The sequence below is a fragment of the Pseudophryne corroboree genome, chromosome 6 (genome assembly GCF_028390025.1).
Source record: "Pseudophryne corroboree isolate aPseCor3 chromosome 6, aPseCor3.hap2, whole genome shotgun sequence".
In the NCBI taxonomy this organism is placed as follows: domain Eukaryota; kingdom Metazoa; phylum Chordata; class Amphibia; order Anura; family Myobatrachidae; genus Pseudophryne; species Pseudophryne corroboree.
The window spans coordinates 598593031-598881388 of record NC_086449.1 but is presented as its reverse complement, the minus strand read 5'-3'; the positions used below and the strand labels follow the sequence as shown (position 1 = coordinate 598881388).

At 46.3% G+C, this 288358-nt stretch overlaps 1 protein-coding gene and 2 non-coding genes across 4 annotated transcripts; all 3 read right to left on the bottom strand.

Moving 5' to 3' along the window:
- Positions 1-95527: 95527 nt before the first annotated feature.
- Positions 95528-273975, bottom strand: FBXO38 (F-box protein 38). 2 transcript variants are annotated; one of them, XM_063928016.1, is made up of 22 exons: positions 273804-273975; positions 272892-273058; positions 257324-257457; positions 236546-236709; positions 236050-236215; positions 235819-235956; positions 219520-219657; positions 210817-210910; positions 196011-196141; positions 189856-190026; positions 167955-168097; positions 159484-159727; positions 157212-157328; positions 154729-154899; positions 141160-141819; positions 140936-141033; positions 140277-140379; positions 139295-139461; positions 112423-112568; positions 103694-103797; positions 97005-97118; positions 95528-96833 (listed from the first exon to the last, which is right to left on the bottom strand). In XM_063928016.1, exons 2-22 carry the CDS (start codon positions 273017-273019, stop codon positions 96655-96657), a joined length of 3510 nt encoding a protein of 1169 aa, XP_063784086.1. In that variant the 5' UTR covers positions 273020-273058; positions 273804-273975; the 3' UTR covers positions 95528-96654. The 2 variants fall into 2 exon arrangements, with proteins under 2 accessions (XP_063784086.1, XP_063784087.1); XM_063928017.1 differs by lacking the exon at positions 273804-273975 and adding an exon at positions 273723-273786.
- On the bottom strand, positions 116741-116855 carry LOC134938731 (U5 spliceosomal RNA). The gene has a single exon (XR_010181227.1). It is a non-coding gene; the product is annotated as a U5 spliceosomal RNA (small nuclear RNA).
- LOC134938151 (U2 spliceosomal RNA) lies at positions 269345-269535 on the bottom strand. The gene has a single exon (XR_010180778.1). It is a non-coding gene; the product is annotated as a U2 spliceosomal RNA (small nuclear RNA).
- Positions 273976-288358: the final 14383 nt, after the last annotated feature.

Below are 288358 nucleotides of genomic sequence, written 5' to 3'. Positions count from 1 at the left end.
TAAGGAGAACAAAAGTTCAGGCAATCCTCATTGCTCCGGACTGGCCAAGAAGGGCTTGGTACGCGGATCTTCTGGATCTACTGCTAGAAGAGCCGAGGCCTCTTCCTCTTCGGGAGGACCTGCTACAGCAGGGGCCGTTTGCTTATCAAGACTTACCGCGGCTACGTTTGACAGCATGGAGGTTGAACGCCAGATATTAGCTCGGGAGGGCATTCCGAACAAGGTTATTTCTACCCCGATACAGGCTAGGAAAGGAGTAACGTCTATACATTACTATCGTATTTGGAAAAAATATGTATCTTGGTGTGAGTCCAAGAAATTTCCTATGGTGGAGTTTCAACTGGGATGTTTTCTCCTCTTCCTGCAAGCAGGTGTGGATATGGGCCTTAGGTTGGGATCCGTAAAGGTCCAGATTTCGGCCCTATCCATTTTCTTCCAGAAACAATTGGCTTCCCTCACTGAGGTTCAGACTTTTCTGAAAGGGGTTCTACACATCCATACTCCCTTTGTGCTGCCTACAGCGCCCTGGGATCTTAACGTGGTGTTACAGTTCCTCCAATCGGATTGGTTCGAGCCTCTACCTGAGGTTGAGGTCAAGTTTCTCACGTAAAAGGCTGTCACTTTGTTGGCCTTAGCTTCTGCTAGATTTGTGTTGGAACTGGGGGCTTTGTCTTGTAAGAGCCCCTACTTGATCTTCCATGAAGATAGAGCTGAGCTCCGGACACGTCCGCAGTTCCTTCCAAAGGTTGTGTCGGCATTTCATATCAACCAACGTATTGTGGTGCCAGTTGGTACTGACTCCTCAGTTTCATCAAAGTCCTTGGATGTTGTAAGGGCACTGAAAATCTATGTGAAGAGGACTGCTCGTCACAGAAAATCAGACTCTCTGTTTGGTCTGTATGATCCCAAGAAACTTGGGTGTCCTGCTTCTAAGCAGACAATCTCTCGCTGGATCAGGTTCACTATTCAGCATGCGTATTCTACGGCGGGATTGCAGTATCCTACGTCTGTTAAGGCCCACTCTACTCATAAAGTGGGTTCTTCCTGGGTGGATGCCCGGGGTGTCTTGGCTTTACAGCTTTGCCAAGCGGCTACTTGGTCTGGGTCGAACAAGTTTGCAAAGTTCTACAAGTTCGATACTTTGGCCTCTGAGGACCTGAAGTTCGGTCAGTCAGTTCTGCAGGAGCCTCCGCGCTCTCCCTCCCATTCTGGGAGCTTTGGTACATCCCCATGGTACTAATGTGGACCCCAGCATCCTCTAGGACATAAGAGAAAAATAAGATTTTACTTACCGATAAATCTATTTCTCGTAGTCCGTAGTGGATGCTGGGGACTCCGTCAGGACCATGGGGATTAGCGGCTCCGCAGGAGACAGGGCACAAAAATAAAGCTTCAGGATCAGGTGGTGTGCACTGGCTCCTCCCCCTATGACCCTCCTCCAAGCCTCAGTTAGGATACTGTGCCCGGACGAGCGTACACAATAAGGAAGGATTTTGAATCCCGGGTAAGACTCATACCAGCCACACCAATCACACCGTACAACTTGTGATCTGAACCCAGTTAACAGTATGACAGACGTAGGAGCCTCTGAACAGACGGCTCACAACAATAACAACCCGATTTTTTTGTAACAATAACTATGTACAAGTATTGCAGACAATCCGCACTTGGGATGGGCGCCCAGCATCCACTACGGACTACGAGAAATAGATTTATCGGTAAGTAAAATCTTATTTTCTCTGACGTCCTAGTGGATGCTGGGGACTCCGTCAGGACCATGGGGATTATACCAAAGCTCCCAAACGGGCGGGAGAGTGCGGATGACTCTGCAGCACCGAGTGAGAGAACTCCAGGTCCTCCTCAGCCAGGGTGTGCCCCTGACCAAGTAGCAGCTCGGCAAAGTTGTAAAGCCGAGACCCCTCGGGCAGCCGCCCAAGATGAGCCCACCTTCCTTGTGGAATGGGCATTTACATATTTTGGCTGTGGCAGGCCTGCCACAGAATGTGCAAGCTGAATTGTACTACACATCCAACTAGCAATCGTCTGCTTAGAAGCAAGAGCACCCAGTTTGTTGGGTGCATACAGGATAACAGCAAGTCAGTTTTCCTGACTCCAGCCGTCCTGGAAACCTATATTTTCAGGGCCCTGACAACATCTAGCAACTTGGAGTCCTCCAAGTCCCTAGTAGCCGCAGGTACCACAATAAGCTGGTTCAGGTGAAACGCTGACACCACCTTAGGGAGAAACTGGGGACGAGTCCGCAGCTCTGCCCTGTCCGAATGGACAATCAGATATGGGCCTTTGTGAGACAAAGCCGCCAATTCTGACACTCGCCTGGCCGAGGCCAGGGCCAACATCATGGTCACTTTCCATGTGAAATATTTCAAATCCACAGATTTGAGCGGTTTAAACCAATGTGATTTGAGGAATCCCAGAACTACGTTGAGATCCCACAGTGCCACTGGAGGCACAAAAGGGGGTTGTATATGCAGTACTCCCTTGACAAACTTCTGGACTTCAGGAACTGAAGCCAATTCTTTCTGGAAGAAAATCGACAGGGCCGAAATTTGAACCTTAATGGACCCCAATTTGAGGCCCATAGACACTCCTGTTTGCAGGAAATGCAGGAATCGACCGAGTTGAAATTTCTTCGTGGGGCCTTCCTGGCCTCACACCACGCAACATATTTTTGCCACATGTGGTGATAATGTTGTGCGGTCACCTCCTTCCTGGCTTTGACCAGGGTAGGAATGACCTCTTCCGGAATGCCTTTTTTCCTTAGGATCCGGCGTTCAACCGCCATGCCGTCAAACGCAGCCGCGGTAAGTCTTGGAACAGACATGGTACTTGCTGAAGCAAGTCCCTTCTTAGCGGCAGAGGCCATGAGTCCTCTGTGAGCATCTCTTGAAGTTCCGGGTACCAAGTCCTTCTTGGCCAATCCGGAGCCACGAGTATAGTTCTTACTCCTCTACGTCTTATAATTCTCAGTACCTTAGGTATGAGAAGCAGAGGAGGGAACACATACACCGACTGGTACACCCACGGTGTTACCAGAACGTCCACAGCTATTGCCTGAGGGTCTCTTGACCTGGCGCAATACCTGTCCAGTTTTTTGTTCAGGCGGGACGCCATCATGTCCACCTTTGGTCTTTCCCAACGGTTCACAATCATGTGGAAGACTTCCCGATGAAGTCCCCACTCTCCCGGGTGGAGGTCGTGCTGAGGAAGTCTGCTTCCCAGTTGTCCACTCCCGGAATGAACACTGCTGACAGTGCTAACACATGATTTTCCGCCCAGCGAAGAATCCTTGCAGTTTCTGCCATTGCCCTCCTGCTTCTTGTGCCGCCCAGTCTGTTTACGTGGGCGACTGCCGTGATGTTGTCCCACTGGATCAATACCGGCTGACCTTGAAGCAGAGGTCTTGCTAAGCTTAGAGCATTGTAAATTGCTCTTAGCTCCAGTATATTTATGTGGAGAGAAGTCTCCAGACTTGATCACACTCCCTGGAAATTTTTTCCTTGTGTGACTGCTCCCCAGCCGTTCAGGCTGGCATCCGTGGTCACCAGGACCCAGTCCTGAATGCCGAATCTGTGGCCCTTTAGTAGATGAGCACTCTGCAGCCACCACAGAAGAGACACCCTTGTCCTTGGAGACAGGGTTATCCGCTGATGCATCTGAAGATGCGATCCGGACCATTTTTCCAGCAGATCCCACTGAAAAGTTCTTGCGTGAAATCTGCCGAATGGAATCGCTTCGTAAGAAGCCACCATTTTTCCCAGGACCCTTGTGCAATGATGCACTGACACTTTTCCTGTTTTTAGGAGGTTCCTGACTAGCTCGGATAACTCCCTGGCTTTCTCCTCCGGGAGAAACACCTTTTTCTGGACTGTGTCCAGAATCATCCCTAGGAACAGCAGACGTGTCGTCGGAGACAGCTGCGATTTTGGAATATTTAGAATCCACCCGTGCTGTCGTAGAACTACTTGAGATAGTGCTACTCTGACCTCCAACTGTTCTCTGGACCTTGCCCTTATCAGGAGATCGTCCAAGTAAGGGATAATTAAGACGCCTTTTCTTTGAAGAAGAATCATCATTTCGGCCATTACCTTGGTAAAGACCCGGGGTGCCGTGGACAATCCAAACGGCAGCGTCTGAAACTGATAGTGACAGTTTTGTACCACGAACCTGAGGTACCCTTGGTGAGAAGGGCAAATTTGGACATGGAGGTAAGCATCCTTGATGTCCAGGGACACCATATAGTCCCCTTCTTCCTGGTTCGCTATCACTGCTCTGAGTGACTCCATCTTGATTTGAACCTTTGTATGTAAGTGTTCAAATATTTCAGATTTAGAATAGGTCTCACCTAGCCGTCTGGCTTCAGTACCACAATATAGTGTGGAATAATACCCCTTTCCTTGTTGTAGGAGGGGTACTTTGATTATCACCTGCTGGGAATACAGCTTGTGAATTGTTTCCAATACTGCCTCCCTGTCGGAGGGAGACGTTGGTAAAGCAGACTTCAGGAACCTGCGAGGGGGAGACGTCTCGAACTTCCAATCTGTACCCCTGGGATACTACTTGTAGGATCCAGGGGTCCACTTGCGAGTGAGCCCACTGCGCGCTGAAACTCTTGAGACGACCCCCCACCGCACCTGAGTCCGCTTGTAAGGCCCCAGCGTCATGCTGAGGACTTGGCAAAAGCGGTGGAGGGCTTCTGTTCCTGGGAATGGGCTGCCTGCTGCAGTCTTCTTCCCTTTCCTCTATCCCTGGGCAGATATGACTGGCCTTTTGCCTGCTTGCCCTTATGGGGACGAAAGGACTGAGGCTGAAAAGACGGTGTCTTTTTCTGCTGAGATGTGACTTGGGGTAAAAAAGGTGGATTTTCCAGCTGTTGCCGTGGCCACCAGGTCCGATGGACCGACCCCAAATAACTCCTCCCCTTTATACGGCAATACTTCCATGTGCCGTTTGAAATCTGCATCACCTGACCACTGTCGTGTCCATAAACATCTTCTGGCAGATATGGACATCGCACTTACTCTTGATGCCAGAGGGCAAATATCCCTCTGTGCATCTCGCATATATAGAAATGCATCCTTTAAATGCTCTATAGTCAATAAAATACTGTCCCTGTCAAGGGTATCAATATTTTCAGTCAGGGAATCCGACCAAGCCACCCCAGCGCTGCACATCCAGGCTGAGGCGATCGCTGGTCGCAGTATAACACCAGTATGTGTGTATATACTTTTTAGGATATTTTCCAGCCTCCTATCAGCTGGCTCCTTGAGGGCGGCCGTATCCCTTTGGTCTTTCCCTGGAGACGGTAACGTCACTTGTTTTGATAAGCGTGTGAGCGCCTTATTCACCCTAAGGGGTGTTTCCCAACGCGCCCTAACTTCTGGCGGGAAAGGGTATAACGCCAATAATTTTCTATCGGGGAAAACCCACGCATCATCACACACTTCATTTAATTTATCTGATTCAGGAAAAACTACAGGTAGTTTTTTCACACCCCACATAATACCCTCTTTTGTGGTACTTGTAGTATCAGAAATATGTAACACCTCCTTCATTGCCCTTAACATGTAACGTGTGGCCCAAATGGAAAATACGTTTGTTTCTTCACCGTCGACACTGGAGTCAGTGTCCGTGTCTGTGTCGACCGACTGAGGTAAATGGGCGTTTTAAAGCCCCTGACGGTGTTTGAGACGCCTGGACAGGTACTAATTGGTTTGCCGGCCGTCTCATGTCGTCAACCGACCTCAGCGTGTTGACATTATCACATAATTCCCTAAATAAGCCATCCATTCCGGTGTCGACTCCCTAGAGAGTGACATCACCATTACAGGCAATTGCTCCGCCTCCTCACCAACATCGTCCTCATACATGTCGACACACACGTACCGACACACAGCACACACACAGGGAATGCTCTGATAGAGGACAGGACCCCACTAGCCCTTTGGGGAGACAGAGGGAGAGTTTGCCAGCACACACCAAAACGCTATAATTATACAGGGACAACCTTTATATAAGTGTTTTTCCCTTATAGCATCTTAATATATATAATCATATCGCCAAATAAGTGCCCCCCCTCTCTGTTTTAACCCTGTTTCTGTAGTGCAGTGCAGGGGAGAGCCTGGGAGCCTTCCCACCAGCATTTCTGTGAGGGAAAATGGCGCTGTGTGCTGAGGAGAATAGGCTCCGCCCCCTTTTCGGCGGGCTTCTTCTCCCGTTTTTCAGAGACCTGGCTGGGGTTAAATACATCCATATAGCCCCAGGGGCTATATGTGATGTATTTTTTAGCCAGAACAAGGTAATCTCATTGCTGCCCAGGGCGCCCCCCGCAGCGCCCTGCACCCTCCGTGACCGCTGGTGTGAAGTGTGTGACAACAATGGCGCACAGCTGCAGTGCTGTGCGCTACCTCATGAAGACTGAAAAGTCTTCTGCCGCCGGTTTCTGGACCTCTTCACTTTTCGGCATCTGCAAGGGGGACGGCGGCGCGGCTCCGGGACCGGACTCCATGGCTGGGCCTGTGTTCGATCCCTCTGGAGCTAATGGTGTCCAGTAGCCTAAGAAGCCAATCCATCCTGCACGCAGGTGAGTTCACTTCTTCTCCCCTAAGTCCCTCGTTGCAGTGAGCCTGTTGCCAGCAGGACTCACTGTAAAATAAAAAACCTAAAAACTTTTTCTAAGCAGCTCTTTAGGAGAGCCACCTAGATTGCACCCTGCTCGGACGGGCACAAAAACCTAACTGAGGCTTGGAGGAGGGTCATAGGGGGAGGAGCCAGTGCACACCACCTGATCCTGAAGCTTTATTTTTGTGCCCTGTCTCCTGCGGAGCCGCTAATCCCCATGGTCCTGACGGAGTCCCCAGCATCCACTAGGACGTCAGAGAAATAGGATTTTGGTTACATACCAGTAAATCCTTTTCTCGTAGTCCGTAGAGGATGCTGGGCGCCCGCCCAGCGCTTCGTGATCCTGCAGTGGTTACTTAGTTCAGTACTGCTTAGTTCTTGGTTAAGTACTGCTGTGTTACTTGGTAAGTAATATTCAGCCGTTGCTGATGTCTCAGGCTAGTTCGCTTGGTTTGCCTTGTGTGTGAGCTGGTGTGAATCTCGCCACTATCTGTGTAAAATCCTTCTCTCGAAGTTGTCCGTCTCCTCGGGCACAGCTTCTAGACCGAGTCTGGTAGGAGGGGCATAGAGGGAGTAGCCAGCCCACACTCTCAAACTCTTAAAGTGCCAGTGGCTCCTAGTGGACCCGTATATACCCCATGGTACTAATGTGGACCCCACCATCCACTACAGACTACGAGAAAAGGATTTACCGGTAGGTAATTAAAATCCTATTTTTAACTATAAGTGTGCCCCCACAAAAGAGTCTACTTTCTCTTGCCATAACATATAGTATAATACACAGTATTAGCTTTAAGGCCTGTCATTTATTTGTTAAACCCGAGATTCAAAATTGGCCAGATGACCCGTGCTGGGATTTGGTTTGACTTGGAAATCTAAGGTTTGGGCGTGCTCATCTCTACTTTACATATGGGCCTCTGAGAAGACAAGATTACATTTTCCTCCACCACTCCCTCCATGCAACACATGGCTAAACACAATGCATTCTAATACAAGGAAAGCGGAGTATAAACTAATGCTGTAGAAGGAAACTAAGGACGGTAATGGATTATGTAGAGATAAAACTTATACTGATACTGATTGATGAGGGTGGTGTTTGTTCAGTATGCACAGTGGTGTTGGTTATACATCCTGGGAAGAATAAGTGAACATAGGCCCTCCTTCAGGTTGGATCATAAAAGTTAAATTGAGCGGTTTTTGTACTTTGCACAGTGCATCCCTTTGCGATGACACCTTGAGTGACAGTGGTGTGGGGGGCGGGGAGGGTGAGGGGGGGGGGGTGGCGATTTTCCATTGCGGGGGAGTGGTCTGGTCAACAGAGACATGGCCAGATCTATTCGGGGCAGCTGCATGACGTCACACTCAGCCGCTCCGATGGAGAAAATGGAGGTGGACCACCTGCTAGGCTGCGTATGCCGGGGGTCATAATTAATTTTGGATTCAGCATTGCGATCGCCAATTAGCATTCTGGGTGGTCTTGTTCTACGCTAGGCGGCTCCCAGCATGCTACAGAAACAGTTGCAGATTCTGCTTTTTAGCGGAATCTACAGCTGTTACTGAATAGCCCCCATAGCCTGTGAATTCTGAGTAGTATGGGATACATTTGTTGGAATATAGCTTTTTATTTTTTTAGGTAGATGTACTATACAGGTGAAAGCAATTACTTTCATGTGATAAAATATAGATAGTACACATTAGGAGGCTTATGCTCTGAAAAACTGTGTTTACAATCTTAAAACATTAATATGATCATTTTGATGTAAGATAACATATGGATACTTGTTTTTGTGCATTTGTAGAGTAATGTGTAAGGTAATGTGTATTTGGAGTATGAGTTTATGTTGTAATGAGGAGGATGGGGATGCGGTCAAGATGCCGCCGGCTGGAATCCCGGCGGTCGAAATACCGATGCCAGAATCCCGACATATTCTCCCTCCGTGGGTGTCCACGACACCCATAGAGGGAGAATATAATAGTGCCCGCAAGGGGCTGCGTTCCGATCGCCACCCCTGTCGGGATTGTGTGGTCGGGATTCCGGCGTCGGTATTTCGACCGCCGGGATTCCGGACGGCGGCATTTAGTACTGATCCCGGAGGATTACATGTGTTTGTATAGCAACAACACAGGCTGTTCTGTGTATTTGTACTGGAAACAATTATGTGAGTATTGTGAGTTGTATTTACAGTAGTAGTGATATGTAAGGCCAATATAGCACAGGTTTCATACAAGATGAATTGTAGTTAGTTCTGTAACAAACAAGGTGTTATTAATGGTAGAGTGGTGTTTGAAAGTAAAGGTCTGTGTTTGTAGCATATGGAAACGTGTGGTTATGAAACATGTAACAATATAGAAGATATTTTTAAATGATTAGAAACAAAATGGAGGACATCTGTAGTATAAGGCTAAGCAATGAGCATGTATTGGGGTCTAGTACATAACCCTAGACTGCTTTGACATGGAATTACAGATTCACTTCAGACACTACTTCAACTTTCCACATTCAGTCCATCCCTCAGTCCTGCTGCTTCCATTTTTCTTAAAGTGACAGTATTTTATTTATTTTTTCTATGGTTAAGAATGAAAGTATTCTGTATAAAACTATATTGGCCATATTAGATCAAGTATAAGCCACCCAGCGTTTTCATATTTTTATTGCTATATTGTTGTTTTTTTATTGATGTTTTTAAATAAAGTATGTGTTTTATAATCTGTAGGAGATGATGAAATAGTCTCCTGTTTTTAAGCGAATCCTAGTCTCCAGCACTTCCGGATGCTGTAATGGTTAGCATTACTGTCTCACAGCACTGAGGTCATGGGTTTGATTCCTACCATGGCCCTAACTGTGTGGAGATTGTATATTTCCCCGTACTTGCGTGGGTTTCCTCCCACAATCCAAAAAATATACTGGTAGGTTAATTGGCTCTCAACAAAATTAACCCTAGTGTGAATGTGTGTGTGTGTACACATGTGGTAAGGAACATACTGTATACTGTAAGCTCCACTGGGGCAGGGACTGATGTGAATGGCCAAATATTCTCTGTAAACTGCTGAGGAATGTGTGTGCTCTATATAAATAACTGGCAAATAAAAATAACACTATTCAACCCTATTTCTGGTACCAAAGCCCAACGGGTCACACCGCCCGAATCTCAACCTCAAATCTTTAAACAGGTTTGTGAAAGTTTCCAAGTTTTGCATGGAAACCCTACGACCCATAGTTTTAGCAATGGAACCTGGGGACTTTCTGGTTTCACTGAATATACAGAATGCATATCTGCATATTCCTTTTGCACTCTCAATCAGCGATTCCTGCGCTTTGCTATTTGAAACCAACATTAACAGTTCCAGGCACTGCCATTTGGCCTACCTACGGTACCCAAGATATTTACTAAAGTCATGGCTGTCATGGCAGCACACCTTCGTCATCAGGGAATCAGAATTCTCCCATACCTGAATGACCTGCTAATCCTGGAGAACTCACATGAGGTTCTCCTCCCTCACCTCCATTTTGCAGTAGCCTTTCTACATCATCATGCATGGCTGATAAATTGGAAGAAGTTCTCCCTTCACCGTTGCAGCAGATGTTACACCTGGGTGCACCTCTAGACTCTCAAATTCAACAAGTTTTCCTATCACCAGACAAGATTTTTAAATTGAGGAACAAATTACGCCAGTACCTTCACCGTCCTCGAGTGTCCATTTATTCCGCAATGCAAGTTCTCAGTCTGATGGTGTCCACATTTGCAGTTTCACTCATGCTCTCTACAGCTCCTGATTCTTTCCAAGTGGAGCAGTCGGCCTCATCGCATAAAGTCACAAATGATAATTCTGACTGTGGAGGCTCGACTGTCAGTAACTTGGTGGCTCCATGACCAGCAGCTGAACAGGGGACAACCCTTCTGGATCCCCTAGATACAAGCCTTCGCAGCTGGGGAGCTGTAACTGAACAACACTTGCTTCAGGGGCGATGAAGCCTGGCAGAGTCTCAATTACCAATGTGTTGGAATTGAGAGCAGTGTACAATGTGTTGACTCTAGGCCGTACTGTTCTTAAGGGGCAGACCTGTTCAAGTTCAGTAAGATAACGCCACAACAGTGGCAAATATCAATAATCAGGGCGGCACTCCCAGCAAAATGGTGATGAATGAAGTGACCAAGATCCACGCTAATCGTGGATCCATCTGTGACTGAGTGCGCCTGGTGGAGCGGACTCCTGCACAAATGGGACGCGCGTGCATCGTAGATGTGCACGCGCCCAATTCAAAATGAGCGTGGCCCTGTCTGTATATTCAATTTTATGTGTCTATATACACAACTGAAGGCTAGAGGCTTCCTTCAATATGGATTGGCACCCCTTCTCACTGCCTCTGAGGCTTTTAAACAGGGACCTAGCATTTCTGACTGCACAATCTGTATATCAAAGCCACAGGTAAGATCTTTATAATTATTTAGCAAGCAAGTTTTTGGGGTGAACTTTTGGGAAGTGGGGCTCTTTGGATCACTCTGGATGAACTGCTTTGGGGCATCAACATCTTATATTTATTTTTAACACATATCACTGTTTGTTTTTTATTTTTGTAATATTTCACACATCTTTCACTTTTTGAACACTTAACATTGATCAACTGACCTCTCCTTTTTAACACTAGGATATTTCACTGCTGTCCCCTCTCTAACACTCAGCAGCTACTTTCACTTACCTAATCCTGTGATTTTTCACTGCTATCCTTTATTTGTGTGGTGCCCTGGGGTGGTTTGGGGTTGCGCTGCGCCCCAGAGGTTAACCCCTATACTGTTCAGGACCTGCCCTATCAGGTTTACCTTGAAAAATGGTGGGCAGGCTAATAATATTGGGCAATTTTATGCCAAAAAACTAAGATATGTGGTGGGATGTAATGCCACCCGAGTCCGGCAGCCGTGCAGGATGGTGGCCGAACTGGGACATTTTTTTAAAGGGGCAATTACTTACAAGGCATGGTTTTGCCTTGTAAGTGATTGCCCCTTTAAAAAAACATCTGAGTTCGGCTCTCATCCTGCACGGCCGCTGGACTCGGGCGGCATTACATCCCACCGATAATTTATAATTCTAAAATGTATTATAGTTCCAATGGTTGTATGGTGCATCTGCTGTTTTTCCATGTTGTAGTATTAAGTCTCAGCTAGGTAGCTTATCCCATTATAAATAGCTAGGGTGTGCAGTCCAGGCCCTCTTTCCCCAAGGTCCTCAATGCACCTTCCCTATGTGAGAATGACCCTCATTCCGAGTTGTTCGCTCGCTAGCTGCTTTTAGCAGCATTGCACACACTAAGGCCGCCGCCCTCTGGGAGTGTATCTTCGCTTAGCAGAATTGCGAACGAAAGAGTAGCAAAATTGCGAATAAATAATTCTTAGCAGTTTCTGAGTAGCTCGAGACTTACTCCTACACTGCGATCACCTCAGCCCGTTTCGTTCCTGGTTTGACGTCACAAACACGCCCTGCGTTCGGCCAGCCACTCCTCCGTTTCTCCAGACACTCCTGCGTTATATCCTGGCACACCTGCGTTTTTCCGCACACTCCCAGAAAATGGTCAGTTTCCGCCCAGAAACACCCACTTCCTGTCAATCACACTCCGATCACTTCAACGATGAAAATTCTTCGTTCGGACGTGAGTAAATCTACTAAGTTTTGTGCTAAATTACTTAACGCATGCGCATTTTTGCCTTAATCACTCTATTGTGAAAATCGGCAACGAGCGAACAACTCGGAATGACCTACAATGTCCTGTAAAGTTGCCCCCCATAACTCTCAAGTGGAGCTGCACTTGAAAAGCCACTAAGCTGACCATCAGGAGTTCCCAATGTTTGGGGTCACTTAGCTGGCATACACAACAAATGCATACTATAATACTGCAAAACACTGATGTCAATTTGATGCTTTTCACCAAAAGTGTCACAAAACATTATCAGATATTCACCTTATTAGATTCTCACTGTATAACATGCCACATTTTTTCTTAAAAATAAATCAGAATTGTGACGAGCATACGTTCAGAAAATGATTTATAATAGTTTAGCAATCCAAAAATTCAATGTTCTCATGGCAGTAGAGTCTATAGAAACTCTGAAATTACAAGATATCTATTAACAAGGATGTCTCACTTTAAGGTCTCAGAACAAACACATAAAATACCATTGCAATACCATCTTTTTAATGATCAGTTTTTATGTGAATTTAAGAAATCCATTAGTTTTAGCCCGACAATCCTCACATTATTGAATGAAAATGTACCTAGCTTCAACCTTTATACTAGAATGTTATTTATGAATGTATGCTCTAAGCTGCTTTTGGCATCACCCCCAAAGTCACACCATCTATCATTGCTTTCTTTTAGGAAAAAATAGGAATTTAATACCTACCGGTAATTCCTTTTCTCGTAGTCCATAGTGGATACTGGGGAATGTACTTTAGTACCGTGGGGTATAGATCGGGTCCATAGAAGCCTGGCACTTGAAGAAATCAATAGTGTGTACTGGCTCCTCCCCTCTATGCCCCTCCTGTAGACAGTCTAGGAAAACTGTACCCAAGGAGAAGGAGATGCCTTGAGAGAAGGATATACACATAAACAACGGTGAGGTAACGAACCAACACACCAAAGTAAAAGGATAGCAATGCTAACCAACAACAAGATTAGAAATGCTAATCAAACATGGAACAGGGACAGCAACAGCAGACCTTACCATGTACACGTACAACGTAGTAAGCAGGAAACACAAAGCACTGAGGCGGGCACCCAGTATCCACTACAGACTACGAGAAAAGGAATTACTGGTAGGTATTAAATTCATATTTTCTCTAACGTCCTAGTGGATACTGGGGAATGTACTTTAATACAGTGAGGAAGTTCCAAAGCTCCAAAAACAGGTGGGAGAATGCTGAGACCCCTGCAAAACCGCCTGACCAAACTACAGGTCATCACTGGCCAAGATGTCGAACCTGTGGAACTTTACAAACGTGTTCGACCAAGACCACGTGGCTGCACGGCACAACTGTAAGGCCGAGATACCCCGAGCAGCCGCTCAGGAAGAACCCACCGACCTTGCGGAGTGAGCCTGGAGAGAAGTTGGCAGCGGCAATGCTGCCGAAGAGTAAGCTTGTTGAATGGTCAACCTGAGCCAACGAGCAAAGGACTGCTTTGAAGCAGGATGACCAATCTTGGTAGTGTCATAAAGGACAAACAGTGAGTCAGATCTTCTGTGACGAGCAGTCCTCTTGACGTAAATTCTCAAAGCCCTCATCACATCCAAGGACTTTGGAGCAACTGATGTGTCAGCCATCATTGGAACCACTATAAGTTGATGTACGTGAAAAGCCGACACTACTTTCGGCAAAAACCGCGGGCGAGTCCAGAGCTCTGTCCTATCCTCATGAAATATCAAAGACGGGCTCTTACAGGATAAGGCCCCCAATTCTGAGACATGTCTTGCCAAGGCTAATGCCAGCAACATGACAGTCTGCCAAGTAAGATATTTCAATTCCACCCTTAGTAAGGGTTCAAACCAATCCAATTGGAGAAAGTTCAAGACCACATTTAGATCCCACGGAGCAGTGGGAAGGGTGGTTGAATGTGAAGAACCCCCTTCAGGAAAGTCTGAACATCTGGTAAAACAGCAAGTTGTTGTTGGAAGAAGATGGAAAGCGCTGAAATCTGGACTTTGATGAAGCCTAATCTTAGGCCCATAGCCACTGCTGTTCGTAGGAAGCATAGAAAATGACCAAGTCAAAACTCCGTAGGAGCACACTTTCTACCTTCACACCAGGAGACAAATTTCTTCCAGATACGGTGGTAATGTTTAGATGTGACCACCTTCTGGGCCTGGACCATAGTGGAAATCACCATGGAGGAGAGACCTTTTCTGGCTAGAATGTCCCCTCAACCTCCAAGCTGTCAAACGTAGCCACTGTAAGTCTGGATAGATGAAATGTCCTTGCTGAAGAAGGTCCTTGAGAAGCGGCAGAGGCCAAAGTTCCTCCAGAGACATGGTCAGGAGGTCCGTATACCAGGCCCATTGAGGGAAATCCAGAGCAATCAGAATTGCCTGCACGCTTTCCCTTTTGAGTCTTTTTAGAACTCTTGGAATGAGAGGAATTGGAGGAAACAGGTACACAAACTGGTAAGTCTATGGAGCTGTCAGAGCGTCCACAGCAGCCGCCTGTGGGTCCCTCATTCTGGTACAGTAGCGATGGCGCTTATTGTTGAGACGAAAAGCCATCAGGTTTATCTGTGGTCATCCCCACCGGTGAACCAGCTGTTGGAATACCTGAGGATGAAGGCTCCATTCTCCCGGATGGAGGCCATGCCTGTTGAGGAAATCTGCTTCCCAGTTGCCCACTCCTGGAATGAATATGGCTGAGATGGCCCTTAAGTTGGCCTCCACCCATAGTAGTATCCTTGACACCTCTCGTATTGCGGCCCTGCTTCTTGTTCCTCCCTGTCGGTTTATGTACGCCACTGCCGTGGCATTGTCCGACTGTACTTGGATGGCTTGATGCCTGAGAAAAGGAGGCCTGCAGAAGGGCATTGTAAATTGCCCGGAGTTTCAGCACATTCATTGGGAGTGCAGAGTCCTGAGTTAACCATTTTCCCTGGAATTGGGCCGCCTGGGTCACTGCTCCCCAACCTCGGAAGCTGGCATCCATTTTTATCAGTATCCATGACTGGGAACTGAAACTCCAACCCTCCACTACGTGAGGGACTTGCAGCCACAACAGGGAAATCCTTGCTCTCAGCAACAGAGACACAAGCTGGTGCATGTGTATGTGAGACTCTGACCACTTGGTTCAGTAAATCCAGTTGGAATGTATGGGCATTGAATGGATGGGCATTGAACCTGTATGAGGCCACCATTTTTCCAAGTAGATGAATGCAAACGTGGATGGAGATCCTGCAAGGTTTGAGGACTGAGCGAACTATAGCTTGGATTGCCAAGGCCTTGTCCATGGGAAGGTATACCTTCTGAGATACTGTGTCCAGTATCATCCCTAGAAACTGAATTCTCTGTAACGGTTCCAGGTGAGAGTACTGGGATTCACCTGTCGTTCGTAAGTAGACGAGTAGTCCAATCGATGGCCTGCAGCAGATGGTCTCTGGACGCAGCTTTTATCAGGAGATCATCCAAATAGGGAACAATGTTCCCTCCCATCTTGCGCAATTGCAGCATCATCTCCACCATGACCTTTATGAACACCCTTTGAGCTGTGGAAAGACCAGAGTGTAACGCCTGGAATTGAAAGTGGTGGTCCAGTATAGCGAACCTGAGGTAAGCCTGATGAGGCCATATGGGGATGTGTAGATATGCATCCCTGATATCCAAGGATACCAGGAACTCCCCTTCCTCCAAGCTGTAGGTTTAGTATTCGATGTACCAAACCATCCAGTTTCGGCACCACAAACAGAGTTGAATAAAAACCCCTGTTGTGTGACAGGGGAGGCACTGGAACAATAACCTCTGTTAGCAGTAGCTTTTGCATGGCATCCTGCAAGGTAGCCCTTGCTACAGGTGAAGCTGGTAATCTTCACTTGAAAAATCTGAAAGGAGGTATCTCTTGAAATTCTAACCGGTATCCTTGGGATATAAGGTCGCTCACCCAAGGGTCCTGGAGTGTTGAAGGTGAGCACTTACCTGAAAGTCGCCTTGCTGCTGGGGCAAACCGTCACATGGAGGGCTTAGTGGAGGAAGATCCAGAGGTCTGGTCCAGGGATGCAGCAGCCGCTGGCTTACGGGACCTCTGTTTCCTCTTGCAGCATTAGAGGCACCTCTGGCTCTGCCTTTGAATCTGGCCACATGAAAGGACTGCAGAGAGGGCCCAGGATAGGGAAGTCTAGCAGGAGGCGCAGCAGATGGCAGATAGTTAGACTTACCCGCCATTCCCTGAGAAATCCATTTGTTCAGGTCACCCCCAAATAAGGCCTCACCTGTAAAAGGAAGATTCTCTATGGCTTTTTTGGAATCAGCATCCGCTGGCCACTGTCGCAGCCACAGGGCCCTGTGGGCCGAGATCGCCATAGCCATGGCACGGCCATTGATGAGACACAATTTTTTAACAGCCTCACTCATAAAGTTAGTAGCATCTTGGATATGATGCAGCAGTATCATTACGTCCTCCTGAGGGAGAGAGTCAAACCTTTGTACAATATTATCAGACCATTTTACCATAGCCCTTGAAATCCAGCCACATGCAATAGTGGGTCTCTGAGCAACTCCCACCGCAGCATATATGGATTTGAGAGTAGTCTCAATCTTGCATCAGTAGGATCTTGAGGGAGATAGCCCAAGGTACAGGTAATACCAATTTACGTGATGTATCCACCACCGGGAGTTTCCAAAAGGAATTCAATAACTGCAGAGTGGTCTTGAATTATTTTTTTTTTTTTTCAGGACTGACCTATGCCTCCCTGGAAAGTCAGTTTAACTCATTAAAGACAGGGAAGGTAGCAGAGGATTTTGTTTATATGAAAAACAATTTCTCTTCTGGTTCCGATTCCTTATCCGGTATGTTGAGTACATTCCCTAATGGAATATATCAGGGCCTCAACACCCGGGGACAGAGCATTGTCATCTTCCATGTCAATTTCCCCCTCATCCAGCTCTGGTAATTCAGTATCAGATTGGAGAATCTGTGGAAGTGAGCGTTTATGTGAGACCAACAAAGGGGGCTGAGGAGCCTGTCTGAGGTCTGCAGTCTTAATAAACATTATCTACCGACTGTTTTAGGGACTGTCATTCTAGTCTAGCTGTGGACAACTCTGTATTAATGTTATGAATCATGTTTTTGACAGATCCTAACCATTCTGGTTCCTGCAAACTACTACCTTGAGAGGGTATGGAATATTGATTACACATAAGAGACCCGTCTGGTGAGGGAGTAAACTTAGTAGTACATGCATGACAAACAGCTTTTTCCCAGACATGTAATCGCAGAATACACAGAGTTATGAGAATAAAGGGGGTGATTCCGAGTTGTTCGCTCGCTAGCTGCTTTTAGCAGCATTGCACACGCTAAGCCGCCGCCCTCTGGGAGTGTATCTTAGCTTAGCAGAATTGCGAACGAAAGATTAGCAGAATTGCGAATAGAAATTTCTTAGCAGTTTCTGAGTAGCTCCAGACTTACTCAGCCATTGCGACCAGCTCAGTCCTTTTCGTTCCTGGTTTGACGTCACAAACACACCCATCGTTTGCCCAACCACTCCCCCGTTTCTCCAGCCACTCCTGCGTTTTGCAACTCGAACGCCTGCGTTTTTCCGCACACTCCCATAAAACGGCCAGTTTCCGCCCAGAAAGACCCACTTCCTGTCAATCACCCTACGATCAGCACAGCGATGAAAAAGCTTTGTTATGCCGTGAGCAAAATACCTAACTTGTGTAAAATAACTAAGCGTATGCGCTCTGCGAACCTTGCGCATGCGCAGTAAGCGACTAATCGCAGTATAGCAAAAATAAGAATTTACTTACCGATAATTCTATTTCTCGTAGTCCGTAGTGGATGCTGGGGACTCCGTCAGGACCATGGGGTTTAGCGGCTCCGCAGGAGACAGGGCACAATAATAAAAGCTTTAGGATCAGGTGGTGTGCACTGGCTCATCCCCCTATGACCCTCCTCCAAGCCTCAGTTAGGATACTGTGCCCGGACGAGCGTGCATAATAAGGAAGGATATTGAATCCCGGGTAAGACTCATACCAGCCACACCAATCACACCGTACAACCTGTGATCTGAACCCAGTTAACAGTATGATAACAACGAAGGAGCCTCTGAAAAGATGGCTCACAACAAGAATAACCCGATTTTTGTAACAATAACTATGTACAAGTATTGCAGACAATCCGCACTTGGGATGGGCGCCCAGCATCCACTACGGACTACGAGAAATAGAATTATCGGTAAGTAAATTCTTATTTTCTCTAACGTCCTAAGTGGATGCTGGGGACTCCGTCAGGACCATGGGGATTATACCAAAGCTCCCAAACGGGCGGGAGAGTGCGGATGATTCTGCAGCACCGAATGAGAGAACTCCAGGTCCTCCTCAGTCAGGGTGTGCCCCTGACCAAGTAGCAGCTCGGCAAAGTTGTAAAGCCGAGACCCCTCGGGCAGCCGCCCAAGATGAGCCCACTTCCTTGTGGAATGGGCTTTTACTGATTTTGGCTGTGGCAAGCCTGCCACAGAATGTGCAAGCTGAATTGTACTACAAATCCAGCGAGCAATCGTCTGCTTAGAAGCAGGAACACCCATCTTGTTGGGTGCATACAGGCTAAACAGCGAGTCAGATTTTCTGACTCCAGTCGTCCTGGAAACATATATTTTCAGGGCCCTGACAACGTCAAGTAACTTGGAGTCCTCCAAGTCCCTAGTAACCGCAGGTACCACAATAGGTTGGTTCATGTGAAAAACAGAAAACACCTTAAGGAGAAATTGAGGACGAGTCCTCAATTCTGCCCTGTCAGAATAAAAAATTAAGTAAGGGCTTTTATATGATAAAGCCGCCCATTCTGACACACGCCTGGCTGAAGCCAGGGCTAATAGAATCTTCACCTTCCATGTGAAATATTTTAATTCCACAGTGGTGAGTGGATCCAACCAATGTGACTTTAGGAAACTCAAAACAACATTGAGATCCCAAGGTGCCACTGGGGGCACAAAAGGAGGCTGTATATGCAGTACCCCTTTTACAAACGTCTGAACTTCAGGCACTGAAGCCAGTTCTTTCTGGAAGAAATTCGACAGGGTCGAAATTTGAACCTTAATGGACCCTAATTTTAGGCCCATAGACAGTCCTGTTTTCAGGAAATGTAGGAAACGACCCAGTTGGAATTCCTCTGTAGGGACCTTCTTGGCCTCACACCACGCAACATATTTTCGCCCAATGCGGTGAAAATGTTTTGCGATTACATCCTTCCTGGCTTCGACCAGGGTAGGGATGACTTCATCTGGAATGCCCTTTCAGGATCCGGCGTTCAACTGCCATGCCGTCAAACGCAGCCGCGGTAAGTCTTGGAACAGACAAGGCCCCTGCTGGAGCAGGTCCTCTCTTAAAGGTAGAGGCCACGGTTCTTCCGTGAGCATCTCTTGAAGTTCCGGGTACCAAGTCCTTCTTGACCCATCCGGAACCACGAGTATCGTTCTTACTCATCTCCTTCTTATGATTCTCAGTACTTTTGGTATGAGATGCATAGGAGGGAACACATACCCTGACTGGTACACCCACAGTGTTACCAGAGCGTCCACCGCTATTGCCTGAGGGTCCCTTGACCTGGCGCAATATCTGTCTAGTTTTTTGTTCAGGCGGGACGCCATCATGTCCACCTTTGGTTTTTCCCAACGGTTTACAATCATGTGGAAGACTTCCCGCTGAAGTCCCCACTCTCCCGGGTGGAGGTTATGCCTGCTGAGGAAGTCTGCTTCCCAGTTTTCCACTCCCGGAATTAACACTGCTGAGAGTGTTATCACATGATTTTTCGCCCAGCGAAGAATCCTTGCAGTTTCTGCCATTTCCCTCCTGCTTCATGTGCCGCCCTGTCTGTTTACGTGGGCGACTGCCGTGATGTTGTCCCACTGGATCAATACCGGCTGACCTTGAAGCAGAGGTCTTGCTAAGCTTAGAGCCTTGTAAATTGCCCTTAGCTCCAGTATATTTATGTGGAGAGAAGTCTCCAGACTTGATCACACTCCCTGGAAATTTTTTCCTTGTGTGACTGCTCCCCAGCCACTCAGGCTGGCATCCGTGGTCACCAGGACCCAGTCCTGAATGTCGAATCTGCGGCCCTTTCATAGATGAGCACTCTGCAGCCACCGCAGAAGAAAACACCCTTGTCCTTGGAGACAGGGTTATCCGCTGATGCATCTGAAGATGCGATCCGGACCATTTTCCCAGCAGATTCCACTGAAAGGTTCTTGCGTGAAATCTACCGAATGGGATCGCTTTGTAAGAAACCACCATTTTTCACAGGACCCTTGTGCAATGATGCACTGATACTTTTCCTGGTTTTAGGAGGTTCCTGACTAGCTCGGATAACTCCCTGGCCTTCTTCTCCGGGAGAAAACATCCTTTTCTGGACTGTGTCCAGAATCATTCCTAGGAACATTAGACGTGTCGTCGGAAAAGCTGCGATTTTGGAATATTTAGAAACCACTCGTGCTGTCGTAGAACTACTTGAGATAGTGCTACTCCGACCGCCAACTGTTCTCTGGACCTTGCCCTTATCAGGAAAGCGTCCATATTTCTTTTAGGAAGAATCATCATTTCGGCCATTACCATGGTAAAGACCCGGGGTGCCGTGGACAATCCAAACGGCAGCGTCTGAACTGATAGTGACAGTTCTGTCCCACGAACCTGAGATACCCTTGGTGAGAAGGGCAAAATTTGGACATGTAGGTAAGCGTCCCTGATATCCAGTGACACCATATCGTCCTGGTTCGCTATCACTGCTCTGAGTGACTCCATCTTGATTTGAACCCTTGTATGTAATTGTTCAAATCTTTTAGATCTCACCGAGCCGTTTGGCTTCAGTACCACAATATAGTGTGGAATAATACCCCTTCCCTTGTTGTAGGAGGGGTACTTTGATTATCACCTGCTGGGAATACAGCCTGTGAATTTTTTCCCAATACTGCCTCCCTGTCGGAGGGAGACGTTGGTAAAGCAGACTTCAGAAACTTGTGAGGGGAAGACGTCTCGAATTTCCAATGTACACCTGGGATACTACGTGTAGGATCCAGGAGTCCACTTGCGAGTGAGCCCACTGCGTGCTGAAACTCTTGAGATGACCCCCCACCGCACCTGAGTCCGCTTGTATGGCCCCAGCGTCATGCTGCGGACTTGGCAGAAGCTGTGGAGGACTTCTGTTCCTGGGAATGGGCTGCCTGCTGCAGTCTTCTTCCCTTTCCTCTAACCCTGGGCAGATATGACTGGCCTTTTGCCCGCCTGCCTTTATGGGTACGAAAGGACTGAGACTGAAAAGACTGTGTCCTTTTCTGCTGAGATGTGACTTGGGGTAACAAAAGTGGATTTTCCAGCTGTTGCCATGGCCACCAGGTCCGATGGACCGCCCCTTTATACGGCAATACTTCCATGTGCCGTCTGGAATCTGCATCACCTGACCACTGTCGTGTCTATAAACATCGTCTGGCAGATATGGACATCACATCTACTCTTGATGCCAGAATGTAAATATCCCTCTGCGCATCTCGCATATATAGAAATGCATCCTTAAAATGCTCTATAGTCAATAAAATATTGTTCCTGTCAAGGGTATCAATATTTTCAGTCAGGAAATCCGACCAAGCCCCCCCAGCGCTGCACATCCAGGCTGAGGCGATTGCTGGTCGTAGTATAACACCAGTATGTGTGTATATACTTTTTAGGATATTTTTCAGCTTCCTATCAGCTGGCTCCTTGAGGGCGGCCGTATCTGGAGACGGTAACGCCACTTGTTTTTATAAGCGTGTGAGCGCCTTATCCACCCTAAGGTGTGTTTCCCAACTCGCCCTCACTTCTGGCGGGAAAGGGTATACCTCAAATAATTTTCTATCGGAGGAAACCCACGTATCATCACACACTTTAATTTATCTGATTCAGGAAAAACTACAAGTAGATTATTCCCACCCTACATAATACCCTTATTTGTGGTACTTGTAGTATCAGAAATATGTAACACCTCCTTCATTGCCCTTAACATGTAACGTGTGGCCCTAAAGGAAAATACGTTTGTTTCTTCACCGTCGACACTGAAGTCAGTGTCCGTTGAGGTAAATGGGCGTTTTTACAAGCCCCTGACGGTGTCTGAGACGCCTGGACAGGTACTAATTTGTTTGCCGGCCGTCTCATGTCGTCAACCGACCTTGCATCGTGTTGACATTATCACGTAATTCCTAAATAAGCCATCCATTCCGGTGTCGACTCCCTAGAGAGTGACATCACCAATACAGGCAATTTGCTCCGCCTCCTCACCAACATCGTCCTCCTACATGTCGACACACACGTACCGACACACAGCACACACACAGGGAATGCTCTGATAGACAGGACCCCACTAGCCCTTTGGGGAGACAGAGGGAGAGTTTGCCAGCACACACCAAAAACGCTATAATTATACAGGGACAACCCCTTATACAAGTGTTTTCCCTTATAGCATTTTCACATATGTAATCATATCGCCAAATAAGTGCCCCCCCTCTCTGTTTTAACCCTGTTTCTGTAGTGCAGTGCTGGGGAGAGCCTGGGAGCCTTCCTCACAGCAGAGCTGAGCAGGAAAATGGCGCCGTGTGCTGAGGAGAATAGGCCCCGCCCCCTAAAACGGCGGGCTCTTCTCCCGGAGTTTGTGAGATCTGGCAGGGGTTAAATACATCCATATAGCCTCAAAGGCTATATGTGATGTATTTTAGCCATAAAAAAGGTATAATACATTGCTGCCCAGGGCGCCCCCCCCAGCGCCCTGCACCCTCAGTGACCGCTGGTATGAAGTGTGCTGACAACAATGGCGCACAGCTGCAGTGCTGTGCGCTACCTTATGAAGACTGAAAGTCTTCTGCCGCCTGTTTCTGGACCTCTGGACCTCTTCAACTTCGGCATCTGCAAGGGGGGTCGGCGGCACGGCTCCGGGACGAACCCCAGGGTGAGACCTGTGTTCCGACTCCCTCTGGAGCTAATGGTGTCCAGTAGCCTAAGAAGCAAATCCATCCTGCACGCAGGTGAGTTTACTTCTCTCCCCTAAGTCCCTCGTAGCAGTGAGCCTGTTGCCAGCAGGACTCACTGAAAATAAAAAACCTAACTTAAACTTTTATTCTAAGCAGCTCAGGAGAGCCACCTAGATTGCACCCTTCTCGGCCGGGCACAAGAATCTAACAGAGGCTTGGAGGAGGGTCATAGGGGGAGGAGCCAGTGCACACCACCTGATCCTAAAGCTTTTATTATTGTGCCCTGTCTCCTGCGGAGCCGCTAAACCCCATGGTCCTGACGGAGTCCCCAGCATCCACTTAGGACGTTAGAGAAAATCGGCAACGAGCGAACAACTCGGAATGACCCCCATAGTGCAGTGACAACACAAACAGCACCCGCACCCCAGACAGTCCTTATGGAGTGACACAGAGAGGAATTTGACCAGCACACAAAATCCAGGCAAGCACTGAGTACTCCCCTGGAAATAATATATGTATAGAATCTGCAGCAGTGAATCACCGCTGATATGCTCCCCCTTCTCTATAGCCCCTGGTACCAGTACTATTTGTGTGCAGCAGGGTCTGTCGAGGAGCGCTGTTATGCAGCCTTTCAGTCAGCAGCAGCTGGAAATGGCGCCTTTCAGCCGCTGGTCTCGCTCTCCGGGAAGTCCCGCCCTTTCAATGGCGCGTGGTACCATTATGTTTATACTGGCTTAATCATTTTTTGGTAAAACACATACAGTGTAAAATAAGGAAGCTTTCACCCCCTTTCTATCGCCAGTCTTGGGGTCAGCGACGGGCACTGCAGCTCGCAGCCTGTGACCGCCACATTCTTTAGCCGCCACATGACACCGGGGACCCGCTAACCCGGGACCCCAGTGTAAACACTCACCGCACTGGTCATCTTATTCAGCATCTGTTAGGGGGTGGCGGCGCGCTGCTGGCCTGGGCACATACAGTGTGGTATGTGAAACAGAGCCTCAGGAGCTTAATGTCCTGTCAGCGGGGATTACGGAACCATTGACCCTCAGGAGGTTGGTCCGGTTCCCCCCTAAGTCCCATGATGCAGGAAACTGGTTGCCAATCAGTACTACCTGAAAAAAACAAACTAAATCAAATTTCTGAAGAAATGGAGCTCCAGAGGAATGCACCCGGCTCCTTGGGCACATTTTTCAAAACTGAGTCTGCAGGAGGGGCATAGAGGGGAGGAGTCAGCACACACTATTTATTTCTTAAAGTGCCAGGCTCCTGTGGACCTGATCTATACCCCACGTTACTAAAGCACATTCCCCAGTATCCACTAGGACGTTAGAAAAAAATAAATACTAGACATGGAGCAGTTGACTAGGTGCCAGTGTGTCATGACCTGTTTGGTTTCAGATCATTAGTACATTCCAAACTTTATATTCAAGTATAAAAAAAAAAATGATAAGTGTTTATATCACAATGAAGCCATCTGTTTGGGAAAAATCCTCCCCTGAGTAGAGTACTGAATAAGAGGCATCAGCCTCTGTTGACCAACTGTAAAAACCCACAACTTACTGCAGGTTCAACTTCTATGGCAAATGTTCAGTTATCTAGGCTTGTATGAATTGATTTTCTCCACTTAACATTTTGGTTAGAGCTAAACGCCAAGAAAAGCATGAGACAGATGGATTTTGTTTATATACACTGTATATATAGTTGTCAGGGTGGTTTGTCTGATCCATCGATGTAGGCTAATACCTAGTACCTATTCTTGGCCCTTATTGCAATGAACTGGCAACTCAGAGATTTAAACGCTTTTCTAATATTGCTAGAGGTGAAGATTTATCAGCTCTGTGCCTCGGCATCTCTGGGACCAGACTGTGCATGAACAAGTATGGTAGCAGCTTTTTGTAAAATGTAGTCCCACCCCATGGGTATAAAAAAAGGTTTCAACCTAGCACTCATGGCTAGGTGATTATATAGTGTGCGTCCTAGTCTAGCTGCTGATTATTGCTCTACAGAAAATATTTTGGTGTACCAATTATGACAATGGATTATCGCTACTCTAGCTGTTCCTTATAGGGGCTGCTCGCATTGTGTTCCAGAGCATTGCTATGTGGTAGACCAGGCATTCCCAACTTCGATCCTCAAGGCACACTAACAATGCAGATTTTAGTGATATCCAGGCTTTAACACAGATGGCTAAATCAAAATAACAGAGTTACTAATTAAGTCACCTGTGCTCAAGCATGGATATCACTAAAACACTGTTAGTGTGCCTTGAGGACCGAGGTTGGAATGCCTGCAGTACACCATGCTTCTGATATTTGGCTGCACTATGTAACCAATAGCTGGTACAGGCCATGCTTCTGCGCAAATTTTTTAAATTACTTTTCTGCATTAACCATTACACATTCTGAACTTGTCCTTGACAAAGCTTTTGCCTGAACTTCTGCTACTGATATTATTGCCTATACATGCACCTGGAATTATAATGGTTCAACACCACATTCATTGTCTATTTCATAACACACAGCTTTCCATATACCTTTCTCTGCTTATTACCTGTACTATCAATATTAAAACATCTTTGCATGATTGCATCTCTGTTGGAAATGTTACTTACTAGCCCTTTCCATATAACCTATAATCTGCTGACCCCCCCCCCCCCCTCCCCATCCATCTGTATAGAATTTCTACCCTATAAAAATTACAAAACTGTGATTAGTTTGATTATGATTTGCTAAAAACAACCTGCCCCCCTCGCCACATCTTTATTATGTATTTTCAGGTGCAAGTCATAATGACATAGGAGACGAAACAACTGACCCATACATAAATGCAATTTAAACAGCTAAACCTATGGAAAATAATCCTGTCCAGCCACACATCAATGAGTGTGAAGATGCATCCACTGGATTATTGGGAAGTATGATGTTCTGCAGCTGATCGGTTTGCTGTTAACATGCCGGCTTTTCGGGATCCCGGCGTTAAGGATACAGACGCTGAAATCCAGACAGCAGACAATACCGACGCAACAGGGCTATTCCCACTTTTGGGAGTCTACGACACCCATAGAGTGGGAATAGACCCTGTGGCGAGCGCAGCGAATCACCGAGCCTGCAGCGTGGCGAGCTCAGCGAGTCCGCAAGGGGACTCTTCGCGTTCGCCACGCTGCCGGCATTCTGCTGGACGTGATACTTACTACCGTCGAGATATTGACAACTGGCATCCCGTCCATCGGGAAATTGTATGTTTTCCAGCTGATCAGATGGTTTAGAACACTTTAGCTACAGACTAAAACCAGACTATTTAAGACTATTGTGTTGTTCATATTGAACATATTAGTTTCAGTTACACAAATTATTTTATAGTTGTATAAAGGTCACATCTTGATTTCTGGGAGATTTATAATATTTGAACAAAAGAAAGACTACTGGACAGCAGCTACATCTAGTGTTAAGATATTATAATGCTACCAATCTTAGGGGTAAATGCAATTGCGGTCGAATTCCCGAAAATGTCGGGGAAAAACGGGACATTTTCGCCCAAAAAAAAATTTCGACAATGCAATACAGTACTTTTTGTCAAAAAAACGGACTTTGAAAATTCGACTTTTTGAAATTCGACATTTGTCAAATTCGACATTTCTGCAATGGTACAAATGCGGCAATTCGACAAAAGTATATTCAATTGAAGATTGTAAATTCGACAACAGTGCTTTTAGACAGTAAATTCGTCATTTTCAATCCGCCACACTTTGCTGGGGGAATCTAATAAAAAAATTTAAAAACATGTTTTTTTTGTGTTTTTTTTATTGGTAATAGCATATCTATTTATATTAGAAGGTATTAGGTACTTGGTTTGTCTATTTTGGAGGCACAAGTATTATTTATATATTTTTTTTTATTTTTTTTAAATGGAATGGTAAAAATCAGAAAAAAAAAATGCGTGGGGTCCCCCCTCCTAAGCATAACCAGCCTCAAGCTCTTCGAGCCGGTCCTGGTTCTAAAAATTCGGGGGAAAAACTGACAGGAGATCCCCCGTATTTTAACAACCAGCACCGGGCTCTGCGCCTGGTCCTGGTGCAAAAAATACGGGGGACAAAAAGAGTGGGGGTCCCCCATATTTTTTACACCAGCACCGGGCTCCACTAGCTGGACAGATAATGCCACAGCCGGGGGTCACTTTTATACAGCGCCCTGCGGCCGTGGCATTAAATATCCAACTAGTCACCCCTGGCCGGGGTACCCTGGAGGAGTGGGGACCCCTTCAATCAAGGGGTCCCCCCCCGAGCCACCCAAGGGCCAGGGGTGAAGCCCGAGGCTGTCCCCCCCATCCAAGGGCTGCGGATGGGGGGCTGATAGCCTTGAGTAAAATGTAAGAATATTGTTTTTTGCAGAAGAACTACAAGTCCCAGCAAGCCTCCCCCGCAAGCTGGTACTTGGAGAACCACAAGTACCAGCATGCGGGGGGGAAACGGGCCCGCTGGTACCTGTAGTTCTACTGCCCAAAAAATACCCAAATAAAAACAGGACACAGACACCGTGAAAGTATAACTTTATTACATACATGATGACACACATACTTACCTATGTTGACACGCCGACTCTGGCCTCGTCTCCAATGTCGACGTCCGGGGTACCTGAAAATAAAATTATACTCACCTGAGCCAGTGTCTGGTCTTTTATTATAATCCACGTACTTGGCAAAAAAACAAACCGCATTAACCCGAACCAGACGGACTGAAAGGGGTCCCATGTTTACACATGGGACCCCTTTCCCCGAATGCAGAGACCCCCCCGTGACTCATGTCACAGAAAGGTCCCTTCAGCCAATCAGGAAGCGCCACTTCGTGGCACTCTCCTGATTGGCTTTGCGCGTCTGAGCTGGCAGACAGCGCATCGCACAGCTCCCTCCATTAGTTTCAATGGTGGGAACTTTGTGGTCAGCGGTGGGGTTACCCGCGGTCAAATAGAAGGGTGACACTACCAATAGCTGGAACCTCCTACTATTCTCTTCCACAGGTCTTGCGGAGTATCCTTCCCAAGTGGCGTGGATGTGAAGAGACACAACATTTCCCCTGATGTTCCATGGGCGACCTACTTGTGATGTGGACCTGAACCTCCGCCATGTTGCAGACAACCCCGCTCAGGTGAGATGTATTGCACAAAACTCCCTCTTGTCCAAAGTCACCCCGGCGTGTCCCAAGTGTAGCCCTCCGGCATTTGCAAAACTGCACATCCAATCATGCCCTGACAGCAATGCTTACGCTGCGTCAGGGAATGTTTGGATGTGTAGTTACGCAAGTGCCGGAGGGTTGCATTTGGAGCCGCTGTAACCTGCTTGTGTTGTGTTGCTTGTACCTTTACCTTTTCCATAGAAGGGTGACACTACCAATAGCTGGAACCTCATACTATTCTCTACCACAGGTATTGCGGAGTATCCTTCCCAAGTGGCTTGAATCCTCATGGATGAAAAGGGACACGACAGTTCAGTGGCGTGCGGTGAGGTCATTGGCTGGTGAGGCACTGCAGCCATAATGATCCGCAAAGTCTGGCATCGCCACTTGTGATGTCATGGAAGTAGGCTGACAGTGCCTGTCAACTTCTATTTTTCTATTTAAACATTTATATATTTTTTGAAAATATGTGTTTTAGGTAGCCCTTGAGTTGAAATAGTTGGGGGATTTGGGATCAGAGTTAGGTACCCCTTTTTACACATTATGGCAGACAGCGTGCCCTATTTTACACAATACGGCAGACAGCGTCCCCATTTTTACACATTATGGCAGACAGTCCCCCTATTTTACACATAACGGCAGACAGTCCCCCTTTTTTACACATAACGGCAGACAGTCCCCCTTTTTTACACATAACGGCAGACAGTCCTCCTTTTTTAGACATGACGGCAGACAGTCCCACTTTTTTACACATAACGGCAGACAGTCCCCCTTATTTACACATAACGGCAGACAGTCCCCCTTTTTTTTACACATAACGGCAGACAGTCCCACTTTTTTACACAACGGCAGACAGTCCCCCCCTTTTTTTTTTACACATAACGGCAGACAGTCCCACTTTTTTTTAACACATAACGGCAGACAGTCCCAGCCGCCCGCTCCACCTCACTCTTAGCTACAGGGGCGTACTATGGGTTGAAAGCACGCCCCTGACACTCCTCTGTCAAAACGGCACTTCCACAAAGTGCCGCTTCACATGTATTTTTTCATGTGCTTTTACTGCCCAATTCTTAGTACCGCCTACCCGCTTCCTGCTCGTTGCGATGACAGCGGGAGGCACCGACAGCGGTGCCTCCTAAACTGACTTAAAATGATTATTTTAAACTAAAAGAATCATTGAAATAATATAAAGCCTAATTCATATACTTATGACACAGTATATGTGTCATAAGTATTTTCTTTATATTATTTTAATGATTATGACAGGGGAGGCACTGCCTCCACTGCCTCCCCTGACTGCACGTCCCTGCGACAGTTCCCCTGCTGTACCATGGGTGACCTAACACAATACCACTGCATCTCATATTTAACATTGTATTTACTAATACCGGTAATTTAAATAAAAACCACAGAAAACTTCTCATTTTAAAAATTTATTGAAGAAATATATAAAATTGTATTTTATTTTTTAAATAAAAAATGAAATGTAATAAAACAAAAAAGTAGTTTGTTCTTCTTTACATTCTTTTCTTGTGTAGATAGATATCTGTGGGGGAAAAAAACATATTAAGTAAAGACAGTAATGATGTTATGTTCATTCCTTTCCCAAGAACATTTGTGGAACCACACAACCCAGCATGACCCATTCCTGGGCTGTGTGGTTCCACAAAAGCAGGCGGTCCAAAGTGGAATAGTGGTGTCAGTGGTCAGTACTTTGACACGCCTGCACTTGTGGAACCACACAGCCCAGCATGACCCATTCCTGGGCTGTGTGGTTCCACAAAAGCAGGCGGTCCAAAGTGGAATAGTGGTGTCAGTGGTCAGCACTTTGACACGCCTGCACTTGTGGAACCACACAGCCCAGCATGACCCATTGCTGGGCTGTGTGGTTCCACAAAGGCAGGCGGTCCAAAGTTTCTTGAATATATACATTGAAACATTGCTTTACTCACCTTGGTACGCACAACACGAACTATGCCGTCCACTTCAATTTTCCACCCAATCCTATGAATAAGCCAAAAACAAACACTAGTGAATAGTAAATTTACACAACAGTGAAAGCCTATTGTACACCATTACAAAAAGGATTTTTTGATAAAAAAAAAGTGGTATCAGAATAGCTCTTTGGCCCATCATACATGTAGCCACAAGGAGCTTTCATCCGTTACCAAACGCGCCCGCATACATGCCCGCGCATGTATGCCTAGACATAAAGCTCCTTGGTAGTACCCGGTCACGGGTGGGGGAGCCCAACACAAATATAAAACAATAGTAAGAAAAAAAAACTAATGGGAGGGGGAGAAAGGGATACATGAAAAACATAACAGTAAATAAAACAATACGACCGGGCTTATGGTGGTTGTCTGTCCGGATCCTCTTCTTCCTCCTGATGGGGCATCGATGCCCTGGGCGGCTGGGGAGTGTGTTGACTGTGTTGACTTGGCCTCGGTGCCCGTGCGGGTGTAGATGTTGCGGCCGGTGTTGGTGGTGGAGACATCTGGTGGGTGGGGTACATCCCTGTATATCCTTGGTACAGCTGTGACCGTCTATACCAGGATAGTGGTGGAGGAAGGGAAGGAGGTGTCCATGTGGCTTGTGATGGCGGAAGTGGTGGATCACCAGCGTGTTGATGAGCTGGCTCTGGGAGCTTATCGTACATCATCTGCAGTGTGGTTGCGATGATCTGTTGGCTGGCTGCCGAATGTCGTTGGCTCTCCGACATGTTGTCAGTGCTGTGTGCCAGGCATGATGTGTTCTCCACCAGCCGGTTGATGGATGTGGCCAGAACGTGAAGGATGTCCATAGTCTCCCTGTGATCTTCTCGTATGGTCTTTTGCATTTCGGCCGTGCTGTGGGCATGAGCCTTTTGCATTTCAACCAGACTGTTTGCAATCTTCTCTATTGTCTTCTCAATGGCGTCCAGTCTGGTTTCAACGACATTCGTGTAAGTATCCTGGCGGGAAGTAATGTGGGATGCCAGGGTGTGTACCCTCTGAACATTTGAGGGATCCTGCCCTTCTGTACATCTGCCACCAATTGCATTCGTGCAGCTGAAAAGAAAATTCGAAATTATTATACACATTCATACATTTGTATGAAGGCTCACAATTCGATATTTACTTACACAGGGATGTAGAAACAGCAGGCTGCTGCACTTCCACCTCGTCATCCTCTGACGAATCCTGTAGGAGATCCGGCCTGTAGTAGGGACCAATCCCCGACGCAAGTCCTCTGCTGGTCCGTGGCACCTCTGTTTGCAATAGAAAAAAAAAAATGAAAGTTAATAAACTATACAAAACTGTTGCACCCCCCCCCCCCCCCAAAAAAAAAAGAAGAAGTAAATACAAACCTTCTCCATCCGGTGGTGCCGCTGCTCCAGGAGTTTCGCTTGTCCTCAATTCTGGAGACTTTTCAAGGGTCCGGCTGGATACTTCTGCACAGCTGTCTTCAAACCCAAGAAAAGTCTCATCCGTTAACCCTGTAGACTCAAACAAGTCGGGTGATGGGTTCACAAGGGTAATGTCTTGTTGAGGCTCTTCGGTCACAGTCCCAGAGCTCCTGGAGAGATGAGCTGGTGATGGCCTGCGCGCAGGAGCTGTAATTTGGCGCCCATCTGGTGGTGTGGTCGCCGACGGTGTCTGGCGCACAGGTGACGTTCTGCGCGCTGATGTCTGGCGCGCAGGTGATGGTCTGCGCGCTGACGACGTCTGGCGCGCAGGTGACTTTCTGCGCGATGACGATGTGTGGCACGCAGGTGATGTCTGCACGCTCCCGGTGCTTGCTGCGCAGGTGATCGTCCGCGTGCTGCTGTCGATGCCTGCTGCGCAGGTAATGGTCCGCGCGCTGGCGATGTCCTGCGTGCAGGTGATGTCCTATGGGCAGGCGTGTCTGTGAAAAAAAAAAAACACATTAGCAAATAAAAAAAATAAAAAAAGATTTAGAACAGCTCATCTGAATGTATTCTTACCATCAGGCCTCCTTTTGGACTGCTTGTCTCCCGCCGTCTTCCGTCTTCTCGGCGGTTCTTCCTCCTCGGGAAAGCCAACAGGACGGCTAGAGTCCACACCTCCGCGAACTCCTTCGACCATGGCAGGGTTCATGCGCCTTCTAATAACGTTCTCCCAGGGTAGCCACTTCAGATTGAGAGCCGGACCACCTCCCGTAGCTGTCTCATGTCGGCGCTGAATCCCCATCTTCGTCTTGGTCTGTCTGCGGCAATCACTGTACCGCTTCATGCAGTTTCTGGTGCTCCGGCGGTTTCCAGATACTGCAGTGACTTGTCTCGCGATGGCATCCCAGATGTTTCGCTTGGTCTTAGCTGCTCTGGTCTGTGCCCTTGGTCCATACAGAACGTCGTAGGACCTGTCGACGCCATCCACTAGGGCACAGTTTTCCGCCTCAGTATATCTGGGTCCACGCGGCTTCTTCGGTCCTGCATCCTCACCAGAGGTTTCCTCCTCCGACTGCTCCTCTGGCTGGCTTCTTGCCTTTAGGGATTAAAAAAAAAACATGCATTTACTAAGATCGGTATGTACCTGTGAGTGTCAGTATCCCTGGCAGTGCGCAAAGATACCTGTAGGTGTTCATGGCAATGCGCAAACTAGGGTGTGTCAAGTTGGATGCTATTGTGTCTGCAGGTGTTGTCAGTATTTACCTGTCTAGGCTTTTTCTTTTTCTTTGACTTCTCCATTTGGTCCCTTGACGACCGCGGCTGGTCACTGCATGCCTGGTCGGTCGTATCCTCCTCCTGGGTCAGCTCCCACTCCTCGTTGCTATGCAGGGAAAGTTCTTCTGAGGGGTGGGGGGAATGGGGGGATCGGGGCCGCTTGTCTCTGTACATCTCTGTTGTAAAAAGAAAAAATATATATTTTTACAAATTTAACACACATTACAAAATTACATGCAACCACACGTCATGCTGCTGGGACCCTAGTTCTCAAGCAGGACCAAACACACATAAAAAAAAAAAAAAAAAAAATAGAAAAAACAAAACAGCCAAATAAGACAAAACCCCCGTACAAGCATCCCTGCACATACTGGAGGTCAACAATGGCTGACACACACACAAGATGGCTGACACACACAAAATGGCTGACACACAGTGTCACCCCAAACAAGCCAAAAAGCATCCCTGCACATGCTGGAGGTACACCAGTGCTAAAATAGGAGCAAAAAAACATGTTTGGCAAACAAACGACATGACATGTCGACCGCATGGCTGACAAACTTGCTCCAAGTCACCCCAAACAAGCCAAAAAGCATCCCTGCACATGCTGGAGGTACACCAGTGCTAAAATAGGAGCAAAAGAACATGTTTGGCAAACAAACGACATGACATGTCGACCGCATGGCCGACACAAACTTGCTCCAAGTCACCCCAAACAAGCCAAAAAGCATCCCTGCACATGCTGGAGGTACACCAGTGCTAAAATAGGAGCAATAAAACATGTTTGGCAAACAAACGACATGACATGTTGACCGCATGGCTGACAAACTTGCTCCAAGTCACCCCAAACAAGCCAAAAAGCATCCCTGCACATGCTGGAGGTACACCAGTGCTAAAATAGGAGCAATAAAACATGTTTGGCAAACAAACGACATGACATGTTGACCACATTGATACCGACACGCACTAAAATCACCCCAAACAAGACAAAAAACATCCTTGCACATGCTGGAGGTACACCAATGCTAAAGCATGACCCAAAAAGTCATTTTATGAAAAAAAAAACAACGTGAAAAACTACCCCAAAATACAAAACTCCCCCAAAAAATGCAGCAATACAAGCAGGAGCTATACACATACCTGCACACACACATATATATATATACATAACCCAAACACCCCAAAGACATACCCCAAACACCCCATGTACACCTCATGGCAACCCCCACTACACAAACGCATACATGCAACACCAGACCCACATGTGGTACTTACCTAAAAATGTAGAAATAGCTCCAAAAACGACTCTCCTCCGGGGTAACAGGTATCCTCCTGTCTGTCCTGGATTAAAGCCTGCTGGGTGTCCAAATGATACCACAGCAAACAACCAATTTGCTAGCTCTGCAACTCCACACACCTCTCTGCAGGTTCACAAAATGGCTGCGGAGCACGCAGCAAACAAGCCCTAATAAAGGGCTGCAAACGGCGGGAAGTCGAATTCAGGACGCCCACTACTCGCCGGTTTGTCCGTTATTTGCCAAGGGGAGTGTCGAATGCGTTTTGTATTGCATATGGTGAATACATGGTCCCGGCGGGAGGGCTGCGGCTGTCGAGTACAGGCGAATTTTAAAACGGACGAAAAAAAGGCGCAATTCGTCCGGAATTGCATATACCCCTTAGTATTCATTTATATAAAGCACCACAGGGTCTGTAAGTGCCTTACAAAGTACATAAGCAGTGCAAACAAAAGACTAACAGTACAAAACATTTACCATTTATACATGCAGTCATACTACACACAAAAACAGCGCTGGCTAAACAAAAAGGTTTGGTTCCACTGTTGACAATGAGGTGGACATAACTGTATAAATGCAGTATGGAAATACACAGTAGGGAAGAGGGCCCTACTCATGAGAGCGTACAATCTAAAGAGGAGGGGCAGACAGTGGTGACATACAGTAGAATAGACAATGTGCGAGGGACATAGAGAGGTGAGTTAGGATGAGAGCTGGAAGAATTTCATACAGCAGTAGGGTTTAAGAGCCTATTTGAAGCTTTGGAGAGTCTTTGGTAGAGTGAGTAGGTATGTGAATGTGTAGAGGGATAGCAGGTTGAAGATGTAGGGATGGGACGATTGGATCATGGCTTTATGGGTGAGTGTGAGGAGTTTGAGTCGGATGCTGAATGGGAAGGGAAACTAGCAGAGGGCCTGGTGGAGAGATGAGGCAGCAGCAGTTTGGAGAAGAACTTGAGGGTTAGCCCAGCTGAAAAAAAGATTATGTACAGCAGTGAAACAGTGTATTTCACCTATACATATAAACGTTAGCATTCTTTTGCATTCACAGTGGTAGTGTTTGTACTGCAGTGAATACGTGTAGCTAGGTGCAGTTTGAAATACAATTTTAGCACCTGTACTAAGAAGAAACGCAATACAGTTGTGTTCAATGTCCATTAATGACCCCAGACAAAAGCTTATTAAATGTTAAACACACAGCTCAGATGTACTGACTTCGGGGGTGATTCAGATCTGATCGCTGGCCTGCTAACTTTGCTGTGCTGTGTTCAGATAGTCGCCGCCTCCAGGGGCAGTGTAAATTTGTCTCTGCACAGCCCAGGACTTGCTCCTTCAGTTCGATGAGAACAGGCTGATTTGAGCCGGAACTGATGTCAGACACCCTCCCTGAAAATGCTTGGGTACGCCTGCGTTTTTCCACATACTCCCAATAAATGCTCAGTTACCACCCACAAACAGCCTCTTCCTGTCAGACACCTTGCGAACGCCTGTGAGATCGGATTTTTCGTACCATCCTGTCTCTGACCGGTGATGCCCATTGTTGTCCAACGCACGTGCACATTGCGGTGCATATGCATGCGCAGTTATGACCTGATCACCCTCTTTGTGTTCTAACCTACATGAGAAGCCTGATACTGAGAAAAGCTAGTAATTGGGCAAAGTTGAAATCTAATCCAGCATCCGGCTATAAAAAAAATCCTAAATAAGACCTGACATTCAATGAGACCTAGAAATGTGCAAGTATTTGTACTTAGATACAGTAAGTCTGAAAACCATGAACTGTAAGGATACTTAGCAGATATGCTCAATAGGAGGGTACTAAGGGACTTAAAAGGCACAATATTGTGGCTTAGAAACTGGCAGCACAGAAAGTCAATTCTCTATTGAGGGATAAGACAAAACCATCTACACATTGTGTAATTCACAGGTGATCACACCCTCAAATCCTTGAAAATAATGTTTGTTTTTCTTTTTACCCTTAATAATTTACCAATCTGATTCAGAAAGTGAATTTCTCACCTCACATTAGAAAATAAGGAAAACATTTTGCTGTCCTGGGACCTTAGTCCAGTATCTCGCAAGCTTTGGACTGTTCACCATGTATATATTCCATTATTCCCATAATCTTCTGTTGGGATACAGGCAGGAGATGGTCCAAAGCTTAGAGTGCTCCACGGTGCATATAATAAAAAATATATCCTATTAGCTGTGGTACCTTAGTGCTGCTAATAGGACCGCCAGGTACTATCCTATTAGCCCTGATGCCGGCACTTATCGGGGATTATGCTTCGGGTGCCTGAGGCACCCGATGCATAATCTTTGATAAACGGGCTACCAGAGCCGCAATAATACATGGGATCGGCCATGTGTTTTTGCGTGATCGCAAGTCCAATTTCTGCCGATCAAGTCCAATTTCGGCCTCTAATAGGATACCGTGATAATGACCATTGGCCATTAATCGCGATATTTGTCCATTTTGGTTAGTGACCATAGGGCTCATCATGAACAATCCTGGTAGGCCGATGAGTCTGTGGGGCCTGTTTTGTGTTTTGTCATGTGGTCCCAGCCTACACGACAGGCAGCCCACCGCACTCAGGTGGTCATTCCGAGTTGTTCGCTAGCTGTTTTCGTTCGCAGTGCAGCGATTAGGCAAAAAACTGGCACTTCTGCGCATGTGTATGCGGCGCAATGCGCATGCGCTACGTACTTTCACAACAGCCGATGTTTTTTTACACAAGGTCTAGCAAAGCTTTTCAGTCGCACTGCTCAGCCGCAGAGTGATTGACAGGAAGAGGGCATTTCTGGGTGTCAACTGACCGTTTTCAGGGAGTGTTCGAAAAAACGCAGGCGTGGCTGGGTGATCGCAGGGTGTGTTTGTGATGTCAAAACAGGAACTGAATGGTCTGAAGTGATTGCAAGCGCTGAGTAGGTCTGAAGCTACTCTGAAACTGCTCAAAAATATATTGTAGCCGCCCTGCGATCCTTTCGTTCGCACTTCTGCTAAGCTAAGATACACTCCCAGAGGGCAGCGGCTTAGCGTTTGCACGGCTGCTAAAAGCAGCTAGCTAGCGAACAACTCGGAATGAGGGCCCCAGTCCACTGCATTGTCCTCATTCATTTTTATTCCATCTCTGCACTACAGCAACTCTGCCAGCCAGTGATGCTGCCATGGCTACATGGTATGTTATACCTCTTGTGCTGCCCATATCGGGTCACTTCCACAAAATAGTACAGAGCAACTTTTAGTTCCCAATCCACCCCTGGTCTCAGATACAACTTCAGCAAAGACTCAAGGAAAGACACATTTGCATACAATCAGCCCCTGTAAGGAGGGATCCCGCCCCTCCCAAACAGACCCCACCCCCTCATCAGACCAAACCCGCATTAGAACTGCTGCCATAAATTTCTTGGCCTGGTTTTCCATCACAATCCGCCCCTGGTTGGTAGGATACCGCTCTAAGTGTTAAAAGAAAGAGTTTATTGTTGAGGACATTTATTGTAAATTCAATTTACTGTAAATGTTTGAAATTGAACCAATCAGCACTGTGTGGCAGACATAGGGGAGGGAGAGAGCTCAGTGGATCACATGCAAAACTACAAGTTGACATTTAAGTGTATACTTATATAACAATATAGTCTTTTGTAGAAGATTATTTATTACTAGAGATGTGCAGCGGGCATTTTTTGTGTTTTGGTTTTGGATTTGGTTCCGCAGTCGTGTTTTGGATTCGGACGCATTTTGGCAAAGCCACCCTTTCGGATTTTTGTCGGATTCGGATGCGTTTTGGATCCGGGTGTTTAAAAAAAAACAAAAAGAAAACAACCTCAAAAACAGCTTAAATCATAAATTTGGGGGTCATTTTGATCCTATAGTTTTATTAACTTCAATAACCATAATTCCACTCATTTCCAGTCTTTTCTGAACACCTCATATATTATTTTTAGTCCTAAAATTTGCACCGAGGTCGCTGGATGACTAAGCTAAGCGACCCAAGTGGGCGGCACAAACACCTGGCCCCTCTAGGAGTGGCACTGCAGTGTCAGACAGGATGGCACTTAAAAAAATAGTCCCCAAACAGCACATGATGCAAAGATAAATAAAAAAAGAGGTGCAAGATGGAATTGTCCTTGGGCCCTCCCACCCACCCTTATGTTGTATAAACAGGACATGCACACTTTAACAAACTCATCATTTCAGCGGCAGGGTCAGCCACACGACTGTGACTGAAATGACTGGTTGGTTTGGCTGCCACCAAAAGAGAAGCAATCAATCTCTCCTTGCACAAACTGGCTCTACAGAGGCAAGATGTCCACCTCATCCTCATCATCCGATTCCTCACCCCTTTCACTGTGTACATCCTCCTCCTCACAGAGTATTAATTCGTCCCCACTGGAATCCACCATCACAGGTCCCTGTGTACTTTCTGGAGGCAATTGCTGGTAAATGTCTCCATGGAGGAATTTATAATTCATTTTGATGAACATCATCTTCTTCACATTTTCTGGAAGTAACCTCCTATGCCGATCGCTGACAAGGTGACCGGCTGTACTAAACACTATTTTGGAGTACACACTAGAGGGGGGGGGGGGGGGGGGCAACTTAGGTAAAATAAAGCCAGTTTGTGCAAGGACCTCCAAATTGATACTTTTTCCTGCCAGTATATGTACGCTTTCGAGACATTATGGGTAGAAATTGCATGCGGGGAAAAAGGAATAAAAAAGTTAGTATTGGGTGTATGCTATAGGCCGCCTGGTATCAACGCATCTGATGAGGAATTGTTACTAAAGCAAATTGAAAGAGCAGCAGGAGTAGAAGACATAGTAGTGATGGGAGATTTTAACTATCCAGAGATAATCTGGAAAAACGATTCATGTGATACTGCTAGGGGAAATATGTTTTTAAACACACTTAATGATAACTACTTAGTCCAACTAATTGAGGAACCAACTAGGTACAATGCAATCTTAGACCTGGTATTAACAAACAATGGGGATTTGGTATCAGGTATTATAGTAGGGGAACCCATTGGAAACAGCGACCACAATATGGTCACATTCAATATCAGTTTCCATAAACAGCCCTATACTGGCTCAACTAGGACTCTTAACTTTAGCAAAGCAAATTTTGAAAAGATGAGGGTATTTTTCAGGGATATTGAATGGGAAGGTTTGTTTTTAGGAAAAAATACTACGGAGAAATGGGAGGTACTAAAATTCCTGCTAGCTAAAAATACACTCAAATTTATTCCTATGAGCAGCAAAAAAAGGAATAAAAATCATAAACCGATGTGGCTTAACAAAAAGATTAAGGAAATTATGGGCAAGAAAAGGCGAGCATTTAAAAAATACAAATCTGACGGGGAAGCAGAGTCATTTCAGCACTATAAGGAATGTAACAAAATTTGCAAAAAGGAAATAAGAGCGGCTAAAGTAGAAACTGAAAAACTAGTAGCAAAGGAAAGCAAAGCGAATCCCAAAAAATTCTTTAAATACATTAATAGCAAGAGATTAAAGAAGGAGAGTATAGGCCCTTTAAAAGACAAGTTGGGAGTTTTAAGCAAAAATGATAATGACATAGTGGACACACTAAATGAGTTTTTTTCAACAGTATTCACTAGAGAGGACCCAATTCAGGGACTGACACAATCTCAATAATGAGAATATCTGACTGATAGGTACTTATTTAAGCGAGGAAGTAGGAAAAAGGGAAAAGGGCCCTAATTTGCACACCTTAATTAGGTAGTGAGGTGCTACTCTGCTTGAGACTTAGTAAAGTGTACAGAGGGAAAAGGTAGCAGATGCACTATCTCACACTAGCTCAATCTGTAGTAACCAGAGGCACTTAGCATATTCCTGGCCAGGGCTATGAGCTTACCCACCGCATCAAGGTAGCCTCTCATTGGGTAAGTCCCTAACACTAACTATAGGGGGCCACCCAGCCAGAAAACCCCAGGGCAAGCGAGGAAGTAGTCTGTGACCGATTAAAACATTTAAAGATTAATAAATCACCAGGGCCCGATGGCATTCACCCAAGGGTTCTAATGGAGCTTCACTCTGAACTGGCAAAACCGCTATCTTTGATCTTTAAGGATTCAGTTATATCAGGTATGGTTCCCAAAGACTGGCGTATAGCGGAAGTAGTGCCTATATTCAAAAAGGGAAGTAAAGCTGAACCAGGTAATTATAGACCAGTTAGTCTTACATCTATAGTGGGGAAAGTATTGGAAGGTATTCTAAGAGATAGTATTCAGAAGTTCCTTGAAATCAATAAGGTCATTAAAAGGAATCAACATGGGTTTATGAAGGACAGATCCTGTCAAACCAACTTACTTGGCTTTTATGAAACAGTAAGCGCAAACCTAGATCAGGGTAAAGACGTGGATGTAATCTTTTTAGACTTTGCCAAAGCGTTCGATACTGTACCACACATGAGACTTATCTACAAGCTACAAGAATCAGGGCTAGGAAGCACAATATGCACTTGGGTCAAAAACTGGTTAGATAATAGGGAGCAGCGCGTTATGGTTAATGGATCTTTTTCAACTTGGACTGAAGTGCTAAGTGGTGTGCCGCAAGGCTCAGTATTAGGACCGCTATTGTTCAATATTTTCATTATCGACCTAACAGAAGGTCTAGAGAGCATGGTGTCAATTTTTGCAGATGAAACCAAATTGTGTAAGGCTATAAATACAGAGGAGAATGCCGAGTCTCTTCAGAATGACTAAGTTAAATTAGAAGCATGGGCAGCCAAATGGAGAATGCGCTTCAACACAGACAAGTGTAAGGTAACAAGAACAAAAATTACACCTACCTACTAAATGGGGTAAATTTAGGGGATTCTGTACTGGAAAAGGACTTAGGTGTCCTCATAGATAGCAAACTAGGCAGTAGTACCCAAAGTAGGACTGCAGCAAAGAAGGCTAATAAGATATTAGCAAGCATAAAACGGGGTATTGATGCTAGGGACGAGAGTATTATACTCCCGTTATATAAATCACTAGTGAGGCCACACATTGAATACTGTGTACAATTCTGGGCACCGTACTACAAAAAGGATATCCTGGAGCTAGAAAAGGTTCAGAGGAGGGCGACCAAACTAATTAAGGGCATGGAGACGATGGAATACAAGGAAAGGCTTGAAAGATTAGGCATGTTTACATTGGAAAAGTGGAGACTAAGAGGGGATATGATCAACATCTACAAATATATAAGGGGACAATACACAGAGCTTGCGCGGGACCTGTTTTTGGTTAGATCAACACAGAGGACTCGTGGACACTCGCTCAGGTTAGAGGAGAGGAGATTCCGCACAATACGGTGTAAAGGCTGTTTCACGGTAAGGACAATACGTGTTTGGAATTCCCTGCCTGAGGGAGTTGTAATGGCGGAATCGGTCAACACCTTTAAGAATGGGTTAGATAAATTCCTAATGGATAAGGATATCCAGAGGTATGGTGCATAGTCATGCATTATAGTTACTATAAATAGGGATAAAATGCAACGGCTGACAGCAGCATCAGTCAGAAATTTTAGTCAAATCATCATGCATAGTAGACCACAAATAGGTTGAACTCGATGGACAATTGTCTTTTTTCAACCTCAGATACTATGTTACTATGTACGGACTGTCTGACATGCCTACAGTGATGCTGCCACTCATATAATCCTCCACCATTCTTTCAATGGTGACAGAATCATATGCAGTAACAGTAGATGACATGTCAGTAATTGTTGGCATGTCCTTCAGTCCGGAACAGATGTCAGCACTTGCTCCTGACTGCCCTGCATCACCGCCAGCGGGTGGTTTTGTAAATTTTATCCTTTTCCTGGCAGCTCCAGTGGCGGTAGAAAATGGAGGAGCTGTTGGAGGGTCACGTTCCGTTTGACTTGACAATTGTCTCACCAGCAGGTCTTTGAACAGACTTGTGTCTGCCGGAAAGAGAGCTACAACATAGGCTTTAGACCTAGGATCGAGCACGGTGGCCAAAATGTAGTGCTCTGATTTCAACAGATTGACCACCCGTGAATCCTGGTTAAGCAAATGAAGGGCTCAATCCACAAGTCCCACATGCATAGCGGAATCGCTCCGTTTTAGCTTCTCCTTCAATATCTCCAGCTGCTTCTGCAAAAGCCTGATGAGGGGAATGACCTGACTTAGGCTGGCAATGTCTGAACTGACTTCACGTGTGGCAAGTTCAAAGGGTTGGAGAACCTTGCACAACATGGAAATCATTCTCCACTGCGCTTGAGTCAGGTGCATTCCCCCTCCTTTGTCTATATCGTAGGCAGATATATAGGCTTGAATGGCCTTTTGCTGCTCCTACATCCTCTGAAGCATATAGTGTGTTGAATTCCACCTCGTTACCACCTCTTGCTTCAGCTGATGGCAGGGCATGTTCATGAGTGTTTGCTGGCGCTCCAGTCTTCGGCACGCGGTGGCTGAATGCCGAAAGTGGCCTGCAATTTTTTGGGCCACCGACAGCATCTCCTGCACGCCCCTGTCATTTAAAAAAAAATTCTGCACCACCAAATTAATTGTATGTGCAAAACATGGGACGTGCTGGAATTTGCCCACATGTAATGCACGTACAATATTGGTGGCGTTGTCCGATATCACAAATCCCGAGGAGAGTCCAATTGGGGTAAGCCAATCTGCGATGATGTTCCTCAGTTTAAGTAAAAGGTTGTCAGCTGTGCGCCTCTTATGGAAAGCAGTGATACAAATTGTAGCCTGCCTAGGAACGAGTTGGCATTTGCGAGATTCTGTTACTGGTGCCTCCGCTGTTGTTGCTGCGGGAGGCAATACATCTACCCAGTGGGCTGTCACAGTCAAATAGTCCTTAGTCTGCCCTGCTCCACTTGTACACATGCCCGTGGTTAAGTGGACAGTGGGTACAACTGCATTTTTTAGTACACTTTGGACACTTTCTGAAATCTGTGTACATTCTCGGTATCGCCTGCCTAGAGAAGTGGAACCTAGATGGGATTTGGTACCGGTGACACACTACCTCAAGCAATTCTCTAAGTCCCTGTGAACTAATGGTGATTACCGGTCGCACGTCTAACACCAACATAGTTGTCAAGGCCTGAGTTATCCGCTTTGCAAAAGGATGACTGCTGTGATATTTCGTCTTCCTCGCAAAGGACTGTTGGACAGTCAAATGCTTACTGGAAGTAGTACAAGTGGTCTTCGGACTTCCCTTCTGGGATGACTATTGACTCCCAGCAGCAACAGCAGCAGCATCAGCAGCAGTAGGCGTTCCACTGAAGGATCCACTGGAGGAATCCCAGTTAGGAGAGGACTCGTCAGACTTGCCAGTGACATGGCCTGCAGGACTATTGGTGTTCCTGTCCAAGTAGGAAATTGACATTGAGGGAGTTGGTGTGGTTTGCAGGAGCTTGGGTACAAGAGAAAGGGATTTAGTTGTCAATGGACTGCTTCCGTTGTCACCCAAAGTTTCTGAACTTGTCAATGACTTCTGATGAATGCGCTCCAGGTGATGTATAAGGGAGGATGTTCCTAGGTGGTTAACGTCCTTACCCCTACTTATTGCAGTTTGACAAAGGCAACACATGGCTTGACACTTGTTGTCCGCTTTTCTGTTGAAATAATTCCACACGAAGAGGTGATTTTTTTAGTATTTTGACCAGGCATGTCAATGTCCTTATTCATCCCACGGACAACAGGTGTCTCCCCGGGTGCCTGACTTAAACAAACCACTTCACCATCAGAATCCTCCTCGTCAATTTCCTCCTCAGCGCCAGCAACACCCATATATCCTCATCCTGGTGTACTTCAACAGTGACATCTTCAATTTGAATATCAGGAACTGGACTGTGGGTGCTCCTTCCAGGAGGCGTGCAAATGGTGGAAGGAGCCACCTCTTCCCATCCAGTGTTGGGAAGATCAGGCATCGCAACCGACACAATTGGACTCTCCTTGAGGATATGTGATTTAGAACGCACAGTTCTTTGCTTTTGCCAGGTTAACTCTTTTCATTTTTCTAGAAGGAGGATGAGTGCTTCCATCGTCATGTGAAGCTGAACCACTAGTCATGAGGAACATAGGAGAGGGCCTTAGCCATTCCTTGTCACTCTGTGTCGTAAATGGCATATTGGCAAGTTTATGCTACTCCTCAGACAATTTTAATTTAGATATTTGGGTCATTTTACTGAACTTTTGCTTTTTGGATTTTACATGCTCTCTACTATGACATTGGGCATCGGCCTTGGCAGACGACGTTGATGGCATTTCATCGTCTCTGCCATGACTAGTGGCAGCAGCTTCAGCACTAGGTGGAAGTGGATCTTGAGCTTTCCCTATTTTACCCTCCAAATTTTTGTTCTCCATTTTTTAATGTGTGGAATTATATGCCAGTAATATATCTGGAATTAGATGGCAGTAATGTCTGGAATTAGATTCCACTAGATAGATACCAGATACCACTGTGACTGGAATGATGACCTCCTATGCACAGTGACAGGACACTACCACAGCAGCAAGATGCAGCACAAGACACTGTACTAGTATTAGTAATGTAGTATTACTGAGCACCACAAGACAGTGAGCAGTGATACTGAGCACTGATGATACTACGGAGAACTGACACTGAGCAACACGATGCAGCACAAGACACTGTACTAGTATTACTGAGCAGCACAAAAGCACTCTGGAATGGTCACCCCTCAGATACCACTGTGACTGGAATGATGATGAACGATACACAGTCACAGGACACTATTACCACAGCATCCTACAGCAGCAATATGCAGCACAAGAGAGACACTGTACTAGTATTACTGAGCAGCACAAAAGCACTCTGGAATTGTCACCCCCCAGATACCACTGTGACTGGAATGATGATGAACAATACACAATCACAGAATACTACCACAGCACCCTACAGCAGCAAGATGCAGCATAAGAGAGACACTGTACTAGTATTACTGAGCATCAATAAGTACTGATACTGAGCACTGATATTGAGATTTAACACTGACAGAATGTAGTTACGTCCTCTCTGTACCCTCTACAATGCACGAGTGAAAATGGCAGCGACGCACGGCTCTTTATATGGATCCGAATCTCGCGAGAAACCGAAAGCGGATGATGACGTTTTGCCTCGTTCGGGTTTTCCGAGTCAGGCAGGAACAACCGAGCCTGGCTCGGACCCATGTAAAACACGTGGCGTTCGGGGGGGTTGGGTTCTCGGAGAACCGAACCCGCTCATCTCTATTTATTACCCATCTCTCTCTCTCTGTGATAAACTACTGTAAGATCATCTCATCTTCAGGCTTTGATTTATGCTTGTAGAGAAAATGGTAATCTCAGATGATGACGTTTATCACCCCAGGTAATAATAAGAATTTACTTACCGATAATTCTATTTCTCGTAGTCCGTAGTGGATGCTGGGAACTCCGTAAGGACCATGGGGAATAGCGGCTCCGCAGGAGACTGGGCAGAAAAGTAAAGCTTTAGGACTACCTGGTGTGCACTGGCTCCTCCCCCCATAACCCTCCTCCAAGCCTCAGTTAGGATACTGTGCCCGGACGAGCGTACACAATAAGGAAGGATTTTTGAATCCCGGGTAAGACTCATACCAGCCACACCAATCACACCGTACAACCTGTGATCTGAACCCAGTTAACAGCATGATAACAGAGGAGCCTCTGAAAAGATGGCTCACAACAATAATAACCCGATTTTTGTAACAATAACTATGTACAAGTATTGCAGACAATCCGCACTTGGGATGGGCGCCCAGCATCCACTACGGACTACGAGAAATAGAATTATCGGTAAGTAAATTCTTATTTTCTCTGACGTCCTAGTGGATGCTGGGAACTCCGTAAGGACCATGGGGATTATACCAAAGCTCCCAAACGGGCGGGAGAGTGCGGATGACTCTGCAGCACCGAATGAGAGAACTCCAGGTCCTCCTCAGCCAGGGTATCAAATTTGTAGAATTTAGCAAACGTGTTTGCCCCTGACCAAATAGCTGCTCGGCAAAGTTGTAAAGCCGAGACCCCTCGGGCAGCCGCCCAAGATGAGCCCACCTTCCTTGTGGAATGGGCTTTTACAGATTTTGGCTGTGGCAGGCCTGCCACAGAATGTGCAAGCTGAATTGTATTACAAATCCAACAAGCAATAGTCTGCTTAGAAGCAGGAGCACCCAGCTTGTTGGGTGCATACAGGATAAACAGCGAGTCAGATTTTCTGACTCCAGCCGTCCTGGAAACATATATTTTCAGGGCCCTGACTATGTCCAACAACTTGGAGTCCTCCAAGTCACTAGTAGCCGCAGGTACCACAATAGGTTGGTCCAGATGAAACGCTGAAACCACCTTAGGGAGAAAATGAGGACGAGTCCTCAATTCCGCCCTGTCTGAATGGAAGATCAGATAAGGGCTTTTACAGGATAAAGCCGCCAATTCTGACACGCGCCTGGCCTAGGCCAGGGCCAACAGCATGACCACTTTCCATGTGAGATATTTTAACTCCACAGATTCAAGTGGTTCAAACCATTGTGACTTTAGGAACCCCAAAACTACATTGAGATCCCAAGGTGCCACTGGAGGCACAAAAGGAGGCTGTATATGCAGTACCCCTTTTACAAACGTCTGAACTTCAGGAACTGAAGCTAGTTCTTTCTGGAAGAAAATTGACAGGGCCGAAATTTGAACCTTAATGGACCCCAATTTTAGGCCCATAGACACTCCTGTTTGCAGGAAATGCAGGAATCGACCTAGTTGAAATTCCTCCATCGGGGCCTTACTGGCCTCGCACCACGCAACATATTTTCGCCTAATGCGGTGATGATGCTTTGCGGTTACATCCTTCCTGGCTTTGATCAGGGTAGGGATGACTTCATCCGGAATGCCTTTTTCCTTCAGGATCCGGCGTTCAACCGCCCTGCCGTCAAACGCAGCCGCGGTAAGTCTTGGAATAGATAGGGTCCTTGATGGAGCAGGTCCCTTCTTAGAGGTAGAGGCCACGGATCCTCCGTGAGCATCTCTTGAAGTTCCGGGTACCAAGTCCTTCTTGGCCAATCCGGAGCCACGAGTATAGTTCTTACTCCCCTCCGTCTTATAATTCTCAATACTTTTGGTAAGAGAGGAAGAGGAGGGAACCCATACACTGACTGGTACACCCACGGTGTTACCAGAGCGTCCACAGCTATTGCCTGAGGGTCCCTTGACCTGGCGCAATACCTGTCCAATTTTTTGTTTAGGCGGGACGCCATCATGTCCACCTTAGGTTTTTCCCAACGGTTTACAATCATGTGGAAGACTTCTGCTGAGGAAGTCTGTTTCCCAGTTGTCCACTCCCGGAATGAACACTGCTGACAATGCTATCACATGATTTTCCGCCCAGCGAAAAATCCTTTGCAGCTTCTCTACGTGGGCGACTGCCGTGATGTTGTCCGACTGGATCAGCACCGGCTGACCTTGAAGCAGAGGTCTTGCTTGGCTTAGGGCATTGTAAATGGCCCTTAGCTCCAAGATATTTATGTGAAGTGATGTCTCCAGGCTTGACCACAAGCCCTGGAAATTTCTTCCCTGTGTGACTGCTCCCCAGCCTTGCAGGCTGGCATCCGTGGTCACCAGGACCCAGTCCTGAATGCCGAATCTGCGCCCTCTAGAAGATGAGCACTCTGCAACCACCATAGGAGAGACACCCTTGTCTTTGGTGACAGGGTTATCCGCTGATGCATCTGAAGATGCGATCCGGACCACTTTTCCAGCAGGTCCCACTGGAAAGTTCTTGCGTGGAATCTGCCGAATGGAATTGCTTCGTAGGAAGCCACCATTTTTCCAAGGACCCTTGTGCACTGCTGCACTGACACTTGGCCTGGTTTTAGGAGGTTTCTGACTAGTTCGGATAACTCCCTGGCTTTTTCCTCCTGGAGAAACACCTTTTTCTGGACTGTGTCCAGGATCATCCTTAGGAATATGAGATAGTGCTACCCCGACTACCAACCGTTCCCTGGATCTTGCCCTTATCCGGAGATCGTCCAAGTAAGGGATAATTAAAACTCCCTTCCTTCGAAGGAGTATCATCATTTCGGCCATTACTTTGGTAAAGACCCGGGGTGCCGTGGACAAACCAAACGGCAGCGTCTGAAACTGATAGTGACAGTTCTGTACCACAAACCTGAGGTACCCTTGGTGAGAAGGGTAAATTGGGACATGGAGATAAGCATCCTTGATGTCCAGAGACACCATATAATCCCCTTCTTCCAGGTTTGCCATCACCGCTCTGAGTGACTCCATCTTGAATTTGAACCTTTGTATGTAAGTGTTCAAGGATTTCAGATTTAAATTAGGTCTCACCGAGCCGTCCGGCTTTGGTACCACAAACAGCGTGGAATAATACCCCTTTCCCTGTTGTAGGAGGGGTACCTTGATTATCACCTGCTGGGAATACAGCTTGTGAATGGCTTCCCATACCGCCTCCCTGTCGGAGGGAGACGTCGGTAAAGCAGACTTTAGGAAAACGGCGAAGGGGAGACGTCTCGAGTTCCAATTTGTACCCCTGAGATACCACCTGAAGGATCCAGGGGTCCCCTGTGAGTGAGCCCACTGCACGCTGAAATTTTTGAGACGGGCCCCCACCGTGCCTGAGTCCGCTTGTAAAGCCCCAGCGTCATGCTGAGGACTTGGCAGAAAACGGGAGAGGGCTTCTGTTCCTGGGAACTGGCTGTTTGCTGCAGCCTTTTTCCTCTCCCTCTGCCACGGGGCAGAAATGAGGAGCCTTTTGCCCGCTTGCCCTTATGGGGCCCAAAGGACTGCGCCTGATAATACGGCGTCTTCTTATGTTGAGAGGCTACCTGGGGTAAAAATGTGGATTTTACAGCTGTTGCCGTGGCCACCAGGTCTGTTAGACCTACCCCAAATAACTCCTCCCTTTTATAAGGCGATACTTCCATATGCCTTTTGGAATCAGCATCACCTGACCACTGTCTTGTCCATAACCCTCTTCTGGCAGAAATGGACAGTGCACTTACTCTTGATGCCAGTCGGCAAATATCCCTCTGTGCATCACGCATATATAGAAAAGCATCTTTTAAATGCTCTATAGTCAGTAATATACTGTCCCTATCTAGGGTATCAATATTGTCAGTCAGGGAATCCGACCAAGCCACCCCAGCACTGCACATCCAGGCTGAGGCGATTGCTGGTCGCAGTATCACACCCGTGTGAGTGTATATACATTTTAGGATATTTTACTGCTTTCTGTCAGCAGGTTCCTTAAGGGCGGCCGTATCCGGGGACGGTAGTGCCACCTGTTTAGACAAGCGTGTGAGCGCTTTATTCACCCTAGGGGGTGTTTCCCAACGTGCCCTATCCTCCGGCGGGAAGGGGTATGATGCTAATAACTTTTTAGGAATTAACAGTTTTTATCGGGGGAAACCCACGCATCATCACACACTTCATTTAATTCCTCAGATGCAGGAAAAACTACAGGCAGTTTTTTCTCACCTAACATAATACCCTTTTTAGTGGTACTGGTATTATCAGAAATGTGTAAAAACATTTTCCATAGCCTCAATCATGTAACGTGTGGCCCTACTGGAAGTCACATTCGTCTCTTAATCGTCGACACTGGAGTCAGTATCCGTGTCGGCGTCTGTATCTGCCATCTGCGGTAACGGGCGTTTTAGAGCCCCTGATGGCTTTTGAGACACCTGGACAGGCACAGGCTGAGTCGCCGGCTGTCTCATGTCATCAATCTTTTGTAAAGAGCTGACTCACATAATTCCTTCCATAAGCTCATCCACTCAGATGTCGACTCCCTAGGGGGTGACATCTCTGTTACAGGTAATTGCTCCGCCTCCACCTCATTTTCCTCCTCATACATGTCGACACAACGTACTGACACACAGCACACACACAGGGAATGCTCTGATAGAGGACAGGACCCCACTAGCCCTTTGGGGAGACAGAGGGAGAGTATGCCAGCACACACCAGAGCGCTATATATATATATACAGGGATAACCTTATATAAGTGTTTTTCCCCTTATAGCTGCTGTATTGTTATACTGCGCCTAATTAGTGCCCCCCTCTCTTTTTTAACCCCTTTCTGTAGTGTAGTAACTGCAGGGGAGAGCCAGGGAGCTTCCCTCCAACGGAGCTGTGAGAGAAAATGGCGCCAGTGTGCTGAGGAGATAGGCTCCGCCCCCTTCTCGGCGGCCTTTTCTCCCGTTTTTCTGTGGAATCTGGCAGGGGTTAAAATTCATCCATATAGCCCTGGGGGCTATATGTGATGTATTTTCGCCAGCCAAGGTGTTTTTATTGCTGCTCAGGGCGCCCCCCCCTAGCGCCCTGCACCCTCAGTGACCGAAGTGTGAAGTGTGCTGAGGAGCAATGGCGCACAGCTGCAGTGCTGTGCGCTACCTTGGTGAAGACAGGATGTCTTCTGCCGCCGATTTTCCGGACCTCTTCTTGCTTCTGGCTCTGTAAGGGGGCCGGAGGCGCGGCTCTGGGACCGGACTCCGAGGCTGGGCCTGTGTTCGGTCCCTCTGGAGCTAATGGTGTCCAGTAGCCTAAGAAGCCCAATCCACTCTGCACGCAGGTGAGTTCGCTTCTTCTCCCCTTAGTCCCTCGATGCAGTGAGCCTGTTGCCAGCAGGTCTCACTGAAAATAAAAAACCTAAAACTAAACTTTCACTAAGAAGCTCAGGAGAGCCCCTAGTGTGCACCCTTCTCGGCCGGGCACAAAAATCTAACTGAGGCTTGGAGGAGGGTCATGGGGGGAGGAGCCAGTGCACACCAGGTAGTCCTAAAGCTTTACTTTTGTGCCCAGTCTCCTGCGGAGCCGCTATTCCCCATGGTCCTTACGGAGTTCCCAGCATCCACTAGGACGTCAGAGAAAATAGATTAGATATTTGAAGAAGAAAAAAATCTTCAACTGTGAAATTTATAAACTCAATAATTTGTAAGACAGCAGAGAAATTGGCAACAGTGAGTGGGAGAGCAAAACTTATAGGGGGAATTTATCAAAGCGTGGAGAGAGATACCAAACAGTTCTGTCTTTTAAAAGGCTGTATTTGAAAAATGACAGTAAGGAGCAGTTTAGTTAACACTTTATCTCTTTCCAAGCTTTGATAAATCTCCCTGATAGAAAGAACAAGTTGCGCATACACAAACAATAAAGTAAAAATGCATGATATGTAAGGTAACAATTCTACCCCACTGGGCATTCATCTTGTGCGGTGCCAGCCAATACACTGGAATATTCAACTGTCACTTGATTTATTTTGCGGAGAGACAACAATACACAATTTTACTGTTATTAAGAACCAGTCTATTCAACAAGATCATCCCAGGAATACTACTGGGAGTAGTACTAAAGGTCATGCATCATCTTCATCCAAGTCAGGAACATCAACGAAACAAAATACCAACACTGTAGAACAGGGGTGGCCAACCAGTCAGTGACAAAGAGCCAAAAAACCTTGTTAGGTACGTCAAAGAGCCGACACCGAGCCGATGGCGCGCATGCATTAATGGAATGTGGCCTTGTGCCTGCTAGACCACACCCCTGGTATAAAATACATTGAAAAAGCCAGAACGACATAAAATAAAATTTTTAAAGCCATATCCATTTAAAAAGCCACTTTAACAAAAAATAATTGAAAAAGCCAGATTCACATAATAAACTTCAGATCCCCATGTGTCACTCCAGCCAACACCCTCCTGACACTCCAGCCAGCTCCCCCATGTGTCACTCCTGCTAGCACCCTCCTATGTCACTCCAGCCAGCTCTCCCATGTGTCACTACTGCCAAGACCCTGCTGTGTCACTCCAGCCAACACCCTCCAGTCACTCCAGCCAGCTCCCCCATGTGTCACGCCTGCTAGCACCCTCCTATGTCACTCAAGCCAGCTCCCCCATGTCACTCCTGCTAGCTCTCCCATGTGTCACTCCAGCCAACACCCTCCTGTCACTCCAGCCAGCTTTTCCATGTGTCACTCCTGCTAGCACTATTGATTTATGGAATCATATTTATGAATATTAATATCCTGCTAGCATCCTCCTTTGTCACTCCAGCCAGCTCCCTCATGTCACTCCAGCCAGCTCTCCCATGTGTCACTACTGCCAAGACCCTGCTGTGTCACTCCAGCCAGGTCTCCCATGTGTGACTCCAGCAAGCTCCCCAATGTGTCACTCCAGCCCACACCCCCTGTCACTCCAGCCAGCTCTTCCATGTGTCACTCCTGCTAGCACCCTCCTATGTCACTCAAGTCAGCTCCCTCATGTCACTCCAGCCAGCTCTCCCATGTGTCACTACTGCCAAGACCCTGCTGTGTCACTCCAGCCAGGTCTCCCATGTGTCACTCCAGCAAGCTCCCCAATGTGTCACTCCAGCCAACACCCCCTGTCACTCCAGCCAGCTCTTCCATGTGTCACTCCTGCTAGCACTATTGATTTATGGAATCATATTTATGAATATTAATATTTATTATATCATATATGGTATTTAATATATGGATATATTTTAATTAATATGCGTTTATCATATATATCTGCAAATATATTATGTCAGGCTTACTAAGTGGCTGATAAATATATGCAGTCCTTATATATATATGACTTATGAAATTATGAAGTTAAGATTCCTTAAAGAGAGTTCAAGCTTGAATATTACCGCTCTTTTTATATGATTCTTTATTTACAGGCAGATCAAATCGTACAGAATAAGATATACACAGTAGTGATATATATACTAATTATTATATTAAGCTTCCTTCTTCTCTAACATAAAACAACATGACATAAGTTTCACAAACAGTTTCAATTGCTAACATAAAATGTATACTTGCAAGTTAAAGATTGCCATCCCAAGAATCATTCCTTCTGCATGTTCTCCATGACTTCTCCTCCTGACTGACTTCCTTCCTTCTCCTTCTCCTCCTTCCTTCTCCCTCTAACTCCTAACTAAAAAGCCTGCTCCTTTTATCCCATATTTTACCAATTCAAACTATCATATTCTCATAGTTTCCAATGGAATATATAATTATAGGTTTGTCAGATTCCAAGGTGTAATAAAACAAACATTGAACTGGGCTGTCGTGTCCTGTTCACAGAGGCATGGTGTCATAAAAGTGTGGTGTCCACACTGCCTTAAGCAAGTATAGTATTGTAAAATCTGGAATGTCTTTTCATCCAAAGTTCTGTTGTATTGACAAGTTTTACTGGGGTGGGTAACACCATGTTTTATCAATGGATGTGATCTCTTTTCATAGTAGTTAATTTATGGTCCCTAGCTTTAACCTCTACTGGACAATAGACAAACCAGTTTTATAATTGCTAAAGGTATTGCAATCTTGATTCTGATCTAAATGTACACCAGTGGATTCCAGTGTCCATTTGATTGTAAATGCATTCTTTATTATACTGTGACCTCTCTAGCCTTATTTATGGCTAGAGCAGAATAAACCTGTTCCCTACACTATTTTTTACCATCTTGCAGTAAAACACAAATATACAGTATATCTATATAAACACATACACAAACCTAATCTCTTAAATCAGCTAAACATTACTTCATACATTCAAACTTATTTCATATCTATTCCTTACTATATATATCCAGTATACTGTCCACTATGGTAACATCGCCTATTTATAATGAATTATATTTTGATTCAGACAACATCTATTGGCCTAATATTATACTAAGTGCAGACAATTACCCATATGGCAACAGTCGCCCCCTTGTGGCCATGAGAAATTCTTTTGATTGGCCACACATTAAACTAGCGTAATTGCTTCCAAATACATTTCAAAATATTTCTTCAAAACATAACTTTTGTTGTAACCATAATATAAACCATAAGTGTAATAATAATAACCATTGTGATTTTAAAAATCTCTAAAAATTCTTAGCTTACCTAACCTTATTTTACTTTTTAACTAAAGCAGACAAGACTGAGATTTTTATTCAGTATTCATGAGGAAAACTAATTTCTACAGACATTTGGAATACCATAGCCCAATTGTAGACCTTTTTCCTGTATCTGGATCAGTACGTGTGGACATTTTGTGCTGTTCTTGGCTGTAGCAATTTACTGGGATAAGACTGTCATCTGCGTGGTTTGCTTGCAATTGGAGACGTATTACGTTTGCATCATGGAGGCAGTTGAAGTAGAATTCTTCATAGCAGCTGCTCATTTGCTTGCCATTTCGCTGTTTGAGGCAGAGGGCTGTGTACGTCGAGTGCTGTGTCTTGAACATTCAGTACTTGTGACGACCTTCAGTAATGGTCTTTAGCCTTGTGCGTCCTTTAAATGTTTTTCCAATGCCGCAGTTGTGACAAGTGTCCATATTGCTTTTGCACAAAACAGGTTGTGATTTTGAATAGAACAGGCATATGTGAACCAGTCCTTTTTTTTTTTCTTTCTTTCCTTGCTTGTTAATAGTAGGTCTTAATTGTCTTTGGGCAATAGTACCACAAATGGGTGCGAGTAGTACACCTACTCTATTTACTGTATTTCCTCACTGAATAAATTACCATGCAGTCTTAAGTCTCCTTATTCTACCTTGAACCTATTTATACATCTCAATCTTAAATAACCCTATACCAGTTTAACCCATATAAAGGCGTTTTCTATCCTACCTATATTTTGACTAATAATTATTTAAAATGCTTTTGATGTGTATATAGTAACATCCTATCAATACAATAAATGAATACAATTTTGCTTAAAACAGATATTAAATATCATTTAGGAATGGCTTTGACTAAATCTAATTCCATCCAGTATCATTTTATATGCAGCCATGTGCATATACAGTGACCCTGTTATGCTACAAGTAATTCTCTTTGACTTGTTACAGTCTTTATTAAGAGAATTATTCATACCACTTAATACTCTTGGCCCAATTTGTTAAAACGCGGTATACCATCCTGTATTAGATATTTAATTACTTTTGAAGCTTTTACGAAGGAAGCATAGGTAGTATCTACTGTGTAATATAAAAAAAAAACATAAAATATTTACAAGGTATATAATACAATGATAAAATATAAATATATATATATATATATATATATATATATATATATATATCAGACAAATGTTTACATATATTTGATTAAGGTATATGAAGGGATGAGACAGTTCTGTATAATCACAGTGATGAGATGTGCTGTACACTGTTGTGGGGGTGTACATGTAGTTTGACAGACAAGTAATGATTACTTGTGATGAAAGGGTTAATGAAAACCTTCCCCTTTCTTGTGAAACTGGAAAACTCCTTGAGGATTTGTCCATATATCAGTCTTTAGGGATGCTATGTAGATTTTGCTGGATAGCAGCGATGAAAGGGTTAATGAAGACTTTTTCGCTTGTAAATTGGAGTCTTTTTGGAGTCTTGCACCATTCTGTATACAGGTTGCCAGGATTACTATGAATCAAACAAAAAGACATACAATGAATATCACAGATATTTATAGTGATTTAACATAGCTTGCTATGCATTCTGTCCTATCTGCTGCATGTTATCAGGTACAGAATTTACAAATGTGTCTTTAAAGATTGAATAACAAACAAACAATTGTTTCTGGCCTGTGCCAATCTTTCCTGTCACATTGTGTGTCAATGACAGCACAATTGTCGCTGCAGATATGATGCAGGTTTAATTTGGAAACTGTGGCTGTTTGAACATCAAAGCAAACAATGGTTACATTGGATCTAACAAGTAAAGGAATGATACTACCGTATTCACTTGTGACCATACTCCCTTGTGACGCAGCCTGGGCCCAGACTGTCTCCAACCATAGCGTTTGCTGCTTGGCGTAGCTCCTTGGTCTTGAAGCATCTTGTATTTCCTGAAAAATATTCTTGTGGGGAGAGAAACTTGTTAGACTTTGCCAAATATGTTTTGTAGGTTCCAGGGCCTTCTGTTTGTCCATACTTTTGATAAAATGGTTATGGCACCAGTGCATAAAAACATTTTCATCCTGGTGATCCTTTTTGTCATTGTTAATTGGTGTGTGGTTTGCAGAATGACATTCTGCATGCGGTCTCTCTGAGAGCCTGCAAACATTTGCACCATCACTAGATTTCTCTGAGTGTTGTGTGGGGGTTACAAAAGTTTGGGAACTTTGTTTGTAAACATGCATTCCTGAATTAATTTCATGGATTTTCCCTTTAAACATGTTTCCAGGTGAATACATTTCAAGGTTTGCAACTCTGGTTACCATTGGATTTTTCACCATGGAGAACTTCTCCACCCCTGTGTGCACTGTACTGCAGCTATCAGTGTTTAAGTCTGCTGACAATTCACCTTTGCCTAAGGGCATAACAAATTCTTCATTTACATTGGGAACTCTGAGAGTGTATTCAGCAGAATACTCATAATCTGAGTTACAATAATCTTCCCCTTTAGTAGAAACAGTATAGGGGACATCTCCTATTGCTGCTACCTCCTTTACATTAATGTGCTGTCTGATGATAGACACATCCTGCACATTGCTACTTTCTTCATTTACCACAGAGGCTGTTCTGCTTGTGGTCTGTGTGACCATAACAGACTCCATGCGCTGCACATTGATGCAGTCCTGCAACATGTAACTTTTATTCATTTTAGGATCTTGACTGATTAAGTCATTTCTGAATCCTGTAGACAGTGTCTCACATACTACACTATTTCTGTTAGGTGTTTCCATAACCTCAGCTTGCTTGCTGGATGTTATCTCTTCATGAGAGATCTTGACAATTTGATTACAAACTGCCAGACTTTTTGCTTTTGACTTAATCTTTTTCTGTTTATTTTCCTGTTTAAGGGACTTAAATAATGAATGCATTTTTGCATTAATGGTCAGGCACGCCTTACGAAGACGTGAACCTGATTCTTCTTTACATTTCTGTTTGGCTTTTAAAGCCGCAGTTCTGCGCATTTTTCCTAATGCTGCTGCAACTTTTTGCATATTTAACATTGCAATGCTAAATTTATAGATTCTTTGTTTTTAGTACTGAAGGTATCCTCTCCTTAAGATTGACCGGTGTCTTAAGGTTAAACTCTAATACCTGGTACATATATTCATTTATTTGGAAATACTCATTTCCACTGTGCACATTTTCTATTCTAGGCCTTTAAATTCTTTATTCTCATTTGTAACCTATTCCACTGTGATCTTGTACTTTGCCAGCAGGCTTACAGCCATTGGTGCTGCTTCCTAATAGATATTATGTTAGTTAAAATAACGTATATTGCACTAACACATTTATCCTAGGTTATACAGAATACAAAATTGACATTACACAATGGTAATAAATTTTCATAGATACATCCCCACCGTGATTCTGCAGATTTGGTAGCCAGCTTATAGCATTTGCTACTCCTCATAAATATTATAAATCAGATAATCAGATTCAGTAATAACAAGTCCAATTCGTGGTCGCCAATATTGATTTATGGAATCATATTTATGAATATTAATATTTATTATATCATATAAGATATTTAATATATGGATATATTTTAATTAATATGCGTTTATCATATATATCTGCAAATATATTATGTCAGGCTTACTAAGTGGCTGATAAATATATGCAGTCCTTATATATATGACTTATGAAATTATGAAGTTAAGATTCCTTAAAGAGAGTTCAAGCTTGAATATTACCGCTCTTTTTATATGATTCTTTATTTACAGGCAGATCAAATCGTACAGAATAAGATATACACAGTAGTGATATATATACTAATTATTATATTAAGCTTCCTTCTTCTCTAACATAAAACAACATGACATAAGTTTCACAAACAGTTTCAATTGCTAACATAAAATGTATACTTGCAAGTTAAAGATTGCCATCCCAAGAATCATTCCTTCTGCATGTTCTCCATGACTTCTCCTCCTGACTGACTTCCTTCCTTCTCCTTCTCCTCCTTCCTTCTCCCTCTAACTCCTAACTAAAAAGCCTGCTCCTTTTATCCCATATTTTACCAATTCAAACTATCATATTCTCATAGTTTCCAATGGAATATATAATTATAGGTTTGTCAGATTCCAAGGTGTAATAAAACAAACATTGAACTGGGCTGTCGTGTCCTGTTCACAGAGGCATGGTGTCATAAAAGTGTGGTGTCCACACTGCCTTAAGCAAGTATAGTATTGTAAAATCTGGAATGTCTTTTCATCCAAAGTTCTGTTGTATTGACAAGTTTTACTGGGGTGGGTAACACCATGTTTTATCAATGGATGTGATCTCTTTTCATAGTAGTTAATTTATGGTCCCTAGCTTTAACCTCTACTGGACAATAGACAAACCAGTTTTATAATTGCTAAAGGTATTGCAATCTTGATTCTGATCTAAATGTACACCAGTGGATTCCAGTGTCCATTTGATTGTAAATGCATTCTTTATTATACTGTGACCTCTCTAGCCTTATTTATGGCTAGAGCAGAATAAACCTGTTCCCTACACTATTTTTTACCATCTTGCAGTAAAACACAAATATACAGTATATCTATATAAACACATACACAAACCTAATCTCTTAAATCAGCTAAACATTACTTCATACATTCAAACTTATTTCATATCTATTCCTTACTATATATATCCAGTATACTGTCCACTATGGTAACATCGCCTATTTATAATGAATTATATTTTGATTCAGACAACATCTATTGGCCTAATATTATACTAAGTGCAGACAATTACCCATATGGCAACAGCACCCTCCTATGTCACTCCAGTCAACTCCCCCGTGTCCCTCCAGCCAGCTCTCCCATGTGTCACTACTTCCAGCACCCTCCCGCATCACTACTGCCAGGACCATCCTATGTCACTCCAGCCAGCTCTCCCATGTGTCACTAGTTCCAGCACCCTTCCGCATCACTCCTGCCAGGACCCTCTCCTGTCACTCCTGCCAGGACCCTCCTGTGTCTCTCCAGCCAGCTCTGCCATGTGTCACTCTAGCCACCCTCATGTATCACTACAGCCCCCCCCCCATCAACTCGTGTCATTGCAGCAGTCCCTAATGTGTCCTCTGTTTGCTTGTGGGTGTCTAACCTCTAGTATCTGACTCCTTCAGTTTTCAGTCCCTGTAGTGCTGCTGCATGTCTGGCTGGAGTGCAGCTGTTTCTGTATCTGTTGTGGTCACATGATTTAGAGTGTTGGGAGCCACATTTGTATAAAGAAAGAGCCACATGCGGCTCAAGAGCCACAGGTTGGCCACCGCTGCTGTAGAAGAACTGCTAATTTTATTCTGCTAGTAATCCTGGAGAAAATCGTATGGCTTCCATAACTTTAACATTGGACATTTCAGAGTCACTGTTGAAGAGCTTGCAACCCTTCCCAAGTTTCTCATCAGTTTGGAAGATTTCTAAAAACAATTTAGAAACTGAAATTGTAAGAGCTTTAGCAGCATGAGGGTGGAGAAAATAATGATGCACGTGCTAAACATGCAGTTGATTAAGCGGATATTGTGTTAAATTCAGGTAGCACCATCACACATACTACATAAGCGCATTCTAACACCCAGCCAAAATACATACTTCTTGCACTTGGAATTATTAATACTGCAATTCAGACAAGAGATGTCAAGGCACTTGTAGCCTATGTCAGACTAAAGTACAGTTAAATACCTAGAACATTTTGGCACTTTACTACTATTACATATTTTTATCTATTACTTTTAAGTCTTGCAACAAAGTTGCAGTTGAAACAGACAGCATAATGTAAGCTCGTGACCAGAGGGGCCTTAACCCACCCCCCTTCCTTGTTCTCTCTCTGCACTGTTTATGTATCAACTGCGCTCCTCCTCACAGACTGCAGTCCTTTCTGTCTGTCTTTTCAATGCCATTGGATCATTCAGTGCATCTGGGACGACAAAGCATGCACAGCACGCCTCACATTGGGAGCCCATACCACTGATTTTGGGCCGACCCTCAGCACTGGGTGCTGTGTAGACATTACACAGGCCAAAGCAGTCAAAAATCAGCTTCTCAGCTCCATTATTGCATAGTGTGTACCTACAGTAGCTTTAACGCTGGGTACACACCTAAAGGTTTATCTGTCCAATCTGTCTGGTGGGAACAAAAATATGGTTATGTATAGGAGCAATTGCCAATCAACTATTTACTCCTAAACGCTGGAGAATGGACAAAAATGATTAATGGAAAAATTTGTCTGAATGACCATTGCCTGTTTTCCAGTGTTTGGTAGCAAGCAGTCAATTATCACTTGCCCCCTTTGTTTTACCAGATTTTTGTTCGTATCAGACAGATTGGACAGAAAAATCTTTAGATGCGTCACTATCATAAAATGACCATACACTGACAGATAATCTTACAGCAGATGAATAAACCATTCTGAACAATTATCTGTCAGGGTATGGACAATCTGCGAGTGCTGAAAAATGCCCAGAAACTGGTTCAAATATGTTGTTATGATTTCCAGCATTTGATCTGTCAGGTTGTTTTGTAGCAGACATCTTCCAAGTGTGACTTAGAGACTGGTGTAGGAAGGAGGGGTTTGTGTTCTTGGACTTCTCAGTCAGGCGCCATCTTTTTTGTTGCGATGGATTGCACCTGAATGAGGAGAGGGCTGTGGTGCTGGGGGGCAGGATGGTTAGAAGGATGGAGGAGCTTTTAAACTAGGAGCCTGGGGGGAGGGTTTAGGTAGAAGCTACGGGTCAAACAGTGAGAACAGTAAGAATGGGGGTAGTGAACAATTTGGGGGTGGAGAAGGGGGGGAGCTAAATCACTGAAACAGGTACTGCCCAAGATATTTCCAATTTATTACCTAATGACGATTATGGCTCAACAATACGGTATATAGAAAATTATGTCCATAGCATAAGGGGAGAATCTTACATTGGGGGGAGGGGGGTGTTAGAAAGTCTTAGTAGGTCAAATAGAGATAGTAATGAGGAAGGCTGTAGTATATATGATGGGGGTGGAAAGGGAGGGAGGAGAAAAGCAGTTGGTAAGGGTGGCACTTGTAAATATAGATAAGATACCATTAAAACAAATGGGCAATGTAAATAATAGGATATTAATTACCTACCAGTAAATCCTTTTTCCGTAGTCCGTAGAGGATACTGGGATCCATTTAGTACAATGGGGTATAGACGGGTCAATTAGGAGCCATGGACACTTTAAGAATTTGATAGTGTGGGCTGGCTCCTCCCTCTATGCCCCTCCTACCATACTCAGTCTAGGAAACTGTGCCCGAGGAGACGGACATACTTTGGGAGAAGGATAGTGGTGAGATTCCGAACCAGCACACACAACAAGAGGTAAGCCAAGCTAACCAAACTTGAAAAAGGAACAGCAACGGCTGAACCAACACTACTTAACCAAGTAACAGTGCAGGAAGAACTAAGCACTGGGCGGGCACCCAGTATCCTCTACGGACGATGAGAAAAGGATTTACTGGTAAGTAATTAAAATCCTATTTTCTCTTACGTCCTAGAGGATACTGGGGTCCATTTAATACCATGGGGATGTACCAAAGCTCCGAAATCAGGTGGGAGAGTGCTGAGGTTCCTGCAGAACTGATTGAACTTGTAGAACATAGCAAACATGTTCGAACCTGACCAAGTAGCTGCTCGGCAGAGCAGTAAAGCCGAGACACACCGGGCAGCCATCCAGGAAGAACCCACCGACCTAGTAGAGTGGGCCCGTACAGATTTTGGACATGGCAAACCTGCCGTGGCATAAGCATGCTGGATAGTAAGCCTGATCCAGCGTGCAATGGACTGCTTTGACGCAGGACACCCAATTTTATTGGGATCATAAAGAACAAACAGTGAGTCCGATTTTCTGTGAGGAAACTAACTAATTCTGAGTTCAGCTCTGTCCTTATGGAAAATTAAATAGGGACTTTTGTGAGACAAAGCCCCCAGCTCCGACACACGTCTTGCTGAAGCCAAGGCCAACAGTGTGACGGTCTTCCACGTAAGATATTTTACGTCCACCTCCTGTAACGGTTCATACCAGTCCGATTGGAGGAACTGCAGCACCAAATTGAGATCCCAAGGTGCAGTGGGAGGCACAAAGGGAGGTTGGATGTGCAGAACACCTTTCAAGAATGTCTGGACCTCAGGTAGAGAAGCCAATTGTTTCTGAAAGAAAATGGACAAGGCCCGAAATCTGGACTTTTATAGAGCCCAGACACAGGTCTACATCCACACCTAACTGCAGAAAAAGCAGGAAACATCCCAGATGAAATTCCGCAGCAGAATTATTTCTGCTCTCACACCAAGAGATGCATTTCTTCCAAATACGATGGTAATGCTTAGACGTTACCACCTTCCTGGCTTGGATCATAGTCGGGATAACCTTGTTAGGGATCCCTCTCCTGGCTAGAATCAGCCGTTCAACATCCATGCCGTCAAACTTAGCCGTGGTAAGTCTTGATAGACGAACGGGCTCTGTTGCAGAAGATCCTCGTGAAGAGGTAGAGGCCATGGATCTTCGTGGAGAATCTACAGAAGGTCCGCGTACCGGGCCCTTCTTGGCTAGTCCGGAGCAATGAGTATTGCTTGAACCTTTTCCGGTTTTATTTGCTTAAGAATTCTTGGGATCAGAGGAAGTGGAGGAAACACGTACATCATCCGATAGACTCATGGAGTCGTCAGAGGGTCTACCGCCACTGTCTGTGGGCCTCACGACCTGGAACAATACCGCCTGAGCTTCTTGTTGAGACGAGAGGCCATCATGTCGATCTGTGGATATCCCCATCGACGTGTCAAGCACCTGATTACTTCTGGGTGAGGGCACCACTCCCCCAGGTGCAGGTAGTGTCTGCTGAGGAAGTCTGCTTCCCAGTTGTCTACTCCCGGAATGAAGACCACTGACAATGCCACAGCGTTTCTGCCCAGGGGAGAATTCTTGACACCTCTGACATTGCTGCTCTGCTTTTTGTTCTGCCTTGCAGAAGGGCGTTGTATATGGCCCTGAGTTCCAGAATGTTGATTGGAAGGACGACTTTCTGACTTGACCAGCTTCCTTGAAACAGCACTCCCTGAGTGACTGCTCCCCAACTCCTGAGGCTTGCGTCTGTGGTTAACAGAATCCAGTTCTGGATTCCGAATGAGGAATCGACGAGGTGAGAAGTCAGTAGCCAGCACAGAAGGGAGATCCTGGCCTTTGGTGACAGACGGATCCTCTGGTGCATGTGAAGATGCGATCCGGACCATTTGTCCAAAAGATCAAGCTGGAAGGGTCTTGCATGAAACCTTCTGTATTGAAGTGCCTCGTAAGAGGCCACCAATTTCCCCAGAAGGCGAATGCAAAGATGCACCGATACCCGGGTTGGCTTCAAGACATCCCTTAACCATCGACTTGATTACCAATGACTTTTCCAACGGAAGGAACACTTTCTGCGACTCCGTGTCCAGTATCATTCCCAGGAATGGTAGCCTCCGTGTTGGCTCTGAGACCAAATCGCAAGGCCTGGAACTGGTAGTGACAATCCTGCAGTGCAAACCGTAGATAAGCCTAAAGAGGCGGTCAGATCGGAATGTGAAGGTACGCATCATTGATATCCAGAGACACTAGGAATTCCCCTTCCTCCAGACCTGAGATCACTGCTCTCAGAGACTCCATATTGAATTTGAATACTCGTAAGTATGGGTTCAACGACTTAAGGTTTAATATTGGTCTTACCGAACCGTCCGGTTTCGTTATTACAAGCAAGTTGGAATACCCCTTGTTTTGTTTTGCAGATGAGGAGGTACTGGAACAATAACTTGAGTCTGTACCAGCTTTTGGATGGCATGCTGTAAAGTTATACTTGCCTCTTGTGAAACTGGTAAGCTTGATTTGAAGAATCTGTGAGGTGGGAGCTATTAGAACTCCAGTCTGTAGCCCTGGGAAATAAGACCTATGACCCAGGGATCCTGGCACGAACTTGACCAGATCTAACGAAATAATTTTAGTCAGGCTCCCACCGGACAGCCTTCCAGGCATTGCGGTCCACTGTCATGCTGAAGGCTTTGAGGAAGCAGAGCCTGAGCTCTGTTCCTGAGCACTGGCAGTTGCTGGTTTGCGTGGTTTAACTCTTGCGCTGCTGGAGGACGTAGAAGCACCTCTGGATTTGCCCTTGAACCTGGCCGTCTGAAAGGACTGCAACTTAGAAGCTGAATTAGTCTTCTTGGTTGGGGGGGCTGTGGAAGGAAGATACGTAGACTTACCCGCAGTAGCTGTAGAGATCCATTTGTGTAGTTCATCTCTGAATGGTAGGCCCTCTACGCCTTTCCTGGAGTCCACGTCAGCAGTCCACTGATGTAGCCACAAGCCCCTGCGAGCCGACACTGCCATAGCGGTGGCGCGTGCATTAAGCAAGCCTATTTCTTTTATGGCTTCCGCCATAAAGTTCGCAGAGTCCTGTACATGCTGCAGGAGTAAAACAACATCCCCCCCTAGACAAGGAATCTAACCCCTCAATTAGGTTACTTGACCATTTTGAAATGGCTTTTGTGATCCACGCACTTGCAATAGTGGGTCTTTGGGCCACCCCAGCAGCTGTGTACAATGATTTGAGTGTAGTCTCAATTTTACGATCAGCCGTGTCTTTCAGGGAGGCTGCACCAGGTACAGGCAATACAATTTTACGTGACAGCCTAGAGACTGATGCGTCCACTTTTGGTGGATTTTCCAATTATTTCCTATCCTCCAGAGGAAAAGGAAAAGATGAGAGCAACATTTTAGAGATCTAAAATTTCTTATCAGGATTAACCTATGGTTCTTCAAACAGGGTATTCAATTCCTTTGACGCAGAAAAAGTGACTGAGGACTTCTTTTTTACATTAAAATAAGATTCCTCACTCTCCTCTGACACCTTATCAGGAATATGCAGAACACCTCTGATAGCCTCTATTCCCTGTGACAGAGCCGCACCTCCCCCCCCCCCCCCCCCAACTCCAAATCCACCTCACCCTCCTCCATGTCTGATCTGTCAGTGGCAGACTGCAGGATATGAGCTAGAGATCGCTTTTGCGGACAAATGGGAGGGGATTGAGACGCTGTTTTGGGGACTGAGTCTCTGTTCATAAACTCATCCACAGTCTGTTTTAAGTATTGCTTCTCTTTCTCATTGCGGGACAATTTTGTAGAAAGAGTGGAGCTCATTCCTTTAAGAGAATTAACCCACTCCGGTTCAGCCCCGCTATTCTGTGAACCCTGAGTACCCAGTAGTGAGCCCCCTGGTGAAGGGGAACACTCCGCAGTACAAGAAACACACTCTTTGCCTGACAATGTAAAAGTGACAGTACACACACACACACACAGGAAAAGGTTAAGCACAAGTAACCCACAAAGAGCCCTTCAGGGAGACACAGAGTTGTTTGGAGCCAGCCCCCACCGCACCCTTACCGATAATGCCAAGCTTAGATGGGGTCGCAGACTAAGTACCATGATAGGGAACTAAGGGGTAGATTTACTAAAATGTCCTTAAGTTTCGTTATTAGCAGTGTCCTGCTTCACCGCATTATCGTGGTGAAGCGGGACCTCCTTTCGGGTGAATTTACTAACCTTAGCGTGTGCGTTATGGGAGCCCGTTATCACACCCCTCCGGTGATACGCGTCCTCCCATAACGGGATACCGCTTCGGCCGCAGTCGCTGCTTCCTCGCATGCGCCGTACAGCAACTCCCAGCGTGCAGTTCGGGAGTTAGGCTGGCACATGTGCGGAATGAATGTGGAGACGCCAGGAATGCGGCGTCTGTGAGATATATATATATAGCCACAAAGCATATAGAAATAATGTGATCAAGAACAGATAAACACAGAACAAACATGACAGCTCGCATTTGAATAAACATATACTCAAAATAACAGAAGTTTTAATACATATAACATTAGAGCATAAAGTGCTTCACCTAAAGTAAGATTACAGCTGTCCCTGACTGACTCACACTGAAAATCACGTCAGCGTGAGCCTACTGTCAACATATCAATAAAGTTCTTTGAAATCACAAACAAAACCCCCCCAAAAAAGAAGAGAAGCTAAGACAGCCGCAGCACCGGGTCCAAACGGCAAACAGGCAGATGAACGGAGACACTAACGTTCGGACACAATGAATGTTCATAACTCAGGTATGACATCGGTGCTCTAGCTAAAAAAACACAGGCGCCGAAAGGGCTCTGGCAGGATACCGCCGCAGCTAAAAATAGCGCATCGCTAGGTACATACATCAGGGGAAGCGCTATCTGCGGCACATAACATGTGCATTACCCCTTAAAGAAGATTAATCTACCCCTTAGTACACTAATAGTCGCTTCCCCCCCTGCTATGACCCCCTGGTACCGCTGACGTAATTTGGAGTCACACCGGAGGAGCTGCGCATCCCTGTCAGTCAGCGTCTGTGTCCACTGCAGAGGGTAAATGGCGCTGGTGAGCTGCTGGATGCACTCATAGTGAAGCCCCGTCCCTTCAATGGCGCGCAGTCTTCCCGCTTTTTTATACTGACTGAGGTAATATTTGTGATTAAAATGGAGCAGAACCGTTTTAAGGCTGTGTTTGCTAGTTTGGGTACTGTGTACAAAGTTTACTGAGACGCAGTTGTGTACTGTGTGAGGAGACGCACTCTGCCCCATTTAGAAGCTGTGCGCCTCCGTACCCTCGTGCCGCCATAATGGCCGGCGCCCCGCTAACTGGGATGCTGGCTCAGTACTCACCACTCTTCATTCTTCTGGCTGTTAGGGGGTGGCTGCGTGCTGCGGGAATGTACACTCGCCATGGTGGGGCTTGCGAATAGTTCCCTCAGGAACTCAGTGTCCTGTCAACGGGGAACGGGACCATTAACCCTTCAAGAGGTTGGGCCATCCCCCCCAACCCCCCAAAGTCCCACGAAGCAGGCAGGCTGGTGCCAACCAGCCCTGCCTGAAAATAACATGATATTATACGTATTACGGAAACATGGTGGGACGACTCTCATGACATGCAAATTTGGAAGGATATTCTCTTTTCAGGAGGGATATGGCTACCAAAAGGTGAGAAAGGGTATGTCTCTTTGTTAAACCATCTCTAAAGCCAAACTTAATAGATGTTATTTACGAGGGGACTGGAGATAACGTGGAGTCGCTATGGGTTGAGATCACAAGTGGGGGCACTGAAGCAAAGAAACTAGTCATTGGCACGTGCTACAAGCAACCGGATATTAGCATACATGAGGAACAACAACTCTTACAGCAAACTGAAAAAGCTGCGGGAATGGGGGACATCCTGGTGTTAGGGGATTTTAACTATCCTGATATAAATTGGAGTAACGATTTATGTATAAAAAGCAGCAGGTTCTTAAATACATTAAAGGATCAATACTTGACGGTAAACCTATTCTGGACCTAGTTATTACCAATAAAGGTAAACCTATTCTGGACCTAGTTATTACCAATAATGTGGACATTATATCAAACACTCAAGTTGGGGAGACCTTGGGAAACAGTGATCACTATATGATCACATTCGACATCAGTTTCAAGAAAGTAGAAGTAGTCCTGGAGAGACTACGCAACATAAAAATTAATAAATCACCAGGCCCAGATGGTTTTCATCCGAGGGCTATTATGGAACTTATGTCACAGCTAGCAAAACCGCTACACTTGATTTTCCATAGTTTAAATAGATCAGGCATGGTACCAAAGGATTGGCGGATAGCTGAGGTAACCTAAAAATAACCCTGGTAACTATAGACCAGTTAGTTTAACCTCTAGTGGGTAAAATATTGGAAGGTATTTTGAGGGATAGCATAGAGGATTATCTGCAGGCTACTAAGCTTATTAGCAAAAGTCAGCATGGGTTTGTAAGGGACAGATCATGTCAAACTAACTTAATTAGTTTCTACGAGGAAGTGAGTGAGAATCTTGACCAGGGAAAAGCAGTGGATGTGGTGTATTTAGATTTTGCAAAAGCCTTCGATATAGTGCCTCACAGAAGAATGATCATCAAATGAAGGGAACTTGGCCTAGGATATACTATTTGTACACGAATAAGTAATTGGCTGGATAACAGAGTACAACGAGTAGCAGTCAATGGGATGTTCTCCATCTGGGCACCAGTAGTCAGCGGAATACCGCAAGAGTCCATACTTGGCCCGCTACTGTACAATATATTTATCAATGATCTACAGTAGGAATAGGCCTGGATCAATCTTTGCAGATGATACTAAATTGTGTATGGTAATTAACTCAGAAAGCAATGTGGAGTCTCTACAGAATTACTTAAACTTGAAACCTGGGCGTCTAAATGGAGAATGATGTTCAATATAGAAATATGCAAAGTTATGCATTTTGGGACAAAAAGCACACTTGCATCCTACACTCTAAATGGGAAAAAATAGGAGTAACTGTGGTGGAAAAAGATTTGGGGGTGCTCATAGATAACTGGCTTAATAACAGTACACAATGTCAAAATGCAGCAAAGAAGGCAAGTAAAGTGCTTGTGTCCATAAAACGGGGCATTGAGACAAAGGACGAGGATGTAATCCTGCCGCTGTACAAATCATTGGTACATCTGCACCTGAAATATTGTGTTCAATTTTGGGTACCATATTATAAAAAAAGATATCGGGGAACTAGAAAAAGAGTTCAAAGGTGAGCTACTAAATTGATTAAAGGGTTAGAGACACTGGAGTACGAGGAAAGGTTTACTAGGTTTAATATGTATACACTAGAAAAGAGGCGTCTAAGAGGAGACATTATTAATATCTTCAAATACATCAAGGGTCATTACAAGGAGTTGGCAGGGAATTTGTTTATTACAAGAACTCTGTATAGGACACGTGGGCACTCACTGAGGCTAGAGGAGAGAAAATTCCGTACACAACGTAGGAAAGGATTCTTCACGGTAAGGGCAATAAAGATTTGGCACTCCCTGCCGGAGAAGGTAATAATGTCAGAATCTGTAAATGCATTTAAAAACGGATTGGACAAATTTCTGACTGGAAAAAGTATCCAGGGCTATAGCATTTAACATATTGACATTAAATATCTGGGAGTGGTAAGAGTCATAGTTGTCAATTGGTATTAAATCATTACTTCAGCAGGTGCATTATAACATGAACAGCTTAACACAGAATACAGGTTGAACCCGATGGGTATGTTGCCTCTTTTCAACCTCACTATGTAACAATGTAACTATGTAAGTGTATGGGTACAGGATGGTTGTTAGAAATTATTCAACAGATTATTTTTTGATGAAATGTTGCAAGAGATGATCAATAAAATTTAATTATGAGAAAAGAGTCATACATGATAGGTGATCTCTAAATGTATGGAGTCCCTTTGCAACTGTCAGACCAGTTGGTGAACTGCTGAAAATAAGTTTGTGTATGGCCAGCTCTTAACCTTTGTAGCCGGTGAAATGTGATGCTCAATAAATTAATCATCTTGCTAGAGATTGAGGACTCAACAAAGGAAAAGAAAGTGACTATGGCAGACACTGATAAGACTGAAACATCTATAGTATAAAAGTTGATAATACCGAGGATATTGCATCTGATTGGTTAAGTAAGTTACACAATCAAGCTGACAAATAACATCTAAACAAGTGTAAGAGAAATATTGGGCAAGGGTATTCTGACCATAGAATGTAGATGGTGACAGGCTCTGGGAAATATACAGTACCTTACTGCAGGAATGGATACAGGAATGTAGGTCAGACTACTCAGTACCCACAAAGTGATACTGAAACTAGTGACAAGGGTAGACCAGTAGTTCTGCATAAGAAGGCCATTGGGGGTCATTCTGACCCATTCGCACGCTGCGGTTCTTCGCTGCGGTGCGAACAGGTCGGAACTGCGGCTGCGCGGAGCCCGCATTACACACACGCGTCGTTGCCCAGCGACGCCAGGACCGATGAAAGCGATCGCAAGAAGTTTGACAGCGGAAGGAGGATCTGGGCATCTACTCACCGTTTCAGGGCGTGGTAAGGCGAACGCAGGCGTGTCCAGGCGTTTGGAAGTTTGACGTCACAGCCAGGACTTTCATCGCTGGATATGTCGCACAGGGTAAGTAGCTGCAGGGCTGGTCTTGTTTCGCAGGAAACTTTTTTAGCATAGCAGGGCTGCACAAGCGATCGCAGCCCTGCTATGCTAAAATACACTCCCCCATAGGCGGCGCCAAGTTGATCGCACGAGCAGCAAAAAGTTGCTACATGCGATCAACTCGGAATGGCCCCCATTGTGCAGTATTAGATAATCATTTATAATCTGCCTAGACAAACTCATAGCAGATAACTTTCATGGGTACTAAAGATGAGTGTATCAGCCCTCAGGTCTACAGTAACAGTCAAATGTAGTAGGGTGTAGGATTCTGAAACTGCACAGATTTTGGGGAGATTAAAATCAAATTTAAAGTGGCAATGTTTAGTAAGACAAAACCAACCTGATTTTGCCTTACATAACATTCCAGCTTTAAAGTTGACTTCTGGATCACTGAAATCTCAGTAGTTTCCGAAGCCAAGATGCTATTATGTTTGTCCCTAAGCTTATCAACTAGAATGTTAGATTAAATGAGTATTTTGGCAAGAATGAAGAACTTTATGCATCTTTTATTTGCAATTCATTGCATATTAAAAGGAACTTTGTTACTCCAAATTCTAATACAGCAACTAAAAAAAAAACTTTTAGCAGAATTATAGATCAGTATTTACAAATATACTCTTATGCAGTATTTAATTTCAATATCATGTAAAAAAAAAAAAAGACTTCTGCATATTAGGATGTTTAAAGGATCTTAACAGGATAAAAATTGTCAAATAGTGTATCAACAATTATACCAAGATACAGTAGATCCTACAGATGATTACTAGTAAACTGTCAGAAGTTTTAGACAGATGTACCTAAATATAGAATTTCAATAAAACTGTGTTGACATTAAAGTATCTGCAAGAAATCATTTATTTACACATTACCAAAGAAACATTCTTAATATGGGTACACACTATGGCCCTCATTCCGAGTTGTTCGCTCGCAAGCTGCTTTTAGCAGCTTTGCACACGCTAAGCCGCCGCCTACTGGGAGTGAATCTTAGCTTAGCAAAATTGCGAACGAAAGATTCGCAATATTGCGAAAAGACTTCTCTGTGCAGTTTCTGAGTAGCTCGAGACTTACTCTTCCAGTGCGATCAGTTCAGTGCTTGTCGTTCCTGGTTTGACATCACAAACACACCCAGCGTTCGCCCAGACACTCCTCCGATTCTCCAGCCACTCCCGCGTTTTTCCCAGAAACGGTAGCGTTTTTTCAAACACTCCCATAAAACGGCCTGTTTCCGCCCAGAAACACCCACTTCCTGTCAATCACATTACGATCACCAGAACGAAGAAAAAAATAAGAATTTACTCACCGGTAATTCGATTTCTCGTAGTCCATAGTGGATGCTGGGAACTCCGTAAGGACCATGGGGAATAGATGGGCTCCGCAGGAGACAGGGCACTCTAAAGAAAAGATTAGGTACTATCTGGTGTGCACTGGCTCCTCCCTCTATGCCCCTCCTCCAGACCTCAGTTAGGGAAACTGTGCCCGAAAGAGCTGACATTACAAGGAAAAGAAATTTTGAATCCAGGGTAAGACTCATACCAGCCACACCGTACAACTTGTGATAACCTTACCCAGTCAACAGTATGAACAACAACTGAGCCTCACTCAACGGATGGCTCACAACAATAACCCTTAGTTAAGCAATAACTATATACACTTATTGCAGAAAGTCCGCACTTGGGACGGGCGCCCAGCATCCACTACGGACTACGAGAAATAGAATTACCGGTGAGTAAATTCTTATTTTCTCTGACATCCTAGTGGATGCTGGGAACTCCGTAAGGACCATGGGGATTATACCAAAGCTCCCAAACTGGCGGGAGAGTGCGGATGACTCTGCAGCACCGAATGAGCAAACACAAGGTCCTCCTCAGCCAGGGTATCAAACTTGTAGAACTTTGCAAATGTGTTTGAACCCGACCAAGTAGCCGCTCGGCAAAGCTGTAAAGCCGAGACCCCTCGGGCAGCCTGCTGAATCGTGCTACAGATCCAGTGAGCAATAGTTTGCTTTGAAGCAGGAGCACCCAGCTTGTTGGGTGCATGCAAGATAAACAATGAGTCAGTCTTCCTGACTCCAGCCGTTCTGGAAACATATATTTTCAAAGATCTGACTACGTCCAGCAACTTGGAGTCCTCCAAGTCCCGAGTCGCCGCAGGCACCACAATAGGTTGGTTCAAATGAAACGATGACACCACCTTTGGGAGAAATTGGGGACGAGTCCTCAATTCTGCCCTGTCCATATGGAAGATCAGATATGGGCTTTTACATGACAAAGCCGCCAATTCCGACACACGCCTAGCCGATGCTAAGGCCAACAGCATGACCACTTTCCACGTGAGATACTTTAGTTCCACGGTCTTAAGTGGCTCAAACCAGTGGGATTTCAGGAAATCCAACACAACGTTAAGATCCCAGGGTGACACTGGTGGCACAAAAAGGGGCTGAATATGCAGCACTCCCTTAACAAATGTCTGAACCTCAGGCAGTGAAGCCAGTTCTTTTTGAAAGAAAATGGATAGGGCCGAAATCTGGACCTTTATGGACCCCAATTTTAGGTCCATAGTCACCCCTGACTGTAGGAAGTGCAGGAAACGACCCAGTTGGAATTCCTCTGTAGGGGCCTTCCTGGCCTCACACCAAGCAACATATTTCCGCCATATACGGTGATAATGCTTTGCTGTCACGTCTTTCCTAGCCTTTATCAGCGTAGGAATAACGTCATCCGGAATGCCTTTTTCCGCTAGGATCCGGCGTTCAACCGCCATGCCGTCAAACGCAGCCGCGGTAAGTCTTGGAACAGACAGGGCCCTTGTTGCAGCAGGTCCTGTCTGAGAGGCAGAGGCCATGGGTCCTCTGTGCGCATTTCTTGCAGTTCCGGGTACCAAGTCCTTCTTGGCCAGTCCGGAACAATGAGTATTGTTCTTATTCCTCTCTTTCTTACTATTCTCAGTACCTTGGGTATGAGAGGAAGAGGAGGAAACACATATACCGACTGGTACACCCACGGTGTCCCTAGGGCGTCCACAGCTATCGCCTAAGGGTCCCTTGACCTGGCGCAATATCTTTTTAGCTTTTTGTTGAGGCGGGACGCCATCATGTCCACCTGTGGCAGTTCCCATCGGTTTGCAATCAGTTGGAAGACTTCTTGATGAAGTCCCCACTCTCCCGGGTGGAGGTCGTGTCTGCTGAGGAAGTCTGCTTCCCAATTGTCCACTCCCGGAATGAACACTGCTGACAGTGCTTGCACGTGATTCTCCGCCTATCAAATAATCTTTGTGGCTTCCGCCATTGCCATCCTGCTTCTTGTGCCGCCCTGGCGGTTTACATGGGCGACCGCCGTGATGTTGTCTGACTGAATCAGCACTGGCCGGTTTTGAAGCAGGGGCTCTGCTTGACTCAGGGCGTTCTAAATGGCCCTTAATTCCAGTATATTTATGTGTAGAGAAGTCTCCAGACTTGACCACAGCCCTTGGAAGTTTCTTCCCTGAGTGACTGCCCCCCATCCTCGGAGGCTTGCATCCGTGGTCACCAGGACCCAGTCCTGTATGCCGAACCTGCGGCCCTCGAGAAGGTGAGCACTCTGCAGCCACCACAGAAGAGACACCCTGGCCCTTGGGGACAGGGTGATCAGCCGATGCATCTGAAGATGCGATCCGGACCACTTGTCCAACAGATCCCACTGAAAGATCCTCGCATGGAACCTGCCGAAGGGAATGGCTGCGTATGAAGCCACCATCTTTCCCAGGACTCGCGTGCAGTGATGCACCGATACCTGTTTTGGTTTCAGGAGGTCCCTGACCAGAGATGCTAATTCCTGGGCCTTCTCCACCGGGAGAAACACCTTCTTCTGTTCTGTGTCCAGAATCATGCCCAGGAAAAGCAGACGCGTCGTATGAATCAGCTGCGACTTTGGAACATTCAGAATCCAGCCGTGCTGTTGCAACACTTCCTGACAGAGTGCTACGCTGATCAACAACTGCTCCCTGGACCTCGGCCTTTATGAGGAGATCGTCCAAGTACGGTATAATTATAACTCCCTTCTGCCGAAGGAGTATCATCATTTCCGCCATTGCCTTGGTAAATATTCTCGGTGCCGTGGACAGGCCAAACGGCAACGTCTGGAATTGGTAATGACAGTCCTGTACCACAAATCTGAGGTACTCCTGGTGAGCTGGGTAAATGGGGACATGCAAGTAAGCATCTTTGATGTCCAGCGACACCATAAAATCCCCCTCTTCCAGGCTTGCAATAACCGCTCTGAGCGATTCCATTTTGATCTTGAATTTCTTTATATAAGTGTTCAAGGATTTTAAATTCAGAATGGGTCTCGCCGAACCGTCCGGTTTCGGTACCACAAACATTGTGGAATAGTAACCCCTTCCCTGTTGAAGGAGGGGGACCCTGACAATCACTTGCTGGAGGTACAGCTTGTGAATTGCCGCCAGCACTACCTCCCTTTCCATGGGGGAAGCTGGCAAGGCTGATTTGAGGTAACGGCGGGGGGGAGTCGCTTCGAATTCCAGCTTGTATCCCTGAGATACAATTTGTATAGCCCAGAGATCCACCTGTGAGCGAACCCACTGGCTGCTGAAGTTTCGGAGACGCGCCCCCACCGCACCTGGCTTTGCCTGTGGAGCCCCAACGTCATGCGGTGGACTTAGTGGAAGCAGGGGAGGACTTTTGTTCCTGGGAACTGGCTGCATGGTGCAGCTTCTTACCTCTACCCCTGCCTCTGGCAAGAAAGGATGCGCCCCTGACCCTCTTGCCTTTTTGGGAACGAAAGGACTGCATTTGATAATACGGTGCTTTCTTAGGCTGTGAGGAAACCTGAGGCAAGGAAGTCGACTTTCCAGCTGTGGCTGTAGACACGAGGTCCAACAGACCGTCCCCAAATAATTCCTCACCCTTATAAGGCAAAACCTCCATGTGTTTTTTAGAATTAGCATCTCCTGTCCATTGCCGAGTCCATAAGACCCTCCTGGCAGAAATGGACATAGCATTAATTCTAGAGCCCAGCAGGCAAATGTCCCTCTGAGCATCCCGCATATATAAGACGACGTCTTTGATATGGCCCAGGGTTAGCAAAACAGTATCTCTGCCGAGGGAATCTATGTCGTCTAACAGAGTATCTGTCCACGCTGCTACAGCACTACACATCCAGGCTGAAGCAATAGCAGGTCTCAGTAGAGTACCAGAGTGTGTATACACTGACTTCAGGATAGCTTCCTGCTTTCTATCCGCAGGATCCTTTAGGGCGGCCGTATCCTGAGACGGCAGGGCCACCTTTTTAGATAAGTGTGTCAGCGCCTTGTCCACCCTAGGGGATGTTTCCCAGCGTAACCTGTCCGTTGGCGGGAAAGGGTACGCCATCAGTAACCTCTTAGAAATCACTAATTTCTTATCAGGGGAACTCCACGCTTCTTCACACAATTCATTTAATTCATCAGATGGGGGAAAAGTCACTGGCTGCTTTTTCTCCCCAAACATATAAACCCTCTTGGTATTAACAGGGTTAATCTCTGAAATGTGTAATACATCTTTCATTGCAATAATCATGTATCGGATGGCCTTGGTCATTTTAGACTGTAAATGTGCATCATCATCGTCGACACTGGAGTCGGACTCCGTGTCGACATCTGTGTCAACCATCTGAGAGAGAGGGCGTTTATGAGCCCCTGACGGTTTCTGAGTCGCCTGGGCAGGCGCGGGCTGATACCCCGGCTGTCCCAAGGCTGCAGCGTCATCAAACCTTTTATGTAAGGAGTTTACATTGTAATTTAAGACCTTCCACATAGCCATCCAATCAGGTGTCGGCCCCGACGGGGGCGACACCACACTTATCTGCCCTTGCTCCGCCTCCACGTAACCTTCCTCATCAAACATGTCGACACAGCCGTACCGACACACCGCACACACACAGGGAATGCTCAGACTGAGGACAGGACCCCACAAAGTCCTTTGGGGAGAGAGAGTATGCCAGCACACACCACAGCGCTATATAACACAGGAATTTTCACTGATAATAAGCGATATACCCAATAGCTGCTTTATATGTCTTATTTGCGCCTAAATTTATGTGCCCCCCCTCTCTTTTTAACCCGTCTTGTACCTGGATACTGCAGGGGAGAGCCTTGGGAGCTGCTTCCAGCGGAACTGTGAAGAGAAAATGGCGCTGGTGTGCTGAGGAAGAAGGCCCCGCCCCCTCAGTGGCGGGCTTCTGTCCCGCTTTCTGTGTAAAAAAATGGCGTTTTTTTTTACATATATACAGTGCCAGACTGTATATATGTATTTTTATGCCAAAGGTACTTCAATTGCAGCCCAGGGCGCCTCCCCCAGCGCCCTGCACCCTACAGTGACCGGAGTGTGTAAGTGTGCTGGGAGCAATGGCGCACAGCTGCGGTGCTGTGCGCTACCTTAATGAAGACAGGAGTCTTCAGCCGCCGATTTCGTCGTCTTCAAGCTTCTGTTCTTATGGCTCTGCAAATTTACTTGGCGCAGTCGCTGTGCAAACATTGCGCATGCGCAGTTAGCGGAAAATCGCTGCGATGCGAAGAAAAATACAGAGCGAACAACTCGGAATGACCACCTATATGATATACCATGCAATTATTGTAGTTTAAACCAATCTGCACGACCATCGTATAATCTGGTCACCCAATCTATAGTTTACGTACATTATTCATTGCATCATACCGTCTTATGCACTAGAGAGGAGCAACGATGAAATGGATACGATCAACGTCACAAAATATATCATGCAGTCACATGGCGGATCGTGCAGTGTGTACACGGGGGCACCATTTATTGCTGCACCGTATCGCCCCTTTGCAAGATCGTTCATGCCTATGCCTAGCTTTACAATTTTGCCAGGACACCCAATTGCTTCTGTAAGACATTCATTTTGCAGACTTTGGCAAAATGCATTGACTTCTTTTATACACCTTTCAGTATCAACTCCTTAGAATCTATCATCAAAAAGTGAGGATTCCCGGTCTACACTAAGGTTACAGATGCCAACAGTTTACAGTCCGTTTTAAGGCCCGTACACACTGGTCGATGTATCGGCCGTTCTCTTGAACGGCCGATACATCGCGGGACCGTCGGCCAGTGTGTACGGGCGATACGTCTGTGAACTCCGTCGTTCACAGACGTATCGCGTCAGCCGCGCAGCACAGCTGACAGCCAATATATCTAACGATATATTGGCCCGTCGCTGTGTGTGTACGGGGCGGTCGTCCGACTGCCCGTACACATGCCGCGGCGGCCGGCGGTGATTGACAGGTGAACTGGGCGGGCGCTCGCGCCCGCCCAGTTCATGACGTCAGTCCCCCGACGGATCGGGCTGTGTGTATGCACAGCACACTGCCCGATCCGTACATAGATATATCTGCAGATCAATTGATCTGCAGATATATCTAATAGTGTGTACCCACCTTTACTCTTTTCCATCCACTCACAAGAAAGTTTCACCCCTTTTACAACGTATGAAAGTATGAATAGTGCATGGATCACATAACAAGATGGTCAGGTTCAGTGAGAGTTTCTGTCCAACAGATGCAAATTATGGGCACAAAAAGACTACATACAGTAGGATTCATACAAAGGGGCAAATATACTAAGACTTGGAGAGTGAAAATGTAGAGAGATAACTTAATTAATCAGCTCCTATCATTTTCAAATGCAGCCTGTAACATGGCAGTTAGGAGTGTAAACGCCGGTTTACATACAGGACTAAAAAGCTTATACTTTAAACACACTTGATACACTTATAATAACCTCTAGTGGGTAAAAATAAGAATTTACTCACTGGTAATTCTATTTCTCGTAGTCCGTAGTGGATGTTGGGGACTCCGTAAGGACCATGGGGAATAGCGGGCTCCGCAGGAGACTGGGCACTCTAAAGAAAGATTTAATACTATCTGGTGTGCACTGGCTCCTCCCTCTATGCCCCTCCTCCAGACCTCAGTTAAGGAAACTGTGCCCGGAAGAGCTGACATTACAAGGAAAGGATTTTGGAATCCAGGGTAAGACTCATACCAGCCACACCAATCACACCGTATAACTTGTGATAAACTTACCCAGTTAACAGTATGAACAAACAACAGAGCATCAACCAATGGATGCCAACATAACATAACCCTTTATCAAGCAATAACTATATACACGTATTGCAGAAAGTCCGCACTAGGGACGGGCGCCCAGCATCCACTACGGACTACGAGAAATAGAATTACCGGTGAGTAAATTCTTATTTTCTCTAACGTCCTAGTGGATGCTGGGGACTCCGTAAGGACCATGGGGATTATACCAAAGCTCCCAAACGGGCGGGAGAGTGCGGATGACTCTGCAGCACCGAATGGGCAAACACCAGGTCCTCCTCAGCCAGGGTATCAAACTTGTAGAACTTTGCAAATGTGTTTGAACCCGACCAAGTAGCAGCACGGCAAAGCTGTAATGCCGAGACCCCTCGGGCAGCCGCACAAGAAGAGCCCACCTTCCTTGCGGAATGGGCCTTTACTGATTTTGGATGCGCCAATCCAGCCGCAGAATGAGCCTGCTGAATCGTGTTACAGATCCAGCGAGCAATGGTTTGCTTTGAAGCAGGAGCACCCAGCTTGTTGGATGCATACAGAATAAACAGCGAGTCAGTCTTCCTGACTCCAGCCGTCCTAGCAACATAGATCTTCAAAGCCCTGACTACATCAAGCAACTTGGAATCCTCCAAGTCACGAGTAGCCGCAGGCACCACAATAGGTTGGTTCAGATGAAACGCTGACACCACCTTCGGCAGAAACTGCGGACGAGTTCGCAATTCTGCCCTGTCCATATGGAAAACCAGATAGGGGCTTTTACATGACAAAGCCGCCAATTCTGACACACGCCTAGCTGAGGCTAGGGCCAACAGCATGACCACTTTCCACGTGAGATACTTTAGTTCCACCGTCTTAAGTGGCTCAAACCAGTGGGATTTAAGGAAACTCAACACCACGTTAAGATCCCAAGGTGCCACTGGTGGCACAAAAGGAGGCTGAATATGCAGCACTCCCTTAACAAACGTCTGAACCTCAGGCAGTGAAGCCAGTTCTTTTTGAAAGAAAATGGATAGGGCCGAAATCTGGACCTTTATGGACCCTAACTTCAGGCCCAAAGTCACCCCCGACTGTAGGAAGTGCAGGAATCGACCCAGTTGGAATTCCTCTGTAGGGGCCTTCCTGGCCTCACACCAAGCAACATATTTTCGCCATATACGGTGATAATGTTTTGCTGTCACGTCCTTCCTAGCCTTTATCAGCGTAGGAATAACTGCTTCCGGAATGCCCTTTTCTGCTAGGATCCGGTGTTCAACCGCCATGCCGTCAAACGCAGCCGCGGTAAGTCTTGGAACAGACAGGGCCCTTGTTGTAACAGGTCCTGTCTGAGAGGCAGAGGCCACGGGTCCTCTGATCATTTCTTGCAATTCCGGGTACCAAGTTCTTCTTGGCCAATCCGGAACAATGAGTATTGTTCTCACTCCTCTTCTTCTTACAATTCTCAGCACCTTTGGTATGAGAGGAAGAGGAGGAAACACATAGACCGACTGGAACACCCACGGTGTTATTAGTGCGTCCACAGCTATCGCCTGAGGGTCCCTTGACCTGGCGCAATATCTTTTTAGCTTTTTGTTGAGACGGGACGCCATCATGTCCACCTGTGGCAGTTCCCATCGATTTGCAATCTGCGTGAAGACTTCCTGATGAAGTCCCCACTCTCCCGGGTGGAGGTCGTGTCTGCTGAGGAAGTCTGCTTCCCAGTTGTCCACTCCCGGAATGAACACTGCTGACAGTGCTAGTACGTGATTCTCCGCCCACCGAAGAATCCTGGTGGCTTCTGCCATTGCCACCCTGCTTCTTGTGCCGCCCTGGTGGTTCACATGGGCCACTGCCGTGATGTTGTCTGACTGAATCAGCACTGGTTGGTTTTGAAGCAGAGGCTCCGCTTGACTCAGGGCGTTGTATATGGCCCTTAGCTCCAGGATATTGATGTGCAGACAAGTCTCTTGACTTGACCACAACCCTTTAAAGTTTCTTCCTTGAGTGACTGCCCCCCACCCTTGGAGGCTTGCATCCGTGGTCACCAGGACCCAGTCCTGTATGCCGAATCTGCGGCCCTCGAGGAGGTGAGCACCTTGTAGCCACCACAGAAGAGACACCCTGGCCCTGGGGGACAGGGTGATCATCAGATGCATCTGAAGATGCGATCCCGACCACTTGTCCAGCATGTCCCACTGAAAGATCCTCGCATGGAACCTGCCGAAGGGAATGGCTTCGTAAGACGCCACCATCTTTCCCAGGACTTGTGTGCAGTGATGCACTGACACCTGTTTTGGCTTTAGGAGGTCTCTGACCAGAGTCACGAGCTCCTGAGCCTTCTCCTCTGGGAGAAACACCTTCTTCTGGTCTGTGTCCAGAATCATGCCCAGGAAGGGCAGACGCGTCGCAGGAATCAGCTGCGACTTTGGAATGTTCAGAATCCAGCCGTGCTGACGCAACACTTCCTGAGAGTGTGCTACACTGATCAGCAACTGCTCCCTGGACCTCGCCTTTATGAGGAGATCGTCCAAGTATGGGATAATTGTAACCCCTTGCTTCCGAAGGAGCACCATCATCTCCGCCATCACTTTGGTAAACACTCTCGGTGCCGTGGACAGGCCGAACGGCAACGTCTGGAATTGGTAATGACAGTCTCGTACCACAAACCTGAGGTACTCCTGATGAGGCGGATAAATGGGGACATGCAAGTAAGCATCCTTGATGTCCAGCGACACCATAAAATTCCCTTCCTCCAGGCTTGCAATGACCGCTCTGAACGATTCCATTTTGAACTTGAATTTCTTCAGATAAAAGTTCAGGGATTTTAAATTTAAAATGGGTCTGACCGAACCATCCGGTTTCGGTACCACAAACATAGTGGAATAGTAGCCCCTTCCCCGTTGAAGGGGGGGGACCTCTACCACCACTTTCTGGAGAAAAAGTTTGTGAATTGCCTCCACCAATATCTCCCTTTCCATGGGGGAAGCTGGTAAGGCCGATTTCAGGAAACGGTGAGGGGGCATCACCTCGAATTCCAGCTTGTATCCCTGAGACACAATTTGTATAGCCCAAGGATCCACCTGTGAGCGAACCCACTGGTGGCTGAAATGTTGGAGACGCGCACCCACCGCTCCTGGCTCCGCCTGTGGAGCCCGAGCGTCATGCGGTGGACTTAGTGGAAGCGGGGGAAGACTTTTGTTCCTGGGAACCAGCTGCGTGGTGCAGCTTTTTTCCTCTACCCCTGCCTCTGGCAAGAAAGGACGCACCTCTGACCTTCTTGCTCCTCTGAGAACGAAAGGACTGCATTTGGTAATACGGTGCTTTCTTAGGTTGTGGAGGGACATAAGGCAAGAAATTTGACTTCCCAGCCGTAGCTGTGGAAACGAGGTCCGAGAGACCATCCCCAAACAATTCCTCACCCTTATAAGGTAAAACCTCCATGTGTTTTTTAGAGTCGGTATCCCCTGTCCATTGTCGAGTCCACAGGACCCTTCTGGCAGAAATGGACACAGCGTTAACTCTAGAGCCCAGCAGGCAATGTCCCTCTGGGCATCCCGCATATATAGGACCGCGTCCTTGATATGTGCCAGGGTCAGTAGAACAGTGTCCCTGTCCAGGGTATCTAACTCCTCAGACAGAGAATCCGTCCATGCAGCTACTGCACTACACATCCAGGCCGAAGCAATTGCTGGCCTCAGCAGTGTGCCAGAATGTGTATAAACTGACTTCAGGATAGCTTCCTGCTTTCTATCAGCAGGATCCTTTAGGGCGGCCGTATCCGGAGACGGCAGGGCCACCTTTTTAGACAAGCGTGTCAATGCCTTGTCTACCCTAGGGGAGGATTCCCAGCGTAACCTGTCCGTTGGCGGGAAAGGATACGCCATGAGTAATCTCTTGGAAACTATCACCTTCCTGTCAGGGGAATCCCACGCTTTTTCACATAATTCATTTAATTAATGGGAAGGGGGAAAAGTTACTTCATGCTTTTTCTCCCCATACATATAAATCCTCTTGTCAGGAACAGGATTTTCCTCAGAAATGTGTAATACATCCTTCACAGCTACAATCATGTAGCGGGTGGCTTTAGTCATTTTAGGCTGCAACTTTGCCTCATCGTCATCGACACTGGAGTCAGACTCCGTGTCGACATCTGTGTCAACTATCTGGGATAGTGTGCGCTTTTGGGACCCTGAGGGCCTCTGCGCTGCAGGAGCAGGCATGGGTTGAGACCCTGCCTGTCCCCCGGTTACAGTTTTATCCAACCTGTTATGCAAGGAGTTTATATTATCATTTAACACCTTCCACATATCCATCCAATCAGGTGTCGGCACCGTCACCACACTCCGCTGCACTTGTTCTGCCTCCACGTATCCTTCCTCATCAAACATGTCGACACAGGCATACCGACACACAGCAAACACACAGGGAATGCTCTGACTGAGGACAGGACCCCACAAAAGGCTTTTGGGGAGACAGAGAGAGAGTATGCCAGCACACACCCCAGCGCTATATAACCCAGGGATTACACAGTACCTTAGTGTTTACCCTGTAGCTGCTGTTAATATATGTATATATACTGCGCCTAAATTTATGTGCCCCCCCTCTCTTTTTTACCCTCTAATGCACCTGATACTGCAGGGGAGAGCCTGGGGAGCGTCCTTCCAGCGGAGCTGTGAAGAGAAAATGGCGCTGGTGTGCTGAGGAGAAAGGCCCCGCCCCCTCTGCGGCGGGCTTCTGTCCCGCTTAAATGTATAAAAAATGGCGGGGGCTCTGGCATATATACAGTCCCAGACTGTATATATGTCTCTTTTTGCCAAAAAAGTTATTTAATTGCTGCCCAGGGCGCCCCCCCTGCGCCCTGCACCCTACAGTGACCGGAGTGTGCGGTGTGCTGTGGGAGCAATGGCGCACAGCTGCAGTGCTGTGCGCTACCTTAAGTGAAGACAGGAGTCTTCAGCCGACGATTTCGATGTCTTCATGCTTCTGCTGCTTCTGTTCTTCTGGCTCTGCGAGGGGGACGGCGGCGCGTCTCCGGGAACGGACGATCAAGGTTAGGTACCTGTGTTCGATCCCTCTGGAGCTAATGGTGTCCAGTAGCCTAAGAAGCGCTACCTAGCTGCCGTGAGTAGGTTTGCTTCTATCCCCTCAGTCCCTCGTAGCAGAGAGTCTGTTGCCAGCAGAAGCTCTCTGAAAACAAAAAACCTAACAAAATACTTTCTTATCTAGCAAGCTCAGGAGAGCCCACTAGGAGCACCCAGCTCGGCCGGGCACAGATTCTAACTGAGGTCTGGAGGAGGGGCATAGAGGGAGGAGCCAGTGCACACCAGATAGTATTAAATCTTTCTTTAGAGTGCCCAGTCTCCTGCGGAGCCCGCTATTCCCCATGGTCCTTACGGAGTCCCCAGCATCCACTAGGACGTTAGAGAAATATTGGAAGGTATTTTGAGCCGCTGCGGCCACTGTAATTAACCTTTCTCCCTTATATTGTTCACAAACCTTGCGTACACAAGATCGTACAGTGTACGCACTCTGCATACGTACACCGAAAGGGCGTAGTGACTACAAAGTTTGCGTACACAGGCCATATACGCTGTTAGCACAATGCAGCAGCCCGAGTGGCTGTAAATACGCTTTAAACCTTAGCAAGGAAATGGGACACACCACCAATTGTAATTCAAAACTAGGTTGGGGTCTAACCCACCAACGGTTCTTTACTTGCAGGGGGTTACAATATAAACAATACAATAGAAGAATGGCTACAATCAATGGTACATACAAGTTTGGTTTCGCCTGCGCTTCCCAGTCTGGTCCTCAGTCATCAAGGTAGATGACCTTCAGAGTCTGTGTGTGGCCGGGCATGCAGCTGGCTCTTTTATACAATATTCCAAAACCTAACACAATGGATACTGTAATCTCTTTGTCCATTGGACACAGGGATGGTCATCTACAGTACAGGAGAGGTCATAGGTTGGTTTGAATAAGTGGGCGATGTCTGTTCCAGGTGCACTTGCAGGTGGTCTCCTCTGGGTGCCCGCCGCATACCAAATGTACAGTAAACACAGTTAATATTTATATTCTGCTCCTGGCGCATAACTATTCGCAGTAGAGTGCGATCTTCTGCAAACCAACACCGGAATATTGCCCTTAAAATACCCTACAGCTGGATATCAAACACCACCTTATAACCTTGTTCTGTCCCCTCCTATCCTGTAAAGGTGAATCCCTTTTGTTCTGATACCATTTAAACTATTGTAACTTGCTGGTGTGATGCAGGGAGACTAAGCGTACATTGTGCACTATTTCGATTAAATATGTAATCTGTTTTTATGGCTTTTTCCATGCGACTACAAACACTATCATAAATACTCATACCACGCGCTAATACGCAGGACCGCGGGAGCGACCATACGCAAATTGCAAATATGTGCACGCACGGCAGCAAAAGTATGCGCATGGAGGCCATCTGTGTGTAGTTTGTACGTGCTGTGTGTATTGCAATATTTTTCGACTTCGACAGTCTACCCTTTGGCAGTCACCAATAACTGCCACTAACTAATCAATAAACAGAAAAATATCTATACAATATATATAGAAGCTTGGGTAATCGGAGGAGAGTTGTAGGTGGGAAAAGTATGACCTAGTGGGGTAGTAAAAAGCATGTATGTATGAATCCATGTCTATGGGGCATGTATCATCGTGCCGTATATGTTCTAAATAAGCTTCGAGGTATTGCGAAGTATACATTAAATCCTTCTCATCTCGTATTAAGGGTCTGTAAATGGGCCAACAAACACTACCGAGCAATTTTCGGTTTCTTGTTCCAACAAATGGGGTGCACATTTAGTTGATGAAACATGGAGAGGGAACATATGTGAGTGCTAGTATATGTGGATATCACCTGTCGACTATGTGTGCCATTAACTGGATGTTGAAGAGATGAAGATAAGACACATATATAAAAATACATTCACATAAACATTTTGGGTAGGGCTGAGGTCTTTTCCGGTTGGATGTATCTGGGCAGAGGGGGGACAAAGGAAAACGGGTGAAAGAAACAGGCCATGAAATTCATTTGCAATCCTTATCATAACGCTGTCTCTATGGATGGATCATAAATTAAATCTGCTGCTGTAACAGCGCCCTCGCTCCTTAGACTCAAATTTGTGCCGTGTTTGCGCCGCGTTAGAATTTGAACACACCTAAATATCAAACCAATAATTATGATGACTCCCATGATACAAAGGAGAAACTTCCCCACACTCATAATGACATTTTGAGCCCAATCTCCTAAACCTGAGAACCACTTGCGTGGGTTCAACCATGAGACCCAGCCGGTCAGTTCATTACTCACAGTCGCTAAGGTAAGGTTGTGCTTCCTCCTGAACTCGCACTTCAACTGCAAGATCTCGTTCATCTTCTGATTGATGATCTCCGTGGGGTCGTCAGTGCTGTTCATAATATACGTACAGCACTTCACACCATATTGAGTTGCCAGAGTAACACAGTACCCACCTGTCACGGCTGTGACGTAATTAAGGACCATCCTGTGCTGGATCAGTTCCTTCTTGTAGGCTTGTAACTCCCTTCCCATATACCTGAAGGTGTCATCATACATCTCAGTGATATTATCTATCAAGTTCGCTAGCGTATGGATATACCTATAATTTATAGTTCCTCTGGCAGTACGGGTGATGTCTAATGCGAGAAGGAACTGAATCCCGGTGGATTTGTGGATCAAATCAGAGGCTGCGTGCTCTGCCCTATCCATGAGGTGTCTCTTGATGTGTTCATAGTGAGTATGAGTATAAGGAGCCTGAGCACTGCGGTGAACGTCTTTCATTTTATCATGGGTTATGGTCATGACCTCTGGTAGTACTCTCCCAATATAACACAATCCCTCAGAGCTCGGGGCAAGCCACTTGTACGCTTTCCTCCCACATATGAAATAGGCATCATCTGGGAGAACATAGGGGACAAAATGTAACATCACCATATTGCAAACTTTCCAAGTAAAGAAACCAATCCCTAGTTCTCCCATCTGCTCAGTACAAGTATCGGGCTGGATGATATGAGCACAATACCCTGACGATACTTTTCTAACCCACATGGTCTTGCATCCATGGGTATACCTATAACGAAAATACCTCCCACTGTTGGCTATTTGGCTTACAAGTTCAGAGTCTATGGGTATCCTATCAGCTCTGTGTGAAAAGGTCATTGTCTGGTTATTCCACGTCACTTCCCAATTTCCTGGTTTTCGGTAATTGGAAATATTAAAACACAATAAGTACCTGTTTACATGATACAGGTGGAGATTCAAACTAGGGGGCCTAGAGATATTGAATTTCTTGTCCACCGGTCTCCCACCCCGTAATTCGAGTACCTCATCTATTGCTAAAGGGTATGGTACTAATCCTGACTTACTCTGACCTTGAGGTACCTGTGAGTACACCCAGCATTCTGTCTGGTTTAAGACCTTACCCACTAGTGAGTGGTAATCACTCAACGGATGGCGGTCCATGTCGATATTAAGGTTGGACTGACATCTCTGGAAGCACCCATCCTCGACTATATTCTCACAATTCCTACAAATACAATATTCATCAGACAATAACCCTTCACAGTGCCTCCGAGCACCATGACTACCAGAGCGCTTACGGATACCAGCCTTTACTCGAGTGATGTGCTGCTTCTGAGATCCTACAAATTCGTACTCACCATCAGAACCCATTCCAGATCCCTGCTCGACCACTCTGGGACCCTCACCAAAGCAAATTGTCCTGATCAAAAACAGAATTACTAGCAGAACCCGAAACGCAGTCTCTTGTGATAGATCCATTTCGTTAGGGGAAAGAAGGAAAATAAGGAGAAAAGAAAGGAAAATGCAGAGGAGGTGAAAAAGAAAATGGTGCGACAACCGTCCTGGATCTTATTGCTCTCTGTGCTCAGATGCCTTTCAACAGTCCTGCCTCTCATCTTTCCTGGAACAAACACTCTAGTGATACGAGGTTCTCTTTGCCTTGCTCTTTGAACACACAGTTCACTTTGAACACCCAGTTACCAAACTACTTTGTCACGAGTTCTCTTCCGGGTCAGCGACCTTCTTGCAGTGGGACGAGTGGACCCAAGTCTCTCTTTCGGCGACCTTCAATGCTGTTGTGCTGGTTAACAAGACTTGATATGGTCCTTCCCACCTGTCTATGAGGCAACCTGAGCGTAAGAAATTTCGAATCATCACATAATCCCCAGGCTCAATGTCATGACAATTACTGTTCGGTAGGTCAGGAATCACCAGCTTTAGATTTCTTTGTTGATTTCTCAGCTGCTGGCTCATCCCAACCAAATATTTCACAGTCACTTCATTATTACATTTCAAATCATCCTGGGGGTCTATCATTACATGAGGTTGTCGACCAAAAATAATTTCAAAGGGTGATAAGTTAAGTGGAGACCTGGAAGTGGTTCTGATGCTGTACAACACTAGTGGCAATGCTTCTGGCCACAACAATCCAGTTTCAGCCATCATTTTGCTCAGCTTGTTCTTAATAGTGCTGTTCACTCTCTCTACCTTTGCACTCGCCTGTGGCCGGTACGGAGTATGCAGCTTACTATTAATTCCCATCAGTTTGCACATAACCTGAAAGACTTCACCTGTAAAATGGGTACCCCTATCACTTTCAATCATTCTAGGGATACCATATCTACACACAAATTCCTGCACTATTTTCTTTGCAGTGAACGTAGCAGTATTTGTGGCAGCAGCGAACGCTTCTACCCAGTTAGAAACTACATCAATACAAACTAACACATATTTCAAATTCCTACAGGGTGGTAACTGTATGAAGTCAATTTGTATTACCTGAAAAGGTCCGTCTGTCGGAGGGATATGGGATGGCTCTGTTGGTATGGTCTTACCAATATTCTTCCTCAAGCAAGTAAAACATGTCTCTCTTACCTGCATGAGAAGAGAATCCTGGTGCACACCAGTAGGCTCTTACCTGCTTGCACATACCCTCTTTGCCCAGATGAGTCAGACCGTGTGCCACCTCAGCTAGACTTGGAAGATATGCTCTGGGGGCCACCGGCTTACCTTGTCCACCTGTCCAAAGTCCTGAGGACTCCTGGCCATATCTCTTTGCCCTCCAGACTGCCCTTTCCTGTAGGGAACACAAATTTTGCATTTTAATTTACTATCGTGTGTTATCAGTTGTGTGAAGTAAACAGTCTCTGGATGAGAGAAGAGAGGGGATTAATAGTAAATAAAAAAAAGAAAATGTCAGGTTTGGCATTCACCAACAGGCTGTCACACCATCATGCATATCTGTGTCTGTACACAGTCTGCCTTCACCAGTATTCTCATTCTCCACCCTTTGTGCATGACCAGGCACACTTCATTAATACTGGTGTCCTTATGCTGGTGAGATTTACTGGGTTTGGGCAGAACACTGAAGGACCGAGTAGGCATGTAGCATTTGAACTGTAATCGGGTCCATGTATTGTACCCTCCTGTCGATGAATGTAAGAGATGAGGGGAAACGTTGAAGAAAAATCACATAGAGGTTAGTAACAGATAAGTTGTAGAGGCAAAGAGGATTTTATAAAATTTGACAGCTGGATTGGGCACTATGGGGAAGTGATTCTCTACTAGGTCTATACCCTTACAAAAAATTTTTTGTGTTATATCTCTACTGGGACTATCCCAGCCATCAATCCAGTATCCTGTCCATCCTAAGTTCATAGGGAACCCGGTATCTGTGAGATAATTTTCTCTACCTGTGATGGACATGTATCTAGAACAGTGAAATGCAACGTTAGTCTTAGTGGGTATCTAACATACTTTGTACTTCCTGGGCGGGAGCACGCTATATGTATACCATATCTAACAGAACTCCTGTTAAGTTAATCAGGGGCCATTTCTGCTAGAGAAAGAAGCAAAAGTTTAGAGGCCTCATCTTAATCCCAGCAAGTTTTGTCAAAAGGGTAAAGTTGCATTTATTCCGTTCTTCCCATTAACCGAATCTGTGTTTTCTATATGGCTTGTGATTCCTTACTGTATGTCCCTTGATCCCGTCTATGTGTTTAATAATGTGGCTTGTGTTTTCTGTCTAGGGGGTCTATATTGACTGTGTGTCCTACTACTCCTACAATCTCTGGCAAAATGCCCTTTATTTCTACAAATGTAACATATTATCGGTCTTTTCTTACCAATAGGGTGTTGGGGTTTAGGCTGATGAGGTTTTGCTGCAAGAGCCTGTATATTTTCCGTCCTCAGCCTCTCCTCCTGTTGTTCTCTGCGCCTAACAATATTCTTGTGGTGTTCAATTGCGCACTCTCTCTAAGACAAGCTACTGTGACCCCTCTCCAATTAGGCAAAGATGTTTGTACCCTGTCCCTTACGGTCTTATTGAGCCCGTCCATTAGCACAGAGACAGCCAACTCCCTGTAATTCGCATCGTTCCCTGTATCTGATACCCCAAATGTATCTATCCATTATTTGCAGAGCCCGATGAAAATATTCAGATGCCATTTCATTTTCTCTCTGTTTTATGGAGAAAATTCTTCTCCACTTAACAGTGGTGGGGAAATACAACTCTAGTTGCCTGTTAATTCGTTCCACATTCTCCTGATTGTTTCCGTCAGTCATAGGACTATCCGACTCTAATCTACAATCAGTGATAAATGTTTGGCAGTGATAAATGTTTGGGTGACAATATTAGGGGGTAGGCACGCTTTCAAAAATAACCGCCAATCTTTGATAGCTGGTTCATGAGCATTACCCAGATCTCTGATAAACTTCTGACATTTGGCTAAATGCTTCCGGGGATCGAGGAATTCTGAAATGATTACATTGCATTATTCCTGGTGAGGATTTCTCCCTGACTATCGGTTCCCCCATTGGGAGTTACTATTTCCAATACAGGATTTAATCCTACCATTCCGTTCCTAATCTATTTGCTGTAAGGTGCTGTTGTCTCTGTGCAATGACCCGTCTCACACTTACCGGTAGCTGTGACCTCACCAGTTATTTCAGTGGGGAATACTGTTACTGCTCTAACTGGATGGACAGGCCCCACCTGAGTTTCCTGCAAGATGACTGCCTGAATGAGAGCTGCGATTTGGCTGGGTCCTTCATCTTCCTGTGACCTATAACCTTGAAGACTTCAAAACAGGATACATCTGGCAAAAATTAGGGTTAATACATTTCTCTTGCATTCTACTATCATTCATAGATATACCATTGACTGTAGCCATCTCTTCCCTCTCGACCTGTGTCGATAATGGTGTGTTTGTGTCCTCATTCCTGCTAGGTTTGGAACTTGCTTTGCGAGTTTGTTCCCTTTGCATCTCCCCCTCTTGTTGCCACAGTTTTAAACAATCATTATGTCTAATCCTTGGTTTTCTGTTTTTAAGCAGACATATTTTACTGCCTACATTCTGCAGTACCTCTGGTTCAAAGCTGCCCACCCTAGGGAATGATACCCTATCGTTGTCAGTCATACGTACCCATTCGTCACAATAAACTTCAGCGTGTGGACCATATTTTCCACACATAATAAACCTCACTGACCCCTTGGGCCACGGCTCTTCAACCTGAACCCTGGCTACCATACGTCCCTTAGTTGAGCAACTGGCTCCCATAATTGTGGGTCTTTTCCCACAAACACCAAAATACTCAATATAAGCCGACGGTGAAAGTTCTCCAAGCGCTTTCACCCACTCTCGCCCACGTTGGCCAGTACAACCATACACTGTCGATAGCGAAGGTGATGTACCCAACTTAGGGCCCCAACTTTGACCTATATTTACTGGAAGTTTTTTCGGAGTGACTACCTTTTCCAGTAAATATCTGTTGTTGGAGAGTTTCCTGAGAGAGACCAGCGAAAACTCCCTTTATGCACTTGTACACAAATCACACTTGCGTATGCTCTATACAGCGCTAATGATACCGCGATTTTACGCAAAAGCTCGTAAAAAGGGTATCAAGTTGCGCTATGTATCGCACCCACAAACATGCAGTCCAATCGCACAGCGTATAGGTACTTGTTACCTATCCGCCCTACGACCACTGGAATTGAATCACAAGCTGCGAAACCTCAGCCGGAGCGTATCAACAAAACTATATGGGTCACAATCACAATTTCCTACCATGCTCCTGTGTAAGTCTCCTCACGACTTACGTATTCCAATCTATACTAACATGAGTCAGCCGCCTCACGCCGCCAAGCCTCCACTCACTTGGTGTACCGAACGTCGGGATCCCGAATTCCGGGGTTCAACCCACTCACTCCCGCTTTCACTCATTCAAATACGCTTTTTTTTTCTGTACAGAAAATTTTCACTCGTTCTGATTGACAGTTTAAACAAAAGTTTTATACTAATCTGCTTTTGAAACCGGATAGTCATGTGCTATTGTAGCATGGCTACTGTCCCACCTTTTAACTGAACAAAACTATCGTGTAATTTGTACTTATCGTCCGCACTCTTACGCACTTTGCGTAAACACGCGACCGTGCGTCTTTTACGCTGCGTGCGCAGTCCTGTACTTTGTCCGAGACACGTGTACAAAACCGTGCGTCCGCAAAAAAACAAATCCCACAACTCTAAAAATGTGAGCAATACTAACTACTATTGCCCACTAGACACAACTTGTTCTGTGTAACCCTTTATGCAGACCTGCGTTTGTGTCTTTACCCTTACTGTTATTTAAAATTTAACTATATAGCAACAAATGTATCCGATTTCACACAGATCTAAACAAATCTAGCAATCTAAATGTTGCGGCAACAATGTGAGAGAGTATGCAAAGTATCGGTGCCCTTTGTGTACGCTTTTGGTGCAAAAAAAAATTCACAGATTTTTAAGTAGCTTTTTTCCTGTTTTACGGGTTCTATCAGCACCTCTGCAGCCCAGACAGAGCAGACGCTATCTAACAGCACACCAATAGGGTTTTCAGCACATCCACCGACCAGGAAAAGGTTACGTAGGATAACTTTCCGCCCTTTGCTGATAGATTAAGTCTGCTATGACCTGTTAGGCTGTGAGCATGTGAAAAAACCAGAGGAGCCCCCAATTGTAAACGCCGGTTTACATACAGGACTAAAAAGCTTATACTTTAAACACACTTGATACACTTTAATATTGAGCTGCTGCGGCCGCTGTAATTAACCTTTATCCCTTATATTGTTCACAAACCTTGCGTACACAAGATCGTACAGTGTACGCACTCTGCATACGTACGCCGAAAGGGCGTAGTGACTACACAGTTTGCGTACACAGGCCTATACGCTGTTAGCACAATGCAGCAGCCCGAGTTGCTGTAAATACGCTTTAAACCTTAGCAAGGAAATGGGACACACCACCAATTGTAATTCAAAACTAGGTTGGGGTCTAACCCACCAACGGTTCTTTACTTGCCGGGGGTTACAATATAAACAATACAATACAATAGAAGAATGGCTACAATCAATGGTACATACGTGTTTGGTTTCGCCTGCGCTTCCCAGTCTGGTCCTCAGTCATCAAGGTAGATGACCTTCAGAGTCTGTGTGTGGCCGGGCATGCAGCTGGCTCTTTTATACAATATTCCAAAACCTAACAGTGGATACTGTAATCTCTTTGTCCATTGGACACAGGGATGGTCATTTACAGTACAATAGAGGTCATAGGTTGGTTTGAATAGGTGGGCGATGTCTGTTCCAGGTGCACTTGCAGGTGGTCTTCTCTGGGTTCCCGCCGCATACCAAATGTACAGTAAACAGAGTTAATATTTATATTCTGCTCCTGCACATAACTATTCGCAGGAGCGTGCGATCTTCTGCAAACCAACACCGGAATATTGCCCTTAAAATACCCTACAGCTGGATACCAAACACCACCTTATAACCTTGTTCTGTCCCCTCCTATCCTGTCAAGGTGAATACCTTATGTTCTGATACCATTTAAACTATTGTAACTTGCTGGTGTGATGCAGGGAGACTGTGTGTACATTGTGCACTATTTGGACTAAATATGTAATGTGTTTTTTATGGCTTTTTCCATGCGACTACAAACACTACCGTAAATACTCATACCACGCGCTAATACGCAGGACCGCGGGAGCGACCATACGCAAATTGCGAATATGTGCACGCACGGCAGAATAAGTACGCGCACGGAGGCCATCTGTGTGTAGTTTGTACGTGCTGTGTGTCTTGCAATATTTTTCGACTTCGACAGGAGCCGATTGGTTGGTATCTCTCTCCATGTTATCACTTTCCTAGGCTTAGTACATCTCCCCCTTTGTATGAATTCTATGTAGACATATTTCTGACGTTTTGTATGTGCCAGGATTATTTTAACCTATATAAAGGCAAATTAATGACTGTCTACAGATGGTGTTCATTTGCTTCTTTGCTGTATATCTATATATAAATGCGAAAGCCCTTACTCACCCACTCATTGACTGACTCCTCATTAATTCTCTTACTTCTCGATACGTTAGGAAGCTGAAATGTAACATAGGTATTCAGGTGGGAAATAGGAAAACTACGTAATTAAAAGTTTAATAAACCTCCCCTTAGGGGATGAAAAGGGGGTTGACATAATGATGTCATTACTGATGCGTGGCTTGCGTTGTGTGAATGAGAACGGCCAAACAGACAATCGGAGCAAAATGTGGATTGCACCTCCAGTGGGTAGAATTTAATAAACTACAAAAATGGTCCTGTCACTTTTTACTGTATCTGCTATGGGTGGGTGCTCCTCGGTTAAAGCCAAGAACCATGGATTAATATTTACGGTACTAACATGAAGATGTCTCAAATTTACATCTCTATAGATTTGCCACATTTTTAACATTCATTTATATTTACAACCGTGACAATCAGAAACTCCTGTGCAAAGAACGGGTAGAACAGCTACATACATCAGGTCATTAATATCCATTTTATTTATCCACAGTAAATTTTTAACCTGTCTCTAGTTTGAAATGCTATCAAGATCTTTGATGTTTATTAGAAATGTTTAGATTATTATGCAATTTTTTATCAACACGCTTTGTGCAAATATGTAACAATCTCCGAAGACCTTGAGCAATGACTGTTTTAGGCGTATTAGCAGGAAACAACAGTTCAGTCATCTGCAGACAATTACTAATCCAGGCAGAATACTGTAACTAAAATATCCAAAGCTGACACGCTTACCCTACAATATATGTCAGGGGTTCCCAAACTCTGGCCCCAAAGTACCCTAACACTCTAGGCTTTAAGGGTATCCATGCCTGAGCACAAATGATTTAATCAAAATTAATGAGGCACTAATTAAGTCACCTGTGCTCAAGCATAGTTATCTGTAATACCTGGACCATTAGGGTTACCCTGAGGACTGAGTTTGGGAACCACTGTCCAATGTACATCAGCGGTAGCCAAACTCAGATCTTAGGCACCCCTAACAGTTCATGTTTTCCTGCACATGTGTATTTATTAACAATGGATACACTGTAAAAGATCCACAGGTGGTCAGGAAAACATGAACTGTTTAGGAGTGCCTGGGTCTGCGTTTGGCCACCACTGCTATGCAGTATAATGTATTTTGTTTGGTTTAATATGAAGCTCATGTGTGATTATTTTTATATTTTTGTGAAGAAATTGGTTTTTGTTTTACCATATTGTTTTTAATTAGTATCATTTTACGACATGGTTTGTTGTGATGCATTTGTTGTATATTTTCAGTGACAAGCTGCTAATACAACATACTGTACTTACTGACGTGTTCACTTCATCTGCAAAATATAGTGGCATTAATATGGTGTTTAATAGCACACGATACCCATTACTATGACAAATTTGACCTGTCTTACATTACATGACCTTTGACAGATGGTGATATATGTTCATGTATTTATACATATGTTTTTGTGTCTGTGTGTATAAACCTTAGTGACTAATCCTTAGAAAATTAATCCCAAAAAAAACTTTAACCTTTTTTTTTCCGTCATAGATGATTCAGGATTAAAACACGACACTACATTTAACAGTTCAATGAGATTTTACTCAATGCTTTCTTATTACAGGGAGCATGTAGAAGGTAACATTAAAAATCCAGAGAAGGCATCTGCCACACATTTTACAATCTGCTCTGCAATTAGAAAAAAATACAAAAAAATACAAACTTTTTTCAGTCCCCCTTTAAATCTGATTTGCCTTGCAGGTGGCTACTTCAGTTCAGTGCAAAGAATTGTTTATAACTAAAAAAAAAAAAAAATTAAATATTCTGTTTTGCATTTAACAAATTACTATTACCCCTTATTACCCATAGGGCTACCAATACTGCATACTTGGCATGTTGCCCTTGTGGCACCCGAAATGGTGACTTATTTGTACACATCCTCCTTCGCTGGGATGACAGCAGGTAACTGTAAAATGAAATGTTCACTAGTATGTGTATTATTTAAGAATAATAATATTTTACAAACTGGACATTATTTTAAGGCCTCAGTTACTCACCACATCTATAAAATGGTTCACTGAATCCACTCAGCTTAGCCACCAAGACACTTACAAAGTCTTCCTGATCTTAATATATTCTCTAACATGGCATTGACTGAAGAGCTCTAAATAGTTTACCGTGATTATTTACTGAAAGCCTTTTTATTATTGGCAGCTAGATTGTAATGAAGAATCTCCGTTGTTTTAGGTCATAGCTAGAATGCTATAGAAAATAGATATACAATAGAAATTTCATTATGAAAATTACTGTTGGTTACCAGATGGATAAGGGAACTGCCTATGTACGAAGACTATGTGTACTATCATTTTTAAACTATGGTAGCAAACCAAATTTCAAATATGTTGTAAACGGCATCACTGTCTTATTGAAAACATCACTAACATTGTAACCAAGCTAATAGGAAGACGCAATGTCAGTGGGAAAATGAAAGACCAGGGGTTGCTGAGCTGCCTTAGAGGACTCTTGACTTTGCTGGTCTTCAAAACGATAACTGCCTGACCTTTGACGGGGTGGGTAGTCTGCGACAAAAAGGCATCCAATGTCAAATGTTGTTAATTATCAATAGATCATGCCCTTTCTTGCCGTGTCTCCAGCCTGAACAGCTAGAGGAGATAAAACGCACACACTGATTGTGAACATTTTCTTCCTATATGTAGTCATCTTCCACAGGTTCTCCATTAACATCACAATAATGGATAAATATGGCTACAACTCGCTGGAACACCCCTTTTTTCATCTGCCGCAGCTCAGAGATCTCCTCACCAATTGTCTCCATGCAGATGTCAGCAGAGAGCTGGCCTTTTCTCCTTGGCGCATATATTGTAGCTGATAAAGGAAAAGACAGTATGTTGAATTTAATAATAATGATATGGCTCTCTGGAGAGTGCATGTCAGTAGTACTCAAAAGCAACACCTTTGTTGGGATACAGAAGCATTTCCACAACTGTTGTGGCTTATTCCCTGCTAACTTATGAACCAATGTATTAACTAACTTACTTTTCTCATCATCTTCAAAGTCGTATCTTGCATAGCTATTTGGTTCAGCAGTTCTGAGTGAGCGCAGCCATGGAAAGTCTGTGATCATGGAGTAGGGAGCACCATCCACAACCCCTGAGGGTACAATAAGTCCACACATAGTTAACATTCTAAGGTCAAATGTACAGCTTTTTAGATTCAGATGTGATTAAAAACTTCACAGCATGTGAATGCCAGCCACACAGAGTGACAGGAGAACCGAACTAGTTAGGAACCAGGACTGAGAAATCAGATCATAGCAAGTGATTCCTGATTAATTGTCCAGGATTATGTAATGAAACAGACACCCACTGTAGGTGCTAGAAGTGTTTTAGCCATTATCATCACCACCCCCCTGGTACATTTCCTACCACTAAGCCCATCTACTTTTCCTCCTATCACAGCTGTTCAACATGTTATCTCAAATTAAAGATGAGGTAAGGGATAAGCGAGAGGAGGGAGTTCCTGGAAGAAAATATGGCAGGCTGTAGAACGTTAACCTCCTAACTTGCACGGTCACATGAAATGAAACCACAGCCAGCTCACCTTTAGCGGATATGGTGGCATCCCATGCGACCGTGCCATACTGCTGTGTTCCCCGGCTTTTAAAAAGGAAAATAAGATTTTAAACCTACCGGTGAATCTATTTCTCCTAGTCCGTAGAAGATGCTGGGGACTCCGTAAGGACCATGGGGTACAGACGGGCTCCGCAGGAGATAGGGCACCTAAAAAGAACTTTGACTATGGGTGTGCACTGGCTCCTCCCTCTATGCCCCTCCTCCAGACCTCAGTTAGAGAACTGTGCCCAGAGGAGATGGACAATACAAGGCAGGATTTAGCAATCCAAGGGCAAGATTCATACCAGCCCACACCAATCATACCATGTAACCTGGAACATACATAACCAGTTAACAGTATGAACAAACGACAGTAACGGTCCAAGACCTATTCCAACTGTAACATAAACCTTATGTAAGCAACAACTATATACAAGTCTTGCAGAGTTTCCGCACTGGGACGGGCGCCCAGCATCCTCTACGGACTAGGAGAAATAGATTTACCGGTAGGTTTAAAATCTTATTTTCTCTTACATCCTAGAGGATGCTGGGGACTCCGTAAGGACCATGGGGTTTATACCAAAGCATCCAATCGAGCGGGAGAGTGCGTATGACTCTGCAGCACCGACTGAGCAAATGCTAGGTCCTCATCAGCCAGGGTATCAAACTTGTAGAATTTAGCAAAAGTGTTTGACCCCGACCAAGTCGCCGCTCTGCAAAGCTGTAATGCCGAGACGCCACGGGCAGCCGCCCAAGAAGAGCCCACCTTCCTAGTGGAATGGGCTTTAACCGAATTTGGTACCGGCAATCCACCCGTAGAATGAGCCTGCTGAATCGTATTACAGATCCAGCGAGCAATAGTCTGCTTCGAAGCAGGTGCGCCAATCTTATTAGCAGCATACAGGACAAACAGAGCCTCTGGTTTCCTAATTTTAGCCGTTCTGGCTACATAAATCTTTAAGGCCCTGACTACATCCAGGGATCTGGAATCCTCCAGGTCACTTGTAGCCACAGGCACCACAATAGGTTGATTCATATGGAACGAAGAAACCACTTTAGGCAAAAATTGTGGACGTGTCCTCAATTCAGCTCGATCCACATGAAAAATCAAGTAGGGGCTCTTGTGTGACAAAGCCGCCAATTCAGACACTCGCCTTGCTGATGCCAAGGCCTACAGCATGACCACCTTCCAGGTAAGAAATTTAAACTTAACCTTGTTAAGCGGTTCAAACCAGTGTGATTTTAGGAACTGCGACACCACGTTCAGGTCCCAAGGTGCCACTGGAGGCACAAAAGGGGGCCGGATATGCAGTACTCCCTTTACAAACGTCTGGACTTCTGGAAGAGAAGCCAATTCCTTCTGAAAGAAAATCGAAAGGGCCGAAATCTGCACCTTAACAGAGCCTAATTTCAGGCCCATATCCACTCCTGTCTGTAGGAAGTGGAGAAAACGACCCAGATGAAAATCTTCCGTAGGTGCATTCTTGGTCTCACACCAAGACACATACTTTCGCCAGATACGGTGATGCTTAACCGTCACCTCCTTCCTAGCCTTTATTAAAGTAGGGATGACCTCTTCCGGAATTCCCTTTTTCGCTAGGATTCGGCGTTCAACCGCCATGCCGTCAAACGTAACCGCGGTAAGTCTTGAAATACACAGGGCCCCTGTTGCAACAGGTCTTCCCTCAGAGGAAGAGGCCAGGGATCTCCTGTGAGCATCTCTTGTAGATCTGAGTACCAGGCCCTTCGAGGCCAGTCTGGGACAACGAGTATTGTCTGTACGTTTCTTTGCCTTATGATCCTCAACACTTTGTTGATGAGAGGAAGAGGAGGAAACGCGTAGACCGATTTGAACAGCCACGGTGTTATCAGAGCATCTACTGCCACTGCCTGAGGGTCCCGAGACCTGGCACAGTACCTCCGAAGCTTTTTGTTGAGGCGTGACGCCATCATGTCTATTTGAGGAGTTCCCCAAAGGTGTGTTATGTCTGCAAAGACTTCTGATGAAGACCCCACTCTCCTGGATGGAGATCGTGTCTGCTGAGGAATTCTGCTTCCCAGTTGTCCACTCCTGGAATGAAGACAGCCGACAGAGCGCTTACATGATTTTCCGCCCAGTGAAGAATCCTTGTGGCCTCCGCCATCGCGACTCTGCTTCTTGTCCCGCCTTGGCGGTTCACATGAGCCACTGCTGTGACATTGTCTGATTGAATCAGAACCGGTAGGTTGTAAATGGCCCTGAGTTCCAACACATTGATGTGTAGACAGGACTCCTGGTCTGACCAAAGACCCTGAAAATTTTTTCCTTGTGTGACCGCTCCCCATCCTCGGAGGCTCGCGTCCGTGGTAACCAGGATCCAATCCTGAATTCCAAACCTGCGACCCTCCAGCAGGTGAGCACTTTGCAACCACCACAGGAGAGACACTCTGGCCCCTGGGGACAGAGTTATTTTCCGATGTAAGTGCAGATGGGACCCGGACCACTTGTCCAGAAGGTCCCATTGAAAAGTCCTTGCATGGAACCTTCCGAAGGGAATGGCCTCGTAGACCGCCACCATTTTTCCCAGAACTCGAGTGCATTGGTGAACTGACACCCTTTTCGGTTTTAGCAGGTCTCTGACCATATTCTGGATGTCCTGAGCTTTCTCTATTGGGAGGAAGACCTTCATTTGTTCCGTATCCAGTATCATACCTAGGAACGGTAGTCGAGTTGCTGGAATCAACTGTGACTTCGGTAGATTTAGAATCCAACCGTGTTGCTGGAGCACTCTCAGAGAGAGCGCCACACTGCTCAGCAATTTCTCCCTTGATCTCGCTTTTATCAGGAGATCGTCCAAGTATGGGATAATTGTGACTCCATGCTTGCGCAGGACCACCATCATTTCCGCCATTATCTTGGTGAAAATCCTTGGGGCCGTGGAAAGTCCAAACGGCAACGTCTGAAATTGGTAATGAGAATCCTGTACAGCGAATCTCAGGTATTCCTGATGGGGGGCATATATGGGGACATGAAGGTACGCATCCTTTATGTCCAGAGACACCATAAACTCCCCCTCCTCCATGTTGGCTATTATCGCTCTGAGTGATTCCATTTTGAATTTGAATCTTTTTATGTACAGGTTTAGGGATTTCAGATTCAAAATAGGTCTGACCGAACCGTCCGGTTTCGGGACCACAAATAGGGTTGAGTAGTAACCTCTTCCCTGCTGGTGCAGGGGAACCTTGATTATCACTTGCTGTATACACAGCGTTTGAATTGCAGCTAACACTACATCCCTTTCCGATGTGGAAGCTGGTAGGGCCGATTTGAAAAATCGGCGCGGGGGCACCTCCTCGAATTCCAATTTTTAACCCTGGGAAACTATTTCCAACACCCAGGGATTCGGGACTGAACTGACCCAGGCCTGACTGAAAAGTCGAAGACGTGCCCCCACCGGTGCGGACTCCCTCAGGGGAGCCCCAGCGTCATGCTGTGGGTTTTGGAGCAGCCGGGGAAGACTTTTGTTCCTGGAAGCAGGTGCTCTTTTGCCTCTGCCCTTACCTCTGGCGAGGAAAGAGGATCCCCGACCTCTTCTGGACTTGTGCGACCGAAAGGACTGCATCTGATAGGGTGTTACTTTCTTTTGCTGTTGGGGAATATATGGTAAAAAATTTGATTTACCTGCTGTAGCTGTGGAAACCAGGTCCGTCAGCCCACCCCCAAACAATACATCACCCTTATAGGGTAGTACTTCCATATGTAATTTGGAATCTGCATCACCCGTCCATTGGCGAGTCCATAAGGATCTTCTTGCTGAGATAGACATGGCATTGGCCCTAGAAGCTAGCAATCCAATGTCCCTTTGAGCATCCCTCATAAATAAGACTGCGTCTTTTATATGGGCTAGAGTTAAGAATATAGTATCCTTATCCATATTATCAAATTGATCTGTCAGCTCATCTGTCCAAGCTGCAATTGCGCTACACACCCATGCCGACGCAATTGTCGGTCTTAGCACAGCACCCGTATGAGAATAAACACACTTTAAGGTAGTTTCTTGCCTGCGAACTGCAGGGTCCTTAAGGGCCGCTGTGTCAGGAGACGGTAGCGCCACTTTCTAGGACAAGCGCGTCAGGGCCTTGTCCATAGTGGGGGGTGATTCCCAAATCTCCCTGTCCTGCTTAGGGAAGGGGTATGCCATATAAATTCTTTTGGGGATCTGCGGTCTCTTATCTGGAGTCTCCCAAGCTTTTCCAAAGAAATCATTCAATTCATGAGATGTGGGAAAGTTAATAATCTGTTTCTTTTCCTTAAACATGTGTACCCTTGTGTCGGGGACCGAGGGTTCATCCTCAATATGCAACACATCTCTTATTGCCACAATCATACACTGAATGCTTTTAGTCACCCTAGGGTGCAATTTTACTTCGTCGTAGTCGACACTGGAATCAGAATCCGTGTCGGTAGTAGTGTCTTGTGTTAAGGGATGCTTTTGAGACCCCGACGGGCCCTGTGAGTCGGTCCAATCCGAGGATTGACCCCCTGATGTCCCCCCTAATTCAGCCTTATCAAGCCTTTTATGTAAAGATGCCACACTTGCATTCAACATATGCCACATGTCCATCCAATCCGGAGTCGGCACAACCGACGGGGACACACCACTCATTTGCTCCACCTCCTCCTTGGAGAAGCCTTCAGACATGTCGACACACACGTACCGACACCCCCCACACACAGGGATAAACCTATAAGGGGACAAAACCCCAACCAGGCCCTAAGGAGAGACAGAGAGAGAGTATGCCAGCACACACCAGCGCTTAAAAACACTGGAAAAAATATGACCAGATAGCGCTTTTCTATATATAATATGCCAATTCCCACTTACTGCGTCGCTAATGTGCCCTCCACCTCTTTTTTCCAGCCTGTGAAGTTCAGCAGGGGAGAGACCAGGGAGCCAGCGTTTTCCTCATGCAGCATCTGTGGAGAAATTGGCGCTGGTTAGTGCTGAGGATAAGCCCCGCCCACCCGACGGCGGGCTTCGGTCCCAGTGAATTTTCAATAAAAATGGCGGGGGATCATAGATTTACTGCCTCCGCAGCCTAATCAATCTGCATTTGCCCATATGTGAGGTTTATTGCTGCCCAGGGCGCCCCCCCCTGCGCCCTGCACCCTTCAGTGCTGCTCTGTGTGTGTGTGACTGGGAGCAATGGCGCGCAGCTTACCGCTGCGCGCCTTACCTCATGAAGATCTGATGTCTTCTGCCGCCTAAGATGTCTTCTGCCTTCTCATCCGGCTTCTATCTTCGGCATCTGTGAGGAGGACGGCGGCGCGGCTTCGGGACGAACCCCAGGTGAGACCTGTGTTCCGACTCCCTCTGAAGCTAATGGTGTCCAGTAGCCTTAGAAGCAGTGCCCAACTTGACAAGCCAGCTCTGCTTCTCTGTCCTCGGTCCCACAATGCAGGGAGCCTGTTGGCAACAGGACTCCCTGAAAATAAAAAACCTAACAAAATTCTTCTTCAACAGAAAACTCTGGAGAGCTCTCTGCAGTGCACCCATTCTCCTCTGGGCACAAGATCTAACTGAGGTCTGGAGGAGGGGCATAGAGGGAGGAGCCAGTGCACACCCATAGTCAAAGTTCTTTTTAGGTGCCCTATCTCCTGCGGAGCCCGTCTATACCCCATGGTCCTTACGGAGTCCCCAGCATCCTCTAGGACGTAAGAGAAATACGGTCTGTACTTGTGCAGAAGTGATTTATCTTGGTTCTTCATTAGAGAACTTTGGCATTGGGTAATGCAGTTTAAATTAGTTAAAAAATGACACTGTTCATTTGAGACACAGGGGAAAGGTGGGTTTCAAAAATGGGAACCTATAAAACTGGGGATGGGAGTTTACACTGGAGAACTATCACCTCTAATGTGCTGTGGGTTAATGTGGGCTAATTCTAATGGAGATCAATTGTCTCTGTGGTGTCTAATGCCAACGGGGGATGAAAGGTCATTTTTTTGGGGGGGGGGGGAAGTGGAAGGGGGCAAGGTAATTTTTTTTAAATTAAATATTTTCATTCATTTAAAAAAAAATGGGTATGCAAAAAACAAAGTAATTTCAGTGGTTAAACATTGCACAAGCAGCCTACCTTCTAAAGTGTAAATGTCCCGACCCCAAGGATATTTTGTATATTTTTTTGCATCGTCTTCTGTTCTAGTGGCTTCAGGAAAGAATTCATATTTAATAAGCTCTCTACAGAGAAAATAACAAGAGAAGAGAATAAATATAATAAAGGAAACATACTGTACTATTGGTGACTAGCTGCAGCAGTATAAGATTTACCTAGAGCAAACTGAAAACAAAACACTGTGCTGTGTGTTACACTGTGGAGATAGCCATGTATTGTGCACAGAGAGATTCATTTCTTGAGTCATCGTTACAGAGATTTACAGTAGATGAATGGACCACATAAACACCATAATGCTTATGCCCAGTGTGACCAGATGAATTCCTCAAACATTTCTTTACCTTTTCTTTTTTTACGAGCTAGTCATAAATGTTAACATTCATGCGATCATGCAGTCATAGGATGTCCACACAAACTGTTCAACTCACAGGCGAAGGAGAATGAGAATTCAGCTGCCAATCCTCTGCAGTCAAAATGCATGAGAGAACATCTCCACTGACTGTTCGTCCAAAGGACAAGGCTCCAAATAAGGACCCTTTGAGTATGTTTCAACATGATGCCTTTTTCATTCTGCACCTGTCAGCCTCTTTCAGGGCATCCTAAATACCCGTACTACCCAGAGCCAACATGAATAACTGTTTTCCATTAAGACTACAGCACAGATGGTGATCTTTTACTTAATTCTCCATTGGACCAAAACCCTGAATGGTCACCCAATGTCAGTCCAACAGAGTAGATTATTTCAATCAGCAATGGGACACAAAGAGGAGGAAAGTAATAGAGTAAAGACTGAGGTGCCTGTTCCCATGACTTCAAACTGTCTCTTCAACTTTCTAAGCCATGAACATTTGGATTCGGGAGAACAAGGTTTCACCAAGAAACATTTAACAAATATGGAGGCTGACCTCATGCCAGCTCACCACAAATTTAAACTTACATGGTTAAGCCTTTCATGCATGAATTATGATAACCTAATGCAACAGATTATAAAATAATTTTTTTTATTAGTCTTAAGGGCTTATAAAAACACAAGTTTTAGTTATGATTTTTTTTAACTATAAAATAAAAAAAATTATACACGTGTCCACCTGAGTGGACAACATACATCTACGACATAAAACACTATTTCCAAAAAGTGTGGTAAAATAAAAAAAGTCTGTTATGATTAAAATTTGTTCTTGTTGCTTACTGTATTTTTTCTTAAGAAACAAAAAATCCTCTAAAATGAAAACAATACATTTTTATGCCTATCTATGAAAATATTCATCCAGCAACAAAAATGTCCTCAGATTTTACACACACACATTTTTAATTTACTCATAAGTTTGCTTCACACCTGCAAAGTTAGCCTTTTTCACAAACTGAATTTGACTGAATTTAACACTTCGTGTGAAAGTTGGCAGAGCACCCTGGACACAAAGGGGTTTATTTATAAAAAATCAGGTTGTAAAACACAACATTTCGGACATTTTGGACAACGTTTTTACTAGCACTGTTATGCTTATCTGGATACCCGAAAACCGGAATATTTTTAGTGACTTCAATATTTAGTGACTTCATGACGCGGCTGGCATCATGGCGTTACTGGAGTCCACGGCCAATCACAGACAGGTGGGAGAGTGGCTTTGCAGCCATTCCCTCACAGTCACTGCTGCCAGGACCCACCGTGGATGGAGCAAGGCATATTTCCAAACTCCACTGACTCCTCACCACGGGATGTATTGTACATGCTGATCTGTCCACACTAGATTATCCACCCAATGCCTTCTTGCAAAGTCCCCAATGCCACATTCATTAGCTACCTTCACCTACTTCTTAGTAGGAACACAAAGATTTAGGCCCTACTGAGGACTGGATTCTGATGTTTGCATGACATACTGTTGCTATTAAGAAGCTCTTGAGAATCCATTCCAACTTAGAATGACACTAAATTAACTTATTGCGTGTTGCTGGCAATGGCTTTGGATGAACGCACTGTGATGCGTAAAGAAATTTGCTGAATATTCTGTAAAACAGAAGGAGTAGTGAGCTCTTATGATATTTAAAAAGGAAAAACCCACGGATAACGCCCTTGTTCTCCCCTTATCTGGAAATTTAGTAAGTGCACATCGAGTCAATGGCATTTTACACCGGAGGCGATCAGCATGTCGACAGTCACAATGTCTACACTCATAATAGCAGCATTAAGTTTAGGGAAAGAAATATACCGCAACAACTGCAGTTTAGCAACATCAGCAGCAGCCTCAAAGTTAATTTAGGGTTAGGGATAGAATTAGTTTTCTTACCTCCACAACAAACGAACGAGCGATGGTCAGCGCGTTATAGGTCAATATTAAAACGATGTATGAAATTCGACATTTTAGCAAATGACTAAAACATACCAAGCCCATTTTACACTAGGAAAAAACACCTGATAACAATGGGTTTGCGGAGCACCAAAGATGCAAATACAGCAGTACAAATAAGAATTTACTTACCGATAATTCTATTTCTCGTAGTCCGTAGTGGATGCTGGGAACTCCGTAAGGACCATGGGGAATAGCGGCTCCGCAGGAGACTGGGCACAAAAAGAAAAGCTTTAGGACTACCTGGTGTGCACTGGCTCCTCCCCCTATGACCCTCCTCCAAGCCTCAGTTAGGATACTGTGCCCGGACGAGCGTACACAATAAGGAAGGATTTTTGAATCCCGGGTAAGACTCATACCAGCCACACCAATCACACCGTACAACTTGTGATACAAAACCCAGTTAACAGCATGATAACAGAGGAGCCTCTGAATAGATGGCTCACAACAAGAACCCGATTAGTTAACAATAACTATGTACAAGTATTGCAGACAATCCGCACTTGGGATGGGCGCCCAGCATCCACTACGGACTACGAGAAATAGAATTATCGGTAAGTAAATTCTTATTTTCTCTGACGTCCTAGTGGACGCTGGGAACTCCGTAAGGACCATGGGGATTATACCAAAGCTCCCAAACGGGCGTGAGAGTGCGGATGACTCTGCAGCACCGAATGAGAAAACTCAAGGTCCTCCTCAGCCAGAGTGTCAAATTTGTAAAATTTTACAAAGGTATTTGACCCTGACCAAGTAGCAGCTCGGCAAAGTTGTAAAGCCGAGACCCCTCGGGCAGCCGCCCAGGATGAGCCCACCTTCCTTGTGGAGTGGGCTTTTACAGATTTTGGCTGTGGCAGGCCTGCCACAGAATGCGCAAGCTGAATTGTATTACAAATCCAGCGAGCAATAGTCTGCTTAGAAGCAGGAGCACCCAGCTAGTTGGGTGCGTACAGGATAAACATCGAGTCAGATTTTCTGACTCCAGCCGTCCTGGAAATATATATTTTCAGGGCCCTGACAACGTATAGCAACTTGGAGTCCTCCAAGTCCCTAGTAGCCGCAGGCACCACAATAGGCTGGTTCAGGTGAAACGCTGACACCACCTTAGGGAGAAACTGAGGACGAGTCCTCAATTCCGCCCTGTCAGAATGGAAAATCAGATAAGGGCTTTTACAGGATAAAGCCGCCAATTCCGACACGCGCCTGGCCGAAGCCAGGGCCAACAGCATGACCACTTTCCACGTGAGATATTTTAAATCCACAGATTTAAGTGGTTCAAACCAATGTGATTTTAGGAACCCCAAAACTACATTGAGATCCCAAGGTGCCACTGGAGGCACAAAAGGAGGCTGTATATGCAGCACCCCCTTGACAAACGTCTGAACTTCAGGAACTGAAGCCAGTTCTTTCTGGAAGAAAATCGACAGGGACGAAATCTGAACCTTAATGGATCCCAATTTGAGGCCCATAGACACTCCTGTTTGCAGGAAATGCAGGAATCGACCCAGTTGAAATTCCTCCGTCGGGGCCTTCCTGGCCTCGCACCACGCAACATATTTTCGCCAAATGCGGTGATAATGCTTTGCGGTTACATCCTTTCTGGCTTTTATCAAAGTAGGGATGACTTCTTCTGGAATGCCTTTTTCCTTCAGGATCCGGCGTTCAACCGCCATGCCGTCAAACGCAGCCGCGGTAAGTCTTGGAACAGACAGGGTCCCTGCAGGAGCAGGTCCCTTCTTAGAGGTAGAGGCCACGGGTCCTCTGTGAGCATCTCTTGAAGTTCCGGGTACCAAGTCCTTCTTGGCCAATCCGGAGCCACGAGTATAGTTCTTACTCCTCTCCGTCTTATAATTCTCAGTACCTTGGGTATGAGCGGCAGAGGAGGGAACACATAAACCGACTGGTACACCCACGGCGTTACCAGGGCGTCCACAGCTATCGCCTGAGGGTCCCTTGACCTGGCGCAATAACTTTTTAGTTTTTTGTTGAGGCGGGACGCCATCATGTCCACCTTTGGTTTTTCCCAACGGCTTACAATCATGTGGAAAACCTCCGGGTGAAGTCCCCCCTCTCCCGGGTGGAGGTCGTGTCTGCTGAGGAAGTCTGCTTCCCAGTTGTCCACTCCCGGAATAAACACTGCTGACAGTGCTATCACATGATTTTCCGCCCATCGGAGAATCCTTGCAGCTTCTGCCATTGCCCTCCTGCTTCTTGTGCCGCCCTGTCTGTTTACGTGGGCGACCGCCGTGATGTTGTCCGACTGGATCAACACCGGCTGGTCCTGAAGCAGAGGTCTCGCTTGGCTTAGGGCATTGTAAATGGCCCTTAGCTCCAGGATATTTATGTGAAGCGAGGTCTCCAGGTTTGACCACACTCCCTGGAAATTTCTTCCCTGTGTGACTGCTCCCCAGCCTCGAAGGCTGGCATCCGTGGTCACCAGAACCCAGTCCTGAATGCCGAATCTGCGGCCCTCTAAAAGATGGGCACTCTGCAACCACCACAGGAGAGACACCCTTGTCCTTGGTGACAGGGTTATCCTCTGATGCATCTGAAGATGCGATCCGGACCATTTGTCCAGCAGGTCCCACTGGAAAGTTCTTGCGTGGAATCTGCCGAATGGAATTGCTTCGTAAGAAGCCACCATTTTTCCCAGGACCCTTGTGCATTGATGCACCGATACTTGACCTGGTTTTAGGAGGTTTCTGACTAGATCGGATAACTCCCTGGCTTTCTCCTCCGGGAGAAATACCTTTTTCTGGACTGTGTCCAGAATCATCCCTAGGAACAGAAGACGTGTCGTCGGGATCAGCTGCGATTTTGGAATATTGAGAATCCAACCGTGCTGTCGTAACACTTCTTGAGATAGTGCTACCCCGACTACCAACTGTTCCCTGGATCTCGCCCTTATCAGGAGATCGTCCAAGTACGGGATAATTAAAACTCCCTTCCTTCGAAGGAGTATCATCATTTCGGCCATTACCTTGGTAAAGACCCGCGGTGCCGTGGACAATCCAAACGGCAGCGTTTGGAACGGATAGTGGCAGTTCTGTACCACAAACCTGAGGTACCCTTGGTGAGAAGGGTAAATTGGGACATGCAGGTAAGCATCCTTGATGTCCAGAGACACCATATAATCCCCTTCCTCCAGGCTCGAGATAACCGCTCTGAGTGATTCCATCTTGAATTTGAACTTCTTTATGTAAGTGTTCAATGACTTTAGATTTAAAATGGGTCTCACCGAGCCGTCCGGCTTCGGTACCACAAACATTGTGGAATAATACCCCTTTCCTTGTTGCAGGAGGGGTACCTTGATTATCACCTGCTGGGAATACAGCTTGTGGATAGCTTCTAATACCGCCTCCCTGTCGGAAGGAGTCGTCGGTAAGACAGACTTTAGGAAACGGCGAGGGGGAGACGTCTCGAATTCCAATTTGTACCCCTGAGATACTACCTGAAGGATCCAGGGATCTACTTGTGAGCGAGCCCACTGTGCGCTGAAATTCTTGAGACGGGCCCCCACCGTACCTGAGTCCGCCTGTAGAGCCCCAGCGTCATGCTGAGGACTTGGCGGAAGCGGGGGAGGACTTCTGTTCCTGGGAACTGGCTGTTTGCTGCAGCCTTTTTCCTCTCCCTCTGCCACGGGGCAGAAAAGAGGAGCCTTTTGCCCGCTTGCCCTTATGGGGCCGAAAGGACTGCGCATGATAATACGATGTCTTCTTTTGTTGAGAGGCGACCTGGGGTAAAAACGTGGATTTCCCAGCAGTTGCCGTGAAAACCAGGTCCGACAGACCTACCCCAAATAACTCCTCCCCTTTATAAGGCAATACTTCCATATGCCTTTTAGAATCGGCATCACCTGACCACTGCCGAGTCCATAACCCCCTTCTGGCGGAAATGGACATAGCACGTACTCGTGATGCCAGTCGGCAAATATCCCTCTGTGCATTACGCATGTATAAAAATGCATCTTTTAAATGCTCTACAGTCAGTAATATACTGTCCCTATCCAGGGTATCAATATTGTCTGTCAGGGAGTCTGACCAAGCCACCCCAGCACTGCACATCCAGGCTGAGGCGATTGCTGGTCGCAGTATAACACCAGTGTGTGTGTATATACACTTCAGGATAGTCTCCTGCTTTCTGTCAGCAGGATCCTTAAGGGCGGCCGTATCCGGAGACGGTAGTGCCACCTGTTTGGACAAGCGTGTGAGCGCTTTATCTACCCTAGGGGGAGTTTCCCAACGCGCCCTATCCTCTGGCGGGAAAGGGTACATTGCCAATAACTTCCTAGGAATTATTTGTTTTTTATCAGGAGAAACCCACGCTTCATCACACACTTCATTTAATTCCTCAGATGTAGGAAAAACTACTGGTAGTTTTTTCTCACCAAACATAATACCCTTTTTAGTGGTACCTGTGGTATTATCAGAAATGTGTAAAACATTTTTCATTGCCTCAATCATGTAACGTGTGGCCCTACTGGAAGTTACATTTGTCTCCTCGTCGTCGACACTGGAGTCAGTATCCGTGTCGACGTCTGTATCTGCCATCTGAGGTAGCGGGCGTTTTAGAGCCCCTGATGGCCTTTGAGACTCCTGGACAGGCACAAGCTGAGAAGCCGGCTGTCCCATGTCATCAAACTTCTTATGTAAAGAGTTGACACTTTCACGTAATTCCTTCCATAAGCCCATCCACTCAGGTGTCGACCCCCTAGGGGGTGACATCTCTACTACAGGCAATTGCTCCGCCTCCACATCATTTTCCTCTTCATACATGTCGACACAGCCGTACCGACACACAGCACACACACCGGGAATGCTCTGATAGAGGACAGGACCCCACTAGCCCTTTGGGGAGACAGAGGGAGAATATGCCAGCACACACCAGAGCGCTATATATACACAGGGATATCACTATATAGAGTGTTTTCCCTTATAGCTGCTGTTATCTGTAATACTGCGCCTAATTAGTGCCCCCCCTCTCTTTGTTACCCTTTTCTGTAGTGCAGGACTGCAGGGGAGAGTCAGGGAGACGTCCTTCCAGCGGAGCTGTGAGGGAAAATGGCGCCAGTGTGCTGAGAGAGATAGCTCCGCCCCCTTTTCGGCTGACTTTTCTCCCGCTTTTTTGTAAAATCTGGCAGGGGTTAATGTACATCCATATAGCCCTGGGGGCTATATGTGATGTATTTTTGCCAGCCAAGGTGTTAATATTGCTGCTCAGGGCGCCCCCCCCCAGCGCCCTGCACCCATCAGTGACCGTGTGAGGTGTGCATGAGGAGCAATGGCGCACAGCTGCAGTGCTGTGCGCTACCTTGATGAAGACTGATGTCTTCTGCCGCCGATTTTCCGGACCTCTTCTTGCTTCTGGCTCTGTAAGGGGGCCGGCGGCGCGGCTCTGGGACCGGACTCCGAGGCTGGGCCTGTGTTCGATCCCTCTGGAGCTAATGGTGTCCAGTAGCCTAAGAAGCCCAAGCTGGCTGCAAGCAGGCAGGTTCGCTTCTTCTCCCCTTAGTCCCTCGATGCAGTGAGCCTGTTGCCAGCAGGTCTCACTGAAAATAAAAAACCTAAAACTAACTTTTTTCTAAGAAGCTCAGGAGAGCCCCCTAGATTGCACCCTGCTCGGTCGGGCACAAAAATCTAACTGAAGCTTGGAGGAGGGTCATAGGGGGAGGAGCCAGTGCACACCAGGTAGTCCTAAAGCTTTTCTTTTTGTGCCCAGTCTCCTGCGGAGCCGCTATTCCCCATGGTCCTTACGGAGTTCCCAGCATCCACTAGGACGTCAGAGAAAGTAAGATCTAGGGTAGAGTTGATAAATAGAACTTTATAATCTGGATAATTTGATTATATTTATGAAAATTTAACAAACAAAAGTACAAGACACTTAGCCTTCAAACATGAAATACACCTATGTGTAAGAAGAAACAAACCAGAGGACCTTGATATATCATAAAAGAATATCTTCCTGTAATGACATGAGTATAGCTTACTAAAACATAACACAACAAAATCGATAATGTGGGTTTCCATTGGGAGCAGTGCATGAAACCTAATCTCCCTGGTTAATGCAGCACTTTCATGAATCTGCATGTAACTAACGGCCCCTGCAGCAGTGTGACTTGTATAGGCCAATAAATTACATGAACACATTTGTCCAACTGTTAAATGAGCAACAGGTTACACAGTATGCATGCATTTCAGCTCTAAGACAGGTGTAACCCACTTCTCACTCGGGGCAGTGGAAGAGGAAATAAAGAGCCGCAGAATTGTCCTTCTCTCAACATGGTAAAGCAACCAGCAGAACTAACCTTACACAGTAACAAGAGAGCAGGACATGAATGGTGATACTCACTGATTGACGTTTGCTATGGTGTCCATCCAGCTTCGGACGCGCACTTTATTTCTGACATTAGGTGGGTTGCTGAATTCATGTATGATGCACATGTGATAAGGGTAGGGTCCACTGAATATCTTTCTTTCTAAAGTTAGTGTGTCAACCTATTTGGAAAGAAAGATAATGCAAAGAAACATTAATAAAACTTAAGAACAAAAATGCTCTCAACTGACAACACACACACACACCTACAGTTACAGTTCATTCTAACTTAAATTTCACCACACTCCTTAATGACTGTACTGCTAAAGTAAAACTTTATAAACCTTGTATTTGCGCCACATCATTTAATTCCTGGAAGGAAACATCACCAGGTATGTTTCTGGCACCTTCATTCAGTAGTACGCAATGGCAAAAATAGGATTTTGGTACTTACCAGGTAAATCCTTTTCTTTGAATCCATAGGGGGCACTGGAGTACACTTGGGATATGGACGGGCGTGGCCGAACAAGGGCACTGAATATTTAAATTTAGGACCCTCCCCCCCCTCCATATCCCCGAGTACCTCAGTGTACTCTCTCAGTGTTTTTTACTGAGCGAACAGGAACGATATAGAGAGGTTGACAATGGAGAATACCTATAACATAACGGACAACAACAATGTTGACCCATAACCTTACTGTCAACTAAACAGTTGACACCATAACCGATAGAACTTTATAATTTGAACCAATTGGTGAAAATGTGTTACCATAAGCTCCTCTGAGCTTAATATCAATCAAGCAAAACTTGTTACCCTAAGCTCCCTTGAGCTTAAAACAACCCAGGTAAAACTGCTCTGGGTGGGCGTCCAGTGCCCCCTATGGATTCAAAGAAAAGGATTTACCTGGTAAGTACCAAAATCCTATTTTCTTTATCATCCACTAGGGGTCACTGGAGTACACTTGGGACGTACCAAAGCTTCCCTCGTGGGCGGGAGAGCTGTTTGATACTTGTAACAGTAGGCAGCCCAAAGCTAGATGCTGATGGCGCCACCATTCATAACGTGTAAACGTGCACAAACGTGCCGCGTCGTAGACGCTCCACGACCCGCTGGGTCTGACATTCCCACAGAACCTGTGGGATGAGCTATTACTGACGTAGGCGATTGTAACTTAGCCTTAAAGTAAGCCTGACTTGTAGACATTATTATCCAACTGGATAATATCTGCTGAGAAACTGGCTAAGCCCAGTTGGCAGCATCATAGAGAACAAACAACGTATCCGTATCACCTACTGTAGACGTTCGGGACATATATAAAACGCGTAATGCGTGTACCACACTCAGAATTCTAGAATGTGCTTTCCACACAGGAAGCACTATTGGTGTGAAGAATACGAAAGCGGAATTAGTCCGAAGATCTGCTTTGTCATGAGAAAACTCAAATACGGTGGCTTAGAATACAAGGCACCCAAATATGAAAACAAAACCCTTGCCGAAGCCAAGGCTAGAAGACAAATGTTTTCCAAAGTGATAAACCTAATTCCCCTTTGTTGTAAGGGTTCAAATATGAAAACTGTAAGAAATCTGAACCCAACCTCAAGCCACCTGGCGCTATAGGTTGGATAAATAGAGTCTGAACTTTGATGACACCTTGTAGAAAGGTGTGTACAGACGCAATAGAGACGCAATAGAGGCAAACATCTTTGAAAATAAGTTTACCATACAGATACCTGCACACTCAGTGCAGATAAACGCAGTTTTCCATCCCACCCCGTTTACCAGAATAATACGGGTAACGTGAAGGATGATGTTGGAAACTTCCGAGCTTTACCACCTATGTATGCATACGAAAGTTTGTAATAATGAGCTGCCCTAAGCGGCTCGTAACATGGTTGGTATAACCGTTACTGTAATGCTCTATTTCTTACGAGGGCGGTATGACCTCTCACCGCGTCAACCGCAGCTACGGTACATAGGTAATAGGTACATATGAATTATGGGTAAAAGAACGTTCCCTGATGTAACAGGTCGGACGTATTATGAGCGCCAAGATCGTGTGCAAGTATTCCTTGGATATTTGAGAAGCAAACTCTCGGAACCCATGAGAGATCACTAGTATGACTGTGACGTGTTACGATCCGTTTTGGCAACGGAGAGAGAGAGAGAGAGAGAGCAGCGGAAAAAACTGGTGGAGTTAGATACACGATGCTGAATCACCACATGAATGCGAGAGACTCCACCGCCACTGCCCCCGTTACACATACTAAGCTTTTGTAATTGTGGCGAGATGCCATTATGTATACCTGAGGGTAACCTTCTTCTGTGGACTCACATAGGAAACACCTGTGGATTTAATGTCCAGATTTCAGGATCTAAATCCTGACGAGTGAGATCATCTGTGTGACAGATGTCCCCTCACGGAATGAACGTAGTTGACATTCTCACATAATGGTGTTCTGAGCAATTGAGGATTTGAGTTACTTGCCGCATTGCCATGCGGCTTCTTGGTTCTCCCTGGTTATTGTGTATGCAACTGCCGTTGCCTTGTCTGACTGCCCCTGGTCAGACTGAAAACGAAGCATGTATTGCATTGTAAAATGCACGGAGTTCCAGGACATTTATCGACAGCAATCTGTCGTGATCCGTTTTAGAACCTTTGTCGCTGATCTTGTTTAACTACAAATCCTGACCCTCTGCGACTCTCGTCCAGAGTATATACACCCTTGTCCCTCTGTGGGAAACGCGAGTGAAGGGGCGAACTAAATTGAAAACACATCTTTATTCTTAATAGGTGAATACACCAATGTACCGCTAGTGTGCGTGTTTTGCACTAATTACTAGATGTACATTTGTTCTTGCTGGTGTAGTAAGTAAAAGTCTTTGATTTACCGTATTTATAATCTTACCTAGGCATTGACATCGTTTAGACGGAATTAGATGCGATTGTTTTCGAACTTGATCTGCTACCGCAGTATACCTTAGTAGCGCAAGTTAGAGGAACTCTGTTGAGACAGAGTTCTTATGAGCAGATCATCTAAGGTAGAGAAACTCTGTTGAGACAGAGTCCTTATGTGAGATGAGCTATCATCCCCAACATAACTTTGGTAAATACCCGAGGCGATAAGCAACGGTAGACCTGAAATGGATAATGGTTGTGGCGATTTGCAAACGCTAGAACCTGTGAAGATCAAACCGGAATGGGTAAATACGCCTTGTGAAGATCAAGTGCCATTATGCAACTTTGTGCTCCAATAAACAAATACTAACCGCAGAAAATTCATTTTCCCACTGCAGTAAGTGACCTGCTGATTGAGATTGCGACAGAGCCGTCTGGTTTTGCTCAAACAGAGGGAATATGTAACCCTGACTGTTGGTATACTACTGCTTGGCTTATAAAGACAGCTGAAACCCAGCAGAGACTAAATGGCAACCTGCCAAACCGGTCGACAGAGCCAGTATTGTCCTTTAATCTGTAAATAGCTGAGACATCCATGAATTGAAGTCTGGAAACCCCTCAAAAGTAACATGTAAAGACGCGCTTCCACAATTGGAAAAGAGGCCATCAAACCCCTGGCTTGCTGACTGTAGCGTCCTGACGTTACAAGGCGTGACTGTTTTGTACAACCGCCTTTGAAAAAACTGAAGTCTAAAGGGATTAAACGCCGGTACCAGTATTCCGTTTTGATACTGGATGCGGTAATGGCTGAATATCAAATTTAGGACCAAACAAGCTCTGTCCTAGTCGTGCTGAACTAGCTACGATGAAAAACAGGCGTTAGTAGAAGCTTTACAGATATACTCTGCAGCTTCTTTTAACAGTGATCTCATAGCTTCCATACCTAGAGACTAATGACCCAAATGTATCTTGGGACTTTATAGTGTTTAACACAGACGCATTTGCCAATGGCGGATCGCGTTATTTTGAAACCGATTAAATAGTGATCAAAGTCCACTAATTTTTTTCTATAAACAAATGGAGACCTTGACTCACTGGTTTTTAGCAATGTATGTTGTCAAAAACCCCGCACTATATAAGTGCTGGTGTAATGCACCCTTCTCACTTGTAGTTATTGTGTGAGATCTGCATTAACCCTGGTACCCAAAGGAACTTGGCCCTTTGAAAAGACTATCTTTAGTTATAGTAGGCGGAGTACTTCCGAGACTCCGATGTTACCGCTGTTTTAATTTGAATTGCCAATGCTTAACATAGGACCGTTAAAATTATTTTTAGTCTGCGCTAGAGCCTTACTAGCTATGCAGACTGACACCACAATAGGCAACAGACAACACTTGCACTACTTATTGAAGTTCTTATGTGTCATATATATATTTTTGTTGCTGAAAAGCATATTAAGGCCAGCTGTAGCCAGGCATCAAAAATTTATATGAAACTCATGGTTATTTCTCTCTACGGACATCTTTAGCAACAGGCGAAAGATTTATTAGATCTGAAGAGAAACCAGAGTATTCTTTATGTGAAAAGCAGTTCACATGTGCAATCCGAACTAAATTCCCACTAACACCCCTTTGCCTCTGGTGGCTTAGAGATGTAGGGCAGGAATGTTCTAGAATTATGTGAAACCTGAACAAAAATTCCCACTAACACCCCTGCGCCCCCTTGTGGAGCAGAGGTGTATGGCCGGAATGTTCTGGAATTATAAACTGGAAGAAACTGTAATGATTAAAAATGGCCCCCATGCCATGCATACACTGAAAAGCACAGGACCTGCTGCAGTGTTAATATATATAGACTTAATAGCCTATTATACAGGTAATATAGGCTTAATAGCCTATTAAAGTGTGATAATCACATTCCAGTTAATAGAACACTTATTACATTATATGGCAGCCTACAGAAAAACAGGAAGCATGCCATTCATACAATTAGAAACATATTTTAGGACATGATCTGTTAAAACTATGTCTTATTAACCCATGCAGCCTTGGTGCTGCTGCTATGGGTATTTACTCCCCCTCACCCCCGGTAGTCTCCCCCATGTTACCTGCAGCGGACGGGAGCGGGTGCAGGGAGAGCAGGGGAGCGCTGTGTATAGCGCCGGGGAGCCGTCCGGACGAGCGGGCGGCGCCTTCATACATCAGTGTGCGGTGTCAGCGCTGGAAGAGCGGCCGGCGTCTGTGAGTGACGTGCGGCCGCTCTGTGCATCTTAGAAAGCGGGAACTTAGTTCCGGCTCGGGCGGCGCCTGTCCTACCTCGGTGCCGGGTAATCAGCGCTGTGAGAGCGGCCGGCGTCTCTGAGTGACGTGCGGCCGCTCTGAGCTTCTAGCGTAGTTAAACGGGGCATATCAGCGGCGGCTTCAGCGGCGGCAAACACCCACACAGCAGGGCGGCAGCGTGAGCTGACCGCCCAGACACCCCACCATACCTTGCCGCACCTCCTGTAAGCTCCGTCCAGCATGTGACGGGGCTTTCATCCTGGCTGTGACGGAGCTTTCTGTCAGCTCCGTCCAGTGTCAGACCTTGTGACTTCCATAGCGGCTGGGCATAGTGCGTATGAGCTCCCCCTGCTGTGCAGCCGGACGGAGCTCCGTATGAGCAGGAGGCATTAACCCCTACATAGCGGGGCGGCAGCCTGCGCTGACCGCCCCGTTTCCCCAGCCTACCTTTCTGATCATGGCTGTGACGACTGCCATTCTGTAACTCCTGGCTGTGACGGGGCTTTTTCTGTGTAAGCTCCGTCCAGCTTCAGTGGTGTGACTCATGGCTGCAACGGGGCTTCTTTGTGTAAGCTCCTGTCAGCTCTGTAGTCTTGGCTGTGACGTCTATCTCCGTCCAGCTCCAGTCAGCTTCCAGTAATCTATGGCTGCGACGGCTTCTTTTGTGCAAGCCCGTCCAGCTTCCTAGTCCTGGCTGCTCTTTGTAGAAGCAGTGGGCTGTCTGTGGCTGTGAGGGTGCTCTTCGTGAGGACCGACACGCCATGCTGTCTGTGGCTGTGAGGGTGCTCTTTGTGAGGACCGACACGCCATGCGCTGCCCGTGCAGCGGCACTATCCCGGACCCATGTTTTTCCAGAAACTGGGAAGGGATGTGCTAAGTTGTAAAAATAAAAATTAAAAATAAAAATTAAAAATCCAAGTGTGGCTATACCACAAGCCTTGTTCGTGCTGTGAGCACCGAAAAAACACTGAGAGAGTACACTGAGGTACTCGGGGATATGGAGGGGGGGGAGGGTCCTAAATTTAAATATTCAGTGCCCTTGTTCGGCCACGCCCGTCCATATCCCAAGTGTACTCCAGTGACCCCTAGTGGATGATAAAGAAATAAATATACCAGTTTGGCAATGATGATCCGAGTTGCACATCTACTGTATGATCTGTCTGACGTTCAGTATTTATTCTTTATTTTATAAAAAAATACAGCATTTTAGGTACTAGAGCGGATGATGACAGCCTCTCTCTCACTTTCAATTAATTTAAAATGGATGCGAAATTCTGGCATGTTTGGGCAGTACAGCTGTAAATGATTTCTTCTTCGTTTCTCTGCAGCAAGGACACTGTCTAGTCTAATGAAAACGATTGCTGGTGTTCTCTGCTGTCATTTTACCAATCTGTTATAACCGGCATGTAACAAGGGATAATTAGGTGACAGTACATGACATACTTCACCAATATTGTGCGACATGAACAGATAATGTCTCATTAAAGAAACTGACAGGTCATTTTTACAGATTTTAAAAGAAGTTGTAAAACAACCCTATCTTAATTAAAAAACATGATCAAATATATTTTCATCTTTCATGTTTAAGTACACACAAACCTCTAGGATTTTTTTTTATACATATTAGATCATTGATCCCTATTAACTTTCGCTTCCACAATTCGTCATTGTTTCACTGCTTATACTAGCTAAATAGATTGTTTAATCACCTCCAAATGAACCTTTCAATAAAATAATTTTATTTATAGAGCACTCTTTTTCCAATAGGACTCAAGGTGCTTAACAGATAGAATGAGCATAATACAGTACAGAAACAATGAAATACAGAAATCATGGAGATAATACAAAGAGTGTGGCATCCATGTTAGGTCATCAGTTGCAGGATTACTCATGCAAGGTTCAGGTTAGGCAGCCATTTTAGGCACGTTACACAGGATTACACTGAGCAGAATATGGTAACTGAAGGCACAATGGAAGAAATCAAATACTCTGTGAGATCCTTGTAAGTTTATCAGAAGAACTATGCATTTTTCATACAAAGTACCAGTCGGGGCAGCCATGTTGGGAGCACTAAATTGGTTACAATGTGCAAAAAAATAGGATTTTAATACCTACCGGTAAATCCTTTTCTCCTAGTCCGTAGAGGATGCTGGGGACTCCAAAAGGACCATGGGGTATAGACGGGTTCCGCAGGAGACATGGGCACACTATAAGACTTTGAATGGGTGTGAACTGGCTCCTCCCTCTATGCCCCTCCTCCAGACCTCAGTTATAGGAACTGTGCCCAGGGAGACGGACATTTCGAGGAAAAGGATTTTTGTTACACTAAGGGTGAGATACATACCAGCTCACACCACAACACACCGTACAACTGGATTACCAGGAAAACCAGAGAACAGTATGAACGAAAAACAGCAACAAGTTGAAATATAACCGATACACAACCTTTGTGTAACCGAAAACAACAACTAACAATACAACTGCAAGTAACAGTCCGCACTGGGATGGGCGCCCAGCATCCTCTACGGACTAGGAGAAAAGGATTTACCGGTAGATATTAAAATCCTATTTTCTCTTACATCCTAGAGGATGCTGGGGACTCCAAAAGGACCATGGGGTCTACACCAAAGCTCCAGACCGGGCGGGAGAGTGCGGACGACTCTGCAGCACCGACTGAGCAAACATGAGTCCTCATCAGCCAGGATATCAAACTTGTAGAACTTAGCAAAAGTGTTTGAACCCGACCACGTAGCTGCTCGGCAAAGTTGAAGTGCCGAGACCCCTCGGGCAGCCGCCCAAGATGAGCCCACCTTCATGGTATAATGGGCCTTCACTGACTTCGGCAACGGCAATCCAGCCGTAGAATGAGCCTGCTGGATCGTATTACAAATCCAGCGTGCAATAGTCTGCTTGGAAGCAGGATTTCCAATCTTGTTGCAAGCATACAGGACAAACAGAGCCTCCGTTTTCCTAACATGAGCCGTTCTGGCGATATAAATTTTCAAAGCCCTCACGACATCGAGAGATTTTGGCACCGCCACGGCATCCGTAGCCACAGGCACCACAATAGGTTGATTTATGTGAAACGAAGAAACCACCTTCGGCAGAAAGTGTTGACGAGTCCTCAATTCCGCTCTATCCACATGGAAAATCAAATATGGGCTCTTGTGAGACAAAGCCGCCAATTCAGACACCCGTCTGGCGGACGCCAAGGCTAAAAGCATGACCACTTTCCAAGTGAGAAATTTCAACTCAACCTTTCGCAAAGGTTCAAACCAGTGAGACATAAGAAATTGTAACACCACGTCAAGATCCCACGGTGCCACGGGTGGCACAAACGGAGGATGGATATGCAGCACTCCCTTCACGAAAGTCTGAACTTCAGGAAGGACGGCCAATTCTTTTTGAAAGAAAATAGATAAAGCCAAAATCTGCACTTTTATGGAACCCAATTTCAGGCCTGCATCCACGCCTGCCTGCAAAAAAGGAGGAAACGACCCAGCTGAAACTCCTCCGCAGGAGCTTTCTTGGCTTCACACCACGACACATATTTTCTCCAAATACGGTGATAATGCTTTGCCGTGACCTCCTTTCTAGCCTTAAGGAGAGTAGGGATGACTTCCCCAGGAATACCCTTCCGAGCTAGGATTTGGCGCTTAACCTCCATGCCGTCAAACGCAGCAGCGGTAAGTCTTGAAATACACATGGCCAAGGATCTTCTATGAGCAATTCCTGAAGATCCGGATACCAGGCCCTTCGTGGTCAATCTGGAACGACGAGTACTGCCGGAACCCTTGTTCGTCTTATGATCCTCAACACTTTTGGAATGAGAGGAAGCGGAGGGAATACATATACCGACTGAAAGACCCACGGAGTTACCAGGGCGTCCACTGCACTGGCTTGGGGGTCCCTTGACCAGGAACAATACCTCGGAAGCTTCTTGTTGAGGCGAGACGCCATCATGTCTATTTGAGGAATTCCCCAACGCCTTGTCACTTCTACAAATACCTCTTGATGAAGGGCCCACTCTCCTGGATGGAGATCGTGTCTGCTGAGGAAGTCTGCCTACCAGTTGTCCACGCCCGGAAGGAAGACTGCTGACAGAGCGCTCACGTGCTTTTCCGCCCAGCGGAGAACTCTTGTAGCCTCAGCCATCGCCGCTCTGCTCTTTGTTCCGGCCTGGCGGTTTACGTAAGCTACCAATGTTACGTTGTCCGGCTGAATCAGGACAGGTAGACCTCGAAGCAGGTGTTCCGCTTTCAGAAGGCTGTTGTAGATGGCTCTTAACTCCAGAATGTTTATGTGGAGACAAGTTTCCTGGCTTGACCACTTTCCCTGGAAACTTCTTCCCCGTGTGACTGCTCCCCAGCCTCGGAGACTTGCATCCGTAGTCAGCAGGACCCAATCCTGGACTCCGAACCCAAGTCCCTCTAGAAGGTGAGAACTTTGCAGCCACCACAGGAGAGAAATTCTGGTCCTGGAAGATAGACTTATTTTCCGGTGCATGTACAGGTGAGACACCCGGGCATGAAAACTGCCAAACGGAATGGCTTCGTAAGCCGCAACCATCTTCCCGAGCAATCGAGTGCATTGATGAATAGACACTCTTGCCGGTTTCAGAATCTCCTTGACCATGCATTGGATTTCCAGAGCTTTTTCCGCTGGAAGAAACACTCTTTGCAGTTCCGTGTCCAGAATCATGCCCAAGAAAGGCAGCCGAGTTGTCGGAATCAACTGAGACTTTGGCAAATTTAGAATCCAACCATGATGTTGCAGAACCATCAGGGAGAGTTCCACATTTGTTAGCAACTGCTCCTTCGATCTCGCCTTTATCAGGAGATTGTCCAAGTACGGGATAATTGTGACACCTCGCTTGCGTAGGAGTACCATCATTTCCGCCATCACTTTGGTGAAGACCCTCGGGGCCGTGGAAAGCCCAAACGGCAACGTCTGAAATTGGTAATGATAATCCTGCACCGCAAATCTCAGGAAAGCTTGATGTGGAGGATATATCGGGATGTGTAAGTAGGCATCTTTTATGTCGACTGACGCCATAAAATCCACCCCTTCCAGACTGGAGATCACTGCTCGGAGAGATTACATCTTGAATTTGAAAGTTTTCAAATACAGATCGAGGGATTTTAGGTTCAGGATTGGTCTGACCGAGCCGTCCGGCTTTGGTACGACAAAGAGGCTCGAATAAAACCCTTCTCCCCGTTGGGACGGGGGTTCCGGGACAATGACACTCTGTTGACACAGCTTTTGTATCGCAGCACTCACTACTTCCCTTTCTGGGATAGAAACTGGCAAGGCTGATTTGAAAAATCGGTGTGGGGGAAGGGGGGGCACCTCCTGAAACTCCAGTTTGTACCCTTGGGACACTATGTCTAATACCCAAGGATCTAGGCCCGAGTGAAACCAGACCTGAGTGAAGAGTCTGAGACGCGCCCCCACCGGTACGTACTACCGTAGAGGAGCCCCAGCGTCATGCGGTGAACTTGGCAGAGGCCGGGGAGGACTTTTGGTCCTGGGAGCCTGACACAGCAGGCGACCTTTTTCCCCTTCCTCTACCTTTTGAAGCAAGGAAGGACGAGCCTCTTCCTTTTTTGTATTTATTAGACCGAAAGGACTGCATCTAATAATGGAGTGCCTTTTTCTGACGCGCTGGAACATAAGGAAGAAAAGATGACTTACCCGCTGTAGCGGTAGACACCAGGTCAGCGAGGCCGTCACCAAACAAGACACTACCTTTATATGGGAGAGCATTCATAGCTTTCTTGGAGTCGGCATCAGCATTCCATTGATGAATCCACAGCGCTCTCCTAGCCAAGACTGCCATGGCATTGGCCCTTGATCCCAAGAGGCCAATATCTCTCGCTGCATCCTTTAGGTAAGCTGCAGCGTCCTTATATAACAGAGTCAACAGAATGTTATCCCTATCCATGGTATCCATGTCAGATGCCAAATTATCAGCCCACTTAGCAATAGCACTACTCACCCATGCCGACGCCACAACCGGTCGGAGGAGTGCACCCGTAGTGACATAAATGGATTTTAATATCGTTTCCTACTTACGATCTGCAGGATCCTTGAGGGCAGCAGTGTCGGGAGACGGAAGCACCACTTTCTTGGACAGCCGTGACAGAGCTTTGTCCACACTGGGAGATGACTCCCACTTTTCCCTGTCGTCAGAGGGGAAAGGATATGCCATAAAAATTCTCTTGGGAATTGCCACCTTTTATCAGGCGATTCCCAAGCTTTTCACAAAGAGCGTTCAGTTCATGAGAGGGGGGAAACGTCACCTCAGGCTTCTTTCCCTTAACAAACAAACAAACCCTTGTATCGGGAACAGCAGGCACTTCAGAAATATGTAAAACATCTTTAATAGCCACAATCATGTACTGAATACTCTTAACCAATTTTGGATGTAAACTGGCCTCACTATAGTTGACACTGGAGTCAGAGTCCGTGTCGGTATCCGTATCAGCTATTTGGGTAAATGAACGCTTTTGTGACCCTGAGGGGACCTGTACCTGGGACAAGGCGTCCTCCATGGATTTTCTCCAATTTTGTGTCTGAGAATCAGATTTATCCAGCCTTTTAGACAATAACGCCACATTTGCATTCAATGTACTCAACATAATCACCCAATCAGCAGTCAGCGGTGCCGACAGAGTCACTCCCAAATCCTTCTCTACGCCCCCAGGAACTTCCTACGGGGAGGAGCACCCAGCCTCAGACATGTCGACACACCGTACCGACACACACCTACTCCCTGCAACCTGTAAGTGCCGTTGGAAGTATGTGTGGGAGCATGGCATGCAGCGCGACCGCTGCGCTGTACCTCGTTACTGAAGTCTTCTGCCGTCACTGAAGTCTTCTTGCTTCTATATACTCACCCGGCTTCTTTCTTCTGGCTTCTGTGAGGGGGTTGACGGTGCGGCTCCGGGAACAAGCAGCTAGGCGCACCAAGTGATCGCACCCTCTGGAGCTAATGGTGTCCAATAGCCTAAGAAGCAGAGCCTTTAACTCAGAAGAAGTAGGTCTGACTTCTCTCCCCTCACTCCCACGAAGCAGGGAGCCTGTAGCCAGCAGGTCTCCCTGAAAATAAAAAACCTAACTTATAGTCTTTTCAGAGAAACTCAGGAGAGCTCCCCTAGTGTGTGTCCAGTCTCTCTGGGCACAGAATCTAACTGACGTCTGGAGGAGAGGCATAGAGGGAGGAGCCAGTTCACACCCATTCAAAGTATTATAGTGTGCCAATGTCTCCTGCGGATCCCGTCTATACCCCATGGTCCTTTTAGAGTCCCCAGCATCCTCTAGGACGTAAGAGAAAACAGTACATGGAAAATGGGACATACAAAGATAAAAAGAACAGTGAACTAACAGGATATCACCAGCCGGAATAATTCCATAGTTCGCTCATCCTGTCCTTGAAGTAACAAGCGAGGCAACCACCTCGGGCACACTACATAGATTAGAGGGCAGGATGCGCAATCCATACAGTAGCAGTAAAATGTGGTGAGAAGTTGCAGAATCAATCATGCAGCAGTCAGGAGAGAACAGTAGGTGGCATCGAATAGCAAGAAATGATAGTGCTTGATTAAAGAAACAAACGTGGTAGAAAACGCTGCAAATGGCCGTACAATCTCAAAGTACCATGCTAGACCATGTGTACAAAATACACTGGGGAGCACCAAGGCAAGTCCAGCAATATGAAAATTCCAAGATATTTGGAAAAACGAGATTTATGGTAAGAACTTACCGTTGTTAAATATCTTTCTGCGAGGTACACTGGGCTCCACAAGGATTAACATCGGGGTGTAGAGTAGGATCTTGATCAGAGGCACCAACAGGCTCAAAGCTTTTGACTGTTCCCAAGATGCACAGCGCCGCCTCCTCTATAACCCCGCCTCCGTGCACAGGAGCTCAGTTTCGTTGACCAGCCCAATGCAGTAGCAGGTACCAGAGACAACAATCGCTCGTAGCCAAATACACCACACACTCACCATAGGAGAGGGTGTCAGCGGCTATGCCAATACCAACCCAAAGAGGCTAAGTGCGTCATGGTGGGCACCTTGTGGAGCCCAGTGTACCTCGCAGAAAGATTTAACTATGGTAAGTTCTTACCATAAATCTAATTTTCTGCTGCGGGGTACATTAGGCTCCACAAGGATTAACATCGGGGATGTCCTAAAGCAGTTCCTTATGGGAGGGGACGCACTGTAGCGGGCACAAGAACCCGGCGTCCAAAGGAAGCATCCTGGGAAGCGGCGGTATCGAAGGCATAGAACCTTATAAACGTGTTCCCTGAGGACCACGTTGCTGCCTTGCACAATTGTTCAAGGATCGCACCACGGTGGGCCTCCCAAGAAGGTCCAACCGACCGAGTAGAATGGGCTTTAATGGTAGCAGGAACCAGACGACCAGCCTGTACATAAGCATGTGCAATCACCATTCTAATCCATCTGGCCAAAGTCTGCTTGGAAGCAGGCCAGCCACATTTGCGAAAACCAAACCGTACAAAAAGAGAATCAGATTTCCTAATGGAGGAAGTTCTCTTCACATGGATACGGAGAGCCCGTACCACATCCAATGACCGCTCTTTGGTAGACAACTCAGGAGAATTAAAGGCCGAAACCACAATCTCCTGGTTAAGGTGGAAGGAAGACACCTCCTTAGGTAAATAACCTGGCCGCGTTCTAAGATCCGCCTGGTCACAGTGAAAAATCAAATAGGGAGACTTACAGGATAAGGCACACAAGTCCGAGACCATTCTAGCTGAAGCAATCGCCAGCAAGAATAGGACTTTAAGGGAAAGCCACTTAAGGTCAGCAGATGCAAGAGGTTCGAATGGAGACTCTTGTAAGGCCTCCAAAACCACCGACAAGTCCCAAGGGGCCACAGGTGGCACATAAGGAGGCTGAATCCGCAACACACCCTGAGTGACTGTATGGACATCAGGTAGGGTAGCAATTTTTCTCTGAAACCAAACAGACAAGGCAGAGATGTGAACCTTGAGGGAGGCCAGACGCAGGCCTAAGTCCAGAGCCTGTTGTAGAGAGGCCAACAGTTTGGCTGTACTAAACTTGAAAACGTCATGAATGTGAGACGCACACCAAGTAAAGTAAGCATACCAGACCCTATGGTAGATCCAAGCAGAAGCCGGCTTACGGGCATTCAACATAGTTTGAACAACCGCCTCAGAAAAACCCTTGGCCCTCAGGACGGAAGCTTCAAGAGCCATACCGTCAAAGCCAGACGGGCCAAATCCTGGTAAACACAAGGGCCCTGATCGAGGAGGTCTGGCTGTTGTGGAAGTAGAAGGGGACGATCCCACGAGAGACCCAGGAGATCGGAGAACGAACGCCGTCTGGGCCACGCTGGAGCAACCAGAAGCAGGTTTCCTCCTTCTTGCTTGAACTTCCGTATTACTCTGGGCAGGAGTGACACCGGAGGGAACACGTACAGTAGCTGAAAGTTCCATGGAATTGCCCGAGCGTCCACGAACGCAGCATGAGTATCCCTTGTCCTTGCACCGAAGACCGGAACCTTGTGATTGTGTCGAGACGCCATCAGATCCACATCTGGAAGATCCCACGTGTCCACAAGTTGAAACACCTCCGGATGGAGGCTCCAATCTCCGGGGTGTACCTCCTGATGACTGAGATAGTCCGCTTCCCAGTTCAGGACGCCGGGAATGAACACTGCGGATATGGCTGGCAGATGGCGCTCTGCCCACTGAAGAATCCGTGATACTTCCCTCATTGCCATGCGGCTTCGAGTGCCGCCTTGATGATTTATGTACGCCACCATGGTGGCGTTGTCCGACTGTACTTGAACAGGTCTGTTCTGTATTAGATGCTGGGCCATTGTCAACGCATTGAACACTGCCCGCAGTTCCAGAATATTGATTGGGAGCAGAGACTCCTGAAGAGAGTGTTGTTCCAACACCACGCCCCAACCTCTCAGACTGGCTTTCGTCGTCAGAAGGACCCAGTTGGATATCCAGAAGGGACGGCCCCTGCTCAATTGTTGGTCCTGAAGCCACCATCTCAGTGACAAGCGGACCTCCGGAGACAAGGAGATCATGTGAGATCTGGTCCGGTGAGGCAGGCTGTCCCACTTGGACAGAATTAACTTCTGCAGAGGGCGAGAGTGGAATTGAGCATACTCCACCATGTTGAAAGCCGACACCATGAGACCCAGCACTTGCATTGCCGAATGTATCGACACTTGCGGACGAGACAGGAAGCATCGAATCCTATCCTGAAGCTTCAGGACTTTCTCCCGAGACAGGAACAACCGTTGGTTGTGAGTGTCCAATAACGCTCCCATATGTAACATGCTCCAAGCAAGAACCAGGGAGGATTTCCTCCAGTTGATCAGCCACCCGTGGGCTTTCATGCATTGGACCGTCAGATTGAGATGACACAGGAGAAGTTCTAGGGAATTTGCCAGGATCAACAAATCGTCCAAGCACGGTAGGATCCTGACCCCTTGACGGCGGAGTGTAGCCGTCATGACAGCCATAACTTTGGTGAAAACTCGGGGAGCCTTTGTCAAACCAAAGGGTAACGCCCGAAATTGGTAATGCAGGTTGCCCACCGCAAACCTCAGGTACTGCTGATGAGATACCACATTAGGAATATGTAGGTAGGCATCCTGTATGTCCAGGGAGACCATATAGTCCCCAGGCTCCAAGGCCAGAACAATAGAGCGCAGCGTTTCCATACAAAAGTTGGAGACCCGCACATGCTTGTTCAAGGACTTTAGATTGAGAATGGGCGCGAGGACCCGTTCGGTTTCAGGACTAGGAACAGCAGTGAATAGTACCCCTTGCCTCACTGAGCTAGAGGCACCTGTACTAGCACTCCTGTAGTCAGGAGGGAATGTACCACCGAGTGCAAAGTGTTTGCTTTTGCCGGATCCAGAGGCACATCAGTCAGGCAAAATTGATAAAGGGGACGATTCTTGAAGGGTATGGCGTAACCTCGAGTGACGACTTCCCTCACCCAGGTATCTGAAGTGGTCTTCAACCATTCCTGGCCAAAACCTAGAAGTCGCCCCCCCACCCTGGGATCCCCCAGAGGGAGGCCTGCCCCGTCATGCGGCAGGCTTGTCAGTTTTGGAAGCTGGCTGACGGGCGGCCCAGGCACGAGCTTGCTTTGGGTACGCCTGACCTTTTGCTTTTCCTGGAGGATGAAAGGGCCACGGAAAAAGTACTTTTAGCCTTCTGTGTGGAAGGAGTCGTACTAGGTAGGCATGCTGTTTTAGCAGTAGCCAGATCAGTCACAATCTTATTGAGGTCTTTTCCAAAGAGAAAGTCTCCCTTGAAAGGAAGCATCTCCAGGGTTTTCTTGGAATCCATATCCACCGACCAGGTTCTCAACCAAAGTATACATCTGGCTAAGACGGACGTAGTAGCAGCCTTGGCCGCGAGCACCCCGGCATCGGAGGCCGCCTCCTTAAGGTACAGAGAAGCCGTGGTAATATACGAGAGACATTGTCGAGCATGCTCAGATGCGTTGGAAGGCAGTTCCGCCTCAAGCTCCTGAGCCCACGCCTCAACAGCTTCAGCAGCCCATGTTGCTGCAATGGTTGGCCTAGGCACAGCCCCCGTTAGGGCATAAATCGCTGTCAAACAACCCTCCACACGTCTATCCGTCGGTTCCTTCAGAGAGGTGACATTAGTTACTGGCAGAGCAGAGAAAACAACCATAAGCGCCACATGAGAATCAACGGGCGGAGGAGTTTCCCAATTCTTACATACCTCCGCAGAGAGAGGATAGCGAGCCAACAGTCTTATTCAGTGTGAATTTTGTCCCCGGATTTTCCCAGGATTCCTGACGTATGTCAACCAGATGTTCAGAATGAGGTAAAACTTGTTTAACCACCTTCTTACGTTTAAACCTATCCGGTTTCTTAGAGACAGCCTCAGGCTCAGGATCATCAGACACCTGAAGAATGAGCCTAATTGCTTCGATCAAATCCATGACATCCACCAATGACTTCGCTTCCCCATCAGAAACATCTGTGTCAGTGTCTGTGGGATCAGTATATGCACAATCCTCGTCAGATGACGTGTCTGGGATAGCAGTGGATTGGGAGGAGGTAATGGCCCGTTTAGAAGAAGACTTAGTCTTAGACGGGCGAGAGTGACACCGGTTCAAATGCTGTAACTGAGTGGAGATATGATCTGCCTATGGCGGATTAATAACAGGGACCATAAACTGCTGCAGTGGCACAGGTGGTCCCACAGGGGGCGCCAATTTAGTTACAAGCGTGTTTAACAGCGTAGAAAATGTAGCCCAAGGTGGGTCCTGTGATGCCCCAGGTGCTACCGACCCACTGGGGGGTAGGGAACCCCCTGAACCTGAACTCTCAGCTGCCATATTATCCTCCATCACGTCCGCGGCCTCACTACCACGCAATGTGGGAGAAGCCCCAGCGTCGTTGCCACGTGTAGCAGACATAACAATGCGCACAATATTGGGCAACCTGGTACAAGGTGTAGCAGCAATATACCTAGCAAGAACACTCTGTGAAGTGTGACTATGACAGCACAGACCGGGAGTTCAAGAGATATAAATCTATATGGTGACTATAAATCACAAGTAAAAATACACAGCAAGTATATCTTGTGATACAATCCTATATATTATACAGAAATAAACCTGATACACTTAGCCCCCTCAGGTATAGCAACACAGGAGTAGCCCACTGAGTGAAATACCCTTTAATAAGGCAACCACGCAGCAGCTACATGCACACACACATTTATAGTCACAAGCGTACCATGCAGAAATTATGCACCATAAAACTGCACTGGACTAGCAATACAAAGTAATACTCAGTATGGCTATATGTGTTAACAATAGATATAACAAAGCACAGTTGATACTGGATGTATATCACAGGGTGTTTGTTCCACACAACCCTGAATGTATACACTCTTTCTTAACTAACACTGTCCCAGTGACAGGTAGAATACTTAAGTGACCTGTATGAAGCACAGCACTGGCAATCAGGCGGTTCTACAGAGGAGGATTTGCCCCAGCAGTCCCAGGAACAGCTCAGCTCTGACTGTGATGGCTGCTGGTCGGGAGGGAAGGAGAGAAATGCAGCTCCAGGGCGGGAACATTTGCAGAAATGAAGCCCTGGGGCTGGGGGGAAGAGCCACAGGTCAGACCTGCTCACCCTGCTGGCATCCCCACCGGGCGCTGCGGGCAGTGAAAAGAGGGGTTATGTACATTAAAAAAACCGCAGACCTGTGCCCTGTAATTGTCCCTGGTGGCTAGTGGAGCGGCTGCCCAGTGTCCACGCCAGCGCGCGCGGCCTGCCTCCTACGGCCGCGCTGGATCGCGGCAAAGTGCGGATAAAGAGACCGCTTACCTCCCCCGTACCTGCGGCCCCACGATCCGGGAGGACGGCGGCGTGTGTGTGACTGATGTTTAGAAGGAACCGAAGCCTCCGCTGCAGTGACCCGGCAACCAGGGCGCGGGAGTATACAGTGCCGCTGGGGGTGACGGAGCTGCAGTCAGAAAAGTCTATGAGACTTTGGCTGCTGCAGCCCTTGTAATCTGTCAGAAGAATCTTCAGCCTTTTCTTCCAAATAAAGCCCACCTGTTAAGTGCCTGCTTACTGCATGGCACCAATTTACAAACTGAGCTCCTGTGTACGGAGGCGGGGTTATAGAGGCGGCGGCGCTGTGCATCTTGGGAACAGTCAAAAGCTTTGAGCCTGTTGGTGCCTCGGATCAAGATCCTACTCTACATACCGATGTTAATCCTTGTGGAGCCCAGTGTACCCCGCAGCAGAAACAAAAATGTTACCTACCCACCCTAAATGATATGACCCCCTCCATGATATGGGTCCCAGACAGCAGGGCAAGATATAGGAAATATATAAATAAAAGGTGACCCCATTAGTGAATTAAAAATTGCAAATAGCAATTTTTAAAGAAATTTAAATTGTTACCTTATTTTTATTAACTTCCCAACCTGATCCAAATAGTCCCAGGCAGGTGCTAGCTGTCACATTATTATATCTGAGTAAATACACTGAGATCTTGCAATGTTGGGCTGAATTACTGAATATATATACTGCAGTCTGAATTTATTATATCTGGGTAAATACACTGCAAATATTTAGATCAGCAGTTCTTAGTCTGTGCTAAAATTAAAGTTATTTTAACTTTCTAAAGCGTTGGTAATCTGCTACCTCAATGGTTGTTTTTAGTAGAGTTTGTTGCAGGCTCTGTAACTGGGGGTGGGGTGTTAGGCCTTGATTGAAACTATTGATCACACATGGATAGTATCTTTTCTTAAAGATACTGTTGAGCTAGTCAGCAATTTGCTTGTTGGATTAAAAAAATAAAAATAAACAAAAGGATTTACCAGTAGCTAATTAAAATCCTATTTTCTCTAGCATGCATAAGGAATATTGGGGAGACTTAGCATGATGGGGATGTCCCAAAGCTTCTAGAAAGGGCGAAAATGTGCGGAGAAGTCTGCAGCACCGCCTATGTTTGGCCAGGGTATCAAATCTGTAGAACTTTACAAAAGTGTTCTTCACCAACCAGGTAGCAGCTCAGCATAGCTGCATGGCCGAGACACCAGGGGCAGCCGCCCAGGAAGACCCCACTGATCTCGTAAAGTGGGCCTTCAGAGACTTAGGAACAGGTAAGGCTGCAGACACATAGGCCTGTTGGATAGTAAGTCGAAGCCAACGAGCAATGGACTGCTTCGAAGCAGGGCAACCCTTTTTCTGCGCATCATAAAGCACAAACAAGGAATCAGTCTTTCTGTTTTGAGCCGTTCTCTTGACATAAATCTACGAGGCTTGCACAGCATCCAATGCCTCCGGAGGAGCAGAAGTGCCAGAACTTGACGGAACCACAATAGGCTGATTCAAGTGGAACGCAGAGATGACCTTCAGCAGGAACTGCTGCAGAGTCCTGAGCTCCGCTCTGTCCTCATAAAAGACCAAATAAGGCCCCCAATTCTGAGACATGCATAGCAGACGCCAGGGCCAGCAACATCACCATCTTCTACGTGAGGTACTTGTCTTCCACCTTCATCAGAGGTTCAAACCAGGACTGTAGAAATTCCAACACATCATTCAAATCCCAGGTTGCTATGGGCGGGACAAAGGGAGGTTGCATGTCAAGTACCCCTTGCAAGAAGGTCTGAACTTCTGGCAACACTGCCAATTTCTTCTGGATTGAGAGAGCTGAAATCTGGACCTTAATGGAACCCAGATGTAAGCCCTTATCCACACCAGCCTGCAGGAAACGTCCCAAGTGGAACTCCGCAGGCGGATAACTGCGTTCCTCGCACCAAGAGACATATCTTCTCCAGATATAGGGATTTTTGTTTACTTACCGTAAAATCTCTTTCTCTGATTCCATCTGGGGGACGCTGCGCCGTTACTTGTGGGTTAGAGGTGTGTGGTTGTGGAGTTTGGCACAGAACTATTAAGAACTGACCCCTCCCCCTCTAACCCCTCCCATCTCCTTCCTGCCCAGCCAGCACCTCAGTTAACGTTTAGCCAAGCCAAAGGAGATAGACCGAAAAAATTTACTGGTTAAACCAGACAACCATATGGGAGGGATCGCAGCGTCCCCCAGATGGAATCAGAGAAAGAGATTTTACGGTAAGCAAACAAAAATCCCTATTTCTCTTTCATCCATCTGGGGGACGCTGCGCCGTTACTTGTGGGATTTCCCAAAGCAAGCTAATGAGAGGAGGGAGAAGTAGACGGCATAGCCGTCCGTAAAATTTGACCCCCAACAGAGGCAGTCTCCAAATTGAAAATATGAAAAACGGCAAACCCTTTTTGAAACGTATGCACAGGCGACCAAGTCGCCGCCCTCCATAGCTGCTCAATAGATGCACTCCCGCGAGCAGCCCAAGAAGCTCCAACTCGAATGAGCTGGAATCGATTCAGAAACTGAAATATCAGAAAACTGTTTTTATGGCGAAATCACCCAACTAGCCACTGTGTTGTTGGAAGCCGGCCAATCTCGTTTGGGCGCATCAATTAAAAACTAACAATGCAGCCGTACGACAGACAGGATCCGGACAAGATAAATAAATCCGTAAGGCCCTAAGCATATCTAAGAGAGCCAAATGGGAATCCTCCCTGGAAGGAGAAGGAGTAAACGCTGGAAGGACAATGTCCTAATTTAGATGAAACGCTGACACAACTTTCGTAAGGAAGGAAGGTTTTTGTTCGCAGAACCACCCGGCTATCATGAAACCTCCACAAGGGTGGTCTGCAAGAAAGAGCTGTCCATGCAGATACTCGTGCTGCGGAGGCAATTGTCAATAGGAAGACAACTTTTGAACGTTAGATACCGCAATTTTACAGATTCCAAAGGTTCAAATGGAGAATACTGAAGAGCCGTAAAGACTAAGTTACATTCCCAGGGAGGAACCAGAGGAACAAAAGGTGGCTGAATCCGAAGAACTCCCTGAAGGAACGTCTGAACTTCTGGAAAGATAGTCAGTCTCTTTTGAAAGAAAGAACCGATAAGTCAGAAACTTGACCCTTCAGTGAAGAAGTCTCAGACCCTTATTGAGACCCTCCTGAAGGAAGTATAACCGACGAGGAATACGAAACAAATCCGGTGTTAAACCACGCTTTTCACACCAATCAATGTAAATACGCCACACTCTGTGGTAACTCTAGAAGTCACCGGTTTTCTAGCCTGAATCATCGTTTACACAACAAGACGAGAAAAAAACCCTTTCCCCTTAAAATGTTGGGTTCAAGAACCAAACCGTCAAAGCCAGCCGACCCAACCGGGATGGTGACCTGGTCCTTGAATCAGAAGATCCGGACACAGAGGGAGTCGGAATGGTTCCTCGACGATCATATTGTGACGAAGAATGTACCACTGTCAGCGTGGCCAAGCTGAGGCTACCCAAATGATTGGGATACCTTCTTTCTGAATGCGTTTAAGCAGACGTGGAATCAGTGGAAACACATATCCCAGTTGAAAGTGCCACGGTGCTGTCAGTGCATCGATTAGAATTGCTTGAGGGTCCTGAGTACGCGACCCGTAGAGAGGAAGATTATTATTGAGGCGAGACGCCATCAAATCTACATCGGGCAACACCCACCGGGCTACTAGAGTCAGAAACACCTCCTTGTGAAACTCCCACTCTCCCGGATGCATCGTGTGACGACTTAAGAAATCCGCTTCCCAGTTCTCGACTCCTGGAATATTAATCGCGAATATGGCCAGGAACCAATGTTCCGCCCATGTGAGAGTCTGAGCGACTTCTTTCATTGCGGAACAGCTTCGAGTACCTCCTTCCTTGTTTATGTAAGCAACTGCCGATGCGCTGTCGGACTGAATGCGCACTGGATGACCCTGAACCATGGTTTGAATCCGAAGTAGTGCATACCGGATTGTCCTTAACTCCAAGATGCTGATCTGCAACTTTAACTCTAGACTGGTCCAGAGTCCCTGAAAGTGATGAGTCTGAAACACCGCCCCCCAACCTCTGAGGCCGGTGTTTGTGGTGACCATCACCCAAGACCAAATTGTGAACGGAACTACTTTGGTCAAATTGGATTTGTGAAACCCCCAGCGAAGCGACTGACGAGTCTGTACAGACACGCGGACCAACAGTAATTCGAGATGAGGCCCTGTCCGAGTCCAACAGTTGAGAATCTGAGCCTGAAAAGGGTCGAGTATGAAACGTGGCATATGGAACTGCCTTGAAGGTTGCCACCATCTTGTCTCACTTGCATGCATCGGAGAACCGAAACCACCGGTAAATGTAGCCGTGTTCGAATTCTGGACTCTATGTCCTGAATCTTGTCCTGAGGAAGAACCACTTTTCTGGTTGTTGGTGTCGAATAAAAGTCCCAGAAACATCATCTTCCGTGAAGGAAGCAAAGACGACTTCAGACAATATATTATTCATCCGAATGACCGCAGAGACTCCATAGCGAGACGCAAGTTCTGATGAAGAATCAACCCTGCCTTGATCAACAGATTACCCAAATACAGAATAATGTTGATTCCCTGCCTGAAACTGAAAATGTCAAGGCCGACAGCGAATCTCAGAAGAAATTGATGACCCCTCCAAATAGAAACAAGCAGATAGGCGTCTTATGTCCAATTAGGCCAAATATCCCCCTGTTTCCTTGGCGACAATAACCGAGAGGATGGATTCCATTTTGAACTTTTGGGTTGAAATGAACCGTCCAGTTTGTCCACGAGTAAAATCCCCGACCTCTCTGCCGAGCGGGACCTAGAAGAATTACTTCATTTCGTAAGAAAAATGGCTGTTGCATGATGAAGAGCTCGACGTCTGAAGGGACCATTTGAAAGAGGAGTGATGAACACCCGATATGGGACTGGTTCCTGGTGATCTAACAAATATTCTCTGGATATGACCTCCGTCACCCACCGATCTGGTCTCGACAGGAACCACCCTTCTTTGAACTGTAGTAACCGAGTCTCAACTGTCACTGACCCCTCCGGGGATCGTGAACCGTCATGCAGTAGGTTTGTTGGCAGGTTTACATCTACCTCTGAATGCCTCCCTTCGTGGGTATCCCCTGTATATTAAAGTACCGAAACCTTGTAGAATTCTGTTTCGGAGGAGCAACTGGAAGAAAGGGGTTCCTTCTGTAGAATGTGAGATAATATTCTTTGATTCCGACCTAAAGAGAACTCCCCTTCAAAGGGTACCGCCGGCAGGGTCTGTTTGGAGTCAAAATCGGCATTCCAAACCCGAGACCAAAGAGACCGTCTTGTTGTCACGGTCAAGGCAGAAATACGGGATTGTAGCGCAGCAGGATCAACCAAGGCCTTACCCACATAAGTAAGAGCCTTCTGAAATCTGTTCTGCTAATTGAATGGCTTCCGATGGATCGTCAGACTGCCTTCCAGAGATGACCTGTGCTAGTCAGTCATCCGCGGCCTTGAGGACCCAAGCGCCAGCTAAAAGTGGGTGAAGAGAAACACCTGATAAAGAAAACAGATTTAGGCATTGCTTCAATCTTCCTATCTGTAGGATCTTTCAACGTCACAGACTGTACAGAAGGAATAACCGTAGTTCCTGCTAAATTTGAAATGGGAACGTCTACCTTTTGGCCTGTTTCCCAAAATCTCATATCCTCCCTCTGTAAAAGGATATAGAAATTTTTATGTCCTAGGGGCTTGGAAACGAGAATCCGGCTTAAGTCAGGCTCCTTTAAAATATCCCTGTTATTAAGATGACGGATGGAGTCTATCAGCAATCTAACAGCTGAGCTAGTAGAAAAGTCATCTTCCCAGACCGAAATCTCGCCCCACTCTGGGTCTACTTCCCCATTTTATAAAAACTACACCTGAACATTGTTCTAGGTGCATGCAGACAGCACATGTGCTGTGTCAATCAGAACCTCCAATGGGAATTACTCCAACTCCTCCCCCAGAAAGTTATAGCGGGCAACGGCTATGGCCGTTTTGTAGCAGAAGAACTGCCGGCAGAGTTTACAAACTTGTTTTGGGATTGAATTAAATCAGCCAGACATCTGCCCATATTTTGAGCCCACACCAGATGTGTCTGGCCCAAGCAGACATAGACTGATCCGTGGAACCTCCCTGTTGGATCACCACAGATGCACCAGAGCATGAAGCACAGAGGGTATCAGCATCCGCTTTACCCTTAGCTAGCCTTGACCCACATTGGCAGCAGAAAAATAACCACCGTTTCCTCTTTGTAGATCCGTCTGACGTATTGACATAATTAAACTTTATTTTTATTCTATTTATTTATTTTTATTTATTTATTTTTTATTTTCATTTTAATTTTTTTTAAATGTATTTATTTTTCAACAAATGCACTACAAACGAACTATAAGCTCAGTAGAGTAATTTGTGCAAAAATTAAATCTGTTAACTCTCATTACAAGTGTAGAATAACACTATGCCCCCAAAGTATACTTGCTGTTAGGTGACCTTCAAACTGTGTGTGCTGCACAGCGCCCCTCGTACTGTCTCCGTAGAAGATGGCGCCCGGTGCTTTGCAGACGCTGGCCGGGAGGGCGCGCGAGGCAGTGCAGGGCGGGAATCCGTCCTTTTGAAGTAAGTAAGCGCCGCGTCCCCCTGCTGTCGTCTCCTGCTCACTGCTACATCCAGCGGCTCCCCAGCGGCTCTGATCGGGCAGTGGCTCCCGCACACCGCTATATACAGCGGCTGTGTTCGGGTAGCGGCTCCCGCGCACCGCTACATACAGCGGCTCTGTGCGGGCAGCCTCTAGCGATCCCCCGGAGAGTGACTCACCACTCTCTTCCCCTTTCTCTCTTCAGTCAAAACACAGTGGAATATGTTACTGCGCTTCACCGCTCACCTCCGGAGAGGGAGCGGAGGGGGAGGGGGGGGGGGGGGAAGGGAGGCACACAGGTATAAATATAAATATGAAAGACATAGTAATAAATATATATATATATATATTATATAGGAAGGATAGACCAATACTGTCAGACAGATTGTGTCTATCCTGTACCTCCTCACTGCCGACTTCTTAGGAACAGGAATCCAGCCCCAGTGACCGAAGTATGGTGACCTCCAGCGGCAGAATAGAGTGGGAATCTCTAGCTAACCCCACTCTAGTAGCACCTGTCACCTGTATACAGGGACTAGGCACTCCAAGTGATAAAATAATAAAATACCTAACTAAAATCTTCAGAGAGAAAAATCTGTGTCTGTACTCCACAGGCACAAAACTAAAACTGAGGTGCTGGCTGGGCAGGAAGGAGATGGGAGGGGTTAGAGGGGGGAGGGGTCAGTTCTTAATAGTTCTGTGCCAAACTCCACAACCACACACCTCTAACCCACAAGTAACGGCGCAGCGTCCCCCAGATGGATGAAAGAGAAATGATGAGTGTTTTGACGTCACAGGTTCCCTGGCCTGAACCATGGAAGCAATAACCTTTTTGGAAATGCCTTTGTGAGCTAGGATGTTCCGCTCAACCTCTATGCCAGTGGTTTCCAAACTTTTTTGAATCACGGCACCCTAGAGTATCAGAATTTCTTTCACGGCACCCCTAGGACAAAAATTTCTTATTGAGAAATTTAGAAATAAATATTACATTAAGTAGATTGCGTTTATATGTCATCCTTAGGGTCAGTTGTGTGGTGGGGGACAAGATTTGCTTCTGTTTGGCCACATATTTTATGACTGGCAGCCACCAGCACTGGTTTTGCCTATTACATTGACCATGAATAATTTGAATTGGTCCTGGACCACCAACCCAGGGCACCCCTGCAAGTGTCCTGAGGCACCCCAGGGAGCCATGGCACACAGTTTGGGAACCTCTGCTCTATGTTGTTTTAAACGAAGCCGCTGTAAGTCCGGGTAGATGGATGGTCCTTGTTGAAGATCATCACTTCTCAGTGGCAGAGGCCAAGGGTCTTCGACAGACATGTCCAGAAGAGTCGCGTACCAAGCCATCCGAGGCCAATCCGGAGCAATCGGAATTGCCTGGACTTTTTGATTCCTGATTCGCTTGAGCACCCTTGGGAGCATTAATTTTGTCCCATTCCTGTGAAATACATTTAGAAGAACGGGCCAAAATAAAGGAATAGTAAAACCTTATGAATGAGCCTGAAGCACCCGTTGTATAAGGAAATTTATTTTTAGCTTATTTCACAATAAAATCTATATAAAATCAATTGTTAAAATGGCTCAAAGTTCTGTCTCACCACTGTAAGAGACTTACTTGCTGCATGGGACGCAGGTAGATGATGCGGTTTCTCTCAGGGGGCATTCTAAGAATCTGGTCCAGTACTTGCTCCATATTAAGCTTCTTACATTGTGCATAATCAAAGCGATTGACAATAGGAGCATTTTCTACTTTTAAGTGCTTCAGGACACGACATCGTGTTGCTGTAAAATAAAGCAAATATTCAGATATTGTAAGTGGAAATAATTTATTGTCTGCCAAAGGTGTCTGAAAAAAATATTAAAACAGTGCTCATGAATGACTAATGTTCTTCTATTATCTACTTAACCTAGGTAAGAATTTGAATAGGACATAGGTTCTCAAACTCTGTCCTGATGACCCCAAAAACAGTGCATGTTTTCCAGGTCTCACAGAATCAAAAGTAAAAGTAATAATACACCTGTGCATCTGCTGGGTGAAAAACGTGAACTGTTTGGGGTCCTGAGGACCGGAGTTTGAGAACCACTGGAATATGACATACAATATACACATTTACATAGAACATGTACAGCATCAGTAGGTCCACTTTGCCTCACAACACCACAGGGTCTGATGATTTGGAAAGATTATCCTGTATCTTGTTAGTGTTATGACTACATTCAACGCTCATGCGTAGCCACTTTAACAATTGTACACATCAAGAGGAGAAGTTATTTCTGTACAATATTTTTCATTTAGAGTAGTTTCCCAAACTCCACCATTACAGTCCATGCTTTAAGAATATCCATGCTTGAGTCCAGATGGTTACATCAACTTGACTGAGGTACTTCTTAAGTCACCTGTGCTAAAGTATGGACATCCTTAAAACCTGGACTGTAATGGTGGAGTTTGGAAAACGCGGATATAGAGAATATTTATTTACCACTGATTTCAGGGAAAGGTGGCATTCCAGCAAGTACAACACATTAAATTATTTTAGAGACTGCAAGATTTATTTTGGAGAAATCAGAAGGTGAATGCCCACTAGCAATACACTCACCATGGATAAACATCATTTTGGGGCAATCCTTAAGAACCAAATCAGTGATGCCACAGTTAGTCAGTGTAATACCCACAAGGTTCTTAGATTTAAGGTTCAGCACCTACAGAAAAAAGGATGCAAAATGAGTCTATAGAATTGCTGCATACATTACTGTGCTCGCTGCATGAAGTACTACAGACCACAGAGCAGAGTAATACAGTAGTATGAGAACAAAGCGACAGAGCCACCTAGTGGACACAGTCACCGACTACCTACTGTAATGCAAGAGTTATTGGATCCTGATCGGAATGAAAGAACAGATGCCAAAATTGCTAAGAGACCACAATAAATCTGTAGGTCTGCAATTCTTCAGTCACCTACCCAGCACAAGGGAAAGCGATTAATTTTAATGGTGTTCCTCCAGTGGAAATACGCTTTTAAAAGGCAACAATAAATTCTAGTCAGAAATCCAAACTTATAACATAAAGGAGAAGCAGAGGTAATCTATGACAGAAGATTAGTACAAGTGCACTTGTTACACTAGCGCTCCTGGGGCACTTCCCACAGTGTGAAGGATAGTAAGTATATGGTATGTGTGTTGTATTCTACAACAAAGAGTAAAGAGAGTGGAGCTGAATGGAATCTATACTGCTTAACTGAATTTAATGTAAACTTACCTGCACGTGGTCATCCTCAATGACTGGGTCACTGGTACTTGTGGATTTATCTGCAGTACGTTTCCTTTTCACAGCTTTTCTACTTTTTGGTGAAGATTCTTGGGTGGAACAAAAAAGTTATAAAAAAAATTAAATTATTTGGCATTATAGCCTTTTGCAATCGGAAACATCAGATACTCTGCCAGAAGCAATCTACCACGTTAAATAACGAATAAGAAACTCACCTCCATCTGACATCAGTGACACCTGAGAAAGCCTGGTCCGTGCTCTTGTGAGAGGCCTCTGTGGATTATGGATGTCCTGCTCTGTCCGGCAGCATGTAGGTGATGCTCTAGAATCCAGCCCTATACCTGAATTAGTCCTATGCGCCCCACTTTGTGGAGTCCTGAGTGTGTATTCACAGCCATTAACTGGAGGGGAGTGACTAGTAGAGGGCTGCTGTCCTTCACAATTGCCACTGTTTCGCCTTTGGGGCTCCTGTTCCTGATTTATCGTTTTTGAGCAATGGGGACACAATGTGCCAGGTTCTTGTCCTGGAGCAGCACTGAGCTCACAGTCCTCTGATCTACTACATGTACATAAGTCTACTTCATCAGCAGCATCACGACTCTCGTTCAAAGATTGATAACTGTCCAGATTTTGGGGGTCAGCCTCACTGGCATTTATTACTGCACTCGCTGCACTCACCTCCGTGGAGCAATCTTTACCTTTGTTCCTCTCAGAAGGGTCACTGGCCGCTTTCATATCAGCTTTAATCTGTTCGCTGGTTACTTGACAACCTTTTTCACAGCTACTTTCTTCACTTGGCACAGTCGGCTCCGTTGGACTCTTGATGGCAACATTACACTTCTTACGTAAGGGAGCTTTGCCTTTACCACTTACAACTGTAAAGAATATTAATTGATGAGAAAACACAATGCATTGCAAAAACAATTATTGAAGAAACTCAAAATTTCTCATCAGCCACTGCATTTTCTTTGAACTTACTATTGGACCCACTTCTCTCGCCTCAACTCCCCCCCCCCCCGTTATAATAACCCCCCTCCCTTTATGCTTTTGGATAGTTTACCTGTAGCCAAGCAAGGACAGAAGGGGTGGGGGTTAGAGAGAAACACATAGAAAAGGTAGCTAGTGAAAGACACATATATTCCTGGGTAGGTTGGTTTGCATTCCCCTACAAGCACTGAATAACATAAGTGCAAACGGTGAACAGAGAAAGTGGGGATGCAAACCATAAGTTGGCCAGAAAAAATGGCGGACGCAAAAACACCACCTTGGGGACTTGCCTGCTAAAGAGACCCTGAGACAGCCACACTAAGCTTAACAAATCCAGCAAAAGAGCAAGGAGGTCGCTCTGCAAACCTATTTTACCAAAGCTCCAATGTACGATGTAACCTTCTGAGGATGTCGCCGGTTAGGGCTAGGCTGAGGGCCGGAGGGTTAAAGCGAGGAATTTAGGAATAAAGCGAGGAATTTAGGAATAGAGGGAGAAATACTCACTGGAAAGTAGCATCACAGGTGAGCACCGCAAGTGACTAGCACAGCACCACCAGGCCCAGGAAGAAGATACTGGAGCCAATGCTCCCACCAGGAGAAGGTAAAACTCCACTAGACCAGCAGGGATGGTTTGTTGACAGTTCATCATGTTGACATATCATCCAAGAAGACATGAAGAATGTTGATATGGACGCTGCTGATATGCTCAGCATACTGCATGTTGACCTGATAACGGTCGGCAAGTCATACCACACCCCTGCATTGTTCCTAGGATGCAGACATCGGAACTTCACAACAAACAAACAGCTCATGGTTAATGTAGAACACACTAACCACCTATTGTTGATGGGAAGAAAGCATCCGAAGAAACCCTGAACCTTGTGAAATGTCAGGTGATAAGTTGGAGTAGGTGCTCAAATCAATCACACAAAGCAGAAACAACTGCAAGGTAGAAAGTGGAATCCCGCTGGCCACTATACAGACACGGGGATCCCGGAGGTTTAGGTTGCCGGCGGAGTGGGTAGGGGGTCCAAGCGCAACTAAGCCCTTTGCGGGCTCGCTGAAATTGCCACGCAGCAGGCTCGCTGTGCTTGCCACAGGTTCTATTCCCACTCTATGGGTGTCGTGGACAACCGTAAGTGGGAATACCCCATCAGTCAAGCATGCAGACTGTCAGGATTTCAGCATTGGTATAGTGACCGGCAGTCACATAACCGCATCCCCCCTGGGTATGCTAGATGAATGATATATGGTTCAATGAACACTGTGGCAGGCTGATCTAATCTTCCATTTATAGGGACAAATTTCAGGAATAGCATGCCAAAGAAACGGAGCATGCTATCAGATTGATACATTGGTACACCAGTGATTGCAAAAATACGCCATCTAGTAAATAGGTGAAGGGTGACCAGCTCCGAGTGGGTCCATGGTGGGGAGGTGTAGCAATTGGTGGCTGCTCAGTGCTATATAATCTACCTGGCACAACGTGTCTATGGGGCTCTACCAGCCGTAAAGTGTCTAAGGAGCTCTACCTGACGCAATGTGTATAAGGGGCTCTACCTGGCGCAATGTGTATAAGAGGCTCTACCCGGCACAATGTCTATAAGAGGCGCTACCTGGCGCAATGTGTATAATAGGCTCTACATGGCATAATGTGTATAAGCGGCACTACTGTGTGATGTAATGCGAATAACTAACACTACTATGTGGTATAATGTGAAATAGTACTATTATGTGGCCATGCCCTTACACCATGCAACAACGCCCCTACATTTTTGCGGTGTGCCTCTGGCGCGTATTGTCCCTGTTTTAATATGGGGGGCACCAAAAAGTCTAGTAACAGCTCTGGTACTGAGTGTCCTGTATGCTACACAGCCCAGCAGCATTGCTCCCACCCAATCCTTGCAACACTTGTTGTATTTCCTAAATCAAGTCTGTGTTTTTAGATTTGTAATAATTAATAAAATGAAGGATGTTTGAACACATTTAGGGTATTTTGGGGTTGCTGAATTACAAAATGGCTTAAGTTTTTGAGATATTGGATACCCTTAATCAAAAGGGAACTTAGACATAACATATGCAAATGGAAATCTACCGAAATATACTGTACTAGAAAGTTAGACACGTGAATATTCTAAAACTGGGTACACACCTGCATGATGTCGGGACGATTTGCTGTTTCATAACGAAAAATTATCTTCATCTTACAGAGTGTACGCATGTTTGCATGCTTCAGTGACCCAATGCAGTATAAATGAAGGGGCAAAACATTACGTAATTCTGTTCTTCATATGTGTACTGCCAATCTCTGCTGGTCTGGGCCGAAGGGAATTCGGGTTGACCATTAGAACAATTGCCCATCGCTCTAGTGTGTAGCTGGGTTAAGTCAGTGTTTCTCAAACTCCGTCCTCTGAACCCTAAACAGGTCACGTTTTTCCAGGTCACCTAGCTGGGCACAGGTGTATGACCAATTGTCACAAAAGATCCACAGGTGACCTGGAAAACATGAACTGTTTAGGGTTCTGAAAACTGAGTTTAGAACGACTGTTCTAAGTATTTACTCTGCAATCATTCTAGAATACCCTCTGTATACAAGATCAGCCACTGTCAGATGACAGCTGGCGGTTGAATGGTTAGCGTTGTCTATTGAGTTTTTCTTGTTTCTAACCACTTAGCTAAAAAAAAAAAAAAGGAGGATTTTTAGTTACTTACCACACTGGACCATGAGATTGTAGGGTGCGGTGGAGACTGGCATCTAACAACTATAAATGTAAAACTAGGCTCCTCAACCCCATCATGCCAGTGCTTTAAAAAAAAAAAAATCCAGTAAGGAGTAGCAATAACCCAGTGAAATGGTTAAAACTAAGGACAAACCAGTAGGGGGAAAAGACGATCATGAAACAAACCTTGCATGACTGTGAGGTAGGGATCGCAATGTCCCAGTCTGCTCCAGAGAAAGAGATTCAACGGTAAGTGACTAAAAATCCTCTTTTCTCTTTCAGTAAGGCTTGTGGGACACTGGACAATGGGCTGTTCAACAGCCGCCCCCAGGGGAAGGAACACTCAAGTTGCCTTACCGGAGAACTGTACAGCCAAACTAGGCATCACCTGGAGCAAAAACGTGAAAGTTATAAAAACGAGTAAACGTCTGGACAGAAGACCAGGTGGCTACACGACAGACTTGTTCCGCTGAAGCTCCTCTTCGCCCACAAAGTTGCCACCAACATAGTGGAATGCGCAATTACCCGGTCCTGTGCCAGATGGCCTACACTAGAATAAGCTAGAGAGATCACAGATCAGATCCAACATGCAATGGTCTGCTTTGAAGCTGGCCAACCACGTTTGTGAGCATCATAAAGCACCAGCAAAGTATCTATACGCCAGATTAGTGGAAATTCTGTCAAAGTAAATTCGTATTGCTCAAACTACATCTAGGAGAGCCATATAATCCCAGTAATGGATATTGGTGGACGGATGAAAAAATAAGATTTTACTCACCGGTAATTCTATTTCTCGTAGTCCGTAGTGGATGCTGGGAACTCCGTAAGGACCATGGGGAATAGCGGGCTCCGAAGGAGACTGGGCACTCTATGAAAGAATTAGGACTACCTGGTGTGCACTGGCTCCTCCCTCTATGCCCCTCCTCCAGACCTCAGTTAGGGAAACTGTGCCCGGAAGAGCTGACACAATAAGGAAAGGATTTGGAATCCCGGGTAAGACTCATACCAGCCACACCAATCACACCGTACAACTCGTGATACTATACCCAGTTAACAGTATGAACAACAACTGAGCCTCTCGAATAGATGGCTCCAAACAATAACCCTTTAGTTAGACAATAACTATATACAAGTATTGCAGACAATCCGCACTTGGGATGGGAGCCCAGCATCCACTACGGACTACGAGAAATAGAATTACCGGTGAGTAAATTCTTATTTTCTCTGACGTCCTAGTGGATGCTGGGAACTCCGTAAGGACCATGGGGATTATACCAAAGCTCCCAAACGGGCGGGAGAGTGCGGATGACTCTGCAGCACCGAATGAGCAAACTCAAGGTCCTCCTCAGCCAGGGTATCAAACTTGTAGAATTTTGCAAACGTGTTTGAACCCGACCAAGTAGCAGCTCGGCAAAGTTGTAAAGTCGAGACCCCTCGGGCAGCCGCCCAAGAAGAGCCCACCTTCCTCGTGGAATGGGCTTTTACAGATTTAGGATGCGGCAGTCCAGCCGCCGAATGTGCAAGTTGAATCGTGCTACAGATCCAGCGAGCAATAGTCTGCTTTGAAGCAGGAGCACCCAGCTTGTTGGGTGCATACAGGATAAATAGCGAGTCAGTTTTTCTGACTCTAGCCGTCCTGGAAACATATATTTTCAGGGCCCTGACTACATCCTGCAACTTGGAATCCTCCAAGTCCCGAGTAGCCACAGGCACCACAATAGGTTGGTTCACATGAAAAGCTGATACCACCTTAGGAAGGAATTGGGAGCGAGTCCTCAATTCCGCCCTATCCATATGAAAAATCAGATAAGGGCTTTTACATGACAAAGCCGCCAATTCTGATACACGCCTGGCCGACGCCAAGGCCAACAGCATGACCACCTTCCACGTGAGGTACTTTATCTCCACGGTTTTAAGTGGCTCAAACTAATGCGACTTTAGGAAATCCAACACCACGTTGAGATCCCAAGGTGCCACTGGGAGCACAAAAGGGGGCTGAATATGCAGCACTCCCTTTACAAAAGTCTGAACTTCAGGCAGTGAAGCCAGTTCTTTTTGGAAGAAAATCGACAGAGCCGAAATCTGGACCTTAATGGAACCCAATTTTAGGCCCATAGTCACCCCTGACTGTAGGAAGTGCAGAAATCGACCCAGCTGAAATTCCTCCGTTGGGGCCTTCCTGGCCTCACACCAAGCAACATATTTCCGCCATATGCGGTGATAATGTTTTGCGGTCACATCTTTCCTAGCTTTAATCAGTGTAGGAATGACTTCCTCCGGAATGCCCTTTTCTTTTAGGATCCGGTGTTCAACCGCCATGCCGTCAAACGCAGCCGCGGTAAGTCTTGGAACAGACAGGGCCCCTGCTGCAGCAGGTCCTGTCTGAGCGGCAGAGGCCATGGGTCCTCTGAGATCATTTCTTGAAGTTCTGGGTACCAAGCTCTTCTTGGCCAATCCGGAACCACGAGTATAGTTCTTACTCCTCTCCTTATTATTCTCAGTACCTTGGGTATGAGAGGCAGAGGAGGGAACACATAAACCGACTGGTACACCCACGGTGTTACTAGAGCGTCCACAGCTATCGCCTGAGGGTCCCTTGACCTGGCACAATAACTTTTTAGTTTTTTGTTGAGGCGGGACGCCATCATGTCCACCTGTGGCCTTTCCCAACGGTTTACAATCATTTTGAAGACTTCTGGATGAAGTCCCCACTCTCCCGGGTGGAGGTCGTGTCTGCTGAGGAAGTCTGCTTCCCAGTTGTCCACTCCCGGAATGAACACTGCTGACAGTGCTATCACGTGATTTTCCGCCCATCGGAGAATCCTTGTGGCTTCTGCCATCGCCAACCTGCTTCTTGTGCCGCCCTGTCGGTTTACATGGGCGACCGCCGTGATGTTGTCTGACTGGATCAGCACCGGCTGGTGTTGAAGCAGGGGTCTTGCCTGACTTAGGGCATTGTAAATGGCCCTTAGTTCCAGAATATTTATGTGTAGGGAAGTCTCCTGGCTTGACCATAGTCCTTGGAAGTTTCTTCCCTGTGTGACTGCCCCCCAGCCTCGAAGGCTGGCATCCGTGGTCACCAGGACCCAGTCCTGTATGCCAAATCTGCGGCCCTCTAGAAGATGAGCACTCTGCAGCCACCACAGCAGAGACACCCTGGTCCTTGGAGACAGGGTTATCAGCCGATGCATCTGAAGATGCGATCCGGACCACTTGTCCAACAGATCCCATTGAAAGATCCTTGCATGGAACCTGCCAAATGGAATTGCTTCGTAGGAAGCTACCATCCTTCCCAGGACTCGCGTGCAGTGATGCACCGACACCTGTTTTGGTTTCAGGAGGTCTCTGACTAGAGATGACAACTCCTTGGCTTTCTCCTCCGGGAGAAACACTCTTTTCTGGTCTGTGTCCAGAACCATCCCCAGGAACAGTAGACGCGTTGTAGGAACCAGCTGTGACTTTGGAATATTCAGAATCCAGCCGTGCTGTTGTAGCACTTCCCGAGATAGTGCTACGCCGACCAACAACTGCTCCATGGACCTCGCCTTTATAAGGAGATCGTCCAAGTACGGGATAATTAAAACTCCCTTTTTCCGAAGGAGTATCATCATTTCGGCCATTACCTTGGTAAATACCCTCGGTGCCGTGGACAGACCAAACGGCAACGTCTGGAATTGGTAATGACAGTCCTGTACCACAAATCTGAGGTACTCCTGGTGAGGAGGGTAAATGGGGACATGCAGGTAAGCATCCTTGATGTCCAGTGATACCATGTAATCCCCTTCGTCCAGGCTTGCAATAACCGCCCTGAGCGATTCCATTTTGAACTTGAACCTTCTTATATAAGTGTTCAAGGATTTCAAATTTAAAATGGGTCTCACCGAACCGTCCGGTTTCGGTACCACAAACATTGTGGAATAGTAACCCCGTCCTTGTTGAAAGAGGGGTACCTTGATTATCACCTGCTGAGAATACAGCTTGTGAATCGCCTCCAGCACTGCCTCCCTGTCTGGGGGAGCTGTTGGCAAGGCTGATTTGAGGAAACGGCGAGGGGGAGACGTCTCGAATTCCAGCTTGTACCCCTGAGATACCACTTGTAGAATCCAGGGATCCACCCGTGAGGGAGCCGACTGGTCGCCGAAGTTCCGGAGACGGGCCCCCACCGCACCTGGCTCCGCCTGTGGAGCCCCAGCGTCATGCGGTGGACTTAGAGGAAGCGGGAGAGGACTTTTGTTCTTGGGAAGTGGCTGTATGGTGCAGCTTTTTCCCTCTACCTCTGCCTCTGGGCAGAAAGGACGCGCCTTTAACCCGCTTGCCTTTCTGGGGCCGAAAGGACTGTACCTGATAATACGGTGCTTTCTTTGGCTTTGAGGGAACATGGGGTAAAAATGTCGACTTCCCAGCTGTTGCTGTGGAAACGAGGTCCGAGAGACTGTCCCCAAACAATTCCTCACCTTTGTAAGGCAAAACCTCCATGTGCCTTTTAGAATCTGCATCACCTGTCCACTGCCGAGTCCACAATCCTCTCCTGGCAGAAATGGACATTACATTAATTCTAGATGCCAGCCGGCAAATATCCCTCTGTGCATCTCTCATGTATAAGACTGCGTCTTTAATATGCTCTATGCTTAGCAATATAGTGTCCCTGTCGAGGGTATCAATGTTATCAGACAGGGAATCTGACCACGCAGCAGCAGCACTACTGCACATCCATGCTGAAGCAATAGCCGGTCTCAGTATAATACCCGAGTGTTTATATACAGACTTCAGGATAGCCTCCTGCTTTCTATCCGCAGGCTCCTTTAAGGCGGCCGTATCCTGAGACGGTAGTGCCACCTTCTTTGACAAGCGTGTGAGCGCTTTATCCACCCTAGGGGATGACTCCCAACGTATCCTGTCCTCTGGCGGCAAAGGGTACGCCATTAGCAACTTTTTAGAAATCACTAATTTCTTATCGGGGGAAACCCACTCTTCTTCACACACTTCATTCAACTCATCAGATGGGGGAAAAACCATTAGTTGCTTTTTCTCCCCAAACGTAATACCCTTTTTTGTGGTACCTGGGTTAATGTCAGAAATGTGCAACACATTTTTCATTGCCGTAATCATGTAACGGGTGGCTCTGTTGGAATGTACACTAGTCTCATTGTCGTCGACACTGGAGTCAGTATCCGTGTCGACATCTGTGTCAGCCATCTGAGGTAGCGGGCGTTTTTGAGCCCCTGATGGCTTTTGAGACGCCTGGGCAGGCACGGGCTGAGAAGCCGGCTGTCACACATCTGCTATGTCGTCAAACCTTTTATGTAAGGAGTTGACACTGTCGCGTAATTCCTTCCACATATCCATCCAACTCAGGTGTCGACCCCGCAGGGGGTGACATCACATTTATCGGCACCTGCTCCGCCTCCACATAAGCCTCCTCAAACATGTCGACACAGCCGTACCGACACACCGCACACACACAGGGAATGCTCTGACTGAGGACAGGACCCCACAAAGTCCTTTGGGGAGACAGAGAGAGAGTATGCCAGCACACACCACAGCGCTATATAATGCAGGGAGTTACACTACACAAGTGATTTACCCTATAGCCGCTATATATATAGTATTTGCGCCTAAATGTAGTGCCCCCCCTCTCTTTTTTACCCTATTGAGCCTGGAAACTGCAGGGGAGAGCCTGGGGAGCGTCCTTCCAGCGGAGCTGTGAGAGGAAATGGCGCCAGTGTGCTGAGGGAGATAGCCCCGCCCCTTTTTCGGCGGACTTCTCCCGCTTTTATAATAATAATGTGGCAGGGGTATTTTACACATATATAGCTTCTTAGGCTATATTATGTGTGATTAGCCACTTTAAGGTACTCTAATTGCTGCCCAGGGCGCCCCCCCCCCCCCCCCAGCGCCCTGCACCCATCAGTGACCGGAGTATGTGGTGTGCACAGGGAGCAATGGCGCACAGCTGCAGTGCTGTGCGCTACCTTAATGAAGACCGGAGTCTTCAGCCGCCGATTTCCGTGAAGATCTTCATGCTTCTGGCTCTGCAAGGGGGACGGCGGCGCGGCTCCGGGACCGGACGACCGAGGCTGGGCCTGTGTTCGATCCCTCTGGAGCTAATGGTGTCCAGTAGCCTAGAAGCCCAAGCTAGCTGCAAGCAGGTAGGTTCGCTTCTCTCCCCTAAGTCCCTCGTTGCAGTGAGTCTGTTGCCAGCAGATCTCACTGAAAATAAAAAACCTAATAAATACTTTCTTTACTAGAAGCTCAGGAGAGCCCCTAGTGTGCAACCAGCTCGAGCCGGGCACAGATTCTAACTGAGGTCTGGAGGAGGGGCATAGAGGGAGGAGCCAGTGCACACCAGGTAGTCCTAATTCTTTGAGTGCCCAGTCTCCTTCGGAGCCCGCTATTCCCCATGGTCCTTACGGAGTTCCCAGCATCCACTAGGACGTCAGAGAAACCGGAAAGACAAGTTCGTGGTTTATGTGAAAAGCTGAAAAAACTTTTGGCTGGAATGTAGGAACAGTAGGGAGAACCTCTCTATCGTCATGGCAAACAAGAAAAGGCAATTTGTAAGACAAAGCTTCTAACTCAGAAACACGGCAAGCTAAGGCAATAGCCATTAGGAAGACCAGTTTCCAGGTAGTGAACTGAAGATCCACCGACTCCAAAGGGTCCAGTTTAAGAGAAGATAAGACCAGATTTTGCGGATGTCTGCATACCACGACCGGCATGGCCAGTTCAGAGTCACCAGAATCATAGCCACCAGTTGATGTTTGATGTGCTTGAGAACCAGGAGGTGCATACTCAGAAAGCCAGAGGATCCCTGGATCTTGCGCAAAAACACTGAACCATGCAATTGTGGGGAAAGGCCATGAGATCCACTTGTGGAAGGCCTCACTTCTGAACCAACTGTTGGAACACTTCTGAATTGAAAGACCATTTCCCTGGGTCAAACGTGGTCTTGCTGAGGAAGTCCGCTTCCCAATTGTCCACACCTGGGATGAACACAGACGATAATGCTGGAACAAAGTTCTCCGCCAATGTCAGGATCCAAGCTGCCTTTGCCATTGCTGTTGCGCTCTTTCTGCCCCCTTGATGATTTATATAGGCTACTGGCTTTATACAACTGAATGCGATTCGGCCGGACAAAACGGACTGGGCCTTCAAAAGAGCCAGATAGATGGATCTGACCTGGAGTACATTGATAGGTAGGGTAGATAGTGATAAAAGGCAGATGTAATGTCACTGCTCCCCAACCTTGGAAACTTGAGTCCATAGTCACAATGACCCAATCTGGGGTGAGGAAGGATCGAACCTGGAGAAGATGATCCAGGACTAGCCACCAATGCAGAGACTGATGAGTGCTGTTGGATAATACCAGAAATTGAGACGATAGGGATGTTGAGCATTCCGTCCAATTTTGGAGAATTTCCCACTGAAACTTCCATAAATGGAACCTGGCGTAGGAAATCGTGTTGAAAGTGAAGACCATGGTGCCCAACGGCTGCATGTACAGTCGGACTTACAGATGAGACGCTGACAGCACAGACTTGACCAAGTTCTACAGGCTGTGTGCTTTAGAATCCGGCAAGAAAACTCTCTGGAGACAGGTGTCAAAGACTACTCCCAGAAACTGAAGGCACTGACAAGGAGTTAGGTGTGACTTCTCGAAGTTTAGGCTCCATTCTGGATCCTGAAGCACCTGGACTGTGCCTCTACTCACCTCTATCATGAGTTCTCCATGATCAGGCTTGCCACCACTCTGGCTGAGAACATCAAGTCTGTCCCTGGGCCTAACCCTCAAGATGAGCAGGGAACTGTGGGGGGAAAGCAACAGGACCAGGCTCAGCAGAGAAATCTCCATTGGTCCTGAGTGTGCTCCCCACATTCTCATACCCACCCGTACTATGATCTTAGCAAAATAATGTTATCCCAATTTTCCTTCTGCCACTGGTTACACGCAAATGTTTTTTTTTCTTTTCCACCACACTGTGTGCTTTTCCTGTAATGTTTACCTCCACTGATTGCACACCCTGCCAATGCGCCCTACTTACAGGGTACATCATACTACTACACAAATCTCAGTTCTCCCATATATGCACTGGGGCTATGGATGGCTCACCTCCCAGTGTACCCAACATGGCTGCCTCATCTGGTACGCTTGTGAACAGGATGAAAAATACATACACCTGGTGGTTTTGTTGGAACCCTACTCTGAACTTTAGGACTCTGAAATCACCCCCATTTTGTGTCTTCTCTTCTAGGGGTAGACCATTCCACCCTGGGTAATCCTACGCTGTGCAAATGGTACCTTGTAAAGGTGGATTACACAACCCTTGGAAATTATTAACCAAAATGGTTACACCAATCATGCATTATGCTTTCTGTGTGCTTAAGGTTTTTTTTTTATGTCTGTGTGGCTTATATATTGCTGTATTACTTAAATCCTCTGTATTATGTGCATTGTTTTTGATGTCTGTAAAGCGTCTTGAGTCCTCTTGGAGAAAGAGCGCCATATAAATAAAATTATTATTATTACAATAACTATGAAGCGGACATTACATGACCTTAGTGAAGACTCGCAGAGCCGTCACAATTCCGAATGGCAGTGCCTGGAACTAATCGTGATGGGGGCCGAATACAAAGGATGCAATCAATTTGCCGGCTGTCAGGAACAAGGCGGTCAAGATACAAACGCCGGAATTCCAACAGCCGACAATGCAAACAGCCGGAATCCCAATGCACAAGGGATATTCCCACTCGTGGGTGTCCACGACACCCATAGCGTGAGAATAGAACCTCTGGCGAGTGCAATGAGCCCGCATGGGGACTCTTAGCGCTTGCCCCGCTGCCGACTTCTGGCGGCAGGATGCCGCTGTTGGGATCTTGACAGCCAGCATCCCGCCTGCCGGTAAATAGTATGTAACCCGGGAATATGATGTCTAGGGAAGCTAAAAATCTGTTGGCCTCCATGCTATGGATGCACCTATGAGGAGCCTAGCAGTCCACTACAAGGCGGCAGGGGCTGTGTTAAGAAAGAAAAGCAAAAAGGTTTGAATGGAACTGTACATATGTATAAATGTGTTAGAATGTATGCGCAGCACTGAGCTGGGACTGCAGGTTCCCAGCTGCAGTGCTGCTTGGTGTTGAAAGCCTGTTGCTGTGCACAGGATTAGTGTAATTATGTGGAATGTATTTAAAGTATAAAAGTTACACTTACTGGGTTCCTTGTGGTCTAGGGGGAATCCATGGCAAGTGGAATGCTTTCTGCTCCGGCCTCCCACATTAAATTATCATGAGGAGGCAAAGGAAGGACTAGCAGCGAGTGTTACAGGTGCCGATGGTAGGAACTGAGCAGCAAACAGTTACAGATGCCACGTATTAGGAGTTTGGTGGTGGTAGCCACATACCCGACCACTACGCAGTGGGTGGAGTCAGTAACAGGCGGTTACTGACTGTAAGAGGAAAGAGCCAGGTCCCATGTAACCTGAACCCAATCTGTAATTGCTGGGCATAGCCAGTGAGGATTGGCGTACGGTCACAGAAGGGTTAGGGGTTAGTGTTACTCACTGCCAAACTTAGAAGGCACTGCAGTCACCACTGTACCACCATGAACATTTTGGCAACATTCTTATCATGTTGACACTATAAATGTTGACAAATTATACCCAGTCCTTAAATACTAACTAATACATTTTAAAAACCTTTTTATACAAACCCACATCCAGAGTTGCACACAGTTTATTAGTGACCACACTCACAAACTGTTTGTTCTTTAGTCGTCATTCTTTAGTCTGAATGCAGTAGAAAGTAGTCACTGAATCTTACAGAACAAAAACACTTTGGACACAGTTCAGAGCAGTACATAAGGTGGGTGCAATTACGTCAGTTTTTATGGTTTAGAAATAAACGCAGATCCCTGATTAGATTTAAATTGCATGACCCATAGATCCAGATCGGATTACATGCACCTATGAATCAGGCCCACTGACTGTATTCCCATGTATTGCTGTACTTTCATAAATTATGAAATGATGGATTTAAACATACTGTAGAATGTTATTAATTTAAAAAATCTACCATACTCACTTGAGTTTTCTTGGGATTCTGTCAACTGGTCACTTTTATCTTCCTCATGGGGATAGTTGACAGATGTGCTACCAGCACTTGGGCCACTGACAATTTCATCCTCATCCTCACTATCAGAATCGTGGACTGTGATTGGTGCAGCTTTTACAACAGGCTGCAAACCACTGGGTCCTGCAGAACAGACAGATGTCAGAATCTCCCTTACTCTTGTCCGTTCAGTATTGTATAGAACTTGCAGTTAATATATTCTTTAACGTATGTGCTTTTCTATAGATGACTACAGGTTTCGCTGGAATAATGTCTTTTAAGTCTTATCTAGGTTCAGTAAAAGCTACTGTGCTTTTAGACTTGTTTCTAGTTTTTATAAAAAAGCACAAACATTAAAGAATATATTAACTTAAGTTTATACAATCAAAAGAAGACACTTTCAGATAATGAAACAAAGGTTTTTATATTTGTAACAACTGCAAGGGATGTAACAATCTGGATAACAGAACTACCTCAGAGGCATAGAATACAAAATAAATCAAGCACAAAATGTTAGCTCACATATCTTAAGATCTTTTTCTAGCTGAACAGACAGTCCCTAAGGTTATCTGTAAGTTTGGAGAACCTGTGGTTGATGTACACAGGGGTATATTCAATAAGAGTCGGGTCCATTCAGACATGCAGTTGTCGGAATGGACCCGACAACCCCTATTCAAAGAGCGACCAAATACGACTGTCGGATTTGGCCATTTCCTGTGTCCTGTCGCTGCTGTCAGCGGCTGCCGGGTGCGCTAACAGCAGCGGCGGGGGGAGCAGTGTGCGGCGGCCGGCGGGGGAACTTCCAGCGGCGGCCGGAGCAGGCAGCGGGAGTGATCAGTGCGGCGGCGGAGGCGGCACTGCAGGTACTATCATCCCCATAGCCGGCCGCACCGCTTCCAGTCTCCTCACCTCAATCCGTCTTGTTTTCAAGTCGGATTGAGTTTGTCGGAAAGGGGGCCAAAACCTGTCGGATTTGGCCCCATTTCTGACAGCAGCAGGTGGATCGGCGGGTATTCCGCCGATCCACCTGCTTTCACACAGCATTCCGACAAGTCGGGTTTCCCGACTTGTCGGAAAAAATGTGCCCCTATTGAATAGGTCGGAACCCCTTCCGACCTATTCCAGTCGGAAACTGCCGTCTTTCCAACAAGACGGCAGTTTCCGACTCTTATTGAATATAGCCCTAAGACTTTGAGAGTGTAGTACCAGCCAATCAGCTCCTAAATGCCATGTAACAGGCTGTGTTTCAAAAATGACGATTAGGAGCTAATTGGTTGGTACTTTATCTCTCTCCACTTTATCATTCTCCAAGGATTAGTACACCAGTTCCAGGTACTCCAACCTTACAGATAACCACTGGACCAACTGTTCAGCACAAAAGCAAGATCATCCTCCAGCCCGGATTGGTTTCATAGTGAAGGACAATTAGGACAGCCAGAGATACCGTTTTGGGATTCCTGCCGTAACTAGTTCATTTTCATTCCTCCCCCTTCTGCTGTACTACACCCCCAGTGTCTGTACGGTCACCAATGACTGCTTTATTGTTCTACACTGATGAGGCTGCTGTCTAGCATTAGCAACATACATATTGCGCACCAGCAATCACAATTGTATTTATCTAGTCCTTTTTTCAAAGAACTCAACAACCACAAGGTGAATCACACCCTAGTATGCTATAGTTCAAATGATATGTTCTATTATAATCCTCTCTCTATGTCGCTTCTTATTTCTCAGTGAGAGATACCCACATGCAAAATCATACAGCTGTTATGATGTGCTACCCACTACTTAGGAACAATCAACATCACAATCTCAAGAAAAAGTAAGTAGTTTCAAGGGTGCACTGGGACTAATAGTAAATATATTAAAATTAATACTTTATTGATATGCATTCAAATGTTACACAATTTTATTATGTCTGTTAAAATTGTGAAATCTAAAACAAAAGATAGTGAAATAAAGAGATGAAAATGTGTAATATAAGATCTATCAAAATTCAACTTGTGTCGTTCTTATGATACAGATAAATATTGACTCAATGGCTCATTTATTCCTACACATTGTTGTGTTGCAATGTCCACTCCTAGAGCTGCCTGTCTCATGTGTGGGAAGTTACATTTTTCACAAACCCTCTCATTCAATAGCATGTATCAAATAAATGTTTCAAATATCCAAATCACTTGGAGCAGTTTATTTTTATCCCACACAAGTAGATGTTTGATTTTTTTTCTACTATTGTAATCAGTCTGATTACAATAGCAAAAGGAGGCAATGAATGACCCGTGGGTGCGCACATTGCACCATTGTCATGACCATACATGGACTGTTTTTAACAATGTGTTGTTACGATTATCATTTAAAAAAATCTTTCCATGTGTGGGCACATAAAGAGGCTAAGTAAACTTTCCATATATAAATTGTAAACGCAACATTAATGTAAATAAACCTGACAACACCTGCTCGTTCTTCATCCACATCCATTGGTATAACGGCCAAATTTGGGGCTTCAACTTCATTTTCCATTTCAGCTGGCCTAATGTCATCTTGTGACACATCTTCCATATCGTTCAGAGCTGAATACAAGGAATACATAATTATAGTTCACAGATATATGCCAGATACGATCTCAACCATACAAAGCAGGGGAATGTAGGCGTGCCTTAAAATGTACCACTTTGTTATCCGAGTAAGGGGGAAATGTATCAAATCTTCCAAAGAGAACAAGTGGAGAAGTGGTCAAGAGCATAGTGTAAAAATATCTATTTGTTTTACAAGGGGTCAATAAGAGAACAACGACTCACAATAGAGATAAGCAGGACACCTAGCTGGCAAAAGAAAGAGCATTTCCTATCCCTACTTCACACCCTTCTACAGTGTTTTTCAAGTATCCTTGACCAGAAGGTTAAGGGCATGACATTTTCTTGTGACATCTTTCCTTACAGGTCATTACTTTAGTCAAGCTTTGCCTGACCCTCAGAGCAGGGCAGGAAACAGATTGTGGTCTCCTACAATTAGTGAGCTTAATATTATCCAGACAGCAACAAGACACATCTAAATGGGTAAAATGTTTCACATCTGAGCAAGGGACCAAAGAAACTCCCAAAAGGATGCATATAATAGAACATTTCAAGATGTAATGGTCTGTGTATCGGTGTGAAAGTGATGGCGACTGCTCCTATTTAATCTGGTCTCTGCAGGATAAAGACTGCAAATGGTAAAATGTACAGTTAGGCTGGCTCTACACATCTACTCAATTTAAAGGAATGGGTTATTCTTTTTATGACCAGGGTGGTAAATTGAGTGAGCTACAGTATAACCTTGACAAAAAAGGTAATTCAAAACCCACTTGCAGGCTAATCAAATTGTCTCAAACACCCACCATGAGATGGGCTGCAAGCAGCTAGCCTTGCCTATACCTCAACTTATGGGGTCCACTTGTTGGAAAAGGGGAAAAAAAATCCTCAGTTTAACTTCTGATCTTAAATAGCCAGGAGGAACCAGACCTTCAGGTACAATTGAGTATGGAACTTGGCTAAGGAGTGGGGTCCCTTATGATGCTGCCTATACTAGCCTTTACCACTGGTTTGAAAGCAGACGATTGAGCTGTGGTAAGTTACTTTCCTGCTTGAATAAAAAAAGTTACTTCCACATCAAAGTTCCAGCTGCTTGTAGGTCTGGCAACCACCAGATGAGCAGCCACAAAATAAAACTGCAACTCTATTGATGCACATTGCCTCTAATCTCTCTATAGTCTATGGTTCTGCTTAATGTGTGGAGGCATTGGGATACATGCATGAATACCATGAAAAAAGTGAACAGTGAAGTGACCACAGTCATACTGTCATATGCTCGAAGTCAGACATGGTTTGACTGTAGAAATTGTCTGTAAAAGCAAAAGAACACCAGAAAATACCAATAGCAATGTTGTATTTAACAAAAACTTGCAGCCACACATTAAAAATACATACAAGCATAAGTACAATAAAAAAGTAATGCATTTCCTTTACAAATATGTGCAGAATAATGATATACATAACAGTATTGTATTGACTCCATACACTTTTTAGTATTCTTATACAGGTTGAGTATCCCTTATCCAAAATGCTCGGGACAAGAAGTTTTTTGGATATCGGATTTTTCCGTATTTTGGAATAATCTATACCGTAATGAGATATCATGGCGTTGAGATCCAAGTCTTAGCACAGAATGCATTTATGTTTCATATCCACCTTATACACACACAGCCTGAAGGTCATTTTAGCTAATATTTTTAATAAATGTGCATTAAACAAAGTTTGTGTACATGCACACAATTCATTTATGTTTCATATACACCTTATACACACAGCCTGAAGGTCATTTAATACAATATTTTTAATAACTTTGTGTATTAAACAAAATTTGTGTATATTGAGCCATCAGAAAACAAAGGTTTCACTATCTCAGACTCACTCAAAAAATTCCGTATTTTGGAATATTTGGATATGGGATACTCAACATGTACTGTAAATACAATATATACAATATGCTGTACTGTCTTATACAATATATATAATATTTTACTTTTAGTATAACCCCAAAACTACAACCTTCCTTAACCACAACATAGGTCCCTTGGCTTAAGGAGAAAAACGTACTATTATATGAAGAAGAAAATATAACACATTATAATAATGTTTATGACCCATCCTTTGCAACATTATATATAAGAGCGCAGGTTAATCTCACCTTCAGCAGCAATGTGCTGTTCCTCTACATGGTTCTCTGGCCTTAGATCTGGCTCGTCGTTCCCCTCCTCCTGTTGTGGAGGTGGAATGTTGTGTGGTTGTTGGTTATTATTGTGCTGCAGATTGTTGTTGTTGTTTTGGTGATTGTTGTTATTTTCATTCTCATTGTTGGAGTTTTGATTGCTTACTAGTGCTGAAGACACACCAATCCCTGTCCCTGCACTAAGTCCTACTCGAGCACATCCCTTGAAATAAGCAAAAAGGAATGATCAGAAAACCTTAACTTTTATATAATTCTTCCAGCACAAATGAAATTGGTAAGCAGGTCTTTCACAACCCAGGCAACCTATCACAGTAATTATACACAATATTTGATCTGCATAGCTTAAACATATTATTTTTCTGTGTACAATAGGTCTAAAGAATCCATGGCTGGAATTCTTGATTCTGTTTCCTACTTTATTAGATGAGATGCAATAGCGTCCGAGATTGCCGGAGGTGCGAGATGCCGGACATAAAAAAAACTTTTTTAAAGCACAGTCATTTACAAGGCAAAACCATGCCTTGTAAGTAACTGCCGATTTAAAAAACTTCAGAGTTCGGCCGACAACCCGCACCTCTGGCAATTTTGGACGCTATTACATCTCGCCTCATATATCCATTTGCCTAGATCCTAGGAGTCATACTTTTCTTTAATCCCCACCATGGTTTCGGCATGACATTTACCATTTATAGTCAATAAATCTACTTTATTATAGGAAAACTATAATGAAAAAATGTGTTTGCCATTAGGTAGTCATTTATATAATTGCACTTAATCAGATGCAAAAACATGTCACCAACAAAACTGGTTTCATTCAAGATATGGACTAATAATAAGGACTTCCAAACACAGCTTTCATTTGTGGCTGGAACCTTGTAGAAAGGGAATAGAAAGCTGTAATGTGTGTGTCACAGCTGATAATAGTGCAATGCCTTATAAAATATTATTAATTCAGAAAGTATATTTTTAAATATTTAACGTGTTGGAAAAGTGTAATTTTCTATTCTAAATACTTTTGGACATTAGCAGACGACTAGCCAAAATGGAAAAATAGGATTTTAACAACATACCGGTAAATCCTTTTCTCGTAGTCCGTATGAACCAGCACACAGAACAATGGGAAAGCCATGCTAAACAACTTGAAACATGAACAGCAAAAGCTGAACAAACCAGAATACTTAACCAAGTAACAGTGCAGGAAGAACGTAGCACCGGGTGGGCGCCCAGTATCCTCTACGGACTATGAGAAAAGGATTTACCGGTAGGTAACTAAAATCCTAGAGGATACTGGGAATCCATTTTATTACCATGGGGAAGTACCAAAGCTCCCAAACCGGGTGGGAGAGTGCTGAGGTTCCTGCAGAACTGATTGACCAAACTGAAGGTCATCAGAGGCCAAAGTATCAAACTCGTAAACCTTTGCAAACGTGTTCGAACCTTACCACGTAGCTGCTTGGCAGAGCTGTAAAGCCGAGACATCCCGGGCAGTCGCCCAAGAAGAACCCACCGACCTAGTAGAGTGGGCTTGTACAGATTTTGGAACCGGCAATCCTGCCGTGGAATAAGCATGCTGGATAGTGAGCCTGATCCAGCGTGCAATAGACTGCTTTGAAGCAGGACACCCAATTTTATTGGGATCATAGAGAACGAACATAGAGTCAGATTTTCTGCGATGAGCTGTTCTCTTTACATACACCTTCAAAGCCCTCACAACATCCAAAGACTTTGAAGTAGCAGAGGTGTCCGTCACAGCCGGAACCAAAATAGGTTGGTTGATGTGAAAAGCGGACACCACCTTAGGAAGAAATTGCTGACGAGTTCTGAGTTCAGCTCTGTCCTCATGGAAAATTAAGTAGGGACTCTTGTAAGACAACGCCCTAGCACACGTCTTTCTGAGGCCAAGGCCAACAGTGTGACGGTCTTCCACGTAAGGTACTTTAGGTCAACCTCTTGTAGCGGTTCAAACCAGTCTGATTGGAGGAACTGCAGCACCAGATTGAAATCCCAAGGTGTCTTGGGAGGCACAAAGGGAGGCTGGATGTGCAGAAGACCTTTCAAAAATGTCTGGACCTCAGGGAGAGAAGCCAATTGTTTCCGAAAGTAAATAGACAAGGCCAAAATTTGGACTTTAATGGAGTCTAGGCGTAGGCCCACATCCACTCCCGACTGCAGAAAAAGCAGATGTCGTCACAGATGAAATTCCACCGCAGAATAACGTCTGCTCTCACACCAAGAGACATACTTCTTCCATATACAGTGGTAATGTTTAGATGTTACCCCCTTCCTGGCTTGGATCATAGTCGGGATGACCTTGTCAGGAATCCCTCTTCTGGCTAGAAATCAGCCGTTCAACTTCCATGCAGTTAAACGTAGCCGCGGTAAGTCTTGATAGACGAATGGGCCCTGTTGCAGAAGATCCTCGCGAAGAGGTGGAGGCCACGGATCTTCGATCAGCATCTCATGAAGATCCACGTACCAGGCCCTTCGAGGTCAGTCCGGAGCAATGAGGATTGCTTGAACCTTTTTCCTTTTTATTATCTTTAGCATTCTTGAGATCAGAGGAAGTGGAGAAAACACGTACTCTAGCTGGTAAACCCACAGTTGTCAGAGCGTCTACCGCCACTGCTTGTGCGTCTATTGACCTGGAACAATACCGCTTGAGCTACTTGTTGAGTCAAAAGGCCATCATGACCATCTGTGGATATCCCCACCGACGTGTTAACCACCGGAACATCTCCGGGTTGAGGCCCCACTCCCCCGGGTGTAGGTCGTGTCTGCTGAGGAAGTCTGTTTCCCAGTTGTCTACTCCCGAAATGAAGACCGCTGATAATGCCATTGCGTGTTTTTCCGTCCAGAGGAGAATTCTTGACACCTCTGACATTGCTGCTCTGCTTTTCGTTCCGACCTGTCAGTTTATGTACGTTACCGCCGTTACATTGTCCGAGTGGACTTGAATGGCCTGATTCCGAAGTAGAGATGAGGCCTGCAGAAGGGCGTTGTAGATTGCCCTGAGTTCCAAGATGTTTATTGGAAGGACGACTTCCCGACTTGACCATCTTTCTTGAAACTGCAGCCCCTGGGTGACTGCTCCCCAACCTCTGAGGCTTGCATCTGTGGTTAGCAGAATCCAATTCTGAATACCGAACCTCCGACCCTCGACGAGGTGAGAAGTCTGTAGCCAACACAGAAGGGAGATTGTGGCTTTTGGCGACAGACAGATCCTCTGGTGCATGTGAAGATGCGATCCGGAACATTTGTCCAACAGATCCAGCTGGAAGGGCCTCGCATGAAGCGTCTCGTAAGAGACCACCATTTTCCCCAAAAGGAGAATGCACAGATGCACAGAGATCTGGGTTGGCTTCAGGACAGCCCTAGCCATCAACTGGATTACCATAGCCTTCTCCAAGGGAAGGAACACTCTCTGAGACTCTGTGTCCAGTATCATTCCCAGGAAAGGAAGCCTCTGCGTCGGTTCCAGGTGAGATTTGGTAAGTTCAGAATCCACCCATGATCCAGGAGTAGTCTGGTTAAGAGGCCAATGCTGGCCATCAACCACTCCCTGGATGATGCCTTTATCAGAAGATCGTCCAGGTACGGAATTATGTTCACTCCCTGTTTGCAGAGTAGAAACATCATCTCTGCCATCACCTTGGTGAACACTCTCGGGGCCGTGGAGAGACCAAATGGCAGGGCCTGGAACTGGTAGTGGCAGTCCTGCAGTGCAAACCGCAGATAAGCCTGATGAGGCGGCCAGATCGGAATGTGAAGGTACGCATCTTTGATATCCAGAGACACGAGGAATTCCCCCTCCTCCAGACCTGAGATCACCGCTCTCAGACACTCTATCTTGAATTTGAACACTCATAAGTACGAGTTCAACGACTTGAAGTTCAAAATCGTCTTACTGAACCATCCGGTGGCGGTACTACAAACAAACTGGAATAATATCCCTTGTTTTGCAGATGAGGTGGAACTGGAACAAAGACCTGAGTCTGTACCAGTTTCTGAATGGTGTTCTGTAAGATTACACTTGCTTGCTGTGAAACTGGTAAGCCTGATTTGAAGAATCTGTGAGGTGGGAGCTCCTGAAAGTCTAGTCTGTAGCCCTGGGAAATAAGATCTATGGGGGTAATTCGTAGCAGCAAATTTGTTAGCAGCTGGGCAAAACCATGTGCATTGCGGGGGGAGATAAATCATTTGCAGACAGAGTTAGATTTGGGTGGGGTGTGTTCAAACTGAAATCTAAAACGCAGTGTAAAAATAAAGCAGGCAATATTTACCCTGCACAGAAACAATATAACCCACCCAGATCTAACTCTCTCTGCAAATGTTATATCTGCCACCCCTGCAGTGCACATGGTTTTGCCCAACTGCCAACAAATTTGCTGCCACGATCAGGTCTGAATTACCCCCTATGACCCAGGGATCCAGGCAAGATGTTGTCCAGATGTGACTGAAAAATTTTAGTTGGGCTCCCACCTGCCAGTCCTCCAGGCATTGCGGTCCACAATCATGCTGAAGGCTTTGAGGAAGCAGAGCTTGAGCTCTGCTCCTGTGAACCGGCAGTTGCTAGTTTTCGAGGTTTACCTCTAGCGCCTCTGGTGGCTGTAGAAGAACCTCTGGTTTTGCCCTTAAACTTGGCAGTCCGAAAGGACTGTAGATTAGGTCCGGAGTAGGCCTTCCTGGCTGGGTGAGCTGCAGAAGGAAGATACGTGGACTTACCCGCAGTAGCTTTGGAGATACATTTGTCTAGTTTATCTCCAAATAAGGCCTCTCCTGTGAAAGGTAGGCCTTCCACGCCTTCCCTGGAGTCCACGTCAGCAGTCCACTGGCGTAGCCACAAGCCCCTGCGTGCTGACACTGCCATAGCAGTAGTACGTGCATTAAGCAATCATATTTCTTTTATGGCTTCCACCATAAAATTCGCAGAGTCCTGTATATGTTGCAGGAGTAAAATAATCTTCCCCTGAGGCAAGCTACCTAACCCCTCAATTAGGTTACCCGACCATTTGGCGATGGCCTTAGTAATCCACCCACATGCTACAGTCTCTGCACCACCCCAGCAGCTGTATACAGAGATTTGAGTGTATTCTCAATTCTACGATCAGCCGTGTCTTTTAGGGAGGCTGCACCCGGGACAGGCAATACAATTTTCCGTGACAGCCTAGAGACTGATGCATCCACTATCAGTGGAATTTCCCATTTTTTCCTATCCTCAAGAGGAAAGGGAAAAGATGATATCAACCTTGATTTGAAATTTCCTATCAGGATTAACCCACGGTTCTTCAAACAGAGTATTTAGTCCCTTTGACACAGGAAAAGTGGCTGAGGATTTCTTTTTTATATTAAAATAAGACTTCTCAGTCTCCTCTGTTACCTTATCAGGGATATGTAGAACTTCTCTGATAGCTTCTATGAGAGCATGTATTCCCTGTGACAGAGTGGCCTCCCCCAACTCTGAGTCCACCTCTCCCATGTCTGAACCCTCATCATCAGAGTCAGACTGCAGGATATGGGCCAAAGGACGTTTTTGCGGACAAATAGTAGGGGACTGAGACGCTGGTTTGGGTACTGAGTCTCCGTTCATAAACTCAGTCATCGATTTTCTTAAGTATTGCGTCTCTTTCTAATTGCGGGACAATTTAGTCGAAATATTAGAAATCATTCCCCTAATGGAATCCAGCCAAGCTGGCTCCGACCCGCTAGCCTGGGAAGGTACACTGCACTGAGTACACTGCAGTGAACCCCCCGGAGAAGAGGAACACTGTGCCTTACATGAAACACACTCTTTGTCTGACATACTGTGACAGTGACAGCACACACACACACACAGAGGAAAAAGGTTAAATGCACAATTAACCCACAAAGAGCCCTTCAAGAGAGACACAGATAGCCTGGAGCCAGCACACAGCGCCCTCACTGCTAATGCCAAGCTTAGCCGGGTCGCCGACTAAGTAACTAGATTGGGGACTTAGTATACTAGTAAGCGCTCCACCCCCCCCCCCCCCCCTTCCCAACACTACGACCTTCTGGCACTGCTGAGGTAATCTGGAGTCTCTCTGGAGAAGCTGCACGTACCTGTCAGTCAGCGTCTGGTGTCCACTGCAGGGGGAAAATGGCGGTGGTGAGCTGATGGATCCGCTCATAGTAAAGCTCCACCCCTTCAATGGCGCGTAGTCTTCCCGCTTTTTATACTGCCTGAGGTAACGTTAGTGCTTAAAATGGAGTCAGTCACCTTTAAAAGTCTCCAATTCCACTCTGGGTACTGTGTACACCCGCAGTGTACTTAGACTCAGTTTGCTCCCTCAGAAGCGGTGCGTTTGCACTGTGTACTGAGTCTGGAGACCCCGCCGCCCCCGTAGAATCTGTGCGTCTCCGTACCCTCATGACGCCAAAATGACCGGCAACCCGCTAACCGGAACGCCGGCTTAGTACTCACCACTCTTCTATCTTTGTTAGGGGTGGCGGCGTGCTGCGGGAATGTACGCTTATGTAATGCCGTGGTGGGGCATGCAAATAGTTCCCTCAGGAGCTAGTGTCCTGTCAGTGGGGAACAGGACCATTAACCCTTCAAGAGGTTGGACCATTCCCCCCCCTAAGTCCCACGAAGCAGGCAGGCTGCTGCCATCCAGTCCTGCCTGAAAATAACAAACAGATAAAATAAATGCAGAAAACTCTTCAGGAGCTTCCAGCGACGTGACCAGCTCCTCCGGGCACATTTTCTAAACTGAGTCTGGTAGGAGGGGTATAGAGGGAGAAGCCAGTGCACACTATCAAATTCTTAAAGTGCCCAAAGTTCCTAGTGGACCCATCTATACCCCATGGTACTAAATGGATTCCCAGTATCCTCTAGGACGTAAGAGAAAGTCAGTTTAGAGTAGCTATAAGTGAGACTATGGGCTATATTTACATAGCAGCAGCTTTTGTAACCCGCGCTTCCTGGCATGTTGGAGGTGCCAATTTAAAACTGCACTCAGTCAGTGCAAAGAATGACGGCCATTACACTGACAGCGAGTGCCTCTGTAAATATACACATTCAGCTCCTCCAGGAATCTGCTGCTTTGTAAATTAATCCATATGTCTCTAAAAATTTCTTAACTTGGAAAGGAGCAAGTAGAGGGGGAGTGGGAGGAAGGCAAGCACAAGATATCAGATGGCTTGAAAGCTGCTGTCAGTATATGTAATCTTATGGGAGAGGCTTTTACTTCTGAAATTCCATACAAAAGTAAAAATTCACAGAATTATTCTTTTCATATTAAATTAGGTATAACACCAAGCAAAATAATTTTCCAAAAACAACTGATGTGTTTATACTTAAAAGGGGAGTTGGGCCTGTACTCTTTAGAGGTCCTGTGTTTGGTGATGATTGCACTTTTGAAGCGCTCAAAACGCTCTCATGTCTTTCCCATTTTGACAAAGTAACACCGAATACAAAGTGGCCTTTTAAAACATTAAAGCTATGATTCACTGGTTAACTGAAGTCATGTGAGCACTGACAATTTATCACAGGAGGCTCCAATATGTAATTTATCATAATTGAGTCTAATCTAGCTCTTTTTTCCTACACACAGAGTTCCTCAAAAAGGTGCCATTTATTGTGTTATGGCAAGCTTTCAATTTGTATAGTTTTTTCCTTCTATTGCTTTTTTTAAACTGTTATATCCTTAGCTGTTCTGTGCCACACGTGTGCCTATAGACCAAAGCTGTTTAACTACATTTCTGCTTTCAGGAGATTTTGTACTTGATGTACTTATAATTCAAGGGTGCCAATTATGTTGACCAGATTGGTAATGATCATATTTTTCTGTCAGGCAGCCAGGAATACTACGAGGGCTCATTCATATTTAATAAAGGAGTGCGCCTATAGTGCAGCGTGACTGCATGTGTCTCATACACAGAACATAGGGCCTAATTCTGAGTTGATCGCAGCAGCAATTTTGTTAGCAGTTGGGCAGAACCATGCGCACTGCAGGGGGGGAAGATATAACATGTGCACAGAGAGTTAGATTTGGGTGGGGTGTGTTCAAACTGAAATCTAAATTGCAGTGTAGAAATAAAGCAGCCACTATTTACCCTGCACAGAAACAAAATAACCCATCCAAATCTAACTCTCTCTGCAAATGTTATATCTGCCCCCCCCCTGCAGTGCACATGGTTTTGCCCAATTGCTAACAAACTTGCTGCTGCGATCAACTCAGAATTAACCCCATAGAGCCGTCTACTGTGACTAATTTGGGGCTAATTTGCACTTCATACAAAGCACGCATCAGCTTTATTCAAAGTAACACATTTATTTTCTTCCCCCACCAGTCAGTGTTAAAGGAATCTATAATAAAATTATAGACCAAAAGGATTTCATCTATATCCATTCACCGCAGGCTCATAACAAGTCAACTATGTAAAGTTTGCTTTATATCCCAATAACTCACCTTAGGAGGTTCCCGAAACATCTGGTCCAGTGAGATAAATTCTAAGCTGGGAAGCAATTCAACAAATTGACTGAAGGACTCCAGCTTTATGGCATGGCACCGCACCAAACTGAGATCAACCAACCGGTTCCACCGAGAGTGATCTTCAAGAAAGCAGAGGGAGTATAAAATGAAAGTACACAATTTCTAGGCAGTCTTTAGATTCCACTTACAGTGCCTTGCTAAAGCATTCACCCCTCCTTTGCATTTTTCATGTTTTGTTGCCTCACAACCTGGAATTAAAATGGATTGTTTGAAGGTTTGCATAATTTCATTTACAGAACATGCCTACAACTTTGAAGATATATATATAATTTTTTTTTATTTTGAAGCAAACAACAAATAGGACAAAGTTACAGAAAACTTCAGCGTGCATAACTCTTCAGCCCCCTAAAGTCAGTACTTTGTAGAGCCACCTTTTGTGGCAATTACAGCTGCAAGTCACTTTGGATAAGTCTCTATGAGCTTGCCACTGGGAATTTTGCCCATATCTCAAGGCAAAACTGCTCCAGCTTCTTCATGTTGGATGGTTTCCGCTTGTGAACAGCAATCTTCAAGTCTGGCTTTGACTAGGCCATTCCAACACATTTAAAGGTTTCCCCTTAAACCACTCGAGTGTAGCTGTATATTTCAGGTCATTGTCCTGCTGGAAGGTGAACCTCCGTCCCAGTCTCAAATCATAGGCAGATTGAAACAGGTTTTGCGAAGAATATCCCTGTATTTAGCACCATCTATATTTCCCTCGATTCAAAACAGTTTTCCAGTCCCTGCTGCTGAAAAACATCCCCACGGCATGATGCTGCCACCACCATGTTTCACTGTGGGGATGGTGTTCTTGGGGTGATGGGATGTGTTGGGTTTGCGCCAGACATAGCGTTTTCCTTAGTTAAATTTTATGGCCTAATTCAGACCTGATCGTAGCCCTGCAAAATTTTGCAGGGCTACGATCAGGCACACTGACATGTGGGGGGACGCCAAGCACAGGGCTAGTCTGCCCCGCATGTCAGGCCCACTCCCCCACCCCACCGGAGTACAAAAGCATTGCACAGCGCCGATGCTTTTGCACTTCAGGAGTAGCTCCCGGCCAGCACAGGTTTTGCGTGCTGGTCGGGAGCTACTAGTTGCTGTCCAGATCGCAGCGACTGCGTGTGATGTCAAGCAGCCGCTGTGGCCTGCCCCCCTCACGGTCAAACACCGCCGGTCAAACAACCCCGTCCCGCCCCCTCCCGCCTCTGTCTGTCAATCAGGCAGAGGTGATCGCTAGGCAACGACAGCCGTCGGCTGTCAGCCATGCGCCGGCGCACTGTGGCACCAGCGCACTTCTGACCTGATCGCTGCGCTGCGATGAACGGCAGCGTGCGATCAGGTCAGAATGAGCCCCTTAGTCTCATCTGACCAGAGCAACTTCCTCCATACATTTGGGGAGTTGTCCACATGCCTTTTGGCAAACTCAAAACGTGCCTTCTTATTTTTAACACTAAGTAATGGCTTTTTTCTGGCCACTCTTCCATAAAGCCCAGCTCTATGGAGTGTACAGCTTATTGTGGTCACATGCACAGATACACCAGTCTCTACTGTGGAACTCTGCAGCTCATTCAGGGTTACCTTTGGTCTCTGTGCTGCCTCTCTAATTAATGCCCTCCTTCCTTGTTTGTTGTGGTACCATGTTCTTTCCATTTGAAGATAATGGATTTGATGATGCTCCGGGGGATCAGCAAAGATTTGGATATTTTTTTTCATAACCCAACCCTGACTTGTGCTTCTCAACAACTTTGTCTGACTTGTTTGGAGAGTTCCTTGGTCTTCATGGTGTTGCAGCCTCTGGAGCCTTTCAGAAAAGGTGTGTTTATACTGACAGATCATGTGACACTTAGATTGCAAACAAGTGGACTTCATTTCACTAATTATGTAACTTCTGAAGGTAATTGGTTGCACCAGAACTTTTTTTTTGAAAATTAAGTTTTTATTAGATTTTTAAGACAAATCAGGGAAATTGGATACAGAAAAAGAAAAGAGGAAGGGGACAGGATGGGAGCACACATTGAGATATACAATGTACATAAAGAACTGACGATAGCAGACACAGTACTGCAACTGACAGCTTATACAGGTTGAGTATCCCTTATCCAAAATGCTTGGGACCAGAGGAATTTTGGATATCGGATTTTTCCGTATTTTGGAATAATTGCATACCATAATGAGATATCATGGGGATGGGACTTAAGTCTAAGCACAGAATGCATTTATGTTTCATATACATCTTATACACACAGCCTGAAGGTCATTTTAGCCAATATTTTTTATAACTTTGTGCATGAAACAAAGTGTGTCTACATTCACACAATTCATTTATGTTTCATATACACCTTATACACACAGCCTGAAGGTCATTTAATACAATATTTTTAATAACTGAGTATTAAACAAAGTTTGTGTACATTGAGCCATCAAAAAACAAAGGTTTCACTATCTCAGTCTCACGCAAAAAAGTCTGTATTTCGGAATATTCCGTATTTCGGAATATTTGGATATGGGATACTCAACCTGTAACACACTTTATACCGTAACGGCATTTGTCCAAAAAGTAAAATCAGGTCAATTCCAGAAGGAAAATTAAATTATAGGTTTCTGAAGGGAAGCAGGCGACAAGTCTATCTTCCATGGAAACTGAAAGAATGAAGCTCTAGTGTCAGTCTACCTCGCGGGGGTAACAACAAAAAGTACAGTGTTATATACATTCTACATTTTAGTAAGCCAGTACTCATTCCATGAGAACCATCTAATCCAAGGGTTGGAGGCGGAGAAGTATGGACTCCCCGCTGTTTCATTTTCATAGTGGGAGTGAACTTTTTGTTCAATTTGGGCGATAGTCGGAATGTGAGGGGATCGCCAATGCTGTTCGATCAGGGATTTAGTAGTAATTAGGATGTGACAGATGGAACAATGCCAACATTGGGTCTGGGGCGACCGAGATGTTTAATACTTTAGAGATTAAAGCAAAAACTAAGAGCCATAAGTGGGAGACGGTGGGTCATGTCCAAAAGGTATATAAGAGAGAACCCACACAACCACAGTTACGCCAACAGAGGTTTGGTTGAGATGGACAGATTTTATGGAGTAATACCGGCATAAGGTGTAAACAATGTAGCAACTAAAAAAATTGTTCCGAGTGGGAGATACATTTGGATAATCGAAAACAAGTCTTAAAGATTGTACGCCAATCATCTACAGTCATAGATATGGAAAGGTCACTCACCCATTTCAATATGTATGAGAGAATACCACCATGTGATTCCACCTTTGCTATCAACCCACTTCAATCTATCAAAAATATATTTGGGGAGTGTTGATATTGTATGGGGGGTCTGAGTGATACCGAGTAGCCATTGCTAAGCTGAAGATATTTAAAAAAATCCCTATGGGAAAGGGAGTAGTGGGACTGGATCTGGGTATAAGAGAGTAGAGCCCCCGATAAGGATACTTCCGCTAATGAAGTTATACCCTGGGAAATCCAAAATTTATAAGAACGGTTTGGGATTAGGGAAGCCACTCATTCAAGGTAGAGGTGATTGCAGGGGAGAGAGAAGTCTGGGCTTGCCATAGCAAACTCCAGCCACGCCTTATGAGTGTTCAAAACTGAAGTGACTCTAATTAATGAATGCAGGTCAACTGAAGTGACTAATTAATGAATGCAGGTCAGCTGATGGGTGGAGCCATAAGCAGTATATCACAGGGAATAGAGAGACCAAGTCACATTCTATGGTCACCCACACTTTGGGAACACTAGAGGCGAACCAAGCCCACCTACCTGCGAGAGAATAGAAGTGCAAGTTGGTAGTTATGTAGATCTGGATACGCAACTTCCCCATCTTGCTTAGAAAGGGATAAAATTTTCCTAGCCAGTCTGGGTTTTTTCCCTTTCCAGATAAATTTAAAAAAGGCCGTATGAAATTTATTTAGGAGTGATTTGGACACTATTAGGGGTATGGTTCTAAATAGGTATAACATTTTTGGTAGTAGCATCATTTTCAGAGCTGCAATGCGACCCAACCACAAAATATTCAACATCATCCAGGCCAAGGACATTGAGGATTATTTGTTGAGGAATGGGACGTAGTTGGTTGAGATCAAGTACTCTAGTTAGGTGGTAATCAGGATACCCAGATATTTGAGATTTCATCCTGCCCAGGAATACACATAGTCAGCACGGAGAGATCGAAGGATGTCAGGGTTAAAGTTTATAGGGAGAGCTTCGGTTTTTGACCTATTCAATTTATAGTAAGAAGTAGAATAATTTTCAAAAATACCATGTAAATGGGGTAACGATATGTCTGGATCCACAATAGTTAATAGAACGTCATCTGCGAACAACCAGATTTTATACATCTTACCAGAGATAGTAGGGTCCCTTATAAAATGGAGATCTATGAAAAGAAAAGAACTTACCTTTGTTAAATCTCTTTCTGCGAGGTACACTGGGTTCCACAGGGATAACATCAGGGTGTAGAGTACGATGTTGATCCGAGGCACCAACAGGCTATAAGCGTTGACTGTTCCCAGGATGCACAGCGCCGCCTCCTCTACAACCGAGCCTCCGTGCACAGCTCAGTTTTGTTAACCAGTCCAATGCAGTAGCAGGTAAAAGACGACAACCGTTAGTAGCCACATACACCACATTCTCACGACAGGAGAAGGTGTCAGCGGCTAATGCCACACAAACCCAAAGAAGCTAAGTGAGTCAGGGTGGGCGCCCTGTGGAACCCAGTGTACCTCGCAAAAAGAGATTTAACAAAGGTAAGTTCTTACCATAAATCTCCTTTTCTGCAGCGGGGTACACTGGGGTTCCACAGGGATAACATCGGGGATGTCCTAAAGCAGTTCCTCATGGGAGGGGACGCACTGTAGCGGGCACAAGAACTCGGCGTCCAAAGAGGCATCCTGGGAGGCGGAAGTATCGAAGGCACAGAACCTTATGGACGTGTTCACGGAGGACCACATAGTCGCCTTGCACAATTGTTCAAGGGTCGCACCACAGCGGGCCACCCAAGAAGGTCCAACAGACTGAGTAGAATGGGCTTTGATGGTATCAGGAGCTGGATGGCCAGCCTGCACATAAGTATGTGCAATCACCATTCTAATCCATCTGGCCAAGGTCTGCTTGTTGTTAGCAGGACAGCCACATTTGTTAAAACCAAAAAGGACAAAGAGAGAATCAGATCTCCTAAGCAAAGCCGTTCTCTTCACATAAATACAGAGAGGCCATACTACATCCAAAGACCACTCTTTGGAGGATAAACCTGGAAATGTAAAGGCCGGAACCACAATCTCTTGGTTAAGGTGGAAAGCCGACACCACCTTAGGCAAATAACCAGGATGAGTTCGGAGAACTGCCCGCTCACAGTGAAAAATCAGAAAGGGTGACAGGATAATGCACCCAAGTCTGAAACCTGTCTAGCAGAGGCAATAGCCAGCAGAAACAAGACCTGAAGAGTAAGCCACTTAAGGTCCACAGATTCTAGAGTTTCCAACGGAGACTCTTGTAAGGCATCCAGAACAACTGAAAAATCCCAAGGAGCCACAGGAGGAACATAGGGAGGTTGAATCCGTAGAACACCCTGAGTGAATGATAAATCCAAGCAGAAACCGGTTTACGGGTCTTCAACATAGTTTGAATGACCGCCTCAGAAAATCCTTTGGCCCTCAGAACTGAAGCTTCAAGGGCCACACCATCAAAGCCAGCCAGGCCAAGTCCTGGTAGACACAAGGGCCCTGAACTAGGAGGTCTGGGTGTTGTGGAAGTAGAAGAGGACGCTCTATCGAGAGACCCTGCAGGTCTGAGAACCAATGCCATCTGGGTCACGCTTGAGCGATTAGAAGTAATAATCCTCCTTCTTGCTTGAACTTCCTTATTACCCTGAGCAGGAGTGACACTGGAGGGAACACGTATGGCAGCCGAAAGTTCCATGGAATTGCCAGTGCATCCATGAACGCTGCTTGAGGATCCCTTGTCCTTGCTCCGAAGACCGGAACCTTGTGATTGTGTTGAGACGCCATCAGGCCTACATCTGGTAGGCCCCACTTGTCCACTAGGAGTTGAAATACTTCTGGATGAAGGCTCCACTCTCCGGCGTGTACGTCCTGACAACTGAGGAAGTCTGCTTCCCAGTTGAGGACCCCCGGAATGAACACTGCCAATATGGCTGGTAGGTGGAGTTCCGCCCATTGAAGAATCCTTGACACTTCCATCATTGCCATGCGGCTTCGAGTGCCGCCTTGATGATTCATGTACGCCACCGTGGTGGCGTTGTCCGACTATACTTGAACAGACCCGTTCTGTATCAGATGCTGGGCCAGTTTCAGAGCATTGAACACCGCCCGCAATTCCAGAATGTTTATCGGGAGACTCGTCCCTCAAGAGAGTGTTGCTCCAACCCCTCAGACTGGTATCCGTTGTCAGGAGGACCCAGTTGAAGATCCAGAAAGGACGACCCCTGCTCAATCGTTGGTCCTCTAGCCACCAGCTCAGTGACAGACGAACCTCCGGAGACAAGGAGATAATGTGAGACCTGACCCGGTGAGGCAGGCCGTCCCACTTGGCAAAAATCAGCTTCTGCAGAGGGCGGGAATGAAATTGAGCATACTCTACCATGACGAAAGCCGACACCATGAGGCCTAGTACTTGCATCGCCGAGTGTATCGACACTTGCGGGCGAGAGAGGAAGCATTGTATCTTGTCCTGAAAGTTCAGGACCTTCTCCTGTGACAAGAACAACCGCTGGTTGTGCATGTCCAACAATGCCCCCAGGTGCACCATGCTCTGGGCAGGGACCAGGGATGATTTCTCCCAGTTGATGAGCCACCCGTGGGCTTGCAGAAACTGGACCGTTAGATCCAGATGACAGAGAACTTCTGGGGAATTCCCCAAGATCAGCAAGTCGTCCAGATACGGCAGGATCCTGATATCCTGACGGCGGAGCAGGGCCGTCATCACCGCCATGACCTTGGTTAAGATTCGTGGAGCCGTGGTCAGTACAAAAGGTAAGGCCCGGAATTGATAATGGAGGTTGCCAATAGCAAACAGCAGGTATTGCTGATGCGACATGGCAATAGGAATATGTAGTTAAGCATCCTGTATGTCCAGGGATACCATACAGTCCCCTGGCTCCAAAGCCAGAACAATAGAGCAAAGAGTTTCCATATGAAACTTGGATACCCTCACAAACTTGTTCAAAGACTTGAGGTTGAGAATGGGCTGGGAGGAACCATTCGGTTTCAGGACTAGGAACAGCGTTGAATAGTACCCCCTGCCTCTCTGAGCCAGAGGCACCGGCACTACCACTCCTGTGTCCAGGTGGGATTGTACCACCAGACGGAGATATTTCGCCTTTACCTGATCCGAAGGGAAGTTTGTCATACAAAATTGACGAGGGGGACGTTTCTTGAAGGATATGGCGTATCCGTGAGTGACGACTTCCCTTACCCAGGCGTCCGAAGTGGTCCTCAACCATACCTGGGTAAACCGCAGAAGTCGGCCTCCCACCCGGGGATCCCCCAGGGGAGGCCCGCCCCGTCATGCAGCAGGCTGGTCTGTTATGGAAGCAGGCTGACGGGCAACCCAGGCATGCTTAGCTTTGGGCTTATTGGTTTTGGAAGTGCAAGATTGTTTCGGGTACGCCTGACCCTTTGCTTTACCTGGAGGTCGAAAGGAACGAAAGGAGGTACGCTTAACCTTCGGAGCAGTACTAGGTAGACATGCAGTCTTAGCGGAAATCAGCAACAATCTTGTTGAGATCCTCTCCAAAAGGATGTTCCCCTTAAAAGGGAGCACCTCCAAGGTTTTCTTAGAGTCCAGATCTACAGACTAGTACCACAACCAGAGAATCTGGCGAGCCAGAATGGACGTAGTAGACGCTTTGGCCGCCAGAACACCGGTATCAGAAGCCGCCTCCTGAATGTTATAAGAGGCTGTAACAATATATAAAAAAAATTGTCTAGCATTATGACAATAAAATTAGACGCCAGCTCCGCTTCCAGCTCCTGAACCCAGGCTGCAATAGCTTTTGCAGCCCAAGAAGCTGTAATAGTGGGCCTATGCACAGCTCCTGCAAGTGTGTAAATAGACTTTAAGCAACCCTCCACACGCTTATCAGTCGGTTCCTTCAGAGAGTTGACGGTAGTGACAGGCAGAGCAGATGACAGCACCAGCCAAACGACTTGCGAGTCCACCTGCGGTGGCGTTTCCCAATTTTTACTTAACTCCGCAGCGAGGGGATAGCGAGCTAGCATCTTCTTATGAGGTGTGAATTTCTTTCCTGGATTCTCCCAGGATTCCTGATGTATGTCAACCAAGTGGTCAGAACGAGGTAAAACTAATTTAGTAACCTTCTGACGTTTGAACCTATCAGGTTTCTTAGAGTTATCTGCAGGTTCTGTTTCATCATCAATGTGAAAAATCAGCTTGATAGCCTCCAGGAGGTCAGGAACATCCACCTGTGAAATAGATTCCCCAGCAGAAGCATCTGCATCAGTGTCTGAGGGGTCAGTATATACGCCATCTTCATCGGAAGAAGTATCCAAAACATGAGTGGATTGTGAGGAAGTAATGGCCCACTTAGAGGACCCCTTGGTCTTAGGCGGGCGAGGGTTAGGTTTCTGTTTAGCCAATGAGTGATTCAATTGCTGTAACTGAGTGGACAGGAGATCTGCCCATAGTGGATTACCCGCAGGAACGATATGTGGCTATAAAGGCACGGGAGGTCCCATAGGGGGTATGAGTCTAGTTACTAGCGTAGTCAGTAAAGTAGAGAAGCAGCCCAAGGCGGGTCTGGATGTGCACCTGTTGCCGCTACCTGACTGGGGGGGTAAAGATCCCCCAGAACCTGAACCCTCAGCTGCTATGTTATCCTCCAATAACACATCACCGCGTATTGCGGGATCAGCCACTGAACTATCTCCCCTTGCAGCTGACATGATGAAAGCGTAAACCACGGTGACACAGTACAATATCAGCAGATAAAATACCTGACCAAGAACCCCCTGTGCAGAGGTATATGGTGACTGAAAATCACAAAGAAAAATATAAAATAAGAATATCCTGTGAACTACCTAAATCAAACAAACACCCTGATGCACTTAGCTCCCCCTCAGGGAACAGAATATAGGGATAGCAGTATGAGTGAGATACACGGAGTAGATATCACACAGCAGCTATATGCACACACACAGTCACATGTACAATGCAGAAATTATGACAAACAATAAAACTGCACTGGACTAGCAATACTAAGTAACACCAAGTAAAGCTATATAGGCTTATAGATATATCAATGCAGAGTAAAGACTGGATGTATATCACAGGGTACTTGCACTAAATAACCCTGCAGTAATGCACTGTTTCTTAACGAACAATGTCTAAAGACATGTAGAATACTTAAGTGTCCTGTAAATGCACAGCGCTGATGATGCAGGCGGCTTTACATAGGAGACATTGCCCATGCAGTCCCAGAATCAGCTCAGCATGTAGTGATGGCGCCAAACCCTGACAGGGAGTGAGGGAGAGAGAGAAATATGCAGCTCCATGACGGGAACATTTCAGTAAATGGCAGCTGGGGGAGGGGCTACAGGCCAGAGCCTTTATCCCCTTGCTGGACTTCACCACCGGGTACTGCGGGCCTTGTAAAATGGATTAATAATGTAATCCGACCTGTGCCCTTGCCCTGGTGGTCTAGTGGGGTCCCTGTACTACCACAGTGTCCACGCCAGCGTGCGCGGCCCGTCTCCCAAAGGCCGCGCCGTATCACGGTTTGCAGCGGGTCACGCTTGGGGGACCGTCTTACCTCCTCCCTTGGTAAGGCCACGCGATCCCGTAGAGCAGTGGCAGGTGTGTGTGCTAGGCAGCGCCGGAGCCCTCCGCTTTAAGTACCCGGCAACCAGGGCGCGGGAGTATACAGCGCCGCCAGGGGAGGTGATGGAGCTGTAGTAGAAGATGTCAGAATGACATCTAGCACTGTGAGTGCCTATGCTGCAGCCCTTGAAGTCTTCTATTACTTCATATAAAAGCTCTTTTCAGGGCTGCTGGAGCAGCCCCCTGTTAGTGACCTGCCTGCAGGGCACCAACTTACAAACTGAGCTCCTGTGCACGGAGGCGGGGATATAGAGGAGGCGGCACTGTGCATCCTGGGAACATTCAAAGCTTTTAGCCTGTTGGTGCCTCGGATCAAGATCCTACTCTACACCCCGATGTTATCCTTGTGGAACCCCAGTGTACCCCGCTGCAGAAATCTGAGGTTCTAATCGCTTCAGCAAGTGGCTCTATGGCCAATGCGTAAACTAGGGTGAAAGAGGGCAGCCTCGGCATGTGCCATTACTAATCAAGAAAGAGGAAGAAAGCAGACCATTCACGAACACCTTAACTAATGGAACGGAATATAAGGCCGCTATTGAAGTCGAGACTCGCCCAACCAATCCGAATTTGCGTAATACCGCGTGAAGACAGCCCCAGCGGAGTCTATTAAAGGACTTCTCTGCGTCCAGGGACAGCAGCAGTAATGGGTCCTGGGGCGCCGAGAAGGCCTCCACGATATTGATAATTCTTCTAGTATTATGGAGTGATTGTCTTCTCTGAATGAAGCCTACCTGATCTTGATGAACGAGATTGGGAAGGAGAGGATTGAGTCTGTTCGCGAGCAACTTAGCATAAATTTTAACATCCGTATTGAGTTATGCTATAGGATGGTAGTTGCCTAGAATAGCAGGATTTTTACCCGGTTTAGGGAATGTCACTATTCTAGCTTCCAGCATTTCTTTTGGAAAGGTCCCTCAGGCCGAGGCTTCGTTAAACACCTGAGTCAAAATAGTGGAGAGAGTATCTTTGAAACAAGAGTAAAAGTTGTTAATATAACCATCAGGTCCGGGGGCCTTGTCAGGTGGAAGAGATTTGATGACACTGTCTATCTCTTCTTGGGACCAAGGGCACGCTAATGAATGGAGAATATCTGGACTAATAGCGGGCAGATTCACTGTAGCCATGAGTCAATATCTATCGCTGAGGGCTGCAGTATGGTAGGATCAGCCGCCAGATTATAGAGTTTGGAGTAATATGTTGCAAAAGCATTTGCAATAGCTGATGGGTCTGAAACTTAGTACCCTGCATTTCGGTGATTACTCTTATGCGGGCTTTCGGTCTCTTGCCTCTTAATTTTCTGGCCAATAGTCTACCTGCCCTATCTCCCTGAAAATAAAATTTCTGTTTCAGATGGAAGAGATATTTATGAACCTCCTTTAATGCCAATATATACCATTCCTCGCAAACTTTTAAAAGCTTGCAATATAACTTTTTATTAGTTGGAGACAGCTTGTGTCTAGACTCTAGACTAGCCATACAGGTCTCCACATCTGCCTGGTAAGCAGTCGCTCTTTTACGCAGCCTAGCTGCCACCTGAATGGCAGAGCCTCTAACCACCGCTTTTAGGGAACACCAAAAGGTAAACAGGGAGGTGTCCTCAGGCTTGTCTGTCTCCAGGTAAAGATTTAGGGATTGCGCTATGGTCTGCTTAACCTCCGGGTCAAGACGTAAACGATCGCCAAGTACTAGGGGGAACCCTGACCGAATTAACATCCCAATACAAATAGAGAGTTGCATGGTCTGACCACGTTACTGGCAGGATGGAAGTCTTCTTGCTCTGTTGAACCACCCATTTATCCAAAATAGCCAAATCAATATGGGAATATGTACTGTGTACTGGAGAGCAAAAAGGTATAATCCCTTGTTGTTGGGTTTTTTGCTCTCCAAACATCGTAGAAAGCAAACTCACATAAGATCTGTCTAAATGCCTTAGAATAATCATGGGTAGGTCGTCTACCCAAATCTAGTGTTACGAGAGGATTTATCCAGTGTTGGGTCAAGGACCATGTTAAAGTCCCCCAAAATCAGGACCAAACCTTTCCGGGATGCCTTAAGGGAATTACAGATTTTCCTCACAAAAGGGATTTGTTTAGTGTTGGGGGCATATAATACTACTAGAATTACTTGCCTATCTTCCAGTTTCCCTACAAGGATAAGGAAGCGTCCCTCCTGATCTGTCACCTGTCGTTCAAGTATAAAATTGCAGGAATTGGAAAGAAGAATGGCCACCCCTGATTTTTTTATGAGGGCCGTTAGATTGGTAACAAGGGGGGAAGTGGGAATTTAAAAATGGAGGGGAAGACTGTTCAAAGTGGGTTTCCTGTAAGATTTTTTTTATATGTTTTTTTTTTCCTCTTTGGTCGCACACACCAATATGTCTATGGTACGGCATTTGCCTATCTGGTGATATATCAACCTATATTGCAATTGCAATGGTTAAAATAATAAGATTTTACTTACCGGTAAATCTATTTCTCGTAGTCCGTAGTGGATGCTGGGGACTCCGTAAGGACCATGGGGAATAGACGGGCTCCGCAGGAGACAGGGCACTTTAAGAAAGAACTAGGAATACTGGTGTGCACTGGCTCCTCCCTCTATGTCCCTCCTCCAGACCTCAGTTAAGGAAACTGTGCCCGGAAGAGCTGACAGTACAAGGAAAGGATTTTGGAATCCAGGGTAAGACTCATACCAGCCACACCAATCACACCGTATAACTCGTGATAAACTTACCCAGTTAACAGTATGAACAACAAGAGCACCAGATAAACCTGATGCAACCATAACATAACCCTTATGTAAGCAATAACTATATACAAGTATTGCAGAAGAAATCCGCACTTGGGACGAGCGCCCAGCATCCACTACGGACTACGAGAAATAGATTTACCGGTAAGTAAAATCTTATTTTCTCTAACGTCCTAGTGGATGCTGGGGACTCCGTAAGGACCATGGGGATTATACCAAAGCTCCCAAACGGGCGGGAGAGTGCGGATGACTCTGCAGCACCGAATGAGCAAACACAAGGTCCTCCTCAGCCAGGGTATCAAACTTGTAGAACTTTGCAAAAGTGTTTGAACCCGACCAAGTAGCTGCTCGGCAAAGCTGTAATGCCGTGACCCCTCGGGCAGCCGCCCAAGAAGAGCCCACCTTCCTTGTGGAATGGGCTTTTACTGATTTTGGAAGCGGCAATCCAGCCGCAGAATGAGCCTGCTGAATCGTGTTACAGATCCAGCGAGCAATAGTTTGCTTTGAAGCAGGAGCACCCAGCTTGTTGGATGCATACAGGATAAACAGTGACTCAGTTTTCCTGACTCCAGCCGTTCTGGCTACATAAACCTTCAAAGCCCTGACTACATCTAGTAACTTGGAATCCTCCAATTCACGAGTAGCCGCAGGCACCACAATAGGTTGGTTCAAATGAAAAGAGGACACCACTTTTGGCAGAAATTGCGGACGAGTCCGTAATTCTGCCCTGTCCATATGGAAAACCAGATAGGGGCTTTTATGTGACAAAGCCGCCAATTCTGACACACGCCTAGCCGAAGCTAAGGCCAATAGCATGACCACCTTCCACGTGAGATATTTTAACTCCAGTGGCTCAAACCAGTGTGATTTCAGGAAACTCAACACCACGTTAAGATCCCAAGGTGCCACTGGTGGCACAAAAGGGGGCTGAATATGCAGCACTCCCTTTACAAACGTCTGAACTTCAGGAAGAGAAGCCAGTTCCTTTTGAAAGAAAATGGATAGGGCTGAAATCTGGACCTTAATGGACCCCAATTTTAAGACAAAAGTCACTCCCGACTGTAGGAAGTGAAGGAAACGGCCCAGCTGGAATTCCTCTGTAGGGGCATTCCTGGCCTCACACCAAGCAACATATTTTCGCCATATACGGTGATAATGTTTAGCCGTCACGTCCTTCCTAGCCTTTATTAGCGTAGGAATAACCTCATCCAGAATGCCTTTTTCTGCTAGGATCCGGCGTTCAACCGCCATGCCGTCAAACGCAGCCGCGGTAAGTCTTGGAACAGACGGGCCCCTGTTGCAACAGATCCTGTCTGAGAGGCAGAGGCCATGGGTCCTCTGTGAGCATTTCTTGCAGTTCCGGATACCAAGTCCTTCTTGGCCAATCCGGAACAATGAGTATTTTTCTCACTCCTCTTTTTCTTACGATTCTCAGCACCTTGGGTATGAGAGGAAGAGGAGGAAACACATAAACCGACTGGAACACCCACGGTGTCACTAGTGCGTCCACAGCTATCGCCTGAGGGTCTCTTGACCTGGCGCAATACATCTGTAGCTTTTTGTTGAGGCGGGATGCCATCATGTCCACCTGTGGCAGTTCCCATCGACTTGTAATCTGTGTGAAGACTTCTTGATGAAGTCCCCACTCTCCCGGGTGGAGGTCGTGCCTGCTGAGGAAGTCTGCTTCCCAGTTGTCCACTCCCGGAATGAACACTGCTGACAGTGCTTTTACGTGATTCTCCGCACAGCGAAGAATTCTGGTGGCTTCTGCCATCGCCACCCTGCTCCTTGTGCCGCCTTGGCGGTTTACATGAGCCACTGCGGTGATGTTGTCTGACTGAATCAGCACCTGATGGTTGCGAAGCAGAGGTTCCGCTTGACTTAGGGCGTTGTATATGGCCCTTAGTTCCAGGATATTGATGTGCAGACAAGTCTCCTGACTTGACCACAGACCCTGGAAATTTCTTCCCTGTGTGACTGCTCCCCACCCTCGGAGGCTTGCATCCCTGGTCACCAGGACCCAGTCCTGAATGCCGAACCTGCGACCCTCGAGAAGGTGAGCACTCTGCAGCCACCACAGAAGAGACACCCTGGCCCTAGGGGATAGGGTGATCAGCCGATGCATCTGAAGATGCGATCCGGACCACTTGTCCAACAGATCCCACTGAAAGGTCCTTGCATGGAACCTGCCGAAGGGAATGGCCTCGTATGACGCCACCATCTTTCCCAGGACTCGCGTGCAGTGATGCACCGACACCTGTTTTGGTTTTAAGAGGTCTCTGACCAGAGTCACGAGCTCCTGAGCCTTCTCCGTCGGGAGAAAAACCTTCTTCTGGTCTATGTCCAGAATCATGCCCAGGAAGGGCAGACGCGTCGTAGGAATCAGCTGCGACTTTGGAATATTCAGAATCCAGCCGTGCTGTTGCAACACTTCCCAAGAGTGTGCTACGCTGATCAGCAACTGCTCTCTGGACCTCGCCTTTATGAGGAGATCGTCCAAGTATGGGATAATTGTGACTCCTTGCTTTCGCAGAAGCACCATCATTGCTGCCATTACCTTGGTAAATATTCCCGGTGCCGTGGACAGACCAAACGGCAACGTCTGGAATTGGTAATGACAGTCCTGTACCACAAATCTGAGGTACTCCTGATGAGGTGGATAAATGGGGACATGCAGGTAAGCATCCTTTATGTCCAGAGACACCATAAAATCCCCCTCTTCCAGGCTTGCAATGACCGCTCTGAGCGATTCCATCTTGAACTTGAACCGTTTCAGGTAACTGTTCAGGGATTTTAAATTCAATATGGGTCTGACCGAACCGTCCGGTTTCGGTACCACAAACATTGTCGAATAGTAACCCCTTCCCTGTTGAAGGAGGGGAACCTTTACCACCACCTGCTGGAGATATATTTTGTGAATTGCCGCTAACACTATTTCCCTCTCTATGGGGGAAGCTGGCAGGGCCGAATTTAGGTAACGGTAAGGGGGCATCACTTCGAATTCCAGCTTGTATCCCCGAGATACAATCTGTATAGCCCAGGGATCCACCCGTGAGCGAACCCACTGGTGGCTGAAATTTCGGAGACGCGCCCCCACCGATCCTGGCTCCACCTGTGGAGCCCCAGCGTCATGCGGTGGATTTAGTAGAAGCCAGGGAGGACTTCTGTTCCTGGGAACTAGCTGTATTGTGCAGCTTCTTTCCTCTACCCCTGCCTCTGGCAAGAAAAGACGCACCTCGGACTCTCTTGCCTCTTTGTGATCGAAAGGTCTGCATTTGGTAATATGGTGCTTTCTTAGGTTGTGAGGGAATATATGGCAAAAAATTTGACTTCCCAGCCGTAGCTGTGGAAACTAGGTCCGAGAGACCGTCCCCAAACAATTCCTCACCCTTGTAAGGTAAAACCTCCATGTGCCTTTTTGAGTCGGCATCACCCGTCCATTGCCGAGTCCACAGGACCCTTCTGGCAGAAATCGACATTGCATTTATTCTAGAGCCCAGTAGGCTAATGTCTCTCTGGGCATCTCTCATATATAGGACAGCGTCTTTTATATGCCCCAGGGTCAGTAATATAGTATCCTTGTCCAAGGTATCAAGTTCCTCAGATAAAGTATCTGTCCATGCTGCTACAGCACTACACATCCAGGCCGCCGCAATTGCCGGCCTAAGTAGGGTACCTGAATGTGTATAAATGGACTTCAAGGTACCTTCCTGCTTTCTATCCGCAGGATCTTTTAGGGTGGCCGTATCCTGTGACGGCAGGGCTACCTTCTTAGATAAGCGTGTCAAAGCTTTGTCTACCCTAGGGGAGGATTCCCAGCGTAACCTGTCCGTTGGCGGGAAAGGATACGCCATAAGCAACCATTTGGAAATCTGCATTTTTCTATCTGGAGATTCCCAAGCTTTTTCACATAACTCATTTAACTCATGTGAAGGGGGAAAGGTCACCTCATGCCTTTTTTCCCCCAAACATATAAACCCTCTTGTCAGGGACTGGGTTTTCCTCTGAGATGTGCAATACATCCTTCATTGCTATAATCATGTAGCGTATGGCTTTAGCCATTTTAGGCTGCAACTTTGCATCATCGCCATCGACACTGGAGTCAGAATCCGTGTCGATATCTGTGTCAACAATTTGGGATAGTGGGCGCTTCTGAGACCCTGACGGCCTCGGCGCTGTAGGAGCAGGCATGGGTTGAGACCCTGACTGTCCCAAGGCTTCAGCTTTATCCAACATTTTATGCAAGGAATTAACATTATCATTTAAAACCTTCCACATATCCATTTAATCGGGCGTCGGCGGCGATCCCACATTCATTTGTACCTGCTCTGCTTCCACATAGCCTTCCTCGTCAAACATGCCGACACAAGCGTACCGACACACCACACACACAGGGGATGCTCTATTTGAGGACAGAACCCCCACAAGGCCTTTTGGAGAGACAGAGAGAGAGTATGCCAGCACAAACCCCAGCGCTATATGACCCAGGAATTACACAGTAACTTAGTGTTTACCCAGTAGCTGCTGTATATACTGATTTTGTGCTAAATTTATGTGCCCCCCCTCTCTTTTTACCCTCTTTCTACCGTGAATCTGCAGGGGAGAGCCTGGGGAGCTTCCTCTCAGCGGAGCTGTGGAGAGAAAATGGCGCTGGTGAGTGCTGAGGAAGAAGCCCCGCCACCCTCAGCGGCGGGCTTCTGTCCCGCGATTTTGTGTAAAATAATGGCGGGGGCTCATGCATATATACAGAGCCCAGCTGTATATATGCCCACTTTGCCAAGAGGTCTCTAATTGCTGCCCAGGGCGCCCCCCCCCCCTGCACCCTACAGTGACCGGAGTGTGTGGGTTTAATGTGGGAGCAATGGCGCACAGCTGCAGTGCTGTGCGCTACCTCATATGAAGACTGGAGTCTTCTGCCGCCGCTTTTGAAGTCTTCTTGCTCCTCACGCCGGCTTCTGGCTCTGCGAGGGGGACGGCGGCGCGGCTCTGGGATCGGACGACCAAGGGTGCGTTCCTGTGTACGATCCCTCTGGAGCTAATGGTGTCCAGTAGCCTAAGAAGCATGACCTATCCACAGTGAGCAGGGCTGCTTCTCTCCCCTCAGTCCCACGTAGCAGAGAGTCTGTTGCCAGCAGATCTCTCTGAAAATAAAAAAAATCCTAACAAAATACTTTCTATTTAGCAAGCTCAGGAGAGCTCACTAAGGTGCACCCAGCTCGTCCGGGCACAGATTCACACTGAGGTCTGGAGGAGGGACAGAGAGGGAGGAGCCAGTGCACACCAGTATTCCTAATTCTTTCTTAAAGTGCCCTGTCTCCTGCGGAGCCCGTCTATTCCCCATGGTCCTTACGGAGTCCCCAGCATCCACTAGGACGTTAGAGAAATTGTCTTTAAATGTAAAAGGCTTAAACTCACCTAACAAGAGACGACTGGTGATACACCACTGTAGCAATCTTAAAGCACACATAGTTTGTCGCAGCAATCGGGTCGGAACTGCGCATGCGCCGGCGCCGCAGTGTGCCGGCGCATGGCAGCTTTCGTTACCTAGCGATCGCCTCTGAGAACGAGATGATCGCTAGGCAGGAGGGGGCTGAACGGCTGCATTAAGCCGCCGTTTAGGGGGAGCAGTCCGGCCAACGCACGTGTGGCCGGACCGTGGGGGGAAGGGGGCAGGCCGCTGCGGCCAGCGGGAACGACGAGCAACTCCCGGCCAGCCGCAGGAGCTGTGCTGGCAGGGCGTTACTCCTCAAATACAAAGGCATCGCCGCTGTGCGATGCTTTTGTATTTGTGTGTGTGTGTGGGGGGGGGGCACTGACATGCGGGGCGGACTAGCCCAGTGCTGGACGTCCCCCCGCATGTCTGAGTTTACGATCGTAGCTGTGCTAAATTTGGCACAGCTACGATCAACTCGGAATGACCCCCATAGTTGCCTTACAGGAAACCCACTTCAAACTAAAAACCCATCACTAATAACTGAAGGGCCCAAGGGACTCGAAACAATTAAGCAAGTAAGCAAGCAATTCCCCTGCTCGTCCAGAGTTTGCAAATAACATACAGTACAATCGAATCTAGGGGAAAACAAGTGAGCCTGGGTAAAACACCTTACAAAACTATAGAGAAATACCTGAGGTAAAGAACCATAATGTGAACATAGCAAATCAATAAAGAAGACACAAGGCTCAAGTAGACTTGCTTGCTGTACCCCATTCTCGCAGGATGCGTAGGTTTTCCGGAAACCTTAGAAGATATATCCTCCAAATTCCAAGAAACCTAAACTTTAAACCTTCTTCCAGCGTGGAGGCAACATGAGTGGAGCCATTTTTCCGGGTCACCAGTTTCGTGGGAAAGCCCCATCTGTAGAGAATATCAGCTTTCCTAAGGGCTTTAGTAACTGGGTAAAAAGACCTGCAAAGGGCCAATGTGGCTGCTGACAAGTCATCAAAACACCTATCTCCTAGGATAGGGGTGGAAAAGTCAGAAGGTCTGGCAACTCAGAGAATGGCTTCTTTCACATGAAAATAATGGAGACGCATCAATGTATCTCTGGGAACGCCCAATGGCGCGTTCTGAGCTTTAGGTATGCGATGTATGCGACCCAGGAGGAAGTCAGTATTATGGGTTGTCGGCATCAGCTTCATGAATAAGTATGTAACATTCTTTGAGCTCCAAAGTAGTGACTGATTCTGGAATACCTCGAATTTTAATATTATTACGCAACGACCTGTCCTCCAAATCGCATACCTTATTTTGTAAGGATGTTACTTCTGTTTGTAGATCTAAATGCAGCGTAATGAGAGCACTGTGAGATTTGACCATTTCCTCCATTTTGTTTTCGATGTTGTCAGCACAGTTTCCGACCTCCTCTATTGCTTGTTGACAAGATTGCAGGGCAGATTTAAAGTCCGTGGAGATATCTGCTTTGAAGGAAGCTAAAGGGAGTTTCATGGATCCCACCGTCAGTGGGGCATCGTCCCCCATGGTTGGTTGCTGTGAACTGGATGGAGTAGCCGGGTCAAATGGCGTACTGAGATCTGACAACTGAGAAGAGTTTTTCACTTGTTTGGTAGTGGTTTTGGCATTCTGCCGAGTCTTTCGGTCATTTATGAGGCATGTTAAAGATAGTGAACTGAGGACAGTTCTTAATTATATCTGGTTTGGCTTAAATCAGTATCAGTTCCATAGAGCAAGAATCAGGACTGCAGTTAAAACATATCGGAGTGATGGAGGCAACCGCATATAATCACGTCACAACATCAAATCTTCATACTCACAACATTGAGTGGTGAAAAAGGGTAATAAATGATAAATAAAGAAGAGGCAGAGTGGGAGATCCCTCCACAATAGGACCGATTGCCAGATGGGTTGAGGCAAAAGTTGTAGTGGACGTGCCAGCACAGACAACTGAAACACTGTACAGTCCTTTGAGCGACCTTCGGGATCCCACAGACCGGGCAGGTGCAGGTGCTGCAGTCACAGGTCTTTACCATAAAACACAAGATGGAGTGGAAGGGCCGATTCAGACTGGTCTCAGATGTAAAAAGCAGACACCCACCTCTGTTTGCTGGGTGTTTTCCCTTTCGGGCACTTTCTGAGGACCTGTCTGCTGTAGGCATTATCAAGATGGGTCTCCACTGAGGACCCCGCACATTAATAGAAAAAGGTCCAGGTCCGCGGGCCTCCACGTCGGCCGCACACTCCGTTTCCGGGTGCGACCAGGTACTCGAGGCCGCGGCTTCACACAGGAAACTAGGCCGCAGCTATCGGATGCCTAACGTAGCGGTTCCCCGGTCCCACAAGCGGCACCCTCTGAAGCGGTGAAGGTCCAGGTAACCAGTGCAGGGGTCGAGGAGCCCGTACCAGTCTCTCAGGGTGCCTGGGGAGCAAGGGAAGGGATGTAGCTGCAGGAGCTCCCTGAAACTGCCTCTGCACAGTAGGCCCGCTAGGCCACGCCCCCGCACCAGAACTTTTGAGGGGCTTCATAGCAAAGGGGGGTGAATAACTATGCACATGCCAATTTTCAAAATTTAATTTATAAAAATTATTTTTTATATACATTTTTCTCATTTCACTTCACCAACTTAGACAATTTTGTGCATATCCATCAATAAAATTCAGATTAAAAAAAAAAAAAAATTACAGGTTGTAATGTAACAAAATAGGTAAAAAGCCAATGAGGGTGAATACTTTAGCAAGGCACTGTAACAATATATACATTATATATCTGTCCAAATAATTGCTACATAAAGTTACATAGTAGCAGGGAACATAAACAGTGGGTGTTGAATGCAGTGGTTCCCAGCATTTTTTGTGTTTAGGACACATCTGCTGTATCTGATGACAAATGGTTAATTTTTTTTGATACATGTCACTGTTTAATTACTAAAATACATAAAACAAAACCAATGTATACATATCAATTAAATTTAAAATGAAACTGAATAGCATCTAATTTGTCAGTGCTGAAATTAATAATAAATACAAGAGTTATAGGGTTGGGTATGTGTAACCGGGACAATACCGGCGTCGAGATCCCAGCTGTTATATGGCCGGCAGGGGAGGCAAGCGCAACGAAGCCCCTTGCGGGCTCGGTGGCTCGCCACAGGTTCTATTCCCGCTCTATGGGTGTCGTGGACACCCACGAGTGGCAATAGTCCCTGTTGGTCGGCACGCCGACCGTCAGGATAGTGAGGGTTCGGGATGTAGGTGCCAGTATTGTGACCAGTGGTCTCCTGACCGCCGGTCACATAACTAAATCCTGAGTTATGTGACTTAATGCAGATTTTTTATGATGAGACCACATAATTAAAAATGGGTTATATCAATAGCAAATTGAACAGCAGCACTTGAGACTATGGGGCCTATGATTATTAACATTCCATACTGAAACTGCCCTTCTTTGTACTAACCATAGCGTGCAGGGACAGTGGTAGTGATAACCGCTAAATATACGTGTAGAGTCAGTAATTCAGAAATTAATGATAAGCATATTAGGAATACAATGTTAGGTCATATTAAACAAAAAAACTATGTATATCACTATTAAGACTACAGGATAACAGGTTTTATATAACTTTGTGGCACATCTTCAACATGAGTTTCACGTTACCTATAAATCCTTGGAAAATATCCACACTGCTATTGTGACCTACAAGCTCCTAATCACTGCTCAATGTTACCATCTGAAAAGAGGTGGAACAGTTTGTGATTATTACCTGTGATCCAATTCTTAGGATTATGAAGGTGGGGGCAGTTGTAGATCACCAAATACTTGATGCAGGAAAAGACCTCATTTACAGCTTTCATTCCAATATCAGTGATAATGCCAGGGTTCTCAGCCACATCTGCCAATCCATACTTCATTAGATCTGCATTTGTCATCTTACCTGAGCAAGGAAAAGCATTAACATTAACGTTTGTAGCGAAAGCCTAGCAAAAAGAGATACATCATTCAGCTTACAATAAGGGAAAAAAATTAAATTGAAGGGAAGATATATCAAGCTTTGGAGAGAGAAAGTGGAAGAGTTGCCAAAAGCAACCAATCAGCGTGTGTCATTTCAAATACTGTGCAAGATAAATGACAGTTCAAATCTGACTGGTTACTTTGGGCAACCTCACCACTTTCTCTCTCTCCAAATCTTGATAAATCTCCAGCGGCTGGTGCACAGACAAGCTCTCAGTTTCTGAAAAATAAATTTGGTCTATCGATTTATTATGTTTAGGATGGAGTGCCACATATAAGCCTTTAGTCATACTTTACAAATTATCTGATTTACAGTGTTCCAATTGATTTAATGGTCTTAAATTTCTGCCGATGCAATGCTTTCTTCATACTGCTGACAGCTTGCAGTTGATCAGCAACACATTGCTGCTATGAAAAAAGCATGACTTGGGAAGAGTAAATAGAAACAGAAATAAGTTCTGCGCTGTGCAAAACAAATTTCTTCTTCTGGGTCGACTACTGTGCTGTGATGTATCAATCTGTGACAGCCGACATAAGATGTTCATTTTGCGCCGTGTGGTCAGCATTCTAGAGAACATGTGCCAAATATGAAAGGGTAAAGCAGTATTCCAACAATCAGTGTGAGAGCAAAGATCAACTGCAGCAGGGGGAGTGGTAATCAGTCACCTCTGAAACACACTCTGTAGCACTCTGCATGGACAGGGAGCTGGTAAATGCCACTGGGGGAGATCTATTACCACTGGAGTAGAATGGGGTTGGGGGATGCTGCTATAATGGGGACATATGGACACTGAGATAGGGGGTAGTGCTAAAATGGAGACCTGTGGACAAGGGCACTGGGGATTAATGCTACTGTGAAGATCTATGGACATAGGGGGTTAGAAGGAAATGCCACTGAAGGATCTATTGCCTTTATGGGATAGTGTGTTTATGTGTGGGGTGGAGGGGGGGGGGGGGTGATGCTGCAATGGGAAGCCATGGGGGGAGAATAATAGCACAGAGGCATCAAGACAAGACAGTGAGGTGGCCAAGTATCAGGATTTGTCTGGGCACCCAAAATTCTTGCAGGCAGCTCTGCTCGCTCCCTCATCTATTTAAAACCTTATCTAAACTCTATAATCTTTGAATTTTAATCATTTCCGGTTCTGAGAGTACCTTGGTTTGCAGAAGTTTAGTCTAACAAAGAAATCCTGTGGAAAAGAAAAATGATCATAAACAAATAATACTCACCAAACCAGGCCTGGCCAATCTGTGGCTCTCCAGCTGTTATGAAACTACAAGTACCAGTATGCCCTGCCCCTATTTTGCTATTAAGGAATGCTAAAACTGTGGCAGGGCATGATGGGATGTGCAGTTTCACAACAGCTGGAGAGGCGCAGAATGGACATGCATGCACAAAACCGTCCTCAAACTAAAACGCATATAAAACTGCTTTCTTGACAAGTAAAGGCGTGAAAAGAGTTTTCTTCATGAATTATGGTTTGTTATTAAGAGTTGCATGTATTTTAACACAATAATATACATGCTGTAGAAAACAGTAGAATAACGGGATTTTGGTACCTAACGATAAATCCATTTCTCCGATTCCATAGGGGACACTTGAGCTATGACAGTGGGGTACAGACGGGTGATTATTGAGTGGAGCCGGCACTTTTTTAAAGTGTGACTGGCTCCTCCCCCTCTATGCCTCATCAGCCCCAGTTATAGAAACTGAGCGAGCGTAGAGACGGAGAGGCAATAACAACCAGAAAAGGAGGTGAACAGTACTAGAAAAAAATGAAGAATACATCAAAAGCCCAACGGAAGAGAATGTAACAAATCAACAACACAAAAAGTACCATACACACATGGCAGGAAACAGCACAGTCCAGTGTCCCCTATGAAATCAGAGAAATTTAATTTATCAGTAAATATCAAAATCCCATTTTCTTCATAATCCACTAGGGGACACTGGAGCCATGACAGTGGGGACGTCTCAAAGTTACCCCCACAGTAAAAAAAAAAAAGCGCTGAGGAACCTGCAAAACAGAGCAGTCAAAATCAGAATCAGAGGCAAAAACAGTACAAGTGTCAAAACAGTAGAGTGAAACCTGCCGAAGGCCCCGGGCAGCTGCCCAAGAAGGTCCGACAGAGTGCATAGAGTGCGCTGAAATGGAAACTGGTTGAGGCTGGGAGGTAGCCAAGTGCACCTGACAAATCGTTGGATCCAACAGGACACGTCTGTTTAGACTCAAGTTAGACTCAAGTCACCCACACTTCACGGCATCATAAAGAACAAATAACGAATCTGACTTGCGCAACGTATCAGTCTGATCCACGTACATGCGAAGAGCACGAATGACATCCAAGGAACAAGAAATCAGAGAATCCTTCAACAAAACTAGCACCACGATAAGCTGGTTGAGATGAAAAGAGGAAGTAAGAAAGCTGTACTAGTGCGCAGCTCAGCCCAATTGTGTCAAAGGGGTGGTCTACAGGTTGCCGGTGGCCGGGCTCCCGACGACCACCATACCGGCGCCGGAATCCCGACAACTTTTCTCTCTCTTGGGGGTCCACGACCCCCTGGAGGGAGAATAGATAGCACCGTGCCCGCAGCATGGCGAGCGCAGCGAGCCCACAAGGGGCTCTTTTGCGCTCGCCCAGCTGTTGGTATGCCGGCGGTCGGGATTCCGGCACCGGTATGCTGGTCGCCGGGAGCCCGACCGCCGGCAACACATACTACACCCATGTAAAAGATGCTAAGGCAATCTACAGTATAAGGTTCCGAGCTCAGATAATCGCCTAGCTGAGGCCAACATTTCAAGAGGCTCAAAAACAGCTGATTGAAGAAAAGTCAAGACTAGGGGGGTGATTCAGACCTGATGGCTGCTGTACGTTTTTGCACAGCGGGCGATCAGGTACTCACTGCGCATGCATCGCAATGTGCACGAGCGGTGGGCAGCAACAAAGGGCATCGCTAGTCAGCGACGGGATGGTGCGAAAAATCTGTTTGCACGGGCGTTCGCAAGGTGATTGACAGGAGGAATCCATTTGTGGGTGGTAACTGACCATTTATTGGGAGGGTGTCTGAGGTCAGCTCTGGCCCTTATCAGCCTGCTGTGATCGCACTGTAGGACCATGTCCTGGGCTGCGCAGAGACTGCACAAAGTGGATTTTAGCAGCTCGGAGTACACATAGGATCGCACACTTGCATGGCGAATTTACACTCCCCCTGGAGGCTGCAACTATCTGAACGCAGGACAGCAAAGTGAGAAAACCAGCGATCAGGTCTGATTCACCCCCTAGGTTAAGATCCCAAGACGGGACAAAAGGAGGCTGAATACGAAGGACTCCCTGCAGGAAAGTTTGCAATTCTGGGATTAAAATCAGCCGGTGTTGAAAAAAGATGGACCAGGTCGAGACCTGAACCTTCAACGAGCCCAACCTGGGACCAGCATCCAAACTCACCTGCAAGAACAGTTATAGATTGGAAAACCGGAAGGACTTAGTAGGAAACAACAGCCCGTGGAATACCTCTGCATCTCAACAGCAATGCTGTCAAAAAGAGGATGCTGTAAGTTGGGATAAACGAGCGGACCCTGTTGAGGAAGATCCGATCTGAGAGTACCATGGCCTGCGAGGCCAATCCAGAATAACCAGAATACCAGTGGCGGGATTGTGCTTGTTGCGTTTGAGTACTCGTGGCAGAAGAGGAAATGGTGGGAAAAGATAAGCGAACTGGAACCACCAAGGAGCCATGAAGACGTCCACCGCAACTGCAGCCAGATCACGAGTCTGGAAGCAGTAACAGGGAACTTGCTGTTTAAACCCAAAAGCCATGAGGTTTATCTGGTGCATGCCCCAACGAAGGACCAGTTGAAGAACCCATTCTCCGAGATGGAGGTCCTGATGACTGAGATAGTCCACTTCCCAATTGTCCAAGCCGGGAATGAACATAGCAGATATTGCCATGGCATATTATTCCGCCAGAGCAGAAGGCGACTTACTTTTCACATGGCCATGCAACTGCGAGTTCTCCCCTGCGTGTTCTTGTATGCCATAGCCATGGCATTGTCAGACTGTATCTGAGTGGGTAATCTGCGCAGGAGGGAACAACCATTTGCGCAAGTATGCATTCTTGATGTCCAAAGACACCAGAAACTCTAGGCCTGCAAATACTGAAGAGATTCCATCTTGAACCTCTAAACCAACACGTGTAGGTTTAATGATGTTAAATTCAGAATCAGCCAGATGGAACCATCCGGTTTTGGAACCACAAAGAGGTTTGAATAGAAACCTTTCATATGCTAATGAGAAGGATCTGATACCAGCACCTTGAAAAGCAAGAGTTTGGTGATTGGCTGTTGAAGGAACTCCCGCTTTGCATCAGAGGACGGCAGCCCAGTGGTGAAGAAACGAAAAGAAGGGGGACAGACAGTCTATTTTGTACCCCTGGGAGACCAGATTCCGAACTCAGACATCCTGGCAGGTCTGTAGCCAATCGTCCTTGAATATCAAGAGGCGAGCCCACACTATAGGATCCCCCAGGTGGGATGGGAGCCCGTCATGCCACCGCCTTGTCGGTAGGCTTAAGATCCAGATGACAGGAAGAACCGGAAAATCTTCCTCTGCCTCTAGTAGTTCGACTCGCAGAGGAAGCAAAACTAGATTTTCCTCGACATTTTGTGGAGACACAAAGGAAGTGAAAGGAAGTTCCAGAGTAAGGTTTGAGTGGAAGGCAAAAATGTGGCTTTCCCCCCCAGCAGACTGGGAAATCCACTTATCCAGTTCAGGACCAAATAAAATATCTACGGTGAATGGAAGAGCTTCCACCGCCTGCTTAGATTCTGCTACTGTCTGCCAGCTGCGAAGCCCAACGGCTCAACAAATGATAATTGCTAAAGTGGAGATTTGAAAACAAAGCTGATCCATTTCCCTAGATGCATCTTCCAGGTATAGAGCAGATTCCCGGATATGTTCAGCCAAAATGACAAGATCCAATCTCGGAAGACCAGACTGCAACTCCTGGGCTAACTATTCAGCCCATGACTCAATGGCTTTATTCACCCAAGAACCAACTAACGCTGTCCAAAGAACTCCAGCCGCCATATAGATAGACTTTAACATTGTCTCCAACTTACGGTCGTAGGTTTCTTTTAAGGAAGTAGCACCCGGGACCAGTAGTGTGGTCTTCTTAAAGAGTCTAGAGATCGAGGGATCTACAGGTGGAGGAATTTCCCATTTAACAATATAGTCCATTGGAAAAGGGCAACAAGAAAGCAAGCGCTTGGAAACGTTGGAATTTTCGTCCTAATGTTCTCAAAATCGACCAATAACTGGTCATCCAGGAAAAGTAACAGACTTGTGTTTCTTACCAAAGAGGGACTATCCTGAGATTCAGGTACTTCCAAATCCGAAATCATAAGCACCTGACAAACAGCATGGATGAGGATCTCTGTTCCTTGGGTACCCTGCTCCAAATCATGTTAGGAAACGTAATCTTCGGACTCCTGCAGTAACTCACCCTCTTCATCCTCTTCATCCTAAGAACGACGATCTATGTCCAAGTCATCCGACTGTAGAATGGAAGGAAAGGGTCTTTTTTTTTTTATGACAGTTTCGCTGGAGCTACCGACTTTGATGAAGAGCCCATGACATGAACCAACCGTTCCACTGAGCGATAGAAAGAATGAGCCCAGACAGACTCCTGCGGTGCAGGCAGACAGGGGCAGTGCTGTATATACTCTACTGTCATAGCTCCAGTGTCCCCCAGTGAATGAAGGAGAAAAATGCACTGCTAATTTAACAACTCTCAAAGTTGTGGCTGTAAGAGAAACTCTAGTATAAAAGAGAAAATAAAAGGTGCCAAACACCAAAACATCCTAATACACAACCAAAACATTGTTTTAAAATATAATATCCACTTACACTGTAATAAAAACTCATCCACATAACCCAGATGTAAGGTTTCAAACTGCGGAAACTCAAGCTCAGCCATTTTCAGTGCTGAAAACACTCCATCTTTGGTCAGAGAAGGTTGGATACGCACTTCATGTAACCTAGATTTAAGGAAAGGCAAGATGACAATCTCTTTTAGGCTGTACAATCAAAACAACCTACCAAAGATTACCATTTCTTAACAGCAAAACAAATTAAAGTGTTAATATCACAACACATGAAAAGACAACCCCTGCACATAGTACAGGGATAGTGGCACATGTGTTCAAGAATTTTGTTTTCAAATCTACTTTACTTACTGTATATACCTTTACCAACTCTCTATTGTATTCTTTCCAAAATCAAGTTGGTTTTGCACTGACATCTCATGACCTAATTGTGAGAAATTCCTGGTATGGTAATACTGTAAATTTATAAATGACTAGCGTTTGTCCGCTTCGCTCGCATGGATCTTCATTATTACTCAGCGGAACTAATTTTACAAAGACAGTAGGGCCAGCTATTATTGTGATGTATATTTTATATTGTACACATTGACCACAAAATTTCTTGTAAACAATATTTGCAGTTTCTCCTTCAGGGACTACCATAAAAAGATGCTTGGAGTTACTAACTAGTGAACAAGCCACGTAAAAGGTGCCTATGGGAGAAGCAGATTATCCTGAGATCTTTGCCTGCAGCCCTGAGTGTTTTTCAGGGTGTGCGATACATGTATATATCGAATACATAGTTCATAAACAGTCCCTAGAAGTATATCTCTCAAACAAAAATTGCTATGTACAGACACAAAGGTTACAGTTTTATTATATGTATAGATTCTGTAACTGCCAGTGTACACCTGCACCATTTGGAAGCAGAAACTACCCTGTATCTGCATTTTCACATCTGACAATCAGCTTGGGGCCAGTGGGAAGTAATACACTGCATAAAGTAACTGTTGTGCATGTGAGTATACTAGATAAACAGAGGAGTACTTTGCTGGCAGGTATTATGAATATTATGTACCTGACATCCACACTGTAGACTGCAACTGACAGAAAGGTAAACTATTTGAAAGAAAAATAAATAAATAAAAAATTAAAGGATGCTATCACGTTAATAGTTGAACGTAGTTTGCTTCAATTTCTTTTTGTGGCTTATGAAGTGCTATACAGATGTGTCCTCATACGTCTTGCCTCAATACACTATGCAGTAGGAGATGCCTGGCTTAAGGCAGGCGGAAGCTATCGTGCAGCTCTGCTAACGTTGGGTGTCTGTTTTGTCAAAAATGCGTCTTATTTGCATTGCTATGCGACTAGGACGCACAAGCAGCTTATGCTGAATAAAATTATGTGTGGCATGGCTATATTCTGTGTGCGACTGTGGCTGTATCTTCATACAAAAGCCTACATTACAGTGATTTTCAGGAAAACACTGTAATGTAACATTTCGTATGCAGATACAACCACAGTTACAAACAATATATAGGCATGCCACATATCCGTGTAATCAGCATAAACTGCTTGTGCGTACTATTCGCATAGCAATGCGACTTAAGGTGCATACACACTGTGCGTTTTTCCCCAGCGTGTATGCACAGCGATGATAGCTGAAATCGCTGGGCTGAAAATCACTCAGTGCATACACACTGAGCTATTTTCCCCGCTGCCCAGCGATGTCAGCGGGGGTGAACGGCTTTCCATAGCAGGACACTATGGAAAGCCGTTCACCCCACCGTTCATCTGCTGGTGATACCAGTAGATGATCGGCTGCCGCCGGCGATGAAGCGGGAGCGCACATCACCGCTCATCACTCATCGCCGGGGAATACACACTGGTTGGTTTTGAGCTGAAAGCAGCTCAAAACACCAAAAGTGAGCTGCTTTCAGCTCAAAATCGCCCAATGTGTATGGGCCTTTAGACGCATTTAAATGGAAAAGGTCACACAAAGATGCTTGGCATGACGTGACTAGAAGGGCTGTTTAACGTGACCGCAGCAAGGATGTAGGAGGACACATCTGTACTTTAATATACAGCGTGGTCCATAAGTGTTGAAACACCCTTATAAAAAGGAAATAAGGAAATATGAATCCAGTGTCTACAGGTACAATACTGGAGAAAACTTTTTTTCGGGTATGTCACCAATATGGCAGCCATCCTGAAGTCGAGCATGTTGGATAAAACGCTATTTTTTTAAATTGGGAAGGTAGTCATGTGACATACAGTACCAAAAACGAAGAATTTCAAAAGAAAAACAACAGTGTTCTCTGCTTTAACTTATCTTTGTTCATTCTTGAGTATAAGGGTTTGTCTCTGACCAGTACCTGTTTTTCTGTTTGTTTACCTCACCATTGACAAAGAGATTTGCCTTATCGCTAAACAATACCTGGTGTGAAGAAAAGTTTTCCCCCACTCCCATATCATACATTGGGGCAGATGTACTAAGCCTGGAGAAGTGATAAAGCAGTGATAAGGAAGTGATAAGTGGAAGTTGATAACGCACCAGCCAATCATCACAGGTTTGAAAAATGACACTTAGGAGCTGACTGGCTGATGCGTTATCGCCTTCCATTTATCACTTCGTTATCCCTTCTCTTCTCCGGGCTTAATACATCTGCCCCATTATGTGTAAAAACTGGATTAATATTTCCTTACTAATTTCCTTTTTATAAGGGTGTTTCCACATTTATAGACCACCCTGTATTACCTTTAGAATATACAAATATATTCAACATTTGAAGAAAACACTGTCATTGGCAGATCACAATATAATGAATAAGTGTTGGCGCCAATGCTTGCGCACATATGCCAAACAGGAAGTTTAAAAGTTTAATAGTGATCAGACAGAGCAGAGAAGTGGTGCAATGGCGCTTATCCTCCGTAGATGGTTTCACAAAGACACCATTTCAGTTAAGTAAATAAATCTTGAATTAACGAAAAATAAGAATTTACTTACCGATAATTCTATTTCTCGGAGTCCGTAGTGGATGCTGGGGTTCCTGAAAGGACCATGGGGAATAGCGGCTCCGCAGGAGACAGGGCACAAAAAGTAAAGCTTTAGGATCAGGTGGTGTGCACTGGCTCCTCCCCCTATGACCCTCCTCCAAGCCTCAGTTAGGATACTGTGCCCGGACGAGCGTACACAATAAGGAAGGATTTTGAATCCCGGGTAAGACTCATACCAGCCACACCAATCACACTGTACAACCTGTGATCTGAACCCAGTTAACAGTATGATAACAGCGGAGCCTCTGAAAAGATGGCTCACAACAATAATAACCCGATTTTTGTAACTATGTACAAGTATTGCAGATAATCCGCACTTGGGATGGGCGCCCAGCATCCACTACGGACTCCGAGAAATAGAATTATCGGTAAGTAAATTCTTATTTTCTCTATCGTCCTAGTGGATGCTGGGGTTCCTGAAAGGACCATGGGGATTATACCAAAGCTCCCAAATGGGCGGGAGAGTGCGGATGACTCTGCAGCACCGAATGAGAGAACTCCAGGTCCTCCTTAGCCAGGGTATCAAATTTGTAGAATTTAGCAAACGTGTTTGTCCCTGACCAAGTGTAGCTGCTCGGCAAAGTTGTAAAGCCGAGACCCCTCGGGCAGCCGCCCAAGATGAGCCCACCTTCCTTGTGGAATGGGCATTTACAGATTTTGGCTGTGGCAGGCCTGCCACAGAATGTGCAAGCTGAATTGTACTACAAATCCAACGAGCAATAGTCTGCTTAGAAGCAGGAGCACCCAGCTTTTTGGGTGCCTACAATATAAACAGCAAGTCAGACTTTCTGACTCCAGCCGTCCTGGAATTATATATATATATATATATATTTTCAGGGCCCTGACAACGTCTAGCAACTTGGAGTCCTCCAAGTCCCTAGTAGCCGCAGGCACCACAATAGGTTGTTTCAGGTGAAACGCTGACACCACCTTAGGAAGAAACTGGGGACGAGTCCGCAGTTCTGCCCTGTCCGAATGGAAAATCAAATATGGGCTTTTGTAAGACAAAACCGCCAATTTTGACAATCGCCTGGCCGAGGCCAGGGCCAACAGCATGGTCACTTTCCATGTGAGATATTTCAAATCCACAGATTTGAGTGGTTCAAACCAATATGATTTGAGGAATCCCAACACTACGTTGAGATCCCACGGTGCCACTGGAGGCACACAAGGGCTGTATATGCAATACTCCCTTGACAAACGTCTGGACTTCAGGAACTGAAGCCAATTCTTTCTGGAAGAAAATCTATAGGGCCGAAACTTGAACCTTAATGGACCCCAATTTGAGGCTCATAGACACTCCTGTTTGCAGGAAGTGCAGAAATCGACCTAGTTGAAATTTTTTCGTGGGGCCCTCCTGGCCTCACCCACGCAACATATTTTTACCACATGTGGTGATAACGTTGTGCGGTCACCTCCTTCCTGGCTTTGACCAGGGTAGGTATGACCTCTTCCGGAATGCCTTTTCCCTTAGGATCCGGCGTTCAAACCGCCATGCCGTCAAACGCAGTCGCGGTAAGTCTTGGAACAGACAAGGTCCCTGCTGGAGCAGGTCCTTTCTTAAAGGCCGATGCCACGGTTCCTCTTGGAACAGACATGGTACTTGCTGAAAGCAAATCCCTTCTTAGCTCCCGAGGCCATTAGTCCTCTGTGAGCATCTCTTGAAGTTCCGGTTACCAAGTCCCTCTTGGCCAATCCGGAGCCACGAGTATAGTTCTTACTCCTCTATGTCTTATAATTCTCAATACCTTGGTTATGAGAAGCAGAGAAGGGAACACATACACCGACTGTTACACCCACGGTGTTACCAGGACGTCCACAGCTATCGCTTGAAGGTCTCGTGACCTGGCGCAATACCTGTCCCATTTTTTTGTTCGGGCGGGACGCCATCATGTCCACCTTTGGTCTTTCCCAACGGTTCACAATCATGCGGAAAAAACTTCCCGATGAAGTTCCCACTCTCCCGGGTGGAGGTCGTGCCTGCTGAGGAAGTCTGCTTCCCAGTCGTCCACTCCCGGAATGAACACTGCTGACAGTGCTATCACATGATTTTCCGCCTAGCGAAAAATCCTTGCAGTTTTGTCACTGCCCTCCTGCTTCTTGTGCCGCCCTTTCTGTTTACGTGGGCGACTGCCGTGATGTTATCCCACTGGATCAATACCGGCTGACCTTGAAGCAGAGGTCTTGCTAAGCTTAGAGCATTATAAATTTGTTCTTAGCTCCAGTATATTTATGTGGAGAGAATTCTCCAGACTTGATCACACTCCTTGTGTGACTGCTCCCCAGCCTCTCAGGCTGGCCTCCGTGGTCACGAGCATCCAATCCTGAATGCCGAATCTGCGGCCCTCTAGAAGATGAGCACTCTGTAATCACCACAGGAGAGACACCCTTGTCCTTGGATATAGGGTTATCCGCTGATGCATCTGAAGATGCGATCCGGACCATTTGTCCAGCAGATCCCACTGAAGAGTTCTTGCGTGAAATCTGCCGAATGGAAGCGCTTCGTAATAAGCCACCATTTTTACCAGGACTCTTGTGCAATGATGCACTGACACTTTTCCTGGTTTTAGGAGGATCCCGATTAGCTCGGATAACTCCCTGGCTTTCTCCTCTGGGAGAAACACCTTTTCCTGGACTGTGTCCAGAATCATCCCTAGGACCAGCAGACGTGTCGTCGGAACAACTGCGGTTTTGGAATATTTAGAATCCACCCGTGCTGTCGTAGAACTACTTGAGATAGTGCTACTCCGACCTCCAACTGTTCTCTGGACCTTGTTCTTATCAGGAGGTCGTCCATTTTCTTTGAAGACGAATCCTCCTTTCGGTCATTACCTTGGTAAGGACCCGGGGTGCCTTGGACAATCCAACGGCATCGTCTTGAAACTGATAGTGACAGTTCTGTACCACGAACCTGAGGTACCCTTGGTGAGAAAAGGCAAATTTTGGGACATGGAGGTAAGCATCCCTGATGTCCCGGGACACCATATAGTCCCCTTGTTCTTTGCTATCACTGCTCTGAGTGACTCCATCTGGATTTGAACCCTTGTAAGTGTTCAATTTTTTTAGATTTAGAATAGGTCTCACCTAGCCTTCAGTACCACCATATAGTGTGGAGTAATACCCCTTTCCTTGTTGTCGGAGGGGTAAATTTATTATCACCTGCTGGGAATACAGCTTGTGAATTGTTTTCAATACTGCCTCCCTGTCGGAGGGAGACATTGGTACAGCAGACTACAGGAACCTGCGAGGGGGGAAACCTCTCGACATTCCAATCTGTACCCCTTGGATACTACTTGTAGGATCCAGGGGTCCTGTACGGTCCCAGCGTCATGCTGAGAACTTGGTAGAAGCGGTGGAGGGCTTCTGTTCCTGGGAATGGGCTGCCTGCTGCAGTCTTCTTCCCTTTCCTCTATCCCTGGGCAGATATGACTCTTATAGGGACGAAAGGACTGAGGCTGAAAAGACGGTGTCTTTTTCTGCAGAGATGTGACTTAGGGTAAAAAACGGTGGATTTTCCAGCAGTTGCCCTGGCCACCAGGTCCCATGGACCGACCCCAAATAACTCCTCCCCTTTATACGGCAATACATCTTTGTGCCGTTTGGAATCTGCATCACCTGACCACTGTCGTGTCCATAAACATCTTCTTGCAGATATGGACATCGCATTTACTCTTGATGCCAGAGTGCAAATATCCCTCTGCGCATCTCGCATATATAGAAATGCATCCTTTAAATGCTCTATAGTCAATAAAATACTGTCCCTGTCAAAGGTATCAATATTTTTAGTCAGGGAATCCGACCAAGCCACCTCAGCTCTGCACATCCAGGCTGAGGCGATCGCTGGTCGCAGTATAACACCAGCATGTGTGTGTATACTTTTTAGGATATTTTTCAGCCTCCTATCAGCTGGCTCCTTAAGTACGGCCCTATCCGTAGATGGTACCGCCACTTGTTCTGATAAGCGTGTGAGCGCCTTATCCACCCTGAGGGGTGTTTCCCACCGCGCCTTAACTTCTGGCGGGAAAGGGTATACCGCCAATAATTTTCTATCGGGGGAAACCCACGCATCATCACACACTTCATTTAATTTATCTGATTCAGGAAAAACTACAGGTAGTTTTTTCACCTCACACATAATACCCTTTTTTGTGGTACTTGGAGTATCAGAAATATGTAACACCTCCTTCATTGCCCTTAACGTGTGGCCCTAAAAGAAAATACGTTTGTTTCTTCACCGTCGACACTGAAATCAGTGTCCATGTCTGGGTCTGTGTCGACCGACTGAGGTAAATGGGCATTTTACAGCCCCTGACGGTGTTTGAGACGCCTGGACAGATACTAATTTGTTCGCCGGCCCTCTCATGTCGTCAACCGGCTTGCAGCGTGTTGACATTGTCACGTAATTTCCATAAATAAGCCATCCATTCCGGTGTCGACTCCCTAGAGAGTGACATCACCATTACAGGCAATTTGCTCCGCCTCCTCACCAACATCGTCCTCATACATGTCGACACACACGTACCGACATATAGCACACACACACAGGGAATGCTCTGATAGAGGACAGGACCCCACTAGCCCCTTGGGGAGACAGAGGGAGAGTTTGCCAGCACACACCAAAGCGCTATATTTTACAGGGATAGCCTTATAATAAGTGCTCCCTTATAGCTGCTTTTATAAAATCACAATTTCGCCAAATTTTGCCCCCCCCCTCTCTTGATTTAACCCTGTTTCTGTAGTGCAGTGCAGGGGAGAGCCTGGGAGCCTTCCTGACCAGCGGAACTGTGTGAGGAAATGGCGCTGTGTGCTGAGGAGATAGGCCCCGCCCCCTTTTCGGCGGGCTCGTCTCCCGCTTAAAAATGGATTCTGGCAGGGGTTAAATATCTCCATATAGCCCCGGAGGCTATATGTGAGGTATTTTTTGCCAAAAAAAGGATTTTCATTGCTGCCCAGGGCGCCCCCCCCCAGCGCCCTGCACCCTCAGTGACTGCCGTGTGAAGTGTGCTGAGAGCAATGGCGCACAGCTGCAGTGCTGTGCGCTACCTTAAGAAGACTGAGGAGTCTTCTGCCGCCGATTCTGGACCTTCTTCTCTTTTCAGCATCTGCAAGGGGGCCGGCGGCGAGGCTCCGGTGACCATCCAGGCTGTACCTGTGATCGTCCCTCTGGAGCTAATGTCCAGTAGCCAAAGAAGCCAATCCATCCTGCACGCAGGTGAGTTCACTTCTTCTCCCCTAAGTCCCTCGATGCAGTGATCCTGTTGCCAGCAGGACTCACTGTAAAATAAAAAACCTAAGCTAAACTTTTCTAAGCAGCTCTTTAGGAGAGCCACCTAGATTGCACCCTTCTCGGCCGGGCACAAAAACCTAACTGAGGCTTGGAGGAGGGTCATAGGGGGAGGAGCCAGTGCACACCACCTGATCCTAAAGCTTTACTTTTTGTGCCCTGTCTCCTGCGGAGCCGCTATTCCCCATGGTCCTTTCAGGAACCCCAGCATCCACTAGGACGATAGAGAAATAAAATTTAATAAATCTAATTACCTCAGCAGATAAAAGAAACATGCCCTATTCCCGAGATCAATAAACACCTGAGCACTTACTGGCAGCATAGAATCGCGGGGAGGAGCCTTTAAAACAAACACGTTTTCAGTGCTTAGATTTGCCTATGCAGTGCTCTTTATACTCCAAGGTCAGAAGCGTCCTCCAAATATGTATTTATTTTATCTTTTTATTCAGATGACAACAAAGACACAGAACCGTGTTCTGCAGATGAATCTCTCTCTCTCTCTCTCTATATATATATATATATATATATATATATATATATATATATATATAGATATATATATATATAGATATATATATATATATAGATATATATATATATGATTTTACTTACCGGTAAATCTATTTCTCGTAGTCCGTAGTGGATGCTGGGGACTCCATAAGGACCATGGGGATAGACGCGCGCCGCAGGAGACATGGGCACTTTAAGAAAGAATTTAGGTTCTGGTGTGCTCTGGCTCCTCCCTCTATGCCCTTCCTCCAGACCTCAGTTAGAGAAACTGTGCCCAGAAGAGCTGACAGTACAAGGAAAGGATTTTGGTAATCCAGGGCAAGATTCATACCAGCCACACCAATCACACCGTATAACATGAGTTTATAACAACCAGTCAACAGTATGACAACAGAGCAACAGGTCCAACCCTGATGCAACCATAACATAACCCTTATTGAAGCAATAACTATATACAAGCATTGCAGAAGAAGTCCGCACTTGGGACGGGCGCCCAGCATCCACTACGGACTACGAGAAATAGATTTACCGGTAAGTAAAATCTTATTTTCTCTAACGTCCTAGTGGATGCTGGGGACTCCGTTGGGACCATGGGGATTATACCAAAGCTCCCAAACGGGCGGGAGAGTGCGGATGACTCTGCAGCACCGATTGAGCAAACACAAGGTCCTCCTCAACCAGGGTATCAAACTTGTAGAACTTTGCAAAAGTGTTTGAACCTGACCAAGTAGCCACTCGGCAAAGCTGTAATGCCGAGACCCCTCGGGCAGCCGCCCAAGAAGAGCCCACCTTCCTAGTGGAATGGGCCTTAACTGATTTTGGAAGCGGCAATCCAGCCGCAGAATGAGCCTGCTGAATCGTGTTACAGATCCAGCGAGCAATAGTTTGCTTTGAAGCAGGAGCACCAAGCTTGTTGGAAGCATACAGGAGAAACAAAGAGTCTGTTTTCCTGACCCTAGCCGTTCTGGCTACATAAACCTTCAAAGCCCTGACCACATCAAGCAACTCGGAATCCTCCAAGTCAGTAGTAGCCACAGGCACCACAATAGGTTGGTTTATATGAAAGGATGAAACCACTTTCGGCAGAAATTATGGACGGGTCTGCTCTATCCGCATGGAAAACCAGATAGGGGCTTTTATGTGACAGTGCCGCCAACTCTGACACACGCCTAGCCGAAGCCAAGGCTAATAGCATGACCACCTTCCACGTGAGATATTTCAACTCCACCGTTTAGAGTGGTCCAAACCAGTGGGATTTCAGGAAACTCAACACCGCGTTAAGATCCCAAGGTGCCAATGGAGGCACAAAAGGGGGCTCAATATGCAGCACTCCCTTTACAAACGTCTGAACGTCAGGTAGAGAAGTCAACTCCTTTTGAAAGAAAATGGATAGGGCCGAAATCTGGACCTTAATGGAACCCAATTTTAGGCCCAAATTCACTCCTGACTGTAGGAAGTGAAGGAACGGCCCAGCTGGAATTCCTCCGTAGGGGCATTCCTGGCCTCACACCAAGCAACATATTTTCGCCATATACGGTGATAATGTTGAGCTGTTACGTCCTTCCTAGCCTTTATCAGCGTAGGAATGACCTCATCCGGAATGCCTTTCTCTGCTAGGATCCGGCGTTCAACCGCCATGCCGTCAAACGCAGCTGCGGCAAGTCTTGGAACAGACAGGGCCCCTGTTGCAACAAGTCCTGTCTTAGAGGAAGAGGCCACGGGTCCTCTGTGAGCATTTCTTGCAGATCTGGATACCAAGTCCTTTGTAGCCAATCTGGAACAATGAGTATTGTTCTCCCTCCTCTTTTTCTTATTATCCTGAGCACCTTGGGTATGAGAGGAAGAGGAGGGAATACATAGACCGACTGGAACACCCACGGTGTCACCAGGGCGTCTACAGCTATCGCCTGAGGGTCTCTTGACCAGGCGCAATACCTCTGTAGCTTTTTGTTGAAGCTGGATGCCATCATGTCCACCTGTGGCAGTCCCCACCGACTTGTAATCTGTGCGAAGACTTCCTGATGAAGTCCCCACTCTCCCGGGTGGAGGTCGTGTCTGCTGAGGAAGTCTGCTTCCCAGTTGTCCACTCCCGGGATGAACACTGCTGACAGTGCGCTTACGTGATTCTCCGCCCAGCGAAGAATTCTGGTGGCTTCCGCCATCGCCACTCTGCTCCTTGTGCCGCCTTGTCGGTTCACATGAGCCACTGCGGTGATGTTGTCTGACTGAAACAGAATCGGTTGGTCGCGAAGCAAGTTCTCCGCTTGACGCAGGGCGTTGTATACGGCCCTTAGTTCCAGGATGTTGATGTGAAGGCAAGTCTCTTGACTTGACCACAGACCTTGGAAATCTCTTCCCTGTGTGACTGCTCCCCACCCTCGGAGGCTTGCATCCGTGGTCACCAGGACCCAGTCCTGAATGCCGAATCTGCGGCCGTCTAGAAGGTGAGCGCTCTGCAGCCACCACAGAAGAGACACCCTGGCCCTGGGGGATAGGGTGATTAACCGATGCATCTGAAGATGTGGTCTGGACCACTTGTCCAGTAAGTCCCATTGAAAGGTCCTCGCATGGAACCTGCCGAAGGGAATGGCCTCTATGATACCACCATTTTTCCCAGGACTCGAGTGCAGTGATGCACTGACAGATGTTTTGGTTTTAATAGGTTCCTGACCAGTGTCATGAGTTCCTGAGCTTTCTCTATCGGGAGATAAACCCTTTTCTGGTCTGTGTCTAGAATCATGCCCAGGAAAGGCAGACTAGTCGTAGGAACCAACTGCGACTTTGGAATATTTAGAATCCAGCCGTGTTGCCGTAACACTTCCAGAGAAAGTGCTACGCTGATCAGCAACTGCTCTCTTGATCTCGCCTTTATGAGGAGATCGTCCAAGTATGGGATAATTGTGACCCCTTGCTTCCCCAGGAGTACCATCATTTCCGCCATTACCTTGTAAATATTCTCGGTGCCGTGGAGAGACCAAACGGCAACGTCTGAAATTGGTAATGACAATCCTGTACCACAAATCTGAGGTACGCCTGATGAGGTGGATAAATGGGGACATGAAGGTATGCATCCTTTATGTCCAGAGACACCATAAAATCCCCCCCTTCCAGGCTTACGATGACCGCTCTCAGCGATTCCATCTTGAACTTGAACCTTTTCAGGTATATGTAGAGGGATTTTAAATTCAATATGGGTCTGACCGAACCGTCCGGTTTCGGGACTACAAACATTGTCGAATAATAACCCCTTCCCTGTTAAAGGAGGGGAACCTTGACCACCACCTGTTGAAGATACAATTTGTGAATTGCAGTTAACACTATTTCCCTCTCGTGGGGGGAAGCTGGTCGGGCCGATTTGAGGTATCGGTGAGGGGGCATCTCTTCGACTTCCAGCTTGTATCCCTGAGACACAATTTTTATTGCCCAGGGATCCACCTGGAAGTGAACCCACTTGTGGCTGAAATTTCGAAGACGTGCCCCCACCAGGCCTAGTTCCGCCTGTGGAGCCCCAGCGTCCTGCGGTGGATTATGTAGAGGCCGGGGAAGACTTCTGTTCCTGGGAACTAGCTGTGTTGTGCAGCTTCTTTCCTCTGCCCCTGCCTCAGGCAAGAAAGGACGCACCTCGGACTTTCTTGCTATGTGATCGAAAGGACTGCATTTGATAATGTCGTGCTTTCTTAGGCTGTGCGGGAATATAAGGCAAAAGATCAGAATTACCAGCTATAGCTGTGGAGACCAGGTCCGAGAGCCCTTCTCCACACAATTCCTCAGCCTTGTAAGGTAAACCTTGCATATGCCTCTTTTAGTCGGCAACACCTGTGCATGTTCCACAGGACACGTCTAGCAGAAATCGACATAGCGTTGACTCTAGAATCCAGTAGACTAATGTCTCTTTGTGCATGTTTTATATATATATATATATATATATATATATATATATACACACACACACACACACACACATACATATGTATACACATACTAGGGTCTCCATGTCCACGCTGCTACAGCGCTATAACCCCATGCCGACACAATCGCCGGTCTGAGTAGTGTACCAGCATGTGTGTAAATGGACTTCAAAGCACTTTTACTGCATGCTATCTGCAGGATCCCTGAGGATAGCTGTTAAGTCAGCGCTACCTTTTGGGTAAACGTGACAAGCTTTGTCCACCCTAGGGGAAGATTTCCATCGTATCCTGGCCCTAGTAGGGAAAGGATACTCCCTGAGAATTCTTTGTGGGAAGCTGCAGCTTCTTGTCTGGAGATTCCCGCTCTTTTTCTTCATGAGAGGAGGGAAATTGACCTCAGCTTTCTTCCCCTTAAACATGTGTACCCTTGTGTCAGGGACAGATGAGTCATCAGTGATATGCAAAACATCTTTCATTACAATAATCATATATTGAATACTTTCCTGCCATTTTGTCTGTAACTTTGCATTATCGTAGTCGACAGTGGAGTCAGACTCCGTGTCGATATCAGTGTCTATTATTTTGGATAGTGAGCGTTGTGAGACTCTGAATGTCTCTGCGACATAGGGACAGACATGGGTAGATTCCCTGTCTGTTCTCTAATCTTTTGTGCAATAAATTTACCTCAGCACTTAATTTCACATATCCAATCAGGTGTCGGCGTTGTCGACGGAGACACCACACACACACATTTGCTCCATCACCTCCTTAGGAGAGCCTTTTACCTCAGACATGTCGACACACACGTACCGACACACCACACACTCAGGGAATGCTCATCTGAAGATAATTCCCCCACAAGGCCCTTTGGAGAGACAGAGAGAGAGTATGCCAGCACACACCCCAGCGCTATATGACCCAGGAAAAAACACAGCAATTTAATGTTTACCCAGTAGAGCTGTTATTATCTGCGCCGAATTATGTGACCCCCTTCTTCTTTAAAACCCTCTCTTCTACCGTGGTATAAGCAGGGGAGAGACCGGGGAGCTTCCTCTCAGCGGTGCTGTGGAGAAAAAACATGGCGCTGGTGAGTGCTGAGGAAGAAGCCCCGCCCCCTCGACGGCGGGCTTCTGTCCCGCTTAAATATACATTTTCTTGGCGGGGGCTCATACATATATACAGTGCCCAACTGTATATATGTTTACTTTTGCCAAAAGGAGGTCCAAATGCTGCCCAGGGCGCTCCCCCCTGCGCCCTGCACCCTTACAGTGACCGGAGTATGTGAGGTGTGTGGGAGCAATGGCGCACAGCTGCAGTGCTGTGCGTTACCTACCTCAGTGAAGAACGGAGTCTTCTGCTGCCGATTTCGAAGTCTTCTTGCTTCTCATACTCACCCGGCTTCTGTCTTCCGGCTCTGCGAGGGGGACGGCGGCACGGCTCTGGGATCGGACGGCGAGGGTGAGATCCTGCGTACGATCCCTCTGGAGCTAATGGTGTCCAGTAGCCTAAGAAGCAGGACCTAGCTTCAGAGAGTAGGGCTGCTTCTCTCCCCTCAGTCCCTCGATGCAGGGAGTCTGTTGCCAGCAGAGCTCCCTGAAAATAAAAAACCTAACAAAGTACTTTCTAGCAGCAAACTCAGGAGAGCTCACTGAAAAGCACCCAGCTCGCTCTGGGCACAGTATCAAACTGAGGCCTGGAGGAGGGGCATAGAGGGAGGATCCAGAGTACACCAGAACCTAAATTCTTTCTTAAAGTGCCCATGTCTCCTGCGGAGCCCATCTATCCCCATGGTCCTTACGGAGTCCCCAGCATACACACACACACACACACACACACACAGATAACCCGCACACGGTCAGTAACAAAGGCAAATACAGCAGATTTATTGCTGTAATTGCCTTTGTTACTGACTGTGTGCTGCGCGCTACCTGTGTGTACACATTGGATTTTCGGCTGAAAACTCCAACCGCGGGCACCGGGACCATTGTTCATTTTATATCATATATATAAAAAAACTAAAAACACATAGCAGCCTGGTTTAATAATAAAGAATCTATCCCAACCTTACTTGAAAAGCATGGGAAACTTACCTTCTAGCAGCTGTGATTATGAGGTAGCCAAGATCTACTTCCAGAGCATTCTTGCATGCTCCCAAAACAATTGTGTGCAAGTTTCGAAACCCGCCTGCAAAAAGACCAAGATATGAAATATAAAAATCTTTTTGAAGTTATTGGTCCTTTTTGTTTTTTAAACATTGTACCCATACTGAATGATCCATGTCCTGATTAAAGTCACATAAAAATATTAAATGATGATGTGGATTGGTGAGATTGTTAATTTGAGTACCTAGTTCCACAATCAGGTCATAGAGACAATGAGCCTGATTCAGAGGTGGACGGAGGTGCAGTAAATACTGTGAAATTATGCTAATGCCGCAGGCGATGGGCTTACTTACAGAGATTCCCATCGGCTGCAGTACGCTGAAAGTCGCATCATCAAGCAGACATTGAGCACATTATCAGACATTAGAGCAACCCTATGGTTGCTCAAATGTCTGACTGTACATGGCTGGCTGCCTGTGCCAGTGAAACTGTGTCTTTCGACACAGTCCCTCACACCGGCACGTCCCCGACACTCCCACCGCTGAAAGCTACCCCCAGTCATTGCCCAGGAACACCTATATGAAATTTTAAGGCTCTCCATGCATTTCAGATATGTGTCCACTGGCGGTAACCCTTAGGATGCATGCGCATTGTGCAGTTTGTCTCAAAAGCATAAGCAGATTTAAAACACAGAGCACCTATGCCCAATGTTCTAAATCTATCCATATCTGAATCAGGCCCCATATCACACACTATGCAGAGTCACTGTTTACACTACAGCCTATCTTTGAGGAAGGTTTTTAATTGAAGAGAACCGGTCTCTTCTCTGATTGAATTTTCCTTTTTTTTTTTTTTTTATTGCTATACACTAGTACATAGTGGACCTCTCACTTGTCTGAAGCTGGGTACACACATAGAGATGTATCTGTCCATTCTGTCAGGTGGAAACAAAAATCTGGTAATGTATGGGAGCAAACACCTATCAACCGTTTGTGCCCAAATGCTGGAAAATGGACAAAAACAATTGTTCGGATAAATTTGTTTAATCAAACTGGTTTAACCAATTTGTCTAAACGACCATGGTCTGTTTTCCAGTGTTTGGAAGTAAATGGTTGATAGTCATTTCATACCATACATTAACAGATTTTCGTTCCAATCAGTCAGACTGGACAGATGGTCGACCAGATAATCGTACAGTGTATGCCCAGCTTTATACACTGCAGTAAATGGTTTAATTAACTGATAGAACAAATTGTCTTACACAGTGATATACAGTATGTACAGTTGACACTATGGGCCTAATTCAGACCTGATCGCTAGTAGCGATTTTTGCACTGCTGCGATCAGATAGTCGCCGCCGACAGGGGGAGGGTATTTTAGCTGTGTAAGTGTATGAACGCATGTGAAGCAGAGCTGTACATACAGATTTTGTGCAGTCTCTGCACGGCCCAGGACTTACTCAGCCGCTGCGATCACTTCAGCCTGTCCAGGACCGGAACTAACGTCAGGAAACCTCCCTGCTAACGCATGGACACGCCTGTGTTTTTCCATACACATAAACGCCTTCTTCCTGTCAATCTCCGAGTGATCGGCCATGCGAACTGATCCGTCGCACAAGCCCACCGCTGAGCAGCGATCCACTTCGTACGTGTGCGACGCGCCTGCGCATTGTGGTGTATACGCATGTGCAGTTTGTGCCTGATCGCCCGCTGTGCGAAAGCGCAGCCTAGCGATTAGGTCTGAATTACCCCCTATGTCTGCCATTTTAGAGCCCTTTACTAATGAATGAATTGCTATGCAAGATGCTCATGCTTCCTCAGTCTCAAACACACAAACACTCAGCTGTGATTTTGTTTTGCTTTATCTAGCATCCATAAGGGATATTGGGGAGACTTAGTACGATGGGATATAGACGGGGTCCAAAGGAGCCGGTGCACTTTAAATTTCTTCACTGAGTGTGCTCGCTCCTCCCCTCTATGCCTAACCCCCACAGGTAGTTTATAAAAAAGTGCCCTCAGGAGAGGATGCACATCTCTGCAGCTCCAGAGAGTTTTCTTCAGTTTATATTAAATGTTTGTTATTTTCGGTATGCTGTTTGGGCAACAGCATACCTGCACCGTGGGAGTCTGTGGGTGGGGGGGTTGAAGTCACCGACCTTGCGAGCCGCTTTCCCGCTGCAGGACCACCTGAGAGGTTGTTTGCTCAGCAGGGCACTGCGCCTTAGCTGTTGTCCCCCGGTTCAAGGTGCGGCTCACACGCAGGGGAGGCATACTGGACCCTCCAGGGGGGGGGACCCACTATAGCCCCCTGTGTAAACTGGCTAGCGGTGGCTTAAACTAGCACTTGTGTCATGTTTTAAGCACTTTAGGAGACATTGCCAATATAAAAAAAACTCTGTAGCTCCGGCGCCATTGGGGGGCGGAGCTACCTCAGAGCAGGACCAGCTGCATTTTGGCGTCTTCCTCTGCTTACTGCAGCAGCAGGCTCACACAGCTCCCCCTGACACTCGACACACGCTGGAAAACTGATACAGGGTGTAGCAAAGGGGGAGAGCCGCTATTGTACACTATCTGTGTCCTATGCAGGACAGATATCATAGGTTTTCAATGCGATATAATAAGCCGACAGCCTCCCTGGGGCTGTGTAGCTGGGGTGTGCTGGTCTCCTCTCACATACAGTAAGGGCAGGCTTGATAAGTATTACTGTCTGTGTGTATGTGTATGTCATTGTGATTTACTGTGAACATGGGTAAACACACACTATGCAGTGTATGCCACACCAGATTCTCTCCCTTGTCATCAGAGTCCGTTTCATGTGAAGAATGCAGCCAATCTTCACAACTCAGTGAGGGGGCCGGGGGGAAGGGTCAAGAGCCTTCCTGGCTAGGGGCCCTTAAAAATATGATGTCTGATATGTCATCACAACAAACTGCTAATGTTCAAAAAACTCAGCTACTACAACTGGCAGTTGCAGACTTAAGGCCCATACACACTGGGCGATTTTGAGCTGAAAGCAGCTCACTTTTGGTGTTTTGAGCTGCTTTCAGCTCAAAGCGGCCCACTGTGTATGGCCAAACGATGAGCGATGAGCGCTGATGCGCGCTCCAGCTTCATTGCTGGCAGCCGCCGTTCATCTACTGGTATTACCAGTAGATGATCGGCGGGGTGAACGGCTTTCCATAGCGTCCTGCTATGGAAAGCCGCCCACCCCCGCTGACATTGCTGGGCAGCGGGGAAAAGCGCTCAGTGTGTATGCGCTGAGCGCTTTTCAGCCCAGCGATGTCGACGATCATCGCTGTTCATACACGCTGGGCAAAAACGCCCTGTGTGTATGGACCTTTAGCTGCAAGGGCAGATGTTACACAGCCCCCCTCTCTCACTCAAGACCACAAAAGCGTGATTTACCTGTTCTACTCTCCGATTCAGATGAGGATGTACAGGAGGATGGGGAGGACTTGGATCCCATTAGTGGGGATTACACTTCTGCTCAGGGTATTGAAACCCTCATACTGGTTATACGGGACGTGTTAAAACTCCCTCTAGAGGACGCTGCATCACAGCAGTCATTTTTCTTTACACAGAAGAAGCCTAATGTCACTTTCCTGATTCTGCAGCGTTGGATGACCTGTTTAAGTTAGCCTGGAAAAATCCAGACAAAAAATATACCAAGTGTCATGAAGATTTTTGCACACTTTCCCCATTTGGTCCTGAAGGTATGAAATTCTGGGAAGAACCCCCGGGGGTTGACGTATCAGCCTCTCGACTGTCAAAAAAGGCAGTGCTGCCTGCCTCGGGCTCCTTTACCATAAAGGACCCTGGGGACAGAAAAAAAGAGACGACACTAAAGTCTATCTACACAGCAGCAGGTGTATCGCAAAGGCCAGTCATAGTGGGTTGCTGGATGACCCATGACATTCACACGTGGGCTTCTCAAATTCAGGAGGGCCTCTCGTCACTACGGTGACTCTCCTGAAGCATATTCAGGACACTGCACGTGTCCCTGTGTGACTCGCTCAAGGAGATGAGCAATATTAATGCTAGGACCTTGTGGTTGTGTCAATGGATAGCAGACGCAGAGTCCAAACACAGTGTGGAAGCTCTCCCCTTTTCTGGGGAATGGCTCTTTGGGGTTGAGTTGGATACGTGGATTTCTAAAGTAACTGTGGAGAAATCCACGTTTCTCCACTCTGGGGCCTACCCGGGGTGACTGTTCAGTCCTTTCGGTCAAACAGATTTTGATTAGGGCCAGATGTGCCTCCAATGCTGCTAGGGGCACCAGAGGTAAGACAAGAAGACCTACGAACACCGGTTCTCAGGAACAGAGCACCAGTTCTGCTTCCACTAAGTCCTCAGCATGACGGTGTTCACCCACCCCGAGGGGATCTCGAGGTGGGAGCTCGACTGCATCACTTCAGCCGCATCTGGGAAAGCTCCTGCCAGGACACCTGGGTAAGCGACCTAATTTCTCAGGGCTACATGCTGGAGTTCGACGGTGCTCCTCCCCAACGATTTTTCAAATCAATCTTGCCAGCTTTGGAGGATACATAGTAACATAGTAATGGAGGTTGAAAAGAGGCAAAATGCCCATCGCGTTCAACCTGTATTTTGTATTAAGTTGAGTTGATTTTACTGTACCTGCTGAAGAATGTTTTATGACTAGTTAACAACTACAAATCATGTTACACCTGGATTAACAATGTCAATATTTTAAATGTTGTAACCTTGGATATCCTTTTCAATCAGAAATTCATCCAATCCTCTTTTAAATGCATTTACAGAGTCCACCATTTCCACCTTCCCTGACAAGGAATTCCAAATCCTTATTTCCCTAACAGTGAAGAACCCTTTCCTCCGTTGCGTGCGGAATTTTCTCTCTTCCAGCCTCAGTGAGTGCCCACATATCCTAAACAGAGTTCTTTTAATAAAGAATTCCTCTGATAACTCTTTGTAGTGCCCCTTTACATATTTGAAGACATTAATAATGTCTCCTCTTAGACGCCTCTTTTCCAGTGTATACATGTTCAACCTAGTAAGCCTTTCCTCGTAATCCAGTCCCTCTAGCCCTTTGATCAATTTAGTAGCTCGCCTTTGAACCCTTTTGAGTTCACCGATATCTTTTTTTATACAGTGGTGCCCAAACTGAACACAATATTCCAGGTGCGGACATACCAATGATTTGTACAGCGGCAGAGTTACATCCTCGTCCCTTGTCTCAATTCCCCGTTTTATGCACGCTAACACCTTACTTGCCTTCTTTACTGCGCTTTGACATTGTATATTAAGTTTATCATCAATGAGTACCCCCAAATCATTTTCCAAAATTGTTACCCCTAGACTTTCCCCGTTTAATATGTAGGATGCAAGTTTTTTAGTCCCGAAATGCATAACCTTGCATTTTTCTATATTGAACCTCATTCTCCATTTAGACGCCAAGATTTTAAGTTTAGATAAGTCATTCTGCAGAGACTCCACATCTATTTCTGAATTAATTACCCTACACAGTTTAGAATCATCTGCAAAGATTGACACTGTGCTTTCCAGGCCTATTTCTAGGTCATTGATAAATATGTTGAACAGTAGTGGCCCGAGTACGGACCCCTGTGGTATTCTGCTGACTACTGGTGTCCAGCTTGAGGACTTCCTCTTGACCACTACTCGCTGTACCCTGTTGTCCAGCCAGTTACTTATCCATGTACAAACAGTTTTTCCTAGGCCAAGCTCTTTTAATTTGATGATTAGTCTCCTCTGAGGCACTGTATTGAAGGCTTTTGCAAAATCTAAGTAGACCACATCCACTGCTTTTCCTTGGTCAAGATTGTCGCTCACTTCCTCGTAGAAGTTAATTAAGTTAGTTTGACATGATCTGTCCCTCACAAACCCATGCTGGTTCTTGCTAATAATCTTAGTGGTCTGCAGATACTCCTGTATGCTATCCCTTAGAATTCCTTCCAATATTTTCCCCACTATAGATGTCAAACCAACCGGCCTGTAGTTACCCAGATGATTTTTGGATCCCTTTTAAAATAATGGCACTACCTCGGCTATACGCCAATCCTTCGGTACCATGCCAGATCTAATTGAACTATTGAAAATCAAGTATAGGGGTCTTGCTAGTTGTGATCTAAGCTCCATAAGAACCCTCAGATGAAGTCTGTCCGTGCCAGGTGATTTATTAATCTTTATTTTGCGTAATCTCTCTCTGACTACTTCTTCACTTAAACAAGTATCTATCCACGAATCCTTACTGTCACTATCGCTATGCACTACTCCTCTGGTGAACACGGATGAAAAAAATTTGTTCAGTATTTCTGCTTTTGATTCGTCATCATTTAACAATACTTTTAATGGACCTATGTTCTCCTTTTTTAACCTTTTACTGTTTATGTATTTAAAAAAAATTTTAGGATTGGTTTTACTCTCTAGCAATTTGCTTTTCGTTTCCAATTTTAGCTGCTCTTATTGCATTTTTGCTTCTTTTATTGCATTCCTTTTAGCACTGGAATGAATCCTCCTTTCCATCAGATTTAAACGCTTTGAAAGCACGCTTCTTTTTATCGATTTCGACCTTGACCTTCTTGTTAAGCCACATCGGTTTGAGTTTGGTAGGGAGCTTTAACACGTCCCATATAGCCAGTATGAGGAGCTGAATACCATGATCAGAATCACCACTAACGGGATCCAAGTCCTCCCCATCCTCCTGTATTTCCTCATCTGAATCAGAGAGTAGAGCCGGCAAACCACGCTTCTGTGGTGCTGCATGAGGTAACATCTGCCCTAGCAGCTAAATCTGCAACAGCCTGTTGTAGTAGCTGAGTTTTCTGTACATTTGCAGTGAGCTGGGATGACATATCAGACATCACAGTTCACCGATTTGTGAAGACTGGCTGCATTGATCACAAGAAACAGAATCAGATGATACTGGAGAAAATCTAGTGTGACATACACTGCACAGCATGTGTTTACCCATGTTTCACAGTAAGCACAAGAACATACACAGACAGTAATACTTTTCAAGCCTGCTCTTACTGTATGTGAGGAGAAGAGAGAGAGAGAGACACACACACACACCAGCACACCGCTAGCTGCACAGTCCCAGTGAGGCTGACAGCTAATTATATCACAGTAACAATAATAATTTCAGTCCTGTAGAGGACCCAGATAGTGTACAATAGCGGCTCTTCCCCTTTGCTACACCCTGTATCAGTTTTCCAGCGTGTATTGTGAGGCAGGAAGCGCTGTGCGCACGCTGTCTGTGGCTGCTTTAAGCAGAGGAAGGCGCCAAAATATCTCTGGTCCTGCTTTGAGGTAGCCCTGCCCCCTCCAATGGCGCCGGAGCTACAGTGATTTTTTTTATAGTGGCAAAGTCTCTTGTTTGCTTAAAAACATCACAATGCACAAAATGGAAAGCTGCTCAATCAGATTGTAATGTCACTCAGGTGCTAAAAGGGAGGGGTAATTCTGTGTAGGAAAAAACTGTGTGTTCCCTAATGCACACCGAATGAAAAATGTTACTACATAATAGTCAGATAATACGGAGATCTTAGTTGCGTATATCTGCAGAATTAGAAACATATTTGTAATTATTTATGGGGTGGGTGTGGGGTGCGGTGGCCCCTGTGTCGGTATGGCTGGGCTGCTTCAGGTCGGCACACCCTAACACTTTATTAACACTTATGATTTTCCCTATCACTGTGTATATATTATTTTAATCACACCACTTACATAGCACTTCTGTGCTTCTTATTAACCCCTATTAATTCTCACCTGTGTGCTGACCTGGGGTGGCCGACTTGTGCCGGGATCGTGGGGTCCTGCACCCCGGACCCATACCTAGTATAAGGGACCCCCAGTGACGGAGAAGCCCTGTCGATCGGCCTGGGGGCTTAACCCTATATCTGCAGATATACGCAACTAAGATCTCCGTATTATCTGACTATTATGTAGTAATATTTTTCACTCTGTGTGCATTAGGGAACACATAGTTTTTTCCTACTTAAAAACATCACACAAGTGCTAGTTCAAGCTATCTGAAACCAGCCTACACGGGGGGCTCTATCGGGTGCCCCCCAGGAGGGTCCTGTATGCCGTGCCCACGTTCAGCCACACTTTGAAAAGGGGGACACCCCTAGTGGGGCCCCCGGTTTGTACTCACCACAGTCGTCATCTTCAGGCGTATATCAGGGGTGTGCGGCGAGCTGCGGTTGTGACAGCCAAGGCGCAGTGCCCAGATGAACAACAACCCCTCAGGACGGTGGTCCTGCAGCAAAGAAGCGGCTCTGCACCTCGCAAGGCCGGTGACCGTCCACCCCTAACTCCCACGGTGCAGGTATGCTGTTGCCCAACCAGCATACCGAAAATAACAAATGTTTAAAAGAAATTGAAGAACTCTCTCTGGAGCTGCATCCTCTCCTGATGGCACTTTTTTCTAAACTGCTTGTGGGAGGGGGCATAGAGGGGAGGAGCCAGCACACCCAGTGAAGAAATTTAAAGTGCACCGGCTCCTTTGGACCCAGTCTATACCCCATCGTACCAAGTCTCCCCAATATCCCTTATGGATCCTAGAGAAAATATATTTATGTAAACACACTTTGCAATACATGAAGGACTATCTAATCCAATTTTTTTTTTTTTTACAACTTATGGGAGCACTATTTAGTTTCCATGCACCACAAGAATTATAATATAAACGTACCAGACCGCCAGCTGTCCTCCACCACGTGTTGGATAAGTCCTCCTAGAAAAGGAACTCGAACAAGCTCTAAATGCTCCAGGTTGCGGGCAGAAGCCAAACCAGTCACCAGCGGTACATATTTTAAAGAATTTGTGGGCCCTTCAGCAAAAAAATAAATACAATAAAATCAGTAAAAGGTAACCACATGTAAAAGGATGACAAGAAAAATAGATTATACTATAATATGCTACTGCTCTACTCTTCAAATGTAATGGAAAAAAAACAAAAAGCAAAAATTAAAAAGACGAAAGGGGGGAATTTAATTAGCCGAAAAATCTAGTTTTCCCTATAAAACCAGGGCACTTATCGCGATCCACGATAATCCACTATTCAATTGTTCTTGATAAAATTTAGTCGATAATTCTCCATAGGTGTACTGCAAATTTCACTTCACCACCTCTGAGCAGATAAAAAGCTTGCTGAAAATCCCTATTTTTAAAGGGTAAAAATAATAAGAATTTACTTACCGATAATTCTATTTCTCGGAGTCCGTAGTGGATGCTGGGGTTCCTGAAAGGACCATGGGGAATAGCGGCTCCGCAGGAGACAGGGCACAAAAGTAAAGCTTTTACAGGTCAGGTGGTGTGTACTGGCTCCTCCCCCCATGACCCTCCTCCAGACTCCAGTTAGGTACTGTGCCCGGACGAGCGTACACAATAAGGGAGGATTTTGAATCCCGGGTAAGACTCATACCAGCCACACCAATCACACCGTACAACTTGTGATCTAAACCCAGTTAACAGTATGATAACAGAGGAGCCTCTGAAAGATGGCTTCCTAAACAATAACCCGAATTAGTTAACGATAACTATGTACAAGTATTGCAGATAATCCGCACTTGGGATGGGCGCCCAGCATCCACTACGGACTCCGAGAAATAGAATTATCGGTAAGTAAATTCTTATTTTCTCTATCGTCCTAAGTGGATGCTGGGGTTCCTGAAAGGACCATGGGGATTATACCAAAGCTCCCAAACGGGCGGGAGAGTGCGGATGACTCTGCAGCACCGAATGAGAGAACTCCAGGTCCTCCTTTGCCAGGGTATCAAATTTGTAAAAATTTACAAACGTGTTCTCCCCTGACCACGTAGCTGCTCGGCAGAGTTGTAATGCCGAGACCCCTCGGGCAGCCGCCCAAGATGAGCCCACCTTCCTTGCGGAATGGGCCTTAACAGATTTAGGCTGTGGCAGGCCTGCCACAGAATGTACAAGTTGAATTTTGTTACAAATCCAACGAGCAATCGACTGCTTAGAAGCAGGTGCACCCAACTTGTTGGGTGCATACAGTATAAACAGCGAGTCAGATTTTCTGACTCCAGCCGTCCTTTAAATGTATATTTTTAAGGCTCTGACAACGTCCAACAACTTGGAGTCCTTCAAGTCGTCTGTAGCCGCAGGCACTACAATAGGCTGGTTCAGGTGAAACGCTGATACCACCTTAGGGAGAAAATGCGGACGCGTCCGCAGCTCTGCCCTATGTCGAATGGAAAATTAAATAAGGGCTTTTATAAAACAAAGCCGCCAGTTCAGATACTCTCCCGGCTGAAGCCAGGGCCAGTAACATAGTCACTTTCCATGTGAGATATTTCAAATCCACATACTTTAGTGGTTCAAACCAATTGGATTTGAGGAAATCTAAAACTACATTTAGATCCCACGGTGCCACCTTAGGCACCACAGGAGGCTGTATATGCAGTACTCCTTTGATAAAAATCTGGACCTCAGGGACTGAGGCCAATTCTTTTTGGAAGAATATTGATAGGGCCGAAATTTGAACCTTAATAGATCCCAATTTGAGACCCATAGACAATCCTGATTGCAGGAAATGTAGGAAAACGACCCAGTTGAAATTCCTCCATCGGAGCACTCCGCTGCTCGCACCACGCAACATATTTTCGCCAAATACGGCGATAATGCTTCGCGGTGACTTCCTTCCTTGCCTTTATCAAGGTAGGAATGACTTCTTCTGGAATGCCTTTTCCTTTTAGGATCTGGCATTCAAACGCCATGCCGTCAAACGCAGCCGCGGTAAGTCTTGAAAAAGACAAGTACCCTGCTGAAGCAGGTCCCTTCTCAGAAGTAGAGGCCACGGATCGTCCGTGACCATCTCTTGAAGTTCCGGGTACCAAGTCCTTCTTGGCCAATCCGGAGCCACTAGTCTTACTCCTCTTTGCCGTATAATCCTCAATATCTTTGGTATGAGAGGCAGAGGAGGAAACACATATACCGACTGGTACACCCAAGATGTTACCAGCGCGTCCACAGCTATTGCCTGCGGATCTCTTGACCTGGCGCAATACCTGTCCAGTGTTTTGTTGAGGCGAGACGCCATCATGTCCACCATTGGTTTTACCCAACGGTTTAATAGCATGTGGAAAACTTCTGGATGAAGTCCCCACTCTCCCGGGTGAAGGTCGTGTCTGCTGAGGAAGTCTGCTTCCCAGTTATCCACGCCCGGGATGAATACTGCTGACAGTGCTATCACGTGATTCTCCGCCCAGCGAAGGATCCTGGCAGCTTCTGCCATTGCCCTCCTGCTTCTTGTGCCGCCCTGTCTGTTTACATGGGCGACTGCCGTGATGTTGTCCGACTGGATCAACACCGGTCTTCCTTGAAGCAGAGGTTCCGCCTGGCTTAGAGCATTGTAGATTGCTCTTAGTTCCAGAATGCTTATGTGAAGAGACTTTTTCAGGCTCGACCACACTCCCTGGAAATTTCTTCCCTGTGTGACTGCTCCCCAACCTCTCAGGCTGGCATCCGTGGTCACCAGGATCCAATCCTGCATGCCGAATCTGCGGCCCTCCAATAGATGAGCCTCCTGCAACCACCACAGAAGGGATACCCTTGTCCTCGGCGACAGGGTTATCCGCAGGTGCATCTGAAGATGCGACCCTGACCATTTGTCCAACAGATCCCTTTGCATGGAATCTGCCGAAAGGGATTGCTTCGTAAGAAGCTACCATTTTTTCCCAGGACTCTTGTGCATTGATGTACAGACACCTTTCCTGGTTTTAGGAGGTTCCTGACCAGGTCAGATAACTCCTTGGCTTTTTCTTCGGGAAGAAAAACCTTTTTCTGAACTGTGTCCAGAATCATCCCCAGGAACAGCAGACGAGTTGTCGGCATTAATTGGGATTTTGGAATATTCAGAATCCATCCGTGCTGCTTTAGCACCTCTTGAGATAGTGCTAAACCCATCTCTAGCTGTTCTCTGGACCTTGCCCTTATTAGGAGATCGTCCAAGTATGGGATAATTAATACGCCCTTTCTTCGAAGAAGAAATATTATCTCGGCCATTACCTTTGTAAAGACCCGAGGTGCCGTGGACAAACCAAACGGCAGCGTCTGAAACTGATAGTGACAGTTTTGTACAACGAACCTGAGGTACCCCTGGTGTGAGGGGTAATTGGAACGTGGAGATACGCATCCTTGATGTCCAAGGATACCATAAAGTCCCCTTCTTCCAGGTTCGCTATCACTGCTCTGAGTGACTCGATCTTGAACTTGAACTTCTTTATGTACAGGTTCAAGGACTTCAGATTTAGAATAGGCCTTACCGAGCCATCCGGCTTCGGTACCACAAAAAGAGTGGAATAATACCCCTTCCCTTGTTGTAGAAGAGGTACCTTGACTATCACCTGCTGAGAATACAGCTTGTGAATGGCTTCCAAAACCGTCTCCCTTTCTGAAGGGGACGTTGGTAAAACAGACTTCAGGAAAACGGCGTGGTGGCTCTGTCTCTAATTTCAACCTGTACCCCTGAGATATTATCTGCAGGATCCAGGGATTTACCTGCGAGTGAGCCCACTGCGCGCTGTAATTCTTGAGACGACCGCCTACCGCCCCCGAGTCCGCTTGCGAAGCCCCAGCGTCATGCTGAGGCTTTTGTAGAAGCCGGGGAGGGCTTCTGTTCCAGGGAAGGAGCTGCCTGTTGCTGTCTCTTCCCTCGTCCTCTGCCTCGTGGCAGATATGAATAGCCCTTTGCTCTCTTATTTTTAAAGGAACGAAAGGGCTGCGGTTGAAAGGTCGGTGCCTTTTTCTGTTGGGGAGTGACTTGAGGTAGAAAGGTGGATTTCCCGGCCGTAGCCGTGGCCACCAAATCCGATAGACCGACCCCAAATAACTCCTCTACGCATCGCCTGTCCACTGTCGTGTCCATAAAGCTCTTCTGGCCGAAATGGACATAGCACTTACCCGTGATGCCAGTGTGCAGATATCTCTCTGTGCATCACGCATATAAAGAAATGCATCCTTTATTTGTTCTAACGACAGTAAAATATTGTCCCTGTCCAGGGTATCAATATTTTCGATCAGGGACTCTGACCAAACTACCCCAGCACTGCACATCCAGGCAGTCGCAATAGCTGGTCGTAGTATAACACCTGCATGTGTGTATATACCTTTTTGGATCTTTTCCATCCTCCTATCTGATGGATCTTTAAGTGCGGCCGTCTCAGGAGAGGGTAACGCCACTTGTTTTGATAAGCGTGTTAGCGCTTTGTCCACCCTAGGAGGTGTTTCCCAGCGCTCCCTAACCTCTGGCGGGAAAGGGTATAAAGCCAATAACTTCTTTGAAATTAGCAGTTTTTTTATCGGGGCACCCCACGCTTCATCACACACGTCATTTAATTCTTCTGATTCGGTAAAAACTACTGGTAGTTTTTTCACACCCCACATAATACCCTGTTTAGTGGTACCTGTAGTATCAGCTAAATGTAACATCTCCTTTATTGCCAAAATCATATAACGTGTGGCCCTACTGGAAAATACGGTTGATTCGTCACCTTCACCACCGGAATCAGTGCCCGTGTCTGGGTCTGTGTCGACCGACTGAGGCAAGGGGCGTTTTACAGCCCCTGACGGTGTTTGAGGCGCCTGGACAGGCACTAATTGAGTGTCCGGCCGCCTCATGTCGGCAAACGACTGCTTAAGCGAGTTGACGCTATCCCGTAATTCCACAAATAAAGGCATCCATTCTGGTGTCGACCCCCTAGAAGGTGACATCCTCATATTTGGCAATTGCTCCGCCTCCACACCAATAACGTCCTCATACATGTCGACACACACGTACCGACACACAGCAGACACACAGGGAATGCTCTATACGAAGACAGGACCCACTAGCCCTTTGGGGAGACAGAGGGAGAGTCTGCCAGCACACACCAAAAAACGCTATATATGACAGGGATAGCCTTATGATTAAGTGCTCCCTTATAGCTGCTTTTATATTAATATATTGCCATTTATTTTGCCCCCCCTCTCTGTTATACCCTGTTTCTGTAGTGCAGTGCAGGGGAGAGACCTGGGAGCCTTCCTGACCAGCGGAGCTGTGACAGAAAATGGCGCCGTGTGCTGAGGAGATAGGCCCCGCCCCTTTTCCGGCGGGCTCGTCTCCCGCTATTTAGTACATTTAGGCAGGGGTAAATATCTCCATATAGCCTCTGGGGCTATATGTGAGGTATTTTTAGCCTTTTTAAAGGTTTACATTTGCCTCCCAGGGCGCCCCCCCCCCAGCGCCCTGCACCCTCAGTGACTGCCGTGTGAAGTGTGCTGAGAGGAAAATGGCGCACAGCTGCAGTGCTGTGCGCTACCTTAAGAAGACTGCAGGAGTCTTCAGCCGCCGATTCTGGACCTCTTCTTGCTTCAGCATCTGTGAGGGGGCCGGCGGCGTGGCTCCGGTGACCATCCAGGCTGTACCTGTGATCGTCCCTCTGGAGCTTCATGTCCAGTAGCCAAGAAGCCAATCCATCCTGCACGCAGGTGAGTTCACTTCTTCTCCCCTCTGTCCCTCGTTGCAGTGATCCTGTTGCCAGCAGGAATCACTGTAAAATAAAAAACCTAAGCTAAACTCTCTAAGCAGCTCTTTATGAGAGCCACCTAGAATTGCACCCTTCTCGGCCGGGCACAAAAATCTAACTGGAGTCTGGAGGAGGGTCATGGGGGGAGGAGCCAGTACACACCACCTGACCTGTAAAAGCTTTACTTTTGTGCCCTGTCTCCTGCGGAGCCGCTATTCCCCATGGTCCTTTCAGGAACCCCAGCATCCACTTAGGACGATAGAGAAATTGGGATTTGGTCCAGAACCCCTGGGACACCACCCTTTATGACTAATTAGGCACTTAGCAGTATTCTATTATTTTTAATTGCCCAATAATGACATCCTTTTTGGGGTCAAAAAGTGCAAAACCAAAGTATGGGACAGGTACATTGGGGTGCTTTATGAGTGGGACAAGTGTTTTTAGGCTTGAAGATGGGAGATTTTTTGGGGGGAAGTTTTTTTGAAAGTGGCTTAAAATGACCTAAATATATACTTATACCCATTTTTAGGTACCCCAATTTCATATGAGCACTTATTTTGCTAAACAAAATAAAAAAAGCATTTGCTTTCTATCGTTTGTTTTACTTTTTTTTTTTTAAATGCATATCACAGGCTTTCGACACAACTTAAGTACCCCAAATCTATTTATTATGACCAATAATAGATTTGATACAGTTGTTATATATTAGTTTGACTTTTATTGGGGGTACAGGCAGATTTCCCCATTTTCTCCTACAATTTTCCCTGGTTTGACAGCAAGAATTATCACAAAAATCCTATTTCCATGAAGTTGCAATTGAGTAGGGCGAATTGCATGAGCACACAAACCCGTAAAAAGGTGCTTTTCAAGGTAATTTTTGTAGCGATAGCTGCGCAACGTTAGATCACAGTAAATTACAGTGTTATCTTGGCTAACTGAAGTGTCCTTATGTGAAAAAAAAAATATTTTATTTATTTTTAAGAAAACAATAATACAGATATGTCTCTTCATCAGCAGCTATTTGTCTCTCATTTGACGCGATTAGAGCGCCCGCAGAAGTACTGTGTGCACATCCGGAATCCATCGGATGGCATGGTGCACACGCTCCAGCGGCCATGTTGCACGTGAGTGCAGATAATCTCACCTGCGATGCATAAGCATGCAGCAATATAGATGAGCAGGGACACATCTGTACTAGAATGAGATGACACAAATGTAGTATAAAAGCCATATAATGGAGGATTAAAACCTGTACTACACGTACTGTAGATTGTAATTAATGCATTTAATACCGAGCAAGTACCTCTATGAAAAATATTACTTTAATTTCCTCTTTGTGTTTAAAAGTAAAACCACTTCTTAAGTGAAATGTGAAAAAAAATGCATGCCTCCTGCAATGGACCTATAATGAGGCAGCTAAAACACTAGGCAAGATCTAACAACGTATTTTGCATTGATGATTCATAGATAGAGCTTCAGTATCGCTAAGTAGTGTTACGTTGATACCCTGCATGTGAGATGTGCTTCTGTGGGCACCAGACGCAGAAGGTGGAAGAAAAATGTAAAAATAGAAGTTGACCACCACTCACGCCAAGTATTACATGTCATTTTCCATTATCTTTCACATTGTAAAACAGCTATATAACAGTAGTAATGAGCAAATTAAAAAAAGACAGCAGTATTCAAATTTGATAAAAGTCTTATGTATAAATTAACTAGGTTTATATAACCAGTCATAACATTAAAAACCGACTGCCTAATAGCATGTAGGTCAACCTGTTGCCATCAATACAGCTCAGATCAATCGAGGCATGGGGGTATATGCAATTGCGGTCGAATTCCCGAAATTGTCGCATTTCGGGTCATTTTCGACCAAAAAAAAAAAATTCGCCTATGCAATTCAGTGCTTTCCGACCAAAAAACGGACTTTCAAAATTCGACTTTTTGAAATTCGAATTTTTGCAAATTCGACTTTTCTGCAATGATATAAGTGCTGCAATTCGACCAAAGCATATTCAATTCAAGTTTGGAAATTCGACAGCAGTGCTTTTAGACAGCAAATTCGTCATTTTCAATCCGCCACACTTTGGAGGGTGAAAACAAATAAAAAAAATTTAAACATGTTTTTTTTTGTGGTTTTTTTTTTGGGAATAGCAGATCTATTTATATTAGAAGGGATTAGGTACTTTTTTTTTTTTTTTGGAGGCACAAATATTATTTATATATTTAAAAAAAAAAAAATTTTTATTGCTGGAACGGTAAAATCCTAAAAAAAAATGGCGTGGGGTCCCCCCTCCAAAGCATAACCAGCCTCGGGCTCTTCGAGCTGGTCCTGGTTCTACAAATGCGGGGAAAAAATTGACAGGGGATCCCCCGTATTTTTAAAACCAGCACCGGGCTCTGCGCCTGGTGCTGGTGCCAAAAAAACGGGGGACAAAAAGCGTAGGGGTCCCCCGTATTTTTAACACCAGCATCGGGCTCCACTAGCTGGACAGATAATGCCACAGCCGGGGGTCACTTTTATGCCGTGCCCTGCGGCCGTGGCATTAAATATCCAACTAGTCACCCCTGGCCGGGGTACCCTGGGGGAGTGGGGACCCCTTCAATCAAGGGGTCCCCCCCCCCCAGCCACCCAAGGGCCAGGGGTGAAGCCCGAGGCTGTCCCCCCCCATCCAATGGGCTGCGGATGGGGGGGCTGATAGCCTTTTGTGATCATGAAAAGAATATTGTTTTTTTGCAGCAGTACTACAAGTACCAGCAAGCCTCCCCCGCAAGCTGGTACTTGGAGAACCACAAGTACCAGCATGCGGGAGAAAAGCGGGCCCGCTGGTACCTGTAGTACTACTGGAAAAAAAATACCCAAATAAAAACAGGACACACACACCGTCGACAGTAAAACTTTATTTCATACGTCGACACACACATACTTACCTATGTTCACACGCCGACATCGGTCCTCTTCTCCATGTAGAATCCACGGATACCTGAAAATAAAAGATCAATATACTCACCTCAACCAGGGTCCAGAGATAAATCCACGTACTTGTAGAAAATAACAAACCGGACACCCGACCAAACGGACTGAAAGGGGTCCCATGCTGACACATGGGACCCCTATCCCCGAATGCAGAGAGACCTCTCAGTGACAGCTGTCACTGAAAGGTCTCTAAAGCCAATCAGGAAGCGCAACTTCGTTGCGCTCACCTGATTGGCTGTGCGCTGTCTGAACTCAAGACAGCGCATCGCACAGCCCCGTCCATTATATTCAATGGTGGGAACTTAGCGGCTAGCGGTGAGGTCACCCGCCGGTCAGCGGCTGACCGCGGGTTAACCCCACCGCTACCCGCAAAGTTCCCACCATTGAAAGTAATGGAGCGGCTTTGCGATGCGCTGTCTGACAGCACAGACAGCGCACAGCCAATCAGGTGAGCGCCACGGAAGTAGCGCTTCCTGATTGGCTGAAGGGACTTCAGTGACAGGAGTCACGTGATGTCCCGGCATTCGGGAGAAAGGGGTCTGATGTGTCAGCATGGGACCCCTTTCAGTCCGGTATGGAGCGGGTATTTGCTTTTTTTTTTTTTTTCACAAGTACGTGGATTTATCTCTCTGGACGTGGATTTATCTCTGGACGCTGGAAGGTGAGTATAATTTTTTCACAGGTACCTCGGATCGTCGGAGACTGTGGCAGTCGGCGTGTCAACATAGGTAAGTATGTGTGTGTCGGTAGTGTGTAATAAAGTTTTACTTTCACGGTGTGTGTGTACTGTTTTTATTTGGGTATTTTTTTTCCAGTAGTACTACAGGTACCAGCGGGCCCGTTTTTCTCCCGCATGCTGGTACTTGTGGTTCTCCAAGTACCAACTTGCGGGGGAGTTTTGCTGGGACTTGTAGTACTACTGGAAAAAACAATATCTTTTTATTATCACAAAAGGCTATCAGCCCCCCCATCCGCAGCCCATTGGATGGGGGGGGACAGCCTCGGGCTTCACCCCTGGCCCTTGGGTGGCTGGGGGGGGGAGGACCCCTTGATTGAAGGGGTCCCCACTCCCCCAGGGTACCCCGGCCAGGGGTGACTAGTTGGGTAGTTAATGCCACGGCCGCAGGGCACGGCATAAAAGTGACCCCTGGCTGTGGCATTATCTGTCCAGCTAGTGGAGCCCGATGCTGGTGTTAAAAATACGGGGGACCCCTACTCTTTTTGTCCCCCGTATTTTTGGCACCAGCACCAGGCGCAGAGCCCGGTGCTGGTTTTAAAAATACGGGGGATCCCTGCCCAATTTTTCCCCTGCATTTTTAGAACCAGGACCAGCTCGAAGAGCCCGAGGCTGGTTATGCTTTGGAGGGGGGACCCCACGCCATTTTTTTTTCCGGGTTTTTCCCGTTTTTCCAAATCGCTGCAAAATCCGCCAAATCGGCCGATTTTCGCCCGCGATTCTGGCGAATCCGTTTTTCATTGAATATGGTGAATTCCGGCAGCCACCTGCCGGAATTCACCTGGCGAATTTAGTAGAATTAAAAAACGGCGAAAAATTGCCGCGATTCGCCGTGAATTGCATATACCCCATGGACTCCACAAGACCTCTGAAGGTGTCCTGTGGTATCTGGCACTAAGATGCTAGCAGTAGATCCTTTAATTCCTGTAAATTGCCAGGTGGGGCCTCCAAGCTTCAGACTTGTTATCCCAGCACATCACATGATGCTCAATAGGACTGAGATATGGGGAAGTTGGAGGCCAAGTGAATACCTTGAACTCTTTGCCATGTTCCTCAATCCATTCCAGAACAAGTTTTGTAGTGTAGCAGGGCACGTAAAGCTGTTGAAAGAAACCCCTGCCAAACCGTTGCCACGAAGTGGTGTATATGGTCTGCAACAATGCAATGCTTAGGTGCCACATGCTAAAATAACATCCACATGAATGCTAGGACCCAAGGATTCACAGCAGAACATTACACTGACTACACCGGTTTTCCTTCATCCCATAGAGCATTTTGGTGTGATCTCTTCCCAGATGCCAGAAAATGGGCAAAAATGGCAAATCAGAAAAATTGATTAAAGCAAACAGATTTACCCTTCTTGACTGAACAACCATTTTCTAGAATTTGGGAGAAAAAAAAAATTGATTGTTGTTTGCTGCATTACATTACCACATTTTCTTTCTAGCCACCAACGAGTTTGATGTTAGGAAAGAATCTTTAGGTGTGTGGCCCATGTTTCCTGCTTCCAAATTGTCAATGTCAAGAACTGACTGTTCACTTGTTGCCTAATACGTCACACCCCTTGACAGGTGCCACTATAACAAGATAATCAATGTAATGCACTTCACCTGTCAGTGGTTTTAATGTTATGACTGATGGGTGTATGCTAAAAACCCACTTTGCTCATTTTAGAAATGCTGTTTTTCAGATTAAAGTTGAGTAAACAGGATTTTAATTACCTACCGGTAAATCCTTTTCCCATAGTCCATAGAGGATGCTGGGGTCCACATTAGTACCATGGGGTATAGACAGGTCCACTAGGAGCCATTGGCACTAAGCGTTTGAGAATGTGGGCTGGCTACTCCCTCTATGCCCCTCCTACCAGACTCAGTCTAGAAACTGTGCCCGCGGAGAGGAACTAGCTTGAAACATCAGCAACGGCTGAACAGAATTACTTACCAAGTAACAAAACAGTACTTATCAAGAACTAAGCAGTACTGGACTAAATAAACACTGCAGGATCACGAAGCGCTGGGCGGGCGCCCAGCATTTTCTACGGACTACGAGAAAAGGATTTACCGTTAGGTAATTAAATTCCTATTTTCTCTTACGTCCTAGAGGATGCTGGGGTCCACATTAGTACAATGGGTATGTACCAAAGCTCCTAGAACGGGAGCAAGAGCGCGGAGGCTCCTGCAGAATCAATTGACCAAACTTTAGGTCCTCAGAGGCCAAAGTATTGAACCTGTAGAACTTTGCGAACGTATTCGACCCCGACCAAGTAGCCGTTCGGCAGAGTTGTAAAGCAGAGACACCCCGGGCAGCCGCCCAGGAAGAACCCACCTTACGAGTACAGTTGGCCTTAACAGACGTAGGACACGCCAAGCCTACCGTAGAATATGCGCGCTGGATAGCGAAGCTGATCCAGCGAGAGATCGTCTGCTTAGAAGCAGGACACCCAATTTTCTTGGGATCATACAGGACCAATAGAGAGTCCGATTTTCTGTGACGAGCAGTCCTCCTTACATACATTTTTAGAGCCCTTAAAACATCTAAGGACTTTGATGAATTGAGGAGTCAGTCGCAACTGGCACCACAATAGGTTGGTTGATATGAAATGCCGACACAACCTTCGGAAGAAACTGCTGACGTGTCCGAAGCTCAGCTCTATCTTCATGGAAGATCAAGTATGGGCTTCTACATGACAAAGCCCCCAACTCCGACATATGTCTAGCAGAGGCTAAGGCCAACAAAGTGACAGCCTTCCACGTGAGAAACTTGATCTCAGCCTCCTGTAGAGGTTCAAACCAGTCCGAATGGAGGAACTGCAACACCACGTTGAGACCCCAGGGCGCCGTAGGCGGCACAAAGGGAGGCTGGATGTGCAGAACGCCCTTCAAAACAGTCTGAACCTCAGGGAGGGCAGCCAACTGTTTTTGGAAGAAAATAGATAGGGCCGAAATCTGGAACTTTATGGATCCCAACCTCAGGCCCATATCCACACCTGCTTGCAGGAAGAGGAGAAAACGTCCCAGTTGAAAATCCACCGCAGGAGATTTCTTGGACTCACACCAAGATACATATTTTTTCCAAATACGATGGTAATGTATTGACGTTACTCCTTTCCTAGCCTGTATCAGGGTAGGAATAACCTTGTTCGGAATCCCCTTCCGAGCTAGTATCTGGCGTTCAACCTCCATGCCGTCAAACGTAGCAATTAAGTCTTGATAGGCAAACGGCCCCTGCTGCAGCAGGTCCTCACGAAGAGGAAGAGGCCTCAGCACTTCTAGCAGTAGATCCAGAAGATCTGCGTACCAAGCATTTCTTGGCCAGTCCGGAGCAATGAGGATTGCCTGAACTCTTGTTCTCCTTATGAGTTTGAGAACTCTTGGAATGAGTGGAAGTGGAGGAAACACGTACACCGACTGGAACACCCACGGAGTCACTGCTTGCGGGTCCCCCGACCTGGAACAATACCGCCGAAGCGTCTTGTTGAGACGAGAGGCCATCACGTCGCTCTGGAGTACACCACAAAGATCTGTTACCTCCTTGAACACCTCCGGATGGAGAACCCACTCCCCTGGGTGGAGGTCGTGTCTGCTGAGGAAGTCCGCTTCCCAGTTGTCTACTCCCAGAATGAAGATTGCTGACAGCGCCAACGCGTGTTTTTCTGCCCAGAGGATGATTCTTGATAACTCTGACATTGCAGCTCTGCTCTTCGTTCCCCCCTGTCGGTTTATGTAAGCCACTGTCGTTACGTTGTCCGACTGCACTTGAATGGCCCGATTTCTCAGAAGATGGGCCGCTTGGAGAAGACCGTTGTAGATGGCTCTTAGTTCCAGAATGTTTATCGGCATGCCGGCTTCCAGACTTGACCACCTTCCTTGGAAGGTTTCCTCTTGAGCAACTTGCATCCGTAGTTAGAAGGGTCTAGACCTGAGTCCCGAACCTGCGGCCCTCCAAAAGGTGAGGTAATTGCAGCCACCAGAGGAGCGAAATCCTGGCCATTGGCAACAGACGTATTCTCTGGTGCATATGTAGATGGGATCCCGACCACTTGTCCAGGAGATCCAGTTGGTAGGACCAAGAATGAAATCTCCCGTACTGCAGCGCCTCGTAAAAGGCCACCATCTTCCCCAGAAGGCGAATGCACTGATGAATCGACACCCGGGCTGGCTTCAGGACATCCCGGACCATTGTTTGAATCACCAAAGCTTTGTCCTCTGGAAGGAACACCCTCCGCACCTCCGTGTCGAGGATCATTCCCAGAAAGGACAACCTCCAGGTTGGTTCCAAATATGATTTTGGAAGATTCAGGATCCAACCATGTTCCCTGAGAAGCTGGGTCGTGAGAGCTATGGATTGTAACAGCTTCTCCTTGGACGATGCCTTTATCAGCAGATCGTCCAGATATGGAATTATGTTCACCCCCTATCCGCGGAAGAGAACCATAATTTCCGCCAGCACCTTGGTGAAAACTCTCGGTGCTGTGGAGAGGCCGAATGGCAGGGCCAGGAACAGAAAATTACTGTCCAACAGTGTGAATCGTGGATAAGCCTGATGCAGCAGCCAAATCGGAATGTGGAGGTACGCATCCTTGATATCCAGGGATACCAGGAATTCCCCCTCCTCCAGTATCACTGCCCTTAAAGACTCCATTTTGAACTTGAACTCCCTCAGAAAGGGGTCTAGTGATTTCAAGTTCAGAATGGGCCTGACCGAACCATCCGGTTTTGGTACCACGAAAAGGTACGAACAGTAACCCGTGTATTGCATTTGTGGAGGGACTGGTACAATGACCTGTGCCTCCACACACTTCTGGATGGCTCCCTGTAGGGTAGCCCTGACTGCCAGCAAAGCTGGCAAGCCCGATTTGAAGAACCGATGAGGGAGATCTCGAAATTCCAGCCGGTACCCCTGGGACGCAATATCTAGTACCCAGGGGTCCAGGCCGGACGACACCCAGACGTGACTGAAATGTCTGAGTCTCTCCCCCACCAGCCCTACCTCCCGGCCGCGCTGTCCACCATCATGCAAAGGACTTTGGTGCACCTGAAGCAGGCTTCTGTTCCTGGGAACCTGCCGCAGCAGGTTTCTTGGATTTTTGTCGCCCACGTTTAAAGAAGGTGTAGGACGGTTTGGCCTTTCTCGGTTTAGAAACCCGAAAGGCCCGTGATGCAGGTGAAGAAAAGGGTCTTTTCGTAGCAGGAGCTGCTGAGGGAAGAAAAGGGGACTTACCCGCTGTAGCCGTGGAGATCCATGCATCCAACGCCTCCCCAAAGAGAGCCTGACCTGGGTAGGGTCTCCACACCTCTCCTGGATTCCACGTCGGCAGACCACTGGCGCAGCCACAATCCTCGACGAGCTGAGACAGACATAGAAGATATTCCTGCAGCCAACAAACCCAGGTGTTCCATGGATTCCACCGTAAATCCCGCAGAATCCTGTATGTTACGCAAGAACAATTCAACGTCACTTTTATCCATTGTAACCAATTTCTCAAGTAACGTGCCAGACCACTTTACTACAGCTTTAGAAATCCATGCACAGGCCCTGGTAGGCTGTAGTATCGCCCCCGAAGCCGTGTATATGGATTTGAGTGTTGCGTCAATCTTGCGATCAGACGGTTCTTTCAACGCGGCAGATCCCTTCTATCCTCCTTAGGGAAGGGGAATGTAACCAGAACCCCATTGGGGATCTGGAATCCTTACACTCAGGATTTTTCAAATAGCGTTTAATACTTTAGACGCAGGAAAGGTTAGTGAGGCTTTCCTATTGTCAGTGACGTAAGCCTAATCAACCTGCTCAGGCGACATGTCAGCAATATTCAACATATCTCTAATGGCCTCAAACATGAGCTGCATCCCCATACCGCTCAGGATAGCTGGAGTTGCTTGGAGGGTCAGCTCCCTTTGTACAGGAACTGCAGGCAGGGAAATGGCGCCGAACACTGCTGGGTCCGCTCTGAGGAGAAGCTCCGCCTCCTGAAGATGGTGAGTCTTCCCACACAAATTCTTTATACTGGCCTAAGGATTCCGTCGCTAGCCGGGGAATTCAGTCTCCGGTTAGCGTCTGTGTACTGCAGATTCTGACGCTAGCCTGGGGATTCAGTCTCCGGTTAGCAACTGTGACCAGTGTAGGGTATTAAGACGCTGGCTCAGGACGCCCCTCATAGCGCCAACACTGTGTGCCGCTGAGCCTTCCCGAGCGCAGACGCTCAGAGCTGCGCACCTACCCTTGTGCCGCCATATCTTGCCATTTTCTGATCTTCTGGCTCTGTAAGGGGGTGGCAGCATGCTGCCGGGGTGAGCGATCCCCTGTGGCGGGGAACGTTCGATCCCCTCAGGAGCTCAGTGTCCTGTCAGCGGAGATAATGGCTCAGACCCCGCAGGGCGGACACTACTCCCCCCCTAAGTCCCTCGAAGCAGGGAGGCTGTTGCCAGCAGCCTCCCTGTAAAATAATAAACTCTAAAATAAACTTTTACTAAAGAATCTCTGGAGAGCTCCCCTAGCTGTGACCGGCTCCTCCGGGCACATTTTCTAAACTGAGTCTGGTAGGAGGGGCATAAAGGGAGGAGCCAGCCCACACTCTCAAACTCTTAAAGTGCCAATGGCTCCTAGTGGGCCCGTCTATACCCCATTATACTTATGTGGACCCCAGCATCCTCTAGGACGTAAGAGATATATTCTAAGAGAGACAATATTATTAAGCTATAGGATCTGTACAATACAATGATGAATTAGTCAGTGTGCTTGACTTATTCTTACCAGCACAATTTCGCATCACAAAGGTTCGCAGACTGATGCACAGGAAGTCCTTAAAAGGCTGAGGTTTGGTTAAGCGCACCCATTTTAAATACAGATGACGCAGCAATGGAATGCAGGGGATTTCAGGAACATTCACTCCTTTACAAAGGTGGAAGATACTAGGAGTTATTAAACTAAAAAAAAGCAAAAACGCATATATAACAATAATTTCTACTACCGACAAATGCTTACCCACTAAATGTAAGGTCTGGATTTTGGCAGCAATGGGTATTTTTAGCTTATTCTCTGGTGGTATAGGAAAAGCCCCATTGCGATTCCGAAATTTCCCTAAAATATGAACCTGTGGCATGTATGTCCAGATAGCTTCCACAAGCTCCAGATGTGAAGTTTCCACACCCTGGTGATGACATAGTTAAACAGTGACACCAATATTTTTAACAAATGTACATTATACAGTCCATTCAACATTAGAGAGGAAAGACCAACACATGGCTGTGCAAGAGTAAACACAGAAAAGACAGCCTATGACAGGCACGAAAGTAGAATGTAGTCTTCAGAAGAACACCATCATTTTAAACATTAAAAATTATCATAAAAAGCCTGCACATATTCAGACTATTCATTTGGAAATAATAATAATGAACAGAACTGACAGATGACATAGTATGAACAGAATGTGACACTGTGTCTTCTAAAATGTTCTTGGATAGGCTTAAGAGGAACTCACCAGGAGATTTGGGCAGGACTGCAAAGCTTCTAACACACCAGGAATGCTAAAAGCCTCATGGCCCCGAACTCTGCGCCTCTCCAAATACCTAGGGTGAAGGCCATAAAGCTGCTCAATATCAGGCATCTTCTTCAGCAATTTCAAGAAACTGGAATCAGTGAATCCTACAGAATTAAAGACAATTAGGTAGCAATCAGCTACAACATCTGTATTAAGACATACAAGAGAATTTTTATTTACCCTATAAACTTCTGGAGTTTTAAACAAGATAGTTGTAAGAGATGACAGTGTTCTAATGTGTAAATAAAAAGCAACACCATTGGAGTTCTTTTACTAAAACTGGCAGGTACTACATATAGGGGCAGATGTATTAACCTGGAGAAGGCATAAGGAAGTGATAAACCGGTGAGAAGTGCAAGGTGATAAACGCAACAGCCAATCAGTTCCAATATGCAAATTGACAGGAGCTGACTGGCTGGTGCATTTATCACTGGTTTATCACTTCCTTATGCCTTCTACAGGTTTATACATCTGCCCCATTATCACCTGTTGCCTGGTCATATGTTTTTATTTGTGTGCCTAGTCAGACTGCATGAATACATGTTGCAACCTACAATTACTGTATTATAAAAGCTCAACACGGAAATGGATACAGCTTGGAGTTTCAAATGATTGGTGTTATCCTGAGATAGAGAGGGCCTTATTTTCTTTCTGGGTGTATAACTATGTACAGATTCACACTGCGTACACAGGTCACGTCCATACTCACACTTTCATCCAGCTACTGGGTGTCACACAGCCCATCTACTAGACAACCATAATGCATCCAATCAAGAAACACAGATTCACTCAAGTTATCCCCAAATATGCACTTTTTTTTTTCCATAACCACATAGGGCGGTATCTTATTAGCTCCGATCCTCTTTCGGCTGGTAAAAACGGTCAAATATCGCAATGACAGAAGGTCATTATCGCGGTATCCAATTAGAGGCCGAAATTGGACCGCACAATAGTACGAAAACACATGGGAACAGGGGTTAAGTCCCCGATCTCATGTGTTATCACGTCTACAGCAACTGCTTATCTGGAATTATGCTTCGGATACCTGCGGCACCTGAAGCATAATCCCCGATAAGTGCCAGCATCACATGATAAAAGAGCCGTCATCGGAGTTAATAGGATAGCCCCCGGCGATGCCATTAGCAGCTATAAAGCACCGCTGCTAAGAGTATACCACCCACTGTTTATTTACTCTATCCAAACACTTTTCTTGCTTTGATTAGCGAATACACTTTTTCAGCAGACCTCAATGAAAGTTAGTATTTGTAAACAGTCAATAGTTGCTTTACTTTCAGTTATTTCTTTTTTTCTTTCTTTTAGTTTTTTTAACCAACCTTTCTACTTTCCCAGAATGTTAATGTGGTTTCTTAGCTTTACAAATGTCCTTTTGTTCATATGCTATTTACTTTTAAAAAAAAATAAGAATTTACTTACCGATAATTCTATTTCTCGTAGTCCGTAGTGGATGCTGGGGACTCCGTCAGGACCATGGGGTTTAGCGGCTCCGCAGGAGACAGGGCACAATAATAAAAGCTTTAGGATCAGGTGGTGTGCACTGGCTCCTCCCCCCATGACCCTCCTCCAAGCCTCAGTTAGGATACTGTGCCCGGACGAGCGTGCATAATAAGGAAGGATATTGAATCCCGGGTAAGACTCATACCAGCCACACCAATCACACCGTACAACCTGTGATCTGAACCCAGTTAACAGTATGATAACAACGAAGGAGCCTCTGAAAAGATGGCTCACAACAAGAATAACCCGATTTTTGTAACAATAACTATGTATAAGTATTGCAGACAATCCGCACTTGGGATGGGCGCCCAGCATCCACTACGGACTACGAGAAATAGAATTATCGGTAAGTAAATTCTTATTTTCTCTAACGTCCTAAGTGGATGCTGGGGACTCCGTCAGGACCATGGGGATTATACCAAAGCTCCCAAACGGGCGGGAGAGTGCGGATGACTCTGCAGCACCGAATGAGAGAACTCCAGGTCCTCCTCAGTCAGGGTGTGCCCCTGACCAAGTAGCAGCTCGGCAAAGTTGTAAAGCCGAGACCCCTCGGGCAGCCGCCCAAGATGAGCCCACTTCCTTGTGGAATGGGCTTTTACTGATTTTGGCTGTGGCAAGCCTGCCACAGAATGTGCAAGCTGAATTGTACTACAAATCCAGCGAGCAATCGTCTGCTTAGAAGCAGGAACACCCATCTTGTTGGGTGCATACAGGCTAAACAGCGAGTCAGATTTTCTGACTCCAGTCGTCCTGGAAACATATATTTTCAGGGCCCTGACAACGTCAAGTAACTTGGAGTCCTCCAAGTCCCTAGTAGCCGCAGGTACCACAATAGGTTGGTTCATGTGAAAAACAGAAAACACCTTAAGGAGAAATTGAGGACGAGTCCTCAATTCTGCCCTGTCAGAATGAAAAATTAAGTAAGGGCTTTTATATGATAAAGCCGCCCATTCTGACACACGCCTGGCTGAAGCCAGGGCTAATAGAATCTTCACCTTCCATGTGAAATATTTTAATTCCACAGTGGTGAGTGGATCAAACCAATGTGACTTTAGGAAACTCAAAACAACATTGAGATCCCAAGGTGCCACTGGGGGCACAAAAGGAGGCTGTATATGCAGTACCCCTTTTACAAACGTCTGAACTTCAGGCACTGAAGCCAGTTCTTTCTGGTAGAAATTTGACAGGGTCGAAATTTGAACCTTAATGGACCCTAATTTTAGGCCCATAGACAGTCCTGTTTTCAGGAAATGTAGGAAACGACCCAGTTGGAATTCCTCTGTAGGGACCTTCTTGGCCTCACACCACGCAACATATTTTCGCCAAATGCGGTGAAAATGTTTTGCGGTTACATCCTTCCTGGCTTCGACCAGGGTAGGGATGACTTTATCTGGAATGCCCTTTCAGGATCCGGCGTTCAACTGCCATGCCGTCAAACGCAGCCGCGGTAAGTCTTGGAACAGACAAGGCCCCTGCTGGAGCAGGTCCTTTCTTAAAGGTAGAGGCCACGGTTCTTCCGTGAGCATCTCTTGAAGTTCCGGGTACCAAGTCCTTCTTGACCCATCCGGAACCACGAGTATCGTTCTTACTCATCTCCTTCTTATGATTCTCAGTACTTTTGGTATGAGATGCATAGGAGGGAACACATACCCTGACTGGTACACCCACAGTGTTACCAGAGCGTCCACCGCTATTGCCTGAGGGTCCCTTGACCTGGCGCAATATTTGTCTAGTTTTTTGTTCAGGCGGGACGCCATCATGTCCACCTTTGGTTTTTCCCAACGGTTTACAATCATGTGGAAGACTTCCCGCTGAAGTCCCCACTCTCCCGGGTGGAGGTTATGCCTGCTGAGGAAGTTTGCTTCCCAGTTTTCCACTCCCGGAATTAACACTGCTGAGAGTGTTATCACATGATTTTTCGCCCAGCGAAGAATCCTTGCAGTTTCTGCCATTTCCCTCCTGCTTCATGTGCCGCCCTGTCTGTTTACGTGGGCGACTGCCGTGATGTTGTCCCACTGGATCAATACCGGCTGACCTTGAAGCAGAGGTCTTGCTAAGCTTAGAGCCTTGTAAATTGCCCTTAGCTCCAGTATATTTATGTGGAGAGAAGTCTCCAGACGTGATCACACTCCCTGGAAATTTTTTCCTTGTGTGACTGCTCCCCAGCCACTCAGGCTGGCATCCGTGGTCACCAGGACCCAGTCCTGAATGTCGAATCTGCGGCCCTTTCATAGATGAGCACTCTGCAGCCACCGCAGAAGAAAACACCCTTGTCCTTGGAGACAGGGTTATCCGCTGATGCATCTGAAGATGCGATCCGGACCATTTTCCCAGCAGATTCCACTGAAAGGTTCTTGCGTGAAATCTACCGAATGGGATCGCTTTGTAAGAAACCACCATTTTTCACAGGACCCTTGTGCAATGATGCACTGATATTTTTCCTGGTTTTAGGAGGTTCCTGACTAGCTCGGATAACTCCCTGGTCTTCTTCTCCGGGAGAAAACATCCTTTTCTGGACTGTGTCCAGAATCATTCCTAGGAACATTAGACGTGTCGTCGGAAAAAGCTGCGATTTTGGAATATTTAGAATCCACTCGTGCTGTCGTAGAACTACTTGAGATAGTGCTACTCCGACCGCCAACTGTTCTCTGGACCTTGCCCTTATCAGGAAAGCGTCCATATTTCTTTTAGGAAGAATCATCATTTCGGCCATTACCATGGTAAAGACCCGGGGTGCCGTGGACAATCCAAACGGCAGCGTCTGAACTGATAGTGACAGTTCTGTACCACGAACCTGAGATACCCTTGGTGAGAAGGGCAAAATTTGGACATGTAGGTAAGCGTCCCTGATATCCAGTGACACCATATCGTCCTGGTTCGCTATCACTGCTCTGAGTGACTCCATCTTGATTTGAACCCTTGTATGTAATTGTTCAAATCTTTTAGATCTCACCGAGCCGTTTGGCTTCAGTACCACAATATAGTGTGGAATAATACCCCTTCCCTTGTTGTAGGAGGGGTACTTTGATTATCACCTGCTGGGAATACAGCCTGTGAATTTTTTTCCAATACTGCCTCCCTGTCGGAGGGAGACGTTGGTAAAGCAGACTTCAGGAACTTGTGAGGGGAAGACGTCTCGAATTTCCAATGTACACCTGGGATACTACGTGTAGGATCCAGGAGTCCACTTGCGAGTGAGCCCACTGCGTGCTGAAACTCTTGAGATGACCCCCCACCGCACCTGAGTCCGCTTGTATGGCCCCAGCGTCATGCTGCGGACATGGCAGAAGCTGTGGAGGACTTCTGTTCCTGGGAATGGGCTGCCTGCTGCAGTCTTCTTCCCTTTCCTCTAACCCTGGGCAGATATGACTGGCCTTTTGCCCTCCTGCCTTTATGGGTACGAAAGGACTGAGACTGAAAAGACTGTGTCCTTTTCTGCTGAGATGTGACTTGGGGTAATAAAAGTGGATTTTCCAGCTGTTGCCATGGCCACCAGGTCCGATGGACCGCCCCTTTATACGGCAATACTTCCATGTGCCGTCTGGAATCTGCATCACCTGACCACTGTCGTGTCTATAAACATCGTCTGGCAGATATGGACATCACATCTACTCTTGATGCCAGAATGCAAATATCCCTCTGCGCATCTCGCATATATAGAAATGCATCCTTAAAATGCTCTATAGTCAATAAAATATTGTTCCTGTCAAGGGTATCAATATTTTCAGTCAGGAAATCCGACCAAGCCCCCCCAGCGCTGCACATCCAGGCTGAGGCGATTGCTGGTCGTAGTATAACACCAGTATGTGTGTATATACTTTTTAGGATATTTTTCAGCTTCCTATCAGCTGGCTCTTTGAGGGCGGCCGTATCTGGAGACGGTAACGCCACTTGTTTTTATAAGCGTGTGAGCGCCTTATCCACCCTAAGGTGCGTTTCCCAACTCGCCCTCACTTCTGGCGGGAAAAGGTATACCTCCAATAATTTTCTATCGGAGGAAACCCACGTATCATCACACACTTTAATTTATCTGATTCAGGAAAAACTACAAGTAGATTATTCCCACCCTACATAATACCCTTATTTGTGGTACTTGTAGTATCAGAAATATGTAACACCTCCTTCATTGCCCTTAACATGTAACGTGTGGCCCTAAAGGAAAATACGTTTGTTTCTTCACCGTCGACACTGAAGTCAGTGTCCGTGTCTGTGTCGACCAACTGAGGTAAATGGGCGTTTTTACAAGCCCCTGACGGTGTCTGAGACGCCTGGACAGGTACTAATTTGTTTGCCGGCCGTCTCATGTCGTCAACCGACCTTGCATCGTGTTGACATTATCACGTAATTCCTAAATAAGCCATCCATTCCGGTGTCGACTCCCTAGAGAGTGACATCACCAATACAGGCAATTTGCTCCGCCTCCTCACCAACATCGTCCTCCTACATGTCGACACACACGTACCGACACACAGCACACACACAGGGAATGCTCTGATAGAGGACAGGACCCCACTAGCCCTTTGGGGAGACAGAGGGAGAGTTTGCCAGCACACACCAAAAACGCTATAATTATACAGGGACAACCCCTTATACAAGTGTTTTCCCTTATAGCATTTTCACATATGTAATCATATCGCCAAATAAGTGCCCCCCCTCTCTGTTTTAACCCTGTTTCTGTAGTGCAGTGCAGGGGAGAGCCTGGGAGCCTTCCTCACAGCAGAGCTGAGCAGGAAAATGGCGCCGTGTGCTGAGGAGAATAGGCCCCGCCCCCTAAAACGGCGGGCTCTTCTCCCGGAGTTTGTGAGATCTGGCAGGGGTTAAATACATCCATATAGCCTCAAGGGCTATATGTGATGTATTTTAGCCATAAAAAAGGTATAATACATTGCTGCCCAGGGCGCCCCCCCCAGCGCCCTGCACCCTCAGTGACCGCTGGTATGAAGTGTGCTGACAACAATGGCGCACAGCTGCAGTGCTGTGCGCTACCTTATGAAGACTGAAAGTCTTCTGCCGCCTGTTTCTGGACCTCTGGACCTCTTCAACTTCGGCATCTGCAAGGGGGGTCGGCGGCACGGCTCCGGGACGAACCCCAGGGTGAGACCTGTGTTCCGACTCCCTCTGGAGCTAATGGTGTCCAGTAGCCTAAGAAGCAAATCCATCCTGCACGCAGGTGAGTTTACTTCTCTCCCCTAAGTCCCTCGTAGCAGTGAGCCTGTTGCCAGCAGGACTCACTGAAAATAAAAAACCTAACTTAAACTTTTATTCTAAGCAGCTCAGGAGAGCCACCTAGATTGCACCCTTCTCGGCCGGGCACAAAGATCTAACTGAGGCTTGGAGGAGGGTCATGGGGGGAGGAGCCAGTGCACACCACCTGATCCTAAAGCTTTTATTATTGTGCCCTGTCTCCTGCGGAGCCGCTAAACCCCATGGTCCTGACGGAGTCCCCAGCATCCACTTGGGACGTTAGAGAAATTAAGAAATTATACACACACACATTATATATATACACACACAGTGTGTGTGTGTGTGTGTGTGTATATATATATATATATATATATATATATATATATATATATAGGTATCCCTGCACTCTCACTCAACACAGGCAGCTGCTGGGGTGCCAATCAAGGTCCAACCTAATAAGATGGGACCCACAGTACAACATACAGTATCTCCACTATGTGGAAAAGATAGCACTCTCCAGACTAGAGTGTCAAAAATCAAAAAAAGGTTCACATTTATTTCAAAGTCAATCTCACAGTTTCCAGGAAGTGTCCAACGTTTCGGTCCACACCAGGACCTTTTTCAAGGTATACGGCAACACCATCAACAGGTTCAGCAGTGCAGCATAAGTCAAAGTGGTGGTAGGAAACTGGAGCACCAGATAAGAGCCTCACAGGCCCCTATTATATACCTAAAAAGGCGCCAGTCCCGCCTCCAGTAACGCGGGAGCCGGGGTGGAACGCACGGTGGAATGCAGGCGTCACTTCCGGTAATACCGGAAGTGAGCCGCGCAGCACTACTAAGCAATGTGGGCATAGGATAGACATCAAGTAGCAAACGTGTCATGTGGGGCACCATCGGAGAGCATAGTGCTCCCTGGACCTTATACTTTTGGTCATAGAGGAGGTCGGTACAGAGTTGAAGAAAGTTAAAGCACAAATTAATATCTTCAACGATACACACCTAGTCACCATTAGGAACGACAAGACTAACAACTTGATCGATAAATTGCAGACCCAGGTAGACACCTATAAAAAAGAGATTACCGCATTCAAACGCAGTAAACTCTCTACTGTTACGTCTGATTATCAAAACCATACGATGTATAGGTGGCTGATTGGCGACTCTAGATCTAATAGACCACAAAGGCCCTATAGAACACGTAGACCAGGGCGTAGACAGCCTAACTTTAATGAAACTGGTTCTTCAGCATCGGCTTCTGTAGTGTTCACTCTAGGAGTGAAAAGGGGCAGGGCGCCTGACTCCGGGGGCACATGTGCGTGCGCGTGTCCGAAATGGGGGCGCGGTCATGCAAATTAGGGGCGTGACCACGCCTACGTCATTTTAGGGGGCGGTGCGGCCCACAGACGCTACTATAGAGAGCGTCTGTGGCCGGCGACGTCACTGTTGGGGGCGTGCCCAGCACCTCCGTCGGTGCTGGGCTTCCCCCAGCCCTCTCCCAATGCGTGAATGGATGCCGCGCGAATGCGCACGGCATCTATACACGCCGGGAGGGCAGGCAGCGGGCGGCTGTTCTAGCAGGGCGCCGCAAAAGGGGCAGGGCGGGTTTTGCCTGTTAAAAAACGGGCAGGGCGCGGCGCCCTGCTAAAACAGCCTAGAGTGAACACTACTTCTGAGACAGAATTCTCTGATAGCCGCCCACCACAAAGACCTTTTTTAGATCACACCACCACCGCCAGCCGACCTCCAGCCACAAATCGCGGAGACCGCACCCAAGGAAGGGGAGACACGTGGCGCAAATGCAGAGACAAGAACCTGAACTAGTCTTTAACTTATCTAGTAAGACCCTAGATGAGGCTACATTAAAACTTCTCTCCAGAGGCCTCTCATTTGTCCCCACCACTCCCCACAGCCAGTTTGACACCACAGTCGATATATACAAATTTGTCCGTAAGCTCAGACTACGAGAGCATTTCCCCACAGACCTGGAGGGAGAGAGCACACTTCTCCATAGGCCGTCCACATTCGATCCGACCTCCTCTAACCCCAGTATTAGGACCTTCACCCGGCTTGTTGAACATGATGCACTTATGCCCACTCCTAAAACACGCTTTGATAACTTGTCCAGCGCAGAACGTAAGGCCCTCACTGCGCTAAAGAAAGATACAGGTTGAGTATCCCATATCCAAATATTCTGAAATACGGAATATTCCGAAATACGGACTTTTTTGAGTGAGAGTGAGATAGTGAAACCTTTGTTTTCTGATGGCTCAATGTACACAAACTTTGTTTAATACACAAAGTTATTAAAAATATTGTATTAAATGACCTTCAGGCTGTGTGTATAAGGTGTATATGAAACATAAGTGAATTGTATGAATGTACACACACTTTGTTTAATGTACAAAGTTATAAAAAATGACCTTCAGGCTGTGTGTATATGTAACATAAATGCATTCTGTGCTTAGATTTAGGTCCCATCACCATGATATCTCATTATAGTATGCAATTATTCCAAAATACGGAAAAATCCCATATCCAAAATACCTCTGGTCCCAAGCATTTTGGATAAGGGATACTCAACCTGTACCAGCATTGTTATTAGGCCAGCTGATAAGGGTGGTGCGGTGGCAGTGCAGGATTGGGATGACTACAATACAGAAATAGTGAGACAGCTGACTGATGACTTGACCTATACCTGTCTCCAGAGCAACCCCATCCCAAACATAAAAACAAGGGTGGATGACCTACTACGTTTAGGGTTCCAATCACAGCATATCGATAAACACACATATGAATTTTTGACTGTTGACTTTCCGGTATGCCCCATTATTTACACCATTCCTAAGATTCATAAGATCCTCTCACACCCACCAGGTAGGCCAATCATCTCGGCCAGAAACTCGCTTCTACAACCACTGGCCATCTATATCGACACCTTTTTACAACCCATAGTACAACTCAGCAGTAGCTATGTGCGGGATACTTCAGATTTTCTCCACAAATTGTCCACTTTACCTCCAAATTTGGACAACATCTTACTGGCGACAATGGATGTGTGTTCCTTATACACTATCATCCCCCATGAACAAGGCCTTCAAGCATTGGAAAGAGCACTACTACTACAACCACCCATCGGACCACCAATAGAATTCCTTTTGGAACTAGCAAGTCTAGTCCTTAAACAAAACCACTTTTTGTACAGAGGAAAGTATTATTTACAACGAGAGGGGACAGCTATGGGATCGAACCTCGCACCGGCCTATGCGAACATATTTATGACTGAATATGAGCAATCGCACATCCTGCCCATATATGGGACACAGATACTATTCTATAAACGATTTATAGATGACATTTTCTTATTATGGAAAGGCCCCATGGAAACATTCAATCAGATGATCATCTTTTTGAATGGACTCGAGAACCCGGTCAAATTCACCTGTCACAGTGACTCACGAAGCATCAACTTTTTGGATATCACGGTTACTCTGGAGGAAGGCCGCATTAGCACGAGTCTATACAGAAAACCCACTGACAGAAACACTCTGCTACTCTCAAGAAGTCAACACCCACCGGCCTTAAAAATAACCTCCCAGTCTCACAATTCCTCAGGGTGATGCGGAACAATTCTGAAAATGAGACCATGGAGAGCCAATTGACCGAGATGACCACGCGATTTTTACAACGAGGTTACAAGAAGGAGATAATTGCGGGGTGTTTACTGACAGCCAGGAAGAAGTTTGCTGCACCCACAACCAACACACAGGGTACACCGACTACGAACCGGATGGTGTTTACCACCACATACAGTAACCAATCCAATAATGTTACCAGATCAATCCGTAAACATTGGCCGATTCTTACAACAGACGACCACCTTAGCCTGAAAAGAAGTGCTCCCCCTATGATGGCTTTTCGCAGAGCAGCAAACCTTAAACAACTACTGATGAGACCCCTGGTTGAACATAGTCCCTCCACGACATCAACATGGCTCCATGAACGACGCCCTGGTTGTTTTAGATGCACAGGTTGCACTACATGCAGAGGTATGCTTACAGGACCAACCTTTCCCCATCCCCACTCTGGACGACCGATAGCGATCAAATATAGACTGCACTGTATGATGGACCATCTCATCTATATTTTAACCTGCCCATGTGGACTTTACTATGTCGGGATGACCTCCAGGCGATTCCGTGACAGGATGGCCAACCACAGAACGTCTATCCACCAAGCAATCTCATCGGGGACAGCTACACTGCCAGTAGCCCGGCATTTTATGACATCCCGACATCAAGTGTCGGACCTCAGATCGAAGCTAATCGATTGGATCCCCCCACCACCTCGAGGGGGCGATCGCATCCTTTTGCTCAGAAAAAGGGAAAGTTCATGGATCTACAGACTGGACACTATTGCCCCCAGGGGCATGAATGAAAACAACCCGTTGTCCATTTTTTAAAAATAACTCTGAATCTCTACATGTATACTGTTGATGACCCTACCCCTTAGAGGCACATAGTTTCAACCAGTGTGATTAGTTATCATTATATTCTGTACTTTTTCGTTATGGTGATTCACACACGTATGTCTTCTCTTTAGTGATCACACAGGTCTCTTTATATACTACCATTTTTCATATTTTCCAATTTTGTCTCAATGTTTATTTTCTTGTTACACCTACTAGCAATGGGCAATCACAGATGGATTTCCATGGGTACCGGTCAATACCGGAAGTGAGGTCAGCAGTCCAGGCCTGCGGTTTACCACAGCAGTTGTGCGATATAAACCGCTGAATTTTTAAAGTTACCTATAACATTATGCCCTCACATTGTGTGTATAAGCCGTGTGCGCCACTGTATGTTCTATTATGCCCGTGTATTGCACAGTAGTGATACGCGGCTCACTTCCGACACCGATCGGAAGTGACGCCTGCGGTTCACCATGCATCCCAATCTATCCCTAAATACCACGGGAACAACTGCTCTCTAATGGTGCCCCATATGATACATGTGTGCCACTGAATATTTTCTTATGTCCTTACATTACTTAGTAGCGCCACGCGGTTTACTTCTGGTATTACCGGAAGTGACGCCTGCGTTCCACCCCGGCTCAACTGGCGCCTTCTACTCTGTGGAAGCCACTGTATTTGAAGTTTACTACGAGCACTATGCTCTTCGATGGTGCCCCACATGACACATGTGTGCTAGTTGATGTCTATCCTATGCCCACATTGCTTAGTAGTGCTGCGCGGCTCACTTCCGGTATTACCGGAAGTGACGCCTGCGTTCCACCGTGCGTTCCACCCGGCTCCGGCGTTACTGGAGGCGGGACTGGCGCCTTTTTAGGTATATAATAGGGGCCTGTGAGGCTCTTATCTGGTGCTCCAGTTTCCTACCACCACTTTGACTTCTGCTGCACCTGTTGATTGTGTTGCCGTATACCTTGAAAAAGGTCCTGGTGTGGACCGAAACGTTGGACACTTCCTGGAAACTGTGAGATTGACTTTGAAATAAATGTGGACCTTTTTTTGATTTTTGATACTGGAGTCTGGAGAGTGCTATCTTTTCCACATAGTGGAGATACTGTATGAGAATATATATATATATATATATATATATACACAGGTAGAGTCTCCCTTATCCAAAATGCTTGGGACCAGAGGTATTTTGGATATGGGATTTTTCCATATTTTGGAATAATTGCATACCATAATGAGATATCATGGTGATGGGACCTAAATCTAAGCACAGAATGCATTTATGTTACATATACAACTTATACACACAGCCTGAAGGTAATTTTAGCCAATCTTTTTTATAACTTTGTGCATTAAACAAAGTGTGTGTACATTCACACAATTCATTTATATTTCATATACACCTTATACACACAGCCTGAAGGTCATGTAATACAATATTTTTAATAACTTTGTGTATTAAACAAAGTTTGTATACACTGAGCCTCAGAAAACAAAGGTTTCACTATCTCACTCTCACTCAAAAAAGTCCGTATTTCGGAATATTCCGTATTTCGGAATATTTGGATATGGGATACTCAACCTGTATATATATATATATATATATATATATATATATATATATATATATATATATATATAGTAGGTAATCAGCGGCACTCAGGGACTGTTCAGTGGTCAAAAGATGTATTGAAAACTACTGCATATTCCAACATTTTGGGACTGGCATGTCCCTTTGTCAAGGTGAGTAGGGAGTATAATCACAAATAGGGAGCGTCCGCCGCCGCCGCGCTTACCCCTTCGCTGCACGCTGGGTGTCCGGGGCAGTCTCCCTGCACTAGGCTTCGGGTCCTGACGTGCGGACAGCGTGGCAGCCGGCGTCTTTCTGCTCCTCGGGCGCCGCCATTGTGTCCAGTGTCCACGTGGGCGGAATGGGCCAATGGGGCGACCCGGAGCACCCCCCACCACTGAGAACAAAGCGGGCAATTCAAAAGGAGGCGCCGGGCAAAGCTCCGGCGCCTGAGTATCGTCGCTGTCAAGCTACTCCCAGGCTCACGCTGCTTTACTTAGATGCCCGCTTCCCAGCATTTCCAGTGTGTTTCTCAGCTTTCACTGAGCTCCAGCGTCCCAGCATTTCCCGTGTGTTTCTCAGCTTTCACTGAGCTCCAGCGTCCCAGCATTTCCCGTGTGTTTCTCAGCTTTCACTGAGCTCCAGCATCCCAGCATTTCCCGTGTGTTTCTCAGCTTTCACTGAGCTCCAGCGTTCCAGCATTTCCCGTGTGTTTCTCAGCATTCACTGAGCTCCAGCGTCCCAGCATTTCCCGTGTGTTTCTCAGCTTTCACTGAGCTCCAGGGTCCCAGCATTCCCAGTGTGTTCCTCGGCTTTCGCAGTGCTCCAGTGATCTTCAGCATCGTTCACAAGTCATCACTCATTTCTTCATTCAGTGTTATTCAGCATCGTTTTAAAGTCATCATTTCACTTCTTCATTCAGTGTTCTTTGGCATCGTTCTCAAGCATTAGTTACTTATAAATCTGCATAAGGAAGACCTACATCCGTCCGTCGTTATATCGACCCAGCTAGGGTTCCTCTTCCCAACAATCGGAAGAATCCCCGAGTACCCAACTCTCCCATCCCAGGTCTGTGACAGAATACTCAGGCCAAATTGACTCTGAGGATCGGAACACGGAAGCAAGTGCCATACAGAGTTTGGCTTCCCGTGTACAGAGTCAGGAGGCAGCACATGGTCAGGTGATGCAGTATCTCCAGGAGTTGTCTGGTCGCCTGGATCAAATACAAGCAACTTTGGCCTCAGTGGCTCCGGGTCCTGCTCCAGTTTCCACTCCGGTAGTAGTCTCCGGAAATGCCCAGCCTTCGGCAGTGGTTAGGTCTCGTCTCCAGCTTCCTACACCATCCCGATATAATGGAGATTCAAAACTTTGCCGCGGGTTCTTGAACCAGCGCGAGGTGCACTTTGATGTACTATCACATAACTTGCCTACAGATCGATCCAAAGTGGCGCACATCATTTCCCTGCTTGAGGGTTCAGCGATGGATTAGGTATCTCCGTTGTGGGAACGTTCAGTCCCAGTGGTCTCCAATTACACCGACTTCATAGCTCCCTTATGAAGACTTTTTGATGAGCCCGGTAGGTCACCGAACTGCTCCGTGTTCGAAAAGGCTCTCATTCCATAGGGCAGTACGTAGTCCAACTCCAGCCCATCGCATCGGAATTGCGCTGGAATAATGAAGCTCCCAGGGCCGCCTTCTGGAGTGGCCTGTTGGATCATCTTACGGATGAGTTGGTCACCAGGGATCTGCCTGATCAACTTGAAGAGTTAATCTCACTCTGCGTCAAAGTGGATCTCCGCATGCGGGAGCGTGGTAGTGAGCGCAGCCGGTTGAATCGGCCTAAGTTCCGGCCTCTCCCTCCCAGACAAGCTGCATCACCAAGTCAGGATGAACCCATGCAAATCAATCGGGCCCGTTTGTCTCCTGAAGAACGCCAGCGTTGTCGTGAGGGGAAACTTTGCCTCTATTTCGGATCCACTTATCACTTTAATAAGTTTTGCAAGTCTCGTCCGGGAAACGGACAAGCCTAGCTTGTTCTGGAGAAGTCAAGTTGGGTGCCATGTACAAATCTTCTTCAGAAAAGAACAGTTTACTCTCTGTAATGTTGTTTTCTGAGTCAGCCACTAAGTCCCTCTACGCCTTGCTGGATTCCGGGGCCGCTGGGAATTTTATCTCTACCTGTTGCGCCCAGGAAATGGGTCTGAAGCTGAAGTCCATCGACCGACCCATTATGCTGACCGCTATTAATGGTACCCAAATCTCCAATGGAGTCATTTCCAGTCGCACGGAACCAATCAAGCTGCTGGTCAGAGAATTATATCTTGAACATCTGGAGTTTCTAGTGATTTTGGAGATGTCTCGTGACCTTGTTCTCGGCTTACCCTGGCTCAAGACCCACAACCCCCACATCAATTGGGAGTTCACGTGAATCTTATCCTGGAGCTCCTACTGTCATTCAAGTTGCCTCACGCCCGTTTACCTGCTTCGGGTGTCTTCCAAGTCAGCCCAAGAACTTCTTCCGGAGGACTATCAGGAATACGCAGTTGTGTTTGCCGAACAAGCAGGCAATCAATTATTGCCCCATAGACTTTGGGACTGTCCAACAGATCTAATCCCTGGGAAAATGCCGCCCCGAGGTCGCACGTGCCCCCTGTCTTTGCCAGAGACCCAAGCTATGACAGATGATATCAAGTCAAATCTCCAAAAAGGGTTCATTCGTCCCTCTACCTCTCCAGCTGGAGCTGGTTTATTTTTCGTAAAAAAGGACGGGGGGGTTAAGACCTTGTATTGACTATCATGGGTTGAATGATATCACCATCAAGAATAGTTACCCGTTGCCATTGATCACGGAGCTGTTCGATAAGGTTCGCGGAGCCCACGTTTTCAGGAAGCTTGATTTAAGGGGAGCTTATAACCTCATACGCGTCAGACAGGGGGACGAGTGGAAGACCGCTTTTAATACCACGGATGGGCATTATGAGTATTTGGAAATGCCGTTTGGTTTCAGTAATGCTCCTGCCGTCTTCCAGGGATTTGTAAATTAAATCTTTCGTGACATGCTTTACGAGAGTGCAGTGGTCTATTTGGACAACATTTTAATTTTCTCCAGAAACCTCTCGGAACATAGGATACAGGTCAAGGAAGTTCTTCAACGTCTCCGTAAGAACCATTTGTATGGCAAAATCTCCAAGTGCACCTTCGTAGTACCGTCAATTCCTTTCCTCGGATATATCATCTCGGGCACAGAGCTTCGTATGGATCCGGAAAAAGTTAAAGCCAAACGGGATTGGACTCAACCACTCTCCCTGAAAGCAGTGCAAAGATTCCTGGGCTTTGCTAATTACTACCGGAAATTCATTAAGGGTTTCTCCACTATAGTAGCACCCATTACTGCCCTGACCAAGAAAGGCTCTAATCCAAGTTTATGGCCTCCTGAGCCGTGGAGGCATTTTCTCTGTTGAAATCGTACTTCATGTCTGCTCCGGTGCTCCAGCAGCCTTATCTTGAGAAGTCTTTTTTTCCTGGAAGTAGATGCATCCTCACTTTGTGCCGGAGCTGTCCTTTCGCAGTACTCTTCAGATGGGAAATTACATCAGTGTGGCTACTACTCCAGGAAATTTTCGCCTGCAGAACGAAACTTTTCCATAGGAGACCAGGAACTTTTGGCTATAAAATCTGCCTTGGAGGAGTGGAGATATTTATTGGAGAGTGCTAAACATCTTATTACCATCTACACCGATCACAAGAATTTGCTCTACATTAAGACCACTCAATAGGGGTCATTCCGAGTTGATAGCTCGCTAGCTACTTTTAGCAGCCGTGCAAACGCATTGTCGCCGCCCACTGGGGAGTGTATTTTTGCTTTGCAGAAGTGCAAACGCTTGTGCAGCAGAGCGCCTGCAAAATCATTTTGTGCAAAACAAGACCAGCCCTGTAGTTATTCTTCATGTGCAATGATTCTAACGACGGATGGACGGCTTTTGACGTCACACACCCGCCCAGCCACGCCTGCGTTTTCCCCGACACGCCTGTGTTTTTCTATGCACTACCTAAAAATGGTCGGTTGCCACCCAGAAATGCCCACTTCATGTCAATCTTCCTGCCGCGCGACTGAAAGCTTTACTAGAACCTGTGCAAAACCACAAAAGATTTTGTACCCGTACGTCGCACGTGCGCACTGCGGTACATAGGCATACACAGAAATGCAGCTTTTTAGCCTGATCGCTGCGAACAATGGCAGCTAGCGATCAACTCGGAATGAATCCCATTGTCTTAATCCCCATCAAACTAGATGGGCACTCTTTTTCACTCGGTTTTCATTTATCATTTAGTATCTGGCCAGGACTCTCAATGCAAAAGCTGACGCCTTGTCTCGCTCCTTGACCGCCTCCGATGAAGAGAGTTCAGTTGAAAAGAGTCTAATTCTCAATCCAGTCTCCATCTCCGCAGCTCCCATCTCCCTAGGTCCTCCTCCAGGAAGGTCATCCGTTCCGGCTGAGCTTGGCCCAAAATTGTTACAGTAGACTTATATCTCTAAGTTCTCCGGTCACCCAGGGGCACAAAAAATGGTTTGAATTCCTGCAAAGGGCTTATTGGTGGCCCACCATGAGTAAAGATATACAGGATTTCGTCAGCTCGTGCCCTCAATGTACTCAACTGAAAATTCCTTGTCTACCTCCTGCCGGGTTACTCCATCCTTTGTATGTTCCTAGAAGGCCCTGGACCCATATCTCTATGGACTTCATCACTGAGTTACCCATTTCCAAGGGATATAACACCATCTTGAAAATGGCACATTTTGTTCCGTTGACAGGTCTACCTACGGCTCCCAAATTGGCTCAATTGTTCATCCGAGAACAGTTTCGGTTACATGGGTTACCACAGGAAGTGGTCTCCGACCGAGGGGTTCAATTCACCACAAGATTCTGAAGAACGCTCTGTACTGCATTACAAATTAAACTCAAGTTTCCTTCTGCTTACCATCCACAAACCAACGGACAAACCGAAAGGGTCAATCAGGACCTAGAGACTTTTTTCCGTCTCTCTCTCTCTCCTTCTCAGGACGACTGGGTGGAGTTACTGCCCTGAGCAGCATTCGCTCATAATCATTAGTACCATACTTCCACTGGCGAAACTCCATTCTACAACAACTATGGATTCTATCCACGTGTTCCTGAATTACCACTTTCCCTTTCGAAAGACGTTCCTGCTGTAACCTCCACTCTGCAGCATTTCAGTCACATCTGGAATAAGATTCATGCTCACCTTAAGAGAATCTCAATCAGATATAAACTCTTTGTGGATAAGAAACGGCGAGCAGTTGCTCAATACAAGGTTGGCGACAGGGTATGGTTCTCCACCCGCAACCTCCGTCTAAAGGTGCCCACTATGAAACTTGCTCCAAGATTCATCGGTCCTTACCCAGGTCTGCAAGTCCTGAACCCTGTTGTTTGAAAATTGGGTTTGCCATCTCACTTTTCGTATACCGAACTCTTTCCATGTTACTCTCCTCCGCCCTCTCAGTTTGAATAGTTTTCATTCGGATTCACCTAGATAAATTCCGGTGGAGACCGAGGCCAGAACAGAATTTGATATCAAGGCTATTCTTGATTCTCGTTACTATCGTAAGAATCTGCAGTACCTAGTGGAATGGAAGGCTTATGGACAAGAGGAGAGAAGTTGGTTGAATGCTACAGAAGTTTCCGCTCCACAACTTGTTCGGAGCTCTCACTCCAAGCACCCAATGAAGCCACAAAAGTGTCCAGGGGCCACTCCTAGACGAGAGGGTACTATCACAAATAGGGAGCGGCGGCCATCGCGCTTACCCCTTCGCTGCACGCCAGGTCTCCGGGGCGGTCTCCCTGCACTAAGCTTTGTGTCCCAGCGTGCCCAGCATCCACATGAGTGGAATGGGCCAATGGGGTGACCCGGAGCACCCCCCACCAATGAGAGCAGAATGGGTAATTCAAAAGGAAACGCCGGCCAAAGCACCGGCGCCTGAGTATCGTCGCTGTCAAGCTACTCCCAGGCTCACGCTACTTTACTTGGAGGCCTGCTTTCCAGCATTTCCAGTGTGTTTCTCAGCTTTCACTGAGCTCCAGCGTCCCAGCATTCCCAGTGTGTTCCTCGGCTTTCGCAGTGTTCCAGTGATCTTCAGCATCGTTCACAAGTCATCACTTATTTCTTCATTCTTCTTCAGCATCGCTCACAAGTCACTTATTTCTAAATTCAGTGTTCTTCAGCATCATTTACAAGACATCACTCAGTGCTTGATTCAGTATTCTTCAGCATCGTTTTCAAGTCATCATTTCATATCTTCATTCAGTGTTCTTTGGCATCATTCTTAAGTATTAGTAACTTATAAATCTGCATGAGGAAGACCTACATTCGGCCATTGTTATTTCAACCCAGCTACAGTCCCTCTTCCCGACCATTGGAGGAATCCCCGAGTACCCAACTCTCCCATCCCAGGTCTGTGACATAATATACATACACACACACACATATATTATATACACACACACATATATATATATATATATATACACAGGTTGAGTATCCCATATCCATATATTCCGAAATACGGAATATTCCGAAATACGGACTTTTTTGAGTGAGAGTGAGATAGTGAAACCTTTGTTTTTTGATGGCTCAATGTACACAAACTTTGTTTAATACACAAAGTTATTAAAAATATTGTATTAAATGACCTTTAGGCTGTGTGTATAAGGTGTAAATGAAACATTAATGAATTGTGTGAATGTAGACACACTTTGTTTAATGCACAAAGTTATAAAAAATATTGTCTAAAATGACCTTCAGGCTGCGTGTATAAGGTGTATATGTAACATAAATGCATTCTGTGCTTAGATTTAGGTCCCATCACCATGATATCTCATTATGGTATGCAATTATTCCAAAATACGGAAAAATCCTATATCCAAAATACCTCTTGTCCCAAGCATTTTGGATAAGGGATACTCAACCTGTATATATATATATATATATATATATATATAAAAACATATATATATATACACACACACACACATACATACATACACACACACACACACATATATATGCATACACACACACAAAAAAAATGTCCGGCACTCACGCTTTACCGTGTAGAATCATCCGACGCACAACCTCTCCCAAGAGCATATAAACAAACGTAATGGAGGCACTCAAAATAGACGACACCACCGCTGGTAAAGTCGACGTTTCAGGGACACCTCCCTTTTATCAAGACACCTGTCCTGACGTATTAGTCAGATATGCAAACATCATTATTAGCGCATATGCATGCATTCTCCCTGTGGGCATGTGCAGTGTGACTTTCAGCTATGCAAAGTGTCTTGATAAAAGGGAGGTGTCCCTGAAACGTCAACCTTACCAGCGGCGGTGTCGTCTATTTAGTTCTCGAGTGCCTCCATAACGTTTGTATGTATATATGTGTGTGTGTGTATATATATTTTATAATAATTTTTTTTTTTTTTTTTTTCCCCCCATCCCATTCCTTATAACTTTAATTTTCCAGCCACCTCCAAGTACCATTTTTAAAGTCTAACACATGTAATTGCGCACACTGAAAATTCAGAAGCCGCGTACACATGTAATGGCAGTCTTGCCTGGCTGGAGAGTACATCAATCACATCAGTCAGGTAATGATGTGTGTTAACCCTCATCATGTTATAATGTTAACCATAAACTTCACCAGGATTCAAATCCCTAGCACGGAAATTAAATCCATGGGAGAAATGTTATTCACACATGACAGAAGATGAAAAAACAGTTGACAATTTCATAACACAAGATAATGCTCCAATATTGTTCTATTGTTTTGCTATTAAATGTGTCAAAGTATAGCATTAAGAGTAATAAACAGAGTAATAAACACAGGCAACTAAACACAACTCAAAGAGAAAAACATTCTTATTAATGTAAGTGTTTTGGAGCACTTACCTGTGGGCATATACTCCCACCAACGCCCAGCACAAAGATCAACCATTTTGACGACACGAAGGTACAGAGTCACAGCTTCCTTCAGCTTCCGGGACAGGCATTCCATGCACATGATGTCCTGCAGCGGCAGGTATCTGCACAGATAACACATACATTAAGTTAGCATCTAAACATTCAGGCCATGATGAAGAGTTGAACTTACACCACTTTTCATAGCTGAAAGTCACACTGCGCATGCCCACAGAGAGAACGCATGTATATGCGCTAATAATGACGTTTGCATATCTGACTATTACGTCAGGACAGGTGAAATAGGGATGACAGGGGTGTTCAACCGCAGGCCAATTACAGTAACGGTATGTTCAAACAAATCCAACTCATGTATATACATCAGTTAGGAGGCATATCACTTGCACCTGCTAAATGGCAGGTACAAATACACGTAGATGATTAGGACTTATAGTAACTAGATGCATAAACTCATGATGGGGGTTCAGATGCATTGCAAGATGTGTATGGTTCTGTGCATGGTAGATTTTGTAGACACTCATAACGACATGGTTGTAATGATGACATTGATTATAACGACATGGTTGTAATGATGACACTGATGTAAATGTGGACAATGCTTTTAGTCTAATTCTATGCCTAACCCTAAAAGAAATGTAGACTCCTTGTCAATGTTGTCATTTAACCATGTCTACATCATCAATGTCGCCCTTCTGCTGTTGACATTGTAACCAGAGATATTCTGACTGCATACCATATATAGGCACACCCACACTACTTACAGTACGTCATGCAACAAGAAACAGCCAATATATATGTACGGGGCTGTAACTAAGGATGTGTGAGTGGTGCCACAACACAGTTACTGTAGTGACACCGTGCAGCCAGCAGAGCTACTGCAAATTGTATTGGAGCAACCATAGGATGCTCAGGCCGGGCACCCTGCAGTCTGTAGATCAGGGGTGGACAAAATGTAGATCGCGATCTACTGGTAGCTCACGGAGCACCTGCCGGTAGATCACAACCAACTTAACCAGCTCCCAGTAGTGCGGCACGCTGGTGATGTCACCCGCACGCTGAGAGGAGCCCACCACCGCCGCTTCTCTTCCTTCAACTGCCTGGTCTGCCTGTCATGGTGTGCTGTCATAGGGAGCTGCTATTCCGTCTAGCTGCCTGCTTTGTAGGTAGTGTTTGGCGGTGTTATTGAAGTGTTATATGGGGAAGGGAGAGGGAGGAGGAGCGGAGTCTGAGACAATTTAATATATGGGGGTTTTTTTGTGAGAGAATTTTTTTTTTTTTACTTGTATGGGGCAATTTTACCACTGTGTGGGGGCAATGTATTTTTACTCCTGTGTGGGGGCCAATGTGTTTTTACTCCTGTGTGGGGGACCAATGTGTTTTTACTCCTGTGTGGGGTGGCCAATGTGTTTTTACTCCTGTGTGTGGGGGATCCAATGTGATTTTACTCCTGTGGGGGGTGGGGGGGGGGGGGGATGTGTTTTTATTCCTGTGTGGGGGGGGGGGGGGGGGGGCAATGTGTTTTTACTCCTGTGTGGGGGGCCAATGTGTTTTACGCCTCTGTGGGGGTCAGAGAGTTTTTACTCCTGTGTGGGGGTCAGTGAGTTTTTGCTCCTGTGTGGGGCTCAGTGAGTTTTTACTCCTGTGTGGGGCTCAGTGAGTTTTTACTCCTGTGTGGGGCTCAGTGAGTTTTTACTCCTGTGTGGGGCTCAGTGAGTTTTTACTCCTGTGTGGGGCTCAGTGAGTTTTTACTCCTGTGTGGGGCTCAGTGAGTTTTTACTCCTGTGTGGGGCTCAGTGAGTTTTTACTCCTGTGTGGGGGCTCAGTGAGATTTTACTCCTGTGTGGGGCTCAGTGAGTTTTTACTCCTGTGTGGGGCTCAGTGAGTTTTTACTCCTGTGTGGGGCTCAGTGAATTTTTACTCATGTGTGGGGGCCAATGTGTTTGAAGTTTTTACTTGTGGGAGCCAATTTGTGATTTCGGGTGTTTTGTCCCACCTAGGTAGATCACGAAAGCTTTTCAGCTTTCAAAGTAGATCGCCAACTCAAAAGTCTGGCCACCCCTGCTGTAGATCCTCGGGGCTTCCTTAAGGTGCTCCAGGCGAGTGGTCCTGGTGACAGTGGCTTAGGTCTATTCAAGTGAAGCTACATGTTAGTGAGGACGAGGCTGACATACGGCTGAAAATCATTATGGCGCTGTATAGTCCAATGTCTTTCTGTAACATTTCATTCAGATTAGTCATCGTGCATGAAATCCATCTGTAGTGCTGTACTGAAGATAACTTACAGTTGGTCTCAGTTGGTCTCTCGGCAGAAGCATATTTCAAGAGGCCTCCTGTAACAGTCTGTATGTATGTATAAAATGCCTAAAACAATTGTACTGTAAGACCCGAACAAAAGTTACAAAAAGGTGATTCTCCAGAAAGTGAACATAAAGTCCTGTGCATCAATGCTTTAAAAAAATGTTTTCCTTTTAAACTTGTCTGTTAAGAAATATTGTTGTTATATGAAAACTTAATTGCTTAGTAGCAATGTCTTACCCTATAACTTAGGACCCACTAAAATCTTGGTATTTTGCAGAAGCATGTCGTTAATTTGTGTAGCTGTCCTGTGCATCAGGGAGAATCGCCCACACAATTCATTACAATGCAGTGTATTTCTGGCTGCTTGGTTCCCTTTTTGCACAATAGTCAGTTTATGCATATAGTGCCACCATGTTACATGCTGTACAGAAAATAAGATTTTACTCACCGGTAAATCTATTTCTCGTAGTCCGTAGTGGATGCTGGGGACTCCGTAAGGACCATGGGGAATAGACGGGCTCCGCAGGAGACTGGGCACTCTAAGAAAGAATTAGTACTACTGGTGTGCACTGGCTCCTCCCTCTATGCCCCTCCTCCAGACCTCAGTTAAGGAAACTGTGCCCGGAAGAGCTGACATTACAAGGAAAGGATTTTGGAATCCAGGGTAAGACTCATACCAGCCACACCAATCACACCGTATAACTTGTGATAACATACCCAGTCACAGTATGAACAACAACAGAGCATCAGACAAACCTGATGCAACCATAACATAACCCTTATTTAAGCAATAACTATATACAAGTATTGCAGAAGAAGTCCGCACTTGGGACGGGCGCCCAGCATCCACTACGGACTAAGAGAAATAGATTTACCGGTGAGTAAAATCTTATTTTCTCTAACGTCCTAGTGGATGCTGGGGACTCCATAAGGACCATGGGGATTATACCAAAGCTCCCAAACGGGCGGGAGAGTGCGGATGACTCTGCAGCACTGAATGAGCAAACACAAGGTCCTTCTCAGCCAGGGTATCAAACTTGTAGAACTTTGCAAAAGTATTTGAACCCGACCAAAAAGCTGCTCGGCAAAGATGTAATGCCGAGACCCCCTCGGGCAGCCGCCCAAGAAGAGCCCACCTTCCTTGTGGAATGGGCTTTTACTGATTTTGGAGGCGGCAATCCAGCCGCAGAATGAGCCTGCTGAATCGTGTTACAGATCCAGCGAGCAATAGTCTGCTTTGAAGCAGGAGCACCCAGCTTGTTGGATGCATACAGGATAAACAGCGAGTCAGTTTTCCTGACTCCAGCCGTTCTGGCTACACAAATCTTCAAAGCCCCGACTACATCTAGTAACTTGGAATCCGCCAAGTCACGAGTAGCCGCAGGCACCACAATAGGTTGGTTCAAATGAAAAGATGACACCACCTTTGGCAGAAATTGCGGACGAGTCCGTAATTCTGCCCTGTCCATATGGAAAACCAGATAGGGGCTTTTACATGACAAAGCCGCCAATTCTGACACACGCCTAGTCGAAGCTAAGGCCAATAGCATGACCACTTTCCACGTGAGATATTTTAACTCCACGGTCTTAAGTGGCTCAAACCAGTGAGATTTCAGGAAACTCAACACCACGTTAAGATCCCAAGGTGCCACTAGTGGCACAAAAGGGGGCTGAATATGCAGCACTCCCTTTACAAACGTCTGAACTTCAGGTAGAGAAGCTAGTTTTTTATGAAAGAAAATGGATAGGGCCGAAATCTGGACCTTAATGGACCCCAATTTTAGGCCCAAAGTCACTCCCGACTGTAGGAAGTGAAGGAAACGGCCCAGCTGGAATTCCTCTGTAGAGGCATTCCTGGCCTCACACCAAGCAACATATTTTCGCCGTATACGGTGATAATGTTTAGCCGTCACATCCTTCCTAGCCTTTATCAGCGTAGGAATAACCTCATCCGGAATCCCTTTTTTTTTTACTAGGATCCGGCGTTCAACCGCCATGCCATCAAACGCAGCTGCGGTAAGTCTTGGAACAGACAAGGTCCCTGCTGCAACAGATCCTGCCCTAGAGGCAGAGGCCATGGGTCCTCTGTGAGCATTTCTTGCAGCTCTGGATACCAAGTCCTTCTTGGCCAATCCGGAACAATGAGTATTGTTCTCACTCCTCTTTTCCTTATGTTTCTCAGTACCTTGGGTAAGAGAGGAAGAGGAGGAAACACATAAACCGACTGGAACATCCACGGTGTCACCAGTGCGTCTACAGCTATCGCCTGAGAGTCTCTTGACCTGGCGCAATATCTCTGTAGCTTTTTGTTGAGGCGGGATCCCATCATGTCCACCTGTGGCAGTTCCCACCGACCTACAATCTGCGCAAAGACTTCTTGATGAAGTCCCCCCTCTTGCGGGTGGAGGTCGTGCCTGCTGAGGAAGTCTGCTTCCCAGTTGTCCACTCCCGGAATGAACACTGCTGACAGTGCTCGTACGTGATTCTCCGCCCATCGAAGAATTCTGGTGGCTTCCGCCATTGCCACCCTGCTCCTTGTGCCGCCTTGGCGGTTTACATGAGCCACTGCGGTGATGTTGTCTGATTGAATTAGCACCGATTGGTTGCGAAGCAGGGTCTCCGCTTGACTTAGGACGTTGTATATGGCCCTTAGTTCCAGGATATTGATGTGAAGGCAAGTCTCCTGACTTGACCACAGCCCTTGGAAACTTTTTCCCTGAGTGACTGCCCCCCACCCTCGGAGGCTTGCATCCGTGGTCACCAGGGCCCAGTCCTGAATGCCGAACCTGCGGCCCTCGAGAAGGTGAGTACTCTGCAGCCACCACAGGAGAGACACCCTGGCCCTGGGGGATAGGGTGATTAACCGATGCATCTAAAGATGTCATCCGGACCACTTTGTCCAGTAAGTCCCATTAGAAGGTCCTCTCATGGAACCTGCCGAAAAGAATGGCCTCGTATGATGCCACCATCCTTCCCAGGACTCAAGTGCAGTGATGCACTGACACCTGTTTTGGTTTTAATAGATTCCTGACCAGTATCACGAGCTCCTGAGCTCTCTCTATCGGGAGATAAACCCTTTTCTGGTCTGTGTCTAGGATCATGCCTAGGAGAGGCAGATGAGCTGTAGGAACCAACTGCGACTTTGGAATATATAGAATCCAGTCGTGTTGCCGTTACACTTCCAGAGAAAGTGATACGCTGTTCAGCCACTGCTCTCTTGATCTCGCTTTTATGAGGAGATCGTCCAAGTACGTGATAATAGTGACACCTTGCTTCCGCAGGAGCATCAACATTTCCTCTGAAATTGGTAATGACAATCCCGTACCGCAATTCTGAGGTACGCCTGATGAGGTGGATAAATGGGGACATGAAGGTATGCCTCCTTTATGTCCCGAGTCACTATAAAATCTCCCCCTTTCAGGTTTGTAACGACCGCTCTTAGCGATTCCATCTTGAACTTGAACCTTTTCAGGTATATGTTCAGGGATTTTAAATTCAATATGGGTCTGACCGAACCGTCTGGTTTCGGGACTACCACATGGTCGAATAATAACCCCCTCCTTGTCGAAGGAGGGGAACCTTGACCAACACCTGTTGGAGATACAATTTGTGAATTGCAGTTAACCCTGTTTCCCTCTCGTGGGGGGAAGCCGGCAGGGCCGTCAGTGAGGAGAACTCTTCTCAAAGTCCAGCTTGTATCCCTGAGACACAATATCTATTGCCCAGGGATCTAACAGGGAGTGAACCCACTTGTTGCAGAACTTACGAAAGCGTGCCCCCACCAGGCCTAGCTCCGTCTGTGGAGCCCCAGCGACATGCGGTGGATTTTCATAGAGGTCGGGGAGGACTTCTGTTCCTGGGAACTAGCTGTGTTGTGCAGCTTCTTTCCTCTTGTCCCGCCTCTGGCAAGAAAGGACGCACCTCGGACTTTCTTGTTTCTTTGTTCGAAAAGCTGCATTTGATAATGACGTGCTTTCCTAGGCTGTGCAGGAATATAAGGCAAAATATCAGAATTACCAGCTATAGCCGTGGAGACCAGGTCCGAGAACCCTTCTCCACACAATCCTCAGCCTTTCATATGCCACTTAAGTTGGCATCATCTGTCCATTGCATATTCTACAGGACACGTCAAGCAGAAATCGACATAGCTTTGACTCTAGGACCCAGTATACTCATGTCTCTTTGGGCATGTTTGATTATATATATATATATATATATATATCTCTTAAGACAGCATCTTTAATATATATACATATCTCTCTATATACATATCTCTCTCTCTCTCTATATATATATATATATATATATATATATATATATATATATATATATATATATATATATACATATATATATATATATATATACATACACACACATACTAGGGACTCAATTTTTGCTGATAAGGTACCTGTCCACACCGCCCCAGCGCTATAAACCCATGCCGACACAATCGCCGGTCTGAGTAGTGTACCAGAATGTGCACGCTATCTGCAGGATCCCTGAGAATAGCTAGGGCTACCTTCTGGGCAAACGTGACACCCTAGGGGAAGATTCCCATCACATCCTGGCCCTAGTGGGGAAAGGATACTGCCTGAGAATTCTTTGTGGGAAGCTGCAGTCTCTTGTCTGGAGATTCCCGCTCTTTTTCCACATGAGAGGAGGGAAATTTACCTCAGCTTTCTTCCCCTTAAACATGTGTACCCTTGTGTCAGGGACAAATGAGTCATCAGTGATTTGCAAATCATCTTTCATTACAATAATCATATATTGAATACTTTGCTGCCATTTTGGCTGTAACTTTGCATTATCGTAGTCGACACTGGAGTCAAACTCCGTGTCGATATCAGTGTTTATTATCTTGGATAGTGAGCATTGTGAGACTCTGAAGGTCTCTGCGACATAGGGACAGACATGGGTAGATTTCCTGTCTGTTCTCTAATCTTTTGTGCAATAAATTCACCTTAGCACTTACACATATCCAAACAGGTGTCGGCGTTGTCGACGGAGACACCCTCTCACACACATATTAGCTCCATCTCCTCCTTAGTGGAGCCTTTTCTCAGACATGTCGACACACACGTACCGACACACCACATACACACAGGGGATGCTCTATTTGAAGACAGTTCCCCCACAAGGCCCTTTGGAGAGAGAGAGTATGCCAGCACACACCCCAGCGCTATATGACCCAGGAAACACACAGTAACTTAGTGTTAACCCAGTAGCTGCTGTATATATTGTTTTTACGCAAAATTTATGTGCCCCCCCCCCCCCCTCTCTTTTTCACCCTCTCTATCGTGCTTCTGCAGGGGAGAGCCTGGGGAGCTTCCTCTCAGCGGAGCTGTGGAGAGAAAATGGCGCTGGTGAGTGCTGAGGAAGAAGGCCCCGCCCCCTCAGCGGCGGGCTTCTGTCCCGCGATTTTGTGTAAAATTAATGGCGGGGGCTCATGCATATTACAGTGCCCAGCTGTATATATGCTGCTTTTTGCCAGGAGGTAATCAATTGCTGCCCAGGGCGCCCCCCCCTGCACCCTACAGTGACCGGAGTGTGTGGGTTAGTGTGGGCGCAATGGCGCACAGCTGCAGTGCTGTGCGCTACCTCATATGAAGACAGGAGTCTTCTGCCGCCGATTCTGACGTTTTCTTGCTCCAACCCGCCGGCTTCTGGCTCTGCGAGGGGAACGGCGGCGCGGCTCCGGGAACGGACGACCAAGGTTAGGTTCCTGTGTTCGATCCCTCTGGAGCTAATGGTGTCCAGTAGCCTAATAAGCGCAACCTAGCCGCAGTTAGTAGGTTTGCTTCTCTCCCCTCAGTCCCACGTAGCAGAGAGTCTGTTGCCAGCAGAAGCCCTCTGAAAATAAAAAACCTAACTAAAATACTTTCTTATTAGCAAGCTCAGGAGAGCTCCCTAAAATGCACCCAGCTCTGTTCGGGCACAGATTCTAACTGAGGTCTGGAGGAGGGGCATAGAGGGAGGAGCCAGTGCACACCAGTAGTACTAAATCTTTCTTAGAGTGCCCAGTCTCCTGCGGAGCCCGTCTATTCCCCATGGTCCTTACGGAGTCCCCAGCATCCACTAGGACGTTAGAGAAAATATTTAATCATTCCCATCAGTCCTTGTTCCATTGGAACTTACAGTCTAACTCTCTACCACACATAAAAACATACACTAAAGCCCATGTTTTTGGAATGTTGGTAGAAACATGAGCAATTCAAGAAAACCCAGAATAAATAGGGATTTTTGTTTACTTACCGTAAAATCTCTTTCTCTGATTCCATCTAGGGGACGCTGCGCACTTACTTACTAATAGGGGTTAGAGTGTGTGGGATGGGAGTTTGGCACAGAACCTATAAAAAAAACTAACTCCTCCCCCCTCTAACCCCTCCCATCTCCAGCCTGACCAGCAGATTACCTCAGTTAACGTTTAGCAAAGCCGGAAAAGGCAGAACAGAACATATATACGGGAGGGATCGCAGCGTCCCCCAGATGGAATCAGAGAAAGAGATTTTACGGTAAGTAAACAAAAATCCCTATTTCTCTTTCATCCATCTGGGGGACGCTGCGCACTTACTAATGGGATTTCCCAAAGCAAGCTAATTAGAGGAGGGAGACACAGACGACATAGCAGTCTGCAAAATTTGATGCCCAACAGAGGCAGTCTCCAAACCAAAAGTATGAAAAACTGAAGAACCTTGTGAAGGTATGTACGGACGACCAGGTCGCCGCTCTACACAGCTGTTCGACAAATACACCGCCGCGAACAGCACAAGAAACTCCAACAGGTCGAGTCGAATGAGCCCCTAAGGAATCATGAACAGGCAACGCCTAAGAAACATAAGCCTGCTGAATAGCAGAATTAACCCAGCACGTCACCATGTTCTTAGAGGCCAGCCAGCCACACTTGGGCGCAGCAAACAAACCCAACAAGGTAATATGTAAGGTTCGAACGACAACCAATAAGGCCAAGTACCGACCCTCCCCGGATGAGCCCGGGACGACACAGAAAGCACAATGTGTTGAAGAGGAAAAAACAGATACAACTTGTGGTTTGTAAGTAAAACCACCCTAACTGCATAAACAAAAACACTGTAAGAGAAAAGAAACCGCAACTCAACAAGAGTCCAGAGGCCGGAAAGGAGAAACAGGAGCCATTCTGGAAAGTAAATTCTAGAGCAGAACCCTGTCTCCTAAGACAAGAAGACAATGTAGCTCTGACAACTGTGTTGCAGAAAAGATAAGAGGCTGAAAGGACTAAGAACTCCAGCTGAGTGACCGTTAAATACACACCAACGATGACAAGTGTTCTGGCATTGTGATTGGTTAGAGACCCAGAAACGTAGTATGGCTTGATGACGTTGTTCTCCACAATCACGTCGTCACAGTCAGAAGAGACAAAAGCCCGTTGATGACGCAAAGGTTGAGAGTGGAAAGCTGGCCGGAAAGGTACCCTGTAAGGAGCCCTGGTCACCCTGGCCTGAAGCATTGCAGAACATAGTCAACAGGCAAATCCGAAGCGGATTAGGAAAACCGAAAGAGCCACTGGTCAAATGCGTTGAAGTACTCACTAGATTTTGCCAGAGGTAGAATAAATATGCTAGATGAAAGTGAGAAGGAGCTGACACGGCGTCCATGATTGCCACAAGAGGATCCCCGGAGCGATCACAGTACCAAGGAAGCCCTGAGGTCTATGTCGGCTAGTCATAGACACACCAAAGCCAGAAATCCCCGCTGATTTCACATACATTAAGGAAGAACAGCCTGACGATCCAGGAAGTCCGCTTCCCAGTTGCCCATTCTGCAACTGGAGATGACAGATATTGCCGGAATCCAAAATTCCGCCCTCTGCATATGTTAGATACTGTTCCGATGGCTCTCCAGCTACAAGTGCCACAGAACAATTGATATAGGCCACAGTGGACAGACCTTGTAGAAGACATTGAGCTGGAGTCAAGGCGTTGTAGATCGCCCGTAGATCGGAAGTTACATTTCCACTTCGGACATCAGTTTCATTGAAAATGCCAGAGTTGAAACCAAAAACCGTAATGTGTGAAACTTTTGACTGTAGGTATGACCCTCCATGTCGAGACAGAATGAAGTCCTATGAGTCAGATCTGTATTGTGTAGCCCAACGAAAAGATCGACCAATGAAAATATCTTCGTATTTTAATTGAGAAGCTAAACTGCTGTTTATGTAAACTCAATCCTGCCTGAGATTAATAACATTGAATCTGAGATTGAAGAAACCCGGCAGGAGATCGGGGGAATGGAGCCACCTGTAAAATCACCACTGTCCTGCAGAGGAAGTGTATGCCTGACCCCTGAGTCTATTCTGGTCAGTAAATCCTGCTCTCCGCCAAAGTTCGAGATACCAGGTATCGAAAAGAATACCACCCATGAATAACATCATCTGCGAAGGAAGAAATCCAGAACCAAGGTCCGCTGTAGAACAAAGTGCATGAGACAGAGCTCTTTTTTTAACAACTGACCCAAAATGGCAGCGATGCCCAGATGATGGGAAAAGGATTGGACTGAATACTCCTGTGGCGGATAGCGAACAGACTGCAATGATTAGAGCCCGTCTCTTGGATGCAACATAAACAAGATGGGCACTAAAGAATTTTGCTTGGTACGTGTTCCCCAAGATTCAGAATATATGTCCGTGATACAAATTCAGTACAACCAATGGACCAGTGGACTCTGAGAAAGTTGGTATCTTTCCCACTGGGAACCAGCCTGTCCGACTCCGTGGCCCCTGCAGAGGGCACCTCGGAAGGCCGTGTTCTAGGCAGACAAATGCCTCCCAAAAGAATACACATTTTCCTGACATAGGTTAAAATACCCATTTCTCAGCTATTTACTCAGAATGAGAGTTATTTGCTCCTGCCTGCAAAGTACGTTGTAATTTGGAAGCAGAATTTCACGATTCGCAACCATAATGAATAGAAGGGTGTCATAGCCAGGGAAAAGATGCAACATTGAGTAGATAGGGAATAGAGCCTGAGAGACCAAATCTGTCAATGGATAATTTGAAAAGGATCAGCTGCCACAAGAATGGACAACTTGCATTATCCAACCTACAAACGGTTTAAAAATTCATGCATAAGCCAGGAGAGCGCGTAGTAATATTCCTATCAGAATGAATACCAATATAATAACGGTCTCACTGTTGTCAATCTGTGATGACTGTTAAGGTCACATACTGTACTTTAGTAAAGACAGTCGCCTTAGGCTCTCCCATGATGGATGCGTCCACTAATTATTAGTGGAACCTTCATTAGATCAGTGTCTTTATCAGCGAAAAGGATAAAGAAATACTGTCTCTAATAATGAGACACCGAAACTGAACCGAAAACAGTATGTACTAGAGACAGACACATTTCCCTGGAAATATAAACTTTTGCATCAGGTGTGTAGTCAGACTTCCATCAACATTCTCTCAACGTGAAGAAAGAGGTGGAAACCAAGAAATTCAGTAGATTATTTCTTATTTCTATCCTGAAGGATCCTCAATGACAGGATTTATCTCACCATTTTCTTTTGAAGAAGCCTCAAAATGCCTCTGAAGTAAAGGAGCTATATTGTCTGTCAAAGACCAGGCTCGCTGCACAGTATGAACTGATTAAGGAGCTTTGTCCAGCCATTTGGCAATTCATGAGTACATAGAGTACAAGAAATAGAAAAAGTCTGTTTGAAAGGTGCACCGGTCCCGGAGGTACTGCAATACCGGGTCAATGCGTGGAGTGGACAGAGCAAGCTCTTCTTCCATCTCCCTGTTCTAAAAATCCATTTAATACATGGCCCCCAAATAGGGGGCGTATCAGATATTAAACTGATAAGAATAGATACTACACCTGATCTTAGCCAAAAGACCAAGAAGCGATCTTTTTACCAAGACTAGCGGCTAAGTAGTAAACAGAGTACCAGACCCATTACATTGACATAGTGTAAGGAAAAGTAGACTCAAAAAAATACCGGTATTTGTGGACCGGTCCTGGAACCCCAATCCCTGCAAGTACAGGGAATATATATACATATATAACTTCACACAGTTATGGGCATACACTGAACTGGAGGGAGGTAGGTTCAGGGGAAATTTAAGGAAAAAATTTCTTCACAGAAGGGGTAGTGGATAAGTGGAATAGCCTCCCATGAGCGGTGGTAGAGGCTAAGACTGTAGAGCAATTTAAACCTGCTTGGTATATGCATATACTTCTATTTAAACAAGCTCATGGCCTCAGTGCTGTGAGGCAGCAATGCTAACCACTACCCCATCCGTATTATTCTGGATTGGGGTGTGTCTGGCCCACAGAGGCATAAACTGATCCCTGGAACCTCCCGGCTGCTCCGCAACTAGTGTCCCGGAGCATGGGGTACCTGTGTCCGTGCTACCTTAAGGAAGTCTGGAGCCACATTGGGAACATGCAATTAAATGTATATGGGAATCAAACCTGTGTACTCTATCTTGCCAATACACAGCATTAGCCCGCCACGCTATTGGAGCTCCTGTGTAGTAAACTACTGAACTTGCCTTTCCTTTAGGAGATTTGCTGGTTTACAGACCATGGAATATACAAGGCCACAACCAAAGCACACAATAATGTTCCTCTTAACTCTGTGTGCTGTGGTCCAGTTCTACCGACTGAGCTATAAAGCTCCTTTTATAACATGATGTTTGTAAACAGGTAAAAAAAAAAAAACTGTTGTTTATGTCAGAATAGCACAACACTAGTTAAGAAATGATCCCCGCCTGTGTAATAAACAGGGTGAGATAAAAATAACTTCATTACAGTGAGACTACCGAAATATAGGCAGACAAGACATAAAATTGGGAGATGCAGATTTCTGATTTAACCCAATAACACTTGTATTTTCTGATCCCCGCCTGTATAATAACAGGGTGAGTCAGGTTTCTGTCAGATAATCTCCTCCTCTGTTGTGCAGCGTTCCCTGTTCAGACAGCGTTGATACAGAGGGAGTGGGTAGTAAAATGGCGCCCGCTGGTTGAGTCCGTCCCCACAGACAGTGATGGGCGGAACAGTAAAGACCGGCAATGCGGGAAGAGCACGGCGGGAAGTCCCTTTAGGAGAACGGCCTGTAGCAGCCGTAAAACTCCTTCAGTTATACAGACGCGACTACCGCTCCCCTTCTGCAGTCCCGCCGCCGCCTGCCCTGAAGCGGAAATGGCAGGATCCGAAGTAGCGGTGAGCGGCATGTCAGCGGCGTGATCCTAGCCGCTCTCAGTACCCTGCTGCGCGCCACTGCCGTCTAAATGGAAATAGTAATAATGGGACACTGTCCAACACTGCCAGGGCAAGTTGTCTGTCCTACCTGATATAGTGCCTCCTCGGTGCTGTGTCCGGTAACAGAAAGCCCCAGAGACCTCTGGCATGGTGACTTTCTAGAGGCTGGGTGAGTGAGAAATAAGGCACACAGCCGCCTTCTATATAACTTAACCCCACTCACAATATGCTTGTCGCCTGTATACAGGGACTAAACATAAAATCAAAACAGATAGGAAACAAAAACCTACTAAAATCTAAGAGCAAAGGAAACTGTGCCTGTCCTTTAAGGCACAAAACTAAAACTGAGGTAATCTGCTGGTCAGGCTGGAGATGGGAGGGGTTAGAGGGGGGAGGAGTTAGTTTTTTTTATAGGTTCTGTGCCAAACTCCCATCCCACACACTCTAACCCCTATTAGTAAGTAAGTGCGCAGCGTCCCCCAGATGGATGAAAGAGGCATAGGGGCAGATGTATTAAGCCGGGTGAAGTGATAAAGCAGTGATAAATGCAAGGTGATAATGCACCAGCTAATCAGCTCCTAACTGTAAATTTACATACTGGAGCTGATTGGTTGGTGCGTTACCACCTTGCACGTATCACTGCTTTATCACTTCTGTATCCTTTCTCCAAGCTTAATACATATGCACCAGAAAACCATGCACCATGTTACAATAATATAAAAACAGTTCCACAACCCCACCTATACTTGGTACACATCTTGCATTCTGCTACATTCAGTACAATATACAGAGCACACAGAAAAACATCTCTTTGCTACTAGTACCCCTTTCACACCGCAGCTTGTACCCGGTAATTTGCCGTTTTTACTGGCTTCCTAAACGGTTCGGGCTGCGATGTGAAAGGGTCACCTTCAATTTACCGTTTACAAAATACCGGTATTTTGAAACAGTGAAAAAGCAGGGTCCTACCCGTTTCAGACCCGTTTAATTGTGCAGTGTGAAAGGGTCTGAAACGGTATTTGCAAGCCCCAGAAGGTGATAGGCTGTCTCCATGTGTGATCTCACCAGGCAGAAGCAGGAAATAAACATTTAAAATGACAGCCATTGTTTTGTATGGGTGAAACGCGTTCAGTGTGAAAGGTACCAAACCGGTAATGAAATGGTAATATACTGGTTACAACATGCGATGTGAAGGGGGTTTAACTGCTCAGACCCGTTTAAAGAACCGTTTCAAAAGCAGGTTTTGCGATGTGAAAGCAGCATAAGTTTTCTTTTTGTCTCCATTCCAGATGCCTGTCAATCATGCTACATACTGTACATCACTTTAATCTACATAAAATGAAAAATTTAGAGGGGAATTCAATTGTTAAATAGACGCCCACCACTCAATTGTGCTGTCGTATGGGCACACATGCTGCCGTCACGGACATTTATTCTCGCAGCCGCTCAAAGCTGGCGAAAAGAAATGTGCGAAAAGTAACCTATTTGGGCAGCAACGGCACTTTTCACATCACATCCAGCACTTTGGTCGGGTTTAGCCATTTTGTGCTATTGAACCTGGTTTGTCTGGGCGCGATCAGTGCATTAAAAAAACAAAACCTTTAGACGGAAGATTGGGAGCGCAAAAAAAAACTGAATTGCCCCCTGTGGTTTAGTTGTTTCAAGCAAATAAAGGCCTTTAATAAAAAAGTGATAAAGGAAACGGGCATTTCCAACAACTAAGCCCAAATGCTTTAGAAAAAGTAACCTACTGTATAAAGCCAAATTCTACTGTTGTGAATAGATAAGAGATACTGGTAACTGAAATCCTCAGTTCATAATCAGGTAGGTTGGACATATTACTTCTTCCCAACAGGAATATTTATAATATTGACCTGATTTAGTCATATTCCTGACTGATTAGATACATCTTCATATTTAGGAGATACAGTATGGAACCATTTTTAAAAATAAAGTGCCTTGATGTATTAACAAGAAATACCAATTAGCATACTCACTTAAATATATGACAAAGTACTTCATGAGACAGCTGATTCATATAATCCTTAGGATCACTGGATTTGCAGTCTTCTACGCCTTCAACATTTGCTCTAAACGGTTTGACCGATTTCCGCCGAGGCCCCATATTGAACCTCTAAATTAGGTGTAATCAATCTTCTTACAACTGAAAGAGTGAAAAAACAGTACAGCTAAAGGGAACGCCAAATTACTAATATCAACATTTACTTACAAAGCACCAGCACATATTGTTGCACTTCATAAATAGGAACAAAAACAAGACCGGGTAATAACAAAGCGGTAAGACGCCCCTGCTCCAAAGCGTATAGCCTGTATCAGTTACACTGGTGAATACTGTATTGTACCTGATCAGCAGATTTTAGGTACTACTTTATGTTCTTTTTTTTTTGTCTGTTGCAAACATAGCAGAAAAAACAAAACCAATATATTGTAGACATGCATTTCTCCAGCTGTGCCAGCAGGTGCTGTTACACTCAGATCCAGAGATCACCATACTGTTATCTAAAGTATGAACAGAGATGCATGTGATAAAAATCACTCACAAATGTTTATAGATATATAAGATACTGTAGAAGATACTGTAGATAGATAGATAGATAGATAGATAGATAGACATACATACACCTACATATATATCACACATAAAATTATAGTTTTTACTCTGCATAAACAAAATAAATCAAGGCTTATTTCTTTAATATGGGGAAAGCAGCATTCAGTATGACATGCAGTGAGTAGTGAAACCGTGATGCACAACTGCTGAGAGAAGAGGTTCCCTGGGGCAGGCTACAGGCAGATGCCTCTGTCACCTATATGTCAGTGAGGACAGCGCTGGACACTTTATGCCACTAGCAGTGACTGGTGTTATCTCTCGGCCTCCCTGCCATTACCTCCGTGCTAGCTGTCTGGTACGAGCTGGCCCCGGGCCGGTGAGCAGCTGTGGTACCGGACGTACCGGAAGCAAAGCGCAGGCGGCCCAGGCAAACACTTCCTGACTGACTGCCGGCCCATCGCTCTGTGCACAGCCAATCGGCGGCCCGTGAGGGGACAGCCAATAGCAGAGACGCTCTTACATGTCACACTCAAAGGGAGGAGGAGAGCGGCGGTTGGATGTTAGCGGAAAGCAGTTGTACTGTGTACAGGAGTGGGGCGTGCTGCTGCACTGATGTGTGTGTGTGTGTGAGATGGGCAGCTGCTGGCTGTGCTGCCTCTGTGCTCAGTACTAGTGTAGCTGTAGCACCATGTAGCAGCCGCAGCAGCTTCTGGGGACATTGGGGGTAATTCAGAGATGACAGCAGCAACAAATTTGTGATCAGTTAGACCAGGGGCGTTTTAACAGAGGAGAGGGCCTGTGTGCACCTTCGAGTGAGCCCCCTCCTATGCACGGTGCAGTAGTCTCTCCCGCATTGTGCCCGAGTATACTGCACATGAGCAGGTTCCGGAGACCAAATGCGCATGCATGCAGCCATTTTGGCTGCGATTTGTGCTGCGACTGCACGGCCGAAGCTGAACTCCAGAAAGCTAAGTATTAAAATATGGGTGCAGTGTGGGCCTCCCTGGACCCAGAGGCCCCGCGTGCACATTGCACCCTTTATAGAAATGCCTATGAGTTAGGCAAAACCATGTGCACTGCTGGTGTGGCCGAGATCGTCCATACTGGCCTGCATGCAAAAGCGACGGGGCACTAGCGATGAACGAGCGTGGGGCCGCACATCGTTCATCGCTGGTGCCTCCACACTGAAAGATATTAACGGTATCTTGTTCATTAATGAACAAGATCGTTCATAACTTTTAGTATTATCACCCAGTGTGTAAGGCCCATTAGAATTGGGTGAGTTATTTTGTTTCTGTGCAGGGTAAATACTGACTGCTTTATTTTTACACTGCAATTTAGATTTTAGTTTGAACACACTCCACCCAAATCTAATAGGCCATACACACATGCCGATTTTTTGAAAGATATGAACGATCTCGTTCATAAATGAACGAGAACTCGTTCATATCTTTCAGTGTGGAGGCTCCAGCGATGAACGATGCGCGGCCCCGCGCTCGTTCATCGCTGGTCGGCTGTGCATGCAGGCCAATATGGACGATCTCGTCCATATTTGGCTGCACGTCTATGGAGCCGGGTGACGGGGGGAGTGAAGAAACTTCGCTGCCCCCCCGCCGCCGGGTCGGCCGTGTCGGGCACCTCGGCGGCACATCGCCATATGTGTAGGGCCCATAACTCTCTCTGCACATATTATATCTGCCTCACCTGCAGTGCACATGGTTTTGCCCAACTGCTAACAAATTTCCTGCTGCGATCAACTCTGAATTAGGCCCATTGTTTTCTAGGTATGACCTGGTTGCTCAGGGGCCTAATATTTTTTAGCTTCTAATTGACTGTGCAATTATTTCTCTTACGTCCTAGAGGATACTGGGGTCCACATTAGTACCATGGGGTATAGACAGGTCCACTAGGAGCCATGGGCACTTTAAGAGTTTAATAGTGTGGGCTGGCTCCTCCCTCTATGCTCCTCCTACCAGACTCAGTTTAGAAAATGTGCCCGGTGGAGCCGGTCACAGCTAGGGGAGCTCCTGAGGAGTATTTCTAGTTTTATTATTTTGAGTTTGTTATTTTACAGGAGGCTGGTTGGCACCAGTCTGCCTGCTTCGTGGGACTTAGAGGGGAGAACGGCCCAAATTCCTAAAGAGTTAATGGTCCTGTTACTCCGCTGACAGGTCACTGAGCTCCTGAGGGAGTCATTCGCAAGCCCCACCACAGCGAGCGTACCCTCCCGCAGCACGTCGCCACCCCTAACAGAGCCAGAAGAAATGAAGAGTGGTGAGTACAGCGCCGGCGTCCCGGTTAGCGGGTATGGCGGCACAAGGGTAGGAGCGCAGCACTGGGTGCAGGCTGCGCTCCAGGAGGCTCAGAAATCGCATGTGTGTGTGTTAGCCGCTGCTGAGGGGCGCGCTGACCCACTGCTGACACCCTTCACGTGCTAATCGTCTGACAGGGGTTCTAACCTGCTGTTAGACACTAAAATACCTCAGACCAGTATAAAGAAAGTGCGGGAAGCCGAGCGCCATTACGGGGGGCGGGGCTTCACTATGAGCAGACCCAGCAGCCCACCTGCGCCATTTTCTCCCTGCAGGTCTATACAGAGGACGCTGACAGGGAAGCGCTGCCCCTCCACATGAACTCCAGAGTACCTCTGCGGTACCAGGGAGTTATGGGGGGAGCAAGTTTGTTAGTACTAAATACCCTATTAAGGGTAGTTAGTCTGCACCTGGCTAGTTTTATTATTAGCTAAGAAGGGGCGATATATGGATGGTTTCCTGTTAACTCTGGCTCTAAGAAGGACTTATTGGGATTTTGTGTCTGACATTTCTCCTGTGTGTGTGTGTGTGTATGTGTGTATATAACTCACATTACCATGTCAAAGGACTGTGGGGTCATTCCGACCCGACCCGATCGCTCGCTGCAGTTTATCGCAGCGATCGGGTCGGAATTGTGCCGGCGCCGCAGTGCGAAGGCCGTCGTTCAGTAGCGATCGCCTCTGCCTGATTGACAGGCAGAGGCGGTCGCAGGACGGGAGGGGGCTGGACGTTTAGGGGGCGCGATCCGGCCTACGCAGGCATGGCCGGACCGTTGGGGGGGGGCGGGCCGCGGCGGCGGCTACGTGGCCAGTGGCAGCGACGATCAATTCCCAGCCAGCCGCAGGAGCTGCGCTGGCTGGGAGTTACTCCACAAATTGAACTCCATAAGGGGGATGATTTCCAATATTTCTATAAAGTTATCCCATACTGAGAAGGAGACTCAGTTTTTGAGAAAATCTGGTGAGGATCTGATGAATAAAGACTCAGCCCTCACAACTGCGCCTATCACCCCACCCACGTATCCACAAAAGCGTACACTGACCCAGATATTGCAGGCTGACACTGATGACGATGCCTCAGATACAGGGGACGGTGAGGTGGATCTGGGGGAGGGGGGGCGGTGGTGATGCAGCTCTCACCCAAGGGATGCAAGCTATGATTGAGGCTATTAGGAATGTATTGCAGTTTTCAGAGAAGGTACCTGTTGAAGATGATGAGTCTTATTTTAATGTAAAAAAGAAATCCTCTGTTACTTTCCGTGCATCAAAGGAGTTAAACTCCCTCTTTGAAGGAACTTAGGTAAACCCTGAGAAAAAGTTTCAGATCCCTAAAAGGTTACTCCTCTTTCCTTTCCCTTAGGAGGATAGGAAAAAGTGGGAATACCCACCTATTGTGGATGCCTCTGTGTCTAGATTATCACAAAAGGTTGTTTTACCTATCCCTGGAGCAGGGATAGGTAAAGGATACGGCTGACCGCAAGATTGAGACTACACTCAAATCACTGTACACAGCTGCAGGCGTGGCCCAGAAACCCACTATTGCTTGTGAGTGGATCTCTAGGGCCATTGTAAAATTGTCAGGTAACCTAATTGATGATTTAGATACAATGAATAGGAGTGAAATTGACTTACTATTACTATTATCACATTCAGGATTCTGCAAGCTTCATGGTGGAAGCCATGAAGGAAATTGACCTGCTTAATGCACGGGTTACAGCTTTGGCAGTTTCGGCACGCAGAGAACTGTGGCTACGCCAATGACTGTGCATGCAGACTCCAGGAGAAGCGTGGAGAGCCTGCCCTTCACATGTGAGGCCCTGTTTGTGATGAACTGGATACGTGGATATCCAAGGCAACTGCAGGTAAGTCGACATATCTTCCTTCCGCAGCTACACTGATTAGGAAATCATATCCTGCACCTACACTGCAGTCCTTTCGGACAACAAAATTTAAAAACAAATCCAGGGGTTCCTCCACTGCCTTCAGAGGGGGTCGAGGAAAAACCAGAAAACCAGCAGCAACAGGTTCTCAGGAACAGACCTCAGGTTCTGCTTCCTCAAAGCCTTCGGCATGACGGTGGACCACACTGCCTGAAGAACAGGCAAGTGGGAGCACAGTTAAAAGATTTCAGTCACATCTGGGCAACATCATGCCTAGATCCCTGAAGATTGTTGCCCAGGGGTACAGACTGGAGTTTCAAGATCTCCCACCTCACAGAATCTTCAAATCAAGCTTACCAGCTTCTCAGGAAGAAAGTACAATCCTACAAGAGGCAATTCACAAATTGATACAAACACAGGTCATTGTTCCAGTTCCACCTCACTTACAGAACAAAGGTTATTATTCCAACCTGTTCGTGGTACCGAAACCGGACGGTTCGGTAAGGCCAATCTTAAATTTAAAATCCCTGAACCCCTATTTGCGGGTATTCAAATTCAAGATGGAGTCTCTGAGAGCGGTAATATCAGGTCTGGAGGAAGTGAAATTCTTGGTATCCCAAGGATGCATACCTTCATATTCCGATCTGGCCGCCTCACTAGATCTATCTCAGGTTTGCACCACAGGACTGTCACTACCAGTTCCAGGCCCTGCCATTTGGCCTCTCCACAGTACCGAGGGTGTTCACCAAGGAGATGGCTGAGATGATGCTCCTCCTCCGCAAGCAGGGAGTGAACATTGGGGGTCATTCCGAGTTCGCTCGCAAGCTGCTTTTAGCAGCTTTGCACACGCTAAGCCGCCGCCTACTGGGAGTGAATCTTAGCTTATCAAAATTGCGAACGAAAGATTAGCAAAATAGCGAATAGACACTTCTTAGCAGTTTCTGAGTAGCTCCACACTTACTCGGCATCTGCGATCAGTTCAGTGCTTGTCGTTCCTGGTTTGACGTCACAAACACACCCAGCGTTCGCCCAGACACTCCTCCGTTTCTCCAGCCACTCCCGCGTTTTTCCCAGAAATGGTAGCGTTTTTTCGCACACACCCATAAAACGGCCTGTTTCCGCCCAGAAACACCCACTTCCTGTCAATCACATTGCGATCACCAGAACGAAGAAAAAACCTCGTAATGCCGTGAGTAAAATACCTAACTGCATAGCAAATTTACTTGGCGCAGTCGCACTGCGGGCATTGCGCATGCGCATTAGCGACTAATCGCTCCGTTGCGAGAAAAAAATACAGAGCGAACAACTCGGAATGACCCCCATTATTCCATACCTGGACGATCTACTGATAAAGGCATCTTCCAGGGAGAGGTTGTTGCAGAGTATTGCTCTCTCAGCTCAACTACTCCAGGATCATGGATGGATTCTGAACCTTCCAAAATCACATTTGGAACCAACAAGGATGATACTCGACACCGAAGGACAGAGGGTATTTCTTCCATTGGAAAAAGTTTTGGTGATCCAGTCACAGATGCAAGCCTCAGAGGTTGGGGAGCAGTTACCCGGGGGGAAAACTTCCAGGTAAAATGGTCAAGTCAGGAAGCCATCCTTCCAATAAACATTCTGGAACTAAGGGCCATATACAATGCCCTTCTACAAGCGGCACATCTTCAAGATCAAGCCATTCAGGTTCAGTCGGACAATGTAACGGTGGTGTCCTACATAAACCAACAGGGCGGAACGAAGAGCAGAGCTGCAATGTCAGAGGTAACAAGAATTCTTCTCTGGGCAGAGAGACGCGCAGTGGCACTGTCCGTAATCTTCATTCCGGGAGTAGACAACTGGGAAGCAGACTTCCTCAGCAGACACGATCTCCATCCAGGAGAATGGGGCCTCCACCCGGAGGTGTTTGCGGAGGTGACAACCCGGTGGGGAATACCTCAGATAGACATGATGGCCTTTTTGTCTCAAGAAGAAGCTCCAGAGGTACTGTTCCAGGTGAAGAGACCAACAAGCAGTGGCTGTGGACGCTCTGGTAACTCCGTGGGTGTTCCAGACGTGTATGTGTTTCCTCCACTTCCGCTCATCCCGAGAATTCTCAAAAGAACAAGGGTTCAGGCGATCCTCATTGCTCTGGACTGGCCAAGAAGGGCTTGGTACGCGGATCTTCTGTGTCACGATCCGGGTATCTGGACGCCATTTCTTACCCATCAGATGCCTCCTAAGGCTGGCTCAGCGCTCCAGGACCGGATCCCATCTGTTATCCTAATGTTCACATTCCTGCATCCTCTCCTGTCTCTCTGAGACGCTGTCACAGTAACTCCTTATTACATCTGGCATGGCGTCTCCCGCGGCCTCCGCCGCCGTCCCTGAGCTTCTGCATGCAGAGTGTCAGAGTGGCGATTACGTCAGCCGCGGCCTCCGCTGTGTCCGCGTGGTTGGATGTGCACTTGTCAGCCTGGCGTCTCCTGTCTCCAGTGGCCGGCGCCGCCATTACTGTTTTCATTACCACATGGATTACAAACCAAACTTCCCTCCAAGTGTCTGCATGGGCGCAGCCATCTTGGATTCTGTCAGCTGATCATTTCCTCCAATCTGTTGTCAGTATTGTTAATCTGCATAATTGCCTAGCCAATCCCTTCCTTGCTGCAGGTATAAATACACTGTGCCTGAGCAAGGAAGGCGTCAGTGCTTTGGTTGTCAAACCTAGTTCCTGTTTGTCTCTCTCCTGTGATTGTCTTCCAGGTTCCAGCTCCTGTCTCAAGACTTCCACCATAGAGACCCGCACCAGCATTCCACCTGCGGTGTAGCCTGACTCTCCAATCCATTGTGGATTCATCTGTTTCCAGCTACAACATTACCTGCTTCCAGCTCAGCTTCCAGCAGAGTACAGCTTCCCTTAAAGGGCCGGTGTCCTTTCTACACTTTACCACTCTCCACCGGTATTATTATTTCTCCGCTCTCAAGTTCTACATTTCAGTTCATATTTCATCGCTCCCAAGTTCATTTATTATTTAACTGGTTCCAGCCAGTATCCACTCCGTGCTAACAACAGTCTGGTTCCAGCCAGTATCCACAGCAGCTGTTTTACCTTCAGCAACCCAGCTTTTCCTGGAACACCAGCTGGCACAATCCTGGGTTATCTCCATTGCTACAGTCGGGCCTGGTAAGGACTTTCCATCTAGAAGATCATAAGAACTATCTCACACTACCAGTGCCCTGTGGCTCCTGCCATCCTGTAGTACCCAGGAACTGTATTTATTATTTGCTGACTTTTACGTTTTCTTTTACTGCTGCTGTGTTGCGGAGTTGTCATAATAAACATCATTGACTTTTATCCAAGTTGTCGTGGTCACGCCTTCGGGCAGTTATTATTCATGTTACTTACATGTCCAGGGGTCTGATACAACCTCCCAGGTTCCGGTACATCTCAGCCCCTACAACTGAGGCTGCCTCCCGTCAGCTCAGGCCCTCAGTTGTGACAGTAAGCACTGACCTAATGAATCCAGCCGGAGACCAGGATCAAGCGGCCAGGCCGATGCAAGAACTGGCAGCCCGACTAGAACATCAGGAGGCTGCACAGGGCCACATCATCCGCTGTCTCCAGGATCTCTCTACTCGGCTGGATGGGATTCAGACAACTCTCCGTGGATCAGGCGCATCTGGTGCGTCAACCACAGTGACTCCAGCTATAACCCCACCCACCTTACCCATTTCTGCTCCACGTCTTCATCTTCCAACGCCAGCAAAATTTGACGGATCTCCAAGATTCTGCAGGGGATTTCTCAACCAGTGTGAGATTCAGTTTGAGCTACAACCTGGCAATTTTCCCAGTGACCGTACAAAAATTGCCTACATCATCTCTCTTCTCAGTGGCTCCGCCCTTGACTGGGCATCACCGTTATGGGAGAGGTCCGACACCCTGCTATCTTCTTACACTGCATTCGTGTCAACATTCAGGCGCATCTTCGACGAGCCAGGCCGGGTAACCTCAGCTTCATCCGAAATTCTCCGTTTACGCCAGGGGTCACGTACTGTAGGACAATATCTGATACAGTTCCAGATCCTGGCATCCGAACTGGCATGGAACGACGAGGCCCTGTATGCTGCATTCTGGCATGGCTTATCTGAGCTTATTAAAGATGAGTTAGCTACCAGAGACTTACCTTCTAAGTTAGATGAGCTAATCTCACTCTGCACGAAAGTTGATTTACGTTTCAGAAAGAGAGCAACTGAGCGTGGAAGATCATCTGCTCCAAAATCTTCTGCTCCTCCTCCTCGTCAACTGTCACCATCTAAAGATGAGCTCATGCAAATTGGCCGTTCCCGTTTAACTCCTGCTGAGCGCCGAAGACGTCTCTCTGAGTCTCTTTGTCTTTACTGTGCAGCTCCGTCTCACACCATCAATGCCTGTCCCGAACGTCCGGGAAAACTCCAAACCCTAGCTCGCCCAGGAGAGGGCCGGCTAGGAGTAATGATCTCCTCTCCATCTCCTCATGATTGTAATCTCCCAGTCTCGCTTCAAGTTGCTCAACGTTATCGGAACGTCATTGCTCTCCTTGATTCCGGAGCAGCTGGGAACTTTATTACTGAAGCCTATGTTAAACGGTGGTCCCTACCCACCGAGAGACTTCCTTCCTCCTTTTCCTTAACTGCCGTGGATGGCAGTAAAATTTTTGATACTGTTATTGCTCTAAGGACTCTACCAGTTCGTCTGAGAGTGGGAGTTCTTCATTCCGAACTTATTTCACTTTTAGTGATTCCAAGAGCCACACATCCTGTGGTCCTGGGCCTTCCATGGCTCCGTCTTCACAATCCTACAATTGATTGGACGACTACGCAAATCCTGGCATGGGGTTCCTCCTGTGCAGAGACATGTTTGTTTAAAGTATTGCCTGTCTGTTCTTCCTCCCCCAGGTCGTCTGATGTTCCACCTCCTCCATATCAAGATTTCACGGATGTGTTCAGTAAAGCTTCTGCTGATATCCTTCCTCCTCATAGAGAATGGGACTGCCCGATTGATCTCGTTCCAGGGAAGGTTCCACCTCGAGGCCGAACTTATCCGTTGTCTCTGCCTGAGACGCATTCTATGGAGGAATACATTACAGAGAACCTAGCAAAGGGGTTCATTCGACCTTCTTCTTCCCCAGCCGGCGCAGGCTTCTTTTTTGTAAAAAAGAAAGATGGTGGTCTGCGGCCGTGCATCGACTACAGAGGTTTGAACGACATTACCATCAAGAACCGTTATCCTTTACCCCTGATTACTGAGCTCTTTGACAGAGTTAGCGGAGCTACCATCTTTACAAAGCTGGACTTGCGAGGTGCATACAATCTCATCCGGATCCGTGAGGGTGACGAGTGGAAGACCGCCTTTAACACCCGTGATGGACATTATGAGTACCTCGTCATGCCCTTCGGATTGAGCAATGCTCCAGCTGTCTTCCAGCATTTTGTCAATGAGATTTTCAGAGACATTCTATACCGTCATGTCGTGGTCTATCTAGACGATATCCTCATTTTTGCCAACGATTTAGAGGAACATCGTTTTTGGGTTAAAGAGGTTCTGTCCCGTCTCCGTGTCAATCATCTCTATTGCAAATTAGAAAAATGCGTCTTTGAAGTCAAGTCCATTCCGTTTCTAGGGTACATTGTGTCCGGTTCCGGACTAGAGATGGATCCTGAGAAACTACAAGCAATTCAGAATTGGCCAGTACCCTTAACCCTCAAAGGGGTCCAGAGGTTCTTAGGGTTCGCCAATTATTACCGAAAGTTTATACGAGACTTTTCCACCATTGTGGCGCCTATTACTGCTTTCACCAAGAAGGGTGCTAACCCGTCCAAGTGGTCTGAAGAAGCCATGCAAGCTTTTCATCTTTTAAAACAGAGGTTCATCTCTGCGCCTGTCCTGAAACAGCCTGACATCGACTCTCCTTTCATCCTAGAGGTGGATGCCTCCTCCGTTGGAGTAGGAGCGGTGTTATCTCAGAGGGCTAAAGATGGCCATTTACATCCTTGCAGTTTCTTCTCCCGGAAGTTCTCCCCAGCTGAGCGCAACTATGCCATTGGCTACCAGGAGTTGCTAGCCATCAAGCTCGCTCTAGAAGAGTGGAGGTATCTGTTGGAGGGAGCTTCTCATTTAATCACCATACTTACAGACCACAAGAACCTTTTATACCTGAAGGGCGCACAATGTCTCAACCCTCGTCAGGCCAGATGGGCACTTTTCTTTTCCAGGTTCGACTTTAAACTCCAGTTCTGTCCGGGCTCTCAGAATCGCAAGGCCGATGCCCTTTCCCGCTCATGGGAGCAAGAAAATGAGTCAGAGTCTTCAGACAAGCATCCTATTATAAATCCGTTGGCATTCTCCACGGTAGGGATGGACTCTACGCCCCCATCAGGGAAAAGTTTTGTGAAGCCGATGCTAAGGAAGAAGCTCATGCATTGGGCCCATGCTTCCCGTTTTGCCGGACATACAGGTATCCAAAAAACCCTGGAGTTTATCTCTAGGTCCTATTGGTGGCCAACTCTGAAAAAGGACGTCTTGGAGTTTATTGCATCTTGCCCAAAGTGTGCCCAACATAAAGTATCCCGCCAGTCGCCTGCGGGGCAACTGGTTCCACTATCCGTTCCCCGTCGACCATGGACCCACTTGTCGATGGATTTCATTACAGACTTACCCATGTGCAACAAGTTCAATACCATCTGGGTGGTAGTTGACCGGTTCACCAAGATGGCACACTTCATTCCTCTCACCGGTCTTCCGTCAGCTTCCAAGTTGGCTCAAGTATTCATACAAGAGATCTTCCGACTCCACGGTCTTCCTGAAGAAATTATCTCAGATCGAGGAGTTCAATTCACAGCCAAATTCTGGCGAAGTTTATGTCAAGTCCTCCAAGTCAAGCTAAAGTTTTCCACGGCTTACCATCCTCAGACCAATGGTCAAACCGAGAGGGTGAATCAGGACTTGGAGGCCTTCCTCCGCATCTATGTGTCCTCCTCTCAAGATGACTGGGTTCAATTACTTCCCTGGGCCGAGTTCTGTCATAACAACCAGTATCATTCTTCATCTGCTTCAACACCATTCTTCACTAACTTTGGATTCCACCCTAAAGTTCCTGAGTTCCAACCGCTTCCAGCAACTTCTGTTCCCGCAGTGGATATCACCTTGCATCAGTTTGCCAATATCTGGAAGAGCGTACGATCAGCTCTGCTCAAGGCATCGTTCAGGTACAAGAAGTTTGCGGATAAGAAGCGTCGAGCAGTTCCTGCTCTCAAGGTGGGTGATCGGGTATGGTTATCCACGAAGAATTTGAGGTTAAGAGTTCCCAGTATGAAGTTTGCACCTCGCTATATCGGTCCTTTCAAGATTGAACAAGTCATCAATCCTGTTGCTTACAGACTCCAGTTGCCTCCCTTCTTAAAAATACCCAGGACATTCCATGTTTCCCTGTTGAAACCGCTGATCTTGAATCGGTTTCATTCCTCACTTCCTCCAACTCCGAAAGTCCAAACTCAACGAGGCGTTGAGTATGAAGTGGCCAAGATCCTGGACTCACGTCACCGTTACGGTCAACTACAATATCTTATTGACTGGAAGGGTTATGGTCCTGAGGAACGTTCATGGACCAATGCTTCTGATGTCCATGCTCCTGCCTTGGTCCGGAGATTCCATTCCAAGTTTCCTCAAAAGCCAAAGAAGTGTCCTGGGGCCACTCCTAAAGGGGGGGGTGCTGTCACGATCCGGGTATCTGGACGCCATTTCTTACCCATCAGATGCCTCCTAAGGCTGGCTCAGCGCTCCAGGACCGGATCCCATCTGTTATCCTAATGTTCACATTCCTGCATCCTCTCCTGTCTCTCTGAGACGCTGTCACAGTAACTCCTTATTACATCTGGCATGGCGTCTCCCGCGGCCTCCGCCGCCGTCCCTGAGCTTCTGCATGCAGAGTGTCAGAGTGGCGATTACGTCAGCCGCGGCCTCCGCTGTGTCCGCGTGGTTGGATGTGCACTTGTCAGCCTGGCGTCTCCTGTCTCCAGTGGCCGGCGCCGCCATTACTGTTTTCATTACCACATGGATTACAAACCAAACTTCCCTCCAAGTGTCTGCATGGGCGCAGCCATCTTGGATTCTGTCAGCTGATCATTTCCTCCAATCTGTTGTCAGTATTGTTAATCTGCATAATTGCCTAGCCAATCCCTTCCTTGCTGCAGGTATAAATACACTGTGCCTGAGCAAGGAAGGCGTCAGTGCTTTGGTTGTCAAACCTAGTTCCTGTTTGTCTCTCTCCTGTGATTGTCTTCCAGGTTCCAGCTCCTGTCTCAAGACTTCCACCATAGAGACCCGCACCAGCATTCCACCTGCGGTGTAGCCTGACTCTCCAATCCATTGTGGATTCATCTGTTTCCAGCTACAACATTACCTGCTTCCAGCTCAGCTTCCAGCAGAGTACAGCTTCCCTTAAAGGGCCGGTGTCCTTTCTACACTTTACCACTCTCCACCGGTATTATTATTTCTCCGCTCTCAAGTTCTACATTTCAGTTCATATTTCATCGCTCCCAAGTTCATTTATTATTTAACTGGTTCCAGCCAGTATCCACTCCGTGCTAACAACAGTCTGGTTCCAGCCAGTATCCACAGCAGCTGTTTTACCTTCAGCAACCCAGCTTTTCCTGGAACACCAGCTGGCACAATCCTGGGTTATCTCCATTGCTACAGTCGGGCCTGGTAAGGACTTTCCATCTAGAAGATCATAAGAACTATCTCACACTACCAGTGCCCTGTGGCTCCTGCCATCCTGTAGTACCCAGGAACTGTATTTATTATTTGCTGACTTTTACGTTTTCTTTTACTGCTGCTGTGTTGCGGAGTTGTCATAATAAACATCATTGACTTTTATCCAAGTTGTCGTGGTCACGCCTTCGGGCAGTTATTATTCATGTTACTTACATGTCCAGGGGTCTGATACAACCTCCCAGGTTCCGGTACATCTCAGCCCCTACAACTGAGGCTGCCTCCCGTCAGCTCAGGCCCTCAGTTGTGACATTCTGGAATTACTAATGGAGGATCCGAGTCCTCTTCCTCTTCGCGAGGACCTTCTACAGCAAGGGCCGTTCGTCTATCAGGACTTACCATGGCTACGTTTCACGGCATGGAAGTTGAGCATCAGATTTTAGCCTGGTAGGGGATTCCAAACAGGGTGATTCCTACTCTGCTCCAAGCTAGGAAGGAAGTAACATCTAAGCATTACCATCGTATTTGGAAAAAATGTGTCTTGGTGTGAATCCAAGAAGTTTCCTGCAGTGGAGCTTCAACTAGGGCGTTTCCTCCTTTCTCTGACGTCCTAGTGGATGCTGGGTACTTCGTAAGGACCATGGGGAATAGACGGGCTCCGCTGGAGACTGGGCACTGGCTCCTCCCTCTATGCCCCTCCTCCAGACCTCAGTTAGAATCTGTGCCCGGCCAGAGCTGGATGCACTCTAGGGGCTCTCCTGAGCTTCCTAGAAAGAAAAGTATTTGTTAGGTTTTTTATTTTCAGTGAGATCTGCTGGCAACAGACTCACTGCTACGTGGGACTTAGGGGAGAGAAGCAAACCTACCTGCTTGCAGCTAGCTTGTGCTTCTAGGCTACTGGACACCATTAGCTCCAGAGGGATCGAACACAGGGCCCGACCTCGATCGTCCGTTCCCGGAGCCGCGCCGCCGTCCCCCTTGCAGAGCCAGAAGACGGAAGAAACCTGAGGAAATCGGCGTCTGAAGACTTCGGTCTTCATTAAGGTAGCGCACAGCACTGCAGCTGTGCGCCATTGCTCCCTATGCACACCACACACTCCGGTCACTGATGGGTGCAGGGCGCTGGGGGGGGGGGGGCGCCCTGGGCAGCAATTAGAGTACCTTACATGGCTAATTGACACATAATACAGCTTTTAAGCTGTATATGTGCATAATCCCCCGCCATTATACAGATAAAAAAGTGGGAGAAGTCAGCCGAGAAGGGGGCGGGGCTATCTTCCTCAGCACACCGGCGCCATTTTCTCTGACGTCCTAGTGGATGCTGGGAACTCCGTAAGGACCATGGGGAATAGCGGCTCTGCAGGAGACTGGGCACAACTAAGAAAGATTTAGGACTACCTGGTGTGCACTGGCTCCTCCCTCTATGCCCCTCCTCCAGACCTCAGTTAGGAAACTGTGCCCGGAAGAGCTGACACAATAAGAAAAGGATTTTGGAATCCCGGGTAAGACTCATACCAGCCACACCAATCACACCGTACAACTCGTGATACTATACCCAGTTAACAGTATGAATAACAACTGAGCCTCACGAACAGATGGCTCATAACAATAACCCTTTAGTTAGGCAATAACTATATACAAGTATTGCAGACAATCTGCACTTGGGATGGGCGCCCAGCATCCACTACGGACTACGAGAAATAGATTTACCGGTGAGTAAAATCTTATTTTCTCTGACGTCCTAGTGGATGCTGGGAACTCCGTAAGGACCATGGGGATTATACCAAAGCTCCCAAACGGGCGGGAGAGTACGGATGACTCTGCAGCACCGAATGAGCAAACTCAAGGTCCTCCTCAGCCAGGGTATCAAACTTGTAGAATTTAGCAAACGTGTTTGAACCCGACCAAGTAGCAGCTCGGCAAAGTTGTAAAGCCGAGACCCCTCGGGCAGCCGCCCAAGAAGAGCCCAC

Excerpts from the sequence above, each read along its gene's own strand:
- FBXO38 (XM_063928016.1), bottom strand. The coding sequence starts at position 273,019 with ATGGGGCCTCGGCGGAAATCGGTCAAACCGTTTAGAGCAAATGTTGAA. Across the intron at positions 154,900-157,211 it reads TGTGGATGAAGAACGAGCAG|GACCCAGTGGTTTGCAGCCT; the intron begins GTGTTGTCAGGT and ends TCTGTTCTGCAG. Across the intron at positions 96,834-97,004 it reads CTTTGAAGATGATGAGAAAA|CTACAATATATGCGCCAAGG; the intron begins GTAAGTTAGTTA and ends TTCCTTTATCAG.